The sequence below is a fragment of the Sabethes cyaneus genome, chromosome 3 (assembly GCF_943734655.1).
Source record: "Sabethes cyaneus chromosome 3, idSabCyanKW18_F2, whole genome shotgun sequence".
NCBI lineage: Eukaryota > Metazoa > Arthropoda > Insecta > Diptera > Culicidae > Sabethes > Sabethes cyaneus.
In genome coordinates, this window is record NC_071355.1 from 160,978,313 (window position 1) to 161,222,105 (window position 243,793).

General features: G+C 39.0%; 1 protein-coding gene across 2 annotated transcripts; it reads right to left on the minus strand.

Moving 5' to 3' along the window:
- Positions 1-20,249: 20,249 nt before the first annotated feature.
- On the minus strand, positions 20,250-242,509 carry LOC128743484 (uncharacterized). Of its 2 annotated transcripts, XM_053840076.1 has the most exons (8): positions 241,313-242,509; positions 194,674-194,691; positions 159,130-159,256; positions 140,668-140,777; positions 118,901-118,939; positions 35,292-35,741; positions 22,984-23,230; positions 20,250-22,920 (listed from the first exon to the last, which is right to left on the minus strand). In XM_053840076.1, the coding sequence occupies exons 6-8, from the start codon at positions 35,739-35,741 to the stop codon at positions 22,634-22,636; spliced, it is 984 nt and encodes a 327-aa protein (XP_053696051.1). In that variant the 5' UTR covers positions 118,901-118,939; positions 140,668-140,777; positions 159,130-159,256; positions 194,674-194,691; positions 241,313-242,509; the 3' UTR covers positions 20,250-22,633. The 2 variants fall into 2 exon arrangements, with proteins under 2 accessions (XP_053696051.1, XP_053696052.1); XM_053840077.1 differs by lacking the exons at positions 194,674-194,691; positions 241,313-242,509 and adding an exon at positions 180,907-181,133.
- Between the last annotated feature and the right edge of the window lie 1,284 nt (positions 242,510-243,793).

Below are 243,793 nucleotides of genomic sequence, written 5' to 3' on the forward strand. Positions count from 1 at the left end.
CACATAATTGCGATCAGCTCCTAACTCCGATCACTCTATTTAGGTTGAGCCAAGTTTAAGAAAATTGAGCCAAAACCTGCAGTAAATGAGCATGCTCAGTTATTGTGCTATGTGTTTATGTGGCAGTTGTTGAAAAATGACTGCGTTTGGGGCACCATGCACTTCAAAATAAATTAAATTCGACAGGCAATAGCAAAAAACGCCATCAAAATATATTTAGTCGAAGTGGTAAGCGTACACGGGTAGAAAACTTATCTCCAAAATGAGCAAAATGACTCATGATTTCAGGTTTCTAGCTTACATTTTATGAAAATACACTATGAATAATAGACCTGATATCACGAACTTCTTGCAGTACAACACAACGCAAGATCATGAACTATTATTATTCATGATTTTGAGCTACCCGGTACGGTAGTTTAGTCATGATTTGACAGCAATTCAAACATCATGATTTCATGATTTTATTCATGGTATCGGAGACGGATTTCTTTCTGTGCTCGATCAAATTTGTTAAGATCATACACTGAGAAAACTTTTCGTATAGTTTCTATGTGTTTCACACATAGATTTTTTCCACGTGCCCAGTAAATGAACTTTATGTGCCAAATTGTTACCATTTATGTGTTTTTAAAATTTACCTTTAAAATTTGCACATACCATTCATATGCATATAATTTTCATGTGTACTTCCGGGCGGATTGTGTTTATATGTGGCACATAATAATCATAAGGATTTTCACATGGAAATTTTCCATTAGTTATGTGTGGATTATTTTGAGTGTAGCAGTGTGGAAACAGGGTCGGCGCTAGCCAATTTGTCGCTCCACTCAAATTCTCAAAATGGCTCCCCAAAACGAACGAAAAACAGCCGGCGTTGCTGTGTGCAGACATTCTACTGCCTGCACACTCGCAAACGGACAGTCTCTAGCGTCTTTCTGCATAACCACTCACGAGGCATACAACTCATGAGCAGCCAGCTGCCCGTGAGGGCTAGCGTCACACTGGGACACAGATTTTGCATTACTTTTTGTTTTCTTCTTCATCTTACGCCCTCGATTCCACACTCGGGTGGAAGTGCGAGTCCTCGTGAGTGATCGGTATCTGTTGCTCAGGCTGCAATAACGTGCGAGAGCGACGACCGTGGCTGTTATCTAAATACACACTCGCAAAAGTCGTTGCAGTGCGTAAATAAACAAGAGCGGGGGTACAAAAGGAATGCTTATGCCGGTGTGTTCATTAGAACGAGTACGCATGTGTGAGAAAATTAGCTCACACAAGTACGGGCTTCGCAACACTGGTCACACTCAACCTCCATTTCTTTTGTATAATCGTTGGTTTCTTGAGATGCATTATTTGAATGATAAACCTTTAAAAAGAGAGATTCGTAAATCTCTCCCGAAAAATGTCTAAATAATTTAATATCATCAATGCCACTTTCCCACCACGTTTATCTGAGTGTTTTGATTGTTGTGTTTTTTTTTGCAAATAGATTTTCATCAGGAGGAGGTGAAGCGCAAACGGAAAATGAAGAATGGCGTAGGCGTATGAACCATGCACTGCAGGTACAGAGACTTTAGGTTACAGAGGCGACAAGGCACTTAAAACCCGCTAAATTTTGAATCAAAATGAAGAATACCATCACAAATAAAGGTAACTCCCCGTTATGATTCAAAATTTAGTGGCTTTTGAGTGCCTTGTCCACACTGTAACCTATAGTCTCTGTAACTCTGTGGCACTACTTAGAATGATTCTCAAAGTACAGTTGTCGAAAGTTGGGAGAGTACGAAGGGTTGGTCACGTCGCACAGTGCGTTGAACGTATGGGACTGCGGGACAAAAATCAAAACTGCTAGTTTTAGACATTTTATCAAGCTAGTGTAATGAAAAAAGTAGTTTGTGATAATCGAAGCAAGTATTTGCTTAAATGTCTCAAAATATTTACATAATGGCAAAAATGTCCCAAACGCCAACTTTTTACGCAAGCACTGTAAAAGTTTTTCATCATTATATGGGTTGCCGTGTATGGGCTATATAACTACCAAAGTTATTTGTGAAAGCGGCATTTGTACTAAAAATACTTTGGTAAATTCAGCAATGCCCTCTAGTGTTAGATTAAGCAGCACTCGAAGATCAACCTTGGTTGCAATTTCGCTAATCGAAAAGTTTTTCTTCAGTGCATGAAAGCTTGGAAAGCTATGTTTATGGAAGACGTTTAAACATTTCTAAGCAAAATATACTTTCGCACTAACAAATCTACATCTGTAAACAGAGCAGATGTGTTCAAGTAATACCTAAGCCTTTTTTACCATTCTCACCATTCTCAACCGTAACGGAAAACTAAATAATAATTTTCCGTAGCATAATTTGAGACCAAGTCTGCAGCTTGACGTTTTGTTTTTGTTGGGCAATTTTTGAAAACCTTTTAATTAGATCCACGAAACGAATTTCCAGCAGGAAAACCATTATAATTGATTATTCGTCATTATTATCAACCCGAGAAACGGGGAAAAACGGCAGCCGGTATTAAGTTTATTAATTTTCTTAAAGACATATTTACTCGCTATATGAAATAAATTCGCTTTGAGTTTAATTGTGAACAGTAATAGCTCAAGGCTTCATAAACAGTGGTTTCTTTTAACAGGGATAACATAATATAGTAAAATCAACGGAAATCTGATGGTTTATCAGTGTTTGACGTTGATCTACAAATATTGAAATATCTTGCAGAGTTGCAGGTAGTTGCAGCTAAAACCTGTTCGATCTTGTAGAGGATACTTTGAATAATTATTCTGTGTATATTGTAGCTTGGAAGTCGGTGGAACATTTTTTAAATCAGTAATCAAAGTTGGAGTTCTGTTTTTTTGAAGGACAATATCCAAGTCGTTACGGTGGGGCGATTTTTTAGGAGTGACGTCAAAATGAATTCCTTCTAAAACCAAAATTTATTCTACTAACCTTGATTGTTATTCTCCATTTTAAAGATTTTGATTACACAAACTATGAAACTTTTACGAGCGTGATGAATAACCTTCAAAAATGAAAGCAAAATTTGTAAGTAAAATCCACTTTACAACATGACAGTTTGAACGCTTGTAATAGTAGTTGTGGCGCTTTCCCAACTAAACTAATACTTGTTTATATAGCAGAAGGTATCTATAAACAATTCTAAATACTTAGTATACCCGATTAAAAAAAAGTGAAAAACGATTTTTGTCTATGGATCAACGCACTGTGCGTCGCAAGAATACCGGATGACCGTGCAATGAATCTATTCTCTTTGCGACCTTCATCGGCCTTATGGGCCTCATACACGTATGCATATGTGAGATGCGAGATGCCCAATCAATTGGCGGTAAATAGCCCAGGACACATTACAGCGGAGAGTAACTAAGTAACTAAGTAACTAAGTAAGACCAATTTTGGCCTTGAATGCCATCATAAGAGTGTAATAAAACCCAAATTGTTACTTTGAAAAGTTATAAATTCGCACAATCCTTGCTAACGTAGTTGCTATTTGGATTTTAGGATTATTCGCAACATGATAACATGGCAGGATTGTTGAAATTTTTTGACGTAGAACAACGTTTTACAGCAGGGTGTCACTCAAAAATTTGGAGTCAAGCCAGCGTCACGAAAGAATGAAAGATTTTGAACGCTAATATCTCTTCCAATTTAAAACGGATTTTGATCATTAAAGATGCAGCAATTGTATGGCTTTCTTGAAAAGATTGTTTTCCAATCGCTAAATGGTAAAAATTAACGAAAACTAAAGCTAAACTAAAGCTAAACGAAACGAAAAGTAAAGCTAAAATTTTTCCATTTATTTTCCGAGGGATAGTCTTGCTTCCCAGGCACGGACGACCATTACACACACCTAGCTGTGGCTGCTGCTGCTGTAAGCCAGAGAAGTAAAATAAACTTGGGTGTTTTTTTGCTTACTACAAAGCACAGTAAAGTCTAGGTGCCACTTCGCCACTCCGATTTGGAATGTTGACCTTCTGTTTTTATACGACAGACTTCGCAGCCAGCTGAAAGAGTACAGGACAATTGCAGAACTTGTGCTACAAATCCTTTGACTCTTACCGCCTCTTTCAGTAGAGATTCGACGTCTAGCTTATTCGACTAGTTCCGTATCTTGAGACCAACTGAAAGGCTCAGACTTTTATAAAACAAGATAATATTACTATTATGCTGCAAGTTTTATCTCACTTTAAGCAAAGTTACACTACACATTTATGATTTACTAGCTGACCCGACAAACTACGTATTACCACAAATTAAACTGTGTTGTACATAAATCGTGAATCTCGGATGATCTTTGTCACAATCTCAGTTTTGCAAGTTTCTAGGGAGTTCATGGGTGTTTTAATATAAAAATTTTCCTCACAGTAAAGTAGAAAACAACTCTCCCCATTGCTTAGCCTGATAAAATAAAGCGGCTAGCATTAAAATATTCGCCATCATTACTTCATTTGTATGGGAGCCCCCCTCTCAAAAAGGTAAGGGGTCTTAATTCATCACAGAAAAAATTCTTGCATTCAAAAACACTCACATGCCAAATATGGTTCCAATTGATAGATTATTTCTCGAATTATCAGGAAATTTGTATTTCATTTGTATAAGAGCTCCCCCCTCTTAAAGTGAGGAGGGGTCCTAATTCACCATAGAAAAAATTCTTGCCTCCAAAAACCTTCAAATGCCAAATTTGGTTCCATTTGTTTGATTAGTTCTCGAGTTATGAAGAAATTTGTATTTAATTTGTATGGAAGCCCCCCTCTTAAAGGGGGGAGGGGTCATAATTCCCCTCCTAAAGAGAGGAGGGGTCTCAATTCACCATAGAAAAAAAAATTGCCTGCAAAAACACCCACATGCTAAATTTGGGTCCATTTGCTTGATTAGTTCTGCAGTTATGAGGAAATTTGTATTTCATTTGTATGGGAGCCTCCCCCTCCTAAAAAGGTAAGGGGTCCTAATTCATCTTAGAAAAAATTCTTGCCTCCAAAAACACCCACATGCCAAATATGGTTCCATTTGCTTGATTAGTTCTCGAGTTATGAGGAAATTTGTATTTCATTTGTATGGAAGCCCCCCCTCTTAAAGGGGAGAGGAGTCATAATTCCCCTTCTAAAGAGGGGAGGGGTCTCATTTCACCATAGAAAAAGTTATTGTCTCCAAAAACACCCACATGCCAAATTTTGTTCCATTTGCTTGATTAGTTCTGATAGAGTCATGTAGAAATTTGTGTTTCATTTGTATAGGAGCCCCTCCCCTTCTTAGTGGGGGGAGGGGACTCTAACCATCATAAGAACCTTCCCTGGTCCTAAAAACCTCTACATGCAAATTTTCACGCCGATTGGTTGAGTAGTTATCGATTCTATAAGGAACATCCCGACAGACAGAACTCGCGCTGAATTATCTAATGTTACTATTAATAGTTTTAGGTGGTCTTGTTATTGATTAATGATTTATGAGTCTATAATTTCTCGAGTATGGGAGCCCCCCCCCCTCCTAAAAATGTAAGGGATCCTAATTCATCATAGAAAAAATTCATGCCTCCAAAAACACCCACATGCCAAATATGGTTCCATTTGATTAATTAGTTCTCGAGTTATGTAGAAATTTGTATTTCATTTGTGTGGAAGCCCCCCCTCTTAAAAGGGAGAGGGGTCATTATTTCTCTCCTATAGAGGGGAGGGATCTCAATTCACCACAGAAAAAAACTTGCCTACAAAAACACCCACATGCTAAATTTGGTTCCATTTGCTTGATTAGTTCTGGAGTTATGAGGAAATTTGTATTACATTTGTATGGGAGCCCCCCCTCCTAAAGTGGGGAGGGGTCTTAATTCACCATAGAAAAAATTCTTATCTCCAAAAACACCCACATGTAAAATTTTGATCCATTTGCTTGATTAGTTCTCGCGTTATGCAGAAATTTGTGCTTCATTTGCATGGAAGCCCCCCTCTTAGTGGGGGCAGGGGTCTCTAACCATCATAAGAACCTTCCCTGGCCCCAAAAACCCCTACATGCAAATTTTCATGCCGATCGGTCCAGTAGTTTTCGATTCTATAAGGAACATACGGACAGACAGACAGAAATCCTTTTTAATATATAAGATTTATAGAATTAGTTATTATCTACAATTTTGCTGAAAAAAGTGTTACTGTATCTTTGGTAGTTACGGCGCTACAATGCTAATAGGCCGTATAAATAAAACAGTTTACTTTGCTTTTCCCGTTTAAATCGTATGGGAGCATTTGCTCCAACTCTCTTATTCATACGGTCTTATAGTTCATTAGTAGCTAAGTGAACGCTCACTTGGCTACTAATGAGCTACAAGCATTGTAACACCGTAAATATAAAAGATACAGCCCAACTTTATTCAGAAAAGTTGTAGATAATAACTAGTTCTTTAATTGCCCCAGACATAACTTTTTCAAATTCTGTTTGACTGAGACGGTATTGTCAAATGAATGTGAATTGAATCAAAGTGATTGTGCCATCCCTGATTACACTGAATTATAAGAAAACAGCTAAATTTCCACTAGCCGCTGTTTTGCCTAAACCCTGCTGTCCGAGTTGAAATCTCGTTAAATGTAGCGGGAAAACCACTGATCTGGTATCACTGGGCCTAATTGTTGACTGGCTACTGGCTCGTTAAATTATTTGTTTGTACTTTATTATATTTTTGAACGAGTTTCAAATTGCTTTATCTGTGGATTTTTATTCACATTCGATAAAAATATTGTAGCTAGGCATATACTAAATACTTTAATTTTTTAACTATTTGGTCATTTAGTTTATTTACAAAAAATCGTGCAACCGCAATCTAAGTCTGTTCCTATCTTGCTTACATTTCAATCACTGGACCACAGGGCTTTCATGGCTATTCCCAATGTAGTAAATATTTTCAGTACCATTCATCCACTAGTAGAATAAACACGCGATAATTTCCAAACCGTAAAATCCTGCTACAGGTTCTAGTGTTTTATTAGAAATGTACTTTCCTATGTAGAAACCTATAACATAACCTTAATATTATCAACACGACTGACCGGACACCGCACAACGTCGGGCCAATAAAATCGCTGTCTTTCTTCTCCTACAACACTGGATTTACACTCTAATCTGATTACTCGTTAATCGGCGGATGGTGGGATGCTGATAAGTGAAAAATCAGACGCACTCGGTAACAGAAAAAATGGCCAGTGTGCAGCATGCGGGTATTGCCACGTTGTTGCTTCCATCGGATCGGATCCTTCTATACACAGTCCGGCAGTCCCGCAGCAAGTGTCAAAGTTTAAGTGAAACAAATTCTCGCGGCGTCATCGTCAATTGAGCGGTTTACGACGAAGCAAAATGGAGGCCTTACACGTGACTCGTGTGCTCCGTACGTCCGCAGATGTCCCAAATCGAGTCTCTAGCGTAGCCACTGCCAAGGAATCCGAAAACCAATCGAACATCTTCCGAGAGCAGCTTAATGAGAAGGAGCGGTCGGTGGTGATGATTTAACACTGTCTAAAAAAAGCCTAAAGTAAGCATTCCGGGGCGCGTAACTGATTCGAATTTAACTGCGGTAATTGACGGCACGAATTGGTTCGTTGACCGATATAGTTAAAGATGACGTCGCGAGTGGATCTCTCAATCACATCATTTGAATGCTCCCATTTGCCCGACGTTCCGGTTCGGTTCAGATTTTCGCCGCCGATAGAATAAACTCATCATGATTCAGACAGGGCGGTAAATTTAATTCTAACCTTGAGCTGGATTACGATTGCGGTTTCCTTTTTTTCTTTTCGAAATGTCTGCTTGTTGCATAATGGACTTCGTAGTTGCGCCTCCAGCCATCGGCTGCGAAAATGCTAGTCACAAATCATATATCTTCAGTACCTACAATGACAGCTCGTAATGTGATTTTTTTATTGCATGTCGAACAATTTATTTTTGAATTCCAATCTGGAGAAATTATACTTCGCAATTGAGTATAATTTACAAATTTATTAAAAGCTAAATAAAAAATTAAACAAAATGGTGAACTGGAAATTGTCTACTCAGCGAATAAACGCTGCGGTTTCTCCTTAAAACCGAGCTCGTTTGACCGTAAATGTACACGTTCGATCTACATATACATGATTTATCGTTTTCCAAATTGTGCATGTGAATAATTCAAGTCTATTACGTAATTGTATTGTCAAGTGATGGAAGGTTTTTGGCAAGAATTGTATAAAAAGCATAAACGTCGGATAATCAAGATGTCAAATCACAGTCTCTGATAATTTCAACAAAATTACGTAAGTGACAATACGTTTCCTATGGCACCACAAAGTGGGACATTCTGTACTTGAGTGGCTTAACGATTCTAGTTAATCACAATCGTTAATGACTTGCAGCGATGACTTCGATAGATTTATTCAAGCCACCAGCAGGGGGGTGGCATTGCAATAACCAACCAAATTTAAATTCTGTCCACACACTTTCAATGAAAACAAAAAGAAACCAAGTTTCACCATTGCATTGGTGGCTCGATATTTGCATACAAATCCATGTCAACAAACTGCAAGCGCTCGAATCCCATCGTTGATTAATTATCGAACCATGAAAGTGATGAAATGTATTGCATTTTCACTAAACAAGCCCAGCGGTACATTCTAGATGTAAGAAACCATACTTCACCGCCCTACTGAACCATTCATTGGCGCGAACTATGCTGTGACAGTTTCCCATCGGTGCGCCATAAAAGCAAGCTAAGATAGTGTCAATCCCCCTTTAGGAAAACAGGTCCCTACTGAAATGACCATCAACGGATTCGTGTTAGTGGTGTCACGCAGTTAGTTAGTGATCGATCCGCTGTAAGGAATACTACTGCCCAGCACATTGAACTATTCGCAGAAAATGGAAAAGTAGGTGTTTATGGTGCGATGTAAGCCAACATTAGTAGGGGCGACGACGTCAACATTGATGGTAAAAATAAAAAAAACAACTGGCACTTCGGACTTACGAGCAGATCCTTACGTAAAATCCCTAGATTCCGTGCTTGGACATGAGTGGTCAACAGTAGTGTAAATGGCCGCTGCTGGCTGCAGTCGATCAAGTTGAAGTTGAACGTGTTGCGAAGTCAAACTTTGAAAACTGGGGCGGTGGTGGCACCTTGATAATAATAGTAAATTAATACATTATTTGAAAAACTGAGTCTTCAATCACCCACTTTTTGATTGAAACTATTTTATTTTTCGTGAATCAAAACAATTAAAACTGTTGTGATTATCTTAGGACATATTTGCGACTCGACTGAAATAGTAAAACTATCACCGAACGAGAGGCGTATTTTAAAACTGTAACATTTGAACGCTCTATAAAGGTCTTCTCAAACAAACTATTTGCCAGTATTGCAGTTTTGAATTTTTAGTTAATATGTTTTTTATGAATTAAAAAATCGATCAATGAACTAACATTTTTTAATGTAAATTTAGACCAATATTCTCAATTGATTTAAAATTTGGTGTAAACAATTTGAATCTATGTAAAAATCCAAAACAAATTATTGCAAAGGAGGGAATCAGTTTTCAAATGTAAAATGTAAAACTTGCTCTAGAACTTTAACAAATCAGAATTCTCTTACTGTTTGAGGTAACTTTCGACTACAATGTTGCGCCATAGCATCATAACTTCGATACGTTTTAGCAGAGTACCCCATTCATAACATACCTTATTTACGGCTGTCTTAATTAGGTGAATTGAACTAACAAGCAGTTGGTGATGAACAAACAGACAAATAAACAACAAACGGGCGGTCGGACGTGCACATCCCGCCGAAGGTGCAACGTGCCGCGCAGACAAGGAATGCAGCGATAGCCCATTACGGATCAATCACCGGTTATATCGTTGACAGATTGATGAATCGTTTGACAAATATGGGTCGAAATCTATATGGTCAGTGTGTTTACGTGCGTGAAAATTTCGCTTTCATTCAGTCAATGAAAATCGAAAGTTTGTTTTGAATCCCTGCTCCTTGCCTGTCTAGTAAGCTTATAACTATAGATTTTTGGACAGTATTTCGAACATTGCCAAAATGACATAATTGTCACTAACTTGTTTTATTTTAGACAATTAGCAAATCGTTTTCAGTCATAAATATTTAATTAAGTTGAAAAAGCGTTTCAAATATATATAAATCTATTTTGGACAAGTAAGCAAATGTTTAGCTCTTTTATTATTATTGTCTTGTACATTAAATGCCAATGTACAGCTTCCGAAAGAGAGCAAGGATAGGCGCGGTTTGTTCCTATGAGCTCCGATATGGAAGAAAAATCAACAAAAATTATCGTCACGCACATTTTTTCATCTATGGTCGATATTACTAAATATGTTAATATTTATTATCTGTTACAACAGGAGTATCCCTCGAACTAGCAAATATTGTTTATGGGACACTAGCTGACCCGACAAACTTCGTATTGCCACAAATTAAACTGTGTTGTGCATAAATCATGAATCTCGGATGATCTTTGTCACAATCTCGAGTTTTGCAAGTTTCTAAGGAGTTCAACCTTAGATGATTTGGCAGTTACCTAATTATGAAACTATCCCAACTAATAAGCATCACCAATGCTATTCAAATGCAAGCCAATAAGCATTTAGGTCGCCTTAAATGCTATTTTGGCAAAATATACAGCTGCTTAACAGCTGTTAACCTTCTTATACAGCGGTAACCCGATTTTGTCACTCCCCGATTTGGTCACGTTTTTTACCCGATTTTGTCACGCTTTTGATTTATCAAAAGCTTAATTTGAAAATCATTTTCATCATCAATGTGTTAAAACACTGTGAAAAGAACTGTGTTCAACAAGTTGATTATCGTGGAGTTTTCACAAAAATTGTTTCTTATCTCCACAACTATAATAACTAGAAGGTTACATTCTTTGGCAAAGTTCTTTATAATAATCTTCTCAAAAATTTTGTCGAACATTGTTTTGCTCTATCTCTTACTGCTGGAAAAATAAATTTTCTATCTTACTTTTAGAGGGGTTAATCAAAGAATCGTTCATACCATAAGAAAGAGCTTTTTACGCTGTGAAATTCCTCTGAACATAGTTAACCAGTGTAATCAACCATTTCGGCGCAATTAAAAAACGTGTGTTTTCATACCTTTGGGACCTGTGCTGTGAGTTGGTGACAAATGTCCACAGAGAGGTAGAAGGAAGTGCGACATGTCCTGAAAGTGATCAGAATGAAATAAATGTAGTTCGTTCTAAGTTGTCTGCAAAAAAAATAAAAATTGAAAAAATACCCGATTTTGTCACTGTGCCGTTTTTGTCACCCCTAAATGCATCATGGGGGTGACAAAATCGGGTCATTACTGTAGTGCTGACAATGCTAATTTGCTCATTGCTCATTGCTTAGCCAGAAAGCAAATAACAATATTCGCCGTAATTGTACATTTCACCGAATACTATTTCGCGAAAAACCTTAAGTGGAATGTACCATTTCACGGAAAACTTTTTCGTGGAAAGTACATTTCGCTGGGGTGATCTTCTTCTTACCCAGATAACACAAGATCGTATTAGAAAGTGATTATCAATTTTCTATTGGAGTTCCAAAATGGTTAGAGTCACAAGTAGCACATTTTAGGTACATTTAGTTGAAGTAACCGGATTACGACTGAAATTAGTCATACTTCGGATACCACAACAACTTTGTAACAACCGTGCTAGTAGGGGTATGTCAAAGCTAAGTAACGGGCGGCAACTAAAATTTTGGAATTTTTTTTGACAAGCTGTCAAAAAAAGACAAAGATACATGAAGAAGATCTGATTTACCTAAATTAAACATACATTATCCATTGTTGAAAAAAATTAGTGTACATTTGAAAACGGTCCGTATTCGACTGTTCGGCGAAGCTTTCGTTTGACGTCGAAACAGGAGCTTTGTACGGCCGTCATGTCAACTTTGCGAATGCATCTCTTTATTTTACCAATCAACGGTTTGCAATTCGCGGCTCTCCAGTTATTTTTGTACACCAAGGAACTCAAAATCCCGAAGAAATCTTTGATTGGGCGCACTGAGATAGATTTTTCGAGTCGTGGTTTTTGGGTGCAAATGGGATCGAATGGGTATTCAGGAGCGATTGTGTTTTTTGGCGTAATGCGATGATGCTCTATGAATATGAATATATGGTACTACCACCTGCCTTAGTAGAACATCCGTTCATAGCAATGAGCCTATCATGTCAAAAAGAGTGGAACATATTCAATGATTGGTCATGCTTCCCAACTCTTGTATGAAGGGCCAAAAGGGAATTGGTCGATAAGCAACATCACTTACACGTACCAGGGATTTAGAGAATCTCCTTCCAAGGGCTAAGTCACCTGAGTCAATCGTTGAATAAACCGTCTTAATGCAGAATGACTCCAGCAGGTGGGGAGAAAAGCCCGCTCATTATCCACGATGTGTTGTTAATCGGGCCAAGATTAACCCTAGAGAGTTGACTGTTTCACTCTCCCTAGGCCCACCGCTTCAAACAAGTGCTCTGATGGTCCCTCCCTCCTCCCGATTCTAGTTTATTTATGAAATGTGGTATATATGGGTAAAAATAGAACAATCTCCCAGCAGTCCTTCGAATGGAACAGAGTTGCGTCCTTTTAGTTTCCATAAGTGCTTCTAATAATTAACTTAATTTTTCTTCTGGTATCCAATATCCATAAGCAGTATTAACACTCGTATTGGCCAAAGCTTTCAGTATATAGCAGGAAATGCTTCATAAGCTAAAACGAAAAAAAATAATTAAAATAACTTATATTATGCTTACCTATTATCAAGATCGTATGGCTCCGCCGTCTGCCCAAAACCTCGATTATGAGATCAGGCAGCCGGGAACCACACAGTATCGCACCTCCTAGCATGGCTACTCAATAGTGCATTACCGGGTATGGCCACGTGGAGGCGCTAGGTCGGGGCTTGGGATAGCTAGAGCTATATTGGACACTCCTCATTTGCCTTCCCCATTTCATACCCGCGTAAAGGATGATGCTCTATCCGACCGAAACACGTATTGTTCATCTGCATGATGTTTTTGTAGAAACGGGATCAAAATTTTCTTCAAACATTAGTATGGTGTATCTTAATTGATAGTCAAACCAGAGGGCTTGTTGTTGAAGAAACGAGAAAGAGAACGATGTCCTTCTGCGTCCATAATTTTGGCTGGTCTTCCACTACCTTGCTTGCGAATAGTTGTTGGGCATCTTAGACTATGGTAAACAGTCGAAGCCGCTACATATTTGCTTTGTAAATGTTGTACCGTATACTTTTTGCCGAGATTTTTGTAGCAGTTCGTAGAAATGCACAACGCGCTCCCGAAATGCTTCTTGTTTCGACGCCATTTTTAGCAAAACTGGGCAAGCATAAACAAAACAAAAAATATTAACAAAAAGAGGAGAGAGAGAGAGCTAACACATACATACTCTCTGAGCTCATTTGTTGTTGAGCATAAGGGCCGCAAAAAAATTCCAAACTTTTAGTTGCCACCCGTTAAATAAAAAAATGTTTTACAGTCGTGCATGTTCTCGTATACAATGTATGGCGATGAATTATAAAGCAGTGCAAAGGATTGTAATATTTAGTTATATCTTAATCGTATATAAAGGAGTATTCAGTTGCGTATTCTAAAAGCATATGTATAGAGTGCAAGTTAGAATTACAAATGACTGTAAAAATTGTTGTACGTATATTGCCTCCATTTTGGTAGTTATATGCTCTTATGTGGTGTGAAATATAACTTTTTCGTGCGTATAAGACTTCGTATCTCTGAGTTGCAATCGTGATATATAAACCAAATAGTTTGCTAGGTACTCGCTGTCGCTCGTTCGGACCCAACTGAAGAAAAGTAATAGAGGTCAGTAGACCTAGGAAAACAAATAAACGTAGACAGTGGTGATTTCTGCGGGGGAGTTGCCCTCTCCCCTCCCATAGGCCGGCGCTTCTGACGGCAGGTCGCCGGCAACACTCGCGGCCATCTCACCCTGAATGATCTAGTGTATCTACAGATAGTTTTTGTGCTCTTGTTACTGAGTAATGTTTTATGGAAGAGTCTCGAATTTCTCGAGTTCGATTAGTTTTTGAGTTACGCAAAAATTTCTGTTTCATTTATATGAGAGTCCTTATCCACCACAGGGGTAAGAGGTCTCTAACTATCATAAAATAAATTCAAGACTCCACAATCCCCCACATGCCAAATTTGGTTCCATTTGCTTGATTAGTTCTCAAGTTATGAGGAAATTTGTATTTCATTTGTAAGGGAGCCCCCCCCCTCTCCTAAAAGCGGAAGGGATCATAATTTACCATAGAAAAAATTTCTGCCCCCTAAAAGCCCCACATGCCAAATTTGTTTCTATTTGCTTGATTACTTCTCGAGATAAGAGGAAATTTGTGCTTCATTTGTATGGGAGCCCCGTCTCATAGGGGAGGAGGGGTCTCTAACTATCATAAGTACCTTCCCCGGCCCCAACATTGTTTCTTCAACAATAAGCCCTCTGGTTTGGCTATCAATTAAGATGCACAAGGCGAATGTTTGATGAAAATTTTGATCCCGTTTCTTCAAATACATCATGCAGATGGACAATACGTATTTTGGCCGGATAGAGCATCATAGCATTACGCAAAAAAAACACAATTGCTCCTGAATACCCATTCGATCCCATTTGAACCCAAAAACTATGACCCGACAACTCTGTCTCAGTGCACCCAATCGAAGATTTCTTCGGGTTTTTGAGTTTTTTGGTGTACAAAAATAACTGGAGAACCACGAATTGCCATCAGTTGATTAGTAGAATCAAGAGATGCATTCGCAAAATTGACATGACGGTCGTACAACGCTTCTGTTCTGACATCAAACGGAAACTTCGCAGAACAGCCGATTACGGACCGTTTACAAATGTACAATAATTTTTTTTCAACAATGGACACTGTATCTTTAATTTCGGTAAATCAGATCTTCTTCAAATATCTTTGTCTTTTTTTTATAGCTTGAGAAGAAAATTCCAAAATTTAAGTTGTCACCCGTTATGACACATTCCAGCGTTACGGGACATTATCCCTACTATGCAGATCGGTTCCTGTTTCATTCAATCCCTGGCATTCTAGTGGAAAATAAAGTACTCTTTTAACAACTATTTTACAAAGTATTTGCCAAAAATTTGGTGAAACCGGAGGCGATTCACAGAATAACAATGGGTGCTAATTGTGTCCCGTAACACTGGAATGTGTCTTATATACACTATTATTTTCCATGCAAAAATCTACGAAAGAAAACAAGAAAACGAGAGAATTTTTTGGTCGATTTTTGGAAATTCCGTTGTTTGAATTTCCATTTCTGTTTCGTGCTTGAAGCAATAACTAAACTCGTACACTCATTTTGCGAGTTTTTCAGGCTGTAGAGCCCACAGACAATCGATTTTATAAAAAAATGTGACTCATGTCCTACAAATTATTTTTTTGCCACCCGATTTATCAAGCGAATTTCCAAGGTGGGGGGGGGGGGGAAGGGTCACAAAAACTTTAAAAATAATTTGCAATGGCCTTATTGATTGAAAAAGAAAATTATCATAAACCACATAATTGCTTCATCTCTTGTAAATTGACCAATGAATGAAATTATTACTCGGAGCTACCAGACGGAATTATCTTATAGCGAATTGTTTATTCAATCCGGGTTGGAACTGAATGAATTTTATCTGTCAGATAGGAGCAAATGAACACCAAAAATTCATCCAGTTCCAACCAGGATTGAATAAACAAATTCGCTATTACTAAGAGAAGCAACGAGTTAGCAAAAATCACTCTGTACTCTACGTCATTTATACTGGATTATTCATCATACTCATCTCACGCCTCTGCATTTGCTTTTTCATTTTGGATTACTCAACTTTGTCTAAAATTTTGAGAGGAAACGTAAATATCCTGTCTAAGTGAATTTTCACACAAATGGCGCTTATGGGTTTTCACAAGCCAAATATGATGCAAAACTTAATTAAATAGAATAAATTTTTTGAACGAACATGAGAAGTATGCCATAATTCGATCTGATACTGGTGCTGCTGTTGGGACTTCTGGTGGTGTCTAGCTCAAACACTGATTGAAAAGATGAATTTTACTTGCATGCAAGTTACGAATCACTAAATTGCAAGTTGTAACCCTTTAATGCCAATCTTTTTGCATTTACTGCATTTACTTACTCATTCACACAGACTTGTTTATTTCTTAAATATGCTGGGCTTATTTAAAACTTGGTTAAAATTAAGGTACATCGGGGCTATTTGAAACGAGTCTTCATAGTTCGTATTCAAAGTTGTCTAGTAAAACTATAAAATAGTTCTTTCCAAATCTGCTGGCGCTATTTATTAGTTTAATCCAAACTATCGATAAAAAATAATAAATAATAATACCTAGTTATTTTAAATAAACCGATTATTAAAATTTAAGATGCGTATGTGCGGTGTTTCAACTTACCTCGTGTAGCGGGGTAAGTTGAAATACTGAACTGGCATACGTTAAACATTTAAATTTTGCTTCTATATTTGCGAAATATGTTCCACAAACGTGTAAATCTTTAGAATTGTTAAGTAACTAGGTCATGTTTTTGTAAGTGAAAGGTTGAGAGCCTGATACACCAAAATGAAAAAAAACAAAGAGAATTTTTTATTCGAGCAAAAAAAATATGGATTTTAGGCATTTTTACTTAAAGTTTAAACGTGAAAACCAAATCTATTCTTGCTTTTAATATATACGTTATTATTTTCTATGCAAAAATCTACGAAAAAAGACAAAAACAAAAGAAATTTTTTTGCACATTTTCGGAAATTCCACTGTTGAATTCCCATTTCTATTTCGTGCTAGAAGTGAAACCTCAACTTGTACACTCATTCAGGCTTAGCATACACTTTTCGCTTCGATTTTGCTCTTTTGATTAGTCAGCCAAGCAAAATTTGAAAACGTGGTATATGGGGCATTTGTAGAGCTAGTAATTATCTATAATATTGCTGAAGAAACGACGCTGTAGGGCTGCAATGCCGTTGGTAGCAAAACGAGCGCTCTTTTTGTTACCAAGAGGGTAGCAGCCTTATAACGCTATAAATACAAAAGGCATAGTAATGCTTACTTCTGCAATATTGTAGAAAATAACTAATTCTACAAACGCCCCATACATTACTTTTTGAAATTTTGCTTGACTGAGATGCTGTAATCAAAAGATCAAAATCGGAGCGAAATGTGTGTGTGTGTGTGTGTGTGTGTGTGTGTGTGTGTGTGTGTGTGTGTGTGTGTGTGTGTGTGTGTGTGTGTGTGTGTGTGTGTGTGTGTGTGTGTGTGTGTGTGTGTGTGTGTGTGTGTGTGTGTGTGTGTGTGTGTGTGTGTGTGTGTGTGTGTGTGTGTGTGTGTGTGTGTGCGTGTGTGTGTGTGTGTGTGTGTGTGTGTGTGTGTGTGTGTGTGTGTGTGTGTGTGTGCATGTACCGCTTTTCAATCTCACTCATTTTTCTCGGAGATGGCTGAACCGATTTTGATGATCTTAGTATCAAATGAGAGGTCTAGTTGCCTCATAGATCGCTATTAAATTTGATTAAAATTGATCGGACTTTTAGTTGAAAAGTTATATATAAAAATACGAAAATAAGAGACTTTATTTTCTTAGCAGTCCCTCAACCGATTTGAACAAAGAGAACTTTTAAAAGCTGGTGATTTAAAAGTTACATAAAGAAATGTGAAAAAATCCGAATTAATGCACCTAGCGATGTGACCTGGCCTTTCTACCGCATTTAAAACATATTTTTGTAACATATCTGCATTAATTAAATAATAAACATTATTTGAAAACTAGCGTTCACATCTTTGAAACGAAACCAATTTATTGAAAACTGGACGATTCATTCAAACGATATATTCAAACTTAAACATTTAAGCACCGTATGTTAAACCACTCAAAACGTGTAAAACCATGTATGTATGTGTGTACAATTTTACAATTTGCATGGGAATACAAGAGAAGTGAGAAACATTTCATTTGTCATTTTCATCACTAGCTGTAATTCACGATCGGACTAGAAAGCAGAAAAGCGAAGAAAAGCGGTTGATTTTGGCATATACATAGGTATATTGGTGTATAGAACTGAGAATGCTTATAAATGGATTTTCCCATAAAAAATTATACAAATTTCAAAGAAATTTTGCGCATATCGGATCGCACGTGCCATCAAAATAGACTAGTGCTTGAAGAACCATTATTTATGCATTCTTAAGGCGGAACCGAAAGTGGCTAACGTTATTGTGTTAGTGCAACAAACACTGTACTGTACATCTCATGTGTTTGTTAAAAACCTAAACGTTTATTTGAATATTGCATTAGTATTGGTAATATATGTCAAATAGCGGAGCTTGCAAACATAAACAGCTGATCCGCAGAACCGCACTGACTACAAACATCCCGAACAAGGGTTTGTTTTCTTTATCAAGGCATTCCGATTCAATCAAAATTAACAGCAGCAACTGAATAATGCGTAGGATCAGTAGGATGTTTAATTAATCCGCTTGCATCGGATTGCGTTTTTGAAAAAAAAAAAAGAAAAAGAAAAAAAAAATATACATTGGTCGCTTTTATGAACACGTAATGATCGATTGTTCAGTTAAATTTATTTTCCATTAGCAATTATGTTTTGCTGAGCGTTTATTGGTACACAGCAGATCGATAAATTGAATTACAAGTTTTAGGACATTATGACAGCGCTGGAAGCACTGATTACGTGGCGAAAGCGTGCTCTGCCAATACAGATGCATTTTTAAGGCGCAAAACAATAGATGCTTCGAATGGTAGCCATTTATCCAGCCATCTTTGAGCCACTTTCGGTTTCCCCTTAAGCTGTTTCTTTGATTTCATCTCGTTTTCAACTCTCGTAACTCAACATCGTAAAAACGATGCGATCAAACCAATGACTTCTTTTTCATGAAAGTATGCAAAAGAACCTCTAATCCTGATTTTCATGCAAAAATAATTATCAAAAATAGCGCCAACTAAGAAGTCCAATTTCGCTTTCTAATATTCCATATCTAATGCTCTACCCAGTTATTTTTTCAATACAGATATACATAATACAAAATTGAAATCAAACATGTAAATTAATCATAGAAAAATTTTGAGGTCAATCATATTGTTCTAGATGCTCATTTTTATCGAAAGTAAAAAAGGAAATATTCACGTTATATTTTGTTTCAAAAATTTTCTCAATTCCTTTTAAAAGATGATAATTCTGACGCATAGTCATAATATTGTGACATTAATATCAAAATATCAAGAAATCGGTTCTGAACACATTTTTTAATTTGAATTGTCAATTCAAAACGAAATTCGTATGTGGCCTTACACGTTAAACGGTTAATTTATAACTTTCTACATATATTCATTCAAGTCTGCAAAAATTACATATATTTCTAGGAATCACTTAACTATAATAAAACTAAATAAGGTGTTATTAAAGTGAATTAAATGAACCTTACAAGTATTTACGCACGCTAGGAGAGAAAATATTGCACGCAGTACGTTCTTATGAATTTTACTATTAAATAAGGATTTTGAAGAATAAGCAAAAGATATTAAAAAATATAGTTAACTTAATTATAAATGTTCCTGAGAAATAAAAAATAATTATTGTTACAGTAGAAAGACCAGGTCACACCGCTAGGTGAAATAATTCGGGTTTTCTTTTTGCCAATTCATTATCTTTTAATGACAAAATTTTTACGGTAGTATTTTGTTTTTATTTAGACGACGGATGCATACAAAGATTTTGAACTAGACGAAAATTTCATTTTCGATTTATAATAGACAAGAAATTTTATGTGCAATAGTAAATAATGAAATAGAATAGATTTATTAACTGTCACCTGCATTTGACAGTTTTTGTCTTTGGTTTTATATCAGAGATTTCACATACTTATTTATACACAATGGTGAGGCAAATTTATTCAACAGGGAGGAATAGAAACAAATAATATCAAATTAGCACAGTGTTTTATTTCAACGTTTGAACTTACATGCAAGTACAGAAATATATTTACAGAATCATAAAAGAAAAGCATTAGGAGTAGTTTTCTACTCTTTTCTTCTCGTGCCTATACATACCTGCTAACTTGACTAACAGTTAAAACTTTAAACAACTTCGAAGGAAGGTGTAATTCAGTGCCCGAACAACAGAGAGAATTAGTACCTACGTTTCGCATTCTTAGAACCTTTTTTGTTTCGATCTAGGCAAACAAACGCAGGTGCGTGGATTTCCTGGAAGCAGGAATTGGGCATTCATTATATTTAGGTATGTGGATGTAATGCATTTGCGGTGCTGACTTTCAGTATCTGTGATGAATGGTTACGTTCTGTGAAAAATAGTGGATTTCAATAAATATTTTCTTTTGCGTGCACGTTTTGGGTTACCTACGTCAGAAGTTTACTGGTTTTCTGATAAGCCCTCCCGATGATAACTAGTCTAACTGGAGATGAAAGTGGTTGAATAATAATCTATAAAAAAGTTATAACTACTTCCTTTCCTAATTCGTGCCCTCAGTTCAAAAAATAGGCAACTCGATTCTGGCTGTTTTCAGATAATGTGAAACAAAATGTTCTTTTATTACAAACATGTATAGAGTTTAGCTTATACATTTTCGATTTATCTGTTATTTTTTAAAGATATTGTGTTTTTCTATTGTAATATTGTATTGTTATCACAAAAGTGTCATTTTCGAGTTGGCTAGTCATTGTAATGAAGGGACGAATTAGAGATAAACATGAGGCCGGGTGGCAATCGTTTTTTTTATTTCAACATAATCAACCTTTAGATCTTTAGATCTGTGCGTGTTTAATGCTCGTTTCGTTTATTCATTCGTTCGTGTGATTAATTAATTTTCTACCAACATCTAACATTTGATTTGCATATGTTGAAGCTTTTTGTGTTGGGTTGTGGCTCGTGGACTGATCAATTTATCACAGACACAGTATGTACATTGTACAACTAATTAGCAATCTTGCTCTGCATTCAGCTCTATTCTGTTTTTACTTTTATCGAATAATTCTGCCACACATCGTTAACCTATTATGCATATCAGTTCATCTATCAATTTGACACTTTTACAAAAGCTAATGTTGGCTACTGCAGCAAAAAGTAATAAACATTGGTATTATTAATTTTGCAGAGCCTCGTCGAGACACTCAGCTTAAGTTTCGAAACCCAACGCGGAGCTGGAGGAGGAGGAGGAAGAGGCAATCATACATATTTCATATCGGTAAGTTAATTACTCGGCTTTTTGGCAGCGCTGCGTGGCATGGTAACTGATTCATTGCCATGGGTTTGTGTTGTACGGTGCGGCCCACGCATCCATGGATGGAAAGGGCGTCGAATAGGGCGTCGGGATACAGCGGTTGCTTTAAATAAATTGAATTACATTGAGGATTTTTACGCGGGAATTACGCATCTGAAGCACCTGCCCAGATTAAACCGCGCCGAGCAAAATCTCGGTGTATTGACGTGTTGTTGTTGTTGTTGTTGTTGTAGCTCGCGTTACCGAAGTCACCTTCGAACGTGTATGCGTGCAGGACGAGATTTTACATTTATGTTACGTTTTCAGTTTGCCCCCGACTGGAAAAGCTGCTTATCATAATCGATAGAAAATGAACCGGCTTTGAACAATCCCATAAGATGATTGCATATCGATCAACATCATTAAAAGTCGGCATGTTTTTCTAGGAAAATATGATCAAATTATTTATCGAACACTTTAGATTGATTGGAGAACCATCGAGGTATGTTATGGATTATGTCTGTTTTGCTATGCAGCGTCGTGTAGCACCGATAAGTGAATTTAAGGGACGCGAATTTGTCCAGAGCAGCAGATATCTCTCCTCGTTAACAGGTGAGACCAACATTCAATTGACTAAGTTGAGTCAAAGGCAAAAACACTGCACAATTTTTATTTTTTCTGATGTTTAGAGCTTGTGTGTTTACAAATAGGTCAAGATTTAGAATATGATTTAGAATATCGAGAAAAAACCATTAACAGATTTTTAACATCAATTTGAGCTCAACACCTAACTTTATAGATACTATAATTGCCCATCAACCGTTTTGATTTTTTAAAATGAAAAAACGAGTGAGCAATAAAAATTCCATCAGTAAAAGCTCTGTTTTGTCATTATCTGCCAAATAAATATTGTTGTAAAAATATTTATTTTACAATTAAAAACGCGTTCAGATCTCGCCGATATAATTTGTTAATTATCGATTCATTACAAACATTACTCATTTATCAGCAGCTGCCAAAATGGGTGCACAGTTAAAACAAATATTTATGCACTTTAAAACTTAACGACTGTCATGCAATGTTTTACCTAACGGCTCGCGGCGTTCAAATTAATCCACAAATATGATGATTGAACAAAATTCCCACTGGACTGGTTATACTCCCCCTCTTCTCCCCCTGCGCAGGATATTGCGATATTGCCATTGCCGATTCGATGTTAATTGTTCACAAATAATGATGCAACGAGAAATTGATTAAAAACCATTAGTCTGCCTTGCCTTTCCTCCCAGGCTGGCACGTGCACTGGACTATGGCATCCGGTGTTTGACTGGTGGTGCCACGAAGGCCTGTAAGCTGAAATACCGCTGCACATCGCCGGTGGTCACGCTGGTCACGTGATGGAACTGACAGGGCTGCGAGATTTGCGACTTTGGCGGTAGAATGATGGGTTTGGTGCTTTTCTTGGATTTGCGTTTACGACCGGGCGCCGAGAGGGCAATGTTTTCCGGATTGCTGATCAACTCCTCGACGCGTACCCACATTTCGCGGGCGGCCTGATTCGAGTCGAAGCTAAAGCCGATCACTTTGCGGTGGTCTAAAAAATAGGGAACGACATCAACGCAGTTGTTTTTAGAATTGGCGATGAGTTGATGCTTACCTGCTGATAGACACATGGTGTGAAAAGCGGCTGCAGCAACCTTGTAGTCCGACAAATTGTCGATGGTGTCCTTCCATAGAGCAAAGCAGGTGCCTCGTTCGGCCAGGACGAAGCTTACCCTAGGAGTGCATCGCGAACGTGTACATCCCTTATCATGCAGCAATACCGGAATGCCGGTGTAAACCAAGCGCCAGTCGTCTTTGCCAATGCTTTCATACAGGTTGGCGAGCGATGTGCTGACGTAAACCTGGAAATCACGAAAAGAATAGAATCATTTTAAAGCCGAGTTTTGTCTAAAGTTGAGTTGAAGAGATAAAAACTGACTAAAGTGTTATTAGAACGAAGGGTAAGGGAAACCCAACACAGCGGAATTGTGACAGACGAGTAGTTGATTATGGTTTGTATTTAACGGCTGCGGTCATGTTTACAGTTCATACAACAATAAACAATTTGCGGTGAGTCACATGTTTGTTTGATAGATATGAATGTAAATTTTTTAAAAGCTGGCTAACATCTATTTTATATTTTATGACCATTTTTGAGCTGAATCTGAGCTTTAGAATTTAGGTATAGGTAATTAAATAAATCGTAATACATATTTCATATATTTATCATGTTATGTTATTTTGCAAACGTAACGATAATTTAAGATATACGCTCAACGAGATAAAAATAGCACCATCACAATGATTTTATACATTTCTTTAACAATATCATTGGTTACAATTCTGATTTCGTATTGTGTATCATTTGTTTACGCTTTCTTAACTTTTCGAAACATTTTTTTGTGAAGTACAAATATTTAGTCCCAATATAACACAAAAAATAGTGCGAAATAAAAATAGCACCACCATGAAAAAAACCCGAATTAATCCACCTAGCGGCGTGACCTAGCCTTTCTACTGTCACAATAATCATCATTTAATTTCTCAGGAACATCTATGTATAATTAACTTGACTATATTTTTAAATATCCGTTCCGTATTCCTCTAAATCCTTATTTGCCAGTAAAATTCACAACGTATTGCGTAGAATAATTAAATTTTCTTTCCTTGTGTGCGTAAATACTTGTAACACCTTATTTAGTTTTATAATCGGTCGGCCTAAACTTTCGGGCTTCAGAGCCACATAGGAAACTTGTTTTGAATTGACAATATGAAATATGTGTTCAGAACAGATTTTTTGATAATTAATTAATACCATGTGTTCAAAAGTTAGCATCTTTGAAAAACAAGAGTTCAGAAAAATTATTATTATACTTCGCCTTTGAAGACAAAGAATATCGACAACAAAATGATTAATCTCAAAATTTTACTATTAGTTTGCTTGGCTTCAATTTTGCAGTATATCTGAATTAGAAAAAATAACTGAATAGAGCATTAGATATGAAAAAGAGAAATTGAACTTTTTCTTAGCTGGCGCTCCTTCAGATAATTATTTTTGCATGAAAATCTAAACTTATGCTTTTTTTTAATGTACTTTCATGAAAAGATAGTCATTAGCGTGATCGCATCGTTTTTACAATGTTGGAGGGTTAGGAAAACAAGAGGGTTGCAAAAGCTGCGCCTTAAACATGCTTGAGAATGGGAAATATGATCGATATGATTTTCAGTGCTTGTCATTTTTGATTTATTTGTTGAAACATGATACATGACATAAGACATCTGTCCTTTAAAATGTCATTAACGAAAACAAATCTTACAAAATTACTACCGTGCAACGTTTACTTCCTATTTTTCATATAACATTTCTAAGCTCTAGTATCTATTGATTGAAAAGAGCATCTATTGATGCGCAAAATTTGTTTGAAATTTGTATAAATTTATTTGGAAAAATCAACTCATTTTTAATCCTATACACCAGCATGAAGGTATGCTTAAATTAACTGCTGTTCTTCGCTGTTTGCTTTTCGTGTACAATTGTGAGTAACAGCAAGTGAACAAAATGACAATTGAAATCTGAAATCAAAGAAAAGAAAAAGCTTTTCGATTGAATCCCATTATTTAATATTTATTTGCAACAGATACGTAGTTCGCCTACGACGTGCAGGCTTCAACAGCGTCTTATTTCAAAGCGTATACGTATCTGTTGCGAATAAATATTAAATAGTGGGATTTAGTCGGTAAAAGTTTTTTCTTTTCTTTAATTTCAAATTTCGTATTCCACTAAGAGGCTTCAAAAATTTCAGACAATTGATTCAGAAAAGTGAGAAACATCTTTTCTTGAATTTCAATGCAAATTTAAAAATTGCAAATTGTCATCCCAAGTAACAATTTGAGTTTTATTACACTCTTATGATGACATTCAAGACCAAAATTGGTCATGAAAACCACCGTAAGAGTACAATCAAACTCACATTGCTGCTTGGGATCACATACACACACACACATACATACATACATACATATATACATACATATATACATACATACATGCATACATACATACATACATACATACATACATACATACATACATACATACATACATACGTACATACATACATACATATATACATACATACACACATACATACATACATACATACATACATACATACATACATACATACATACATACATACACACATACATCACACACATTGAATACAATCAACATTTGTTTTGAATTCACACGTTTTAACGGTTTAATATACGGTGCTTAAGTGTTAAAGTTTAAATAACTTTTGAATGAACTGTCCGATTTTAAATAACTCGGTTTCGTTTGATAGATCTCAGTAGTAATTTTCAAATAATAATAAAATGTGTGATGTTTTTCATTGAATTAATGCTTATATGTTACAAAAATATGTTTTAAATACTATTTTTTCACATTTCTTTATGTAACTTTCAAACTACAAGCCCAATCGTCATGAAATTTGGAAGTTAAGGGTTTGCAAGGCTCCTCTTTCAGATGCAATCAATTTTGTTCAAATCGGTTAAGGGACCTATGAGATAATGAAGTCCCATATTTTTCATATTTTTATACATAACTTTTGAACTAAAAGTCCGATCAGTATGAAATTCAATAGCGACCAATGGGACACCTAGACCTTTCATTTGACACTAAGAACATTAAAATCGGTCCAGCCATCTCCGAGAAAAGTGAGTGAGATTAAAAGCGTCACATACACACACACACACATACACACACACACACACACACACATACATACACACACACAGAAAATGCTCAGTTTTCGAAACTGAGTCGAATGGTATATGACATTCGGCCCGCAGGACCTTCTTTCCATTTCCGGTTTTCCAAGTGATTTCTATACCTTTATACTATATATTTATATAGTAGAAAGGCAAAAATCATGTTGGCTCTCATTTGACAGTTCTTTGTTTTGGTTCATAGTGTGTTTACTTGAGATAGATCGGGATTTTCCTATGTGATTTAGCCAGTATGGGTTGATCGAAATCACCTACGTTCGAAGAAAAGATTAAAATTAAAGGCTACCATAATGCAGGCCTTTCTAACAGAGAAATTGAACCAAAAATTTATCTAAATTCAACCGTATCGAGAAATACGGAAAAAATGTAAGCTCTTTCCAAAGGATAAACGGAGAATTCATAGAATTGTCGTGAACTAGAGAAGAACAGCAACACAAATTTGTGTAGAATTGGAACTTCGGGTCACTCACGTCGAGTACAACATGCAATTTTCTCATGCAATGAGAACTTGGGGAGGTTTTACCTTTCGAAGAAAGCTTCCTTTGGCATGGATTACAAGGAAAATGAATTTGAAGGACTACGTCGAAATGCTGGAGATAAGCTTGATTGATTGAGAATGATAAATAATATTTTCCTCAAATTACTGCCTTGCGGGACAATTGCGTGGCAGTGAAATTCATCTGATTCCGTTGATTCCAGTTTGGGTCACACAAGCGAGTAGTTAGAAAATACGTTTCAAACTAGTACGTAATGTTTGATGCCATGTTTACAAAAGTGAAAAAAATCGCCAATTTTACCAACTTCTAGAGGCATGTGCATTCGGAGATTTGAGAAACATCTCCACGCTGCCTTTAGATGCTAGCAACGTATACCGTCCAACGCTCTAGGAACTTCTTGATTATGAAGCTTTCTGATAACTCAAGCAATCAAACTAGCCATCTCGAAATACGTCATTTCTTGAAATTCCAGTTTGTTGAATAGTTGAAGGACTAGATGTGTAACCAAACCGAAAAACCCGAATTAATCCACCTAGCGTGACGTGACCTGACCTTTCTACTAGATCTTTTTTTTTATTTCTTAGTATGAATATGTAACTATAATTCAGTTAGCCATATTTTTTTAAACTTCAATTTACTGTGAGCAACTATTGTATTTTTCTTACAAGACTCCAGAATGAATATATGTAGTAAATCAATAATTCAAACACTGAGCTGGAATGCAAGAAATACTGCAAAAGTAGCGCCACAATCATTTCCGATTGCGGGTAACAGTAAGAGAAGAAAATTACGATTGAAATGATTCAGAGCACTTCTTGCTTAAAACGCTGGAAAAAGAGCCATTTTTATTTCGACTATTTTCAATTGAAATGAAATTTTGCTGATGTGTTGGATACAACGAAAGGATTCATTTTCCATGAAACTTAATTTTTTTTCGTTAAGCGTAACTTGTATCACATACACACAACTTAATTTTTTTCGTTAAGTGTAACTGTTCAAAAGGGCGTATTTAAAAATGAGGCCAATATTTAAAAACAAAACAGATCTCAACAACTACTTATTTGTTCCAAATGACGTCCATGAAAAAGTTGCCGGAAATTAAGTGCATGTTCAATATAAAATTACACTGACAGAAAAAAGATTTCATGAAAAATCATGATAAAGATAATAAAATGTGAATTATCTCAAAACATGTCCCCTCAGATTTTCCTCATATTTTTTTAAGATAGCCCTAATTATGCTCTAAAATCTGGTGAAGTGTTATCGATGGGCACTCGATTTTAAAAATTTAAATTAATCGAATTTAAAAAAAATCTTTAGAATTTGGCAAATTTTTCGAAAATACCCAAATTTTACATAAAATGAAAAAAGAAGAAAACTTATCCAATTTAATTCTACTATGTATATTTTATTCATGACAGATACGTATTTCGCCAACAACTTGCAGGCTTCCTAAATGTCTGTTTTCGATTGTTAAATGTTTAATTGTTAAATTGGATAAGTTTTCTTTTATTATTAATTTTAGGTTTCGTATTCTACTGAGACGCTCCAAAAACTTCACTTGCCCAAATTTTACTTTCTTTCAATAAACTCAAACAAAATTAAATTCTACGTATAATTTTGAACAAAATATGTCATAAACTTTTTTCTTAGGTCCAGCCGTTCTCAAGTTATTGTTAATTCAAGTTAATGTTGAAGCTTAAAAATTATGTCCTAGGGTAATTCTACGTGAGTTATCCGAGAACCATGTAATCGACCTTTACGGATTTAAAGCGAATTTTGTCAGACTATTCATTTTAGGTCAAAAGAGCAAAAACCCAAAATTGACACCGGTTGGTCCTCCCCACGGTTAATGGGAGCACCTCGTTTTTACAGAAAAGGGGTTTTTGGAAAACCCACTTATTTTCTTATGCTTGTATCTCCGGAAATATTTGGTTTAAGAAAAAATCCTCTTCACATTTCCAAAGAAAATTGACCAAGAAATCCTAAAAAATATTATTTTTTGAACGGCAGTGCTACCAAATACTTTTCAATTCGATTTGAAAACAAAATTTCTTTTCGATAGCTTTTCACCAGATTTTAGAGTATAATTAAGGCTATCTTTAGTCTATCAAGCCATAATGGCGGACCGCATAATCTGTGTTCGTAATGTTTGAACAGCATTTTTTCTTTCCGCACGTTCAGGGTAAAACTAAAAGAACGTGCGGAAAGAAAAAATGCGATGTATTAAGGAAATGTCAAAATGCTATTCAAATATTACGAATACCGTCTGCCATTATGGCTTGTATAAAGCTGGATACCATTTTCCGCTTTCATTTTGTATTTCGTCCACTGCACACTTCGCTCGAATAAGGAAAGTGTACAAATATCTTCGTTAGTAAAGTTACGGTCTCAAATTCGGAAAGGACTACCGGTCTAATTGGCGTTTTGTACTTCATCAGCGTTGATCCAAGATCGCAAGACGTTTCTTGCGAAGGACAGTGATGGCCTGGTTCCACCTTGAAAGTAGTGCTGAATCTCCTTATTCATATAAGATCTCTGATCCCAAATATATGTACTCATCAAGCTCTTCAACTTCGAGTTAAGTATTGTATATTTGTTTATAGAAGCACTCTAGTAACGTCGAAGTCGTTAGCGAAGTCTAGGAGCTGACTTACTTTGCTTACTTTAATGGCTTCGGTACGTTATCGATCCTTCCCCGAGCGAATTCTGGTGTGTCTGAGCCATTTTCCTTTTTACCACCAAATAGGGTCACAGAATTTTACACTTAAAATCGTCATCCGCAAAACCAAAAAACAAGTGTTTCGTGATGAAAGTCCCATTCCTTTCCACGTTTGCTCTTCTTATTGCACCTTCTAAAGTCATGTTGAATATCAGGATAGAGAGTGCATCCCCTTGCTTCAGCCTATCTAACGCCACGAAAGCGGCTGATGTCTCACCTGCTCTGATGCATGATTTTGACCCATCCAGCGTCGCATGAATTAGCGTAACTAGTTTCGATCATGTTCTAGTCACAGCTCATTTCGCTTGACTGAATCGTACACCGCCTTAAATTCTACAAACAGATGATAAACTTGCAAGTCGTACTCCCGAAACTTGTCAAGTAACTGACGCAGGGTAAACACCTGATCCGTCGTGGACCGACTCTCATGAAAACCAGCTTGGCACCCGCCGATGAAGCACTCCTGTAATGGTCTCAGTCTACAGAACAAGATACGAGGGAACACCTTCAAGACAGAGTGAGACAGAGTCTTGATAGTTTTTACACTCAAGTTGATGTACTTTTTTAAAAATAGGGCAAATGAGTCCATTCAAATAGTTCTCCGGCATTTGTTCTTCCTCTCAGGTCCTGCCAATGATTTAGTGGCTTGCTCCGTACAGCCGCTCGCTTCTTGCTTTTAGAAGTTCAGCTGGCTTCCCAGCAGGCTTAGCGTTTTTCAGCTCACTGATTGCTTTTCTTACCTCCTCTTGTGCTGGTGGTTCCATAGCTTGATCATGGCTCACAATTCTTATTCTGTTCCTGCTGATCTTTGTGTTTCCATTCAACAGCGTCTGGAAGTGCTTCTTTCACCTGGCTGCTACCGCCATTTCGTCAGTAAGCAGGTTGCCTGCACTATCAAAAATTCCTGCACCTCACCACTGTTTTGTAGGAGCACCGTGCGCTCTCTATAGCTTTCTTTGTTCTGACGTGTAGCTGTAGTGAGCATGCGACTCCTGTCTTGATTCTTCTCATCCGTCATGCTCTGGCATTCGGCATCAAGCTGTAATGCTGTCTTCCACGCGTCGAGCCAACTACTCCTCTCGCAGTTATTTCAATAGCACCATGGAGGTTCCTCCATAGCCCACTTATATCTTCTTCCCTTTTTTCTTGTTGTTCTGCGATTCTTTGATCAAGCTTTCTGGCGTATCCCGCTGCAACACCATCTGGCGTCAACCGCTGAAAGTTGAAACGTAGCGCCCTCTCATTGCGAGCATTCACCGCGTTCGACATCCTTGCGCGAATCTTACAGATGACGAGATAATGGTCAGAGTTGATATTTGGTCCCCGAAAGGCCGTACATCGATGATATCCAAAAATTGTCGAGCTTTAATCAGGACATGCTCGATCTGAGAGCTAGAATCTCCATTTGGATGCCTCCAGGTATGTTTTCGAATATCTAGACGTGGAAAGTAGATGCTACCGAAGGTCATTCCTCTGGCCCCCAGATTGGATTGGTCGATAGGTAAAGGCTATGGCTATGGGTTGTATCCCCGATAATGATTTTCACGTCATGTTTTGAGCACTCTACACAGTTTTTCTCAATCTGGTTGTAGAGGTCATCCTTAGCATTATCGGACTTATCATTTGTCGCTGCATATACGTTGATTAGGCAGTAGTTGAAGAATTTGCCCTTAATTCTTAACGCACATGTATGGTCATCTACGGGCTTCCACCGGATCACTCGTTGCTTTTGTAACACTACGAAATCGACTCTATGTTCTGCCTTGCTACCGCCACTGTAGTAGATGTGGTATTTGGAAGAAGTGCCTGCAATAGGGTGTGCTGCGCGAAACTTGGTCATCGAACTTCCTGAGTGGCAGCGATCTCCACTCCGAATCGATGTAGCTCTCGAGTAAGCAAGCCAGCTCGTGCAGGTTCATGGAGAGTTCGGACCTTTCAAGTTTTCAATCGTTATTCATGAATCGTTTCCTTGTTCTTTGCCGTGTCCTATACCGATTTCACAGTCAGCAGCTTGTTCCGAGACAGACGCTGTTTGAACCGCTCCTCACACGGAGAAGAGGCGCTCAAGTTCGTACCTCCTAGACTAGCTGCTCCAGCATGAACAAGTAGGACTTTCAGGTGTGGCCATCGATAGTAGGGGCTTGAGAGAACTGCCTACTTTTGGTAAAAATGTCTCTCGTTTCGTTAGTGGTAGCCATAATGAAATGTAGGCAGAAGAACAATAAATCAGGCTACAAGAATGCTTTGCCGAGGGGTGCTCCAATTATGATAGAGAAGTGTTCTGCGAAATCTCCAAGACCTGGGACGAGAAAGAACTACAGGAAGAGTGGATAAAGGGAGTGGGCTGTCCATCTATTATAAGGGCAGCAAAATGAAATGTTCAACTACTGTGGTATTACCATAAAACAGAAGTGGAACTTCAAACAACACGACGCACAATGGACAAAAACGAGCTCGTAATCCCAAGAATTAGAAGCAGCTAGTTTAAATTCTTACAAGATACCTATTCCTATGTAAAAAATGCAGGAAATCGATTGGTGATGGTTTCAACCAGCAAAGACTTCCGGAAGTGATCCCTTTTACCCTATTTTCCCCAAAAATCATGATTAAAGCTAATTAAACCGTATACAAATTTATATGCTGCAAGTGAAATGAACTCAAACAGCTTCCAAACGTTGTTAAAACGTCAGAAGAAACTAATCTCATTTATTCCATATTGTGCGAAACGCAAGAATAGTCCATTTTGCCCAATTCACCCCTAAATACATAGTAAAACCTAATTAAAACTATTAAAAGTAATTCAATTCATTTTCTATTGCGTAAAAAATTCGCAATTTTTTAACGATGATCACTTTAAAGAAATTTATCAATAAAAGACAGCGCATCTTTTTAAACTATTAGGGTGACCTTATATTCATCTGTCAGGGTGATACAAATTTTTGTTTAAATAAAAAACGGAACGTCCAAAAAAATTTTTTTCTTCAGAAAAATTGTAGAACGCACTAAAATGAGCAACTTTGTTGAATATAGTAACTATATATCTTTTACTAGTTGCGATATATAATGATTTGTTTAAAAAGTACACTTAAAAATCAATTCTACACAATAACTTTGCATCCAATTTATTTACTGCTTTCAACTGTTCTCCAAAGTTATTCAGTATGATAAAATACACATTTGTTCTGAAGACTGTTTTTGCCTTTGAATTAGTTTTAATCGCTTTAATTAGGTTATCTATGTATATAGGGGTGATTGGGTAAAATGGACTATTCTTGCATTTCGCACAGTATCGAATGGATGGGATTTGGTTCTTCTGGTGTTTTGACAGCATTTGAAAGCTATTTGAGTTCATTTTATGGGCGGAAGAAGAAGTTTCTTTATTATTTAATTAGGTTTTATCATGATTTTTGGGAATAATAGGGCCAAATGGGCCACTTCCCGAAGTCTGCGCAGGATGAAACCATCACCAATCGATTTCTTGTATTTTTTTACAGAGGAATGGGTATCTTTTAAAACTCCAAACCAGCGGCTTCTATTTCTTGGGATTACGAGCTCGTTTTAGGCCATTGTGCGACGGTCTAAAAGTGTTAACAGAGTCTTTTTCGATTTTGTCTATTCGCATAAAAGGGAATAACGACAATACATATGAGCAGAATACTCCATCTCTTTCGTTGGTATATGTTATGCGTTCGTGTATTCTCGTGGAAAATATTTTCTCTCTACCGTCAATTGACGGTTAACTTCCACTTCTGTTCTGTGATAATACTGTGATAATCAACACCGTCCACAAAATACTCTCCTTAATTTAACACCGATGCCGATTATCGGCAATCAGCCCAGCATCATGTGGGCTTCCTTAGACTCCAGGCTACTACATCACAGAGTATGACATAGTTATTCGACAGCAGTTATGACAGATAATGCACGAGAACATCTAAACTTAGACATTTGATTAAGGCTACCATAAATATCGGGAATATCTCGTAGATTCTCTCGAGTCTTTTTGAGACACCATTTTTGTGAGAAAAACCGATAAACTTTCGTGCTTGCTAACATCGTTTTTAAGTGCTTAATAGAGACAAACTTCTAGTCTTTGCTGATAACTTGACATTATGTTACGAATTTTTGTGATCTTACCAGACACTAAAAGGTTCCCTACAAGAATCCACCATGGGTTATTGGAGACGGCGATGAGCTTGTGGTGATCAACGAGATCGTGTATTTGGGATATAAGGAGTGACGCATTTCTAAGGTTTGCTGAGGTTTGCTTTGGTTTGCTTAGGTTTTTGAAGTTAGTACCTGTTTATAGGTATAATTATGAAGAAAGTACTATTCTAAGAAGGTGATGACATTTACTGCCATGGCCAATAAATTCTCTTCAATAAAAATTGACATTTACTGATAGAATAAGTCGTGAACAGTAATCGTCGCATTTAATGATATTGCTTTAAAGAACTATCACAACTAGAATACATTTTAAAGTATTTTGTCGCTTGTGTTACAATTATGCGGAATTGCATTACTTCATCAATATTCAATTGCGGGTCTTTACTCTCAAAGCAAACTATATATACTCTTCACACGATTTATCGCTTAAGAGCAGGTTAAACAATGCGTCATCATTTTCTAGCAGTGCAGTCTACTCAGAGTTGCACTTATAAATTCCAGAATGAGTACTTCCGACAATTGCTGGTAACTTCCGTAACATTTTTTTCAAGTCAGCAAGCACCTATCACATATTTACGTTACAAATAAGTTTATATTAATGCCATCGGGATTAATTATTATCAGAATTCATTTAACTGTGAGTGAGCAACACAGTTTTAAACTTTTACATTGTTACATTGATTTACATATCACAGCATCATCTCAACATAGATAAAATATTCCCATCACGTGTGCATGCTCGATTCTGGAAGCACCCGTATAAACCAATTTCTATTCCTCCTGTTATCGCAAAAAAGAAACGTCCGTTCAAATTACTTGCGCTTAGAAATTGCACTTTTATCACAACAGATTACGGTTCAGTTCGATACACTAGATCCCTGTACCGAGCGACCGCCGGCGGCGCCGGTGCCTGTGTCGGCTCGCTCGCTCGCGATGACATTCGGTTCATCCTTTTTCAATATGAATCAGCTCTCCATTGCGCTGCCATGCCATCATGACAATAGTGTGCATACAAATTGCACAAAAATTGAACCAGACGGTACGCATTACCTAGTGCAGTTTCACCTCATGCATACAAAATGAGCAAAACTTTTGCTATTTGTTTGTGAAAAAACGCGACCGCCAAGGCGACCGGCTTCATTTTTCTTCGTCTTTGAATGTAAATGGCATTTTCTGTCGGTGAATACTTGTACAATCGTGATTTCAGTTGCATTAGATTTTCTGTTCAACTACCGATCTGCCCGATGAATGGTGCAGATTGTTTTTATTATCGTAATCTGGATGACATCCCCGGCCGGCAGGCCGGCCGGGAGGAGCCCGGTGACTTTTGAATGTGATGTGCTCGTCTTATTAATTATAAGCAACATCTACGTTGTTTGTTCGCTTGGAATGACGCCATCCAAGACACGTGTTTGTCGGATTGACTCGTAAAGCGTGACCTGTTCTAAGCCGGAAATTGTCGTTTGATGTATTTTGTTGACAATTTTGTCGGCGGTAAACGAACTGATTATAATATTGCTCATCCAAGTCTGTCGCGTTATTATTTTCGTAATATATTTTTCCAGCGTATCGATTTTATCATTTGTTTTGATCATTGCCACCCACCCACAGTGGATAACAAAACATGCCATCCTAATGAGTCAGCGAAACCCGTACATGACAAACGATGGCTGCTACGCGGTTCTAAGTAATCGCGATGTTAGCCATAATAATACAGAGCGCTACAAAGCGGCCTTCACGACTCACCTCGGTGCCCAGTCCACTGAAGAAGCTCTCCACTTGGGCCCGTTCGAAATCGGTTATCATGCCATTGTCCAGACTGATCAGATCGTGCTTGCCGTCGTAGTCCAGCTCGGTGTCATCTTCGTTGATGTAGTTGCCGTTTATTGCGGCTAGTTGTTGCTGTTGTTGTTGTTGTTGTTGCTGCTGCTGCTGCTGCTGCTGTTGCTGTTGTTGACTGTGACGATGATGAAGATGGTGATGATGGTGGTGATGGTGATGGTGGCTACTGCCACTTGAACTGCTTCCGCTGCTATTCTGACTGGGAATGGATTGGGACTCAGGGTCTAATGACCACTCCTGAATCACCTCACAGATTTCCGATGCCGAACCGTCAGAACTGTCCGATTTGCTCGATGTAGAAGGGGCACTGTTGTCACTGACCGACTCCAGCCGGTGCCTCTGAAGGTGTGCCATCTGGAAAAGAGATAAAAGTGCGAGTATTAGATTCAGTCTCGTCGTGTAATCAGGATAATGCTTCGAAAAGGAATCGTAAAACAACGAACATGTTTGGGTGGTGGCAGCAGTTTTCTCATCGTGGTTGGGCGCGAACTTTGTTTGCCAGACAATGCAATGACAGGACAGGATGGTTGCGTATAGCTCACTACTGATGGGACGACCCTTTCGATTTGATAAACATTACTGTACTGGACCGGTAGGAACGTATACCTCTAGCAAATATGTTGCTGATAAGACTGATATCGAGTGAATGTTTGGTGTCTTGTTCTATTTTGAGTGCGTGTAATGCCTGGAAGTGATTTTAGCGGCAATAGCCTACTATCTAGGTTGAGTAATGTGCGAAATGTTCCCCTCCGGTAGTAGCATTTTCCAGCAAAAGAGTTGTGAACAAAATGAGTAAACCTACGTACAGTTTATACAGATAAGATAAGAATGCGAGTTCACGAATGTCGTTTTACATTTCCATTTACGCGGCCATTATGCACTACGATCGAACAGAAGACGATTTATTTTCTATGTGCTGGGACACAGAATGCAATTGTTAACAGTGCTGTTGATCTGTTACGCAAATGCATGGTATCTACCTATTAGATGGAACAAATTTTAATGATTTCAATGGGATATTATTGGCTTTCGGCCGCAACACTACGTCTTACCACAGGGTGTCATTTCACAATTTAGTTTAGTTGTTCAATAATTTTCAAGAAAGACAGAATCGAAAATGACGAATTTTATTTATGTCATTTACTATGGAATACCACTTTTAAAGGTTATAAAAGTCAGCATAAAAGTAGCAGGCTTCAACTACGTTAAAATACCATCGTTCAATAGTACATTGAAGCGGTAGGCTTCAATTGATTCGTCTTTAATTACCTTGCTTCGTCTTCTTTGTCGACTAACATGGTAACTTTAACTGACATTGGTTTCATAAATACTCGCAATATGGTTTCATTGAACGTTTAATGCCCTTAACCTACATTGAACACTTAATGTCCAATGCAATTGAAATCGACATATCGAAATCTGCTGACTTCTATTGGGAATAGTTTTGCTACTTTATAGTAGAAAATGAAGCCATTCAACACTAGTGTTTGGCTAATCAAAAACTGCATCATTATTTTTATTTTGCACGAATAGTGTCTATAAAGATTTCATTGCAGAATAATCAGTACCTGTGGCTTTAAAGTCTGTTCCATTTAGAATTTGACCGCACAAAATTTCTAATTTCTCCATTAGGAAGTAAAGTACCAAATTTGTAAAAATATATTTTTGTAGATTTTTTATTAAGCTTTGGAAAAACGGTGTTTTCTTTCCATAACTATAGATGCCTTGTCCAAAGTCCATTTTTGCGTATGTTTCATAGTCCAGCAAAATACATCCATTGTACATGATTAGAACTTGATCGAACAGTTTCCTTACACGGTTTTTGGTAACTAGGTTCTGTATCGGCATCCTATTGGGATGTTTGCTGGCATGGTATGACTAAAACCCTTCTCGCATACAGATTCGCCGAACTGTACTGTACTGCCCCGCAGTGTACCTTTTCACCAAATCACGCCCGGAGATCCCAGGATTATTTCGGACTGTCCTGGCGATCTTCATTCGTAGTTTTCGGTCATGGGTTCCACTTCTAAGTTAGGTTTGCTTTGCGGGATCCAACGTCAATATTTCCCGATAACGTTTGAGCACGGCAATTACAGTTCATATTGAAAATTTGAGAGCATTAACTAACTAACTTTAATACTTTTCAACGCGTAATCAATCCTGATGAAATTTGTACCACCGAGTAAACAATTCTTCCATATTAAAACGCTGTCATTAGTTTCTTGGTAGGGTATGTTGCTGCTTCGTCGTAATTGTCTACTCCCTATCCAATACAAATCATTGAAAATATCAGCATTTTCATGACACACAATGCAAGCAAAACTAGTTCTTCCCTAATGTTATTTATAATACGCGATCAATCAAAGTAAGCTGACTGCTGAGATCTATTTAAATGCTTTTTATCATTAAAGAAGTCCTACCAGCCAAATTTCCTACGTTTTTTCGTGCGACGAAGAAGAAAATGTCGACTAATCGTTTTAATTTCCGTCATTCATAAATGAAAATAACGCACGCAAGGCATTGTCGTTATCCAAAAGCCAGGAAAACTTGCCTGACCTGCAGAAATTTTGCAGAATAACATTTGTCATGCCGTCCTACACAAATACATGCGCGTTAGTTTCGTAAACATTGTTGTGATTTTTAGTACGGGCGATGAAAAACTTTGATGGACGGATTTTAAAACTGTACGACGAATTTAAGAAATAAGGTCAGTTTTCAATATTCAATAATATGCTTTTTCAATTTCAATAATATGCTTTAATAACCGCTTTTCAGTGCTTTCAAAGTTTACGGATCGGAAGGTAAGTGTGTTTTAGTCAAATCAGAACAAGAACTTTTGGAGTATTCATTAAATCCATCCAACAAATGATGAAAATTAGAATGGCGTTACTTACTACGACGGGAATTAGAAATAAACCTTACGACAGCTAGAGGCGGGGCCGAATACTAACTGGAATAGACTCTGGTGATGCGCATTGCCAAGAAGAACGAGTCATACGCAATACTTGTAGGCTCTAATGAACTCTAATAAAAACCCAATGAGAAGATGTAGTAATGCAAAATTGATTTTTTTGCGGATAATTTTCAAACAGCAGTAAAGTTTAGCAGCTGCGAATGTTCAAAATTTAATTCGTCGTCCGCCTTTTTTTCTTTTTTCTCATGCTGTGTACAATTTGCAAAGTTTAAATGCGTCAAAAGTCTTCTGGTAATGTCTACCAAACAAAAAATAAAAGGATTCATTTTTAGTAATGCCTAGTGTCCGAGAAAAAGGTACTAAAGTGGCATCTTCTTGCACGGAGGTTTATCCGCGCGTCAATGCAATACCCAGCTAGCATTTTCATATGTATAAAAAAGGTAAAAATCAGCATTACGTACAGATATACATGCTAAATAAATCGTATTTCATGCGCAAAATTGGCATATCCGTACTATTTTGGAGGCGATATACGTGATTGCGAATAATTTTGAGCGTTACGACTATATAAGTATTTATATACGATAATATCCGATTAAGCGCGAGTCGCTCCGTACTACTCTACGATTTTGTGCTGAAAATCGTATGTATGTCAGTCATTATCATTATATACGACAGAAAATCAACTTGATCCTACTTTATCCAGCTTTAGTTACGATTTCGAGTTTGTTAGGAGATATTTACGATAGTTTTCGTACATTGATATACGAGTTGGTGCTAGCTGGGTATTTAGGTGTATGATTGGTTTTATTCCACTTTCTCTGGTCGGATCGTTATAAAATTAACGCATGCATTAAGCAATTGACAAGCGATTTTTCATACGATTACGCTGTCCCCTGGTGGTAAATCCACCCAGGTATCGCCAGTCGTAGCATCTCTGTTGTGTAATTAAAAAAATGACAGTATTGTCAGTTGATTTCCAGCAGCCATGGTGAAAACCGCCAAGCAAATACGCTGGACTCTTTGTTCGCACTGTCAACTCTACCTCGGAGCGAAGAAGTTAGACATCGCGAGGCGCTTCGTGTAGGCGGGATGTAGCCGATTCGGGTTTACAACAGAAAGGCGAGCACGGAAAGCTAGTTCTGGTCGCTCGACGGTGCTGCGCGACCCGAAAGTGCAGCTAAAGCTGGACAAGAAGACCGAGAGTAAGGTCCGCAACGTCCGCGCGTTGGTATGTCGGAGTAACCGACTGAATGGTGATGAAGTACCTGCCAAAAATCGACATTTTATGTGCATCTGCGGAGACCAGTCGTGTTTGAGCAGCAGGCAATCGCCAAGAAATAGCGGCTAAAAGTGCAGGTGAAACATCTTTCCGATGAAGCGCAACTATCAGAGGAAAGTCATATACTTTACGACCCCCCACCAAGGGGATAAGCGATTACGGCAGATATATCTTCCATACCAAATTCCCGAAGAAGATCTTTCTTTGGCTGACCCTTAGCAAAAAGGGAATGTCAAAGACACTGTTCTTTTCTTCGGGACCTCATCGCAAGGTGAAAGAGAAATTACAGTACAAAGTGGCAGCTAGAAGTTTCCGCTTTCATCAAGAAGTATCGCGCAAAGGAGGATGTGGTCATTTGCCAGGAGATCACTGGAGAAAACGGACCGGGGCTGAAGGTAAACGATGTACTGAAAGCTGCCATCCCTTCCGAAAGAAAAGTTTTGGGCGAGCCTCAAACGAAGGATCTACTCCAATAATTTTGTGGGCAATTAATTTTTTTCTTGTTTATCAATTCATAATCTTTCAATGATGAAAATTTGACGATAGCGTGTTTCGTTGTTTCTGAATTATAGCCGAATCAAATTCGATTTTTCTGAACATTTACCAACTGTAAAAATACATATCTCAGGAATCAAGCATCAAGTCGTTAGTTTTTCGCCCGTATTTTAGGAATAAAAGATAACTCTTTTTATCTTTTTTCCTTCCCGTTCTTCGTCTTCGTCTGTTCCGTTTTTTCTCTTTTTGGTATCCAGTTTTTTCGTATTTTCTGTCACGTTTATTCTATTTTTTGCTATCTTTTTCCTTTTCTTCTGCGGCTTTCTTTTTTTCTCTCGCTATTATTCTTTTCCATTTTGGTCCCTCTTGTTTTATGTACTGTATTTTCTTTCTTGTCTGCTTCATTTTCTCTCTCGTTTGTCCTTTTTTCCTGCTGTTTCTTCAATTTCTTTTCGCCTCTTTTCCTGTCTTGTTTCTCTTCCTTACTACTGATTTTCTTATTTTTTCATATTTTTCCATTTTTTCGCGTTTTCAGGCCCGTTTTTCCTTTTCGTTTTCGTTTCTGTCTCGTTTTTTACCATTTTCTGTCCCGAAGCGACTTTTTGTTGTCTCGGTTTTTGTCTTTTTTCGCTTTTAACTCTTCTTTAACTTTTAACTTCGATTCTATTTTTCGTTATGGTCTTTTCCGTTCTTTGTCTTATGATGGTTTTCTTTCGTTTTTGACACGTTCTGTTTTTCCTTTGCGGTTTATCCAACGGATTGCAATTTTTTCTTTTTCCATCCCATTTTTCTGTGTTTGTTTCTTATTTTCTTGCTCCCTTATTTTTTTCTTTACTATTCCGTTTTTCTCCTTTTCCGTCCAATTAATTCTTATTTTCTTCCTCGTTTTCTTTATGGTGTTTTCCGGTTTTTCTTTTCTATCATTTTATTTCCCTTCTGTTGTTCATCTTTACTGTGCAGTCTTCTTGTTTTTTGTCTCGTTTTCGTTCTTTTTCTTTCCCATATTCTTTTTTCCACTTTTTTTTCTCTTTTTGACACTCTCATTGTACCGCCCAGTTAGCTTCGAGGTACGATGCTGGTCTAACAAGCCAGTTGTCGTATGTTCGAATCTCGGCTAGGCGGTGCTGGTAGATAGAGCCAGTAGGATTTTTGCACTAGCCCCGTAACTGTCCTGTATTCTAACAGCTGGCCGCGAAGTCTGTCGATAAAGAAGGGTAAAGTCTTAGAAAGACGTTTAAGCCCAAGGCTTTGCTTTGACACTCTCATTCTGTCACGTTTTCTATCGTTTTTATTTTTTTCATGCCAGTTTTATATTCTCTTTCTCTTTTTCGTGTGTTTTCTCTTTTTCTATCTCGTTTGTCCAGTTAGTGTTTTCCTTCGTGCTCTTTTACGTCTTTTGTCTTTCTGCCCCAAGTAACAATTCTAAGTTTTATTACGTTCCTCTAGTGGTTTTCATGACCAATTTCATAAAACCGCTAATAAAACTAGCTCCACCAGAACTTCCTGATGACTGCTATAAAACTGCTTTCCGACAAAAGGTTCCAGTCTTCATAAGGTTTTCAAACCCACTTTAATAATCGGGTTATAAGTTTAAGTAGTCTTATCACACTCTGCAGAACGCACCAATAAAACTGCTTATGCTTTTCGTTGCTTGACAGCTACCGCCATAATTTAATAAAGCTTTTCGCTTAAAACATACAGCTTGCTCTGGTAAAAAGCTGAATTAGTCCGCCAGCTTTGTTAATTTGAAAATACATCCGTGAGCAGAAAAGTTAAAGTTTTACTGTCAGATCAACTTGATCGATTTGGTTTACAGCCACCATAATAAAATATCTCATAATTTAATTATTAAATTTTCAGCAGTCTTCGTTGGTTTGCAGCATTTGCGCATTAAATTTTATCGCGCATATTGATATGATAGGTGGATAAAATCAACGCACCCATGAAATTTTGCAATTTTCGAAACGTGGTTATTTTAACACTAGATATACCAGACCAGTCATTTTGACTGGTCGTGCAATTTCAAATTGAAATTTTTACAACATCTAACATTTGATTTTAGAAACGATGTTATGACTTTTGTAGCTATAAGTAGAGAATACATTTTATGAACTTAATGTTAGTTTATATATATTAGTATCAAATATAATTTTTGTTTTTGCCATTTATACCAGCACCAGTCAAAATGACTGGTGCAAGATTCTATGAAGAAATGTAGCATTTCGGGAGAACGGTGAGTCCGAAGCATGAAATTATTCAGTGCTGTTGCTGTTCCTATTGTTTCTTGGCCATTTTTGTAGATTATTGTCGAGAGTCGGTCCTTTTCGGCGGTTCTATTCCTCAGCTGACCGATTTCTCGCCGGATCTCTTTGAGATCGGAAGTCGAAACGCCCTTAGGCCCTCATACGTTGATTTTTGCTTCATTTCCTTTTGCTATATCAGCAATTAAGATCCCTATCAAAGAACTGCTTCCACTCACCAACCACTATGCGCTCGTTTGTGGCCAGGTTTCCCTGCTCGTTCCTATACATATCAGGCCTCGGTGTGTATCCTTTACGAGATCGGTTCACCTTCTCATAGAACTTGCACATCTCACTAGCCTGAAATAGTGGTTCTAGCTCTCCTTCTGGCGTTTTGCGGCCTCACTGATGGCCGAACGTATCCTGCTCCATTTATCTTCGAGGGTCGAAGCACCTGGCTACAGAGGAAGGCGCATAGTATGCGCGTAGTTCTCATCACATTCCGGGTTGTCTAATTATCGATTGTTTAACCGAGGGTGGCTTATTCGTGAGGTATATACCGTCGATAATTTTGAGAGCACGTGTACTGCTACTAAGTAATAATCTGAGTCGATATCCGTACCCCGTAGGGAGCGTACGTTGGTGATGTTCGAGAAAACCCGACCTTCGATGAGAATATGGTCGATTAGGTTCAATGTTAGTTGGTCAGGTGATCTCCTGGTGGTTTTGTAGATCTATATGGAGAAAGAATGTGTTCCTGATCCCCAGGCCTCGGGAAGCTGCAAAGTTGATGCATCGCTGGCCGTTATCGCTATACATTGGTTCCCTGTCGATTTGATCGTTCATGTCCCCATTGACGATGATATCCCGTGGCGAGCACTCGAGCAGCTATCGTATGTTGCCTCCAGCTGGACATAAAACGCTTTTTTCTCGTCGTCGGGTCTACCTTCGTGTGGCCAGTGCACGTTTATGATGGTGTAGTTGAAGAAGCGGCCTGTTATCCTCAACACACCTATCCTCTCCCGATCCTGCATTCTGCCCATCAGTACGACGCCCGTTCCCAGCTCGTTGGTTGCTCCACCGTTCTGGCAAAATTGGGCCTTGCCGCCACGGATCCCCCAAACCTTCCCGCCTTTGCGACAGATCTCCTGTAGTGCCACAATGTCGAACTTTTGCGGTTCTAACTGAACGAGCAACATTCTGTCGCCATCCACGAAATTTGGTTTTACAGTTCCAGATAGGAAGCATCCATTCCAAATCCTTGTTTCACAGCCTGTCCATGCTAAATGTTTCGAGTTGAATTTCCTTGATTTTTCGTAATATTTTAGACATAAAAAGCTTGCCTTACTAGGGCTATACCGCCGAGTCTCATGATGAGGCTGCCATCGTATAGTGCCGAGACAAGACAGTGCCTCCTTGCCTGTCAGTATACGACCTTAGTTACCACCAGGGTTGGTTACCACATCTCCGCTAAGATTGCTTGTATTCCGGTTGGTAGGGTAATCAACCTATTTTGGACCCCATCTGTAGCTGTACATAATTTGGACACTTACAGCAAAATCAAATGAAAGTGTCCAAATTATGTACAGCTGCAGATGAGGTCCAAAACAGGTTGGTTACCCTACCACGAGGAGGTGGAGATAGAAGTTACTGGATAAGAGGCTAAGGACCACTACAGGGTCTGTGTTGCTCATTATTCAGTCGTTCACCAACCGTTTCTTATGCACCAGTCATTTTGACTGGTTTTGGTATAAATAGGTATATTTAAAATGCTGGTATATCTAGTGTCAACAAAATAAACATATTCAGCATTCACAACTTATAAATGATTTCTAGCAAAATCATTTTGCTTCCTGTGACAGGAAAATCGATGGATAATAATCATCTTTTTTATCTTTTAGATCTTTTAATCTAAAGAAACTATTGCAAAGATTCCACAAACTTAAAACCAAGATTTTCTACTCAAAACTCTAGTGGGAGCGTTTTGGTTCACTGATTTTGGATCACTGTGCATTTGGTGCTTTTCATTCCGTAAGGTACTGACCGGAATCCTGGTCATTTTCGCAGATTTCCGTACTGAACAAACTTATTTGACTTTCTTCAACGTGTCTACAAAGTTTTCTGTAGATAGCATATTCTGCTATCCTTTTTTTCCCCGATATGATCCTGCAACATCCGCGCGGAATTATAAACAACACTAATTTATCTGCTCTTAATTCCGCTCACAACAAATCTTTAAACAAAATAAACAGAAAAATGAGTTATTCATAACTATTTCCATAAAACAGTTAAATGAACATCTATTTACCTGCGCAGCACGAATTCATCATAAAAAATACTTTTTGGAGCGGAAAAAACCTTATAATTTAGACCTCCGCTTAGTACAATTGTTAAGGAAACATTCGGAACTCACGTTTTGGTCAGCGTGCAATGAAATAGCCTTTGGTTTGACCAGACTAACAAAGCAAAAGTTGTCAGTTTTTATCAATAACATTAAAGGAACATGGTATTCCATGATAGTATACTTATTAATGATGTTTTAGTGAAATTTACTGTTGAAAAATTGATTCTTAGGATGAGTGCGCGGAATAATGTGCTGCGCGGAATTACCCGCAGGCAGAGTAGACTCAGTTTTCACGTTTAAACTTTAAGTAAAAATGCTAAAAACGCAGTTTTTTTTGCTCGATTAAAAAAATCTCTTTGTTTTTTTCACCCCTCTCTTCAGTTGGCCAACACCAGAAGGACACAAACTTTTAAAATATTTATAATGGCCTAATTAATAAATTTTCAACAGTCTTCGTTGGTTTGCAGCATTTGCGCGTTAAATTTTATCGTGCATATTGATATGATAGGTGGATAAAATCAACGCGCCCTTGAAATTTTGCAATTTTCGAGAACTGGTTGTTTTAACAAAATAAACATATTCAGTTAGTCAATCTCAATTTCTAGCAAAATCATTTTAGTTGCTTCCTGTGATAGGAAGCTCGATGGATAATAATCGTCTTTCTGCAAAATACTTTGCTTTGAGGAATTTTTGTATGCTAGCTAAAGCAAGATACTAGAATATGGCAACATGGTCTCGCATAAAAAAATAATTTTGGCGTTGAACTTTAATATTCTTTACAATAGCAGGAATAAATCTGATTGCTTAGGTTTAATAGTTTTATTAGTTGTATAGAACTAATAGATCTGTTACGGTTTGACAAGCAACATAGTAGTTTTGTGAAGCGGTTCCTAGACAGAATGCTTACCAGGAAATGTAACTTAACTCTTTAACACTTTTTTATGGGGGAATATAAGTAGTAAAGCGGATCTAGTACATGCTGGTTCACAATATCAGTCATTGAGCAGAGATTCTCTGCTTCATTCAATTGTAAGCGTGCAAATTTTACATTTGAATGACTTTTATTAGCCTTAAACTTCTTATCCCTGTTGATCAACCAAGCGCTGTTTTGTTTTTATTACTTTTTCAAGGATACTAAACTTATTTTAATGCTCGTAAAGTGCATTGCCAAAATATTAAGCTTCTTTTTAGGAGTAAAAATGGTGTTCGTGATGGAGAAGAAATCTTCTTTGATTGCTAAGTTTTTCGACAGCAGATCTGATGACAAATTCGTTGTTGGCTCTGGTGACATTAATTACCAGCAGTAAATTGATTTCTATCAGTTAAAACTCAAGAATCCTATTTAGCTTTCACTTTTTATTATAATTTTATTACCTTCTTTTCAATGGTGACTGGTGGATTCAAAGTATTATGAACGTGACATTTTTATGTCCTGAAGCTTTCCTCCAAACCAAAGTGTATTGACATTTTAAAAAGTATGATCGTAGGCATTGACGTTTACAAACACCAATAAAATAGTTACGAAAAAACCTGTCAAATACATAAACATTTAGCCTATTATCACACCTTCCCTTTTAATACACTTTGCGTCCAAACTTATTTTATTGAGACAGTTATGTAGAAAACCATAATGTGTTCGAAAAGCTCGAGCTAAAAAGTTAACATTAAGATAACAGGATGAATTATTTTCTATGCACTAATTCTCTATGCAAATGATAGACGTTAGCGAATCACATTAAACGCATTTTGAAAAACAAGTTACTCAGCTGTTTCATGACGCCACAAGCTTGTGGCAGAAGATCGCACATAGCTGTCATTTGTGTCACGCCCAACCGTTCGATAAATTATGGTTCCGTCTGAATAGCCTTTCTGTAGTCGGTGGGAAATTGGAAAAAATAAATTCAGAAGTTGAGAACAAATGAGTGCGATTTATGTTATCGCTCGTCCTCGATTCCGCTCTTCCTCAGCATCGTTCAACTGTTTCAACAACCCGAACAAAAATCATCACCAGACAAAGTGCTTCTGGGCACATTCTGGGTGTTAACCCTCGAGTGCTGCAATCAACTGTACGGGCTCAATTATCTATTTTGTATAACCAGGTGGATTTTTCAGGCAACAGAGAAAATCGATTATAATTTGACTTTAAAAATAATGCTTCAGTCATATAAAAAAATTAGAGTAATAAAGGGTTCAACTGTACGATTATGATTTCATAGCAGCAAACTGAAACTAAAGAGTGGCGGATTTTCATAGTTAAAAGATAGAGACAAACGAAAAAACTCGCTTGTTCAGGCTGCAGCCTTCGTACTACCCACCGCTGTACCGGCCCAGGCCATTGCTTTCGGTGCAAATATTCAATTCATTCAGTCGACCGCCTCCCCCTTGGGAGTGCGGCAGTAATTGAGGAGAAGTGTTTAAATGAAAATTTATATCGCCCCCGGGCGCCAGGTGCATTCGGACAATTGATACACGGTCCACATTCGGTGCGGGGAAATCGCTCGAAAATGGTAAAATTCTGCGTTGTGACCTAGCTGCGGAGGCAGATCGCCGTGAAGGCAACGCGGTTCACTGGTTGATATGTCGGAATAATTATGGAGACAAAAATAAATATAAAAACGATGCTTTCGTACTTATGTGAAAGAGTTGAGTTGCAAATTTACCAGCGGTTGAATGTCATGCAGATGATTTATCCAGTAATGGTCGTGAACTTATCTGACCTATTATAGTTCAATTGTATTTACAAGAATGAAATTGAAATTGATTCTGTTACCTCTAGCACACAAAATCATTATCCAGGAGAAAATTAAACCGTTTTCCATTGTGATTACACGGCTGCTGTGCGGTAATTGACAATTACTATGCATTTAACAAGTACAAATTAAAATGTAATAATTAAAAAATAATGAATTTAGTGAATAGCACCAACTAGACGTGATTGCGAAATGGTTTAAAATGCTTCCCTACGCCCTGCGATAACTGAACGTGAAAATTCCCAGAAGTTGAACGACGCGTTCGGCGCTGAAGGTCGATATGTGATATAGCGATCTGTCTCGGGTAGCGTGTCAAACAGCAACAAGAACCACACGAAGCCTCTGCCGCTGTTTCTAGCCGATGACAAATAGGCTCTTTGGGGATACACAATCGGGAATGATAGCCGGGCTGTGATAGCTGATCCGAACCACCTGCCACCGGCACGTGTATCACCTATCACGATGACAGCCCGGGATAAATCGTCAGGTGCTTGTACAAGTAGGACGGTTGATAGATTTTCTGTGAATTACAATGGAATTCCGATGGGATAGCACACACATATATTATGGGTAACAAATTCAATGTTAGTAAGAGAGGCTTTTTTCATCTCTTGGGAACGACACGATGATATGTTTTTCAAACGATTGATTTTGCTTATATTTTTCTTTGATGGTGTGACATTTGATAGCAATGTGCCGATGATATTGGAAAAATAAATATTTATACGAACAGAGAATTTCTGTTAAATGCCATTACACATTAATGAAGGTAACAAGGCTAATTGAGATGGGGAATTTCAGTTCTCTGTTTGTTTCGCGCACCACTTGAATGATGCGGAATGGAAAATTTAATAGAAAGACAGCAAAATTCAAAACCCTCTATCGGATGATGATTGCGAACTCTTTTCTGCTCCAAATTCAAGCATAGTATCTGACCGATATGTGGTTTCATCGAGATGGCGCTACATACCACAAAGCACGTGGTGGACAATAGACTAATTTGGAGGCGCGTTTAATGAGTGATAAATTTCTCGGTTCGGACCTGTAAATTTTCCGTTGGATAGTGTAATTTGAAACACCTAGGCCAAATTTTTAAAGGGTCATTGAAGTTTGTATAACTTTCCTCTTTACCTAAGCTAGGGGATTCGCGGATCGAACCAAGCTATAATGAGATCCAATTCTAATCGGATTCGAACCCAACCTCTCCTCCTAGGCCCTGTAGAACGCAGATATCGGTGAACCTTTGAACCACAGCGGACTAAATGAGTCTGGTAGAGACCGACCATTCTTATTGTGCAGAGTTTGGTTTGGTTCAGTGCATTAGACAACAATAACTGTGTCGGCCACGTACTCTTAATCAGATGGGAATGGGAAAAATGTTAGTGTTGAGACGGTGCATGCCCCTTTAATTGACTTCCAACTTGAATGCGTCGTTGAATCTCCTTACACATATTATCGTCGGCCGTGACCAGAGATCCCAGATATCTGAACTCATCTATCACTTCCTGTTGAAAAATATACAGGACAGTCCATCTCCATCATCTTGCTTCAACCCTCTGCGCAGTTCGTAAAACTCAAGAGTACCGCCAAAACACACACGTAGCATATCGTTCCACGGTACCGTGAATTCGGGTGAAATTGATCACTTTTTCGAGTATTTTTTAAATATCTTTGAATAGAAACATATTTAGGAAGATGATTCAATTTTAAAATAAGTACTGTAGTGCTGGCTACACGACAGTATCATCTATATCTTATATAAATAGTTTTATTTTAGATAAAACTTAATGTAATCGTGAAATTGAAAATTTACAAATAACGGGTGAAATTGATCACGTAGAAATCAAGACGATATTGCTATTAAACCATACGCTCTGACAGCAATAACTTAACGTGCAGTATAAAATCTGGCGTAATCGAGATATTGCCTGTATGTAGGCAACAATGTCGCGTACAGCAACTAGCACAAAAATCAAACAGTCAGCTCTACATTAGCATGGTTGATGCATCTGCTAAATAAATATGAACGATAGAAAAGATATTAAGCCAATTTTAGCATCGTAATCGTTTGTTTTTGTTTAAACATTGCTGTATATATGTGTAAATGTACGATTTTCGTATACAATCTTCACCAATCTAGTGAAACAAATAATTTAATTCTCCTCATATACGGGAGCTTGACTGTCTCTTTGAATGTGTAGTTGCATTTCGCTATGTAAGCACAAACCGATCTCTTGCACTCTCATGCAACTGCCATATGGAGCGTTTGTAAAATTTGTGCGAAGTATTGTCTGTCTTTTGCACCCTTTTATAAATCTCCATTCTGCTTTACAGAAAGAATAAACTTTCGCAGGTGGCAGCTCCATTTCGCACCCATAGCGATCTAGAAATCTATGTTGCCTCAGTTCATGATGTTATCAATCGTTTTATTTCGTAAAAGGTCAAATCAAACAATATCTGTCGCATAATTTTATTCATGGAAATTATCAAAGCACAGCCAGATAATTAGAGAATCGAATTAGTTTTATCAAAATTTCCTTCTGCAACGAAATTTGTGTTAACAGCAAGGAGTTTTATCGGGCATGTTGAAAATTGCGATTCGATCAAAATAGTAAATTTTAAAAAATCAAGCCATTTACAAGATCAATCTCGCTGAAAGCCAAGTGACTTTGACCTGTAACTCAATCTTTATATGGATGGGTGCATATTCAGCTTTATGAATCAGTATAAACGTAGAATAAAGAGTTTTTTATTCGTTAGTCCAAGCTGATCAATTTCACCCGACTGATCAATTTCGCCCGAATCGACGGTATCTGGGAAACCGTTCTCGTGCATTATGGGCCATAGCTGTTCGCGCTTGACTATATCTTTATTTATTTATTTATTTATTTAGTCGTCAAATCATAGTAGACCTTTTACATTAGTTATTACATTATATTAGTTCTATCACTACAACACAGTCTACAAAGAAAACTGAACAGTGCAACTTTTAAATTACATAATATTGCTTACATTTTTTGCATCTAACGCGTAGAGTTAAAGTATTGTTTTAATTTTAATTTAGACATAGTAAAGTCAATATTTTCGCAATGTTGGTTATAGGCGATCATCATCTGATTTAAAGGCCCGAATTTGGCATAGTTTGTGCGACAGTGACTTATGCTAAATATATTTCGGTTCCGCAATTGACGGTTCGGTACATAAAAGCTAAGTTTGGATAAAATTTCCATAGAATCTATACGGTGTGAAACAATATCGTTTACAAATGACACTTTGGCGAACTCACGTCGCTGTTTTAGTGTCTGTATATTTATAAGCAAGCAGCGGGCTTCATAAGAGGGAAGAGGAAAGCTTGTCCAATTTAGTTTACGCAAAGCAAACAGCACGAATTGTTTTTGTACTGATTCTATTCGTTCCTGGTGTATTAATGAAAATGGTGACCAGACTATGCTACAGTATTCTAATATTGACCTCACATATGCAAGATATAGTGTTTTTATTGTGTATGGGTCACGGAAGTCGTAGCTAAATCTTTTTATAAATCCTAGCATACTGTTAGCTCTGTTGATAATTGTGTTATAATGTTCAATAAATGTTAGTTTTGAGTCTAATATAACTCCTAAATCTCTGATTTTTTCACACTTTTCAACCAAATTATTTCCTAGAGAAATTGTAATGTTTGGCATGTTTCTTTTTCTACTGAAGGCTATTGATCTACATTTATGAGTGTTAAGTTGAAGAAGACTTTTGTTACACCAAATATAGAAAACCTGTATTTCGAGCTGGAATACTCTGACGTCCTCCTCGTTTGTTATTTCTAAAAAGAGCTTCATATCATCGGCATATACTAATACCCTAACATTTTTCAGCAAAAAAGAGATATCGTTCACAAATAAAATAAACAAAAGAGGGCCTAAATGTGAACCTTGGGGAACTCCAGAGGTTACTTCTAGAGGGTTTGACTTTTTCCCTTCAAATTTGACTATTTGCTGACGATTAGTCAGATAGGATTCGATCCATTTAAGCAGATCTGATTGGACTCCTATTTTTTGTAATTTAAATAATAGCATGGGTATATCAACGCGATCAAATGCTTTGCTGAAATCAGTATATAATGCTTCTACATAGCTCCCTTTGTCCATTGCATTCAGCGAATAACTAACGAATTCAATTAGATTTGTATTAGTTGAGCGGCCCTTAAAAAACCCATGTTGCATATTAGATATTCTATTTTTGACTTGATTGAACAACGATTCATTAATGATTGCTTCAAAAAGTTTGGGAATACAAGAAATTATAGCAATACCTCGATAGTTACTTATATCAGATTTTTTACCGCTTTTAAAAATTGGAATGAGGTATGAGGCTTTCCATGTCTTAGGGAAATTGCCGGATTCTAGTGACATGTTAAAAAGCCAATACAATGGAGCTGTAAGTTCTAATGCTAACTTTTTCAAAAACACGGGAGGAATACCGTCGGGTCCGCAACCCTTGGAGGCATCCAACTTAGTTAAACCTTCTAAAATAACATGTGCTTCGATTTTTTTGATAGTGATATCAGTAGTAAATTCTGGGAGGAAATCGAAATATCTGTAATCCCGATCTGTTTCCGAAAAAGCAGTATAAGTTCCTTGAAAAAAAGTTGAAAATAGATTGCAAATTTCATCTGGGTTATCAGCAACCGTTTCGTTGAGATACATTTCTGTCGGATAATTGTTCGATTTCAATTTAGTTTTTACAAAATTAAAGAAATTTTTTGGATGACGTTTTAATTCACTTTCGGTTTTGGAATTATATTGCTCGTATGCTGTATCAATGGCTACATTTAGTTGGTTACAAATATCTAAGTAAAGGGCCAGATTTGCGTTACTGCCATTATTCTTGTACCTTTTATGGGCTTTTTGTTTGCGATTTTTCAAGTTTTTTATTTGTTGGTTAAACCAAATAGGATATTTTGAATAGCCATGTCGCCTTACTTTCTTTAGGGGGACATGCTCATTTATAATTTCATTTAATAATTTGTAAAAGATTTCTACAGAGGTTTCGATACCTTCATCACAATTGAAAAGGGTTTGCCAATCTAATGTGCTAAGACAACATTTAATGATATCATAATTTGCCAAATGAAACTGGTGGACATCTTCATATTCCCAATCAAGGGGTCTCTTATTTTCATGTACGAATATAGAAAATTCAATGGCTGTATGGAATGCTTCGTTTTTCCATAGTGGAGTCAATGAAGCGGTTACACAAAAGTCTTCATGCATGTTTGTTAACAATAAATCTAAAAAGCAATTTTGCTGATTCTTCACATGATTGATTTGATTAAGTCCTAAACTAGAAGTTTTGTCAAAAATAAACTGTAGCGTTTCATTTTCGCCTACAATTGGAAGTAAGATGTCCTCATTTTCAGTGTCTGGAATAAAATCGGCATTGCGTTGATTAAAATCACCGTATATATGAATTTTCACTTCCGGGGGAAATTTGGAAAAAATTTGTTCAGCAACCTTGAAAAAATTTTCATAAGCAGATTTAGTTGCGTTATTTGGAGGGAAGTATACTGAGCAAAAAACGTGTGTTTCGCCCGCTACCAGTACTTTTACCCATATATACTCAAATTCTTTGAATTTCGTGGTAATAATAATGTCGGAATCAAGTTTAGTTGAGACAGCAATTAAAACACCACCACCGGACTTCTTTTCAGAAACCTGAAAGTTTCGGTCATCTCTGTAAACATTATAAGCATTTCCAAAAACTTCTTCACTTCTAACACTTTCATCCCAACTAGTTTCATTTGCCAAAATTATTGGAAAGGAACAACTTAAAATTTTATTACAAATATGTCTAATCTTAGACGAACCTCTCATGCGGTTGAGGTTTTGACAGTACACTAAAATTTCTGTTTCTGATTTTGATTGTACTACTGAGTTCACGCCAGATGGTGTTAAATCTTCCTCTAGGGAGTGCGTCGGATGTTCGTAAAACACGAATGTCGGCAGGAGCATGCCTCACATGCTGTAGGTAGAGAATTCCTTGGGTCCATAAGATTATAAGAGCGCGACGGTAATTCATTAGGTGGATACGGGTTTAAAATTTCACCTCTCTGGAATTGTGTTGACGGATGATAGTTAGCTGGCGGCCTGGAAAACTGGTCTTTCGCTGCCGCAAGAAGCTCTCTATCAGGTGGCAGCCACATGTTTCGGTTTTGAGTGCCAGTGAAATTAGAGTTACGTTGGTTAATGTAATGGTTTCTAGTATTACTGGGTTCGTGGTTCCTTCTGTTATTACGATTACCAGTCCTGTAGTTGTTGTTGTTGTTGTTGTTGTTGCTGCTGTTGTTGTTGTTGTTGATGTTATTGTTGTTGTTGTTGTTGTTGTTGTTGTTGTTGTTGTTGTTGTTATAATTGTAATGCCTGTTGTTATTACCGATGATTCTATTATTCCGGTTGTTACTGTTCCTGCTATTCCAATTGTAGTTGTTTCTATTACTCCTGTTGTTATTGTATCTGTAGTTATTGTTGCTTCTGTTGTTGTAGTTGTTATTGTTGCTGTTATTGTTGTTATGGTTAAAAGCGTATGCTGCACTGAAATCTGAAAAAATGATGTGCGGGTGCGTTGTCTGGAGGATTTGTCGGAGTGAGAAAATTTCATTCGTAGTAGTACGGCCCGCATAAAACCCGCCTGATACTGCCCTATGAATTCTCTTGCTGTTGGGGATAGACACCGTACCAAAATTAGGGAGAGCACCTTGTCGACGGCGTTGCTTCAACCTGTTGACCACCTCCTGCTCGATTGTGACCACATTTGCCTCCTGGTCCCTACACATATCAGACTTCGGTGTGTATTCTATATTCTATTCTCATAGAAATTGAGCTTCAATACTTTCTCGGAGTAATGATTAGATTGCTTTTCCAAGCTCTTTTTCCCTATCCATCGCTCCAGTCATTTCGTGCACTCGAGATTTCTTCGCTTAGCATCGCGGTTGCGACCTCATTGACAGCTAAACGTATCATGTTCCATCCATTCGGGGTTGAGGCAGCTAGCTTCACAGAGAAAAGTAAAGCTTTATTCAGGAGGCGTGGCGGGTTTGTCGCGAGGTATAAATATAAACCATCGATAGTTTTGAGCGTACACGTACTGCTACTAGGTAAAGATCAAAGTCGATATCCTCGCCTCGCAGGGAGCGTATGTCGTAATATGGTCGATTTGCTTCAATGTTCGTTGATCAAATGATCTTCAGGTGGCTTTGTGGATATCATTGCGGGAAAAGAAGCTACTTCTGATCACCAGGCATCGAGAAGCTGAAAAGTTAATGCTTCGTTGGCCGTTATCGTTCGTGGCGGTGTGCAAGTTATGGTGCCTGATCGCTGATCTTTACATCGCTTTCCTGTTGATCTGGGTGTTCATATCCTCGATGACGATCATGATGTGCCGTAGCGTACAGCGTACGTTGCCTCCAGCTGCGCATAGAATGCTTCCTTTTCGTCGTGGTGTAGATGAAGAAACTGACTTTTATCTTCACCATACCACCATCTAATCGTTGACCGCTTTCTATTTCATCACGCGGTCGTGCATGCTGCTCATCACTACAAAGCCCGTTCCCAATTCATCAATTGCTCCACCGCTCTGGTTAATTTGGGCCTTACCTCCACGGATCCTGTTAACCTTCCTGTTAACTTTCGACAAATCTATTGCAGTGTTATGATGCCGAACATTCGGGGTTCAATGTGTTCCAGCAGCACTCGGTCGCCACGCCACGAGTTCTAAGTACCAAGAGTGTTTCGTCGCCCATGTCCATGCCGAATATTCCGAGACAAATTTCCTTGATTTTTCGTAGTAAGGTAAGTATAGGTAGGCTGCCTTACTAGGGTCACGCTACCGAGTCTCATGATAATGCCACTATCATTGGTGAAGCTCCGAGACAACACATTTCTTAATCCAGCCACCCACTCCGGACGCTGTCGAACGCTGTCATGTGCCGCTCTTAACCCTAATGTAGAACCGCTCATTTGGCTAAGGAGTCGTCAAGCCATCAAGAGCCGAACCTGACATGGGAACAGACGCCGCCTTCCCTGTCGGTATACGACCTTAGTCTTTCCCGGGACTGGTTACTCGATCTGCGCTGAGGTTGCTCTTATTCCGGTTGCTGGATATAAGGCTAAGAACCACTATGGGATCTATTTTATACCTGCAGGTATGCAAGGCACCGATGCTATGCATAATTCAGCCTTTCACCAACCGCCCAATATTTTTCAATTGTGCGGAATTGTTGGCAGTTGGGTGGATTGCTGGCCTTTTCGAAGAAATCCATCCCGTTATCTTGATACCACTGTAGTACTATTCCGCTGTTGTAGTAGCTTGCCAAATCAGGCTGAAAATATACAGATCCATAGTGAGCGGAAGAATACGATGTTTCAGGCACTCTTACATGTATATTTTGGAATCCATAGTCTTGTTTGTCACAAAAACCTGGGTTTTTGTCTTCTTCTTCTTTAGCCACCGAGAGCCGGGGTGGCTTTTGCCGTATCAAGAATTCCTGTGCATTGCACTCGGTTCTGGGATACTCGTCGCCAATTCGTTGCGCGTCTCGACACATGCAAGTCGGCTTCAACTTGGTCGAGTCATCTAGCACGTTGGGCCCCACTATTTCTGATGTCGGTGGGGAACTTGAAGATAATGGATTTCACTGCACAGTCGACCGGCAACACCTTTCGTTCAAATACGGATAGTGCACGTATGTCTTCCGTAAGCAAAGTTACTGTCACCAGCCTGTAGAGGACTACCGGTTTGATTAGCGTTTTGTACAAAGTCAGGCTTGTGCGGCAGCGTATGTTCCTAGATCGAAGCGCCTTGCTGAAGAAAAAGTAGGCTCGATTTCCAGTTTGAATGTGCCGTTGGAATCCTTACTCGTATTATTGTCGGCGGTGACCACAGATCCCAAGTATATGAACTCATCAACCATTTCCAGTTTATCGCTTGCAACAGTAACTGTTTGTGGGAGGCAAACGTTGTTTTCTCTGGAGCCTCTTCCTACCATACATTTGGTTTTCGACGCATTGATTTTTAACCCTATCCTCCTAGCCTTCGTTTTCAATCTGGCGTAGATTGCCTCCGCCGTCCCAAGGTTTTCTAGTAATGATGTCGAGGTCGTCTGCGAGGGCTAGGAGTTGGCTACCCTTGCTGAAGATAGTTCTTCTCGTTTCGATGCCCGCTCGCCGGGTTACACCTTCAATAGTGATATTGGATAACATACAGGACAGTCCATCCCCACTGCGCGATTCGAAAGAACTCGAGAGTGTCCCCGAAACGCGCACGTGGCACATCACTCGCTTCAGAGTAGTTTTGACCAGCCGCATCAGTTTGTCCGGAAAACCGTACTCGTGCATTATCTGCCATAGCTGTTCTCTTCTCGTTTAACTGTATCGTATGCTGCCCTGAAATCCACGAAAATATGATGTGTGGGCACGTTGAACTCCCGACATTCCTGGAGGATTTGTCAGAGAGTAAAAATTTCAAAAAAAAACAACAAAATCTGGGAGAGCACTTTGTAGGCGGCGTTGACCAACGTGATGCCGCGGTAATTACAGCAATCTAGCCGGTTGCCCTTTTTGTAGATGGGACAGACTACACCTTCCATCCACTCTTCCGGTAGTTTCTCTTCCTCCAAAATCTTAGAAATTAAAGCTTAAATTTGAACTTGCTAGGGACTTCACCTCGACCAGTGACTTTATTGAACTTTTGTTCGGGAAGCTGCCCTTAATTCATTTTCACGTACGTTTCGTCGTCCATGAGGATGCATATACTTCGTACTGCCTAAGAACCTCATTGTACAACTTCAGGGAACGTTTTTTGACTACTGGATTCTGCTTCAGTGTCCTGTTTGATTGCTTACTGGCCCGAAAAGACCGAGATCCTTTTGACGATGCTTTTACTGGTATTGACTTTCTTGGCGATATCATAATCCAACAGCCCTGGGTGTTCCTTAATCGTTAACAACACCTTTAAATGCAGCTTCTGATCCTTAGTTCCACTACAACGCTTGGTATATGATCCTGCCGATCGATAATATGCTGCTCTCGGAATTCATCCGGTTTTTTAGCCAATATGGTTCAACGAATCCGCGATTTTTGAACCTGACCATGTCGAATTTTCGAAGTGCACTAAAAGAGGAAAAAATCAAAACAAACTGCTGTCAAAACATTCCCGAGGTGTTGAAGCTAAAGTTCCCGGTAGGGGTGGTGATAGTTGGCTTTGCGGACGATATCACCTTGGAAGTCTATGGTGAATCTATCAGAGAGGTTGAGTTGACGGCTGCCCACTCTATAAGCATTGTCGAAGACTGGATGCGCTCTAGGAAACTGGAGCTAGCGCATCACAAAACGGAGGTTATCATGGTGAACAACCGCAAGTCGGTACAGTAAGCAAATATCAGCGTCGGGGACTGCACTATTTCGTCAACGCGGTCCTTAAAACTTCTGGGAGTCATGGTCGACGACAAGCTCAAGTTCGGGAGCCACGTCGACTATGCCTGCAAGAAGGCTTCCACAGCTATTTCGGCATTGTCTCGTATGATGTCTAATAGCTCTGCGGTATATGGCAGCAAGCGAAGGCTATTAGCCAACGTGGTCCAGTCTATACTTAGGTATGGCGGACCGGTGTGGTCATCGGCGTTAGGTACCAAAAGCTATCTGGCCAAGCTGGAAAGCACCTATCGTCTCATGTGCTTGAGAGTGGCGAGTGCGTATCGCACAGTTTCACATGACGCAATCTGCGTCTTAGCAGGTATGATGCCTATTGGCATTATCATCAGCGAAGACGTAGAGTGCTTCAACCAACGTGGAACTAGAGACATACGGAAAACCACAAGATCGGCCTCGATGACCACATGGCAGCGGGCATGGTCTAATTCCACAAAAGATCGGTGGACACATCGACTTATCCCGGAACTATCCGGGTGGGTGTTGACCAGGCGCCACGGCGAAGTCAACTTCCACCTGACACAGATTCTGTCAGGGCATGGTTGCTTCAGACAATATCTGCACAAGTTTGGGCATGCGGAGTCCCCCGCGTGTCCCGAATGCGTGGATGTTGAGGAAACGGCAGAACATGCTTTCTTCATATGCCCTCGTTTCGCGGGCGCGAGAAGCAACATGATGGCAGTGAGCGGACAGGACACTACCCCGGATAACTTAGTCCAAAGGATGTGTTCCAGCTCGGACGTCTGGGGAGCGGTCAATGCGGCTGCTACCTAGATTGTACTCGAGCTACAAACCACTAGAGAGCCGATCAACGGCGAATAAACAGCCTAACTACCATAGTCCAGTAGTTATCTAAGCGAGTGCATTAAGCTCAATAGCCCCTCCCTGAAGTAATACCGATAAGGTGGTGCCAGGGGGGATTGAGGCTGGAGACTCGAGTAGGGTTTTAGTGGGTCGGGATCCTCACGCCCCATTAGGGGGGTCGGGATACCTAAACCCCACTCCCTGAGTTATCTTCTCAGGTGTCTGATAGTACCGTATCTTCTCAGGTGCTCAGCAGATTTCCCAACTCGTAAAAAAAAGATTCGATCAATAAAAGCGCTGTAGTAAGTTAAATAGTGCTTCCAGGTATTAAATGATTCGAGCTTTATAATCCATGCAAAGCAATATAACGGGTGGCAACTAAAATTTTGATATTTTTTTGAGCCCCTATAGAGATTGTCGACATTTATCTCACGCACACTTCGCCGCGTATACGTACTCGCAATTTGTTTTCAACTGGATTTTTTTCAAAAGCGAAATCGTTTCCTGATGAAAACAAACCACCAACACAGTCGCACATTAGCAATCTTTACGCACAATAACAAACGATCTCAGAGAGAAATGAGAGTGTGTATGTGTTAGCCTTCTCTCTCCTCTTTCTGTCAGTATTTTTTGTTTTGTTTATACTTGCTAAGTTTTGCTCAAAATGGTGTCAAAACAAGAAGCATTCCGCGAGCGCGTTGGACACTTCTACGATTTGCACAAAGATCTCGGAAAAAAGTGTACGGTACAACTTTTTAAAAACGAAAATGTTGTGGTTTCGACTATTTACCCCATCCTAAGATCCCCAGCAACTATTCGCAAGCAAGGTAGTTGAAAACCTAAACCAGCCAAAATTATGAACGCAGAAGGACTTCGTTCTTTTTCCCGTGCCTTCACCAACAAGTATTACGTGAGCCAACGGGATGTTGCAAAAAAATTCTAATGCTCCCACCAGTAAATCTGCAGAACATTGAAAAGAATCGAAATAAAGTGCCGAAAGAAGATAAGAACCCCGGAATAAAATAAAATAGAAGTTTAAACATAAGTTTGAACTGAAAGTGCTGCTGTACATTACCATTTCCGAGAGGTATTTCTAAGCCATGGTTCAAGCCATCTGATTTGGCTATCAATCAAGATGTGTGCCATAACGAATATTTGAAGAAAATGTTGATCACGTTTCTACAAAAACATCATGCAGATGGACGTATTTTGGTCACGATCCCATTTGTACCCAAAAAGCACAACTCGACAAGTCTGCTTCAGTGTCGCCCAATCGAACATTTCTTCGGGATTTTGAACTCCTCGGTGCACAAAAATAACAGGAGAACCACGAATTGCAAACATTTGATTTGTAGGAGTAAAGGCCCAAACAGAATGCTGCGTCAACGCATCCGTCAGCGTCAATTTGACAGTAAACCCATAGGAAAACTGTCAGAATAACGCTGACGGACGCGTTAACGCAGCATTCTGTTTGGGCCTTAAGAGATGCATTCGCAAAGTAGACATGACGGCCGTATAACGCTCCTTTTCCGACATTCAACGGAAGCGACGACATTCAACGGAAGCCAACAGCCGATTACGGACCATTTCCAATTGTTCACTTTTTTTTGGCAACGGACAACAATGAATCTTTAATTTCAGTAAATCAGATCTTCTTCAAATATTTTTATTTTATCTGACAGCTTGAGAAATAAATTCAAAAATTTTAGTTGAAACCCATTTAATGAGGTATTGGATGGGGTTCTTTGGGTGTGACCTGATGCAGCTCAGGCTCACTTAGTCCTTCACACAGTGAAAACTAAACTTTAATTTTTGCTTGCTAAGAAAGACACAAACGTATAATATAAAAACAATTTATGAATTGAAAAAACTTGAATTGAAAATGCATAATTTTCAGAGAGAGAAAAATAAAAAAAAACTAATATAATTTTAGTAAATATGGGTACCTTTACTAGCAAGTAATCTGAAAGCAATCTGGATCCATTAAAGGTGTATCAATATCATCCAAAGGGGATTGACCTTCGTCCGTTCTATTATCCTACAACTGAAAGCCAGATAACCTTCATCAGCTATCAACGAAAAAAGAAACCAGCAGCAAACTGCGTAGGACTCGACTGCTCCGAGCACGGGATAGGGTTTCCCGCAGTGAACCGAAAGTGGATAATGGAATGAAATTTGCACCATTGCCTCGGCATTCTGCTGTTTCTGCAATATAATGTAATTAAAATAGGAAGCTCTTCGATGTCGGTGCCGTATCGCTGTCACAAGTGCAATCAATACATTCGCCCTGGTTTGGTTCAGATTTGCTGGGGATTCTTCAATCGATTACGTTTGCTGGCATCCGTAGAATCTATACACTTGTTCAACAACAAGCTCAGGGATAATCTAGAGCTAGAGAGCATTTGCTGGAAGCGTATTTAGTCGGAATGGACGCGAAACAAGCAACCAGGGGTTGTTTGAACCACTAACAGAGATCTAAATACTTATCACATTTTGGAAAGAGGTCACCAAAGAAAAGCAATCAGTGCTGGTCAAATGGCCGTTCCAAATTTTAGTGAATTAAATTGGTAAACGATAGCAGAATGGTGTAAAAGGATTCCAACTGAACCGAAGCTCAAATTAATTAGTCAGAAATATATTGCGGTGAAAAACTGTGGATCCATTGTTTCATTTCATTCGCAAAGGTTAAACAGAGGTAAATAACTGTGAACCTTGAGATACACCGTACAACAGAGCATCGTTACATCTGCCCCGGACCGAAATCCAAACGGAACAGGGAAGCCGCAAAATCGTGCAGTTCCGCCGGAAATGTGCTATAATTGAATTGTTTGTCGATGGGTCGCGCTTGAAACGGTGCTTCGAATTAATGGAGGTATTACGAACGTTGCCGGCGCGGTGGTAATACTGATGTCGGGTCGTCCTGCTTGCTTGATCGTAATCTGTTGTGCAAGGATGTGTGACGACGAGCCATTGTGTACGGACAAATAAATTCAATGTGCCGTTGTTGTTGTTGCAAAGTGTTTGGAGTTTGGACCGACCGACCGACCTACCGGCAGCAGTGGAGCAGCGAGCATTGATGAATTGGGGCGATCTAGGATCAGCTCAGTTTGAGCGTGAAGAGCAAACTAATGCCCCGGCTGATAATTAGATTGTGCATTTAGGATTAGATGAAGATAATCCATTGCCAATACAGATGTCGCGTGAACGGAACATAGGGATCTAGTTCTTTTAAAGTGGTAGATTTTTTTTTCAGATTACAATCGTCACTTAATACTATTGTTTTGAGCAAGTTTTCAGCCTTATTGTCGAGAAGATTTCGAAAGGATATAAATATGTTTTTATACAAATGTGAGATCTAGAGTAAAATATATTTTTCATTTGGACGAATTAGTTCAGTCAGTCCACACTCATGGATCACACACAAATGTGGGTCATTTTAGCTTTAGCTGCCAATTTCCGTTCAAAAATATCACCTAATAGTTGATCAAATTGTTGATGCTACTTATGAGTAACAATTTCATGAATCAGTTAGTATAATATTCACGCATTAATCGGCAGAAAAAAACTAAAATGACTCATAATTATGTGTGACCCATGATTGTGGACTGACTGTAATTATCTTATATTCGAGATTATTACCAGCAATAAGAGTATATTGTTTTTTTTTTGTACTTTAGAAATTAAAGTAAACTTTTCGATTTAACTTGATTTCACTGTCAAGCTTACTATTAAACATTCCAGGAATAAGCAATAAAAATATAATAACGGAGCCCGAGTATCTACATATAGTAGATAAAATTATTTCAAAGCTCCAACTTTTAACTTCCTTTTTATCATTTTACTCGCTTATTGTTTTGATACCTCTCTGCGCCATGAAAGACAAATCTGTTTTTCATTACTCCTTTCGATTAAACTTTCAAAATAATCATCGTGAGAAATAATCAAATAAACAATAAAAAATAATTTTGTTTCCTTATTAGTAACTTGTGCCTTTCATTAAAAAACTTTCCGCGCATATTATTTTGTCGTACATAGTTTCACGTGACACAATCGGTAGAGTAAGATATCACACACCTGTGTATTACAGCAAACAATAATGATAATATCCTACAAAAACTTTCACTTACACCTGTTCGTAAAATAATCCGCCTTTCTAAGTATTTATTCTACTTACGATGCCGGCTAGCACTGTGTGTGCAAATGTGCTTACAAAGCTAAAAACCAACTACTAGTGTCTGCTAATTTTAGTGCACCGGGCAATCCTTCTGGCGGGTGAAATGCATGCTCCTACCTAGCGAACTTTTACGCGATAAATTTACTGCAAAAAGTCTGCAGCGCTCATTGTCATTAAAAGTTCCTTGTTAAACGTTTCCTGATTTATAAGGGCAGCAGCAACTGCACCAGCCAGTGAGTCGCGAAAACTGCCAGCAACTGGAGTACCCTTCTCCAGACGAAATTTAATGATATAAACAGATGTACGCGCACGGTCCCGCTACACGCTACCCGGGTAGGTCGGTGGGGGGAAGGCGGGAAAATTAAGAAAAACAGCATTCATAAATTAGGAGAGTTTCTGTGCAGGTACCAACACCTTGAAACGAGAGCGCACGCCTTTCACTTCAGAGCTTTCGAAGTTGGCTTTAATAACCAAAAGTGTATGAAGTTGTTAAATTTTCATGTTCTGTTCTTTGATGCAAAAAAAAAAAAACGGTAGGAAGTTGAGCGTTAATTGTTATGGATTAGTATACTATTGTACCTTTAGACATCATTGTTGTAAATAGAGTTTTGAACACGTTCCAACACAGATGCGTGTCTTTTATGCCACCAGGAAACTCTAATGAATAGCCAGATTTATTAGCCAAATTATCACGTAAATGTTGCAGATGCAGAAGTCACGTCACGTTGGAGCAAGAACGGTTTTTTCACCTCCCATGGTGTGTTTTCCTTCGCCTCGAACTCTGTAGAAGCAATCAACATGGTTGACTTTTTTTTTTGGTCTCCGACAGTAATTTATGCACGTTCAGAAACGGTTATTGCCAAAGCTTTTTATGTCCATGTTTGCACGTCACATTCGGTCAATCGTCCGTCGTCGGTAGGTGTGGTTCTCAACACACGTGAAAGTGCTAGCCCAGCCCAGACTGTTTGTAATGGAAAGCAGTAAATTTAAATATTGCAACTAAAAATAAAGGGTGTCCACGGTAAAATTGCAACACACGCAAATTGCTCTAACTCTTGAACCGTTGCGTAAAATCCACTGAAAATTTGCATGAAGAAAGTTCAAAGTCCATTGTTTATACTGCGTGAGCCTTTTTATCAGGTGCGCAAAGATAAATGTCGTCGAAAGAAAAGCTCGTTTGCGAAAAAGTTCTGCACAAGTATATCGAAAACCAGAATCTGTCACATCGTGCCATCGGTAAAAAGCTGGGAATCCCAAATTCTACCTACTGCAAAGGATAAGTTTGATGTTCCAGAGAATCTCCGAAAACAAAGAATGTCGAACTTTGCCAAAAAAATCTTGATTTGGCATGCAATTTATTCATGTGGAAAGCGGAGTACACTTTTCGCGACCCCAGGTACCTTAAACATAGACAGCTGTGTTTGAAAGAGTGTCTCCAAAAGCGATTTCTTCCTCTTCTGAAAACTTACAACTGTCCTATGGTCTTCTTGTAGGATTTGACTTCATGTCATTGTTCAAAGGCCGTGCTGGAGTGGTATAAGGCAAATGTCGATTTCATGCCGAAAGATCATAACACCTCAAATACACCGGTGCTGCGGCAATTCGAGAAATACTAGGCTATTATGAAGCAGAATCTTCTGAAACATCTTAAAGTAGTCAAAACAGTTGAAGAAATGAAAAAACTATGGGTAAATATGCAAACCATGTCGATTTAGAGGTTGTGCAAGATCTCATGAATAGGGTTAAGGCCAAAGTACCGGCATTCGGATACGGAGACAAAATTTAATAAAATCAAAACGCTAAAACTAAGTTTAATTGTTTCATTTGATCCTGTAAGTTTGATAACAATCGGATAAAAACTCGAATTTGCGAATTAATTTTGTGTGTTGCAATTTTACCGTGGACAGTCCTCTCAATCACAAATGCAATATCACTTTGCATAAGATTCTGATTTTAATATTAAAAAGTATGCTGAATAAAAATGTCGCCACTTTTTTGTGGGCTATTGCTGAGAGTGCACGGTACTTCTTAGGAAATTATTGTGATGTTGTCGCCAGTTTATTAGTCGGTTTTAATATGAAATTATATCCAAGAATTCCCGTAAGATTTCTTCCTGAATGGATGACTGTTTTCTGTGGCGATACTACTACATATTCTATTCCGAAGAGATGAAAATTCTTGAACAACTCTGTCCAACTAAATAACCGTACACTGCGGCTATTTTCTATAATCGCCCTTACACATACCGTTCTAATTCAAACTTAGAACAGTCTCAAACTTCGAACACTTCAGAATGAAATGCTCTTAGCACAGACTAACAGACGTAACACTGAAGCCTCATTCCATCGTCAATAAAAACGATCATTTCAAATTTTCTTTTATGCCAAGACTCAAACAACTGTCGCTGCGCGAGAACGCCGTTCGCCTGCGCTGGCGCTGTTGTCAGATAATATACAAGTAGATTTATAGCATTGCTAAATTTATAGCAGCGTAGCGCGAAGACTGCACCAGGTGATGCTAGTGTTATTTCCAAGTTTTAGGGATGTCATTGAAATGATGTTTTGTTAGAAAATTTGTTCGAAGTGTTACGTCTGTTAGTCTGTGCTCTTAGTATCGCTAATATGATAAAATATTATGCTTATTGTATACCACCGTGTTCGTTAGAATGTCCCCTGTCCGGTGGCAAACAACAAGCATAATATTTTATTATATTAATGATACTAAAAGCATTTTATGCTGAAGTGTTCGAAGTTTGAGACTGTTTTAAGTTTGAATCAGAACGGTATCACACATATGAGCCGTTCCGAATTATAGTGGTCTATTGACCATTTTTGTCAAAAATGAGATTTTTGCATAAATCGCATCTTAGTCGATAGATGTACTATATAAACACTAAAAATTACAAAATAGTAGGTTTCCAACCTGCTTTTTTTCATGATGAATTTTAGGTCCGGAACAGAATGACCATTCTGTTCCGCATTATAGTGGTCTATGTGCATGGGACTTACTTGTGACAGAGATTGAGATAAAACTCCCATAATCCCATAATTAGATGAAAGTAGTTAATAAGCGTAAGTCGACTATTGTTTTTTTTTTGTGCCGATTGAACTCCCCCTTCCTCTATGGGAGACACCCCCCCCCCACCACCAAACAACAAAAGCCTTGTTTTCGTCAAATCCGCTAATTTTCGTTTGCTTTTATCTCCGGAAATATTAAGTCTAGAAAGATACTATTTTCACATTTTCAAAGAATATTGCCCAAGGAATTCGAAAAAAGTAGTATTTTTTAGCACCATTGCTGCCAAATATTTTTTTATTCGATTTGAAAACTAAAGTTCTATTTTTCTCTCAATGAATACCTTTTAATCTCAAAAGTTCCGACTCCATCGTATTCCAGAGATTTTTTTTACATTAGAATTACTTATCGTCACGAAGTATTCCTTGCCGATCCAGAGACAACGTTTTGAAGCAAGCGGCCTCCAATTTCTTATGTAAAACCAAGAGCAAAATATTTTTTTCAAGAAGCAGTGAGTCTCTTTGCCCTGTTGTGAAAACATGTATATGTTACTAGATATTACATTTTCCTGAGCAATGTTGCCAGCTTTTTAGTTTAAATTTTGGAATTTGGCAACACTGTCAATTTTTTTTGGATTTTATAAAAAATCTGGCAAATACGATGGAGTTGGAATTTTTGAGATGAAATTGTATTCATTGGGAGAAAAATAGTTTTTAAATCGAATCGAAAAATATTTGGCAGCCTTGATACTAAAAAAATACTATTTTTTCAAATTCATTGGGCAGTTTTCTTTGAAAATGTGAGAATAGTGCCTTTCTAGACTTAATGTTTTCGGGGATATAAGCAAAAGTGGAATTGACGTAAACAGCCCAAGTAACAATTTGGGTTTTATAACACTCTTATGATGGTTTATATGACCAATTTTGGTCTTAAAAACCGCAATAAGAGTGCAGTAAAACGAACATACTTGGGACGGCTTTTGCTTATAAAAACTGGGCATCAAACTTGGAATTCTGACTGAATTTGGTAAAAATCCAAGAAGGTCCATTACAAGTTTTACTTTTTCTTGGTCACTTGACGTGGAATGACCCATTTTCAATTTATTCAATATTATTTTATATTTTAACATTATTTTCAATATAGTACAAGGAAAATTTGAATTGCAATTCAAACAAAAGTGTATGAGATAATTTTTCGTTCGAACGAACATGAAATTACTCAGAGTAATGAAATGTACTGTTCCGCTTCAAGTTTACCCTCTACAGGGATACCTCGATATAAGACAATTTGTAATTTCAAAAAGTTGTCTTATATCGAAATTGTCTTATATCGAAACATGATTTTTTCACAAAATTTTGGCATTAGCTGTCTCCAATTTTGCTCTGTGTGGTGTGTTTATGTTTTTTGAACTATTTAATATTGTTTGAGCTATTAGTTGTTTACAATTTTTGGGATTATTTTGAAATAATGAACAAATTTATGGCGCCGCTTTTGGAATGGAAAATGTGCTCTGGTGTCGTTACCAACTATGTCAAAGTGATTTGTCTTATATCGAATTGTCTTATAACGAGGTTGTCTTATATCGAGGTATCCGTGTATAGTCTATGAAAATAGTCTAGTTAAAGTATTTAGATATAAAATCGTTTGGAAACTTTAATAAGATGTATTCTTACACAAATCTAAGTGTAACAGTGTAGTTATCTTTCTTCTTCACTTTATCGTCTATTTCATCTCTATCTCAATATTTTCCTGATTTTCATTCCGTTATCGAAACTTGACCTTCAGTTTTTACACGACAAACTTCGCAGCCAGCTGTTAGAGTACAGGACAATTGCAGGGCAAGTTGCTGCGACTATTGATTATTGACTCTAACAGCGCCTCCTAACCGAGGTTCGAATATACGACGACTAGCTTATTAGATTAGCATCATACCTCGAGGCCAACTGAGACGCTACCTCACCTACCTTGTCGTACACTCAAGTCTTTTTTTACACAGTTTGTTTTTTTCGATTATTCGAAAATGGTGCAGCTAAGGAACTATTTACAATCTACGTGAGGAATGTCGAGTTACTCCCAAATGTATTGAGAAATATATGAATGGTCTCTAAGTTACCGCGTTCTTAATACTCAAAAAACTAAACCGTGTAAAAAAAGTACTTGAGTGTACAAGATTATCCGCATTTCAGACTCGATTAACCGGGTGAAGAATTTTTTTTAAATGATCATCATTATCATCAGTGAAAAAATTATAACAAAAGGTTTGTTATGACTCAAATTATAAAATTACTTTTTCCTTCAAGATGGTATAGAGGGTTTTTTCTATGCTAGTCCAGCAGAAAATAACTCTCACTCGGTTTGTTGACATTTTGCAGATTGACCCTTTTGAAAATTTGGTACCGAATTTTCTTTAATTATACAATTTTCATGAATCGTGCAAAATGTTTAGAAAGTAACTGGGAATGTGTTCACGTGACTGAGACCAATAGATTAAGTGAGTTGGTGGGATTTTTTCGGCCTTTTTAGAAGTACCATTAATAGATGGTAGACGATTTTTTTACAGGCAGTTAACGCAGCTAGAAAAAAAATTGAGTGTTGAAGTTAACTAATTCTCATAGCCTTGTAGTAGTGAGACAATTCTGTACTATTTTGATATTATCTTAAAGCTGGTAGTCATTGGAATAACCTTCCCGAGGACCGCAACTTTCTAGATAGTCAGCAGCGCAAGATACAGCCTGTATATGAATATTACATATACACTAGCGCCACGTAGTGAGACAATTCTGCGCAATTTTTCATACCACCTGGAAGCTGGCAGTCATTTGAATAACCTTCCCGAAGACTGCAACTTTCTAGATAGTCAGTAGCGCAAGATACAGCCTGTATATGAATATTGCATATACACTAGCGCCACGTAGTGAGACAATTCTGCGCTATTTTCCATACCACCCTAAAGCTGGTAGTCATTTGAATAATCTTCCCGAAGACCGCAACTTGCTAGACGGTCAGCAGCGCAAGATACAGCCATTTACAAATCTCATGGAGATAGACCACTATGGTGCGGAACGTTTTGGGGATTACGGTGAAAATATATATGAAATCATAGTGGTCTATGTACATTGGTGTGAATAAATCGTATATTTTGACAAAAGTTGGGATTTTTATGTATTCTCATGTTGAATAACTTTATACACTACACATTAGAACACTTGGTTTGGAGAAAATAATTGTATAGAATTTATTATAGTGTTTTTTAGACAATTGCGTCTCCTGTAAAATTAACTAAATGGTCAATAGACCACTATAATTCGGAGCGGCTCATATCGATGTTTACGGTAAAGTGTCGATAAATATTGTCCATCACATATCGTTCATCACAAGCGAAACTTTTGCTTTCGTCTGTCCAGTAAAATTTATTGCACTTTCGTTAGTATTAAGGGCCAAACAGAATGTTGCGTCAAGGCGTCCGACAGTGTTATTACTGTCAAATTGACGCTGACGGATGCGTTGACGCAGCATTCTGTTTGGCCCTTTAAAGCCACATGCATTTACCATGGATTGCTGTAATCGTGTCTTCGTTGCATTTGACAAAAACATGTGTTTTCAACAAATTAGGACTCCATTTACTACAGTTTCGGGGAGTGTTTTGCCATGTTTTTCTTCTGTAAAGTTCGTTTTTAAACATGCACTCGATTAAAAACAGCTTAAAAATGTCAAAAGGAGGTGTTTTGAGTAACAAAACGAGTGTCAAAATGAAACTCAAAAAATCAAAGTTGTCAGTAAGGATTAAACGATCAATTGTCAAATACCAGCATCTCAGTTTAGACCATCAAAACTGCACGGAAACAGCTCGTAAGATTCCACATACCTACTAGCCCGAATATTATTTGAGCTGAAATGAGCATTAGTCTTGATGAAGTTATAAAAAAATCCAGACTGTCTGAGAATCCAGACTGGGGCTGAGAGACGCCAATAGACAGAACACAGATGAGAGAGCTTCTGCTGCCAGCTCAACAGTATTGTTGCGGAAATTCCGACATTAAACGACGGTCTTTGAAAGCCCTATGGGACACTATGGTCTAGGAGAGATCAGCGTTACAGCGTTACAGTGATAATTATAAAATTATAATTGGTTTCTGTGTGAGAAGGTTTTGGAGCTTTCCTCAAACTCGAACAAGTCTCCAACAGAAGCAAAAGCACGCAACATCGAGGATATGGGTTGTACCCATTGTAACTACCCGAATACTGTGCGATGAAATCTTGTTTGAAACAACGTGGGATTCTCAAGGGACCTCGATGGAATTTGGAAATCCAGTAACGACAGCAATCGTGGACAGTCAACAGACGTGATTGTTTAGTGAAAGTGTCAAGGTTGATCAGTTTGCAGTGATCGCGGTAAGACGGGATTTTCAGAGTGGTAAGTTGCACAGAGCAACGCGGATGAATCGTTTTGGAACTTTCTTAATTCTTTGATTCCATGTCAGTTGATGATGCAGCCACACAAGAGCTGCGTTCTGCAAAATAGGTCAAACAAATGAGCAATACAAACCATGGAACACCTTGGTACACTGATAATCAGTTTATTGCGTTGACACGAGTCAACGAAAATATTTAGTAATCTTTGTAAATGACAGCACTCTTCGAAACATCTCCTCACAGAATATAGTTTTAGGTCGTCAGCGTAAACAAGTTTAAAGGCAATATCGAGCAAAGATGCAACATCGTTGAAATAAATAGCGAACAGGAGAGGTCTCATGTTGTCTCCTTGGGGTACTCCACTTAAGTTACCAAACGGTGATGAAATACAGGCATCCATTTTTAAACATAGTGTACTATCGTTAAGATCAGAAGTCCTAGAACGACGCGCGGAACATGAGTTTCAGATTTGAGTGAATTTGTGCTATTCGAAAGAGCAATTGAATATCACGTTAAGTGGTAGGCAAGCGATACGGCGCATCGACGATAAACGACAGCAGAAATACCGTCAGGATTAGGGGAAAAAGAATACTTCATTTTCTGGATTCTGGTGGCAATAACTGCTTGTTCAACGTTTTGGTCAGAAGCAATGCACGATGCAAAAACAAAGACAAAGAATTCAGCAAATTGTTCGAGGCTCGTATCGCTGACATCCAGTTTTCTCTTCCCGCACATGCCCAATGACCAAAGGAGAAAACTAGATGACGGTGCGACATCTGGAGAACTCCCAAGTTAAAAGGAACTTTGTCGAACAACTCTAGTCCCGAACCACGGAACTGTCACCTGGTGTAACCACCGAAGAGCAATGACTGGCAGCAAAACTTTATTATGATTAGCGATGAACATCTTGGCAAAGTGTGCGATGGAAGCTTGAAATCTTGACCGGTTACTGGTGAATATATGACATCGTCCGGACAGGTCTGGTTCTACTTTGGCATGAGAAGGGAAATGTTACTCGGTAGAAATGAGTTAGAATCCAGGCGCACATGCTACTCTAATGAGCTGGGAACCGATAAACGAAAGAAACCTTACTGCAATTCAGTACTATGTGTCAACAGATGCTTCCGTCTTGCAGTAGATAGAGAATTTCTACATCCAGTTGATTTCTACATCCAGTTTGACTGAAAAAACCCGAAGGGGAACATTCAAAGCCACTTGGGGGATTCCAACGCGAAGACTGGCTTAAACAACGCGGACTTTAAACGTGTCATGGGACACCATGGCGTACAAAATATTTATATATATATGAAGAGCAAATAATATTGTCAATGGTGGATCGCTCTATTTCCATCGTCTATTTCCATAGACCAGCTCACAAAACCACGTTGGTCTCTCGGGACTGCTGAAAGCAAAAGCAAATAGTGAGCCTTCTTGATGAAGCGCAGCAGCGATATTGCACGTCCGTCGTAGGTATCCAGCGACGAGAAGCGAAAGTCGGATGTCGTTACGACGTCTGCCGATTGGAGGATTTTGAGGTACCTTGTCGATCAACTTGAATCCGGAGCTTGTGGGTTACCACCTGGTGGAGCTGTCGAAGAGCAATAGGCCGGATCAAGTACGCATCACAACCAGTGACGAAAACCTCGGCAAAGTACATGCCGGGCGGAGACCGGGGTGGACTTCGGATGAAACTTGGCGGAAGATTGACGAGCGGAGAAAAGCGAAAATCGGTATTGATCGAGCGCGAACCAGAGCGGTTAAGACAGCTGCCCTTCAACGATACACAGAACTGGATAAGGTTGTTAAACAAGCTTGTAGGCGGCACAACAGAGCCAGGCCTAACTCCCTAGCCGAAGGAGGAAAACCGCCGCCGCCAATGATGTTATCCGTTTGTTCGACGATGTTTTTCGCCGCCTTTGTAGTCCAATAGTTCATCGCAATAATAGCGTCAATGCTGGAACGTCCTTTCTGGATGAAACTCTAGCAGTAATCAGAAGTATAAAATCCAATAGGAATGCCAAGGATAGACTTTAATTCAGCCGAGACGCTCAAAGCTGACCTATGTTTGTCAGCCTAGATGATGCTCCTGCTGGATTCAGCACTATATGGGAAACCACAATTTTTCCGGAGGACTGGATGTGAGGCATATTGGTGAAAGTCCCTAAAACGGGAGATTGAATGCGGTAAATGGCGTGGAATCACGTTGCTCTGTAGTATTCGGAAAGTACTCTGCAAGCTAGTCCTTAACCGAATCCAGAAGAAAATTGACGCTTCTTTTCGTGCTGGCTAGTCGGACACGTGTAGACCATACCGTATATTGGGACAGATCAACGAATTCCGGTTCTCTCTTATGCTGGTGTTCGTTGACTTTGAAAACGTGTTTGATCGATTCAATCTCGAAAACATCTGCGACGCACTTAGATGTAGAGGAGTTCCACATAAGCCAGTCCTTCTCATCGAGGCTCAGTAAGAGGCGTTCTCGTCACAATGTTGCACGATAACGTCTAGTACGACCCCATAAGGGGTTTGCTGTTCACAGGGCTGTATAATATACCGATTTTGAAGCTATTGACTGTAGACCAAATCGAGAATTGTCTTGCAATCCTCTAACGATGGCGCAGCTAAATGACCTTCAGCTTGCCGACGACATTGTCCTGCTCGCACAATGCCGAATCGGTATGCAGAGCAAGTTAAATGACCTCTTCGAGAGCACTTAGACAGCAGGTCGTAATGTAGCAAAGGCTAATCTGCAACTGACAATCTATCAACTTCACAATAGCGGGACAAAAGGCTGAGCAGGTGGAAGCCTCTTAATATCTTGGTAGCCACACCCACAAGTATTATAAGTATATTAATACCAAGACTACTATAGCCACACGGATCAGGAAGCCCAGGGGTGCCTTTGCAGGTCTGCGAATCATCTGGCACTCAACCAGATCTCTCTCAGCCAGAAACCCGAATTTTCTACTCAATCTGTGTACAAATGCGAAAAATGATGCGAAAATCGAGAACGCAGAGAAGCATAGAAGCACAGTAGACTAGAGTAATCAAGGACAACGATGAAGAGATAGACCCAGAGCTTTATGGCGAAGCAGCTTAGCCTACGACATCCGGGCTGTTGACGAAAGCCTATCCTAGCGGTAAGTAGAAGTCATGACGGATAATCGTCTCAACGGAGACAACGCAAAAATTGCAGATATTCATTAATTACTTGCTGTGATATATCATTCGCACCTGGTGGCCTCACAACTGAATATCCAACGAGGAGCTGCATCGTTGATGTTATAAGCTACCTTTAATAATAGAATCTCGAGAAGCTAGGTGGAAGTGAATCGGACACTCTATTAGGATATGAATGAGCAAGATTAGCAGAGAAGCATTTGACTAGTATCCGCCACCCAGAGGTTCCAGGCGACGTAGTTGTAGGGCTCTGATTTACGAATGACCTAAGCTGTTAAAGTGACCCAAAAAAAAAAGTGAAAGTGAAAAGTCTCCCAAGTAACCAAAAGTTCCGATAAAAGGTTTTTTTTGGCTTAACCAGCCAACGAAATGATCATGAATGGAACTCTATTCAGTTTAGTTTTTAAGTAATTAACCGTACTTTTAAGTTCGTATTTGATAATTAAACTTCGAAGGCAATACGAAACTTCTAACAGAACTAGAAAGTTCGCAAAAAGTTCACTTAAGTCGCTATGTAGAACACTGTTTAATTCAAAAAGAAACTCTAATAATCTTAAAAATGAAAAGATTGGGGGAATTTTCCCACTTCTTCCTGTTTTGTTGATTCATGACATTTCCCATTTAAACTAAGGCAGGGTTTACTTCTAATTCCCATCGTAGTAAGTAAAACCATTCTAATTTTCATCATTTGTTGGATCGATTTAATATATACTTCAAAAGTTCTTGTGCTGATTTGACTAAAACACACCTTCCGATCCGTGAACTTTGAAATCACTGAAAAGCGATTATTAAAGCATATTATTGAAATTACGCAACTGACTTTATTTCTTAAATTCGTCGTACCGTTTTAAAATCCGCCCATCAAAATTTTTCATCGTCCGAACTAAAAATCACAACAATGTTTACGAAGCTAACGCGCATGTATTTGTGTAGGACGGCATGTCAAATGTTATTCTGCAAAATTTCTGCAGGTCAGGTAAGTTTTCCTGGCTGTAGAATAACGACAACGCCTTGCGTGAGTTATTTTCATTTTATGAATGACGGAAATTGAAACGATTAGTCGATATTTTCTTCTTCGTCGTACGAAAAAACGTTGGAAATTTGGCTGCTATGAATTCTTTAATGAAAAAAAAAACTTAAATAGAACTCATCTCACTTTGATTGATCGCCTATGATAGTCAACAAACTAAAATATTAGGAAATAACTAATTTTGCATTGTGTGTCATAAAAATCGCTGATATTTTTAATAATTTGCGTTGGATAGGACGGGAACAGGCAATTACGACGGAGCAGCAACATATCAAGGAAGCGGAGGTAGAAAATAGAAAAGTATAAAAATAGAACTCAAAGTGCTATTTTATAAATTTTTGGCAAAGTTTCTTTAGAAGTTGCTTAGCTCTCAATGCAGCAAGCGCAACGCAGCTGAACTTTAACAGTTAATTACAGGTAAAGCTGCTTAGTAAGCTATGGGTCCATAGACATAAAGCTTATTAACCTTCCTTAGACACTATTATCCGAGCTCTTAGTCACTTTCAAGTTGCATGTTGAACTTTCAAGCTGCTTGTTTAACTTTCAAGTTGCTACAGATATTAACGGTAGTTTATTGAGAATGAAGTTCGATTTACAAATGTAGTGTCTGGTTGTTCAGCATGAAAGTTCTGCTGAACTAAATTTGAACCAAATATGAAGGTCGTTTTGTAAGTGAAATTCGAACTTTTGGTTGCTTGGGCTTTTATTGAACAGTGAATTTTGTTGAAAATGCAAGAGTTTTTGCATGATCATTAAAGATGTTAGATGGCCTGTCGACGTATTGAAACTAGCGTTGCAGCATGTTTAATTAAATAGAATCAAATGTCACTTAAGAGTTACCGAATCAGAATGGACTGGAAAGAACTGCATCTAAACAGCATAGAAAACTTTGCACAGACAATACCTTTATGAATAACTTTTTTTACATTAATTGAATTGTAAATTGTAATTGAATGAGTAAGGAAATTTGTTTAAAAGCAGCGCGATGAAAACCTTTTATTTGCCCACAAATGGTGATAATTTGAAACAAGGTAGCTGCCAAGGCTGCCGTTCATTCACTATTGCCAAGCATGAGAAACCGCCAGCATCGTTGCTTCTGCACAAACAAAAAGAAATTCTACATAAATTTTCATTTTCATACCTTATGACCTTGACGAACCGAGTAGTGCATTTGCCCTGTTTCTCGATGTAAAGTTTCAAACATTTAATCTGTATTAAGATATGAATAGCGCTCTTTGGCCCCATGAAAAGCTATCATTAATCTTAATGAGGACAAAGGAAGTTTCCACAGACACCGTGCTCCCAAGTGGAGAACACGTGCACCCGGGTTGCTCCACTACGAGAAGGCACCCAACCGCGGAAATAATTCACAGCTCAGAAGCTTGCTGTTTTATTGTCCTGTCTGCACTCTGCCGCGCTCTCTCGGTCCCGGCTCGGCCATGCATCGCGTAGCACTGTCCTTAATTGCGGTTTCGAGTGTGTCACGCTTCGGCCCGGCCGTACCGAGACTGGAATTTTTATTTTTCATTCTTCATCATTATCGAGAGAGTTTTCAGCGTTCGCTGTAGTTTCGCGAAAGCTTTCTGATCGCATCGATTGTTATAAAAACGCAAAAAAATTAAATTCTGTGTTTTATTGCTAGAATTGCGTTAGTGTTGTTTAGTAGAGTTTAGAATAATTGAGTAGAGAAAATGCAAATATTTAAAATTTAATTTTCTTATGGACAAGATTAATCATTTCATAAAAAAATTGCTACAAATTCTAGTTTGACGCTCATAATGCTTATGGGACAATTAAAATAAAAGCCATATGCACTTATTAGGCTTTTTTTTCTATAAACGCTGTAGCACGTTTGAGAACTCTGCTGTAATATCTTTTTCTTTTATCTACGGTACTTCAACTGAACAACTAAAAGTGGTTGCTCTTTATTATCTTTGATTCTCGTTATTGATGTCTTTCTCCAAGCAAAGCGGAAAATTCATACTGGGCAACTCTTGACAGTTTACCACGGGATCAAGCGAAAATTTCTTGTAGTATACAACCTTTAATTTGCTTATGTGCTCTATTCATTATTGTAAATTTGTTTAGATCGTAGATCTTCAATTAATTGTATTACTTTTGAATCTATATTTCCATTTTTTTTATATTCGTTGGTAGCCGAGGACCGAAAAAATGGTTAAACCTAACATCTTGTTCGGTATTGCAAATGCAATTTTAGAAGGTGTGCGGCATGCGGTACGATAAGTGCCGATGCCTTTATACAGCAAAGTAAGCACAAAATGCATCTGGCGCTATAATTCGTACACGTTGCCGTAGAGCTCACTGCTGCTGAAATCGCAGTACTTGTCACGTTTCTCTAGTCCTTCATCACTCGCACTTGACAACCCAAGTGCTGGCCACGGTGATGCTGATGCTGATGCCGGGAAAAGTACCACTTACGTCCTAGCCCACGTTTATGGGATTGGTGTAGGTACAACCTCAATGGAGGTTTGATTTTGATAGATTGTTTTGGGATTAATATACAAGAATTTGTTCTATGCACAATCACGTGCAAAAATCTGCAAGCTTTCATAATTTTAATTTTTAATTAGAAGATCGCAATTCATTCCACCCAGTTTCGGATGAATAGGGTAATGAACAGAACGAAAAGGGGCCTGAATGATGTTGGACTACTCCCAATAAAGTTAAACTTCTGCAATTTTGTATCATAAATAGGTAATAAAATAAATTAATTTATACAAAGTATCCAGAGGCAGTTTGAGAAAATGTGCTACTTCAATGGCATCGCTGGTAAACACTTGTTTCCGAAGGAGAAAAGGCAAAAATATCGTGAACCAACATCAAAATCAAAACAAATGCCGCAGGATCCTATTTCCAACTGGCCGATGGTAAATTCTCATTTTAAACGGTCGTTCTTTGTGCCGCAAAAACACGTGCTTACTGAAGTCATGAGGACTGAAAATGTCCTTCGGCGCGGCCTCAACATTTTTCTGCATGGAAGTAGCTATCTCGCCAGCATCACTGGCAACACAACCGACGAAGTTTTCCACTGTGTTCCATCGGAATGTTCCATAATGGAGAATGGTTGCAATAAACATAAAATCTAAATTACCAGAAAATTAAACAAGTAACATGTTTTCACGCCCCGTCCGCGCCCTGTCGTTGCGGTAATAGCGGACCTCTATTGTTGTCGCTTTATAACCCTCAATCCACTCGGGTTTTTGGCCTGATACGTGCTTTTCATGTGTGGAAAAGTGAACCGGTGAGGTGCAAATAGAACGCCTGGCTGCCTGACAGATATCGAATCGGGAAATGGGGCCGGCTTTTTCTATGTTTGTCACAAAAAATAAAAAGAGTAAAATGAATAGAAATGCCACCAAATTGGTTGCTAAATTATAATAATCGTCATATTGGTGTTATTTATCTTAGTTAGTTTTTTCGGCGCTTCTTTGGCGTTTTTGGTCACCGTGGGAAATTTTGTGGAAAACATTTTTCAGATAGTCTATTTTCTGGATTATTGCTTAAATTTACTTACACTTTTAATAGTTTTTTTACGATGCGAGTTATGAACTTTTAAAGTAAGAGTTGTCTAAGAAAACCGATAAATTTCATTTGCAGTTTTCTGTCAAAATTGAAAACCTGAAATTGAATTGAAATCTTTTATATTCAGTCGTATATGTGTATACGTGGTCATGACGTCAACTAGTATAATTGAATTATAATCTGCCGTTATCGGTTATCTAGATAGGTTCCCTATGGCAAATTGCAGCACCATTTAGGAAAGGGAGGAAGTATTTAATGCTCAGAATGATTATGTGCATGAACTGGAATATTTTGATATAAAACAAAAATTAATCGGATTGTTCAATGGCAGGTAGGGCTCACGCCCACGCTCTTTCAGTTGGGACCCGAATGTTTTACTCATTAAACTACTGCCACCCGGTATATTAGGCTGTCTAATACCTAATTTTGATTTATTTGCTTAATACTATTATTCCCATGCGACGGTATTATTTTTGTATGACTGCTATTTGTTTCTACCGTCGAGAAGGTAGACTGTTATCTATATAAATAATGTAGATGTCGCTCTAAATAAATAGCGTAAAACGAAATTAGTTTATTAGACTACATAATATAACGGGCGGCAGTAGTTTAGTGAGTAAAACATACGGGTACTAACCAAAAGAGCGTGAGTGTGAGCTCCACCTACCATTACATAACCGGATATGTCTGTTCGACTTTATCGACGTCGTCCATTAGGTTCTACGAAAAAAATTGTCCGCAGATGATGAGCGAAGACCAACAGTAGCTCGAAACGTCCGGACTAACTAATATTAAAAATTTTCATACTTCTTTTGCCGAAAAACGTCGATAAAATCGAACCAACCTTTGCGGTGGTAGCGATTATCTGAAATCAACATAACACAGTTTCGTTCTATATCAAATAATTGATTTTATATTGGGTAAGAAATGGGGAAGGCATTTGGAAAAAGCGCACAACATAGCTCTAGCCATCCCAAGCTCCTACCTAGCGCCTCCACGTGACGATACCTGGTAATACTTCAATATGTATAATTGAGTGGTCAAGCTAGGAGGTTGCGGGTCGCGTGGTTTTCAGTTCCTTACAACTTACAACAACCTTACAACTGTAGTTTCAGACAACCATTAAACTACACGATTTATTTTCAAGTGTTATATTATTTAAACTAATTTGTTTGGCAAACTAATTTATTTTCAGAGAGCGAAATAAGGCGCTATATCCTTGGCCAAATGCAGCCTGGCTTGTGGGCTAAATGTCATTAGTTCATCCCCGAGGGTCCGGAGTATCCCTTTAACCTTTATTAGCAAAGATACTCTCAACAACTGTAAACAAATCATTATCAATATGAGAATCGTGTGGTACGGGAGGTTCACGCTTGGTTCCTTCCCATTGATTTGAAGGAGTTTAACGGAATTAAGTGGTATTATTATTTCTGATTCCACTTGATTCCTTGAAATTCTTTCTACGGAAAGAAAAAATATTGATTCAAGTAATCGTCATTTTCCAGGATGCTTTCAAGAATTGGCTGCGTTAGTATGAGATTAGATTAGATTAGATTAGATTAGATATATCAAATAATCGATTTTATACTAAAATTTCTACTCCTGTCTTTAAAGTTTTCAAAAACTTTGAAAATAACTTGCAATTAATACTACGGTTTCTGACCAGCGTTGCCAGATTTTGCTGAAATTCTGTAGTTTAACCATCTGTATTTCTAGCACCGAAGCAAGGGTTATAATTTCGTTTCAATATTCCCAATTTTACCCAATTGTAATTTAAAAGTCCACCGATATTTATGCTTTATCAGGAGATCAATACTTTTTTTTTAAACAAATGAGTTCATGACATATTTCAGATTAGACTTGAATTATTTAAGGACGCTTACTCTTAATTTTCGTCTTTGTTTTTTGTCTTTTTTCTTTCGTTATTTAGTGTTTTCGTCTCTTTTGGTGTAGTTTTCATGCCGTTATTTGTTGTCTTTTATTGTTTTCGTGGCGTTTATCGTTCTTTATTTACACTTGCCTTTCTAGTATTTAATCGTCTTTTGTGGCGTTTCTAATTGCTCTTAATGGCGTCTTTTTATTACCATTTCTAATCTTTCTTAACATTTCTGGTTGCTGTTTGGCCGTCTTTTTATCGCCTCTTAGTCGTTTTTTTGCATCTATTTATAGTTCATTCGTCGTCTTTTATTGGCGATCGTGGTGTCTGTTTTGCTGTCTTTTTATCGCCTCTTTATTGTCTTTCTTCTTTGTAATCTCTTCATCGTCTTTTTTGACATTTTTGTCGTTTCTTTGGCGTTTTTATGCATCGTTTCATAGTTCACGCGTTGTTTGTTTCTTTTCTCATAGTTTTTTAGCCTACATGTTATTAACTTTTCGTCATCTTTCCATTGTCTTTGTTCTGGTTTTCTGTCTTTTTGCCGTCTTTTCGTTACTATATTGTTGTCTTTCCGCCGTCTTTTGACATCTCTGTGTTGCCTTTCGTTTGTATTTGTTGTCTCTCGTCGTATTTTAGTCATCTTTCATGATCTTTTTATTCTTTTTATCATCTGTTCATCGTATTTTATCGTTTTCGTTATCATTGTGGCGTATTCTCGCTGTTATTGTATCGCTTTTTCTTCTTTTTACCTTTGTTATACTATAACAAAGGTTCAAAGATTGATCCAAAAACACGAAGTTGATCCGAGCCGAGTCACATACACCAATCGATAAGGTTCGACGAATTGAGCAATGTCTGTGTGTGTGTGTGTGTGCGTGTGTGTGTGCGTGTGTGTGTGCGTGTGTGTGTGCGTGTGTGTGTGCGTGTGTGTGCGTGTGCGTGTGTGTGTGTGTGTGTGTGTGTGTGTGTGTGTGTGTGTGTGTGTGTGTGTGTGTGTGTGTGTGTGTGTGTGTGTGTGTGTGTGTGTGTGTGTGTGTGTGTGTGTGTGTGTGTGTGTGTGTATTTGACGCTTGACTTTAGTCGTCTGTTTCTCGGAGATGACTGACCGATTCGTTTGCTATTACGCTTATTTGCTTATTTGAAAGGTGTTATCACCTTGCAGATCACTATTGAATGGTTTTGCAGTCCGATATTTTGTTTAAAAGTTATAAGCAAAAATGTAAAAATTACGTGACGTGTTTTTCTCCGGAACCACTCAACCGATTTTAACCATTTTAGTATCAAATGAAGGCTCTTGCTACTGCAAATTTTTTGGGAGAGTTTTATCGCAAACAATCAAGCGGTTCAAAAGTTATGCTTAAAAATGTGCTTTTTCAAGGTGTCAATTAGTCGAACGTTTCTCAGAGATGGCCAAACCGATTTATGCGCTATTAGTCTCATTTGGTAGGTAATATAGCCTCATAGATCACTATTGATTTGTTTTTGATTGGATGTTTAATTTGAAAGTTATGAGCTGTCGTGTACAGCATAATAAAATTTACAATTATTTATAACGATTTTAACCAGATAATTGATCAGATTTCAATTATCTTAGTATCAAACGAGAGGCCTTAACGCTATGAACATATCTGCCAAATCTTATTAGAATTGGCCTTACCAGTCAAAAGTTATTTGAAAAACATTGATGAAATTACTTAAGCAAACTTTACTGATATGAACCAAATAGAAAAAAACGCGATCATGTGCTCTAGCGTAAAAATGCTTAATTTTCCAGGTGGTGTGTTTTTGGAAAAGTTTATTTAAAAAATCTGGCGCAACTTCTTACACTGTTAGGGTGACCGTAAATCTATCTATTAGAGTGATACAAATTTTTGTTTTTTTAAATGCGTCCAAAAAAGTACAGTGTCTCCACAAAAGTTGTAGAACACAGTAAAATAAGCAACTTTGCTGTACATAGTAACTATCTATCTCTTACTGGTTGCGAAGTGTAAGGATTTTTTTTTTAAATGCTGCGAAATTTAAAAAAGTTGAGATGTTGAAAAGCGGTTACGTCACAATTTATTTAGATAAGTAATTTTTACACGTCAAAAAAAATTCACTCAAATCGATCCTCTAAGATACAGCGATACACGCACAGTCGCTGAAAACATATGATTTCGAGGAGAGCGCGTTTAAACTAGTGTACAGCACTTCACTTCCCTTCAAGTGATCCAACAGTTTTACTGTAAATTCTCAACGAGACCACGTACTGAAAAATACTATGAGCTCAACATTTCTAAAAATAAAAGCCTTCTGAAAATGCAAAACAAACAAGTTTTTCGATTTTCCAGTGAGGGTCCCCCTTCAGTTTCTGAATTCAGCTAAAGTACAACATATGACATCTTTAAGTACTCAAAATTGCAAAAGTAGCTCATTTGTTGACATATAAAGTGTCCAGGGTTACATTGGCCACAGCTGGACACATTCTAGGACCGTTCCGAATACATCCAGGAAAACGGACAGTTGCTCACTTAAACCAAACCCCAGAATGTCACAACGCTATTAACTCAAAATAACAAATTATACAAATAAAAGGAAGACATTTTTTGATTGCTTTGGAATATTATACAAATTTATCAGTATATTACATAGACATGCATATGTATTGATGATAACTATCATAGTGTTATCAAAAAGTTGAGTTCCACAGGCGTGTCGAATTCTAACTCAAATGACAAATGAGATGGTATAACAAAGGTTCCTTTCACCAATAGGTGGATTAAATCGGGTTTTTTCAAGTTATTTCCGTCGTATGTGTGTTAGTTTTTCTATTTTTCATCGTATTTTCGCGAGTCACTTTTTCATCATCTTTTCTTTGTATGTTCGTCGTCTCTATGCCGATAGTTCGCCGTCCCTTTATTGTCTTTTCTTCGGTTTTTTGTTCATCGACAGTTTGCTGTGTTTTTTTTGAAAGTTTAAATTTTTAAAGGTTTTAAAGGTTCTATTCATTCCATTCTATTCTTCCACACACACACACGCACTTCTTCCAATAGAATAAGAACAAAATTAGACATTAGACTACCTATAAAATGGTGCGGCAGTAGTTTCGAGCAATAAAACTGTCGGCCGGCAACCGAAAGAGCGTGAGTTGGAGTCCCACCTGCCAATGAACAACCCGATATATGTTTGGCCTTACGCCTTAGGTTACGTCTTGATCGCGTACAGAGTCAGATACAAGTACAGAAAAAAAACACCCGGTGGTGGTAAATCACTAAACTTGCCGGTGCGATGTCCTGCAACATACTGTCTGTTTCTATCGCACTGACCGAGTAGATAACAAAAATAACAAAATTGTTAAAAGTGAAGAAGATCATGTCATCAACACATACAACAGTCGTCGCATGTTCGATTCTAGGCTGAGTGGTGCTACTATAGAGTCAGTAGGATTGTTGCACTAGCCCGTAATTGTCCTGTACTCTAATAACCGACTGCGAATTCTATTGATGAAGAAGAGTCAAATCCTTAAGGACATTTATACCTATGGCTTTGCTCTTTTTGCGTTTTAGTAAATTTTTGTTTTAATTTTTTTGCCTCTATTAGGATCCTTCAAGGTAGCCACCTTGGACCGCTAATATTTAATTATTATTTAGTTGGTTGGAGGATCAAAAAGTGTCAGAATCTCCTGCAATCACAAATCAATATTTTTTCGGCATGGTTTTGACTGCGTCTAATTATTTGGAAGTATTTTTTTATTCATATCTTTATTGGAAACGATCTACTCAATCTGTCAAGTTCCGCAAGTGTTCCTGCACAGTGTTCCTTAGCATGCTTCAAATACATTCGAATCTTCTCATGTTAAATGGAGTCGAATGTCGGTTGTATCAATCTGAAGAAGCAGAATGTCACTTTATGCCTCTTTATACAAGTCTCTTTTACCAATTCAGAATAGTGAATTGTTGCAATATTTTTCCTAAAATGAAGTAGGTCTGAAAAATCCGCACTTAACGAACCACCAGCAACTAGCGAATCTAACAGTCACTGACACCTTGCGTCGTTGCTCTGAATACTTAACTAGCTGCTGTTTCTGTGCGTGCAGACTGAATAAGAATAAGAACGACCGCCAGGCGATAACTTCGTGAAGTACCGTCATTTACACCTCGCGCGGCATTCTGCAAGTGGATGAAGTTGCATCTAGATGGAAACATGACGTTTCGCTAGTTATACCTAGTAAAAGTAAAAACACTTTGACGAAGCGGATGACAGTCATTTTCCACGTGAAACGGCACGGCTGGTTGTGTACACCAGATTGGCTTCATCAAATCGGGCTGGGCCAGAGAAGAGCTCCAACGATGTTGGAACGAAGCGGAATTAAATTATCCTTCAAGTTGTAATTTATTCGCAAACAAGTGACGGACTGCCAGACGATGTGATGATGGCGGTAAACGTTAGAGGACGAGACTGCAGCAGCGCCAGGCGGCGTAGTGCTGTGCAATTGGAATGGGTATGCAGATCATACTTTTCGTATTTGCATCAGTTATGCAAGTTTGATGACTGTTGGAAGTTTAATTGTAACAAGTGGCGAGCGATTGCGACGTGGTGCGCGGCGATGCACTTGTCTGTAAATCGGAATGAGTTAATGAAGTCTCCTCCGACCGGTCTGTTCATCTTTAACATAGATGGTGACGAGACCAGCGCCAGCTGCATATCTTCAGCAGTATGTTAAAGCAGTATTCTCGGTCAGCGAATAGTTCTCTTTAATTAAGGTTGGCAGTTTTGCATTATACGATATACGCAGTTGAACATAAAATACTATTATTACCTTATGTTTGCTAGAAGAGAATTGTACTATGTTGTATTCCTTGGTATTACCTGTAATTAGAAATTGTTAAAAAATGTTATTAAAAACAATTGGAAAGTTTGTAAATTTATTATACAACAAATATTCATTAAAATAATTCGACGAGAGACTAAATGAGTTTAGAAATTTTAATTGTATTATTTTGGATCATATTTTAAAACTAGTTTCAAGGTGCACTTTGTTTGATTGATTTATTTTACAGTTTTATTGATCTGAAGATTTAATTTTATCGATTCATCGATTTAATCACAATTACTGTGATATCGGTAATATTTTACAAGTTATTCATTCAGTGCAATGATTATTTTGAATACTTTTTATAATGATAAAAACATTAAATTTCTTGCTTATTGTTCGCACCATGTCATTTGTGGGATTGGCAATGGTTATTTAGAATCCACTGAGACTTGTGTAAAAGAGTTAGGTACTAAATAAAGTAATCTTGCATGCCTTGTATTTCTCAAATCAGTGTGACATACGTTTAAACGAAGGCAAATTTCTCCCGCTTCCAATCCCGTACACGAGCTGTCGTAAAATACGTTATTTGACCTGCTCGATCTTTAAAGGTAACAGGAGTATGCAGTGTTGGAGGTGCTTCATCGTTCTGAGGAAAAGCCGAAGTTCTACCAAGAACTGAACGCGTCCCGCAAAGGCTTCTGGACAGCGAGCGGAGATGCTTAGGGATAAGAATGGCAGTATCTTGGCAAACAATCACGACTGACTGACTGACAAGTGGAAGCAGCACTTCGATGAACCCCTAATTATCCCCCATGCAGAGAACCATATCTAATCTACAATTGACTGGAAAACTTTATTTAGCCCTTACAGGGGGTGTTACTTACTTATGCTGGTGCGATGTCCCTTATAGCATTTCACCTGCATAACAATCTTCCACCTGCATGCTCGGCCTATGGTTGTTCGTCTTCAGTTTTTCTAGTGTCCCACACTTTATAGGTCTTGCTCCACTTGGTCTAACCACCTAGCACGCAGTGTAGCGCTGATGCCAACCGGTTTCGAGGCGAACGCCATCTTTGCGGAGTTGTTGTCTGGCATTCTTACAACAATCCTATCCAATACAATTATTTCCTAAACGGCCACAATATTGAACGCGTAACAGTCGTCAAGGATCTTGGTGTTCTCTTGGATATCGAACTTACAGTCTAGGACCACTACAGCAGCATCATTTCCAAAGCATATAGGAACCTGGGATTCATAATACGAATAGCAAAAGAATTTCGTGATCCATACTGCGTGAGAGCTTTGTATTATGTGGTTGTATGCTCATCACTGGAGACGACAGCTGTTGTTTGGAGCTTTTATACTGGCCTTTGGACTTCACGGATGGAACCTATACAAAAAAGGTTCATCGCGCTTCGGGATCTGCCCTGGACGAATCCGGTCGAACTTCTTTCATACGAACACAGGTGTAAGCTGCTGGACATGGACACATTGGAAAAGAGAAGGGGGTGCCATATTTGTTGAAAAGTTATTATGTGGATCAATTCATGTCCCTTGAATTGTAGCAAAGATCAATTTGAACGCGCCCTCGAGAGTTCTTCGCTAAACTGACTTGCTCAGAATTCTGCGTTAGCTGTCTTCGCTTCTGTGTATATCGTTTCAAGTTTTGACAGGTCCCCTACTGCAGCATGAATGCCCGTGCTGCAGCCTTCACGTCTAACATCTTCTGATATTCCTCGCCGAACCAGTCATCACGTTGACTTCTGTTAGCGAACCCAATGGTACCTTCCGCTGCACTGTTGATGGCTGTTTACCGTTATCTCAGTAGTCCTCGAGAGGAGCTTCGTTTAGTGGTCCCACACCAAACAAAGTTGCCTCAAGGCTTTGCGCATACTTAGTCGCGAATTCATTAACTAGAGTTGAATTGTACCGACTGTTGGTAACAATGGAAAGTGTTTGGCGTACTCTAACCATCAAAGGTAGTGGTCAGAATTGATGTTTGCGCCACGATAGGTTCTAACGTCGGTGATATCCGAGAAGTGCCTTCCATCAATTGAAACGTGATCGATTTGTGATTGAGTCTGGTGTGGTGATCTGCAGCTGTACCGATATGGGAGGCTATGCCTGAAGTAGGTATTTCTTATGGCCGTATTTTTGGAGGCGGCGAAGTCCATAAGTCGATGGTCGGTTTTGTTCGTGAGCGTGTGTGCGCTAAACTTTCCAATAACCGGCTTGAATTCCTCCTGCTGGCCAACCTGAGCATTGAGGTCTCCGATGACGATTTTGACTTCATGTCTTGGGCAGTCCTTATCGTCGTCGTCACTTTCTAGGTGCGGGCTATGCATGTTGATAATACTAACGTTGAAGAAATGTCCTCTAAACCTTATCTTGCACATACGGCTGTTGGTTGGACACCACCTAAATGCGCTTCTGCGTGTCGTCCATTGCGATAAAAACTGTGCCCAACTCGTGTAAATTGCCGCAGCTGTGATTAATAGTGCAGCGGAGGTCGAACTTCCGGGCCCTTAATAAGTCGGAAGGAATGCGAGTACTTCCCAGAAAATTGAGAGACTTACAGTTCTATGTTCCAAAGTAGCCTTGGTCTATGCCGATTGTCCCGGTCCGTATTCACATTAGTTACTTCCTGTGCTATTATTCTTTCGCCATGTTCAAGTGAAAGGTACTGCGGAGTACAAACTGAAAGTGGAGAGTGGCGTTGGTGTATGAATCACGAGCGACAGGCACTACTTCGTACATCTGGCGAAAGACGGATGCCGTACGGCTGTGCGAGGAAAACAGTTCTCTTCAATAATCTCCAGAAATAGGATGGTTCAACGGGCTAGAAAGCTCGGCCAGGTCAAAAGTGGTTTGTGACTTCCGTGACGACTGGGAGATTGGCGACGAGTGGCCCAAGATCCAGTTGAATGGCGACGACTGCTTGAAACGGCACGAGGCACACTGGTTCTAGGTTGCTGTTGACGACGACGACGACTTTATTCTTTACGGATGGATTGTAAGGCCTGCACCAACCCCTTGTGTCGCCGAAGGACCATCGTGACAAGGACCATCTTGACCATCAAAACTAGGGTCATATGCGGACAGAGAAGGGGGCAGTCATGCGAAGGCTGAAGTGCAAACTTTCCGCCTGCAGGACGGTTCTCTTGACTCCCAGGAACCAAAGCAGAGGGTCCACAGCCCCTAAAGGAGATGGTTGTAATAGCTGCTATCCATGGCTATTATGTAAAAACTTGAATGGATAAACCCCTAATCCAAGGTGTGACGCGACCAGTGCCGAGGGATGAATGGTGGAGGGGGTTCTATAAATTCTCTCGCCGCAACGGAGCCTGTGCAGTACCAGGGTGCCACAACAATTTGCCCTTGCTGCATCAAGCCGGTTACTGATACAGTGGACGATTTCTTACCATGCAAGCTCTCTCTGCCAAAAAACAAAGAAACGAATGAGGTGGAGAGGAGAGTAGGGGAGGAGCAGGAGTTGAACGATGCGCTAGCAGAGGTTCAGTTCTGATCCTCGTCTATCCTCAACACGCCGCACAGAGGAGTAACTAGGGCAAAAAGCTGGCCAAAATTATTTTCTTATGGATTAAGTAATATTTCGCTCAAATATGAAATGAAACGTAAAAATAGTTTATGCTTTTCTTCTAGTCACTATTTTGCAGCCTTTTCCAAAACCTACAAATGAATGAGCAAATCAATGAGTATCTTGTTTGTCTCTGATTCATATAAAAAATGATATTGGTTAATATTAAATTGTTGATAGTGGAGTAGACTGATTCTTCGACACTAAAACAACGGAGATGTCTTCTCGGTGATATATAGCCTCTGTTATGGAATTTATCAAATAACAATCACGCCACACATACTATAACATACTTTACCGTCATCCAGATAACATTTTTCCTTCTATTTTTGTCAGCGAATTTTGTTCCTCCATAGAATATATGACCAGATTCTGCAAGATTTGATAACTATTTTACCATTGAAAAAGCACAAAATTGTAAAAAATAGTTTTTTGACAAAACTATTTAAAACAAGTCATATTTTCAAAATTTTAAATTTTCTGCCTGCAAACCAGTTAGAATTACTTATGATGAACCTATGTTTTGATAAATATCCTTTGTTAATCCTTTGGTTTACTTCTGATGGAATCCGTTTCCTGATGCTTGATGATTTTGAAAAACAAAGTTTCAAATGTTGTCAATGTTTATACACCTGCTAAAACTTACAGGTATGTTTCTACGTGTTTTGACTAAGAGTACTTTGTGCAGCATCTATTTAAGCATGCAAAAAATATATATTATATTAGAAGACAGAAATTTTTTTTTCTTATTTTGGCCAGCTTTTTGTCCTAGTTACTCCTCTGTGCGTCGATCAAAACGTGGTCGATCTGTGATTCTGTCTGGTTTGGTGACCTCCAAGTATACTTGTGTAGGATTCTGTACAGGAAAAAAGTACTACGTACGGCCATGTTCTTAGAAACGGCAAAGTCGATAAGTTTTAGGATCATTTCATTGGTCAGCTGGTGTGCGCTGAACCTCCTTTTGGCCGACCTGAGCATTGAAATCCCCGATGACGATCTTAATATCATGTTTTGGGTAGCGGTCGAATTCACTCTCCAATTGCGCGTCGAATTCATCCTTGTCGCCATCGGTACTTCTGAGGTGAGGGCTGTGCACGTTGATGATGCTTATATACAAGAACCGGCCCTTAATACGCAGCCTGCACATTCGAGGATTGATTGGACACCACCCAATCACCAGTTTCTGCATCACTATGAATGCTGTACCCAGCTCGTGTGTGTGTTGCCGCAGCTCTGGTAGATGGTATGTCCATCTCTGAACGTACGTACCGTTGTATTTTTCCAGCACACCTCCTGCAGCGCTACGACGTCGAACTTGCGGCTCTTCAATGCGGAGTGCTTCGGCAGTTCCACGTCCCGAGTTTCCAATCCATAGTCCTTTTTCGTCGCATGGATCTATTCCAATTGTTCCAGTCTGAATTGCCTTGTTCTTCGTTCTGTGCTTTAGTATTTTTCGTAATGGCCGCTTCCCAAGCAACAATGTAAGTTTTATTGTACTCTTATGGTGGTCTTCAAGACCAATTTTGGTCTTAAATGCCATCATAAGAGTGTAATAAAATTAAAATGGTTACTTGGGTTGCAAAGCCTGCTACAACAACCCCCTGTTTCGCCGGATGGCCAACGAAGCTCAAACGAGCTCTCCTTCCCTGTCGGCATACGACTTTGGCATACGACCTTTGGCTTTTATCAGAGTGAAAAGCGAAAAGCTTTATAAAATTATGGCTTAATCGGTTTTATTGCTGCTTTCAACAGTGCATGATACGACTACTTGAGCTTATAACCTGATTCTTATAAAGGTTATGAAAACATTCTGAGCAGTGGGCCACTTGGTCAGAAGCCAGTTTTTTAGCGGTCATCAGAAAGTTCTGGTGGAGCTCATAGTTTTATTAACGGTTTCATGAAATTGGTCATAAAAACCACTATAGGAACGTAGTAAAACTTAGAATTGTTACCTGGGGCGCATTAACCCACGTGTTCATTAGGCTGTCATAAGATAGAAAGCTAAATAAATAAATAATTGACGTACAGAGATAATTCTCGTTCTAATGTGAAAAGGAAAACTACAACACTACAATACTACACAATTGCACTACAACTCCCCATTGTCCCCTAATGAAGAAAATCGTTCACATGCACACGCAGCAGCAGCAAAAAAAAAAGTAAAGCCACCGCGGTCTACAGTCAGTCGGAGTCTTTTTGTTACCAAGCGAATTTTGAATTTGCGTTCTGCTGCAGACTTATGATTTATGACAGCACAGAATCAGCAGCGGTTTGCTTGCACATTGCATGTGCATTTTGCGGTGAATGCTGCATAGTGTTTGTGTAAGTCTTTTTGTCCGTCATGGTTCACAGACTAAACTTGCTGTTACTGTGAAACATTCTAACACGATTGGTGGTGCATCAAGACGTCAACTGATGCTCGTTTAGCGGAATTTTTGAAGCATGATAAATAAATGCAAACTTTGACTTCAGTCGCGAGCAGCCGGATGCAAATATTACTGCTGGAGCCGGTGCTGGATTTCGCGGTTCAGGTTTGTCTCAATCTTTATGCTCGATAGCTTGCAATCAAAAGCCGGTCGGTGACAGAGCCGGTCGAGATCGAGCCTCTCGATTCGTGAAGGCACTAAGCGAGACACGCAAGCAGCGCGCGGTGACTGGGAGTAAAAAGAAAGCGCTCTGACGTAATGACATGTGGAGATTATGCTGGATGCTTGCGGGTTTGTTTGTGTTTCGTCGGAATATAAATCGATTATTTAAATAATTTCACTCTGGCCATGCACTGCTGGTCGCATGCAATGCCGGCTTACCGAATGCCGGCGGCCACCGCTGGGCTAGCTCGGAGCGGAAAAAAACTATCATTCGCTAAATTCCGTTGTTTTAGGTGTTACGCAACGGATGGTTCCCTGTGAAGATTCAATTATGTAAGTGGAAGTGGGTCATTGGGGTAAATTCTTGTTAATTTCGTTCGCCTTTGAAGATAGTTAATACGCATATTCTCTATTGACACTTTTAATTAACTCACGAAAGATTCTCTCGCAAAAAGTCACGTATTTATTATGATAGCATCTTTTAGAAGCCGTTCCGGACTAGTACCAGTTGCTCTTAGTTCTTCACATCTTCTATTCAGATGACGCACGTGGCCTTCGCAGCCTGCGAGGCACAAAATACCTGCACAAAACGTTATTTGTAAACAACACACACACACACACGGTTGGAAAAGTTTTTAAAATGTAGAGCTAATTTTCAACTTGGCTTCCTACACGTGACATTACGAAGTTCAAGTTGCCGGAAAATATGTTTCCCTATTAAGCCAAATAACGCCGTTTTGCTGTATCCATTTTCTATTACCGCAGACCTCCCTGTGGACCTGCTGCTTAGCGCCACATGTTATAACCTCTTAGGTTAACCTATCTGGTTTGCTAATTAATGTCACTTTGGAAGCATCTCTATGTCGGAAAAGTTGGCAAAGTACCTATGAAAAATATTTTGTCTGCAGATTGGAATGGTTTTGCTTTGTCGGCGGAATGCGAAGCGAGTAATATTAAATTTCTCATTTTACGGTACTGTCTGTATCTGCCAAGAATTGCTTTTTACTATATTTTTATTATCTGGCGGAATAACGCAGTTTTACGAGTGTTAATAAAATTTTTGCTGAAATCGTTTAAATGCAACATAATTATGCTTTCTCAAGAAAAAAGAGTTCCGATAATAGAAGTTTTGCGAACAAAACCGGAATGAGTTATATTTGAACTGCTCATAAAATCAGTTTGCCTACCAATCATAGTATGGAGCCGAAATGGTTATTACCTAATGGTATTAGGTTTCAAATGATGTAATGAATATGTGCGCAGGATTGTTACGATCCGTTACACTCATTACATGGCAACAAAATTTGTAAAAGAAACACATATTAAGTTTATTACTTCTAAATTACCTGCTGATTTCTATCGTACTATAACGTAAATACGATAGAAATCAGTCTAACTTTTAGTAATGAATGAACGCTCGCTTGGCAATGAAAACAATTACAGCTTTATAACATACATGTACATACAATAAATAAAGCAGTAGTCTAAATATAGTCAATGGAAACATACAAAATATGGCTCATAATATCTAAGGTTTTCGAGTCTATCGTGAACAATAAATTATTTGCTGCCTGTCGAAACTTTATCCGCTGACGTGCTGTGGAAACAAACCTAGTGGATTTTGTGTCGTTTTGCATAAAAAATAGCTGTTCCAAAACACAGGTTGAAACAAAATATACACTGATCTGAACGCCAGCTTTGACAATGTACTGAGAGGATTTGCAATTGACTGGAATCATACCTTGTTAATAGACAACTCTGCGCAAGGGATTGGAAATTGCCGATCTGCTACATTTACGAATCAGTCAGGTGTACCGCAGGGTAGCAACCTGGGTCCCTTATTATTCTTAATATTTGTGAACGATACAGTACTGATCCTTGACCAAAACGACAACTCGTTGCTGCCAAATTTAAAAATATACCTCGCAATTCGGCAAAACGAAAACTGTGTGGAACTGCAAACTTTATTAAAACGATTTACCGATTGGTGTAAGAGAAAACAATTGTTATTGAGAGTGGAAAAATGTTGTGTGATCAGTTACCATCGTACGAAAAATGTAATCCGATTTGATTACTATATTACCGAAACTATACTTAGCAGAGTCGAGCAGGGAAAGATTTGCGAGTAATAGTAGATGAAAAACTCTGTTTCGGGCTTCACATCTCAGAGATTATCGAGAAAGCCACCCGTCAACTTGGGTATATTTTCAAAATAGCTCGCGAATTTGTTTTAAAGCTCTATATTGTTCATTAGTCCGTTCTCTAGTCTCGAACGGACTTGGCACTGCTATTTGGTGCCCGTATCAGGTAATATGGATCAATAGACTAGAAAGCATTCAACGCAAAATAGTTCGTTATGCCCTGAGGAATCTTCCTTGGAATGATCCGCGCGACTTGCCTTCCTACGAGGATCACTGCCGTCTGTTGGGCATAAAAACATTAGATCAGCGTCGAAGAGCATCGTAAGCTGTATTCATCGTAAAACTGACTACTGCAGAGTACGATGCTCTGGATCTGCTATCGCAAATCGGTTTCTACGCACCTTCTAGAGTTCTGCGACCAAGTATTAGGCTTCAAGTGGAATGCTAGACCACCCAATATGCATTGGCGTAGCTAAGAAATTTCCCTGGAGGGGGCCTAGCCACCTTCTAAAAAATTCATTATAATCCTGTTACGCCGGCTGTCACCGATAGCACAGGGTTTTGTAGGACCAGATGTTTACCATCCGAGAGCTCTTACAGAAATGTCGGGAGTACAACGTGCCCATGCATCACATCTTTATTGATTTCAAAGCAGCATAAGATACAGTCGATCGAGACCAGCTATGGTAGATAATGCACGGACACGGTTTTCCGGATAAACTGACAGGATTGATCGGAGCTACATTAGATCGAGTGATGTGTTTCGTGCGTATCTCGGAGACTTTCGAGTCCCTTTGAGTCGCGGTGAAGGTTTAGACAAGGGGACGGCTTATCTTGCATGTTATTCAACATCGCGCTTGAGGGAGTTATCCGACGAAAATGGAGCCTAAGAGGATTGGGCTAAAAATAAATGTGGAAACAAAGGAAACAAACGCGTGCCTCCCACGACGGTAACTGTTGACGGAAGATCCAGCGGCATATTTAAGCGCGAAACCGGATCTACTATGACCTTCGCAGAACGGTACGATAAAGAAGCATACGCCGCCGTGTGAAGAATAGTGGTTCTTTATGAACTTGAAGTCATGTCACTGCTCACGGAGGACATACGCGCCCTTGCCGTGTTCGAGCGGAAGGTGCTACGGATGATATTTGGCGGAGTACAAACTGAAAGCGGAAAGTGGTGGACAGGTGAATCACGAGCTACAGACGCTTTTTGGAGAGATTCCTATCGCGCATTTGGCGAAATGTTCGGAAATGGCCGGACACATCGTACGGATGCCGGACGACGGTGCGTCGAAAATAGTTCTTTTTAAGAACTGCACTGGTACCAAGAACAGGGGGCTCAACGTGCAAGATGCCTTGACCAGGTCGAAAGTGATTTGCGACTTATGAGACGACTGGGAAATTAGCGACGAGAGGCGTAATTTGAATGGAGACGAATGCTTCCAATGGGGAAAATTTCTGGGGGGGGCCTGGTCCCCCAGGCACCCCATCTAGCTACGCCAATGCCAATATGCTGCCTTTTCACACGAATCAAAGGTCCGTCAGTTTAAAAACAGGCTGATTTGTTCACTTACAATGAGACTTCATCCGGATATCGTTGCAGATTAAGTGGATTGTGGACTCACCAATTCCGTGGACAACGTGTACCCGCCGCCGACAACGTGTACGACCTGGTCTAGCCATCGTACTCTCAGTTCTACGTCGTTTTGTTACCACGGATAACAGCACTAGTAAGCAGCAGAATCTTGTACCTCTATGTTTAATAGCTGGTAAAAGAGACCATCACCTCGACGAAATCCCAATGGGATCCGAATGAACTCGACAATCTACGCGAAATTCGCACGCATAATTGTATAAGCGTACCATCCATTATTGTAGCCTTAATCAGTCTGACCATATTTTTGGAAAAAGCAGATCTCGTACGTCATTTTCCATAGCTCTTTATGGTCGATAGAAGCATATGCAACTTTGAAGCCATTGATCAAATGGTGCGTGGGAATTCTGTATCCACGGATCTACCGCAGCGCAAAGCGTAGATCCGTTATTGACTGTCCTCCAACGAAACCATCCTGATAAATTCACACAAACCTGTTCGCAATGGGAGCACTTTGTGAGTGGCCCTGAGCACGATAGTTCTAATAGTCCAGTTTATCCCCTTTCTTGTAAATCGGGTGGATACTTCCTCGTGGTACCAACCGGGATACGAATCTTAGTGGAGCTCAGGTAGCCAACAAACTAAGATCATATGCTGACAGGGAAGAGGAATCATCGTTCTTTTTTATAGTGCGGGACATTAAACAGTACTGTCACGATCTTCTCCTCTGTAGGGTACTCTTACCACTGCGTCCATTATTTTGAACTATTGTGCTATGCCCCGTTTTATTATTTTACTGTACGCTTCAAGGTTACCTATCACTTATTGAGGAAGTGACAGGCTGGACAGCTGGAGCGAGACATGTGCCAATCAGGGATGACTAGGTTTATGAACCTAGTACCCTGATCGGTGATGCCAACCAGATCTTCGCTTTTTGAGATACTGCAGTCTGCGTACTATTTGTGCTCCACGATTGCAGAGCAAGTATTTCGAGGTTAAATATCATCGTTGTACGAAACTGAGATTCCGAAGATGATATTTACTCGGACAATGTCCTGTCACAAGACCACTAATCTGAGAACTCTGTTATCGAGACTCAACAAATTTTGGGTAACCTTGGGTGGATACTCGACGTTATATATTTTTTTAGATTGTTTGAGCGATTGTACAGCCATCCTACTGGCCATAACTGTTCGCCTCTCCTTTTGTTTCAGCCCACCTAGCACACAGTCAGAGATCAGGCAGAGTGAATCTCGACCCGTGAGTAGAGAGTTGGAGCCACATCTTCGTTTATCGACTAACAACGAGTCGGCGCACAGAGGAGTAACTAGGACAAAAAGCTGGCCAAAATAAGAAAAAAAAATTTTTCTGTCTTCTAATATAATATATATTTTTTGTATGCTTAAATAGATGCTGCACAAAGTACTCTTAGTCAAAGCACGTAGAAACATACCTGTAAGTTTTAGCAGGTGTATAAACATTGACAACATTTGAAACTTTGTTTTTCAAAATCATCAAGCATCAGGAAACGGATTCCATCAGAAGTAAACCAAAGGATTAACAAAGGATATTTATCAAAACATAGGTTCATCATAAGTAATTCTAACTGGTTTGCAGGCAGAAAATTTAAAATTTTGAAAATATGACTTGTTTTAAATAGTTTTGTCAAACAACTATTTTTTACAATTTTGTGCTTTTTCAATGGTAAAATAGTTATCAAATCTTGCAGAATCTGGTCATATATTCTATGGAGGAATGAATCTTTGTGGTATTCTGAACAAATCGGTACGTAAAGCTCCTCCGGAAACGTCCGGACTGGCATTTGCGACCCTTTTGAAAATTATATGTTTTACATTGTTTTCAAGGAAATATCGACAATTCGCATCTAGTTGGGTACTATCTTTTGTGCAAGATAATTCACCTTGAATACAATGGGTACGCTAGCTATACTACATGTCTAGGGAGTATGAGGTCTGTTCTCTAGATGTGTCACTATTTGAATCAACATTCCCATTCAACAAAATTCGCTGACAAAAATAGAAGGAAAAATGTTAGCTGGATGACGCAATGGTTCTACAATTGATTAAGGGACGGTAGGGGAAAGAAATGGAAACTTTTGGTGAAGGAGTTGAAGAGCAGAAAAGAAAGGGGGGGGGGGATATTGGTAGCTATGCTTGACAAGTAGTCATTTTGACTCCTACCTTTTGTCCAATGCTGGAAGGTGCATGAGTCGATGAGTGGTTCAACTCATGCACCTTCCAGCATTGGACAAAAGGTAGGAATCAAAATGACTACTTGTCAAGCATAGCTACCAATATCCCCCCCCTTTCCTTTCCGCTCTTCAACTCCTTCACCAAAAATTTCCATTTCTTTCCCTTACCGTCCCTTCATCAATTGTAGAACCATCGTTTCAAAAAATACTAATATTTTAGTTTGTTGGCTATCATACGTGATCAATCAAAGTGAGCTGAGATCTATTTATATACTTTTTTTCATTAAAGAATTCCTAGCAGGCAAATTTCCTACGTTATTTCGTGCGACGAAGCAGAAAATGTCGACTAATCGTTTCAATTTCCGTCATTCATTAAATGAAAATAACTCACGCAACGCTATTCGCTATTCTGCAACCGGGAAAACTTGCAAGACCAGCAGAAATTTTTGCAGAATGACTTTTGTCATGCCGTCCTAATACATGTGCGCTAATTTCGTGAACATTATTGTGACGAAATTACGATGAACGATGAAAAATTTTGATGAAAGGGTTTTAAAACGGTACGACCAATTTAAGAAATAAAGTCAGTTGCGTAATTTTAATAAATTGCTTTGATAATCGCTTTTTAGTGAATTTATAGTGCACGGATCGGAAGGTAAGCGTGTTTCAGTCAAATCCATACAAGAACTTTCGGAGTATTCATTAAATCCATCCAAGAAATGATGAAAATTAGATTGGCTTCATTTACTACGACGGGAATTAGAAATAAACCCTATCTACAAAATATTTGCGTAATTGTACAATAAATAGTTTTCTGTGTATTTGCGAAATTAATGTTTTACGAATTAACAGTAGAATTAAATGGAAAAATCTTTGCTTCACTCTTATGTGAGACTCTAGTAAAACGCTCATAAATAACGCTTTTTATTATCTAGAGTCAAATAGAAATCTTCGTTTTAAATTTCTTTCTACTTTGTTAGGATTTTTTTAAAGAAAATCTAATCAAGTACCGAACCGAACCGAATCTAGTGGAAATTGAAGCGAACTGCGAAAACATGTGTTAGGTTGAAACATTAATTTCAGAATACTCGAATGAAGTGTTACCAGTGCTGAAAAATTGAAATTTAATGACATTAATTTGGAGCAGTATATATTTTGTTTTACAGCCGTAATTATTAGTATTATTATTAGTTTGCATTCCATCGTAAGATAACTCCACCTGTTTGTGTCATGAATTGCACACATGTCACTCATTAATCGCTGAGTGCACATTTTTTATCTGCCTGTCTATTGATGAACGGGGACTTCATTTTATTACATTTTTATTGCTAAAACTATCCCACTCCTCTCGCGTAGTGTTCATTTTCTGTTCAGTTAAATGCCTTTCGGCTCAGCTAACTCTCATCGTTCGAAAAAAAATATAAAACCGACTGCGATTAACTGTGCAAACTGCTAAAATGGAATTATTTTACGCAGCCATGAATCTAAACAAACGTTAATAAACAATGCGAGGGCGACCACGTGTGGTTTGTTCACATCCTGGTCTGTCATCATAAAATGCATATAAAAGCTTTGTTGATCTGTTATCTATAACTATCGAACAACAATTCTCAGGATATTAAATATTTGAATTTATGAATGAAATGAAAGAAAATGATATTAAAACGATTTATTTTTTCTGTCGCAAATCGGGTGCTTTAAATGTTTAAACATTTTCCATTTTGTTACAGAAATTTTGTTTTCCTAAAACATTTCGACAAACAATTTCGATCGAATGGCCGATTTTACGATTTTCGTTCATCTCGTTTGTCATGTATTTGATAAACTTGATTTCAAACCATTTCTAAAGAAAATTTCCCTGATGGTAAGTCATATAACAGTAATCGGTTTCGACGATGCAGTTCCGCTGTTAAAATGCGTGAGTTTGCAGTTTATTTACAGACTAAACTAAACTGTTGATCTTTCTCGTGACGAAACTGTAGTAGATATGTGGCATTTCTTTTTCACCACAAAGCCGCGGTAGTTTGTAAACAATTCGCCTTTATTCGAACGCGATCAATTGAGAAATGTATTTTCCGCGAACCGAATGCATTGTGCACATTTCTTTTAACAGACATTCCGTTGCACTGTGTAGCGAAACAGATAAATGGGTGGACAATGTTTGAATATGAAACTTAGATGAATGGATGCAATTTTAAACTTAAACTACCAACAAATTGTCCAGGCGGAAGACACTTTACTAATTCAAAGATACTTGGAAGTCACTGCTTTGAACAGGATTACAAAATCTGTTTAACTAGAAATTGTCTTCATTTGAAAGGTATTTACACCGAAACTTTCAAATTTATCTAATTTACTTGTCCGGAAGCAGATTTAACTGCGATTTTATCCGCGAGTGGAATCACTCTATTCCATTGTGTGATGTTCGTTCGATTATTATTAGTATACGATTGCTTACGGTGTACGGTTTCAGCTCTAAACAAACAGTGATCGAATGTCAATATTGCTATGCTTCAGCAACTATCATAGTTTACATTTTCCAAGTGAAACAGAAACGCTGGAAATGATGCGTTTCAAGGTTTCGCTAACAGCTTCGACAGCTCTATCGCTTCAAATACACTGATTCTGCTTGGTTGGTTACTCACACCAGTTTTCGACTGTAGTTAATTGGATGCCAAATTCATTCGTCGATTCCCGTGAACCTACATCTTTTTATGCTGTTTCATCATCGTTTGACTGACATTTCCGACTAACTGGCTGCTAACCCCACAGGCGCGCGTCCGCGACCCCGCATCGCGACAGGACATACTCTTTTTAAACGATTTCTTCCTGTTGGCAGGTTATTAGCTGCGAGGAAATTTAAATTGCCCTCTAACAATCTGTATTGGAGGAAATTCGCATTTCCCGGCCTTACACGAAATGTCTATCAAATAGGATGTAGGCATTTTTATTATACCTGCATGCGGAACGTGTTTTCTGTTGGCTATTAGCTATGGATCCTCAAAAGGGTTCTCTGCTGGGCTGAGGGAAAAAACGGATCTATTTTTGGTTTGGATAAGTACAATTTGAATAAACGTAAAGCCAACAGTAACGTGAAAGTGGTAAAGAAATAAATCATTTCGCTTTCTGAGGTCGACTTTAAACAGTAGAGAAAAATGAGCGTACAACAATCGAAACAATGTGAACGTCTTCACAAAAAAAAATTGAATATGTATGTACAACTCGTTAACCTTTGCAAAACACTGATATTGGCAATGAATTTTCTTTAGGATGTTTGATCGATATTAGCAAGCCAATGCACCGAAAACGTGTCTACACGTCTGGCACAAAACATACCAAGATGACTTGTTGGTGCTGGATCCATTTTTAGGTATGAATAGCCGATCAAGAGTAGCCAAGCAAAAAAAAAAAAAGAAAAACAAACTTGTAAACATGATTTTTATTTGCAATAAGGACCGTTCGTTTCTCATGGGTTTCGCTTCAATCTGCTGCTGCTGTGCAAGCAAGACCGACTTGTTTTGATAGCTGTTAATTTTTCGCGTGTTAACATTTACCGTAAAAATGTATAAAATTTCTCCATAAACAGATCCATTTCGCGGTAAGCTCCATTGGCACGGGCTGGCAATCGCAAAACGACTGTAACCAAATACTGAACTGAAAAATAATGTTCGTGTGATATAAAATTAGAGAGTTGACAAAATTAATCTTTCTGAAACTGCAAAAGCCGAATATGCAAACCAAAAATTAATCTGATCTCTGTTTTTTAATTACAATTACACTGATATATTCCGAGCTGCGTGGATACTTCGAGCGAGAGGACCCTCCGTCTGCTCTAAGATCTGAATGACACCTTCTATACACAAGCGTCGCGTGTACTTTGTTGCAGCATGACAACCAGCAACCTTCGCCGGGAAACTAAGGCGTGCCCGTACCTAAGCAGAAGGTTGGGCATCCCCCTTTCAAAAGCGAGTTTTGGATAGAAATCGAACTTTTTTTACGTAATTAACTTACTTATCGCAAAAATTCTGGCCGATTAGGTTAAAAGCTCCCGCGTTTCGAGTTCTATGTCCATCTTCGGTGAAATTCAAATTAAATTTGGCTAAAAATAGGTTTTAAAATAGGACATTGAAATTGGCTTTGACTTCAAATTGTACTTGGAACTAGATTTGAATTTGACCTTAAAATCGAACATTAAATTTTACCTGTATTGGGAGGTGAAATTGGAACTAAATCAAACTTGAAATCGGACTTAAAATGGGTCATCAAGTTGAACTTGAGATTAAAGGAGAAATTGGAATTAAATTGGACTTGAAATTGACTTTAAAATAGAACATTGAAATTGGATCACAATTGAACTTCAAATTGCAATAATTTTTGGTTCAAAAATTTGGACTTACAATTCTGAGGTGAGATTGGAATCAAATTAGACTTGAAATATGACTTAAAATTGGACATTGAATGTCGAGAATATTCTTTAGGCATATTATCTTAAACTTTTGACAGCCATTTTTTAATTATTCGTCATTAAAGATTTAGGGAAAGGCTCACTAAGTGCGTTATTATTATATGTAGCATCGTGAAATTCAAAATCTCTAATTTAAAAGCATTGACAATAAATCGAAAACAGCAGCATTACTAGTTACAGTACGACCATTAACTGCAGTAAACTGATTAAGAAAAAGAATTATATCTTAAATATATAAAAATGGATTTCTGTCTGTCAGTCTGTCCATATGTTCCTTACAGAATCGAAAACTACTGAACCGATCGGCGTGAAAATTCGTATGCAGGGGTTTTTGGGGCCGAGAAAGGTTCTTATGATGGTTACAGAACCCTAAGAGGGGGGCTCCCGTACAAATGAAACACACATTCCTGCATAACTCGAGAACTGATCAAGCAAATGGAACCAAATTTGGCTTGTGAAGGTTTTTGGAGGCGAAAATTCACTTTAGTAGGGGGGGGGGGGGAGCCCACAAATGAAATACAAATTTCCTCAGAACTAGAGAACTAATCAAGCAAATTGAACCAAATTTGGCATGTGGGGGGTTTTGGTGGCAAGAATTTTTCTATGGTGAATTAGGACTTCTCCCCTCTTTAAGAGGGGGCTCCCATACAAATGAAATACAAATTTCTGCAAAACTCGAGAACTAATCAAGCAAATGGAACTAAATTTGGCATGCAGGGATTTCTGGAGGCAGAAATTTTTCTATAGCGAATTATGATCCCTCTGCAATTTAAGAAGGGGAGGGAGGGGGAGCTCTCATGCAAATGAAATACCTATTTCCTCATATCTCGAGAACTAATCAAGCAACTGGAACCAAATTCGGCATGTGGGGATTCTAGAAGGCAAGATTTTTTGCTTTAATGAATTATGACCCCTCCCCCCTTTAAGAAGGGGGGGGGGCTCCCATACAAATGAAATTCAAATTTCCTTCTCGAGAAATGATCATGTAAATGGAATCAAATTTGGTATGTGAAGGTTTTTGGAGGCAAGAATTTTTTGACGTAAGATTATGTCTTTGATTTCTACAGGGGTTAGACAAAATGATCGGGACAGGCAAAATTTTGATGAAATTCAAACGGCCATAACTTTTAGAAAATTGAACATTTTTAGATGAAACCAATTGTATTCGACGGGGAAATTTTTCAAGTTTCCTTATTTTTTTAAAATTCGCAATAGTCAGCGCAACACCGGAGATATTCCGGGTTGTCTGGGGGTATGCCAAAAACTGGTTTTTTCAATCGCCTGTATCTTTTTCTGTCATGGAAATTTATTAATTTTCATATTTTATCCCAAAACTAGATTTCATTTCCAGTCGATTGGTCGAAAATGAACGGAAATCCGACGAGGAACAACCGAGATATGGCAATTTAGTGAAATCAGTTCTGGAAATGTTGCCAGTAATGTCTTACCTCTATGACCATTTTAAAACATGACCAAAACCATTCCAATATGGAAGTCAAACATAAAAAATGTTATATAAAAATATAAAAACAATATCAAACTGTGTTATAATGGTATATTTTGTTATTGATAAGATATGGAGATACATTGATAACACATTTTGTTATTGAGTAGATATTTAAAACAGTGGTTCTAAGATAAGATTAATAACTGATTTTGTTATCATATCTTATTTTGGCCCTAAAATGACATTCGATATATTTCATAATTTTTTTATTGATTAAAGAGTTTTTAGATTATAAATATTTTATAAAATGATTTTTTAATAACTCATATGCTACTGTATTTGTTATTCAATACCTTAACAATACAAAGATATGTTATTCAAAACTCTGAATCAGTCATGTTGTTGCTTCGATATTCAAATAACACAAGTTGTTATTCTTTTGGCCTTGAAGGAGTAAAATTTTGATATTATTTTTTGTTATTTTACCAACTATATCAGCCAAACCAAGACCAAATTTTCATATGAGTTATTCGATTTCCAATAACACATTTTGATACTATTTTGCTCTTCGCTCCTGCTCGGGTGAAATTCCCATTTCAAGGTGCGCGGAATTTTTCACAATTTTAATTTTTCTGGAGATGGCACTAGACAAAATTACATCGTATAGATCAGTGATGGCCAAAGCGCGGCCCGCGGGCTAATACCTCGTGCATATTGTAGATATGATTGCTCTGCGGTTTAAATCTTGTGGTGATTGCTAAAAATCGGTTTTTGCTGCTGCCTATTTTACATTTTGGTATGCGAAAGAATGGTCAGAGGTCATTGCGGCCCGCGGACTCACGGGGCGACCTGATTTAGCCCGCACCACGCTTATGCCTGGGCACCACTGGTATAGATGCAAACTTGCTTTGTTTATACTGTCTATTAAGATAATAATCTATTTTACAAGTGCTGTAAGCCGCGCCATATTGGAAGTAACAAGACGAATTCATCGTTTCTTCTCCAAGTTCAAAATATAAACAAAGCTCAAAGTTGCTATTTGTTAGCTTATATGATGCACTAATTGTGTACAGGAACCAAACGATAAAAAATAATTTCATGTCAATGAACTGATGCAACTTTGCAAATCCATTTTTCCTACTCCGATAATGAAATTACATACTTTCCAATCTTATAAAAACAAGCAAAACAATGAATATAATGGATTAAACTTAACTAAAGAATATATAAACGGCCCTTCTTTAAAACGGCATTGAATACAAATGGTTGTGTTAACAAACAAATGCGTTAGAGATGTCAAAAGCGCGACGCGCAGAAGTCCCTGGATGACGGTACCTATAAAAATGGATTTCTGTCTGTCTGGCTGTCTGTCGGGATGTTCCTTATAGAATTGAAAACTACTGAACAAATCGGGGTGAAAATTTGCATGTAGAGGTTTTTGGGGCCAGGGAAGGTTCTTATGATGGTTAGAGACCCCTCCCCCCACTAAGGGGGGGGGGGGCTCCCATACCAATGAAATACAAATTTCCTCATAACTCCAGAACTAATCAAGCAAATGGAACCGAATTTACCACGTGGGTGTTTTTGTAGACAAATTTTTTTTCTATGGTTAATTTAGACCCCTCCCCTCTTTAGGAGGGGTATTATGACCCCTCTTCCCTTTAAGAGGAGGGGGGGCTTCCACACAAATGAAACACAAATTTCATCATAACTCGAGAACTAATCAAACAAATGGAACCAAATTTGGCATGAGAAGATTTTTGGAGGCAAGAATTTTTTCTATGGTGAATTAGGACCCCTCCCCACTTTAGGAGAGGGGGGGCTCCTATACAAATGAAAGACAAATGTCCTCATAATTCGAGAACTGATCAATCAATTGGAACCAAATTTGGCATGTGGATGTTTTTGGAGGCAAGAATGTTTTATATGATGAATTAGGACCCCTTACCTCTTTAGGAGGGGGGCTCCCATACAAATGAAATACAAATTTCCTCATAACTCCAGAACTAATCAAGCAAATGGAAACAAATTTAGCATGTGGGTGTTTTTGTAGGCCCCTCCCTTCTTTAGGAGGGCACCATGGCCCCCTTCAATAGGGGGGGGGGGGGCTCCTGTACAAATGAAATACAAATATCATCATAATTAGAGAACTAATCAAGCAAATGGAACCAAATTTGGCAGGTGGGGAGTTTCGGAGGCAGGAATTTTTTTTATGATCGTTTGAGACCCCTCACCCCTCTGGGACTCTCAAACAAACAAAACAGAAATTTTTGCGTAACTCAAAAACTAATCGAACTCGAGAAATTTTAGACTCTTTCATAAAACATTAGTCAATAACAAGACAACCAGAAACTATCAATAGTTACGTTAGATGATTCAGGGTGAGACGGACAGAGGCCGCGAGTGTTACAGGCGACCTGCCGTCGGAAGCGCCGGCCACTGCGGGGGGCATCCCCCCGTAGATATCACCTCTATCTAGGTTTATTTATTTTCCTAGATCAACTGACTTCTATTACTTTCCTTCAGTTGGGTCACCCCTGCGAAATGGCACTTTCTACGAAAAGATTTTCCGTGAAATGGTACATCCCGCGTAAGGTTTTTCGCGAAATGGTATTCTGCGAAACTCTATATTCCGCGTTATGGTCAATCGAGAATTGGTGTTCCGCAAAATGGTATTCGGCGAAATGGTTTGTAATGATGGCGAATATTTAAATGCTGTCCGCTTTATTTTATCAGGCTAAGCAATGGGGGGAGTTGTTTTCTATTTTACTGTGAGGAAAATTTGTGTATTAAAACGCCCATAAACTCCTCAGAAACTTGCAAAACGCGAGATTGTGATAAAGGTCATGCGAGATTCAGGATTTATGTACAACACCGTTTAATTTGTGGTAATACGAAATTTGTCGGGTCAGCTAGTTCCAAATATATGTTGATCACAGAATGATCTGTGCATTTAGGAACACTGACATACGCAGCTGTATTGTAGGTAGATTATTTGTTTCAGTTGGCGAATTTCTAGTCTTTCTAGTGGTAATATAAGCAACCAAAAAAAAAAGAAAACCACAATAAATGTGCTTTATTAACAGTTTGATTATAGTTTTATAGTCTCCACACTCAGTATGGAAACTTAATTCTCAGAGAGAGAGAGAGAGAGAGAGAGAGAGAGAGAGAGGGAGAGAGAGAGAGAGAGAGAGAGAGAGAGAGATTGGTTTTATTACCCATGTAGTATCTAATTGGGGCACTATCTTACAACAATCCGGCTCAACTTCTTCAATGAGTATCGCATGAGCAATTCGTAAACTGTGACAGTAATCGGGGCCAACTACAACTAGACAATTTTCTAGACTGTCGCTATGGCATTTGACATACAAAAAAATTTTTTTGCTTTCCCTTGCAGATATTCTCCTTGAATCGTTATTCACCATAAAACTTTTGTAAATACTGAAGATTGTACAAAAAGCAAAGCAAAGCCTTGGGCGTAAAGGTCTTTCTAAGACTTAGCTCTTCTTTATCGACAGGCTTCGCATACAGCTATTAGAGTACAGAATAATTACGGGGCCAGTGCAACTATCTTATTGACTCTATCTAGCAACACCACCTAGTCGAGATTTGAACATACGACGACTAGCTTGTAAGACCAGCATCTAACTAGGACCTTGAAGCTAATTGGGCGGTTAATTGTGCAATGAGAAGCAAATATTAACCCTCAGCGACTAAATCTGCGGAGAAGTACGCATTAGTCTATTGAAGAAAACGAATGTTTAAGCGAATTGTAATTATATTCGAATATAATGCGATTATAATGCATCTGACTTAGATAATCAGAAACATAACAACCCAGAAACGGAAATGCGTCTCGCTGAAAATTTCCACTCAATTAGTTTAACTTTCACGATCTGCTTTAAATCCCTTCATCGGCCAGCAAATCAAACTCCAAAGTAAATTACATTTTGACACTTTCGATGCCGCCCCAATTTAATTAACGTTGAGTTGCCCAACCATCACAGCTCAGACCCACAACATTTCCATTCAGCATATCGAAACGATCCATCGGATCAATGGACTAATGCACTTCATTAGCATTGGCAAAGTCAAGTATAAATACACACACAGACAAAAGGGAAAACCATAGGGCTCGACGGGCGGGTGGTGAGTGCTCCAGCGTGCAAAAGGCTCCAACTGTTGAATGAACAACGATCGCAAATACCTACTTCAGCTTACCACCTACATAGTGCTGGCATCCGGGGCCGGTCTCGGCAGTCAAAGGCACTGAGCTGTGTAATCGTTTAATTTTCGATTCAACTTTAATTACTGTAATCGATTTCCACGATGTGTGAATAAACGATGCTCGGTACTCTGTTATGAAGATGGATTTCACTGCGGTTGTTGAGAATCGGTCAATCGCCAGCCAGCGCGCCGGTGGCCATAAGTAGTGCTTCTGCATTGTTAAGGTGTGCTATAATGCAATTGTGTGATGCCTACCTATTCAGAGGCTGCGAGTCATTCAAGTGGAATTTCCCGCGGCATGGTTTGAAGCAGCAGTCAGCGCCGGAATGACCAACAGGTGATACAGGCAAGGTATGAGGAAGGCTTCAAAATCAAATTAAAATGTTGATGTCTCCAGTGTTGTTTCAGGAAATTACTGATCAGTGCGAAAATCTTTACTGTTTTTTTTCCCCGTAACATTTCGAAAGCTCATTTCCAGGTTTACATCTATTTCAACATTCACTAATTTGAAATTCTCTGCAAATGGAATTATAATGTCACCAGCATTAAGCAAATAAAGATGAGCACACTTCGAAAGTATGCTAAGCTTTATGGATACTACCGATGACGATGTCACCCGTTCGTAACGGCGCCGTAGGCCTTCTCTGTGACGATCAGACTGGCGGTGCGATTAGCTGTGAATAGTAACACCGATTCACTTGACTAATGGCAATTTTCACACCCCTATAGGTTGTAACAATAATTTCACTTTTTATATTATCTCTGCCAGTCAGCCACGCCACGTTTCTTCAACGCAACAAGCTGATAGGTACTGCGGTGAACTGTGAGCAAACAAATCGAATTACGAATGTTGAATTTGGAAACTGAATTTGCCGTTCTCAGCAGTAAATAAATAAATGAGATCAGAATTTTAAATTTATCGATTCCACCTCAATTGAAGAAATTGTTGATATTTTTTTCTGAATATTTATCATGGTAAACAGGAAGGTGTCATTGATTTCCCAAGATATTCGATGCAGGCTAAGTCAAACTTAAATAGAAAAAGTATCACTACTTGTAATTACCTTTTAATTTTTTTCGCCTCTCATCTGAAAATCATAACACTTTCTCCCACTATGGGATGTGTAATAACTAGTTAGCAGGAATGCTCTGATAGGCGGAGGCCTTTGTTCTTCTTCGCACCGATTTGAAAAAGCTCCCAAGCCAAGCCATAAAGCACATGAACTCGGCGAGGGACGCCAACGCGACGTCGGTCGTCGCCGTCGCCGTTTATTTATCTTTCGTTAGCTATCTGTGTTAATGAGTGGAGCATTATGAGCATCAGCGACTCCCCCAGGCGGGAGTCAGCCAGCCAAGCAGTCAGTCACTGATGACTGGTTGTTTGACGCGTTCGCTGCTGTCGCCGCGCGGTGAGGCGTTAATGTTGTGGTTTTATGCCAACGCAGGCAGGCGAGGGGATAATTCAGTTTTTATTTCTAATTAAAATTTGCTTTTCTTGTTTTATTTTTGTACGTTTGTTGGTTTTTGGTGCGAGATGGCAGGCAAGAAAAATACACGTGTTCATTGCAAACTAATTATTCGTCGTTTGGTCGAGCCGTCACGCAGAAACTACCTCTACTTAGGTGCATGCATTTTCCTAAGCTAACTGACAAGTAAGGGTTATCCTTTAGTTGTGTTCGAACGAGTGGCAGCGGGTAAGGACAGCATATACCAAACAATGGGACGAATTAGCAGTGAGCATGGTCGCAAAGTTCTTTGTAGTGCGCGGAAATTCATTGGCGACAGTAATTGCGATGACTCAACCTCGCCGTGTAACAGTCATTACAGCAAAGTCGTTCAAGAATGGTATGCAGAGAAAGGGGTCCAGTTTGTTCCGAAAGACCTTAACCCAATTGCCCCCAGTTCCGCCCTATTGAGACATACTGGACAAGCATGAACAGGAGACTCAAGGCAAAGGGAAAAGTTGTCAAAGACACCAATCAGATGAAGACCTGGTGGAATATGATAGCCAAAATGATGGACGAAGAAAGTGTGCGCCGCCTAATGAGCCATATTATAGGAAAAGTTCGAAAATTTCTTCGAAACCGTGACGAATAATTTTATCCGTATTTTTTCTTAAAAGTATGAAGAAAATGCTACATTTGCACTCGTATGAACTTCCTCTGCATTTGTTTAATTCGAAAATTTCAATAAAGTCTATGCGGAGTCCAAATTAGGCCTACATCTTTGAGAAGGGGACGTACTAAGGCACAGTACAGGGGAATTGTAGAAATTTTAGACGATGATAATCTTCGGTTGCTGCTTCGATCGTTAATCAGATTTAAAAATCGTCAACATATATCGGTTTGCGGCCTCTTTTAAGGACAGAAGTAATGTCGTTAAAGAACAAAATGAACAAAAGATATCGCAGGTTACTGCCTTGTGGTACATCAGATTTATTTGTGAACGGGGACGACGCCTTTGAGCCAAGGCTCATTTGTACCTGTCGCACAAATACAAGCAATATTTTAGCTATACAATCATAGTAAGTGTGCAAAATAAAGGATAAAGTTGTCAAAAAAAGCGGAGGCCGAAGAAGATCAAAGTTGAAGTGATAGCCAAACCATTGCCGGATATAGTAGATTTCCTCAAGTAAATCTACCAATCCTGTTTGCTCCTTAATCTCAATCATAGTAACGGATTTTCTGTTCATCACTAAGTGTTTTATTCACAACACTATGTGACAACAGTTTTTGTTTTTTAAGTAGGAAACACATCTTAGGTTTATTCGTTTATCTAGCTTTGCTGATCGTCCGTCCAGTTTCCAGCCAGCATTTTTATATGTATATAAAAGTTAAAAATCAGCATCATGTACCAATATACATGCTAATAAATTGTATTTGATGCACGAAACTGGCATATCCGTACTATTTTGGAGGCGATTTACGTGATGATGAATAATTATACGCATTTCATTGATATAAATATTGATATACGATAATATCCGATTAAGCGCGATTCGCTCCATATTGATATACAACTCCAAGCTGAAAATCGTATGTGTGTGCATGTTATCATTATATACGATTAAAAATCACTTCGGGCAATTCTTAATTTTGTTTAGCTTTAGTTACGATTCCGAATTTGTTAAGGGTTGTTTACGATAATTTTCGTACATTGATGTTAGCTCCAGGGTACGATGCTGACCTAACAAGCCAGTCATCGTATGATTGAATCTTGGCTGGGAGAGAGTGTTAAAGTTAATAGGATCGTAGCACTAGCCTCGCAATGATCTCGTACTATAACAGCTGGTTGCAAGGTCTGTCGTATGTATAACAACAGAAGATCAAGTCTCGATAACAGAATGTGCTTTTTGAAATTCGGCCTAGTGACGTTCACCTGAATAATCTATAATACCTTTCTAAGAAGTGGCTCATTTAGGGACAAAATTTCCTAGGAAACGGTAGGTTTTGGAAAGTGACTTTCTGGGTTACGGTGCTTTTGGGATAATGACTTTCTGGAATGGTGCATTCTGAGAAATAGTTTTCTGGGGAATTGGTCGTTGGGTATAGCATTCTAGGGAATGGTATTAGGGGATCCCCCAATATATGATATTAAGGTCGTTATGAGGAGCATAAATACACAGATTGGTCGGAAGGAGTCCTTTAGACCCATATATCGAACGTCGGAGTATTGGAAAGCAAACCAAGAGGCTCCCAAATGGTGTGGTCTGTGGTTTGATCTCAGATCAACGTATCTCCTGATTGACTGTGGATACTTTTCAAATGTCACAGACGTTCGTACCTTACATGTACCAAACGGTGACTCGCATCACCATGTCATGGCATATAAGATTGGTCTTAGATTGTCCAACGTGTTTAAATCGAAACCAACGAGTAAGAAACTCCACATCTAGCTGCTAATGTATGCTTTTATAAAATGGACTGAATTTAGTGACTTTCAATGCGATTTAGCTGGCATGTGGTGGTCAATCCACTTATGCATCACCAATCGTATCAACCCTGTTGTGTACAGAAAAAAGTTGAGTGCGTTATCAGTTGATAAGCAACCATAACGAAAACAGTCAAGCAACTGGGCGATGCTTTGTTAGCACTGCCAACTGTACCCCGGAGAGATTTACAACAATCTCTCTCTTACGGAGAATGACGACAACGTTGAACCTAACGTTGGACCTAAACAAACAATGGGAGCACATCTATGTTACGGTAAATACCACAAGTTTTTGGCACTTCTACTTTTAGGTCTAGGCTAGGGAGTGGTTTACCTCAGTACGAGTAAAAAGTAATTAACCAGACCGCGTAAGCTTGTGGATAATTTTAAAGGAGATAAAAAAGTAGTTAAAGAACGTCAAAGCACCTGGAAAGGACGAGCTTTTAAAAGTAGGGAACGAACGGTACTGTGTTCAAACTGTATTATAAATGCGACGGATATGGTCCGAGGAGGAACGACTGGCGGACAGGTTTTAAGATATTATAGGCCGCATCTACAAGAAGGGTCATCGTTTCTAATGCAGAAATTATCGAAGTATAAATAGGCCTCTTGAACCCGGTAAACTAAATTCTTTCCCGTATCTTGTTCCACGTTCCATTTGGGCTTCAAATGGTGAGTTGACAACCTGGAAAGAGCGTCAAACACAGCTCTGGTCCTCACAAGCTCCCGCCTCACGCCTCCACGAGTCATATGATACCAAATGCGACGTAGCCTGGGCAATGTTGTCAATCTGACAATAGCGAAGTGAGGAGGCGCGACGTGAATACTGGCGCGGTAACCATAGCATGGCGGTAGAGGAAATGCTTCGTCAAACACGAGCGTCTGTTCACCAAGGAGGTGCGGCTCAAACAGCGTCTGTTCTCCATGTTAGGGGCGGCTGATTATTATACTCGTCCTTATGCCAGCAGGGACTCTAAACAGTGCTGTGCACGATGGTCCTCCGGCGAGACAGGGGGTTAGGGGCAGGCCCAACAAGCCGCCCTGGAAAACTAAAAGTTACCAACAACGAAGAAGAAAATAGGGATCGGAACAATCGGCGTCGACCCACGCGACGAAATAAGGACTACGATTGGAAACTCGGGACATGGAATTGCAAATCGCTCAGCTTCCAGCTTCCTACATGAACGCGCAGGTAGGACGGGAAGCTATATATAGACCGGTAATCGGGCCAAACAGCCTGCATGCCGCAACGAACGACAACGGCCAACGATGCGTAAATTTTGCAGCTTCCCGCGGAATGGTAGTCCGAAGTACCTTCTTCCCCCGCAAAGATATCCACAAGGCCACCTGGCGATCACCAGACCAACGAATAGAAAACCAAATTGACCATATTCTAATCGACGGTAAATTCTTCTCTGATGTTATAAACGTTCGCATCTACCGCAGTGCGAATATAGATTCGGATCATTTCCTAGTTGCAGTTTGCATGCGCTCAAAACTCTCGACGGTGCATAACACGCGTCGAAGTCGTACGCCGCGACCCAACATCGAGCAGCTACGAGTCACCGGAGTTGCCCAGGAATACGCGCGGCAGCTGGAAGCAGCGCTACCAACGGAAGAGCAACTTGGCGCAGCAACTCTTGAAAATGGTTGCAAAGGCATTAAGACCGCCATCGGTAGCACTGCACTAGCCGCACTAGGTACAATGAATCCGAACCGAAGAAACGATTGGTTCGACGGCGAATGCGAGCAATTAGTGCAGGAGAAGAATGCAGCACGTGCGAGGATGCTGCAACACCGTACGAGGGCGAATGTGGATCGATATAAACAAGCACGGAACAGGCAAAACTCGGTCTTCCGGAGGAAAAAGCGCCAACAGGAAGATCGGGATCGCGAGGCGATGGAAGAACTGTACCGTGCTAACGATAAACGGAGGTTCTACGAGAAGTTAAACCACTCGCGCAAAGGCCATGTGCCGCAGGCCGATATGTGTCGAGACTCAGACGGTAATCTTCTCACGAACGAACGTGAGGTGATCGAGAGGTGGAAGCAGTATTATGACGAGCACCTTAACAGCGATGTAGCTGAACATGGAGGTGACGATATGGCAATAGATCTTGGAGCACGTGCAGAAGACGACAGAATACCAGCCCCTGACCTCCAGGAGGTAGCAGAGGAGATCGGTCGGCTGAAGAACAATAAAGCGGCTGGGGCTGATCAGCTACCCGGCGAGCTGCTGAAATACGGTGGTGACGCACTGGCTAGAGCGCTGCACTGGGTCATTGTCAAGATTTGGGAGGATGAGCTACTACCGGAGGAGTGGACGGAAGGCATCGTGTGTCCGATCTACAAAAAGGGCGACAAGTTGGATTGTTGCAATTACCGCGCAATCACACTGTTGAACGCCGCCTACAAGGTACTCTCCCAACTTTTATGTCGTCGACTATCACCATTTGCAAAGGGGTTCGTGGGGCAATTTCAAGCGGGATTCATGGGTGCCCGTGCCACCACGGACCAGATTTTCGCGCTTCGGTAAGTGTTGCAGAAATGTCGCGAATACAACGTGCCCACGCATCATTTATTCATCGACTTCAAATCGGCGTACGACACGATCGATCGAGATCAGCTATGGCAGATTATGCACTACTACGGATTTCCGGATAAACTAACGCGATTGGTCAAGGCGACGGTGGATCGAGTAATGTGTGTTGTTCGAGTATCAGGGGCAGTCTCGAGTCCCTTTGGATCTCGAAGAGGGTTACGGCAAGGTGATGGGCTTTCATGTCTGCTGTTTAACATCGCTTTGGAGGATGTGATAAGAAGAGCGGGTATAGACACGAGTGGCACGAAATTCACGAAGTCCGTCCAGCTTCTTGGTTTCGCTGACGACGTTGACATCATTACACGTACCTTTGAGAGGATGGCGGAAACGTACATCGGACTGAAAGCTGAAGCCAAACGGATAGGACTTGTCATTAATGTATCGAAAACAAAATACATGAAAGGAAGAGGTTCTAAAGAAGTGAATGCTGACCTCCCTCCCCGGATTCATTTAGACGGTGATGAAATCGAGGTGGTAGAAGAGTTCGTGTATCTGGGCTCACTGGTTACCGCAGACAACGACACCAGCAGAGAAATACAAAGACGCATTATGGCAGGAAATCGTGCCTACATTGGACTCCGTAAGACGCTGCGATCGAACAAAATTCGCCACCGCACGAAGTTAACAATCTACAAGACGCTGATTAGACCGGTAGTCCTTTACGGCCATGAGACATGGACTATGCTCGTGGAGGACCAACGCGCCCTTAGTGTTTTCGAACGGAAGGTGTTGCGCACCATCTACGGCGGAGTGCAGATGGAAGACGGAACGTGGAGGAGGCGAATGAACCATGAATTGCATCAGCTGCTTAAGGAACCACCCATCGCTGCCACCGCAAAAATCGGTCGCCTGCGATGGGCTGGGCATGTCGTGAGGATGTCGGACGACAGGCCGGTTAAAAAAGTTCTCAATAACGATCCGACTGGAACGAGACGGCAGGGCGCGCAGCGAGCAAGATGGATCGATCAAGTGGAAGGCGACCTGCGGACCCTACGTAGACTACGTGGCTGGAGAATTGCGGCCATGGACCGAGTAGAATGGAGACGACTTCTTCGTACAGCAGAGGAAACCACGGCCTGGAGCTGATTAAGTAAGTAAGTAGTACGGGAAAAGTAGGATGGAAAATATTCACATAACTTTTCCCGTAGCTTCGACGTGAAAATTTTTTTGAGTGTATATATTGTCATCTATACCTATAAAAATGGATTTCTGTCTGTCTGTCGGTATGTTCCTCATAGAATCGAAAACTACTAGGCCGATCGGCGTGAACATTTGCATGTAGGGGTTTTTGGGGCCAAGGAAGGTTCTTATGGTACGTAGAGACCCTCCCCCCTAAGAGAGTGTCTCTAACTATCATAAAAACTCGTAAGAACTCTAACTATCAAATGAATCACAAATTTCTGCATAACTAGAGAACTAATCAATCAATTGAAACCAAATTTGGCATGTGGGTTTGGTCATTTGGCAGGCAAGAATTTTTTCTATGGTAAATTACGACCCCTCTCCCCTTTAAGAGAGGGTGCTTCCATACAAATAAAATACAAATTTCCTCGAATCTCGAGAACTAATCAAGCAAATGGAACCAAATTTGGCATGTGAGGGTTTTAGGAGACAAGAATCTTTTCTTATGAATTAGGACTCCTCCTGTTTGGGAGGGGGGCTTCCATACAAATGAAACACAAATTTATGCATAACTCGAGAACTTATTAAGCAAATGGAACCAAATTTGGCTTGTGGGGGATTTTGGAGGCATGAATTTGTTTTATGATGGTTTGAGACCCCACCCCTTTGAGACTCTCATACAAATGAAACAGAAATTTTTGCGCAACTTAAAAACTAATCGAATTCGAGAAATTTTAGACTCTTCCATAAAACATTAGTCAATAACAAGACCACCAGATAGGTAGTTACCTATAATAACACTAGATGGAAAGCCACTGGAGCAAAACATTAAAGAGAACCCTTTTGGTAAACTGAAAGCACAAGTTTCTTTTTGAAAATCAATCAACAAATCTCCAAGATGTGGCGTAGGATTTTATATCATTATAATGTTGGGGGCTTCTGGCTCTCCAATTAAGATTTAGTTTTGATTAATTCATTTTCGAGACAAGTCAATCCATTATTCATCAAGATCAAAATCACATCCCGGATTGAAACACACATACACACCTTGTAGTTATTAACGATGACATCGCATTTCGAAAGATTTTGCGCATTCTTATGCGTTGTACGTTTCAAGGAGAAGCATGTTCTTCAGCAAAACTGCAAAAAGATATATGCGAATCAAATCTTAGCCTGTAACTGAGTGAGCGAAGAAACCATCGCCACCCTTTATTGAATGAAGTCATCAATTGCGGGTAATATTCATTACTTTACTAATTATCGCGTTAAGATAAATAAGCTTCTGTAAGTACTTATGAATATGTGTTTTCATAAAACGTAAACTGTCACATATTTTTTCTAACACATTTTCTTTATTAGACATCAATTAGGTAGGTGAGGTATAAAACAAGTATTTCGCAACCGGTTGGAATGAGGGCACTGTTTCTCTTTTTTAATGGAAAAACTAAATTACAGTAGCATGTTCATTCATAATCGTTGTAGGCTTGAGAAATAATAAATGTAATTGACTTTGACTCCACAGGAGTATTGTTATGATTAATTTTAAACATGTTCAAGTAAATTAAAATATTTAAGGAACAATTACGAAAACATTGGCTCAGTAACCTAATAATTACATCTATATACTGTCCCGTAAGTTGGCCTACTGTACACTTTTATAGCAAATAAAGTTAATTTGTCACTCGTCTTCTTGCGTTTGCTTCTGAACTTTAAAACAGGCAGCCACTTAGTGAAACTAAACGTATTAACCAACCTTTCTCAGTCATTAATTACCGTCTAATATTGGCCATCTGTCCGTAAACAAGGGGAAGCAAAGTGGCCCATTCAACATTGTAGCACTTTTCAACAGTCATCCATAATGAAGCTGCCAACCTATCTAACAGAGTTACAGTGTATATGTCTAAAAACTTCGCAGTACATCATTGGGGTCCGAAACAGGGGAGTTCAGCCCCAGTCATGTGGTGTCTCCATCCACCACACCGGGTGAAACCGTACGCGAGACAACATAATAAAACAAAACGCAGAATAAAAAAAATCGGAAAAATTAGCTCGTGGGAACTGCTATGATCGCACGTAGTTGAACATGAAAAACAGTTAAATCATGTGGTGGTACGTTCTCGTTTCATTTGGTTCTGCACTTTTTGCTGTTCGAGGTTTTCACCCTCTTGCTTCTCCAGCCTAGTTCTTGTGGAAAAGCGAGAAAACACATATAATATTTATTTCATCGCACTCAGTACAGTGTTGGATTAGGTTTTTTTCCGCACATAATTGAAACTAATTGTGAATGAATTGCACACCAAACCCAACAACAGAGCCGTATCGTTTCGAAATAAAAGGTTTTTATGCTTAGTTTTGTTTATTTATGCGGTTGTTAAATAAGAAATAGTAGTATTTAAAACATTTGGTCAGTTTGGTTTAATCCTGTACATGCAAAATCGCAAGCATCGCAGGAGCAGTAAAATAAGCTCAGAAATAAATTTTCGGAAGGGAATTTGCGTTACAGATCAACTGACACGTGCTGTGCTTGTCGTTCAAGCGGATTTATTTGTGCGAAACACACCATCGCCACCGGTCGAGCCTCTTTCCCACGGTCGAGTGCAATTTTAATGCTTCATTGTGCATTATGTTTTTCAGACTACCAGCAGCACCGGGAATGGGTGCGAGCTGAAACTTGCTGCCAGTGTAAAAAGCGTATTACCATTCTCTTGTATACTGCCCAAGTAATGAAAATGTGTTGCGTACGGTTTGACTGTGGGCATGGTGCATCAACTCGTTTTACCAGAAAATGTTGGAAAATTTTTGTATCGAAAGTTTCAGTTCTCTGTAACGACATATGGCGACATATTGGCGTTAAAATCCTAATGAAGAATTTTATTCTTTATGTACAATTGAATTAATTTGTTTTAAACATCTCTTGGGTTTAAACAGCGCACATGTACAATTAAATTTATTTTAAATTTAACTCTATAAACTAAATTTACTAAATATGTATTACAAAAAAATTGTTTCAGATTGAAATATTTCTTTACTTTAATTATATTTTACTTGAATTTCCGACAGAAGAGCAGGGGCGTAAATCAGTTTTGAAACCATATAGTGAAGATAGTGTTCCAAAAACAGTATGATAATGACTTTTTAATATATCATTCGCAATAATTTTTTCCTTATTGGGTCCAATGCAATGGATATTGGATGGATATTCTATTTAAAAGGAAAATATTTAAGTTGAAATGCATAGTGCTCTAAAAGCGTAAGAAAAACTAATTCCGGAAGTAACACTGCACGATTGGATCATTTCAACAAACCATAAAAGCTTAAGTACCATTAAAATTTACAGAGCTGATTGGAATGGTAATTATAAAGTCATTAAAGTGTGACAGACAACATTCCCTGCAAAGAAAGTAAAAAAAGGGAACGGTCCTCGTTATTTAATTTACCGCTTGGAAACCGCTAATCGCAAGCAGTGTGCCAGCCAACTTAATTAAATCAATTATTCAAATTCTAATTTGTCGAATTTACCCGGATGCACTGCAGGGCACTGCACAACTGCTGGACGCCAGGTGACATAGATAACATGCTCTCCGGATGCAGTTTGGTTTAACAGTTATCATAGGGAGATTGCAGGTACCTGTAGAGGGGGGGAAGGAGGTGTAGTCACAAAATAATTGTCACTTTTCTCTACTAGCGATAAAACCATGAGAGCACTTTACCCAACGGCATATGCTAGTGTAGCTTTTAATGATGGAGATGAAATTGAAACGAATCCAAGCCATTTCTCCACACTCAGGCATTCGCTGTAATTTTTTTTTGTTTTGCTGGGGTTGAACTAAAGCTGTACCACACACCACACCGGTGGGGTTTTATTATTCTCCCAGGTCAAAACGTCTCGACAACCGATAGAAAGAAGAAAGAAACAATTACGCTGTTGGAGACCAAGAAAAAATTGGTACTCAAGCAAACAGATTCAGATTCAACACCGGTGCAGGGAGCTGTTCAAAACTGTCTGTATAATTGGTAGGTTAAGACAATTACTGTCTGTAAACTGGAGCGCGTTATCTGATAATTTCTACCACTTTACTCTGTGAGTTTACCTCGGTGTAACGAGGTTACACACTGCTTATGCATCTGGCTTAGTGATTGGGTGTAGGGTCTTAAGCGGAATTATTCCTAGTTTAAACTTGTTACTAAAATAATGCTCATCTTTTCATTTTTTTACTAATAAAGATTTGTACATTAATCTCGATTACTTACCTTATACTATAAAAAGCATGAAATGCCCAAAACTTCAATCTGAAATTGAAAGAAAGGGAAAAATTATTCATTAGAGATGATATTCAAAGCAGTCATTTTATGGACAGAGAGTTCAGCAGAAAGTAATTTTTCTCGATGCTGTTTTAATGCTGGGTTTTTTCTTAGTACCTACTTATGATCTTGTGATTAAACTTTCTCGTGGTGTTATTTTAGTATTTTCCAGCGATAGCGATTCTCGATAGATTTCTCGTGAAAACAGTTTTTTTAACATGTACAATGGATTGCACTTCCAGTGAGTGAGAACTCTTTTAAGGAAATGCATAATTATCACATATAACAAAAAAATTACAACTACTTAATTGCATAACTACCGGATAAGATACACGATACAGTACAGCTGTGGTGATTCGTGCAGCAGATTAGATGGTTCGTGGTATGGAGAGACGTGCGAAGTCCTAGGTTGATGTTACAAAGGACATATGGCGACAACAAGATCGGGATGCCATTGTCGGCGAGATACAGTCCGGCTGATGATTCGTTCTGAGGGTCGCGACTGGATCAGATCGAACAAGGGTTTTGTTGTGTTCATCCCGGTTGAACTCCGACAGCTGACTGAAGGTACAAGCTGAGAGACCTCTACCACGACTCTGACTACAAGACCGGGACGACATTGATGGCAGGATACATTAAGGCTGTGACGATTAATTCTGAGGGTCATGACTGGGTCAAAGTCAGCAGAAGCTCTCATAGTGCCTTGTTTCGTAAATCCCAGTCCACAATCATGCAGCTGATGAGATGGTTAGTGGTATGGAGAGATATGCGAAGCACTAGGTTAACTGTTACGATGGACGATGGTCGAATTCCGACAGCTGACCCTTGCATCTAGTTAAATTACATTAGATTTTTGTATTGACATAACATACTTAATAAAGACGGAGAAATGAAAAATTTCGATACTGAAACAGTCGAGCAAACACTTATCGAAAGTTTGACATTCGTCGTTGGTTGGGAATAATCTGGGACTTCAAGTTCGAAACTCACGGGAACAAACCTTGCCTATTTCTGCGCTGTACCAGAACCTGGATCAGTGGTTGGAGAATTCGCGAAAAAGTGATCATTTGAATCAATGAACATCCCTCATGAACATACACTTTTCGCCTGCCTCGCCGATAATGTACGCATCAGCTTTGAATTTTATCACGAACAGACCCTCAATGTGAACATCAGAATTCGTTCTAAAATTGAATATTGAACATTGAGTGTGTAGAATGCCCGGGGACGCCGGAAAGTATTCAAAATAATATTACCACGAAAAGGGAATAGTTTAAAGTAGTGTTAGTGTTTACAAGCAGCAGAAAACAGTAATTCGCACTTCTGCGTTGTTCACGATATTCATATATTCAGCGATGTTATGAAGCGTGAGTGTATGTTGCTCATTGTTATAGGCGAATTGAACCACTCGCATAGCTGTTTTATCATGATAAAAACCGTTTGCCGATGCTCGGCGTATCTATTCATTTTGCGAGTTTTCCAACCTCTGACATGAATAGAAAATGGAATAAAAGAGGAGGAGGGAACGAGAGGTATAGAGATGGAGAGATACCCAAGTAGTAATTTTGGTTTTATTCTGATTGTAAAGCGGATTCCAGAACCCAATTTTAAAACCCACTATGACGACATTCCTGTTATAACAACCATCATGACATAGACCTACGAAGCATTTGTTATGTTCTACAAAGCTTCACATGAAACTTGCTGCGCCAAAAAGCTAAAACAGTGAGACATTCTGCTTTACTGATTTGGAAACTTATAATTGCACAAAAAATAGAGATCAAGCTTTGCTGTCAGACAATCCTGCTAGAGTGACTATATACAGAGTGGCGACATGTCATCCCAAAAGTATGCAATGCTTATTTTCTCTCTCTTTCCTGCATACGCGTTGGATTGGTTGTCTGCTCGATTGGAATGACACTGACAGATAATTATCATTCCAATTTTTACATAGTCACCACTCTATATATAGTCACTCTAAATCCTGCAATCAATTTCATTTTATTGCGACCTTCTTAAAATATATGAAACTAGCTGACCCGACAAACTTTGTATTGCCACGAATTACTGTGTTGTACATAAATCGAGAATCTGTCCCAATCTCGAGTTTAGCAAGTTTCTGAGGAGCTTAACCTTAGATAATTCATTTTGGCAGTTACGTCACTATGAAAGCATGGGTAGTTTAATTTAAAAATTTTCAATTTTTCCTCAGAGTAAAGTAGAAAACAATCCCCCCTTTACATAGCCACATTAAATAAAGCGGATAGCACTTAAATATTCGCCGTGATTGTATAACATTTCACCGAATACCATTTATACCACCGAATACCACCGATAATTCTTACGCGGAATGTACCATTTCACGGAAAACCATTTCGTGGAAAGTACCATTTCGATCCACGGGATGATCCTCTCCTTACTCGTCGCTCGTTCGGACCCAACTGAAGGAAAGTAATAGAGGTCAGTAGACCTAGGAAAACAAATAAACCTAGAGAGAAGTGATTTCTGCGGGGGGCTGCAGATAGTTTTTGGTGGTCTGTACTGTTTTATGGAAGAGCCTAAAACTTCTCGAGTCCGATTAGTTTTTGAGTTACGCAAAAATTTCTATTTTGTTTGTAGGAGAGTCCTTATTCCCCTACCACAGGGGTGAGGGGTTTCAAACCATCATAAAAAAATCCTACCTACAAAATCCCACACATGCCAAATTTGGTTCTATTTGCTTGATTAGTTCTCTAGTTATGAGAAAGTTTGTATTTCATTTGTATGGGAGCCACCCTTCTTATAGGGAGGGGGTCATAATTCTCCTCCTAAAGAGGGGTGGGGTCTCAATTCACCATAGAAAAAAATTTGTCACCAAAACACCCACATTCAAATTTGGTTCCATTTGCTTGATTAGTACTAGAGTTATGAGGAAATTTGTATTTCCTTTGTATGAGAACACCCCCTCCTAAAAAGGGAAGGGGTCCTAATTCATCATATAAAAATTCTTGCCTTCGAAAACCGGGAGGGGGTCATAATTCCCCTCCTAAAGAGGGGTGCGGTCTCCATTCACCGTTGAAAAAAAAAATTGCCTCCAAAAACACCGCCAAGCCAAATTTGGTTCCATTTGCTTGATTAGTTCTGGATTAGTTCTGGAGTTCTGGAGTGTCCTCTTAGTGGGGGGAGGGGTCTATAACCATCATAAGAACCTTATTCGGCCCTAAAAACCCTTACATGTAAATTTTCACGCTGATCGGTTCAGTAGTTTTCGATTCTATAAGGAACACACGGATAGACAGACAGACAGACAGAAATCCATTTTTATAGGTATAGATAACAAACAGAAATTTTGTACACAACTTTTCCAATTAAAAAGCTTATGCGTTTCAAATTTTATCGTGCATATCTAAATAAAAAGCACGTAAAATTGATGCGCCATCAAAACAGTGCTAATTTAGATCTCGGTCAAATATTACGTAACGCAGCAGAGGGGGGGGGGGATTCCTTAAATTTTTGTTGCAGATCGTTATGTAAATTTTACGGGGAGGGGGCCTTGAGCGACAATGTTACGCTTAACATTATATATAAAAATGTCGAAAAAATAAACTATTCATATAATATATATAAATTTACACAAAAACTAATTACCTGACATTTGTGAGCTAAATTTAAATAAGTTACTGTAACGTAATCATCGGCAGAGCGATCGGGTATGAATACAGCTGTATAGGTTACGCGATACGGGTGTGGGTGGGGGTGTAAGAAACAATTGTTACAAATTGTTACGAGAGGGTGAGGGGTTCGTGAACATGGCGTTTTTGGCGTTACGTAATATTTGAACGGCTCCTTATGAAAACTCATTGTCTGAAGAAAATAAATAAGTCCGATCAGTTAAGCTCAATTTCCCATAATATTGCTCTAGCTTTATTCTATAATATGCGAACACAACGAAAATATCTTCGTCTGTGCTACTCGCACTTTATTGTGAGGAAATAGCCAGTTTTTCTTTCCTGTGATTTGACACTCCATTTGCCATATTTTCGAAAAGAACTCCAAATGACCACTTTTGAGTTCCGGTAGAACCAAGAATGTCAAGATCAGCTCAAAATACATTCAAATGTCCACTTAAGAGCTCGTGTTGCAAAATTCTGTCATTTGATAGCCCATTTCTCATATTTTCGAAGAGAATTCCAAATGGCCACTTTTGAGTTCCGGCAGAACCGAAAACGGATGTGCCGAAGTGTGGCTCTACAGGATAGTGTCATTACTAGTAGTTACGCAGCATATATATGCGCATTAAATTTTATCGTGCATATTGGTATAGTAGGCTAAAATCAATACGTCATCGAAATTTTGCAAGTTTTGAAAACTAGTTACCCCAATAAAATAAATAGAGAGTACCGGAGGGTATTCTCCGCATGCTTTTTTAATTCAACCTACAATCCTTTTCTTTGCTGCGCTTTCCCAAATAAAAAGCTTTGCCGAAATATCACAATACTGAAAAGAATGTAGCATTCATAGGCTATAATGTTTTGTAACTATTTTCATATAAATGTAAGTAGTTTGCAGATTTTTATTCAATAAACATCAAAACCACTCTTTCTCCACCAGCACGAAATAAGACCGAAAAAATAGATGCAATCGCTTTCGTATATCCGCTTAAAATTACTGCATGGCATCACATACTAATAACAGTAAATATTTAAAAAAATATGACAATCGAATTATTTGCTAGCTCCGCTAGTTCTCTGTTTTTCATAAAACATTCCAATTGGCAGTGGTGAGACACAGAGTCGTGGGTGACACTAAGACATAGCTATTGCCATCTAAATTTTTTTGAATTTTTTTGTGTTCAATTGCAAATCAATCCATAGGAATTAACTGTAAATGAATTCTGAAGTGTAAGTTAAAAATCAGATGTCCAGGATTTGTCCTTTATAAGAGCATAAATGTATGTGTGAAAATAATCGGAATTTTCAATCATACCCATAATAATGCATGGTTTTATAGACACAATAGACAACACGACACAATGAACATGTTCTTTATTACCCAAAAATATGGTTTCAATCGATTTCAAATTGGTGTCTCAGTATGCCATACTCGTTGTCTCACTCTTCTCACCTATTGGTTAACAGTGAGACAAAAATACACCTCCACGTTTGTGGTTGTAACTAATTTAGCTTATAACCAAAACGACTGAAACTTTTTTTCAGGTAACTAGAAGGATACTTACTTACTTACTTACTTAAGTGGCTTGCCGTCCTAAGACAAAGCCTGTTGAACAAAGTTTCTCCATGTAACTCGGTTGAGGGCTACCGCTTTCTAATTCCTCGGACACCGAGTACTCTCCGCCAGATCTCGCTCCATCTGGTCTAACCATCTTGCTCGCTGCGCTCCTGGTCGTCTTGTTCCTACCGGATTTGAAGCGAACACCATCTTTGCAGGGTAGTTGTTCGGCATTCTTGCAACATACCCTGTCGTATTCGTCCAGCTTTAGCCACCTACTGGGTTCGCCATAGAGCTGTGCGAGCTCATGGTTCATCCTCCGCCTCCATACTCCGCTCTCCTGTACGCCGTTGAAGATCGTTCTTATAGCACTCGTCGTTTGAAAACTCTGAGCACTCGCAGGTCCTCCTCGAGCATTGTCCATGTTTCATGCCCGTAGAGAACAACCGGTCTAATAAGCGTCTTGTACAGGGTGCACTTTGCACGGGGACTTAGTCTGCTCGACCGCAATTGCTTGTGGGGCCCACAGTAAGCACGGCTTCCGCTGATAATACGCCTCTGAATCTCACGGATGGTATCATTGTCCGCCGTTACCAGTGAGCTAAGGTAGACAAATTCATCGACTACCTCAAACTTATCGCCGTCGATCAATATACTACTGCCCAAGCGGTGTCGTTCGGCCTCAATTCCGCTGGCCAGCATGTACTTTGTTTTAGACGTATTTAACTTTACCCCAATCTTTTCTGCTTCGCGCTTTAGTCTGGTGTACTGTTCAGCCACCGCCACAGATGTTCTGCCGATAATATCCATGTCATCGGCAAAGCAGACGAATTGACTAGATTTGTTGAATATCGTGCCCCGCGTGTTGATATCCGCTCGGTTCATAACACCTTGTAGCGCTTTGTTGAACAGCAGGCATGAAAGACCATCACCTTGATGAAGCCTTCTGTGTGATTCGAATGAACCTGACAATCCACCCGAAATCCGTACACAGCACTGCGTAACATCGTTCGTAGATTTAATCAGTTTGATGAGCCTCCTGGGGAAACTGTTCTCGTCCATGATTTTCCATAGCTCTTTCCGGTTGATGGTATCATATGCGGCTTTGAAGTCAACGAACAAATGATGCGTGGGAACTCTGTATTCACGGCCCTTTTGGAGGATTTGCCGCAGTGTAATCCGTTGAAGACCGACCTTCGACGAAGCCGGCTTGATAAGTTCCCACAAATCTGTTCGCTATTGGTGATAGTCGGCGGAAAATGGTTTGGGACAGCACTTTATAGTTGGCATTGAGAACGGTGATCGCTCGATAGTTCTCACAGTCCAACTTGTCGCCCTTTTTATAGATCGGGCAGATAACTCCATCTTTCCACTCCTCCGGTAGCTGTTCCGTATCCCAAATTCTAACAATTAGCCGGTGAATACAAACGGCCAGTTTTTCTAGTCTCATTTTAATAAGCTGCGCTTCGATGCCATCTTTTCCAGCTGACTTGTTGTTCTTTAGCTGCATGATGGCCTCCCTAACTTCGCCTATCGTTGGGACTGGCACCTCTTCCTCGTTTGTTGCACCGTCGAAATCGCTTTCCCCGCCGCTATGATTCTCCGCCTGGGTGCCATTCAGGTGTTCGTCGAAGTGCTGCTTCCACCTATCGGTCACCTCACGATCGTCCGTCAGAATACTGCCAGTCTTATCCCGACACATTTCGGCTCGCGGCACAAAGCCTTTGCGGGATCCGTTCAGTTTCTGGTAGAACTTTCGCGTTTCTTGAGAACGATGCAGCCGCTCCAACTCCGCATATTCCTGCTCTTCCTTTTCCTCCCGAAAGATTTACAAGTACAAACGTACAACAATCCTACTGGCTTCTAATCTAGCAGCACTGTCTAGCCGAGATACGAACATACGACGACTAGCTTGTTAGATCAGCATCGTACCTCGAAACTCGCCCAGTTACGGTTCTGACAATTAGAAATCTAATTTTATCTTTGTATAAAATGCGAATATGTATGTATTTTGTAAATGCATCTCCACCCTTTTAACGACACGTCCATTGTAATGTCAGCCGATATAGTGAGAATGCGGGTAAATTTCGAATTTTCCTTCAACCTTTAATCCACAGGACGGTAAAACTTTTCCCAATCTGTTCGAAACGAGAAAAGTTGTTCCTCGCTTTCAGCACATCGTTATCAAATGTTCAATCGCTCGTTACTCTCTTTTACAAAGCACGGGGTAGACTTAAGCTCGTTGTTGAACCCCGAGATCACCCCCGCTTATCGCGTGCCAAAGATCTTGCCGTTCGATGATCCTTCAAGTGAGGCACATCGGCTATCACTGATTCCCATCGGCGGCAGCGGCAGTAGCGTGAGTTGTGAAATGAATACCGATTTGCACGATTTTTTGCCACCGGTGTTGTTACATCTAGATAGTGCCAGGAGCAATATGGTGCTCGAGACGGGTAAAGGAGTTTAAAATGCCGTTCAGTGGCTTGCTGTAAAACATGAGCTGTAAAAATTTAAATTGGTTGCAAACTAACTAAATGATAGTGATTAATTGGAAAGAAAATCGTCAATTTATTAAGCTTATTATTGTGATAAAATCAAGGAAATAGTCAACCGGTTGGTTTCCCTTCAATTAGTTATGCAGCAAGGCGATTAGTCATCGGCAGGTCACCAGCAGAGATAAAAGTTGTAAAAGCATAGGCCTACTATATAGTTATTTAGTTCCTCTGAGCTAACAAGGTGTACTTCTCAATGCAAACAGACAAGCAAAAACACTTTCCTTTTCGTAGGCGCTGTTGCTAGCGCTACAACATGAATGGAGCAATGGAAACAATTACTAGATTATAGATAAAACATGCAGGTAGGTATACTAACGTAAAAGCAAAACGAAATGGATAAAGCGTGATTACGATCCGGTTGCGCTCGCTGATCGGTGATAGACCGGTCGGAGTTCGAAACTTCGCACTTCACTAGGTATGGTTCATCTGCCTGGTTTCGGCGTGAAGTGAAAGGTTAGTGGCATCGATCGAAGGGTGAATGTGATTTATGTTGCAATCGAGTGTTACGTAACAGTCAATGTAACAAAAGGGTAGAGAGAAAATGACGAACATCTTTATACTGTCGCGTTGCATGACTAATTCCCATACTGAGAAATAGTTTGAAAAAAGTTTATGAATATATTTTATTGGTTAGTGCAAAAGTGCAAGTACATCAAAAGCAGAACGAAAGAAATATAATTACCTTTAATACAAAAATAGTGCAAGCGAGAAACAATTGTGAACCAAGAGGGAGTTTTAAATATAAAATATGATCGTATCGTAAAATAGTCAAACACCAATTTAAATGCAAACTATTCGCTTTATGTTGCCGGACAGCATATCGCAGTTTATCTACCAGATGTAACTCATTTTTATCTTCACCATTACTCACTAGACTATAAACGCAAAACACGAATGTGGCCACCTTTAGGGTTTGGTTTACCATCTTCCAATCTGGGTACCTTCGAACGCTGACTTTTGACCGCAGCATGGCGCGCAGCAATATGTTATGTGCGCTCAGCTTACAGAACCACAGTGTGGCACTCTGGGGGACCATTTGCCAAGCGGGGCACCATTATTGTACTGGGAACTGGAAGCCCAGCGGCCGCAATCTCCGAATGGCTATCCATAATGAATAAAATATGCTAAAAGTTACGGTTCGCCAAACATCCGACCGCACATGAACACGCTTTGCAGTCAGCGGCGGCGGGCAGCTGGCATTTCGGAACGGCAACCGAGAAAGAAGTTTGGGAAAGGCGTTTTTTCTTCTTCTCGAGGAGATGCTAAGAAGCAAAATATTTTGTACACCCGCGACATACCATACCAATCGTTCGCAAGTTCACGTTCACGATCAAGGTTTTTGGACTTGGTCGAAGCTAGGCAGCAAACATTTTAGCTTACGGCACACCGAGCTGAAAAACTCGCTAGCTGTTTTCCATTTTTGTGATAAATTAAATGTTTCCCCGATGCTCAGTGCTGGGTCAGAAAATTTGCCATGCTGTAAGCTTTCAAACATTATTGTAATGACTTTGTTTGCACTGGCTTTTTGCAGTCTTTTTCCCCGGGGGGAATCTTTTTAGCAAATTTACATTGGAACACTCAACCGTGGAGGTGGTAATTTATGATATTGTTTCGTGATTATGGAAAAAAGGTAGCTTTGGACAATGGTGATGTTGAATTAAACAGCGAGTTTGTGCGATTACATGGTTGTTTTATTTTGGTTTTTGTTTTTGCGTTTAGAAATTAAATTGCGAAGCTTGGCAGTGTGGAATGCACTCATGATAAGATTCTTTTTTTAAGATTGTTTTATTTAAATTACCAGATTGCAAAAAACCATTTGACCTAATCGTTATTTAATGCAGTATTGAATATAATTGTGATTGATTAATTATTAACCATTTTTAAATTGACTAAGTTCATAATAAATTATGAAATTTTTAATAGTTCTTTTCCGCTCGAACCGTCGCGCCCGGCCCTTCATGCACAAGAAGTGATTGCATCTAAAATGCACGGAACGACTAACATTGCAACACCTTTCAATATTGTAACGGATCCTGGCGAAGCATGCAGCTGTCTTCCGCCGTAGCCGTAACATCTGTCAGTCACAGTTTTTCCCCCTGTCCCTTGCTAACATTGCCGAATCGGGGAGATTCATGTTCATATTTAAGACGAGCGAGCTGGTCCAACATGGAACACAAAACAGGCAGAGACTCGAAAAAAAAAAATCCGCGAATAAACGCAGCCTGACAGGTTTTATATTACAGGCTTTTGTTCCGCAGCGTCCGGTTTCGAAATTGCTGGAATGCTGGTCCATTGAGTTTGTGTCGAGTGACACACTCACTGACACTGGTGCGCCTTTTCCGTGATGGAATGAGCAAAAATTTTGTGCAAAAATTGCCAGACATGATAACAATGCATTGGCAGGTTTTTTTCCGCAACATAACAGCAAGATGCCAGAAAAAGTTCATAAATTGCTGATGTCAGATTGTAGAACCATAATGAACGAGGGAAGTGTCTGTTATTGCAGTTTTATTATATATTTTTTTCAATATCGATGCCATACCTGATAGTTACTGGTTGTGTGAGAAGACTATAAAATGAATGATTTATGTTTCTTTTAATGCACAAAGCGAAAGTCAAAAAATTATTTAACACGCGTAAAAAATGTTCCTTGATTTGCATTTAGCATTTTTTCATGTTCTGTATTTTACTTTGTTTCGTTTTGTATTTTTTTGTTTTCTAGATATTCTCATTTCATTTTTAATTGAATTCAAAAATTAAAAATCATGCATCGAAATCATAATTCAGATACATCAAAAAATAGAATTTAAAAACCATAAATAAAAAGAGGCGCTGGCACAGCGTTCACTGTTTTGCTCAAATATGGGTATCAATTATTGAATCTCTACCATTTGTAATTACTATAAAGCTTCTGTTATTATTTCTGCGATGTCCACAATAATTATTTAATTGTAGTGTACAGATGCATACCAGGAAGGTAGTTATCAGTGCTTGCTATTATTAAAATGAACCCAATTAGCGATGGTATCCAAACGGAATAATTCTACCGTTAACACGCCGTTCTTTTATTCTGAACTGCCAGCAGGACGATAATAAATTTGGTTCTTAATTCCCCAAGCGCAATTCAACAGCATGTAGCTTCTTCTCTGTGCTGTCTGTTGAGTCTTTTGTTGTGTAGCAAAGGGTTCAGTAGATTTCAATAAAATCCCAATTATTTCAGATGGCAGGAACTAGTGCCAGATGACCGTTGATGACAGAAGACTTGTTAGTCATCACGTGCTTTGACTTTTCAAATAATGATACTGATAATAAATTGAATTTGGATTAAAAATCTAAAAAATGATATTCATTTTTAACCAGTTCACGAAGATTTAATATTCGCAAGAAGTAGTCAAATAATTAATTTGAATGGGTATCACGTCAATGATCTTTCAATGAGCATTTAATATTCTTCGCATATATAAGCTTATTAGTAAAGTAGTAAACAAAGGAAAAGCTGGTCAAAATGCAACAGAGACGTATGGATTTTTTCTTGACCTTGACGAAATTCGAAAATCTCTTCAATAAAAGATGAAAAACAAAAACAGTTGATAGTATGCAAACAGAGTAGGACAAGGCGTGAAGTGGAAAGAGTGGAAAATTATGTAAGGGAGGTCATTAAAGCAACGCACTATGGGCAAAAACGAGAGGAAAAACGGACGCAATTAAGATACGGCCTGCAGGCTTATAAAATATAGGTTATCTTATGTAAAATTTTCCGGAGAATCGCGGGGTGCCCACCCCTTTCATGTTTGTTATCGGGAAGTGCCCCATTTTGCACATTTTCCCCTATTTTTAACATTTTTCACCCTTATTGGATTATTCTAAGCAAGGTTTTGAGAAAACGAACCTCAAAAATCTACTAATTTTGTGTAAAAAAGTCCGCAGAATCGAACAGGGCTTATCTCATTTATTTTAGAGCACATTAATTTTTCTGGTTAAATTCCCCTTTGGTGGTCGGTTTGATAACGGGAGCTCAACCAAAAAAAATAATGTGCTCTAAACTAAATGAGGTAAGCCCTATTCGATTCTGTGGACTTTTTTACACAAAATTATTAGGTTTTTACATATGTTTTCTCAAAGCCTTGCTTGGAACAGTCCAATAAGGGTGAAAAATATTAAAAATAGGGGAAAATGAGCAAAATTGGGCACTTCCCGATGATAAACATGAAAGGGCCCTATATTTTATAAGCCTGCAGGCCGTATCTTAATTGCGTCCGTTTTATCTCTCGTTTTTGCCCATAGTGCAACGCTAAAGAAGTTGTGTAACGTTCCCCTTTACCCGAGCTTGGGGATCTGCTGATCGAACCAAGCCATAATTGGAGCCAATTATAACTGAATTCAAATTCAATTTCTCCTGCCATTCCCTATGGATCGCAGGTATTGGTTAATTTTTGAACCACAACGCACAGTGGTCTAAAAAGCGAAATACGTGATCGTGTGATATTGCGCCAAAACGTGAACTTTCGTATAAAGTGTCTTTAGAAACATTTCTTGGTATAACAAGCCCCTTCTTGTGTGAGAAATCTAAGGGTGATTAATTCCCTTAAAAGTGAGATACGAAATTTATTTTCTCGTACATTCGAGATACAGGTTTGGTACTTTTAGCAAAGTTGTAGTAAATATCAATGCAAATAACTTTGTCAAAGACACTATACTTGTATCTCTTAATGGAAATTATCTATGAAGCGTTATTCGAGGACAAACCCTTTAAAACAGTTTTTAAACCCTGACTTATTCTGGTCAACTTTTACGTGTTCATAGTGTTCTAGAAAGTTGTTTATCTTGCTAAAATCAACGTTTTTGTAGAACGTAGTTTTTGTAGATTATTATACGTGATTTTCTGAAGTTTCGGAGATTTTGATCTTTTTTGATGGAAAATAGTATTTCTTTGAGCTTAAATATTTCCCAAGGTGGCAAATGGTAGCAGATCAAATAACTCGTATTTAGAAGTACAACAAAAACATGTGTTGCTTATTTAATTTTTAGTTTGAGTAAAGTTATTTGTTAACTGCTTGTCAATTCGTGTTTTCTAATTAAATAGTTATTTAGTCATTCCGAGAAAATTTGGCCTTCTGTGACTGTTGCTGGAATTTGGCCTTTTGGATTTCGGTCATTCGTGATTCGAAATGTTCCGAAATGTTTCGGCCATTCAGTACCAGCCCATTATGAGTGTAATCTTTTGAAAAGACTCCAATCCAAGGTATTGAACAAAATAGAATTAAGTTAGTTATTTGGAAGCTTCTCTCTAATTAATTGCGTCAAATAATTTTGAGTCTACATTCATTTTCGACTCGAAACAAGGCGAAAAAATTGCTGGTAACTCAATTTGTTAGAAAGAGATTGTCAACATAAACAAAATGACGTTTATTGCATCCGAAGTACATTTTAATTGTTCTATAAACATGACTGAGATGGATTTTTAAAACAACTATAACTTTTGAGGATACAAACAGATACAGACAATTGACACTTGCTTTTAAAGGTTTTTTATTGTACTTTTAACTAGGAGCTGTTTGATCTGCCACCATTTGCCACATTGGGAAATATTTAAGCTCAAAGTAGTACTATTTTTCATCAAAAATGCTCAAAATCTCCGAAACTGCAGAAAACCGCGAATAATAATGTTCTACAAAAACGTTGGTTTTTAGCAAGATAAACAACTTTCTAGAACACTATGAACACGTAAAAGTTGACCAGAATAAGTCAGGGTTTAAAAACTATTTTGAAGGGTTTGTCCTCGAATAACGCTTCATAGACAATTTCAATGAAGAAATACAAGTATGGTGTCTTTGACAAAGTTGTTTGTATTGATATTTACTACAACTATGCCGAGAGTACCAAACCTGTATCTCGAATATACGAGAAAATAAATTTCGTACCTCACTTTTAAGGGAATTAATCACCCTTAGATTTCTCTCACAAGAAGGGGTTTGCTATACCAAGAAATGTTCCTAAAGGTACTATATGAGACAAACTTGCAACTGTGCAACGGACTGGTTCCGTACATGTCCAAATTCAGTCACAAACAATGTCTGCCAGCCATGGTGAGGTCATCAGTGGTTTGAAGTAGGCCATCATGGTTAACAGCAAGCAGATGGAACAGCTTTCTAAGAAAGTGCAAGAGACTGTCTCTACTACTTCCTAGAATTGCCGTTGGCGATCTTCCGATGAAATGTCGTCGTGATGAACGCTCCAAGGTTGTCAAGCCGCTTCTGAGAGGTATGAAGCCATCGACTTCTGAAGCCATAATAACTGTAGCTCTTCCGAAGGAATAAATCGGGCTGTACCTGTCCAGAATTCACCCGAGCGTCAAAACGGTAACTTTAACTGATCTGGTAAAGGAATGTTTGCAGTCGGTGCGATGGACCGTTCAAGGTAATTTCCTTGATCAAAAAGGATCTAGACATGTCTGTATCGATTTTCATGTTGTTTAAAATCGGAATGAACATACAACTGCGGGGCTCTGCGCTGAATATGGGGACCTGGCCACAAGTTCTTCTCTTTAGGGAGTTTGAGGGCGCCGTCTCAAGAAACTTTTAAGTCGATCGGAAGGTTCATCGAGGTTTCTGTTCGCCCTGCCACCGTCGAGCTCTTTGTATGCAGTTGATTTGTATGCAGTTGTATGGAACGAAACCTCCAAAACGTAAATCCTGGCAAGCATCAGCGTGATTATTTTCTCATTACCGCTGATACACACTCTGTTTCTAGTGGTCGAAGCGACTCCACGCACGTCGATCTCTTCATCAATACCACCAATAGCATACCACTCTAGGCAGCTTATCGCATCTCTACCGACATCTTAGTGGACCCCCAATTTCGGTCATAAAAACCATCATAAGAGTGCGAAAAAACTCAAATTGTTGCTTGGGAAATGATTTTGAAATTATGTCATATTAAGAATGACATTTGAACGATTTTTAATTTGCACGTCGTGCAAACCAGCGAAATGAACGAGGGTCCATGGTACCGGGATGCAATGATTTCGGTATTATGGTAGCTCCCGACCTTCCCATCGCAGTCGAGTCACTCCTGCCAGCGAACAACAATCGTCCTAGTCCGTCATGCATGTGGGTGTACGGAACGGGGCTCCCACAATTCTAGACCAGATAGTCCTACAATAGTAATATTTCCAATAAAGCAGTTTCCAGTTCTCAGTTCTGTGCCTAAACCCGCGGTAGAACGCCAATTCGCTTCTGATTTACTACTAGAACGTGTGCGGACTTCGGACCAAAATCGATGTTTTTTTTATTGCTGTAACAGAAACGAACTTCGTTAAAATCGTCTTAACGGAAACCTGGCTTGACGAGAGGATTCACTCGCAACAGCTTTTCGAGGGCGCATTTTCCGGTTTTAGAAGTGATCGCAACCAGCAGAACAGCAGAAAATCTCGCGACGGTGATCGTTAATCGCGATCTCCAATTTACAAAAAGCTTGAGCAACTACAAGTAAACGTCCTAGTGGCCGGTCATTCTCTGAGCATCGGTAAATCTATTTACTCCTCAGCCGTAAGGACGGCACCAGGAGTAACTATCACCTAACATATCGAATCCGCTCAAGTACTTTTTTTACACGGTTTGTTTTCTCGATTATTAAGAATAGGGCAACTTAGGAACTATTCATTTATTTCTCAATACATTTGCCACTGTAGAAACAAACCTATCGCTATTAGCTATAATATGGCGGGACATGTAGTCCATGTCCTGGATAGCGCAATAACTTTCCGTATAACGACTATAACGACATTATCGCCAGAGCCAATGAGCAACTTGGATTTCATTTTAAATTCGCTCAGGAGTTGCGTGACATGTACTGTTTTCGATCATTGTACTATTCGGTTGTAAGATCTGTTTTAGAGTTCGCATCTGTGATCCGGTGTCCTTACCAACAAATTTGGATTGCCATAATTAAAGCAGTATAGAAGAAATTTTTACGGTATGCTATGCGCAGTACGGTATGCCATTGCGTGATTTCAGAAACCTATTGCCGTATGAGGAACGTTGCCGCACGCTATGTCCGGAGGCACTAATTATTTAACTTATATGCACCTCAGATTTTTTTTCGCAGGATGTTAGTATTGGTTAAAACAATTAATTTAAAGAAGGTCTTAAAATATTCTATGTTGGGTTTTTAAAAAAATCAATTTTCGAGGTTATTTAGGGGTCATCCCCACTCAAGTGATCATATCAGTTGTAATCGATCACCTCCGATTTCAACCAAATTTGGTATAATTGCTCATTCCGACCCCACATTTAATTTCCCAAAGTTTTGTACAGATTGATTAATCCCTCTTGCGATGACATGCAGTGAAAAAAGAGTTTATTCGAAAATCTGAGAAAAATGAAGAACCCTCACTGCAAGGGGGATTTATCAATCCGTACAAAGCTTTGGGAAATTGAATATAGCGTCGGAATGAGCAATTATACCAAAAACCCCTAAATAACGTTGAAAATTGATTTTTTCTTAAACTCAAGATTTAGAATATTTTAAGGCCATTTTTAAATTAATTGTTTTGATCAATACATCATACAATACAATACAATCATAGCGTGTGCCGCTTCCTTAATTTGGCGACTCTGGAAAGAAGACGTGCCAACGTTCAAGCCCACGGTTTTCTGGCTAGTATGATTTTAGTAGATATTAACTAACCCTCGAGTTTTTGTGTCAACTCACAGGTATGCTCCCGAATGACACCACAGAATTAGAAATTTTTTTGTACCTAGAAGGACGAAATGCAAACTATGGACTAGGGTAACCAACCTATTTTTGATCCCATCAGCTGCTGTATACAATTTGGAGATTTCAATTTGATTTAGCTGTAAGTGCTGTAAGTTTTACTGCACAACATACTTTTGTACAATTAGTAAATTAATGCAATGTATTCATAGTTTTAAGTGTACTGTAGCTATGAATCATTTGGTGTCAACTGTTGGTACAAATAGATAGGAGGTTTTGTGCCTAGTCTGCCCATGGATGCATAGTCGACGTAACGACCTGCACCATGATTGTTGAGAAAATGCATTTTTATCGTGAAAAACGTTTAAAGCCATATAATCTTCGCTATAAACTTTTTCAATCGAATAATCTGTCAATTTAGTAGAGTTTATTAATCAAAACAGGACTGATAGGGTTTTATGATTCATTCCTCATTTATTGTGTTTAAAAAATGCGAAGGCCAGTTCATGGGAATAAACAGAATGTTTTTTGAACGATTATTCACATAACTTGGCGTAAATCTACAAAATCAAATAGGTTTTTGTAAAAATAAACCATTAGCATTACGTGAAACCAATAGCAGAGTAGCTCAATTTTCCTAAATTTCTCGAATATTTTCGAACAAACATATGTTGTTTAAGTATTGGGCATGTGAACAACGTAGTTAAGAGTTCGTAGGATTGAAAAAGTACATTTTGGTCATTTTGGTTTTTACGTCAACTATGCATCCATGGGCAGTAGTGGAGAGGGAATGTCAAAGCTGTTCCCTTCTCAAATAACAATTGTTAATTGAAATTCATACGCTGATCCCTGGTTTCAGAATTAGGGGATCAATTTTTTTATATTCGTAGTCCTACGTCAAGCCTGCACCCGTGCTACTAGATACGGACCTCAGGGATAGTTTGATTACTTTGACTAAATTTTGATTTAACGGGTGGCAACTAAAATTTTGAAATTTTTTTTTCAAGCTGTCAAAAAAAGACAAAGATACATGAAAAAGTTCTGATTTATCGAAATTAAAGATACATTATCTATTGTTGAAAAAAATTAGTGTACATTTGAAAACGGTCCATTATCGGCTGCTCGGCGAAGCTTTCGTTTGACTTCGAAACAGGAACGATTGTGTTTTTGGCGTAATGCGATGATATTCTATCCGGCCAAAACACGTATTGTCCATCTACATGATGTTTTTGAAGAAACGGGATCAAAATTTTCTTCAAGCAATCGTCTGGTGCATCTTAATTGATTGCCAAACGAGAGGGCTCGTTGTTGAAGAAACGAGAAAGAGAACGATGTCCTTCTGCGTCCATAACTTTGGCTGGTCTTCCACTACCTTGCTTGCGAATAGTTATTGGGCATCTTAGGATATGGTAAACAGTCGAAGCCGCAACATATTTGCTTTTTAAATGTTGTACCGTATACTTATTGCCGAGATTTCTTTTGCAGTTCGTAGAAGCGTACAACGCGCTCCCGAAGTGCTTCTTGTTTCGACGCCATTTTTGGCAAACCTGGGCAAGCATAATCAAAACAAAAAATATTAACAAAAAGAAGAGAGAGAGAGCTAACACATACATACTCTCATTTCTCTCTGAGCTCGTTTGTTGTTGAGTGTAAGGGCCGCGAAAAAATTTCAAAATTTTAGTTACCACCCGTTATTTGGCAGTACCGTCTCAGCCGAGCAAAATTTGACAATGTTGGAACATGGAACATTTGTAGAACTACTTAATACCTACAATTTTGCTGAACAAAGTTTTGCTGTATCTTTTGTAGTTACGGTGCTACAATGCTAGTACCTCATTAGTAACTAAGTGAACTTACAAGTGAGTTACTAGCATTGTACCATCATAACTACAAAAGATGCAGCAAAACTTGTTCAGTAAAATTGCAGATAATAACTAGTTCTACAAATGTCCCATATAAAACTTTGGCGGAATGGCGGGACCATCATCATTAACACGTATAACCTAGAGGAAGTCGCACGGGTAGAAATCTAATCTCCAAAATGGGCAAAATGACTCATGATTTCAGGTTTCTAGCTTATGTTTTATGAAAATACACCATGAATAATAATCATGATATCACGAACTTCTTGCAAAACAACACAACGCAAGATCATGAACTATTAATCATGATTTTGAGCTGCCTCATACCGTAGTTCAGTCATGATTTGGCAGTAATTCAAACTTCATGATTTCATGATTTTATTCATGGTATCGTAATCAGATTTCTTTCCGTGCGTACGTCAACAAAGTGATTTGTTTCCTTAACTACCAAAGCATTAAATGCATTGTAAATTTTTAACTGTCGTAATTTAATTATTCCGCTTCTAATGGTGCTGCCCGATTAGTATAACTTACCACAACATAATAGAGTAAACCTACATCTGATGCTTATTTTGGCAAAACTTGAATGGTTTTTAATTTTTATATCTTTTTGTTTTTTATAAACGTCAGTGTCAGGTAAGGGGAACACGACCAACGACGAATTTGTAAAGGTCTTTTCAAAACGTCTACCAACAAATCGAACAAAATTTGTTCAAATATGTTGATAAGTTTTCGAGAAAAAGGTATATGGAGTACACTCAAGTACTTTTTTTACACGGTTTGTTTTTTCGATTATCAAGATCGGGACAACTTAGGGACCATTCATTTATTTCTCAATATATTTGAGAGCGGCCCGACATTCGTTACGTAGCTTGTAAATGGTCTATAAGTTGCACCGTTCTTGCGTAATCGAAAAAACAAACCGTGTAAAAAAGACTTGAGTGTATTGAAACATATTTTTACAGGAACGGTTTAGTGCGTCGAGCTTGTTCCGCAATGTGAACTGGAATACTCAGACGTACGTACCTTAAGGAAATTTAATTGAACTGAAAGTGTCACATGAATTATTCCCAATAAACATCTTTGTTGAATAACAGCTTATCAAGTGCTTGTTACCTGGTAATTACCAATATAACGGTTGAATAAGCTACTATTCAACGAAAAAATATTTGTTGGGATGTGAAACATTTTAACTACAATATTAAATATTGCATTATTGAAAACTACAAAACACGAAAGAATTTTTTTTCCAGATAACTAGGTGAGAATCACATAAGAGTTTGTTGTATCATTCTGTTCAGGATTTGATTACTATAACATGCTTTTATTTTTGTACCTACTCGCTCACCTTCGTGGTTTTTTGTTCTCGTTCGGAATAGCTGTCTGCATTAGTGAGCTAATTAATCACCACTTTTACTTCCAAATTAATGGTTGCTTAAAGCGTAAAATGTTGCTAATTAATTTTGGGTACTGAAGGTTACCGTGAAACCTTTTTTCCTTCATTCGGCGTCAGCAGAATCTTTCGAAAAGCTCTGCGGCTGAAAATGATCTGGCATAAATTAAAACTTATTGTATTCAAATCTAACCGATAGCATCTGAGCCTGTGGAAAGACGAAACCAGCTCACATAATATACTAGCTACTTCGCACAGTTGAATGCAGGTGAATTACAATACCTACCTATAATAAGTACTAACTATCGGTGCCCTGCAATTTCCGGAAAAATGTGCGCAATTGTTCCTTGAAACAGATGCCATTCTAAAGCACCGATGTCCAATGACCCGTAATATACATCATTCTTCCTTCTTTATCCTGCAGCAATCACGATTTTCCACATGCAGGCGAAAAAGAATGAGTTAACACAAAGATGCAACCTGTTACTAACAGGCTGTTAGTTTGCTCATCAGCATTCGAAAGGGTAAAATTCGAACCGTTGTGCTGCTGTTCAGGAGAAAAAATGACCAGTTTTGGGATGGAATTTTTGCACATATATTATGCCTACATATGCATCAGGATTGGTTGTAATGATGTATGCCTACAGTGGAAGGCAATGCAGGAATATTTTTGCCAAAAATATCCCCCTCTTCTGCTGGTCACTGGCAATGGCATTTTTGAGGGCGAGCAGCATATGCAGTTATTTACCACTGCTTCAGAGCAAAGAGTTGCAACCATCCAGAGTCGCATTGGACGGAATTGGATTCCAACTTTCCCGTACAGGGACACAAATCCGTATTCGTACGTCAACATGCAGATTTAGTTTTTCTATATATGAAAGTTTAACTGATGATATTTTAACTTAAAAGCAATTATATTTCAAATCAACTTGTCACAATAAATGGTGCTGAATATCAACTATTTTAAAGGAAATTGACGACTGTAAACCAATGGTGAATAACCCAAGTAGCACACTTTATAGGTCCATTTAGTTGAAGCCACCAGGTTTACGACTGAAATTAGTCATAATTCGGTTGCCACAATTACTTTGTAACAACCGTATTTATTTATTTGTTCCGTTCAATTGTAAGCTGCGCGTACAATGACAAATATTTTACGTTTTGAGCAAGATCCTCAAGCCAGTTACCTAGAGTTGACTAATTGTGGCCTAATGAAAGTCTTAGTGGTGGAATGGATAAAACTGATATACAGCACGGGCATTCAGGAAATTTTACATTTGTCTTCTTGTATTTTTGTCTAAAAGTATAGCAATGATTCTGAGCATATATTACAATACAGTAAATTAAATATTTGCGTGATAAACATTTGCAAAAGGTCAAGCTTTGTCGAATTGAACATGCATTCGTACGTGAGCCCCTCGTACGTGATCCTAGGCACAGACCTTCACACTTTTAACTTTTTTTTATATGATTTCCAAATTCTAAAAACAGAGAGCCTACATATCAGTGATTTTATCGTAAGTAGCGCAAAAGGTGTGAGAATAGGGTCCACGATCTCAAATACTAATCAAAGCGACAAAATAGGTTTTGTTAAAAAAATCGAATGCAATTGTTGTTATTCGCATAAATACGCCATGCGTAGACATTCGATCAGCTTTTGAAAGGAAGTAAATTAGTGTATTGCAGGTACTACTATTCTACGAACCGTAATTAAAAGGTTCTAATTGGGAGTGAAATTACAACGCTTCAACGGAGTGGCCTATCACACCTGGAGTGGAGACCTGAATTCTGCTCTGATGATAATCGGTATCTTTTCGTACACGTCGGTACGACGCATGGAACGAACGAACGAATGAACGATGAGATAATTGACTTTCCGTTCGAAAAAAGGACACATCGAATGGCCAGTTATTTCACAGTTCGATAACCTTTCCGGCTGTACCGAGATGTAGTTGCTACAAAGGAGGTCTTTAAATTACTTGCCGTTCGAGAAGCTTCGCTCCTGCGTGGTCCTTTGCCTGTACACCGCGTCGACGGGAATCACGAAACAAGTGAATTCAAGCAATTCACTGAAGTGACGTCTTCGAATGTATCTGTAAGGTAAATAGGAAGAAAAAAAGGAGGATGAAAAAGTGGTTTGTCAAAATAAATTGCCATGTCGCAGCATTCGGAATGATAATTATTTTTCGTTCAGAAATTCATCACTCGTCTCTCTAGACCGCGTCTTCGTTGATGAGGAAGCGATTGGGCACGTAATGTATGCAAATCATATTTTACCATATGCTGAGCTGGACCACTCGAGAAGTTGTATCGGGATAAGAGACACGGTCTGCCTTTGCTTGAAATTTAAAGTCTATTTTAGCTCGATGAAGACGTGTCTCCCTTCAATTTTGTGTCACAAATTAAATTTGTTGTGCAAAGTATTTTAACATTAAGACGAGTGATTTTTATTCAATCGATGAAGCATTTCACATTATCATTGATTCTGTCAAGAATATTTTGCAACAGATTTTAAAGTTGGCTACCTGGGAACATTAAAAAAAACTTTCGTGCAAAGATCTATATAACTTTGTTATGATGTTTCCGTTCGGAAACACCAGCTGTTGTTGATATTGATTTGTGCTCTTCCAGATTTCTTTTGCGGAAACCTTTGCATTATATATTGCAAGTACCTACGTTCACTAGTAAAAACAAAAACCCAACAAATTGGATTTACTCCTTTATGTTACCATCTTTGCTTCCTATTAGAATCAGAACACAACGGAGATGCATCCAATCCCAACAAGGAACCTTCACCGTTCGTTGCCTGCCTGCACTGCTGGCTGGCTGGTATTGTAGGAGACGATGCAAACATATATGTGCCGTGCCATGCCTCAACAACCTGATGATCCTGGTTCTATATCGTACCCAGCGGAAGCAACAAGATGTTGTTCCAATAAAATTTACACCAAGGGAGGCTATCAAATCCGGTTACTCGTTCCTTGCGGGGATTTTATGGTTCGAGTCTGTCTCAATCTCAACTTTAGATGGATACCTTTCAGCAGATTAGTTGTGCACTATCGAAGGATACCGGAGAGATGAAAAACTGCAACGAATTTGCCAAACATCAGACAGGTATTATCGGGTTGTCGAGTGGAATTAGGGAGTCAAGGATAGGAAGAGCGGCAAATAAATAAAATTTAAATTGGGAATACTTTGCCATCAGCACATGATTTGTTAGCATGTTTTCGAGAAAATTCTTCAATCTTGGTGCAAAATTGAACTTTCTAATTGAGATTTTCACAGCAGCGTCAAAAAATAAATATATTCTCAGCGTGTGCAGGATTAATTGAAACCCCTTTATGACTTCACCTACCGCAGTACGCCTCCCTAAAAGATCGTTTATTTGAATTATTAAAAATCTAGGAAAATCGTACATTAAGCTTGAGTTATTTGAGTGCGTTGTGTAAAATAACTTAGTAACGCTTCCCAGGTAACATTTTGGGTTTTATTACACTTTTATGATGGCATTTAAGACCAAAATTAGTCATGAAGACCGCCATAAGAGTACAATAAAACTTGCATTGTTGCTTGGTTTATTTCTGTTAGTTTCGTTATAGTTTTAGCTCCTTATTTCTATTCTGTAGCTGTGTACGAGCAAAATGATGCCTCTACTATAGTATGCCTCGCGAATCCGGCACGATGGCTGTAATACTTTGCTAATCTGAAAAATTCCATACTTCTCTTTGCATATCGATTTCATCATTTTATCGAAGAGTGAATCTTCGGTTGTCAAAATGGCGTCAAAGCAAGAAGAGCAACGCATAAAAATTTTGCTTGCGCATTGCTAAATTTAAAAGTGGTCGCAACATATTTAGCGTTGGGAGTACATTTGCCGACATGTCGAAAGCCTAGGTCGTGGGAAAATCAGCAACTGGAAGCCGCCGTGATTCTCGTGCTTCTAAGCAGAAACCTAACGTCTCCATCCGAGATGTCGCAAACAAGCTGAGAAATGTTTCAACCGTCAACGAGCCGCATTATAGACTTATAAGAAGGTAACGACTCCAAATCGCGACGATAATCAAATCAAAACGGCAAAAACACGATCCCGGAAGCTGTACATGATGATGCTGACGCAGTTCGATTGCGAGATGTTGGACTGCGAAATTTATGTAGAGAGTTTTATACGATGACTGGAATAAAAGATGGCAGATATCGTTTGGTTGGCTGAACCTGTAAAAAAGCGACATTTTCTTTGCAATCATGAAATTTACGAAAAGGACTAGTCGACTTCGATATCTTTGAAATTACTCCCATAATGGTTGCTGTAGCAGTACGTCCTAAAGCGATCTTATTTCGCTGGACCCGATAGAATTCCTGATGCTGGTGATCGCCGAAATGTAAGGAACTAAAGGTCTGCTGCATCCGGCGTCATTTACAAAAGACGTCTGTCAAACAGGGGGGTGGGGGGGCTTAAAAAATGGACGCTTTTGGACAAGGGAAAGAGAGGGTTTACTTAATTTGGGACATCCAATCTCAGAAATCAACACAATTAAAATATTTGGCAAATTCAACTATCATTTAGCTGCAGCTTGATATGAAGATGTCAATGAGGTAGTAAGGGCTGATAGAGAAATGTGTAATGTATGATAAAACGCTTAATTTTTAAAAAAATAATTTTAAAAAATATCACCGCATCCATCCACCGAAAACTTCAGCCTCTGGGTGCCTCACAACGACTTTTGTCGTGGATTGGTTCATATTTATGCAACAGAATCTTAACAGGGTCAAATTGGAATCTTCCGTTTCATATGTCTTTACCAATAAATCTGGTGTTCCCCAAGGAAGTAACGTGGGATCTTTGCTCTTCATTCAATTTTGAACGACCTGGCTATAGCGTGCTTGAACCCGGATGCGCACTTATCTACGCTGATGATCTCAAATTGTTTCTTGCTGTGCATATCATCTATGATTGTCGCCGACTGAAGGATTACTAGACGTTTTCGTGAACTGGTGCAAATTAAACTTTTTAATTGTGAGCACAGAAAAATGTGAGGGAATCACATTTCACCTTCTCCAAAGCCCAATTATCGTCGACTACAATACAGGCTTCTGTCGTGCTCTGCAAAATATCTCAATTCTCGACGTTTTCCTGGCAAAGCACAGAAGACGAAACGTTTTGTTCTCTCTCAGTCGGATGTTACCTTCACCGACGCGACGAGTTTTGTTTTGGTTTTGCAACGCTTTGCTGATTTTCTCTGCCGGTGAGTGAGCATCAGTTTGGTTTCATCTTTCTTTTTCTGCCGAAGCACTACAGAATGCATGCTCTCATGGTCACGGAGCACATCGTTCCAGTTCATATAATTGCCTATCGCATATTCTCTTTGGGACACGGAGCAAATAGCCTTGTGTCTCCAGTGTGCGAAGAAAATATTAGCTCTGCTTGTCATTGTGCTCCACAAACACAAAGAGATTTTTTTAATTTTAATTTTTAATTTATTCTTGCTTTTGTTATATACGTTATGTTCTATGTAAAAATCTTCTAAAATAAAATCAAAATCGTAAAAAAAAATTTTTGCCGGTTTTCGAAAGTTACATTATTTGTACTTCCGTTTTTGTTTCGTGCTAGAAGCGTTAACACTCCGTACACTCTTTTTTCGAGTTCTTTAGGCTGTAAAACCCACAGATAATTGATTTTATACAAAAAAATTTACTCAAGTTTAACAAATTTTTTTTGCCCCCCAATTTTTAGAGCCAATTTTTAAAGGCGGGCGGACAAAACCTTTGAAAATAATTTGCAATGGCCTAACTATTTTCATAAAAATGTGGGTAATTTGCTAAATTTTATTCAATAAACATCAAAACCATTGTTTTTCCACTAGCACGTAATTAGGTTGAAAAAAACAGATGCAATCGCTTACGCGTATCCGCTCTTGATGATGGTTTGGAAAACACACAATTATGATACAAAAATTCCCCTCTGTTATGAAAATATAAATCAACTAGTTGAGCCCGAATCTTACGAGCCGGAAAATATAAATGTCTGTTCAGAATTCCGAAAACTGTGGATACATTCCCTTGGCCAGTGTTTGCGAAGATGTTTAATCTTTGTATTAGTTCTTTGATTTCTTCTATTGCATAATATAGCTCTAAGATGTTGTACATAAAAGAGTCAATCAATCAACAAGCAATCGAGTTAAGCAGGCGAGTCGAGTAGTCGAATCAAGCAGTTGGGTCGAGCAGTCGAGTCGAACAGTCAAGTCGAGCAGTCAAATCGAGCAGTCTAGTCGAGCAGTTAAATCAAGCTGTTCAGTCAAGCAGTCCGGTCGAGCAGTTGAGTCGAGCAGCCGAGTCGAGCAGTTGAATCGAGTGGTCGAGTTGAGCAGTTGAGTCGAGTAATCCAGTCGAGCAGTTGAATCGAGCAATTAAGTCGAGCTGTCGAATCAAACAGAAGTCAAGCTGTTGAGTCGAGCAGTTAAATCAAGCTTTTCAGTCAACCAGTCCAGTTGAGTCGAGTTGGGCAGTTTAACCGAGCAGTCGAGTTGAGCAGTTAAGTCGAGTAGTCTATTCGAGCAGTTTAAACGAGTAGTCTAGTCGCGCAATTGAATCGAATAGTCTAGCCGAGCAGTTGAGTCGAGTAGTCGGATCAAACGATTCAGTCGAGCAGTCAAGGCGAACAGTTGAGTCGAGCAGTTCAGCTGAGTAGTCAAGTCGAGCAGTTGAATCGAGCAGTTAAGTCGAGCTGTAGAATCAAACAGTTAAGTCAAGCAGTTGAGTCGAGCAGTCGGGTTGCGTGGCTAATTCGAGCAGTTAAGTCTAGCTGTTGAATTAAGCTGTCAGTTGAGTCGAGCAATCAAATCGAGTAGTCTAGTGTAGCAGTTGAATCGAGTAGTTGAATCGAGCAATCGGGTTGAGTAGTTGAGTCGAGCAGCTGATTCGAATAGTCCAATCGAGTAGTTGAGTCTAGCAGTTCATTCGAGCAGTCGAGTCGAGCAGTTGAGTCGAGTAATCCAGTCGAGCAGTGGAATCAAGCAGTTGAATCGAGCGTCGAATCGAACAGTTGAGTCGAGCAGTCCAATCGAGCAGTTCAATCGTGCAGTTAAGTCGAGCAGTCGGGTCGAGTAATAAGTCAAGCAACTGTGTCAAGCAGTCGATTCGAGTAATTTAGTCGAGCAGTTAAATCGAGCTGTTCAGTCAAGCAGTCAAGTCGATCTGTCCAATCAAACAGTTGAGTCGAGCAGTCGAATCGAACATTTCAGTCGAGCAGTTCAGTTAAGCAGTTCAGTCGAGCAATCAAATCGAGCAGTCTAATCGACCAGTCCAGTCCAGCAGTCTAGTCAACCAGTTGAGCAACCGAGCAGTCCAGCAGTCGACCAGTGAGGTGACTGGGAATACAACCCATTGCTACGAAAGCATGATGTCCTGTCAGGGACCTGTTTTTAGTTACCGATAAGCGTCTTATGACATCCTGTCAGAGACCTGGTTATCGGTACAGACATAAGCCTCTTATATAAATAGACTAGCTGACCCGACAAACTTCGTATTGCCACAAATTAACCTTTGTTGTACATAAATCATGAATCTCGGATGATCTTTGTCACAATCTCGAGTTTTGCAAGCCCCCCAGTGGGCGGCACTTCCGACGGCGGGTCACCGGCAACACTCGCGACCGTCTCGTCCTGAATGATCTAGTGTTACTATAGATAGTTTTTGTGGTCTTGTATTGACTAATGTTTTATGGAAGAGTCTCGAATTTCTCGAGTTCGATTAGTTTTTGAGTTTCGCAAAAATTTCTGTTTTATTTGTATGAGAGTCCATATCCCCCTACCACAGGGGTGAGAGGTCTCTAACTATCGTAAAATAAATTCAAGACTCCAAAATCTCCCACATGCCAAATTTGGTTCCATTTGCTTGATTAGTTCTCAAGTTATAAGGAAATTTGAATTTCATTTGTATGGGAGCTCCCCTCTTAAAAGGGGAAGGGGTCGTAATTCACCATAGAAAAAATTTCTGCCATGTAAAACTCCCACATGCCAAATTTGGTTCCATTTGATTGATTGGTTCTCGAGATAAGAGGAAATTTGCATTTCATTTGTATGGCAGCCCACCCTCTTAAAGGGGAGATGGGCCATAACTCGCTTTTTAAAGAAGAGAGGGGTCTCAATTCACCATAGAAAAAAATCTTGCGTCCAAAACCACTTACATGTCAAATTTGGTTCCATTTGCTTGATTAGTTCTCGAGTTATGAGGAAATTTGTTTTTCATTTGTATAGGAGCCCCCCCTCCTAAAGTGGGGAGGGGTCCCAATTCATCATAGAAAAAAATTTTGTCTCCAAAAACACCCACGTGTCAAATTTGGTTCCAGTTGCTTGATTAGTTCTCGAGTTATGAGGAAATTTGTATTTCGTTTGTATAGGAGCCCTCCTCTTATAGTGGGGAGGGGTTCTAATTCACCATAGAAAATATTCATGCCCTAGAAAACTTTCACATGCCAAATATGGTTCCATTTGCTTGATTAATTCTCGAGTTATGAGGAAATTTGCATTTTATTTGTATAGGAGCCCCCCTTCCTAAAGTGGGGAGGGGTTCCAATTCATCACAGAAAAAAATTTTGTCTCCAAAAACACCCACGTGCCAAATTTTGTTTCATTTGCTTGATTAGTTCTCGAGTTATGAGGTAATTTGTATTTCGTTTGTATAGGAGCCCCCCCTTTTAAAGTGGGGAGGGGTCCTTATTCACCATAGAAAATATTCTTGCCCTCGAAAACTTTCACATGCCAAATTTTGTTCCATTTGCTTGATTAGTTCTTCAGTTATGAGGAAATTTGTATTTCATTTGTATAGGAGCCTCCCTCCTAAAGTGAGGAGGGGTCCCAGTTCATCATAGAAAAAGTTTTTGTCTCCAAAAATACCCACGTGCCAAATTTGGTTCCATTTGCTTGATTAGTTCTTGAGTTATGAGGTAATTTGTATTTCGTTTGTATAGGAGCCCCCCCTTTTAAAGTGGGGAGGGGTCCTTATTCACCATAGAAAATATTCTTGCCCTCGAAAACTTTCACATGCCAAATATGGTTCCATTTGCTTGAGTAATTCTCGAGTTATGAGGAAAATTGCATTTCATTTGTATAGGAGCCCCCCTTCCTAAAGTGGGGAGGGGTCCCAATTCATCATAGAAAAAATTTTTGTCTCCAAAAACACCCACGTGCCAAATTTGGTTCCATTTGCTTGATTACTTCTCGAGTTATGAGGAAAATTGTGTTTCTTTGGTACAGGAGCCCCCCCTCTTAAAGTGGGGAGGGGTCCTAATTTACTATAGAAAATATTCTTGCCCTCGAAAACCTTCACATGCCAAATTTGGTTCCATTTGCTTGATTAGTTCTCGAGTTATGAGGAAATTTGTATGGAAGCCCCCGCTTTTAAAGAGGAGAGGAGTTATAATTCCCCTTATAAAGATGGGAGGGGTCTCAATTTACCATAGAATAACTTCTTGTCACCGAAGACACCCACATGCCAAATTTTGTGCTATTTGCTTGATTAGTTGTCGAGTTATGCAGAAATTTGTGTTTCATTTGTATGGGAGCCCCCCCTCTTAGTGGGGGGAGGGGTTTCTAACCATCACTAAAACCTTTCCTGGCCCCAAAAAACCTCTACATGCATATTTTCACGCCGATTGGTTCAGTAGTTTTCGATTCTATAAGGAACCTACAGACAGACAGACAGACAGACAGACAGACAGACAGACAGACAGACAGACAGACAGACAGAAATCCTTCTTTATAGGTATAGATTATATAGATTTTTATTCACTAGCAATTTGCAGCGTTTTGTTTTTAATTTCAGCAAATGGTGCACTATTTATACTACTATTAATATGCGAGGCAGTTGCGTCTGAAACTATTTGAGTGACAACCACTTGCTTCTGCTGCTAGTGTATATGAACGATTCAATGATACTCTAGCGCCAGCAGCAAGCTGTTGTCACTGCAAAACTAGTTATCTTCAATTAGCCGGTATGTAGGCAATACCGATACGTTATCCATCCGTCTTTCTTTTGAACTATTTTCGAAAACCAGTAATCCCTGTGTAGGCTTTTTCGGCCTACCGAATATTTAAGCAACACAGACAGCACTATAGAAAATGGGCACAATTTAGCCGCAGCAACTTCATCATTTTTCGCGACTATAACTCAAATTCAGTAGTGTTTTATTAAGACCAAAATGCACGACGATATTCAGTAAATATTATTCTATCAAATGGTATAAAAATCTCGAATAAATATAGTTTCAACGTAATTTCTGAATATTGTTCAGGCTACCGCTTAATGGGCTGAAAATACCCTCCAGTACCCTACTTTTTTATAAGCTTGTATTTTAATTAATTACATTTTCATGTTTTTTTCTTTTTTACCCCTATTTAATAACACTATCAGACTACGCTCCTTGCTTCATAGGATAGATCTTTAAAGCAGTTTCTGGAATAACTGTTTCGGATGATGGCCCTATACTATTACACCTGAGGCTACTAAATGATTAAAATATGATGTCTCCCTCGCGAATATTGCCTGCAATCAGTTTCCAATCTAAATCCTGAAACTCAATTTAGTGCTAATCCACTTGAGATTTTGTTGGTCTCAGTTTCAAATGTAGACACTGCTAAAGCACAAATTGCAACCAGTCACAGTCACTTGATGGTTGATGCTAAAACATCCTCTTCGGAGAATAGTCTAGCTTCGTGTCAGAATGAGGGTACGGTAGAAAAAGTCGGTATAGGTAAGTATTAACTCATGCCACGTAGGCAGCAACGGGCCATTCGTGGCCTATCAATTTGTCACGCTTATAATACGATAACATGAAAGAAAGGCAAGATTACCTATGTTACCTCTGCGTAAGACACCGGAGGTGGTGAACTCAGTGAAGGTTGTGCAAAAGGCATTCGAAAATGTTGAAAAATCTTTTCCGCCTGCTCGAACTTGCACCGCTAGACTGTACGAGCGTAGCTAAGCATGTTACAGAGAATTATGAACGAGCTGTTTTTCGTTAGGTATCTCTCCAGGAAGAGCAATAAAAAGTAGAAGATATCGTCTTAGCAAAATCACTGTTGAAAAATGACTTTCGTAGCGCTAGGGCTAGCTGTCAGCGGTTGTGGATTGTCAGCTGACCCCCACCCAAGGCGGGTAGGAGGCACAAATCTGCGTGTATTAGCTTTGTTTTTGCAATGGCACCAGTATAAGTTTCAGCTTTCAGCAATAGGCAAACAATAGGAAAGGTGATTAGGAGTCAGTTCCATGAACATTTCATTTAAAGTATTGAATAGATTCTTGACTGGGACTCAGTTCTTCCCTATACTGTTATAAATTGATAACATTACACCCAGATGTCGTATTTCTATAATGCAATTATAAATCTTTTGCTCAATTTTACAAAAGATCAGTATTGTGACAGGGATGGCACGATTACTTTAGCTCAATTCACATTCATTTGACAGTACCGTCTCAGCCAAGCAAAATTTGACAAAATTTTATATGGAACATTTGTAGAATTAGCTATTATCAACAAATTTGCTGAATAAAGTTATGCTGTATCTTTTGTAGTTACGGTGCTACAATGCTGGTAGCTCATTAGTAGCTAAGTGAACGTTCACTTTGCTACTAATGAGCTATTAGCGTTGTATCATCGTAAATACAAAAGATATAGCCCAACTTTATTCAGAAAAGTTATAGATAATAACTAGTTCTTCAATCGTCCCATATATAACTTTTTCAAATTCTGCTTGACTGAGACGGTACTGTCAAATGAATGTGAATTGCGTCAAAGGGATTGTGCCATCCCTGATTGTGAAGAGGATGAAATGAAATGAACTTCGAACATAGCTTTTTCAACGACGAAATTTCGTTCCGGCTCCTTTTAATTAAATGCTCAACGTGCATGTACTAATCCCTTTGTGATCTGTGGAACAACCATAATGAAAGTTGACCCAATGATAACTAACCGGGTATTCTCCATTTAATATTATTTTTAGAATTTCCGTGAAAATCTTATTCAGCAACGTTACTGTGAAACATCAAATTTAACTAGTTTGTTTTGGGACAGATTTGATAGCCATCTCTGTGCGTACACATATATGGTTCCTCTAATGTAGCAAACATAATGTTCGAGCTAAATGGTCGAACAGTAGCGGTGAAATAATGCGGAAGGATATAATCAGTCTTGCTCGGAGGCAGAAACTAATCTTGTACTTGTTTTACGACAAAATAAAGATGCAAATAACCATTTGGACGTGGCCATGCATACCAAGTAGGTTGGTGGGAGGGTGTTAATATCGGGAAAGCAGCAAAAGCAAATTAAAAGCATGTTTTCGCCTGCCCGAAGGGGAAACGAACTCACATTTTATGGGCGACCGTTAAATAATGTGCCATGTAATATGATTTTGAGTCCCCTTTCGGAAATAGCTCGCAAATCCGACTGTAGTTTTTTTAAGTTTTCAAAAATTTTGATTTGTCATTTTTTAAGAGTTCTTTTGTGGAAGTGATAATTTAATTATACTTTAGGAGGTTTCGAGTGTGATACTACCTGATATTTGAATTTATTTAAAAAATGGCTCTCATGAATGGAAAGGCCGTATCCCACCGTTACGCAAACGTTGCATTCCGCTACCGGTCTTGTCAGAAAGACAGAATTGTTTCTATAACACCTGGAGAAGGCTGGGAGACTACGGTAGGCTGTCCACGTTGCAAGGATGCCGAACGACTGTGCTGTGAAATCTGTTAATTTCAAGAAACCCATCGGCACCAGGAATAGAGGGGACGGCTTGACCAGGTTGAAGTCGACTTGCATGTTTTGAGACGCTCAACGAATTGGCGACGAGTAGCCCAGGGCTAAGTACAGCAGAGACGAATTCTTGATAATGCAAGAACAACCCGGGCTCTATGCTACTAGAATGAAGAAGTACGATTCTGGAGGATCAACTCCACTGTTGAGTCATTGAAGTTCGCCAGAAAAATCAGCGGTGCTAATTCGTTAAACCAAAGTGGAGTTCGAAGGAGAAATTTGAAACCTACCCGATCAGGAGGCCCGAGCAGGAGCAAAGAGCAAAATAATATAAAAACAATATCAAACTGTGTTATAATGGTATATTTTGTTATTGAATAGATATGGATATTCATTGATAACACATTTTGTTATCGAGTAGATATTTAAAACAGTGCTTGTAAGATGAGTTTAATAACTGACTTTGTTATCATATCTTATTTTGGCCTTAAAATGATATTCGATATATTTCATTCAATTTTTTTTATTGAATAAAGAGATTTTAGATTATATAAATATTTTATAACATGATTTTTTTATATCTTACTAGCTGACCCGACAAACTTCGTATTGCCACAAATTAACCTGTGTTGTACATAAATCATGAATCTCGGATGATCTTTGTCACTTCTCGAGTTTTGCAAGCCCCCCAGTGGACGGCGCTTCCGACGGCGGGTCACCGGCAACACTCGCGACCGGCTCGTCCTGAATGATCTAGTGTTACTATAGATAGTTTTTGTGGTCTTGTTATTGATTAATGTTTTATGGAAGAGTCTCGAATTTCGCGAGTTGGATTAGTTTTTGAGTTTCGCAAAAATTTCTGTTTTATTTGTATGAGAGTCCATATCCCCCTACCACAGGGGTGAGAGGTCTCTAACTATCATAAAATAAATTCAAGACTCAAAAATCTCCTACATGCTAAATTTGATTCCATTTGCTTGATTAGCACTCAAATTATAAGGAAATTTGTATTTCATTTGTATGGGAGCCCACCCTCTTAAAAGGGAAAGGGGTCGTAATACACCACAGAAAAAAAATTCTGCCATCTAAAACTCTCACATGCCAAATTTGGTTCCATTTGCTTGATTAGTTCTAAAGTTATGAGCAAATTTGTATTTCGTTTGAATGGGAGCCCCCCCCTCCTAAAAAGGTAAGAAGTCCTAATTCATCATGGGAAAAATGGTTGCCTCCAAAAACACCCACATGCCAAATATGGTTCCATTTGCTTGATTAGTTCTCGAATTATGAGGAAATTTGTATTTCATTTGTGTAGAAGCCCCCCCTCTTGAAGTGTGGAAGGATCCTAATTCACCGTAGAAAATATTTTTGCCTCCAAAAACCTCCACATGCCGAATTTGGTTCTATTTGCTTGATTAGTTCTCGAGTTATGGGGAAATTTGTATTTCATTTGTATTGGAGCCCCCTCTCCTAATGTGGGAAGAGGTCCTAATTCATCACTGAAAAAATTCTTGCCTCCAAAAACACCTACACGCCAAATTTGGTTCCATTTGCTGGATTAGTTCTCGAGTTATGAGGAAATTTGTATTTCGTTTGTATAGGACCCCCCCTCCTAAAGTGGGGAGGGGTCCCAATTCATCATTGAAAAAAAAATTGTCTCCAAAAACACACACATGCCAAATTTGGTTCAATTCGCTTGATTAGTTCTCGAGTTATGAGGAAATTTGTATTTCATTTGTACAGGAGCCCCTCCTCTTAAAGTGGGGAGGGGTCCTAATTCACCATAGAAAATTTTCTTGCTCTCGAAAACCTTCACATGCCAAATTTGGTTGCATTTGCTTGATTAGTTCTCGAGTTATGAGGAAATTTGTATGGAAGTCTCCCCTCTTAAAGGGGAGAGGAGTTATAATTCCTCTTATAAAGAGGGGAGGGGTCTCAATTCACCATAGAATAAATTCTTGTCACCAAAAAAAAACACCCACATGCCAAATGTTGTTATATTTGCTTGATTAGTTCTCGAGTTAGGAGGAAATTTGTATTTCATTTGTACAGGAGCCCCCCCTCTTAGAGTGGGGAGGGGTCCTAATTCACCGTAGAAAGTTTTCTTGCCCTCGAAAACCTTCACATGCCAAAGTTGGTTCCATTTGCTTGATTAGTTCTCGAGTTATGAGGAAATTTGTATGGAAGCCCCCCCTCTTAAAGGGGAGAGGAGTTACAATTCCCCTTATAAAGAGGGAGGGGTCTCAATTTACCATAGAATAAATTCTTGTCACCGAAAACACCCACATGCCAAATTTGGTTCTATTTGATTGATTAGTTCTCGAGTTATGAGGAAATTTGTATTTCATTTGTATAGGAGCCCCCCCTCCTAAAGTGGGGAGAGGTTCTTATTCATTATAGAAAACATTCTTGCCTCCAAAAACACCTACATGCCAAATTTGGTTCCATTTGCTGGATTAGCTCTCGAGTTATAAGGAAATTTGTATTTCGTTTGTATAGGAGCCCCCCCCCCCCTCTTAAAGTGGGGAGGGGTCCCAATTCATCATAGAAAAAAATTTTGTCTTCAAAAACACACACATGCCAAATTTGGTTCCATTTACTTGATTAGTTCTCAAGTCATGAGGAAATTTGTATTTCATTTGTACAGGAGCCCCCCCCCTCTTAAAGTGGGGAGGGGTCCTAATTCACCATAGAAAATTTTCTTGCCCTCGAAAACCTTCACATGCCAAATTTGGTTCCATTTGCTTGATTAGTTCTCGAGTTATGAGGAAATTTGTATTTCGTTTGTATAGGAGCCCCCCCCCCTCTTAAAGGGGAGAGGAGTTATAATTCCCCTTATAAAGAGGGGAGGGGTCTCAAATTACCCTAGAATAAATTCTTGTCACCGAAAACACCCACATGCCAAATTTGGTTCTATTTGCGTGATTAGTTCTCAAGTTATGCAGAAATTTGTGTTTCATTTGTATGGAAGCCCCCCCTCTTAGTGGGGGTAGGGGTCTCTAACCATCACTAAAACCTTTCCTGGCCCCAAAAACCTCTACATGCAAATTTTCATGCCGATTGGTTCAGTAGTTTTTGATTCTATAAGGAACACAGGACAGACAGACAGACAGACAGACAGACAGACAGAAATCCTTCTTTATAGGTATAGATATACTACTGCATTTGTTATTCAATACCTTAATAATACTAAAATATGTTATTCTAAACTCTGAATACAGTCATGTTATTGCTTTGTTATTCACATAACACAAGTAGTTATTCTTTTGGCCTTAAATGAGTAAAATTTTGATATTATTTTTTGTTATTTTACCAACTATGTCAGCCAAAACAAGACCAAATTTTGATATGAGGTATTCGATTTCCAACAACACATTTTGATATTATTATGCTCCTCGCTCCTGCTCGGGCGGCCATAACCAGATTATGTCTGTTTTATAACACATTCTGATATTCATATTTACAAATCGAAAATAAACTAATTACAGGGTGTTCAATAAGTTCGAATACAACTTTTCATCGTTGTTTAAGTGCATTCTGTGTATTGGTATTGATGTCAGCTTTAGCCTTATATATAGGCTAACCGACGCGCAAGGTGTCGACTTGATGTCATTTGTTATTTGTTTACCGCGCGCGATGAAGGAGTACCGCAACGTCGTAGTAAATTTGTTTGCAAGAAGTGCACCATGCGAGAAGTAACACCATCCGACGGTACCGGGAGACGGGCTTGACCAAGGACCGTGCTAGATCTGGGCGGCCGCGTTCGGCGAGGACACCAGCAGCCTTCAAGGTGGTGAGGGAGCAGGTTCGTCGAAAAATGTACCGCTCGATCCGGAAGACCGCTGTTGACCTGGATGTGTCGATCGGGATTGCCCACACCATCAGGGCGAAGGACCTGGGATGCAAGCCGTACAAGCAACGCAAGGTTCACGGAGTAACGGAGGCTACAATGAAGAAGAGGCTGGACAGAGCAAAGCAGATACATTCGCGGCACGCTGGTCAGGAGTTCGTGTTTTCTGATGAGAAACTCTTCATCTTGCAACAGCCGCACAATGTCCGAAATGATCGGCTGTGGGCGCTTATGTTGGCCAGCATCTCCCCGTCCCACATAAACATCCTGCTGTTTCAGAGCGCCGCGTCGTTGATGGTTTGGGGAGCTGTATCCCAGGAAAGCTTCCATCCGTGTTTGTCGAGAAAAACGTGAAAATCAACGCCGCGTACTATAAGACTGGACTATTCTGGAGAAGGTTGTGGCCCCGGCACTTCGTGACCTCTACGAGAAAGATCATTAAGTCTTTCAACAGGACGGCGCACCGGCCCACACGGCGAATATCGTCCAAGCGTGGTGTCGAGGGAATTTGACTGATTTTCTTGATAAGACTTTGTGGCCTCCCAGCTCGTCATAAAGCACAAATAAACACTACTTCAATAAAAATTGACTCAGAGAAGAATGTCTAGTATTTGCATTTTTCAAACACATTTTCAAAGTATATTCGAACTTATTGAACACCCTGTAGAAATTAAAAAGAGAAAAATTTATGTTTATAACACATTCAGATAGGAGTAACATATTGACTTATGAATGAGCGATTAACCGCCTACTTAGCTTCGAGGTACGATGCTGGTCTAACAAGCCAGTCGTCGCATGTCCGAATCTCGGCTAGACGGTGCTTGCTTGATAGAGTCAGTAGGATCGTTACACTGGCCCCGTAATTTTCCTGTACTCTAAACAGCCGGCTGCGAAGTCTGTCGATAAAGAAGGGTAATGTCTAATGACGGTTTAAGCCCACGGCTTTTATGAATGAGCGATATAGATTCCGCCACTAAAAATGCTATTGATCACTTTTATAACAAAATAGTAACAGCAAGAAACAGCAAAAGCCATCATCATTTTGAAACTATATTAAATACGTCACTTCACAGTTAGTGACAAATACTTGTTGATATAGGGTATGTTGCTACATCGTCGTAATTGCCTATTCCCGTCCTATCCAACACAAATTATTGAAAATATCAGCATTTTTATGACACACAATGCAAAACTAGTTATTCCCTAATATTTTAGTTAGTTGTCTATCATACGCAATCAATCAAAGTGAGCTGAGATCTATTTAAATGCTTTTTATCATTAAAGAAGTCCTACCAGCCAAATTTCCTACGTTTTTTCGTGCGACGAAGAAGACAATGTCGACTAATCGTTTTAATTTCCGTCATTCATAAGTGAAAATAACTCACGCAAGTCATTGTCGTTTCTCCACAGCCAGAAAAACTTGCCTGACCTGCAGAAATTTTGTAGAATAACATTTGTCATGCCGTCCTACACAAATACATGCGCGTTAGCTTCGTAAACATTGTTGTGATTTTTAGTTCGGACGATGAAAAATTTTGTTGGACGGATTTTAAAACGGTACGATGAATTTTAGCAATAAAGTCAGTTGCTTAATTTCAATAATATGCTTTAATAGTCGCTTTTCAGTGATTTCAAAGTTCACGGATCGGAAGGTAAGTGTGTTTTACTCAAATCAGTACAAGAACGTTTGGAGTATTCACTAAATCCATCCAGCAAATGATGAAAATTAGAATGGCTTTCCTTATTACGACGGGAATTAGAAAAAGACCCTATCTTTATTTGCTTGCTTACTTTTGGAATATCTGGAAATGTTGACAATTAACCTTTTACACAATGTGTTACAATTTAGATAAAATCATTACAGGGTTTGTTATAAATCAGGTATAGGTATTAATATATTTTGTTATTTGAACCACTTTCGGAGGATAATTTATAAAAACAGTTGTTATAATTTATCTAATCAATAACAACCGTTGTTAGACAAGTTGATAACAAAACAACATCATTTGTTATGATTGGGTAGACCAACCATATGCTATTCTAAGTAATGGCGAAATTTTTATCTTTATATTAACACTTTCATTTTTTCACATTATGGATGCTAAGACCATTTTGGATGTTATCAGAGGGCTCTGCAAAGTAGATAAGGAATTTCTCGCCAGCCTTGATGTACGTGTACCTGTCTCTCTACGACTGATGAGTTTGCTTTTAATGTTGAGTTTAAAATTGTTAACACTGCTATTGTTTGACGGTAATGATACAGTGTTTGCTCACTTTCAAGCTTATTCGATTTTAATCTTTTCATAGTCATAAAAGACGTATTTTCAACTCGTTTTATTTTGGATTCTCAGTTATTTTTTTATAAACTGGTAATAAGTATCAGTAAAACTAGCTCTTCTCTGGGTGCGAGACAACAAATACAGGGCAATATTTTCCTTATAAAACTAGCGGTGTTTTTAATGTGTGCTTGAGATGATTTTATAGCTAGTTGACCTCAATTTCAATCACGGTAATTGGTACCTACAGACCAGTAATAATGAATTTCAGAATGTTACCTTGTGGTGCACATTCCAGGTCAAATTGTGAGGCATTATTTGCGGAGCATAAAAAATCCTAGAGCATCACTGAAAACAAAAGTCTCGCTGGTGTTGAACAGAAAGCCAATCAAACCATGTCATTACTCTGAAAACATCTAATTTTTATGATCGAGGCGTCTGAGTTTTTAATGCGTCGTTTGTTCCGGTGAATCTGTGATACAATATTCAACCGTGACACATACTATTAAACACTCTCAGCATCTATAAAGTTTGATGGCAAATAGTTGGCTTTACAACGTTGGGGATCGACAAATCTCGCTGCATAACAGTTAAATTGAAGCTGAGAGGGAGATAGGGTATCATTGGTTCAGCCTCATATGGTGCCTCATGGCTGAACACCAAAACCAATATTTTCTGTTTATTGACAATAAATGCATAAATCAATCAGGAATGCATTTATGATTTATTCGTTTGTATCAATTGGATTTGGGATTTCTCATATTTATTTGAAAAATGTTATACTGCATTGCTACCGGTGCCAGATATATCTTGAAAGTGTGATAGCGAGTGAAAGTATAAAAATCTTATTACAAATTTACTATGTCTATTATCCATATGCCATGTTTTATGTCGTTACTATTAAATTCAGACAGGCACATTTTCGACTCCCAATTTGGTTTGTCAACTTTTACCATTAAGACTAGTTGCTTGAGGTGAAGCTCAGATATTTCTAAAAACGAATTAATTTTAAGATTCAGGTTAATATTAATGTGGCGGTTCAAATTAAACAAATGAGTGTAAGATTTGTACGTGTTGTTAGTAGAAGTTAGTCCTAGAGAAAATAAAACAGAATAAATATATAGTTGACCTAATTTTTTCTAAAGAAAATCAAACTTCGAACATATTACGAAAATGCAACAGTCATTCAAGATTGACAATTTGCAATGATTAGAGCGTGCTGTCAACTGATTAAATTGAGTAAGTAGAAGCCACCTTTGGCTTTGTATGTTGTGCATAACACTGATAGAGTTCTGAAGAATACGGCCTTCTTGCTACGTTCCTCCTTTATGAGATAACTGTGTCAATGCTCATGTAGGAATTCCGCAAGTCATTTATTTAACCCGACGTATTGAGTACTGGCCTATTTCTGATCTGGTTTAGCCTGAAGATACTTCTCTCATAAGGAAGTAGTACATTCAGAGTGCCAATTACACACTCTCATGTGAAATAATGATATCTACCGCCTCAGGAGCGATTTTAAATACGGCAATAAACAGAAGAACGTGAAAGCCTCGAACCAGGACGGTTCAAATTACCTTTTGTTGAATCACCGGAGCCGAAGAAGAACTTGCACTGATTATGTAAACACATAACTTCACATACTTCAAAGCAACACCTTGTACGAATATTTGCTATTGTCACACTCTACACAACAAACTGGATCTGAAAATAAAGAAAAATAAAACAATGATGAGTAGATATATGGTAAGGATTGTAAATTCATAGTTAAGTTAGGTAACTTTTCAAAACACAATTGGATTTTAAATCTTAAAAGTGTGCAGCAAAGCGGAACTGCGGCTCGCTAGTTTATGCAATCATTCATTGACAGTGGTGATCCTTTTACTACGTCCAATTGCTCTCAATAAGTAAGCAAGCAAATTTCACTATCACCGTAAAAGGCTCACTGCGTAGCAGTGATTACTTTATTCGCCTCAAACCCCTCATTCCCATAGATCACGCCAATTGGCAATCCGAGAAAACCTTATTTGCTTTCTCATATTTCTCGCTTTTTCATGGACATTGTATTTTTTAAAGCTCGTTAAAGTCCATTGAATGAACTGCGAACTTCGTTTACAGAATAATCATAATAGTCATGGTAAATTAGAAAGTTTTTGTGATTGCAAACTGTTTAAGACGCTTTTGCGGATTTCATTGCAGATTTGATGGCAAAACAGTTGTTGGCTGACAATCATTAGCAGAAATAGATTGATTTCTATCGATTCAATTGTATGATGTTACTTAGCTTTAATCTTTTATTACTTAGTTATAATGTATGATGTTGTTTAATATAATGTTTTAGTGTCCGCAGATGATGAGTGAAAGCCAGTCAGAGCAATTCGTGCTCAAAACGCTGAAAAAAGACCATTTCTAACTCGATTATTTTTGATTGGAATGAAATTTTCTTGATATGTTGGATACCACGCAAGAATTCATTTTTCACTAAACTTGATTTTAGCAAGCAAATAAATAAGTAAATTGATTTTTTTTCGTCAACTGTAACTTTTGTAAAGGGCGTACTAAGCAATGAGATTACTTTTTGTTAACAAATCATATCTTGAAAACTACTTATTTGAACAAAATGACGTCAAAGGAAAAGTTGTTAGAAATTAAGTATATTTTCAGGAAAAAATTACACTGAAAGAAAAAACTTCAAACCCATGTTATAAATCAGTAAATGTCAATTATCTCAAAATATTCTACAGCTTTTTTGTAAAACTTAAAGAAAATCAAATTCTACGCATCATATTGAACAATTTATGTGGGGTCAGTTCTGGTGTAGTGGTTAGCATTCACGCCTCTCACGCCGAGGACCCGGGTTCAAATCCCAAACCCGCAGAAGTCACGAATGACCAAAGCTGTTAAAGTGACTATAATCTAACAAAAAAAAAACAATTTATGTCATATAAACTTTTTTCGTAGGCCCAGTCGTTCTTAAGCTATTGCAAATTTAAAATCTAAAAAGAAAAAAACCGTAATAAAAACCATAAAATGTCAATTATCTGAAAACCTTCCTCTCCGATTTGTTTAATTTTTTTAAGAGATAGCTTAAATTATGCCCTAAAATCTGGTGAAGAGCTATCGATGGACACTCTTTTAGATTTTTTTTTTTAATTTTAAAGTTAGACAAATTTTTCAAAAATATCCAAATTTTATTGGTTTTGTAAAATTCAAACAAAATCAAATTTAACAAATAAATTTTTCGGGCCAACGTAAGAGCCACAATTACTAGGAGGATGTAGAACATTTTGTAAGAGTTATAAGTGTTGTATCTTATCCGTGATTGTGTCTAGTGAAATCAAATTCAATCAAAAAAGTCCTAATAAACTAGTAACAACAACAATAACAACAAATTCAATCAATTTCAAAGATTAAAAAAAATCCGTTGTTTTGTTTGCGAGCTAAAACAAAATACTGGAATATAGCAACACGGCCTCGCATAAAAAATGATTTTACAACCGCGATAAGTTCAATTTTGATTGGTGCGCCATTTTGTATTGCTACGCCACACTTATGGTAAGTTTATAGGAGACGCGGTGCAGCAAACTAGTTTCCCAGTGATGGTTTCATCGGGTTCCAACAGCCCATAATGGATAATACAAATTTGATGCCACCAAATACTTATCAAATCGATTCCTCACTTTTGTATAGTTTCTAACGTATGCAATCGCTTGGAAAAAGCTTGGCAAGTAACTGCTAATACTGATGCAAATTTTGCACGAATTCTCATGGTGCAATGCCCCCAATCCAGCGTTTTCAATGGCATTTGGTTTTACTTCACGCAGACGACCATCAATATTGAAATCACCGTCGCTTTAAAGGACGGAACCATTCACGTTGTTTCCGTAAACTATTTGTAGCTCTCGACGCGCTTAAACTACCATTCTCTTCAAATGAAACAAGGAAGTCATCATTTCAGGTATTTGACGATTGTCTAAATATATAAAACCGCACGCGAGTGTATGTATGTACGTATGTGGGTATGTTCCACCATAACTCTGAAACGCCTGGATCGTTCTCCATCGCATTTGGCATGCATATTCATTGACATAAGTGAAATTAGGACAGGAGGGTTGGCAAAGCGAGGTGTGGAGGTCCAAAATAGTAAAGGAAGTTGCTTTTCTCTTAAATTTGGACCGGTAGCAATTGTGCAAGCTTCTCTTTTATTGTGGGGGATTTTCGGAGAGAAAACAGATGTATAAGTGGCTGTCGGACAAAAAGGATGGAAAAAGGATACAAACGGAGGTAGCGAGTGCTAATAGGGGAGGTACGGTACGTCAAAGTAACGACGAAAAAGTTTTGTTTTTTGAAAACAAATGTTTAAGGGGCTCGAAGACAAAACCAAGGTGACCACTGACTTGAAATCTATACCTATAAATAAGGATTTCTGTCTGTCTGTCTGTCTGTCTGTCTGTCTGTCTGTCTGTCTGTCTGTCTGTCTGTCTGTCTGTCTGTCTGTCTGTCTGTCTGTCTGTCTGTCTGTCTGTCTGTCTGTCTGTCTGTCTGTCTGTCTGTCTGTCTGTCTGTCTGTCTGTCTGTCCGTATGTTCCTTATAGAATCGAAAACTACTGAACCAATCGGCATGAAAATATGCATGTAGAGGTTTTTTGGGGCCAGGAAAGGTTTTAGTGATGGTTAGAAACCCCTCCCCCCATTAAGAGGGGGGGCTCCGATACAAATGAAACACAAATTTCTCCATAACTCGACAACTAATCAAGCAAATAGAACAAAATTTGGCATGTGGGTGTTTTCGGTGACAAGAATTTATTCTATGGTAAATTGAGACCCCTCCCCTCTTTATAAGAGGAATTATGACTCCTCTCCTCTTTAAAAGGGGGGGCTTCCATACAAATTTCCTCATAACTCGAGAACTAATCACGCAAATGGAACCAAATTTGGCATGTGAAGGTTTTCGAGGGCAAGAATATTTTCTATAGTAAATTAGGACCCCTCCCCACTTTAAGAGGGGGGGCTCCTGTACCAAAGAAACACAATTTTCCTCATAACTCGAGAAGTAATTAAGCAAATGGAACCAAATTTGGCATGTGGGTGTTTTTGGAGACAAAAATTTTTTCTATGATGAATTGGGACCCCTACCCGTTTTAGGAGGGGGGGATCCTATACACATGAAATACAAATTTCCTCATAACTGAAGAACTAACCAGCAAATGGAACAAAATTTAGCATGTGAAAAATTTCGAGGGCAAGAATATTTTCTATGGTGAATTAGGACCCCTCCCAACTTTAAGAGGGGGGGCTCCTATACAAACGAAATACAAATTACCTCATAACTCGAGAACTAATCAAGCAAATGGAACAAAATTTGGCATGTGGGTGTTTTTGGAGGCATTATTTTTTTCTATGATGTATTGAAACACCTCCCCACTTTAGGAAGGGGGGCTCCTATACAAAGGAAATGCAAATTTCCTCACAACTCGAGAATTAATCAAGCAAATGGAGCCAAATTTGGCATGTGCAAGTTTTCTAGGGCATGAATATATTCTATAGTGAATTAGAACCCCTCCCCACTTTAAGAGGGGGGGGCTCCTGTACAAACGAAATACAAATTTCCTCATAACTCGAGAACTAATCAAGCAAATGGAACCAAATTTGGCATGTGAAAGTTTTCGAGCGCAAGAATATTTTCTATGGTGAATTGGGACCACTCCCAAGTTTAAGAGGGGGGCTCCTATACAAACGAAATACAAATTTCCTCATAACTCGAGAACTAATCAAGCAAATGGAACCAAATTTGGCACGTGGGTGTTTTTGGAGACAAAATTTTTTTCTATGATGGATCGGGACCGCTACCCACTTTAGGAGGGGGGGCTTCTATACAAATGAAATTCAAATTTCCTCATAACTCGAGAACTAATCAAGCAAATAGAACCAAATTTGGCATGTGGAGGTTTTTGGAGGCAAAAATATTTTCTATGGTGAATTAGGACCCCACCCAACTTTAAGAGGGGGTGCTTCTACACAAATGAAATACAAATTTCCTCATAATTCGAGAACTAATCAAGCAAATGGAACCATATTTGGCATGTGGGTGTTTTTGTAGGCAAGAATATTTTCTATGGTATATTTTCTATGGATTTCCCCACTTTAAGAGGGGGGGGGCTCCTATACAAATGAAAAACAAATTTCCTCATAACTCGAGAACTAATCAAGCAAATGGAACCAAATTTGACATGTAAGTGGTTTTGGACGCAAGATTTTTTTGTATGGTGAATTGAGACCCCTCTCTTCTTTAGAAAGCGAGTTATGGCCCATCTCCCCTTTAAGAGGGTGGGCTTCTATACAAATGAAATGCAAATTTCCTCTTATCTCGAGAACTAATCAATCGAATGGAACCAAATTTGGCATGTGGGAGTTTTAGATGGCAGAAATTTTTTCTATGGTGAATTACGACCCCTTCCCCTTTTAAGAGGGGAGCTCCCATACAAATGAAATTCAAATTTCCTTATAACTTGAGAACTAATCAAGCAAATGGAACCAAATTTGGCATGTGAGAGATTTTGGAGTCTTGAATTTATTTTACGATAGTTAGAGACCTCTCACCCCTGTGGTAGGGGGATGTGGACTCTCATACAAATAAAACAGAAATTTTTGCGAAACTCAAAAACTAATCGAACTCGAGAAATTCGAGACTCTTCCATAAAACATTAGTCAATACAAGACCACAAAAACTATCTATAGTAACACTAGATCATTCAGGACGAGACGGTCGCGAGTGTTGCCGGTGACCCCCCGTCGGAAGCGCCGCCCACTGGGGGGCTTGCAAAACTCGAGATTGTGACAAAGATCATCCGAGATTCATGATTTATGTACAACACAGGTTAATTTGTGGCAATACGAGCTAGTCTAGATATAAAAAAAGAGAATGTGTAGGTACAGCCATAACTCTGGAAGGGATGAACGGTTCTTCATCAACTTTGGCATACATATTCGTTCATGCAGAACAGTACAGAATCAGAATCAGTACAGGTGGATTGACAAAGAGAAGGTGGTGCCCCAAACAGAAGGGGGTTCAAAAAAGAATAAAAAACCTGATTTAATCCACCTAGTGGTGAAAGGAACCTTTGTTATACGATCTTACTTGCTATTTGAGATAGAAAGCGACACGTTTGGCTTACATGAAATTTTTGGAAATTGAATAAGTTTACAAAATTTGAACCAAATAGAAGCAAATCAGGTTATTTTTTACAATTAAAGTTCTACAGTTCCTAAACATGCAAACATAGAGGTATACTAAATTCAGCAAAGTTGTATATTTTTATTACTTTATAACTTTATAACTTTGTAATACATGAAAAAGTCATACAACAATTACAAGAAGCGTTAGAATAGAAAAACTGGCTTTACACATTCATATATATTAAATAAGATTTTTCTACCTTCACTGAAGAGATAGAAGGTTACTGTGTTCAGCAAAACTTCTTGTAACAATATGCTCTAAAAGTTTGCAGCACACATCAATGTGTTGTATTGAAACTGAAGGAAAATAATTTTTTTATTTCACTTTTAGGGGGATTATTCAAAATTCAAATTCTACCAGACGATAGAGCTTTCAATTTTAAGAAACTCTTCCAAAGGTTCGATAAACTTAAAACCAAGTTTTCCCAGTCAAAACTCTAGTGCGCACGTTTTCTTTGGTTTTGGGCTATTGTGCGCGCAAGTAACCGTGTTATAAAAGTTGGCGCGAGTGTTCGAGGGTTAATATCTTTTGACCGGTAAAACCAATTCTTATGTAATTTTGCATTGTTTGCTTCTTGTGCTCGGCGGTTTTCGGCGAAAATAAATTCAAATTCAAGTGCCAGTCTGTCCGTACGTTTCGAGCTACTTACTGGCTTTCACTCAGAAGCAAACAATTTGAATTGCGGCGATCAACTCAATGGAACAGTAATTTTGCATATATATTCGTAGTGTGAAAACCTCTCGTTTGATATTAAAATAATTGAAATTAGGCAAATTATCTTGGTTAAAATCATTATAAATTATTGTTAATTTTGGTGTGGTGTATTCGATTGCTCATAACTTTCAAATTAAACGTCCAATCAGAAAACCATTCAATAGTGATCTATCCGGCTATATTACCTGCCAAACGAAACTAATAGCTTGTAAATCGGTTTGGCCATCTCTGAGAAACAGGCGTTCATTTGTACCTAGTCAAAACAAGTTTTTCAAGGCTAACTTTTAAACTGCTTGTCCGTTTTCAATAAAACTTAGCAAAATGTTTAGTAATAGTAAGAGCTTTCGTTTGGTACTAATATCGTTAAAATTGGTTGCGTGGTTCCGGAGAAAACCGTGTCACGTAGTTTTCACATTTTTGCTTATAACTTTCAAACGAAAAATCAGACCACGAAACCATTTAATAGTGATATACTAGGCAATAATACCTTTCAAACAAAAGTAATAGCGGTCGAATCGGTTCAGCCATCACCGAGTAACAGGCGATAGAATATTCGGAGCGAACACACATACACACATACACACATACACACATACATACACACACACACACACACACAGACATTGCTCAGTTCGTCGAACCCTATCGATTGGTACATGTGACTCGGCCCTCCGGGCCTTGGATCAATTTCGTGTTTTTCGACCAATTTCTAAACCTTTGTTATATAGTATAACAAAGGTAAAACGTTGTTTGTCCTGCATTATGCGAATTTCCTTGGTCGATAACGGATGTTCAACTGGGTAGGAGGAAAGGCAGAGGGGGGTTTGAATAGAACGGGGTGGGGTGATCATCGACAAGGATGAAGGTACAAACAAGGAAAAAACAGTTTTGTTTTTCTTTGTAAGAGGGATTTTTGCAAAGAAAATAGATGTACAAGTGTCTAAGAGAAAAAGAGCCATAAGTAAGACCGGGCATTCCACTAGTTTGACATAAAATCAGACATTTTTATGAAACAAGGTATTGGTGGCAAAACAAAATCACTAATTTGCCAAAGTGGTTTGTTTACCAGATATATGGTAGACATATTTCATTTAGTGTTTACACTAGTAGTTTCCAGAACAACGCACACTGGTCCAAACAGCGAAATACGTGATCGTGTGAGATTATGCCGAAACAGGAGATTTTTCGCTTATAGTGTTTTGGGAATATTTCTTGGTAAAAAAGCTCCTTCTTGTGACAGGAACCTTTGGTTGATTAATTTCCTTAAAAGTGAGATACGAAATTTATTTTCTCGTATATTCAAGATACAGGTTCGGTATTTTCGGCAAAGTTGTAGTAAATATTAATAAAAATAACTTTGTCAAACATACCATTTATGTATATCTCTTTATGGAAATTATCTACGAAGCATTTTTGGTGGATAAAATTTTTAAAACGGGTTTTTAACCTTAACTTATCTGGTCAACTTTTACGTACTTATAATGCTCTAAAAAGTAGTTAACCTTGCAAAAACCAATGTTTTTGTAGAATGTCATTATACGTTATTTTATGAATTTTCCGAGATGTTGAGCTTTTTTTGGTGAAAAATAGTACTTCTTTGAACTCAAATATTTCTCAAGGTAGCAAATGGTGGCAAATCAAACAATTCCTGCTTAAAAGAACAAAAAAAAACCTGTAAAAGCAAATACCGTTTTGAAGGGTTAAAGCTCCAAAAACGCTTTGTAGATAATGTCCATGAAGAGATACAAGTATGGTGTCTTTGACAAAGTTACTTGTATTGATATTTGCTACAACTTTGCAGAAAATATCAAACCTGCATCTCCTGCAATTAATCACCCAAACGTTTCTATCACAAGAAGGGGCTTTTTATACCAAGAAATATTCCCAAAGACACCGTGCTCCCAGACTTTTTTTTATAACTACTTACATTTGATTCTTACAAAATAATTTCATAATACTAAAGCTTGCAATTAGATTTCTTGTTTTTGATATGCTTGTGTAATGATTATTATTTCACGATAGACATTAAGAGTGGATCCTCGTAAACATCACTTCTTGTGCGATTGTTTGACTCTAAAAGACAAACATTACTCATGAGTTACTTTGTGTTTACAATTACTTTGTGACCCATGACCCATATATCCACAGACGTTGTAACAACGGGGTAAGAGGGAAGCTTAAAACAACCAAAACAATCCTTCCTCGGAAATTAATCTATCCGCTAGATCTCAAAAGCTAGCGCGTCGCAGCGGAAGCCTTCATTCGTTCTCTCGTTTTCGGAATATGTCACCTACTTTTCCAGTCGTCGTCTGGCTCGAAATCCGTAGGTGCTTTACAAACATCACGAGGCGAATTGTAGTCTTTCTAGTGGTCGATTTGGCCGTTGGCGCTAGCATGGAAAATAATGCTATCTGTGTAACGGTTCCTTACGGATATCCGGCAGGGATTTATATAAACCGGGAGAGCACGATCTATGGCTTTGCACTACTAGGGTACTGCCTAGTTGGGAAAGACCCACCTACTACGAGGCACGATAAAATTTTCCTTTCCATGTCATTGTTGCCTGACACGGGCAGAGAATCTGCGACAGCAGGACGGATAGTGAAAAAGACACTTGCACCGCTCGCTGTGGTGCATTGAAAAATTCGTTTTTGTTTGCCGGAGATTCATCCTCCCGGTCGACGACAATAGGACAATGTGTACTGTACTATGGAGAAAAAACAACTGCTGTATTGTTTATTTGAGGGCACACAATGAAACCCTGTTTACTCAAAAGCTCTGTGTTAATAGCTTCGAGGGTTTCGTAGGGTGTTTATTGGAACGTGACACCTTCTATTTGTCAATGAATAGGTGTGTTGTTGTATCTTGATCTGAAGATGGTAAACATTGTTTCACGTTGTCTTTAATATTGACTTTCAGATGTAGAATTTTGATTTGAATTCTAATTTGTGTTGATTTTCTAGTTTAGTTTTTGACTTTTGATTTTATAACCCTCGATCGCTATATCCTTTTTTGATAAAAATTTTGACATTCGACTCTCGGTTTTTGACTTTTGACTGTTGAATTCGGACCTTCTACTTTTGACTTGCAAATTTTAACATTTGACTGTCTATGTTGAATCTCTATGTTGAGTCGTATGTTCGAATCTCGTTTGGGCGGTGCCGCTACTGAGTTAATAGGATGTTTGCACCAGCCCCGTAATTTTCCTGTACTCTAATAACCGGCTGCGAAGTCTGTCGATAAAGAATGGTCAAGTTCTGAAGGACCTTTATACCCATGGCTTTGCCTTCGCTGTCTACTTTCGGCTATATAGAAAAAAAAAACAAAAGAATAAGAAGATAAAAAGTAAAAACAACAAAAAGAAAAGGAAAAGTTAAGAAAGAGAAAAGAAAAAGAAAAGAAACAGCAATAAAAAGAATAGAAAAAGAAAAAGAAAAGAAAAGAAAAATAACAGGAAAAGAAAAGAAAAAGAAAAGAAAAGAAAAAGAGAAGAAAAGAAAAAGAAAAGAAAAACAGAAGAAAAAGTGAAGAAAAAGAGAAGAAAAATAAACGAAAAAAAAGAAAAGGAAAAGAAAAAAAACGAAAAGGAAAAGAAGAGAAAACGAAAAGAAAAAGAAAAGAAAAGAAAAGAAAAGAAAAAGAAAAGAAAAAGAAAAGAAAAAGAAAAGAAAAAGAAAAGAAAAAGAAAAGAAAAAGAAAAGAAAAAGAAAAGAAAAAGAAATAAAAAAGAAAAGAAAAGAAAAAGAAAAGAAAAAGAAAAGAAAAAGAAAAGAAAAAGAAAAGAAAAAGAAAAGAAAAAGAAAAGAAAAAGAAAAGAAAAAGAAAAAAAAAAAGAAAAGAAAAAGAAAAGAAAAAGAAAAGAAAAAGAAAAGAAAAAGAAAAGAAAAAGAAAAGAAAAAGAAAAGAAGAAGAAAAGAAAAAGAAAAAACTAGAAAAAGAAAGAGAAAAGGAAAAGCAAAGAAAAAGCGGTGAAAAAGAAAGAGAAAACCAAAAACAAAAAAGAATAGAAAAAGAAAACAATAGGAACAGAAAAAAAAGGAAAATGAAAAGAAAAAGAAAAGAAGAAGAAAAGAAAAACAACAGAAAAAGTAAAGAAAAAGGGAAGAAAAAATGAAAAAGAAAAGGAAAAGAAAAAAAGATAAAGAAAAGAAGAAAAAAGGAAAAGAAAAAGAGAAGGAAAAGAAAAAAAAAAATCGAAAAAGAAAAAATAGAAAGAGAAAAGAAGAGAAAAAGAAAAGAAAGAGAAAAGAAAAAGAGCAGAAAAAGTAAAGAAAAAGAATAAAAAAACGAAAAAGAAACGGAAAAGAAAAAGGAAAGGAAAAGCTAAGAAAGAGATAAGAAAAAGCAAATAATAAAAAAGCAATGAAAAAGATTAGAAAAAGAAAGAGATAATAAAAACAAAGGAAAAGAATAGAAAAAGAAAAGAAAAAGAAAGGAATGAGAACAGAAAAAGAAAGGTAAAAGAAAAGAAAAAGAGAAGAAAAAAACAAAAAAGAAAAGGAAAGAAAAAAAAAGAAAAGTAGAGAAAAAGAAAAGAAAGAGAAAAGAAAAAGAAAAGTAAAAGGAAAAAAGAAAAAAGCAAAGAAGAGAAAAAAAGAAAAAGAACATATAAGAAAAGAAAAGAAAAAGAGAAGAAAAAAGAAGAAAAAAACGAAAAAGAAAAGGAAAAGAAAAAAGAAACGAAAAAGAAAAAATATAAAGAGAAAAGAAAAAGAAATGAAAAAGAAAAAAAGAGAAAAATAAAAGAAGAAGAAATAGAAAAGAAAAAAGAGGAAAAAGAAAAAGAAAAGAGGAGAAAAAGAAAGGAAAGAGAAAAAGAAAAAGAAAAGAAAAGAAAAGAAAAAGCAAAGAATTTCCCAAAGGAAAGAAAAAGCAAAGAAAAGAAAAAGGAAGGAAAAAAATATAAAAACAAAAACAAAAAGAACAAGAAAAGACAAAGAAACAAAAAAGAAAAGATGAAGAAAAAGAATAAGAACAGAAAATGTAAGGAAAAAGAAAAGGAAAATGAAACGAAAGACGAAAGGATATAAATAGAACGTGACAGAAAATTAAAAAAAGCAGGACATAATGAGAAGAAGAATGGAACAGACGACAAACGCGTTAGAAAAGCAAAAAAAGACGAAAATCGAGACCGAAAACCCGAAAGAGTAAGTCGACACGGGACAGGAAATAAAAAATGAACTAGCAAAAAAGAGGAGAAATACGTCTGAAATCGAGCAGAACGGAATGGAAGCAAAACACAAAACAAAACGGAAAAGACCAATCAGGATTAAGAAAAAGGGTTAAAGCGGGACAGGTAAAAGGAACAGAGGAAGGGGAAATAACCAACTAAAAGAGAAAAAACGAGATAGGAAAAGAGGAAAAATAAGTCCGAACACAAGGAGAAAAGAAGACAAAACAAAAAAAAAACGAAAAAGAACAGGCGAATGGTGAAAAGCGGGACAGAAAAAGTACAAAAAAGCAACATAGGAAGAGAAAACAATGGACTAAAGACAAAAAAAAAACGGGAAAGAAAAAGAGAGAAAACGAGACAAAAATAGGGATACGGAATCCAAAACGGAAAAAAATAGCGAAAGAGAAAAATAGCAAACCGATGGAGAAACCAAATTCTACGATTTCTCCATTTTTCTAAGTCAAAATAATTTTTTAAAAAGTGAAAAAATGGAGGAACAGGAAAAGTGAAAAATGGCACGGAAAAATGGAACTATTATTTTCGTGAGAAAATGTTTTGTGGGTGGTGGCCTAATATTGCTCTCTCGCAGTACTATTTAGGCACTCACATTTCTAGTGTAAGGAAAACATCGTTTCTCGTATTGCTCGGAGTTTTACTTAGTTGAATTTTTACTTAGTTATTACGTGAATCACGACTAATTGGAACAGTTATAGTACAACACAATCCCCGAATAAATAAAAACCATTTCACTGCGGATCGTTTCGAGTTGCATAATGAAGTCACAGAAACGAAATGCAAGCATGCTTAACAATGACGGGTGACGTCGGCGTACCAAACTGGTCGAAAATGACATGTAACGGTACAGTGTGCTGCTGCCTGTCGTTCGTCTCATGCATCTTCCTCTGGCAAAGTAGTCATAAGATATGCGTCTGCAGATGCTTTTTCCTTCCGACACTTTCGTGTCATTCTTCCTGAAGTGAAAAGATGTTGCACTGTGTTGCTGGTTGTAACAGGCAAAAATCTTCCAGCCGAGCGAGCGAGGGACTCGCGCTGATTGTGATTCGCAGCTTGATTGACATAGCCCGATTTTGGTTGAATGGCACGGATGGAATTTACGGATCATTAAAGCGGGGAAATTTTCAGGCACTCAGTTCTCTAGTTGAGCTGAAATTTATGATAATTGATGGCAGACAAACCAGTGGAGTGTAAAATAAATGTCACAATATGCTGCTCGGCTGCGATTTTGCGGTCGGCCGCATGAGGTCAATCTTAATTGCTGGTACGTTGATTGAGTTGCAAACCAACCACTTGAGAGAAGTTGGCTTGAAGAAGTTGAAGTTGGCTGTGGGTTTATCTCAAATCGCTACTATAGTAAGTAGATTCTCGAATAACAATACCGGTAAATCAATCCATAAATCCTCAATCCGCAACATTCTGGATTGCTAGTATAAAGTAAAACTTCTCGAAAGCATCTTGGGAGAAGTACCACTCGTGGAACTATGAAAACGTATGTCCGGTTGATGGTTACTGAATGCTTTTTTCCCACGGTCGTAGCTACAATTCTTCTATCTATAACTGTGTTTCGACAGAAAGGCAAACTTGAGAATTCGCTGACTACGGTCGCCACCACCACCGGATGCTTCAGCCGGTCCCTGCAGCCAGCCGGTCCCTGCAGCCAGCCGGACGCACCCAATCACAAAGTTCCTTTCAAACGGATGACTATATTTTCCCCTTTTTACGCTCGATATGGCATAAATGATCTACGAAATCGATGTCGGCCATTAAGCTTGCAAGGATCGAGTGATTTCGTTCGGAAAAGTCTATTCTTATGTTACCCACTCACTCTACTATGTTCGGCGGCCCAACTAGGCATACTAGTGTTTTCGTCTTTCGTCGAGCACAAACCGAACCCGAAAGCCATTCTTCATTCTGCACTTGACAAGCGCTTGTTGAGCTGTAACAGCTTCGAAACTGAAAAGGTAGCTTTTAACCGAAAACATTCTGCCATTATCAAGTGCTTCAGAGCATAAGTGTTGGGGCTAACGTATCTCTCTCTCTTTTTAGATGGATGAATCATTTATATTTTCCATTTTAGAGATGTTACCTACCAATTATATTGTTGGCAAAACTCAACTATAGGCAGAGTTTTGCCAACAATATAATTGGTAGATGAATTAAGATAAGTTTATTTTAGTATTTTCTAGAGAAATGTACTTTGGCTAATGCAAACTTGGAATATGCTCAATTGTCTCACTTGCTGATCAGTTTTACGTACTAGTAGTGGAATCAGAAACCAGCATTTTGAAAAACTCATCGCATGCATGCATGCATGCATGCATGGTAGCTGTCAGATTGTTATCACGTTAAATTTATTAGATTAACTATGACGGGCGACGTCAGCGAACCGAAATCGTCGAAAATGATATACGTAACAGTGTGCTTGCCTTGCCTGCGCTTGGCATCTGATCTGATCGGCATCTACAACTTTTTATAGAGTAAGAGTAGTCATAAGATATGCGCCTGCAAAAGCTTCCTCCTCCTTCCGAATCTTCTGCGGCTTTCGCTGCAGCATTCTTCCTGGTGCAAAACGATGCTGCAGCAGCATATTGCTGGCTGGGTTTGGCAAAAAAAACGCAAGCTGAGCAAGGGATTCGCACTGATTGTGACTTGGTGGAACTTGATTGACATGGTTTGATTTCGGTTGAACGGCACGGATGGAATTTATGGCTTTCACATTCAAATCTGGTTCACTGAAATGGTAAATTGTGGCGAAGGTTTATCAACCGTCTTGACATTGTCAACTGCAAATTTCCACTTGCACAGTAAGTCGGCAGGAAAAATGTGAAGAACTTAACTACATCCAGGCATGCGCTATGCGGAGGTGGTGGTTTTCAATAAAATCTTTGGCAGAAGCCACCAGATAAAAGACGATACGTGTTTCTGAACCATTTTATTGTGATTTCCGTTAGTAAAATATATTATAATTATGTTCTATATTACAGCACGGAATGTGAAGAACTACTGTGGCATAACTAAATTATTGGCTGCCAAATTATTTGCAATAGTTGTTAGCATTGCTATTATGAGTACCACTAGGAACTACATTGCTTCTAATGCTAGCCGATATTTTGGGCTTGAGAGCTTCACAACGCCCACGGTTATACCATATGGCTGGTATACTACAGGGTAGCATTCTTGGTCCACTTCTTTCATTATACTTTTCCATGACGCAGCTCATGCCATAGTCAATGGCTGTCGACTTGTTTACGCCGATGCCTTCAAAATCTACTTGACGATTCGTAGTTTGGAGGATTGTTATCGTCTGCAGTCTTTATTAGATAAATTTACTACATGGTATAAACTATATTCCTTAAATACTTACCTTACTAAATGTGAAGTAATTACTTTTCACCGAATTCAAACGCCTATTCTCTTCGAGTATGCTATTAATAGACAAACGTTAAACAAACTTCGCTGTGGCGCCTATTGACCCACTCGGATACTTCCGGAATAAGTCGGTGTGTCCACCGGCCCTTTGTGGAATCAGACCATGCCCGCTGCCATATGATCATCGAGGCCGATCTTGTAGTACTCCGTATGCCACTAGTTCCACGTTGGTTGAAGCACTCTTCGTCCTCACTGATGATGATGCCAATAGGAATCATACCCGCTAAGACGCAGATTGCGTCATGTGAAACTGTGCAATACGTACTCGCCACTTTCAAGCACATGAGACGATAGGTACTTTAAAGCTTACCTAGGTAGCTTTTAGTCCCTAACGCCGATAACCACACCGGCCCGCCATACCTAAGGATGGACTGGACCATATTGGCTAATAGCCTTCGCTTGCTGCGATATACGGCAGAGCTATTAGACATCAAACGACACAATGCCGAAATAGCTGTGGAAGCCCTCTTGGAAGCATAGTCGACGTGGCTCTCGAACTTGACCTTATCGTCGACCATGACTCCCAGGTGTTTTAAGGACCGCGTTGACGAAATAGTGCAGTCCCCGACACTGATCTTTGCTTGCTGCACCGACTTGCGGTTGTTCACCACGATAACCTGCGTTTTGTGACGCGCTATTTCCAGTTTCCTGGAGCGCATCCAATCTTTAACAATCCTTATAGAGTGGGCAGCCGTCAACTCGACCTCTCCGATAGATTTACCGTAGACTTCCAAGGTGATGTCGTCCGCATTTTAACTTCAACACCTCGTCATACATGACGTTCCATAACACCGGGCCCAATATGGAACTTTGCGGAACCCCTGCGGTGATTGAAAAGCACTTCTGGACCTCCTCCGTGTTGTGGCATAGCACACGATTCTGGAAATAATTTTCCAGAATCCTGTATAGCGACACCGGCACTTGGACGTTCCGAAGCGAGTTGGCTATGGAGTCCCAGCTAGCGCTATCAAACGCATTTCTCACGTCGAGCGTGACAAGTGCGCAATAGCGGATACCCGTCCTCTTACGCTGGATTGCCACCTCGGCTGTCCTAGTAACAGACAAGACGGCATCCACCGTAGATTTGCCTTTACGGAAGCCGAATTGGTTCCTTGACAGACCATTTGTACCTTCCGTGTACTGTACGAGTCTGTTAAGGATAACCCTCTCCAGTACCTTGCCCGCAGTATCGAGCAGACAGATCGGCCAATATGACGAGGGGATACCCGGAGGTTTTCCCGGCTTCGGCAATAGGAGCAAGTTCTGTCGCTTCCATCTTTTCGGGAAGTGGCCATCTTCCAGGCATCTACTCATTACTGCCCCGAATAATTCGGGAGCCTCCAAAATAGCCACTTTAATGACCAAATTCGGGATTCCGTGTGGTCCTGGTGCCTGCTCATCTTTAGGAATTTAGCGATCTCAATGAGTTCCTCGTTCGTAACCGTCGCTTCTTCTCCGACCTCTGAACCGCCGTCGCCTACGTTATTTTTGATGTTCGGCATGGATGCCGACCATCCTACGCTATGGTCTGAGATACTGGAACGTCGGCCGTGGGACGACTCTGTGGCCCGAGGCTAGGGCCTTGGCCCGTGGCGAGGAAAGAGGCCCTCGATGATCCGCTCCAGCATCTCTGGCGATCGCTCTGCGGGCGCCATTACGCCATTGGTCTTTGCCATTATGATTCTTTAGGCATCACCCCACGGGTTCGCATTTGCACTAGCGCATAAACTTTCGAAGCAGGCTCGTTTAGCAAGCTTTTATCCCATTCTTAAGCGCTTTGCGTGTAGTAACAGGTGCTACTCGACATTCAGCCCTGCCTTCGTCAGAACGAGCTCTTTGCATAGTTCTCCTCGCGTGAAAGTACGCTCCGCGGAGTTCCGCAATTTGATCTGTCCGCCAGTAAGCCGGTGACCTACTATACCTAGGTCGGCATTTCCTAGGCATGGTAGCGTCACACGACAGTACCTCAACCAAATGATCTGCGTTCGGATCAGGCATACCGCGATCACCGCACTCACTTCGGATCGCTTCCACAAATACTTCTGGATCGAAGTATGATGTCTTCCATCTATGGGTGGTTGGAGTGAAATCCGTATGCGTATAAACGTGTGGCGGATCTTGATGGCTTGACGATTTTTCAACCAAGTACGCGATTGTACTCCAAGTTAGGAGCGGCTGACGACAGCGTCTGAACCGCAGCGAGCGGTTGAATTGCGAAATGTGGAAGATATGTCTCGGCACTACAGCTAAGATGGCAGGTGGCTTAGTAAGGTAACCTAAACTCATTTTTACTACGAGTAATCAAGTAAATTTAACTCAGAACATCCGGCACTGACAAAGGTGTCGAAATAAAGACATTGTAGAAAGTTTTCCGTAGTCCGATTTTTGCGTGACTCGAACTAAAAATAGTTTTATTTGTGTTTATATCAACAAAATAATTAACTTTACTTACAATAAGTTTCTTCTTTTACGACGAATATAACCTCACTTCGATATCGACTTTAGCCAACAATATACCGCTAATTATTGAATTGTAGATATAGAAAATATTGCTTCTTTAATTATTAGAATAAAAGGTTACCGTTTTAATTGATAATCCTTCAAATTGGTAGTCTTTTAAACCAAGAAGACGATTTCTCAAAAATCCGCGTTGCGCTAATGCTATGGAATGGAAATATAAACTGGCTCTTCTTATGCAGTATACAAAGTGGTAAACTACCTATCTCCTGGATAAAGCGTCAGCAGTGACAGGTGTAATTGTGCTTTATTAGTCACAAGAAACTATTTCAATAACTAAAAATATTATTTTCACGAATTTAATAATGTCTGCGATCCACTAGCCTTACAATATCATTTTCATCTCTTCTTCTGGGCTATATCAACCTTAACACTCACTCACAGGCGTTATCAGTTGAGAACATGATCAAGTCACCTGTGGTGTAACATCTCTCAATCGTGGATAACAGGGGGCTAGCATGGTACGTGCGCATGACATGACAGACATGGAATAGATGTTGAAGATTAAAGGTCGTTTCATCATAAACGTGCCACTGTTCACACGAAGGTGGACCCGACGATGAGAAGGAAGCGTTTAATGCGCAATAGGAGGCAACGTATGTCATTGGGAGCCGAAGCCGACCGACGTCCTTTGGGCAGCAGTGTAACAATCACTTATAACAGCAGACAATAACACCAGTCGTGAGATTCGGAGGCGTGTTTTCAGCGAAAGTCTTCCTTACTATGAGCTTCACAAGCAACTGCGGATGAAAAGACTAAGCCCCCATACAAAGTGTACCCTGTACAAGACGCTCATTAGACCGGCAGTTCTCTACAAGAATGAAACATAGACAATGCTCAGAGTTTTTATAGTACAGAAGAATGGACCATGGAGGCGGAAGATGAACCATGAACTCGCACAACTCTATGGTGAACATAGTATTCTAAAGGTGGCTAAAGCTTGGCGGATACGATGGGCAGGGCATGTTGCTAGCATTCTAGTATTATAGCATGGTCAACTATTCTTGTAAAAATTGTATTTTCTTGAAATCCTTTAGGAACAAGATGACCAGGGGCGCAGCGAGCAAGATGGTTACACCAGATGGAGCGAGATCTGACAGAGAATACACGGTGTCCAAGGAATTGCAGACCGGTAACCCACACATAGCCTGATTGAAGAAATTTTGTTCATCAGGCTATGTCTTAGGACGGCATCACAGAACAGAAGTGGAAGTAAAAATCCAAACACGTACATGCTACCTTCTACAGATACTAGCGAACCTGGCGGTAGCGAGTCACTTTTTTCCACGAAAACACACAAACGCATACGAATGCACACGAAAGCATGTGAAAGCTGCTATGCGATTGGCAGCGAGCGTTCTGCTTATATTGCTGATTCGCCTCTATAGGAAAACCTTCCCAAAGAAAAATTAAAACAAAAAAACTCGGTCACAAGTTTTGATCGCCGAATGGTTCTGACTTCCACTTCTGTTCTGTGACGGCATGCCAATTAAATAAAGTATAAGTGCGCTCCAAACTATCGACGACGTATACTGCGGGACAAAGCCGCCCTCCTTGGGCAAGCATTCGACAATTAGATAACCCGCGAGCTGCCGAAAATTACGCGCGGCTACTGGATGAAGCTCTGCCTTGCTTTGTGTTTCTAGGTACTTCAACCCTCGAAGACGGATGGAGCGGAATAAGTTCGACCGTCAATGAGGCCGCAAACACGGTGCTAGGTGATCAAATCTCGAGTGCACGAAATGACTGGTTTGACGGGGAATGCCGACAAACGATGAAGAAAAAAAAGAGTGCGGAATCACTATCTAAGCATTCCCTTGAAATAGAATTTGACCAAGTATCGACGAAGGTGGTATGAGTTGACCACTATCCCGAAGAGGAAATAGAGTCAGAAGGTGAACAGAGATCGTGAAAAGCTGGAATAATTATTCCGAACTAATGTAACGCGTAAGTTCCATAAGAACCAATCTCGTCAAGGATACACACCGAAGCCTCATATGTGTAGGAACTAGAGATTAGGAAGGAAACCTGGTCATGAACGAGCGCGAAGTGGTCGAAAGGTGAAAGCAGTTCTAAATGGGAATACAACAGTAGGATTTGGAACGGAAATTAAGCGAGGAGTGTCTACAATCAGTAACAGCGGGCCGCCTTCCGATCTTTAAGAAGTCCGACGAGAAATCGGTCAGTTGCAGCTAGGGCTGTCTAACCGGTGGTACCGGTAGTACCGAAACCGGTAATACCGGCCAATTTTTGGATACCGAAATACCGGTTTTGGCAAGGCAAAAAACCGGTATTTCCGGTATTTTCTAATATCTTAGTTTTTTCAAACTCCTTATTCGAAGAAGAACTAAGTTTGATGGAAGATTGTAAAACTCATAGAAAAACAACTTGGTGTTAATGCTGACGACATTCTGCGACTACTAACAATGAAGAAGGTGAAATTGTACGTCAAATAATTATAGCTCTTGAACCCGCTTAAGGCACAGTAGAGCATCTTTGCCGTAAAAAAGTTTCATAGTAGCCAGACGTTGCGTTTCAATTTATTTTTGAACAACTTGATATTTAAAGGCCACCAAATTATTCGAAGTTCGCAAATAACGAATTTAGGCAACAAGATCAGGGCCCAGTAACGTCACTTATAAGTGATTTTTCAAATCACTACTCAACAATGAAGTAATGAAGCTTTAGTTTCGACTGAAGCAACGCCGCTCCGTTTTAAAACTGGCTTCAATCAGCCTCAATAAAACGGTTTTCACTTCATAATGTCGACCGATTTTAAAGTTTCGTTTGTCAAATCAAATGTCTATCAAATATTCAGTAGAAGGCTAGCAACTTTGAATGCAATTGAATTGAATTTAAGTAACATTTCCGACAATTTAGTGCATATTATAATTAATCTACTCAACATCGACAAATCGTGCCTGACTGTCAATCGTAGTCATTTGAAATAGTCACTAACTTCAGCTGAAGCTTGCTTAAAACGTTCTGTTCATCAAATGAAACAAATCGCTTCATGTATAAAGCGAAGGTAAGAGAAAGTCAGCTTCATTTATTTGTTTCGAGGATGCCGAGCCTCAGTCAGAATACATGAATATTTCCGCTTTTCAGGCATTCTTGCCATTAAAGGATCTGCCAGGAAAGAATTTGGAATATTTTTCAAGTATTTCGAGTGATACATTGATCAAACAAGCAGATAAAATTTCCAAGCTCTGCGAATAGTGGGATTGATAATAGAGAAGAGAAGATATCTGTGAACGATGATGAAGAGGATGACGCTATGCAAGGGTTCTGCTCTGAGCATGCAGGAAAATTCGTGAAGAGACAATAGGAGTCCGGGGCATTTAATATGCTAGAAGCTACATTACCGGGACATTTAAAAATAGTTAAAAGCGGGTTTCACTACTATAAATTTAAATAAATGAAAGAAAAATTCCTGATGCGCTTAGAGCCTTTTGTCAGACTTCGATGAAAGCAGACATTTTCGTTGGAAGCGCTGGGCGCTGGCTGGCAATAAAATCTAGTAAGGGAAATAAATCACTAAGCGTATTATATCTGCTTAAATTCTACTTTGCTAAGGAACAATATTGAAACTAAAGATTGAAAATAGAGACATTTACTGAAAAACATCGACATTTCTATTGATTCCGAATAATCTGCCAATACCGGTTTTTTACCGGTACTACCGGTATTTTCTACGCCAATACCGAAATACCGGTTTTCACCAAAAGCACTCAATACCGACAGCCCTAGTTGCAGCATAATAGTGCCGTCGGGAAACCGACTTCATTTTCAGTGTTTTCCTCAGTAGATGCTTATTTAATATTTTTTTGAAACGGTGGTTCTACAATTGATGAAGGGACGGTAGGGGAAAGAAATGAAAATTTTTTGGTGAAGGAAAGGGAAGAGCGGAAAGGTGAGGAGAGGAGGGGGGGGGGGATATTGGTAGCTACGCTTAACAAGTAGTCGTTTTGACTCCTACCTTTTGTTCAATGCTGGAAGGTGCATGAGTCGAACCAAGCTATAATCAGAGTTTCTAACCGGATTCGAATCAATAACACCCGCCAGGGCATGTGGTTCGCTGGTACTTGTACCTTTGAACCATAGAGGCGCTGGACAAAAGGAGACTGCAAAACTCACTTATCAAGATAGCGACGCGTCTGGTTGGGTTTTAGACACAAATTGTGCCTCTTCCTCCGTCTATTGTAGATAACCACCGACCGAGTAGTTTTAATCTAACTTGTTTTTACAGCGAATGGGTTCACTAACTTGTTAAAGTGTTCGTAAAATGTCCAACACTTGTGTTATTTCAGAAGACTGCACTTCAGAAGACTTGAACCGGCACGCACGGGTATTCTGGCCAGAGATCTGCAGAAGGTAAGGTAACGCTCGAGCTTGCAGCCATTTAGGAAGCGCCATGGCCAAAAAGGGGAGAACGGCTATTCCGGGCAGCAGATCCTATTGCGGACACGATCCTTTTGCGGATAAGCTGTCGTCCTACGTCAAAAAAGAATTTTTAATATTATGATGGAGACACATGGTGGGAAATGAATACTCCTGACAAGAATTTCTATTTATTTTCTCGGGTTGTGTTTTGTTTACAAAGATCAGAAGTTATAAAGTTTGCTCCTAAACAAAATAAAGAAATTATTGTTTAGTTTCCAAAACGTGGGCTTAGTTGCATAATTTTTTCATCCTTGGTCGGTCGGAACGTTATAAAATTAGTACCTATTTAAATAAGCAGAAAGGTCCATAGTATCCAGATCAGAAATAAAAAAAATGTATTAATCGTTTTCAAAATTCTACCAGTTTCCATCTTTGAGAGGACGTAAGTTAAGCTATAGATTTTCGAAGTTACGCATGTATTGTTGCTTACGTCCCTTGCGTTTTACCACTTGATTGGATATAATGACCCTCAACGCCGGAGGAAACAAACAAAGGACAGAAATGCGTAGGAGACAAATCTGAAATCAATTCAATCAGTGCGCTATCGAACCATCGGCAACATTTCACCGAGTAAATTTTGGCATATTTCATTTTCTAACGACGACCCAACAAGCGTTCGGTTGGAAAAATAGCAGGCCCAACGACTGGCAGTCGAATCTACATTGGCCTAGCCATCTCGGAAGAGGTACAACGTAGTGCCGGCTCAGTAGATGGTAGCGACAGAGCGCGGGGCAAGGGTATCAATTTGATTGAGCATATCATGGTATGTCATTTCCTCTTCCCATTGCCATTGCCAGCAAGCCAACCAGCCAACAGCAGTGGTATTGACAACCGCCGCGTCCTGGCAATCGCCGACTGTCTGGCTGCCTGCCTGCCGAATAAACGACATTTCAAAGCGGCCCTCGACTGTAACAGCAAAGTTTTCCGGCAAACTGATGGTTTCCGTATTTACTATATTGAATTGCATTGATTGGTTTGGTGGCCGTTGGGGAAAAGCGAAGGGGACTGGCGGTTTCAATTTTCATCTCGCATTTTCGGTACAAATCAACTTTTAGGGGTTTGCAGAAGTGAAAAATCCTCATGTAACTCCTCCGGATATGTTTGCGCAGCCATTGAATGGGATTATCAACGGAAAGCAATTTTGCTATAAAATGTGGGAAAGGCAAATGGTTCGAGTCTCGATTCCCAGGCGATCCTCAGCGAAGGTGCTGCAAGGCAAGGGTAAAAACTAATTTTTTCATGTACCGGAATTAGACTTTTCAATTTCCTTTATGAATGCTGACAGCTCATCTCTTGCTTGCCGCACGTGAGTATGGTTTTTTCCGCCGGAATATTTGCTAATACAGCGTCTTTTCGGGCATTTGTTGGTAAAAAACATTTTTTTTGCATAAATTAACATAGAAACGTTGTTGGAACTGTCCAAAATAGAAACATTTCTTTCGATCAAAAACGGTTCACGGTTTCGACATCTGTCAATTAAAATTTTGCATTGCGGCTTTTTTGCTGCAGATAATAACAATAAAATAAATTGTGTTTCATTTTTTCCGCATTATTGCACCCGTTATTTTGCTGGCTGATATTCACAATGAAGATGTCAAAATGAGATGTCAGATCACTTTCAACACCAACCGCGAGGGCGCACATAATGCTAGGAGCATTTTTTCTACAATTTTATTTTGGTTCATATTTTCTGTCGTTTGCATCAGACCGTTTGTCATGTTGGTTGATGGAAGTGATGGTTTTGTACTTATCTAACACTGTTATTTTTCTGGCGGCAAATAAATTCGACACTCTGTAGTTTGAAGTACCTTCAAACTCGAAACTGACAATCAGATTACAGACCAGACCGTTCGGAATCTGTCGATTTGATTCGTTTTATAAAAGCCGGGGTCTCGGGGAGCAATTGTATCAGCTGTCGTTAGCAATGACTGTTTTGATTTGAGACTTTCCAAATAGGTAATGGTTATATAACTAGAGCAATTGAAAAGATGGCGATTGGATTGATTGAATTAATTGTCTCGTCGTATCGTAGAGGTATAGGACAGGACTTTGAGCTGTGAGTGCCCGCAAGAAATAATGCCGGTTCGACCGTGAGGAAGTTTCGCCTGCGGGCATTTCTTTGGATGTGGTCAAGCAGAAACTAGCAATCAACTGACCAGTCTAAGCATGGCTGTTGAATTGCTTTTTATTGGACAAGCACCGATAAATAATAAAAGAAATTAGCGGTTGTTGTGTTTGTCTTGCACATGGGAAGTTTTAGTAATCATTGCTATTGTTCAATACTCCACTTGTCTGTGGAATATTATGAGTGTGTGGAAGGTTAGATGTGTTTAGTATTAAGAATTACTAATGCAGATGATCTGAGACCTGGTCAGGTCTCAGATTTTACATGATTATCGATTTTTTTCATTCAATTCTTCTACTATGAAATTTACAAAATAGTTACTTCATTAGAATGTTTTGTACAAAAATTATTCAATGTAAAATACTGCCTAATAGAAAAGAGATGGACAAATATTCCGCAGATATCGTGGCTGGCGTTCTGAAATCCCATTCTCGAACACCAGCTGAATGTGCTTCGTTCTTGACAGCGCACATCCCTCGGGTGCGGGGTTTGCCACGAAGTCTATGGCCTCTTCCTAGTTCTCTGCTGAAAATAGCAGCTTGCCACATTGTACTTCCTTCACTATATCAACATATTTGTATACTTGATACAGCTCGTTTGTGCCACACTCCATTTTCCTTTTAGTCACGAAGTATAGATTTTTCCCACAAAATCTCCAAGTACTCGTCAAAAAGCCTCCTTTTGCGACCACGATTTGTGTCCATAAAGGACCACCGGGAAGATTAGTATTCTGTAAAGCACCAGTTTTGCGAATTTACAAACAACGTGACTTCAGCTGGCTAGTTAATCCGTAGAAAGCCCGATTCGTAGCTGCAATTCGTCGTTTTATTTTGCGGCCTACAGCGTTGTCACATCTTCCACTGCTCCACTGCGCAAAATCAAGAAGCATGTGAGATTTCGTGATGACATGTTCCATTCCACGTTTGCTCTTCGAATTGCACTTTCTAAGGCAATGTTGAATAGGAGGCTAGAGGGCGCATCCCCTGGCTTCAGTCCATCTAACGTCACGAAAGCGGTTGAGGTCCCAATCGCTAATGCATAATTTTGACCCATGCAGCGTTGCAAGAATCAACGTAACTAGTTTCGTCGGAAAACCGTGTTCTAGCCATATCTGCTACATCTTACTGTATTTGACTGAATCGTACGCCGTACTGAAGACCACAAACAGCTGATGAGCATGCAAGTTCTACTCTCGAAGCTTGTCTAGTAACACACGCAGGGTAATCATCTGATCTGTCGTGGAGCGACCCTCACGTAAACCAGCTTGGTACTTGCCAACGAAGGGCTCCACTGACGACCTCAGTCTACAGAATACGATACGGGAGAGCACATTATAGCTAGAATTGTTTGCGTAAGTTTCTACACTTGACTCGATGCCATTTTTTAAAAATGAGGCCATCTAACCACTCATCCGGTATTTGTTCTTTCTCCCAGATCCTGACAATGATCCGGAGGTTTGCTGCATACAGTCGCTCGCTGCCCGCTTTTAGAAGTTCCGTATTTACTTCTCCATTCAACAGGGTCTTACAGTGCTCCGTGCACCTGGCTGCTACCACCGTTTTGTCAGTAAGCAGGTTGGCAGCACTATCATTGCATATCACAGGAATGGCAAAATTCCTGCACCTCGCCGTTTTGTAGAAACTCCGTGTGTCGTTGCTGGTGAATCTCTCCTCTGCGCCGGCAAGCACGTGTTCTCCGTAGTCTCGTTTTTAGACGGTGGATTCTTTTTTCTAGTCTCTGTATACCTTTCTCTGTTCTGACGTGCAATGCGCTTCTGGCCTAGTTCTTTTAATCTGTCACTCTCTGGCATTCGGCAACGAACCAGCTGTCTTTCATGCGCTGTGGTAAGAGGATATCACCTCTTTCGCAGTTGTTTCAATGGCATCATGGAGGTTCCGCCACATTCCACTTATATCTTCTTCCCTTGCTTTCTGCTGTTCAGCAATTCGTTGATCAAGTTTTTTGGTGTATTCTGCTGTTACGCCATCTGCCGTCAACTGCTGCATGCTGAAACGCAGCGTCCTCTCAGTGCGAGTCTTCGTCGCGTCCGAAAACCTTTTGCGTATCTTGCATACGGTAGTGGTTAGAGTCGATATTGGTCCCCGAAAAGACCGTACATCGACGATATCCCTAAAGTGTCGTCCATGCATCAAGGCATGATCGATCCGAGAGCTAGAATTCCATTTGGATGCCTCCATGTGTGTATCCGAATATTCAGACGTGGAAAGCAGTTGTTGCAGATGGCCATTACTCTGGCCGTGGCAAAAAATATGAGCCTAAGAACATTATCATTGGTTGACAGATGAAGGCTATGTCTTCCAATGACAGGACGGAAGAATTCCAAACTCCTGACCTGCGTATTTGCATCTCCAACGATGATTTTCACGGCCTTTGGGTACACACTCCATAGGTTCTCTCAAGCTTATCGTAGAACTACGCATTAGCATCATCGGATTTATTATTTGTAGGTGCGTGACGTTGATTAGGTTGTAGTTGAAGAATTTGCCCTTAATTTTCATAAGAGATATACGGCTATCTACGGACCTCAACCGTGTAACTTGTTGCTTTTGCATTCGCAATACTACAAACCGACTCCATGGTCAGCCTTACTACCGCCATTGTATTAGATGTTGTACTTGAAAGGAGTGCCTGCAATAGGGTCTACTGCACGGAAATCCCTTTTTCCGGAATTTGGCCACCGTATTTCCTGAATAGCAGCAACCTCCACTCCGAGTCGAGGTAGCTCTCGAACAAGCAAGCCAACTCGTGCCGGTTTATGGAGAGTTCTGAAAAGTTTCCAATTTTTAACCAATACGGTGGAAGCTAGGGTCGTATGCTGACAGGGCAGGAGGGCTCTTTCGAGCTTCGTTGGTCATCCGGCGAAACAGACCCACGCGATGAATTTAGTTATGGATTTGAAACCCGGGACGTGTAACTGCCGATCTTTCAACTTTTAAGGGAGCAATCGAGTGCTCTCCGACGTTTTGAAGAGCAGCAAGCTCGACGTCGCAGCGCTACAGGGGGTATGCTGGAAGAGCTCAACAGTAACAACACACCCAAGCTGGGTATAGCTTTCATAGTGACGGGCAAGTTGCGCAAACGTGTGATTTGATGGTGGCTAATCAATTCTAGAACGTGCAGGTTGAGAATTACGGGCCGGTTCTTCAACAGAATCATCAGCAATGTGCACAGCCCTTACCTTGGAAGTACCGATAACGACAAGGAGGAATTCTACGCACAGCTGCAGTGTGAATACGACCGCTTTCCAAAATATGATATCAAGTTCATCATCAGGGATTTTAAGCTCAGGTTGGCCAGGAGGAACACAAACCGGTGATTGGAGGGTTCAGTGCACACCCGCAACGAAATGGATCTAAGACTTATCGACTTGGTGCCTCTAAAAACATGGCCGTACGTAGGTGGAGGTCACCAAATTTTACGAAAGATCCTATCGAAGCGCTATCGTTGACTTAGACCACTACCTAGGTTAAGATGCGCCCAAAGCTTTCCGAGGTGAACAACATTTGGTACCGGCACCTTTGTTAAATCATGCGCGATTGAAGCATCCAGAGGTCGCCGCAATCAACGCGCACTCACTCGAACTTGCGCTGCCGGAAGAGGACGAACTGAAACGAAACCTTCTCGTGAACTGATAGAACACCATTAAAACAACAATTAGCAGTAATTATAGGGGACAGCTCCATCGGGTATGTGGAACTGAATCAATGGAACGATAGGTTTGACAATGAATGTGGGAGGGTGATGGATGGAATGCGGCCAAGATATACAGTACCACACGTCAGAACGAAGAAAGCCTTCAAAAGAGCCGTAAATGCAAAGGTCCCACGTAGGGTCTTTTTCTAATTCCCGTCGTAATAAGTAAAGCCATTCCATCATTTGTTGGATGGATTTAATGAATACTCCAAATGTTCTTGTTCTGATTTGACTAAAACATACTTACCTTCCGATCCGTGAACTTTGAAATCACTGAAAAGCGACCATTAAAGCATATTATCACAGAGAACAGACATCCAAGCTAGAACAAATTTTTCGTAATTTTCTGTGTAAAAATTCAAACGAAAAACCGTTAAAATTACAACAGTTATCAAACGCCGCCTGGCCTACGAATCGCCAAACTAAATTGACTGTCAAACACCGTCATGTATTTCCGTCAATTAACGATGAGAGATAACACTTGAAATAACTACCGATATTACGGGGCTATTTATCGATGATTTGACGGATACTATTTCGAACAAAACTAGTCAAACATCAACAGTAATATTAATGATAATTAGCATAACAACACGATAACATTGAAAGAAGACCGAATTTTGCCACGTGTGTGTCACAAATCGCAAATCATTTCTAACGATGAAGTTTGACGGTACTATCGATACCACACTAGTTTCGATAGTATCAACAAACCTTTGTACCATTCCCATCGTTCGGTTTGTTTACTGATGAGCTTTTGATGTTTTTTTGGTTTTTGCATAAGTAAAAAAGGGAAAGAAATATATTGGATCTCAGTTTTGACAGATGGTAGCGGGTGGCGCCGCCATCAAACGAATCGCCAAACTAACAAATGCGAGGGATAACTTCGGGTAACTTTAACGTGAAAGAGGGGTTATTTTGAAATGGCCGTTACAAAAATTTACACAGGTTGGGTATGCCAGCCTGGATTTCTGTTCTCTGTGATATTATTGAAATTACGCAACTGACTTTATTGCTGAAATTCGTCGTACCGTTTTAAAATCCGTCCATCAAAATTTTTCATCGTCCGAACTAAAAATTCACAACAATGTTTACGAAGCTAACGCGTATGTATTTGTGTAGGACGGTATGACAAAGTTATTCTGCAAAATTTCTGCAGATCAGGCAAGTTTTCCTGGCTGCAGAATAACGACAATGCCTCGCGTGAGTTATTTTCAAATTAAAACAATTAGTCGACATTGTCTTCTTCGTCGCACGAAAAAACGTAGGAAATTTGGCTGGTAGGGCTTTTTTAATGATAAAAAGCATTTAAATAGATCTCAGCTCACTTTGATTGATCGCGTATGATAGACAACAAAGTAAATTATTAGGGAATAACTAGTTTTGCGTTGTGTGTCATAAAAATGCTGATATTTTTAATGATTTGTGTTGGATAGGACGGGAATAGGCAATTACGACGATGTAGCAACCAGAGCTGCAAAAGTTCAAAATCATACTGTTAAAATGCGCCAAAATGAGTTAGCAACGAAATCAGCAACCTATGATTCGTGCTACCTGATAAATGAATTAAGGACGCTATGGTGAACGCCGCCGTCCAGTATGTGAACTTTGTTTTTCCTTTAGCGATTGTGGCAGTCAACTCACACATGCTATCACTGAGTCTGAACTTTAAAGAAAATCATTTTCATTTCAACTAATTTTTTTTTGATAACTGAAAGTAGCTCACTAGACTGCGTAGGGAAATTAAAACGCGCGCAAATTCAAAATCAACCTTTGGATATGTAGGTATCAAATATCTCCGAGTGCTATGATTTGATGTTGGTATTACCATAGATGGAATATAATGAACTGATATTTTCCTTTTTTCAAACTCATTGTTTTCTGTCAACTTTTTTCAGCCCTGGTAGCAACATACCCTACCATTTGTTTGTTGACTTCAAAGCCGCACATGATACCATGGACCAAAGAATGCTATGGAAAATCATGGACAAGAATAGCTTCCTCAGGAAGCTTATCAAACTGAGTCAATCAACGATGGATGGTACACAGCGCTGTGTTCGAATCTCGGGTGGACGCCAACTAAGGAAGTGGTGGAGAAAATTATTGCGAGAAGGTTTCCTGGTGGCTTAAGAAACATTCATTGCTGACATACAATCTGGTGTTTGTAAGCTAAACATTATAAAATTGAAAAGCAGTAAGATCTTTTTCACCTCTCTATCGCTTACTGGTGTTATTTCCTGTCAAACTAGTCTTTCTTAAGTCAAGCGTATGGCAACTGGGATTGGTAAAAATTATCATCATAACACATATTAAAAGAATAAATATTGTATCTGTTGTTGATTTGAGTTACATTGTCTTTACTTGTTTTTGTCGGTAGCACCAAAGTGTATTAAAAGGGAAGGTGTGATAATAGGCCCAATATTTATGTATTTGACAGCTTTTTTCGTAACTATTCCGTATACGTATACGCATTGCTCGTAACTATTTTGTTAGTGTTAGTAAACGTCAATGCCTACGATCATACCTTCAAATATGTCAATACACTTTGGGTAGCACAAGTAGAATCAATATATATAGAATGCCAGTGTCGCTGTTTTTCTATAGGACACATTGTGGTAAACATGATGCTAACAATCTGTATCAAGTCTGTGAATCGGGAACTTCGTTGTCAAAGTTGCTCATTGTTATTAATCTGTACTTTATCTGTGGGCTGGTTGGTGTTGTCATCAGTGCGTTCTCCGTTGTTTTTATGCCAGTGAAATGGTTTTAAACGTTCTTTTTCTATTCATCCGGATGAATAGAATCCCACAACTGCGCCCTTTTGCACCGATTTTTTCAGAAATTTGAAGCAATTGAAGTTTCCAATCACATGTACTAGCAAAATGGAAAGAAAAAATCGAAGCTAAAGAAACTATTCTTGCTGTATTTTTGGATCTAAAACGCGCGTTTGAAACAATCTCTAGGCCTTTATTGTTACAAACCTTGAAGCGATTTGGTATTGCAGGGATGGCATATAAATGGTTTGAAAGCTATTTATGTGACAGAACTCAGAAAACTCGCTTTGATAATTTGAATTCTGATTCCCTTGCCAACACACTTGGTGTACCGCAAGGAAGTGTATTGGGGCCCCTTTGTTTATAATTTATATCAATGACATGAAACGAGTTTTATGGTTCTGCGACATAAATTTGTTTGCGGACGACACTGTTCTATTCATTGCGGCTAAGGACCCTAATGAAATTGTCTCACATTTAAACCAAGATTTACATTATCTTTCGAATTGGTTAAAATTTAAACAGCTTAAACTCAACATTAGCAAGACAAAATATATGATTATTTCAGCCAACTTCAAGCCAGACGTAAACGTTGAAATTGATCGTGAGACTATTGATCGCGTAAATGAACTAAAGTATCTTGGAGTAATCATTGATGACAAGTTAACTTTTAAGTCTCACATTGATAATGTCATCAAAAAAATGGTGAAAAAGTACGGTGTCTTGTGCCGTTTAAAAAATGAATTGACGATAAGTAGTAAAATTCTTTTATATAAGTCAATCATTTCACCACATATAGATTTTTGTTCATCCATCCTGTTCCTTGCAAACGATACACAAATATTGAAGTTGCAGCGCTTGCAAAATAAAGTTATGCGATTAATTGTAAGATGTAATAGATACACTTCCTCATATATTATGCTGGACGCATTGCAATGGCTTTCTGTGAAGCAAAGAGTTTATTTTTTGACAATGGTGTTTCTATATAAAATTCTTAATCACTTAAATTCTTAGTCACTTCACTGACAAACGCACTTGAAAAGCGTCAGCAAGTCGATGCCGTTTATGTCGATTTTGCTAAAGCGTTCGACAGGGTGCCACATTTTCTGTTGGTATCGAAGCTAGAAAGGATGGGATTTCCTGAGTGGCTAACACGGTGGATACTGTCGTATCTTACCGATCGCAGTGCGTTTGTACGTATAGATGGAACTAGTTCGCAGCCATTTGAGATTCAATCCGGTCTGCCCCAAGGAAGTCACCTTGGCCCATTGCTGTTTATCCTTTTTGTAAATGATTTGTGTAGCATCATAAAATCTTCCAAGTATATGTACGCAGATGACCTGAAGTTCTTTCGTGTAGTAGCATCAAGAGTTGACTGCTGTGCTTTACAATCCGACATCGATTCCCTGCTAAGTTGGTGTATGCTTAATGGAATGGACGTGAACGTGCAGAAATGCAACATTATTTCATTCTGTAGGAGTAGGAATGTCATATCATTTGACTACAAGATGGAAATGGACAGCATCAACCGTGTCGAAACTGTGAAAGACTTGGGCATCCTCTTGGACAGTAAATTATGTTTTGCTCAACACATTGCCGTTACTACTGCTAAGGCTTATGCTATGCTAGGCTTCATCAAAAGGAATACGCAGCAGTTCAACGATATCTACTGTCTGAAATCGCTTTACTGTTCAATCGTGCGCAGTATTCTTGAATACGGGGTGCTTGTGTGGGCACCTTATTATGCTGTTCAAATCAACCGGATAGAACGAATCCAGCGTCAATTCGTTCGGTACGCTCTGCGCAGGTTACCCTGGGATGATCCTGTTCGTCTACCTCCGTACGAAAACAGATGCGTGCTTATACGTCTACCCACTCTGACAAATAGGAGAAGTATGTTGCAACGATTATTTATCTACGATCTTCTGGAAAATAACGTGGATAGCCCGGAGCGACTAGGTCAAATTCGGTTCAACGTACCTCCTAGGCTTACCCGTCGAGCGGATTTCTTCCGGCTTCCTTTACACCGTACTGTTTTCGCCCGAAAGAACCCGATTGATGTGTGTCCCCGCGAATTTAATAGTGTATCTGACTGTTATGAGTTTAATGTAACTAGAACAACTTTTAAAAATAGAATAAGTTTACATTAAGAACTGTCTGTACGATATAATCGAAGACCAGAAAATAAATTAAATTAAAATTAAAATTAATGGGATGTTACCTCGATATTTGTGTGATCGAATTGAAAGAGGAAGAGATTTACATTCGTACAACACTAGAAACGCGGAAGATGCAAGAACACCACATTTTTTGTTTAGAAGATCACAGAACTCTCTGTTGTACAAAGGAATAAATTTTTTCAATTCGATGCCGAGACAAATAAAACGTGCAGCAACAATGGCGGAATTCAAGAGGCTTTGCATTTCACACATAAAATCTACTTTATAGACACAATTTAAAGATTTTTTGTATTACTTAAAGAAGATTGTATATTTATTTATTTTTTGTATATTTAGCGATATATTAAGTTATCATGTTCACTGATGATGATGGATTTGAAATTGTTATTATTAATAAAAAAAGTATAGAGAAGGCTACACATGTTTGAGCCACGCGCGCGGGAACAGACATACACAATCTGGAAATTGAATGATCAGGTTAAAGTCCTGAACAAAGGGTTTAGAGCGGAAGCTGGACGGGCTTGGGTTTGCTTGTGAACTTTGGAACTCGTATACCAGAGTTGTATATCTGCAGGATCTCCCTCGTAGTTCTAGATCGTTATCTAGAACCAATTCTGACTAGCTTCAGCTCCTAAATATTAGGTTCAATTCCTAATCAAGTCCAGATAATTTTCGGGTTGGAAACGTTTTGGACGAGCCTTGGACATTGTTTGAAATTGTGATATTCACTTGAAAGTTTGATATGTTTGTATTAGAAGCCAGTTCGTTATTTGCTTTTACACCTGGCTACATTGTTATTACATAAATATCTTAATAGATAAATCGTCTCGCTCAAACCGTTGTAGGGGCATGAGGTGGGACCATCATCATCATCATCATCATCAATTATTTGGTTGAGCAGCTGAAGGCCTGCGCAAATAACATCCTTCAATCAATTACTGATTTGGCAGATTTGTACTTATTTGATGTGCGTTATTTCCTAGAATGCCAAAGTAGCGGATATTAACGTAAGTAGTGCCTATGAAGTACTTTAATACGGATCTTATGTTAAATTATACAAAGCTTTCCATAGAGCCCAAATTTCGACATCAAAATTCGACGCTTTCACGATAGGTACCACCTGAACAAACCTGATCAAACAATTCTAACTTCAGGTGAATGGGCAGACCACTTGAGTCATCTAAACAATTTGCCGCGTGTTGCAAACCAATAGGATAACAAAGGTACACACCCCTTTTACGGCGCGGTGGTTCGTAATTATTGGCAGGAAAATGACCTCATCAACTTTACAGACATACGTCTTAAAAACCGGCCGGGGCCATATTTGTTCGTGGCTAACAAAGCGGCTGCAAAGTTGGCACTTTAAAATTCTCGGTCGATCGCGGACACCTACCGGGATGGTGGCGGCGGAGCTTGGTGCCAGCGGTAACGGCTTGGAGGCTCACTACATTACTAGACTAGCGATGCGGTACGCTTCGTGTTTGCAGTTTAACACCCCAAAACAGTTTTCCACTTACTCGGGCAATAACAATGAGCCGTGCGTGCCACGGCGAGGCAGGGGGTCAAATTGATTTTAAGCGATGTAGCAATTTCGACGCGTCAAATTGTGTTCATTTTTTTTCACTGCCAAAGGCGCAAAAGTATATGGTGAGTCGTACTCAACACTGATGAGGGTGGCATCGTAAAATATAAAAGTTAATTAATCTAGGTAAATTTACCAGAAAATCAAGTAAATTTTAGAAATTAATTCATTTTCTCATCTTTTTGTGATTTTCCAATCCAAGTAGTGCTATATCGCAGTTTTGGAAACTATTCCTAACCACCCTATGCCATCTCTAGCCGTGATGACGGCACACGGCGGTGGATGACTGTTGTTTTTGTTTACAATTTGGTCTGACTAACGATGCCAAACAAAAAACAACAACAACAACACAGCTCAATAGCCGGTTTGCGTTTTTCTTCTTTCGTGCCTTGGCAATAGTGGGGCAACGTTACAGTGCTGGGGATAGGGGGCATTGCTGTATATGACAGTATTCACCTTCACGAGATGCAGACAGGTCGGTCGAAGTTAAATGGCGAACCAGGCACACTTTTTTTTGGTTCGACTGAATGCTGTATGATTGGAAAGGTGCAATGTAATGATTATTAAATGAGAGCGGATTACCGGTTGATTGAATGTCAGGCAAATTTGCGGGCTTATCACGGGCTTTTGTTGTGTTGACAATATAATATAATTAAGATTTTTGTTTCCGTTAAACGATGTGATGTATTGAATGGGATTAAATTGTACAATTATTTTTGCTTCCTATTACTTGTGGTTTTTTTTCAGAAAATGGCAATTATTAACGCGTCATAAAGTTAGTAACTAGCCCTTGTGGTTACCAGCGAAAAAATAATAAAAAGGGACATAAAATTAATACTGATATTATTTTTCCAATAAAGCAATTTATATTTTTGGCGGTATTTCACTGCATGAATAAATCCCGATTTATATGAGCCTAAAATTTACCGATCATAAAGTCGTACGAATGTAATTATGTTGTTCATATGGAATCCGTTCACTCAAACTGAGGATCTTTTTCTCGGTCACTTGGAGGCGATTGAGCCGTATGTAAATGTAGAAAAAACATTTTGAATGATACACCCAAAAAATGTCAATATTAAATCATTGTCAAAATAATTATAGTCGGTACATTACAGCGGAATTCCGTAATTAAGAAACTGTGTCAAACACATAAAAAACGAAAATGGTTAGTTAAAAAAATTAGTACGCCAACTAGTCTTCATGGATACTTACCAACTAGTGCATTATAAGCTGGAAAAGAAATAAAATACAAGAAATTAATATTGCAAAACAAAAAGCATATTAAGGCACTCGTGCATATTATTACGTTAGATAAGCCCAGTCGCTAGATTTCTTTGACTTGCCGCTACACAGTCCTCGCTTATTGAAATAGTCCATTGCTTATTTTGCTACGGTAGCATTAGTTTGAAAACTGATAAGCTTTCGAATCACGCTTAGTTTGTTATTGTTTTATGATTAGTCACACGTGTGCATTGAGATGGAAACGCGCATTAGCATTTATATTCATCTCGAGTGTTTACTCGTCGTAATTAAGACGGCTTTGTTTTGAAAAATTGTAAATAATAATGATAAGAGATGAAGGATAGCTACGAAATTGTGGATGCTGCGAATCACAGTTAATACTCAGAATTACTACACAATAACATAATATCCCTCCCAGTTGGCTTCGAGGTATGACGCTGGCCTAATAAGCCAGTCGTCGTATGTTTGAATCTCGGTTGGGAGAGGCTATTAGAGTTAATTGGATCGTAGCAACTGGCCCTACAATTGTTCTGTACTCTAACAGCTGGCTGCGAAATCTGTCGTATAAAAACAGAAGGTCAAGTTTCGATAATGAAATGTAGCACCTAGGCTTTGCTTTTTTTACATAATATCCCACAAGTCCACAATAATACTTCTACAGTCATAATTATTTATTTCAGTCGATTAGAACTTTGATTTCGAACCAGCAGCTTTAAGGACAACACTCCACTCCGTTTGTACTACGCCAAAAATAGTCCGCAACACCTTTCGTTCAAATACGGCAGGTGCACGTATGTTTTTGTAGGCAAAGGGATCATTCAATAATGACGTCCACAGTTTATGGGGGGAGGGTGGTGTCAATTTTGTGATAGACTGCGACAGAGGGAGAGAGGGGGTTTAGGCAAATGTTACATCCATCGAAAAATTTTTTTAGAAAAAGACTATACATAAACTTTAGTTTTTCAGTCATTCATTACTCATCAATTTATATTGAATTAAGATGTTCGTAATAAGGTTTAACATCGTCGAAACAAATAAATGAAACTGATTCTCTCTTGCCTTCGCTGCACACACGAAGCGACTTGTTTCATTTGTTGAACACCTTACAAGCAGACTTCAATTGAAGCTGATGATTGTTTCAGCAGACGGCGATTAGAAGTCAGGCACGATTTGTCAATGTTAACTAGATTGATTATACCATGCATTGATAGGAAATATTTTAATCATTTTCAGGTCATTTGTATTCAAAGTTTACAGCGTTCTGCTAAATATTTCATCGAAAAGTACAAATTATATTTTAAAATCTATCGTCAAGAAATAATGAAATCTGCTTCACCGACGCAGATTAACGCCTGTTTTGAAGCGAGCCGGTGCTACTTTAATTGAAACCAAAGCTGCATTACTTCATTAGTGGCAATTGAAGGTCACGTTGTCAGGGCCGTGATTCGTAGTTCATAAATCAAGCAGCATAGAAATAATTTTTATTAATAAAATTAAAAGCAAGTCGGCAATTCGATAAAAAATCCGCAAACTCGCCGGGCAGAGTAAAATAACAAAACACGTGGAATCTTTTTCAAATTTTGATGAAAAAATAACTCTCGGACGCTCAGTTTATCCCGCAAAATCAGCTAATTTAATTTTAATTTTCCGGTAAAATACGCAACTGTTATTTTCTTTTCATTTATGAATCGTACACTAAACTCTTAAAAGGTTAAACAAAATTTATTAAACACCTTTTACTTCTACCATGCTTTACTTTTTATTTTCATATTTTTCGAGTTTGTGTGACGTTCAAAGGGGGGGGGGGAGTTTCAGATTTGTGACACAATCGGACAGAGGCGGGAGGGGGGGCTCTAAAAAAGCAGAAATTTGATGGACGTCATATTTGAATCGACCCAAAGTTACAGTCTCAAGTCCGTAGAAGACTATCGGTCTGATTAGCGATTTGTGCATCGTCAGCTTTGTGCGTAGAAGCGTCTTGCGGAGGGAAAGCTAGGGCCGATTTCCAGCTCGAATGCGTCGTTGGATTTCCTTACTCGTATTGTTGTTGGCGGTGACCAGCAATCCCAAAAAACTAATCAACCACTTCCAGTGCATCGCCGTCAATAGTCGCTGTCCGTGGGAGGCAAACATTGCTTTCTCTGAAGCCTCTTCCTACCATATATTTGGCTTTCGTCGCATTGATAACATTGGTAACTTTATCTTCCTAGCCTCCGTTTTTAGTTTGGAGTAGATTGCCTCCGACGTTCTAAGGTTTCTAGTAATGATGTCGAGGTCATCTGCAAAGGCTAGGTGTTGGCTACTCTTGCTGAAGATCGTTCCTCTCGTTTCGATGCCTGCTCGCCGGATCACACCTTCAATAGCGATATTGAATAATATACAGTCCACCTATATTCCCAGCAAGCAATTTGGTTTGTATATCTAGGTTGCAACTGAGAGGTACGAAATCATATCCGCACGAAAAAGTTATATTTCACGCCACATAAGAACTTATAGATGCCAAAGTGGAGGCAATATACGTGCAAATATTTTGACGATCATTTGTAATTCTATCTTGCAATCTATGCAATAGTTTTTGAAACATGCAACTTAATACTCCTCAATATGCAATCAAGATATAACTAAATGTTACAATCAACTATACTGCTATATAATTCACAGCCATAAGTTGACGACACGCACGACTACAAAACAATTTATTGTACACTTCGCTTTGACATACTCTAATCATTATGCAATTCCAATGTAAAAGTAACATGCATACGACTTAACGAGGACTTTATATTACGATCTTGTGTTATCTGGGTTTGTACTTATCGCAATATAGCCTTCTCCGTTTGGAATTAAAATTTGAATAAATGAATCGATGTTTGGTCTAAAGAAAGGTCTAAAGTCTAAAGAAGTAATGTTAATTGATATATGATACATGGCGACCGTGACAGGAAAATCAAAAGCCGAGAATTAAAAATCGAAAGCGAATTTTAAAATTCAGAAGATAAACGTTAAAAGACAAACATTAGGTCTCAAAACCCTAAAGGCGAAAGTTAAAAGTTAAAAACCAAAAATGAAAAGTTAAAAGTCAAAAGCAAAATTTACTCAAAAGTAAATACTCAAAAAACGATAGTCCAAAGTCGAGGGTTAAATATCTAAATTCCAAATTCAAAAACTAAATTAACTAAAAAAAATTAAAACATAATGTAAAAGTAGGGGTCAATCCCGGCGTAGTGGTTAGCATTCACGCCTCTCACGCCGAGGACCCGGGTTCAAATCCCAACCCCGCAGAAGTCACGAATGACCCAAAGCTGGTCAAAGTGACTATAATCTAAAAAAAAATGTAAAAGCCGACACAAATTGGACCTCAAGTCGGACTTGATTGGAATAGAACATGAAATGAGGCATGAAGTAGTACTACTTAAATAAAATGTTGGGGAAGAATAAATGCTTAATGCGAAGAATGAAGATTCAGGAAAACTGAATTTTTTTAAATATTAGGCCAAAAATATAAACTTAGCGAAGGGGAGAGTCAAACTCGCAGCTCTTAATCTCTAGTCGAGTGTGCTGTTGAACCAATTACACAACTAAGCTGTCTAGAAAAAAATTGAAATTTCTTATCGGCTTTAACTTTAACTTTAATCTAAACTTGAATTTGGGCTTGAAATCGCAGTTGAAATTGAACATTTGTAAACCGAACTTCATTCTCAATAAAGTACCGTTAATATCTGTAGCAACTTGAAACTTCAACATGCAGCTTAAAAGTTCAACGTGCAACTTGAAAGTAACTAAAAGTTCGGATAATGGTGTCTAAGGAAGGTTAACCAGTTTTATGTCTATGGATCTATAGCTTGCTAAGCAGCTTTACCTGCAATTAACCAAACTTCAAAGTTGCCCTGAGTTCGCTGTATAGAGCGCCAAGCAGCTTCTAACGAAACTTTGTCAAAAATTTATAAATAGCACTTTGAGTTCTATTTTTATACTTTTCTATTTTTTACCCCCGCTTCCTTCCAACTTCTGTAAAGTTGGTTCATGCGATTAAGATAGACCATATAAAAAAACTCTTACACCTACCGCTGCTGGATTTGAACCCGAGCGTTCCGCGTTGCAAGTCTATCCTGATGCATTACGCCATCTCTGACGCCGCTAGTGACATGAATTTTGCCGATGAGTTGTTCTTGAGTGTAGGTTCGTTTCGGGGCTGTGTAAATGAGAAACTAGCACATCGAGTTAATTCGATGCTAATCGCATATTCCAGCAACGGAGCAGTGGTATACATCTAAGTCACCGAAAGGAAGTACTCGAGTTCGAATCCCCGAGGTTTTTGGTGGTTGGTGGTGTGTGGTAAGTTACAATAAATTAATATTTATACAAAAACAGTGGATTACTCTTCTGAAAATCAAAGAGAGTTTCATTCTCATTGTTTTGCATTGGACAGATTTTCCTCGCTGTACAGATGGCCAGATTTTGCCAACAAAAACACAATTATATATGGCATCCTTGTTCGCGTCTCGTCGTCACTCATGCCATGTCATGTCATCTCTTTTCTCTTGTACTTTTTCCCTTGTCTTTTGTCTTTGTCTGTTGTCCCTCGTCTCTCGACTCTCCTCTTTCTTCTTTCGGCTCTCGCGTCTTGTCTCGTATCTCTCGTCTAGACTTGTTAAAAGCATCGCACGGAGCGACACAGTTCCCAGTAGGTACCGCCATGGGTGATTTTGACAATTAAACGCAGTATCGGTGCTTGTGTACTGGTCTGGTATTTGCGAAAAACGCGAACGCGGTGCTTTGGTTTGGCTCAGCACTAATGTGACTGAGCTGTTAGACAACTCCGGCTTGGTACTCTAGCTCGGTATGATCCGGTGTCGTTCGTGCAAAATTTGGTGATCGGTGCAAATGCGAACGAATAAGTTGGTTGGCTTCCGTGCTCTAGCACGGTGTCGCACGGTGCGCTCCGAACACAAAGCACCGCACCATTCAAAACAAGTTGGCACCAAGGTTATGTTCATTTCAGTAGTAGCATTCGTTTTTCAGTTTTTACACGACTCTTAGTGTGGTGCTTGCCTTCACAAGTTCTTTTCTCGTCTCTCGTCTTTCGGCTCTTGTCTCTCATTTCTTGCTCCATGCCTCTCGTCCCTGTCGGGTCATTGTGTAGAGCCATTTTCACAGGATTATTGTTCGACATCCTTGCGTGTTGCATGTAAAGGAGATTCAAGAGAACTTTGAAGATATTGCACCAATCAGCGAATCCAACTGATATTGTAAAAATTGGTTGTCCGAGATATTTTTAATTATGGAGAAGTAAACAGCAGATTACTACTTTGTATCCAGTCGACCACCGCTCTGATGATGGGTAGCATCATACCCGAAACCGGTTAGCGGATAAGGTATTTATGTTTTTTTGTAAGAACCATAAGTGTTGTGTCTAGTAATCGCGTTATTTAGTGTTCTTACGTTGCACATAAAATCAATATATATATTGATATGGAGAAGAGTTTGAAATCATCGGCATATGATAATTTCATGCATTTAAGGGTAAGAATGTATGGTAAATGCATGAACCTAGATGTTCTTGTGGCTCGCCAGATGTGACAGAAAAGAGCAAAGAAATAGTATTTCTAATTTTTTTTAATTCTATATTTGAGAGGTTTTCAGCCTGCGGCTGGTTTGCCTCTAATTTCCAATTTTAATGGACATAGTCCTACAGGTAAGGTGTGATTAATACCAGTTAAGAATATTGCCACTTAATCCAAGCCTCTGAAGTTTCGAAACAGCGATTTGATGATTAATTTTGTCGAAGGCTTCTGATTAATCCGTATAGATTACGTCGACCTGAAGATGGTTTTGCATTTACCACTTCATGTACTTTGCCTTCGACGTATTCATGTCAAGTTCATCTATACTGGCTGGCTATAACTTTCAGTCTGATATACGCGTGCGTCATCGTCTTAAAGTGGCGTTCCACGATGTCAGTGTCGTCTGCGAAACCGTTAAGTTGGATTGACTTCCGGAAAATCGAACCACTCGTGTTTACCTACCGCTCCTTTGATCACATCTTCTATCGCAATATTAAAGGGCAGAAACAAAAAGCCACCTTCCCGTAGGCCGGTTCAAGATTCGAAGGGATTCGAGAGTGTCCCCGATACAAAACCTGTTCGAATTTTAATAGACTAACGGCCAAAAAAAATCTAGAATGTATTGGCAACCTTTCTACAACTACCTCATTACGAACACATCTATTTAGAAATTTTCTTTTGAATCCATGTCCCGCGTCCGGTCCTATGGTTGGATACCAGTTATCCATAAAATGGGCGTAGGTATGCCCTAAAGCTACCTGTTTCTCATCCAGTGAAAAGAAATATGATTTTTTCATTATAACATGTCATTTCAAAGTAATCATTTTTCAAAATTATTTAAGCTCAATTAGCCGGGCCCAAATAGAGTAAATCAGATTTTTTCAATCTTAAAAACATTATTAGCCTCGAGGTTCAGGGCCTGAGGGCCTCAGCATGAATTCATTCAATTTGTCATGTTATGCCAAAACTATAGCACCGCAAAATGTTAGACGCTTATTAGATGGGTATGTTGCACTGGAACGAACTAGTCAAACTAAATAGACCAATTTTACGGCAAAGGTGATAAATGGTGAAATCGACTCTTTGAAAATTCTTTCGTAACTGGATTTTCATGCCTCGCAGCAAACTTACAGTAAGAGTAAGTGGTTTGCTGAAGTCTGTTTTTCATTGTCGATAAGTTTCATTTGCTGGTTTTTTGCTCTGTATATGCTCTTTTGACTACGGTGCCTCAGCGAAACAGAACTCGAAAAAGTGGTGTATGGGGTAATTGTACAGTCAATTAATATCTACAGTATTGTTGGAAAAAGTATAATAGCTTCATCTTTAGTATTTATGGCGCTTTAAAGTTGCAATGTCGTTAATACCAACGTTGGTTATTCGACCAACCAACGGGGTAACAGCGCCTTAGTGCCAAACCCATAAATACAAAAAATAAAACTATACATACTTTCTACAAAAATATTGCAGACGATAATTAACTCTAAGGGTAAGCGGGGCAAGACCGCCCGCCTAAGCAAAACCACCTGTATAAAAAAAAGTTGTAGCTCAATTTCTAATTTATCTGCTTTAAATGAACAATTTATCTATTACCTACATATAAAAAATAAAAACATAAATATCTGTAATGATTTTCTATTTTTTATTGCGATTTGGAAACACGTCCAAAAAATAGAGTATTTTTTCCATGCGGGGTGAAACACGCCCACTAACGGGGTAAAACCGCCATAGCATATAACTTTAACAATATTCAACCGATTTGAATGAAACTGGTGGCATTGGATTCATGAATTTATCTAATTTAAACAAATTGAATCAGTTTGCTATCAAACAATACATAGTTCCCCGAGATTCGCAAGTTCGAAAGAGTGTCCGGCAACCACTCGTATTGGAAGAATATCAGTAGTATAGGTACCGACAGTCTTGAAATTGATACCGTGTAGTTTCCTTAGACAACAAGATGGATCGGTTTAGGCATCCTGGAGTCAATCTTTAAGGACTAGAGAGGATCTAAGATAAATCTAACTAACAATATGGATATTAAAGTTCCTGCAATTGATCCGGTAGGTCATTTTTTGACATTTCAAATTGTTCTGATTGATAAAGCAGATACATATTACTTTTCCATTGCTAAGATAATTTGCTATATTTTCATAAAAAATATGTTTGTTCTATGTTATTTGTCCCAAGAGGGAGGAATTATTAAAAAAAAGCTATATCCGAGAAAACAAGAAAATGTCCATAGCGCCCGCAGGGAAAATTGGCGATTTAGATTTTTCCAAACAGTCCACCAGCTAAACTAAGCACATTTATATTGTTTTATGTAAATCTGAGATCCTTTGGTCCAAACTATGCAATTATTTTAAAAATCTCCTTATCGCACTAGCATTATTCACGACGGTCTTGCGCCGTTCGTTGTGGGCGGTTTTACCCCCAAATGACCGATTTACACATTTCACTATTTATTTCAACAAAACTGCATGAACAGTTACCTAATTTAGGTACTGTCGGATGAAGACAGGATCAGAGAAGCGATGTGGGTTGGATTTACTGAAAGTTTTAACGTTTTGAATAAAATAAACCCTAAGTTCTGCGGGAACAAAGTTATAAAAAACGAAACGATTATAACGAAAAATCTATTTTTATTTATTTCTCCGATAGTTTATAAGATATTGCTGTACAAGGTATTGTAAAATATTGCGTACGCATTCAGTAATATGACTGTCATCAACATTTAACACCAATTTGAGCAAGGCCCTGTAAAACCATGGTGGGCGGTTTTACCCCGGCGGGCGTTGTTACCCCGTTTACCCTTACAGTTGTCTTATACACTACTTTTTCGAATTCTATTTTGCTAAGGATACAGCCATTAAAGCCATAAAAACCATATACTAAGTAAAAACAACGAAGGAAACTTGATTGAAGATGGTTGTATTCAACGATGCATGCTTTCAGACATTTTCTAGAAGGTTTTCAACTAACTATTACATAACTTCACACAAAATGTTTAATTGGATTTCAGCTCAAGGGACATTGTAGGTTTTACTGCACACCTATAATACCTTTTATGAGCTAAACTGGTCATAAAAATCGTCATTAGAATACAATAAAACTTTAATTGTCACTTGTATGGTGTGTCGTTTTTCAATGGGCTCACTCGTGAAATTTGCATCAGGTGGTGATAAAACGTCTATTTACTAGCGAGCAATTTTCTATTTTGAATATGCAAAAGTGTAAATCTAAATCCAGTTCTATTATGAAGAAATATTGCATTTAAAAGCTTAACCTGTTTTTTTCCACTTGATTACTGTTTCTGCTCGGTTGAAATTTTTGTTTGTTTAGATTATAGTCACTTTAACCATTTTTGGGTCATTCGTGACTTCTGCAGGGTTGAGATTTGAACGCGGGTCCTCGGCGTGAGAGGCATGAATGCTAATCACTACGCCTGGACTGACCCCTAAACGGTTGAAATTCATTTTTCCTCCTTATGATTAGTTTGCATAGTCCCGAAACGTTCCACACGAACAGATGCCTGTTTGCTCTTTAGCACATATAATCTCCTGCAACTGCAGATGCAGGCTGACAGCCCACACGTGCAGAATGGTTTCAGATTTAGTAGTTGCTATTGTTCATGTCATTTTCAACCGGAGTTTCAGGACAGCAACAATGCTTTGCCCCATAAGCTTGCTCAATTTTGCAAGTTGAAAATAGATTATAACATGTTCGTATATTTTTGTAAACTTAATGTTTTAAATAAAAATGCCGTGCTCCCTAGTGTGCCTAGCATGTTACCGCATGCATAGCAGTCGAGAATATTCAAATCAGGCGAAGATGCAGACCACTCACTATTTCGAAGAATCAAAATTCGGAAAATTCGGCACACCAAACTGCTAGCTTTTGCCTGGTGAGACGGTGCAGAATCTTGTTAGAAGCAGTATGGTGCATTCTTGTACTGTTTTTTGACGATGGGAGGCAAATGGTTCTTCATAAACTATATAGATACGATATTTGGCATTGATTTTAACATCAGGTTCAGTAAACAGCAATAGAACTTTCAAATTTTTGGAGAAACATCCATATACTATCGTTCTGGGAACATTCTGAAACCTTTGAATAGCCAGTTTGTCCTGAGGAATATCAGAAAGAGGTGCGGTATATATCCGATCATTTTGTTGGTAGTGATCATCCTGTAGCAGCAACATTTGTTTGACCAAAAACAGAATTTCACAATCACCGTGCCGCTTGAGTAACTGGCACATTTATCAACATTTGCAACCTTCTGCTTTTTAGTCAAACCGTGATACACCAGTTGTTTTTTGTATGGAATCCATTGAAGATCATCTTTCAAAATATTCTGCATGGTTGACTGCGAAATTCTCAGTTCCTCGGCCATCTTACGTCCAGACTGATCCGGTTTCTATCGAATTCGCTCTCTTACTCGTTTGATGGCATCATGATTATGAAAGATGAATCTTTCGTTTATTCCGAGAGGCTTCAACTTCTTTAAAATATACACGGTCGAGTTTTTTTTTTGAAAAACAGACTTATCACAAGTTCCCTTTTTGCGTCCATGAAAACCACAACTCTTAAACTCTTAAAGGGGGCCCTACTCTGGAAAGTCGGAAAAATCAAATTTTATTTTTTTTTTTGCATTTTCGAAACGCTTAACCTTTCAGAACTGTCAAGCCAAAAGGATTTTTTAATAACTGATCACGTTGAAAACTTATGGCAAATATTGTGGAGTCACCTCAAAGGAAGTCCATTGCTGTACGAAACTTTGAACGCGTTTTCCCCGAAACCATGTTTCTTTAGCTGGCGGTTCGTGTATCTCAGCAGAATCTAGTGGACCGATTTGGTTGAATTTTTTTTTCAGCATGTAAAAATGAATTATCTAAATTGTTACGTAGCAGTTCTTTGATATCTCAATTTTTTATAAGCGATTTTTGATGAAAATACTCCTTTTTTTTGGAAAAATTGCCGCCATTTTGTTAATTTTTCGAATTTCCGAAAACTGCTACGTAACAATTTTGGTAATAACCTAAAGCTTCAAAATCATCCTTGAAATCCGTTCTACGATACTCCGTTGGTTCCCGGCACGTACCTCCAGCAAGGAACTAATTTTGAGGGCATTTATGCGCCCACCTGCCACATAATGCCCATAATAATCACTATTACACTAAATAAAATAAATAAATAAAATAAAATATTCTGGTATCCAAAATATACAAAATATATCTTCAAATACACCTCAACCAATAACCAAAATACCCTTACCCCACTTAACTATAATTCTAGCATTTGAAAAAAATTACGAAAATCTATTATTTTTCGGTCTTCCAGAGTAAGAAAAAAATGGAAAAGAATAAAACGGAAAAAAATGAAAACGAAAAAAAGAGGAAACCGAAAAAGGAAGATGGAAGAGAAAAGGGGAAAAATGAAAAAGAAGAAAGAAAACGCTAAAGAAAACAAGGAATATGAGAACCAACAGGATCAGAAAAGGAGAAAAATGAATCAAAATATGAATAAAAAAAAACTGGGAAGAAAGGAAAAAAATATGAGTGCAGAATAATCAAAACAAAACAAAAAACGGCACAGACGAAAACAGTAACATAGAAAAGGATTTAGCGGAACAAAAAAAAATGAGACTAAAAAAGAGGAAAAACGAAACAAATAAGACGAAAAACAGAACAGAAAAGAAAAAAACAAGCCGAAAGTCAGGACTTAATACGCTACAAAATGGGACACGAGAAACTGCAGGCAGAAAAAAACGAGAAACAAAAGAAAAGAAATCAAAGACGGACTAGAAAAAGAAAAACACTTCGCAGAAATGGAGGAAAGATGAGAAGGAAAAGGAGGGGAAATGACACAAATAGGGAAAATGACACAAGATAGAGACAACGAAACACTGGAAAAAAAGCAACCTAAAGGGAAAAGTAGAAGCGAGAAAGAAAAAAGAAAACGGAGAACATTGGAAAAAGAGGTCAAATGGTATGTATATTCGAAGATAAAAATGGTGCAAAATGAATTGGGATGGAAAAATGGGACAAAAAAGGAAAAAACGGACCAACGAATTAGGTAAATCTCGAGAGAAAAAGATGAAAAAACTAGAGATAAGAAAGTATAACCGGAGAGCACTTGAACGCAGTGGTCCAAAATCAAGAATAAACGTACAAAAAAGAAGGAAAAATATGGCATATAGGCATATAGGGGAAAATAGGCTAAAACAGGAAAAACGAAGCAGAAGAAGACGAAAAACGAGAAAGAGAAGGGTTAGAAAAAGACGAGAACTGGAATCGAAAAAAATGGAAGACAGGAAACTTAAGGAAGAAAGGAAAAAATAGTGAGGAAAAATAAGAAGGAAACAGAACTGGAAATAAGAAAAAATAGCAATGAACCTGCAGACAAACATACCAACGAAACAAAAGATACGGGACAGAAAAAATAAAAACGAGAGAAAAAAAGGAAAAATAGAAAGGAAGGGAAGGAAAGTGAATGCAAAAACCAAGAAAACGATTCGAAAGAGAAGATAAAATGATTCCTAGGGAAAAACGGAACTGGGAAAGAGAAAAAAAGAACAAAAATGTGCGAGCGAGTAAGACTAAATATGTCAATCCTAATTTCAAGTACAGCTTTGTATCTTATTTTGGGTGTGTGTCTAAATTCAAGCCTAATTTAATTTCAATTTTAAGTCAAATTTAAACTCACATCCCACATCCGAATCCAATTTCTAGAACAACATGAGTTCAGATTTCAAGCCTAAGTTCAAATTCAATTTACAGTCAAATCTTAATTGCAATTTAAAGCAAAATTGCTTCCAATTTTAAGTCCAATTTCATTCCATATCCAATTTCAAGTCTAATTCGATTTCAATTTCAAATAAAATTCAAGTCCAATATCAAATAAAAGCTTCAAATTCTCTTTTAAGTCTAGTTCAAGTGAAACACCCAGCACAAATTACTTCAAATTTAAGGCCAATTTCAAATTCAATTTTAAGTCTAATTTCCAGTTCAACTTGCAGTAAAAATTCAAACCCAAATTAGGCCGAATTCTTATTTGGTCGGTGTTAAGTTAGACAGAACGATGTGACAAAATTCTGATTTCGAGAAAAACGCGTTCAAAGTTTGCTGCTCTCTATGGTTTATAGCTATCAATCGTTGAAAATCATCTAATATCTCTGGCTGTTTGCTATATTTATGAAATCTGATTAGAGTGAAATGTAGCTCAGGTAGGGTATGTTGCTGCTGATGTAATTGCCTATTCCCGTCCTATCCAACACAAATTATGAAAAAAATCAGCGTTTTTTATGACACACAATGCAAAATTAGTTAGGTATTCTCTAATATTTTAGTTTGTTGCCTCTCATACGCGATCAATTAAAGTGAGCTGAGATCTATTCAAATGCTTTTTTTCATTAAAGAATTCCTAGCAGCCATATTTCCAACGTTTTTTGTGCGAAGAAGAAGAAAATGTCGACCAATCGTTTCAATTTCCGTCGTTCATAAAATGAAAATAACTCACGCATTGTTGTTATTCTGCAGCCGGCAAAACTTGCATAACCTACAGAAATTTTACAGAATAACATTTGTCTTGCTGTCCTACACAAATACATGCGCGCTAGCTACATAAACATTATTGTGATTTTTAGTTCGGACGATGAAAAATTTTGATGGACGGATTTTAAAACTGTACGACGAATTTAAGATATAAAGTCTGTTGCGTAATTTCAATCAAATGCTTTATTAATCTTTTTTACGGTATTACGCAGTTGACTGCACCACGTCTCTTATAAACTTACCATAATTGTAGCGTAGCAATACTATATGGCACCCCAATCAAAATTAATTTTACTACGGTTGCTTGTCAAACCGCAATAAATCTTTTAGTTTTACAGAGCTATTAGAACGATGTTGCAAGATTTCGATGGCGCATTGGTTTTATCCGCTTATCACATTAATATGCACGTTAAAATTCAATGCACATATACTGCAAACCAACAGAGGCTGCAGAATATTTATTATTTTATTTAGGCCATTACAAATATTTAAAAAAGTTTTTGTCCCTCCGGTGTTGGATCATTGAAAGAGGGGGGGGGGGGGGGGGGCGAAAAAAAAACAAAGAGAATTTTTTAATCGAGTAAAAAAAAATATGGATTTCAGGCATTTTTACCTAAAGTTTAAACGTAAAAACCAAATCTATTCTTGCTTTTAATAAATACGTTGTTATTTTTCATGCAAAAATCTACGTACAAAAAGACAAAAACGAAAGAAAATTTTTTGGCCGAGTTTCGGAAATTCCACGGTTTGAACTTCCATTTCTATTTCGTGCTAGAAGCGTTAACTCAACTCGTACACTCATTTCTCGAGTTTTTCAAGCTGTAGAGCACACAGATTTAATTCATATCCTACAAATTATTTTTTTGCCCCCCGATTTTTCAGGCCAATTTCCTAGGGGGGGGGGGGGGTGACAAAAACTTTGAACATGATTTGCAATGGCCTTATTAACTTTTTTTAATGGGGCTTTCAACCAGTGGTTGGTTCGCCCCAATCGAATGTTTTTACCTTTGTTATACTATAACAAAGGTTTAAAAATTGGTCGAAAAACACGAAATTGATCCGAGGCCCGGAGGGCCAAGTCACATATACCAATCGATAGGGTGCGACGATTTGAGCAATGTCTGTGTGTGTGTGTGTGTGTATGTATGTAATGATTTTTTCTATCGCCTGTTTCTCAGAGATGGCTAAACCGAATGGTTCGCTATTACTTTTGTTTGAAAGGTGTTATTGTCTAGTAGATCACTATTGAGTTGTTTCGTGATACGACGTTTCGTTTAAAAGTTATAAGCAAAAATGTGAAAAATACGTGACACGGGTTTCTTCGGAACTACATGACCGATTTCAACGATCTTAGTATCAAATGAAAGCCCTTATTAAAGCTAAATTGTTCAGGAATTTTTAATTGAAAACAAACAAGTAGTTTAAAAGTTATGCTTAAAAAACCTGTTTTGACAAGGTAATAATTATCGCCTGTTTCTTAGAGATGGCCAAACCGATTTATGCGCTATTAGTCTCATTTGAAAGATAATATATCCTAACAGATCACTATTGAATGGTTTTTTGATTGGACGTTTAATTTGAAAGTTATGAGCAACCGTGTACACCACACTAAAATTAACAACAATTCATATAGACTAATCTCAAGTTTTTAGTCTTGACCTTGGAATGAGGTCATACATATATTAATATTTTTTTGAAACGACAAACAGGACAAAAGGTAGGAGTCAAAATGACTACTTGTCAAGCATGGCTACCAATACCCCCCCCCCCCCTTTCCTTTCCGCTCTTCCCCCTCCTCCTTCACCAAAAAATTTTCCATTTCTTTCCCCTACCGTCCCTTCATCAATTGTAGATCCATCGTTTCAAAAAAATATTAATAATTCATAATGATTTCAACCAAGATAATTTACCTAATTTGAATTATTTTAATATCAAACGAGAGGTTTTGACACTACGAATATATATGCAAAATTGCATAAGAATTGGTTTTACCGGTCAAAAGATATTAACCCTCGAACACTCGCGCCAACTTATGTAACACGGTTACTCGCGCGCACAATAGCCCCAAACCAAAGAAAACGTGTGCACTAGAGTTTTGACTGGGAAAACTTGGTGTTACGTTTATCGAACCTTTGCAAGAGTTTCTTAGAATTGAAAACTCTATCGTCTGGTGGAATTTAAATTTTGATTAATCCCCCTAAAAGTGAAATAAAAAAAATATTTTTCTTCAGTGTCAATATAACACATTGATGTGTTCTGCAAAGTTATAGAGCATATTATTACAAGAAATTTTGCTAAAGACAGTAACCCTCTATCTCTGCAGCGAAGATAGAAATATCTTATTTATTGTATATGAATTTGTAAAATCAGTTTTTCTATTTTTGCTCTTTTTGTAATTGTGGTATGACTTTTTCATGTACTACAAAATTGTACAAATAGTAAAAATACACAACTTTGCTGAAAATACTATACCTCTATGTTTGCTTGTTTAGGATCTGTGGAACTTTGATTATAAAAAATACCCTAATTTTGACTCCGCATTACTCGACTACCAGCAGACGGATACATTTTAAACATTTTACATTTGCTGATAGTTTTGCTGCATAAATTTTCCCAACAATTTAAATTATTAATGCATTGAATAATTATGATACTTTGCTCACAATAAGTTTGTTGAAGAATATACGTTAGTTAAACAACGATTTGTAACTTTATAACAATATGGCGTTGAAAAACCTACACGTGTTGTATAAAATACAACAGCGTGAGTTAATAAAAATTGATGAAAATTATTCAAGAAAACTCTATTGATGTGATTCAAATAGAATGGCATTACAGGAAACTATGCATAGTTCAAAAACCTATAAACCAGACCTTTACTAGACCATATACATTGTCTAAAGGATAAGATTTCCACGTACAACTTACTTTTATTTGCACTTACTCAGATTAATAACAACTTACTTATCCTTACTCGGCAATTCACTAGGTGGATTAAATCGGGTTTTTTTGTTAGATTCTATTCACTTTAACCAGCTTGGGTCATTCCTGACTTCTGCGGGGTTGGGATTTGAACCCGGTTCCTTGGCGTGAGAGGCGTGAATGCTACCACTCCACCGGGACTGACCCCTCGAATATTTAATAATTATTTCATGGGACATTTTTATGATCGCTATGAACCAAATGGATCATGATGATCTGACGAACGTAATTTAAATTTACAAAGCTGATGGAAACAAGCTGTATGCTTTATAGCTTTGCAACGAAAAGCTTCTATAAATTATGCCGGAAAACATAATCGGTTTTATTGCAGCAATCTGCAGAGTGTGAAAGGACTCCTTAAGCTTATAACCTGATTCTTGAAGAGGGCCTCTTGGTGAGAAGACAGTTTTATAGCGGTCTGCTGGAAGCTCTGGTGGAGCCCATAGTTTTATTGGCGGTTTTATGAAATTGATCATGAAAACCACTAGAGGAACGTAGTAAAATCTAAAACTTTTACTTGGGAGTAGATTCACCATTCTACGATTTTCTAGATCAAAACATTCTGCTCCACCTTTTGTTTTTGTCACTCTTGGACATAGTTTTTTATGCTACAACTTCAACAGCATACTAAACGTATAGTCTGAATGCTGGTATTAGAATTATAGTAAAATTCTTGGGTAAAAAAGCGTTGTGTTTAATACCGAACAAGCCATTAGTCCATGTTATTGGCTTGCAGAACATGCACAACAGTCAGTGGGTTGTGCCGCAGGAGGCCCGGACGGAGTAAGGCCGACAGTAACACCGACAGAGTGAGGCAAAAGTAGAAATCCCAGACACAGCGTAATATTTAATGGAGAAAATACCATTAGAAAGGAGAAAGGAGAAACGGCGGAATGGCTGGTTGGTACGGGCAGAAGAAGCAAAGGATGTGTTTGCTCCTCGTGATCGTTATGTTTTCCTTTAATTGTGATAAATAGTGTAACAGGCTGCTGACGCCGCCCGGCTCGATTGCCATTTGTTGCTAATGTTAGATGCTTAGCGTTTTTCATCATTATGGCCCTGCTTACCGAATGTTTACCGAGTCTCGAGAAGGTCAGATTTATGGTTATATCCAGAATTTACGTGAAGTGGGGAAACCGGGGAGCGGTAATCCTCCCGTGTCGGATGCTGGAAAGAGCAAAGTCAGTAAAAGAGTGGAGAGTGACAGATGGGTTGCTATTAAAATGAGATTTTTACATTTTGCTTTCAGAACCGGTTATATGATGTACAGACCATGTTCAGAGCGTGGAGATGCATCGAAATACTTTGTTTTGTACACTCTATGTTTGCAAAATTGCTTGTGAGCTTTCGCCTTAGCTAAGTCGCTGTCAATTAATTGGCAGAGTCTAGAATGATTAATCTCTAGAACGTCACGACCTGCGAGTGAAATATATTAGCAGGGTGTTGGAAAATAACTACAGATTTTTGTAATGTCTTTTATTATTATAAGTTCACTTCCTTGATGAAATCATGCGCTATGGGTTGCAGAAAAAGGCAAAGCCCAGCTATGGGTTATAAGGCCATTGCAAATCATTTTTAAAGTTTTTGTCATCCCCCTTGGGCAACAAAAATCGGGGGGCAGAAAAATAATTTGTAGGATATGAGTCCAATTTTTTTTATAAAATCAGTTGTCTATGGCCTTTAAAGTCTGAAAAACTCGAAAAATGAGTGTACGAGTTGAGTAAACGCTTGTAGCACGAAACAAAAATGGAAATTCAAACAATAGAATTTCCGAAAATCGTCCAAAAAAATTTTTCTTTGTTTTTGTCTTTTTTTCGTAGATTTATGCATAGAAAATAATAACGTATATATTATAAGCAAGAATAGATTCGGTTTTCACGTTTAAACTTTAAATAAAAATGCTTAAACCCAAGTTTTTTTGCTCGATTAAAAAATTCACTTTGTTTTTTTTTTCGCCCCCCCCCCCTTCAGAGGCCGAGCACCGGAAGGACAAAAACTTTATAAAATATTTGTAATGGCCTTATTGATATAAATATGTAGCAGGTCTCTTTTGCTCTCTTCCAAATTTATATTTTGCTCTAATCCAAATTCAAATCCGCTTAGTAGGGTTCAACAAAAACAGAAAAAGTGATTTAAACCTTGTACACTGATATCAAGTACTACTGGAATCATGGAATCGGATAAAAATAACAGAAATTAAATATAAATAAATCAATAAATGAAATCATCTGACAATGATCTTGACTTTACTTACTTATCCAATCAACTAAAAGACAATAAAACCTCATATCAAATATTTGCTGTACCACCGTTTCACTCTCCATCTAAAACGCTTTGCTAACTACACGGTTTCCATGCTTCCAAACCATCTCCCGTAGATGAACATGCAAACTAGTGTAGTAAAGTAAAATTTTCTTCCAGCTACATTTCACAATAGTGGTTGTTTGGTTTCGACTATCTACCTAGTCTGTTAGACAAATATTCCCAAAAAACATATCCATCAGAATCTATTATTCGGTCGTATGCAAATGTTTTTCCCTGGCTTCTCCCTTGAGCCTTTGTTTGGAGAACCCAAATGCGCGTGTATGCTTGCCATGGATATGAAGAGACCTTACACTTCCCAAGCCGTACCACACTATTCACGGTCGCTTCTGTTCCGAAACTGTGTCCAACAGCAGAAAATCATCCGAAGCCAATCCCGATGAGTATGCTAAACATAAAGCTTCGCTAGAAATAACACTTTTATTATTGTTGCTACTGCTATTCATCATCATGCTCTCGCATTCGGCTTCGATGGTTGGTCGGCTGACTCGTTGGTATGCAGTCTCGTTTGCACGCCTCGTCCGTCGCCCGCCATCACGGCCACCACGGCTTGAGCTGCCACTTTCCCCCCTCAAGGGAGAGCGCAAAAGTCGTTATCTTACATAAGCATCGGAAAACCTGTTTTCTGCGTGCTGGGCTTCCCGCGGCATGGATACTCTTGCAGGCACCAGAATAGCCTCCAGCTCTAACTCTACTTGGGCTGCAGGTGATTGACTGCGAGTGACAAACCTACAACCACACACTCATTCGCGATGGTAACCGTAGAGGAGGTCAATGAGACCTTTCCGGCAGTCAAGGCATGAAGAGTTCAGCGATTCGGTTTTGGAACCTACATATATGTAGGATGGGTGAGTAATGCAACTTCACCACTCATCATCACCGCCGTCATCATAAGCGACCCGCATAGAGTTCTTGATAAGTCGAAAATCGAACATCCCCCGAGCGGTGTTCAATCTGACATGACACCAGCAACTGTGCCAGGCGGTCGTTATGCCTGTCGGCACGCATAGACTTGTAGGCGAGCGAGGCGTTTACGACCCATGATTTGGTTATGAAATTTGTTTTCGCCATCCGTGGCAATGAATAAGTGCACGAATGGTTCACGTACCGTGCCGTACATTTTCAGACAAAGAGTCTGACAATCGAAAATCGGATCGTAAAAGTACGCACAGTTGGATCTCCATGACTGTGTTCAATTTCCCAGCACAACCGGCTGATGTAGTTCGTATAGAAGAAGGTGATTGATTACAGCTGGCATAATAGCTTGTAGATTTAGCATTTGCACATGCCGAAAAGGCGTACGATTTCGAGTCGTACCTACGCTCATTTTAGGGTTATTACGAGGTACAATGAAATCTTACAAACTTTGTTTACATAGATTTGCTTATTTTCACTGATAAATAGGTGCTAGGGGAAAATTGGGTCAAGTTTTATGGTTCAGCTACGATTTGGTTAATTTAGTCTAGTCTTAAATAGAGATTCATGCACCTGTTGAACCACAAAAAAAAAAGAATGCGGTTGTACCCATGGCAGATTTCATAACGGGAGGTTTTGAATTGTCGTACAAAGTGAGTTTTAAGATTTTTCAACAGAAGCACGGGAAAAATATATCAAAGTTATTATAATATGTACTTGGGGAAGAGTAAATGCTATAGGTGTGAAAAATGAAAATTTAGATGAACTGAATTCATATGTCGGGAAAATGTCCCCGGGAACCCATTAAATATGTAATATTTCAATACTAATGAACTAGCTATCATAGAAGTTAATTTATCAACGAGAAAAGTTGGAAGAAAATTCCATTTAATTCTACTACAACTTAAACCGATCTTCACAGATACGCTTATTTCGGTAGTCCTTAACATTTTATCCAGCCACTCCTATCTCTACCTCCTTGCAATACCAGCTGGAATATGAGCAATCTTAGTGGAAATCGAATAACGAGCCCCGGTGGTAACTAAGGTCGTATACTGTCAGGAAGATGGCAGCCCCATAACGAGACTCGGTAGCGTGGCGCTAGTACGGCAATCTATCTGAATCCAACATACTACAAGCAATCAAGGAAATTCTGCTCGGAGCATTCGGCATGGACGTGCGTACTGGATGAAGCTCTACGTCAGACCTTTCTTGGCATCTGTTGATGCTCACACAGGAACGGGGATAATGGATTACCCATCGGTGCATCGGTGTGAACTATTCATGGCAAACATTTAAAGCAAGCTGGAACAAATCCAGGTACTCCCAAAAAGATGATGGCGATACGTCGACGACGTTTTCAGCATAATCAAAAAAGGAGAACTGGAAACCATTCTAGCGGCTATGAATGGCACACACAGGAACATACACTTCACATACGATATAGAAAAAGATGGAAAACTTCCTTTCTTAGACGTCATAGTAATCAGACAAATCGCAGACTGTCGCAGTGGCCTTTTAACCCAATGCCCTTCTGGCATACAAAAAAAATCAGACAAATAGAAAGTAACAGAAACAGAAATTGAAATTTACAGGAAGCCCACGAATACTAAACGAGTTATACCTAGCTCATCTAACCACCCCAACAAACCCAAAATGGCGGCTTTCCATCACATGATACACAGGATAGAAATATTACCGTTAAGTGAGCTAGGGAAATAAAAAGAATTAACCCTACATTTTGGAAAACTGAACGGATACTGTCGCGACGAGACCCCTCGTAGCTATACCCACTTACCTTGGCATAAACTTATTGTAATGTCTTGACCAGTCTATTGGTCAGGCGAAAACCGAATGTCAGCAGCGATAACAATGATAAGCAGTTTTGGCGGGACTGTTCGGCCATGATAGGCAGCTATAGGCAGCAAAATTAGTTGTATGCTCATTAAAATTGATTTCTCTACGGTTATAAATTTAAATTTACTTTGATTAAGTATAAGCATTAATTATTGCAAAAATTAGACGGTTTTGTAGAAAACTGCATTGAATATTCGTGTATGTGAGTTAGGCCCAGTTAGTAAGGTAAAATTGGGTTTCATTGATCGGCGTCGCACAATATTAATAGTTTACAATTAATCAGACAGTTTAGCTTGGACCATAACATCCGCTAACTTGCACTACGTGCCAACGTCACTTGGACGATAGGCTAATTACATATCTAAAAATTAGCAGTAAGTAGAGAAAATCACTTGAAAATCCCAATGTAATCTCAAACTAATTATAGCAATCTAACCTCCTTGGAAAAAGTGAAACGATCCGTATCCAGCTTCAATTCACCAAAATTGTAAGACTAATGTTTAATTTGTTAAAAGTTTGCTAAGATTTAATTCACAATAAATTACCATTCGCAGTTTGAAGCTTACTCACAAAAGAAGTGGTTTGCTGTTCAGAATTTGGTAGTCCCTACGTTACAGATACAAAGAAAGGACCATTAAATTGGATAAGTTTTCTTTTTATTTAATTTCCAAGTCGGAGACTGATCTACGGCGATACACAGAAAGAAAATCATCCCCCGTACATGCGGCGAGGGTCGGAAGGAGGACATAGTAGCGAAATCAGGGAAGTAGCAGTAGCTGCAGTTCTTGGAATAGCCGAGAAGTCGACCGGAAGCTTTTTGTTCTAAGCAAAGCACGTGTAGGTGAGACGCAATAAGTAATTTTTAAGGAAGTGTAGACAGTAGTTTAATAACCTAAAGTGATATCCGAAGTCTTGATCGGCAATTCCTTGTGTGAACCGACCCTGAGAACGCTACTCACGACCGTCCTAGCCATTCGAAAAGAGGCAGATGGAGCACATCCTCAGGATCGCCGAAGGTGTTTGACCAAGGATCGAGGGTTGTGTTCTAGTTGGTCCTCTACCGACTAGTAATAGTTCTCTTTCAGAACCCCACCGGCACCAGCAATCAAAGAACTCAACGTGGTAGAAAGCTTAGTGGTGTAATTGGTTAAACAACACGCTCAACTAGAGATTGGGAGCTGTGAGTTCGACTCTCACCTTCGCTAAGTCTATATTTTTGACCTAATATCAACAATTTTCAGTTTGCCTGAATCTACAGTTCTCGCATTAAGCATTTATTCTTCCTCAACAGAAAATTATAAGTAGGTGGCAGGGGAAATGGGATAATGTCGAGTTAGGCAGATAGACCTATAGGCTGACTCAAAATATCTTATCTTGGATCCACATAAGACATGGCGAGATAAACTTTTACCTTACCCAATTTTTGCTGACCCTTGGGAGCAGAACAGGTGGTGTAGTTTAATCCTTCACGTTTCAACGACGGACGATGGCGGAGTGCGTTCTCGCTCCCGAACTAATACCTAATGAAGGTTCCGGGGGCCTTGATGAATCCTATAAAACACCGTGAAGGTGTTGTCTTTAGAAGATTTTCTCAAACCTGCGTTATAAGCCAGGCATATCTTTGGAGTTTCACCTGTGGCCCACCTGTTCACCACATCACCTGTGGCCTGCGATACATCATTAGAGCTTGGTGGTCTTGTCAGTGGCGACTCGTGGGCGTTTAGCCTACCTGTTCAACCAGCGAAAAATACACATTAATACGCAGCTTTTTTTATTATCGCAATTCTATATTTTAATCATAAAACAAACATTAGGGGTTTTCACCGTAGCGCTTGCCATGTTGCGTAAACGGTGTATTTCGTGTATATACTGCCGCAATTCGCATTGCAGTTCCAGTTTCTATGGAGATGGAACTGTTATGCGAGTAGCGGCAGTATAAATACGCAATACTCCGTATTCGCAACATTGCAAGCGCTACGTGAATATCCCTATTTATTCAAATAGCAACGGAATACGACGGTTTACTTTGCCAGCAAACTCGTCTCTGAATTTTAATTACGAACCGAAAACTTTTCGTTCAATTTACCTATTGAACCAAATTCAAGAATTACTACCTTACTGTGATGCACGCACAAGCCCACATCACACGCACCACAAGCAACAAGCAATATGCGTAAGTTGTTCAATTCTAAAGATGAACGAGTTAATGAGAAAATTTTTCGAATAATGCATGCCAAATTGCCAACCGCGCTCAAATCCCCTTCGTACCAAGACGTTGTTCCTGATGCTAATCTATAAAGCAACGTTCAAACGTCGTGTTGAACATTGCTCATTAGCTTCCTAACTAAATAAAATATGGAATCAAAGCGCAGGCCATAGGGATTTGTGGTAGTAATTTGTTCAATGCTGAAGATGAACGAGACAATAAAGCGCCCGCGCTTTCGAGTAAAAGCTGTGTCACATTCTTTTTTAACCTCCTTCGTACCAACACATTGTTCCTGGTACTAATTCAGTATCAAGAATCAATACCAGGAATAATGCGTTGGTATGCTTGTGCATTGAGATCTCTAATAAAGCAACGTTCAACTGTCGTGTTGAACGGTTTGCTCATCAGCTTCGTAACTAAACTAAACGAGTCGCCACTGGGTCTTGTACTTGAATCTCAAATTCGGAACTCTTTTGTCGATATCATCGGCGCTTAATAGAAAAAGGTATTCGAGAGCGTAGGTGGAAATGAATTGGACGTACTCTGAGGAGAGGTGCGAATGACATCCACGGAGACAGCGTAGAAGTACACCCAGCCCAAGTAACAATTATGAAGCCACTTGGTTTTACTTGAATTTTAGAATGGTTTAATTGCGGTATCATTCATTACTTCCGGTTTTATTATGGTATTACGTAATACCAAGAGGATGCGAGTCACATTACACTTATAGCTAGCTATAAAACCATAATAAAACTGTTAACCCTCTAACGGGTAAGGCCGTCTGTAGACGGCCTTCGCTTTTGGAGCTCCAGAGCCGCATACGAAATTTGTTTTGAATTGACAACATGCAAAATGTGTTCAGAACAGATTTCTTGACATTTTAATATTAATATCACAACATTCTGACTATGCATTCAAAAGTTATCATTTTTCAAAAACAAAAATTCCGAAAAATTTCGAAAATAATTAATGCGCGAATATTTTCTTTTTTACTTTTGATGAAATAGCACATCTACAACACAATGATTGACCTTAAGATTTTTCTATGAGTAAATTTCATGCTTTATATCAATTTTGCAATGTATTTGAACTGAAATAAAACGCAGCTCCTAGAAAACCACGATTTTCAAACTTTATGTAACTTTTTCTCAGAAACTACACAACGTATTGGAACAAACGTTGTTTTGTTGGTAGTAGCTTGGCAAAGACTTTTATAACTTTTCAGTTTCGTAAATAAAACCGTTCTTTGTAAACATATCATAACATGTGGCGTACAATATGGCAATACAATATGGCGCTCCAATCTTAATTGACCTTATTACGGTTGCTTGTGAAACCGCAATAAATCTGTTGATTACACACTGACCAATCAGATTTATTGCTGTTATTATGAAAAATATTAGATTTCAATACCGAAATAATTTTTTATGCGAGGCCATATTGCTATATTCTAGTATTTGTTTTGGTTCGCAAACAAAAATTCATCAATGCAAAGTGTTTTGCACAAAGAAAGTTATCAATCATTAATTTCTGTAAATTAACCGCCCAGTTAGCTTCGAGGTGCGATGCTGGTCTAACAAGCCAGTCGTCGTATGTTCGAATCTCGGCTAGGCGGTGCTTACTAGATACAGTCAGTAGGATCGTTACCCTAGCCCCGTAATTTTCCTATACTCTAAACAACCGGCTGCGAAGTCTGTCGATAAAGAAGGGTAATGTCGTTTAGGTTTAAGCCCACGGCTTTGCTTTGCTTTCTGTCACAGGTAGCAAATGATTTTGTTAGAAATCAGATTGACTAACTCAATATATTTATTTTGCTTAAATAACCAGTTTACGAAAATTGCACAGTTTTGATGGCGCGTTGATTTTATCCACCTATCATATCAATATCCACGATTAAAATTTAATGCGCATATGCTGCAAACCAATTAAGACTACTCAAAATTTATTAATTATTATATGGGATATTTTATTATGGTCGCTATAAACCAAATCGATCAGGATGATCTAACAGTAAAACTTTAACTTTTCTGCTCACGGATGTATTTTTAAGTTAACAAAGCCGGCGGACTGATTCAGCTTTTTACCAGAGCGAACTGTATGCTTTATAGCTTTGTAGCGAAAAGCTTCACCAAATTATAGCGGTAGCTGTCAAGAACTGAAAAACATAATAGGTTTTATTGCAGCTTTCAGCAGGGCGTGATAAGACTACTTGAGCTTATAGCCGGATTCTTATAGAGATTATAAAAACCTTCTGAAGAGTGGGCCACTTGGTCGGAAGGCAGTGGCCATCAGAAAGTTCCGGTGGAACTCATAGTTTCATTAACGGTTTTATGAAATTGGTCATGAAAACCACTGGAGGAACGTAATAAAACATAAATTTGTTACTTGGGACTGGCTCATGGTGGTGTAGCCTGTTGACGCGGTTTTTTTCCAGGCGACAGGTGAAATCCATGGGCCATGGCAGGTGATTTTGTCTGTTTATTTTGCCAAACCGACTGACACGTTAGTTAGTAAGTACTTAAAGAAACATACATTGCAAAATAAAAATATAAAACGCATAATTTTTTTAGAAAATTTTTGTATTCAGCTTTTAAGCAAAATTAGATGTTTCCAAAAACTTTTAACTTTTTCTTTCAAAAATTATGCTTTAAGCACTGTTCTGTGTGTGTGTTTCCGCCTACAGCGTAAAGCATAAAGCAATAAACTAAGCACAGGGAAATTATATATTTTAAAATATAAGAACAGAGTACATTACAAAATGCAATAAATTGACAAATTATTGTGTTTAGCACTGTTGCCTGAAACTGTAAAAAAGCACCACAGAAAATAATCTTTAAACTAAATCAGCAAGTAGTTTGTAAGATTGCACAGATATATTCATTCATGTGGAGGAAATAATTTGTCAAACTTAACCTAACGGGTCGTCAGATTAACTAGCAGCCCAAACGACACTGGCAGCAAACTGCACTAGACTGTACCGACCGAGAAATGTTGAAATTAGACCGGCAGAGTAGGTACTGTACCTAACTGTAAATGGATAATAATCGTTGTGGTCACGCAGCGATTTGCGTAGCGCCTCGCGAGCAGGCAGGCTTCCGCAGCCCTTCACCGGGTCGAGCTCGCAGTGCTTGCTAGGTAGCAGATCACGCACGCGTTTCCTCTACGTGAAGCACAAATCAACATGACAAATGGCCTCGGAGAGATCAGGAGACAATTCAGCGGGTCTATTCGGAGTGGAAGACCCATACGAGGAGCGGTGGCGAACTGATTCTCACGGTTTGTTTCTTTGAAAATGTGCAGTAAGGTCACTACAGTCTTATGTTTGCGAAACGTTATACACGTTTCAAACTTCAGTTTTGCATTCTAGCGTATTCACTTGCAATGATTACATTACAACACTTGTGTAGAAACCGCTATAGGGCAAAAATAGCAGCAGCCACTCCGCAGCGTTGCAGCAAACAATATGTTCGCAATGAAGTGTCTCGCTGGACTAACAAAGATTGTTTCCGCTTGTAATGACCGGATGAAAGATTAGGAAGTAATCTTTTAGCGATATTGTTTGAAGGCAAGGCAAAGCCTTTTGGTGTGAGTGAACAGTATGTGATATGAATCATAAACAAAAGTGGCATTATTATTACAGCTGTACGTGATGTATTTGAATCTAATTTTGTTTCTGTCATATGTGATAATGACAAACATGATAGTCATGTTTACACGGAATATTTATTTACGTTGGCGTATCCTTCTCCCGTTTGTCAAATTGAAAATGAATCATCAGAATTTCCAAAGAAGCAACAAGAAATTTGTAAAATTTACGTGTGTGACTTGGTACATAAGCATCTGAAGTCTCGACGATTTACTAGGAAGATTGTAAGAATAAATAAATTAATACAGTGATTCCATAGTTGTGGATCACCACAATTCTGGATTAACATTGATTTAAAACTCCAGTTTTAACAGGATCAATTCCTAAATTCCATCATAATTGATTTACTAGTGGCTATAGGCGTTACACTAAAAAAATAATGAATGTCATTGATTTGTTCTGTTAAAACAAAGACTGTTGATCCGTCATTGTGGGTAATCCACAACTGTGGAGTGACTGCACAAGTAAAAATTGTTAGTTATATTACCGCAGCTCACATAGCAGAAGCTGTTTCTTAGTCATTGAATTCAAATACACAAGTCATAATCATTTACACCTATTTCAAATACCTTAGAGGAACAATAAATCTTAGAGAATTTATTTATAGATCTTACGCCATCTTTAATACTTTTATATCTAAACTAGTTGTTAAACTAGAGTGTAATTCAAAATCAAGATTATTCCAAGATTTATAAAAACAGATCGTGAATAGTTTTAAACCAAAAATAACATTAAGTAGAAATATTTTTTTTGAAACGATGGTTCTACAATTGATGAAGGGACGGTAGGGGAAAGAAATGAATTTTTTTTTTTTGGTGAAGGAGGGGAAGAGCGGAAAGGAAGGGGGGGTATTGGTAGCTATGCTTGACAAGTAGTCATTTTGACTCTTACCTTTTGTCCAATGCTGGTAGGTGCATGAGTCGAACCAAGCTGTAATCTGAGATTACAACCGGATTCGAACCCACAACACCCGCCAGGGCATGTGGTTCGCTGGTACTTGTACCTTTGAACCATAGAGGCGCTGGACTCATGCACCTACCAGCATTGGACAAAAGGTAGGAGTCAAAATGACTACTTGTCAAGCATAGCTACCAATACCCCCCCCCCCCTTCCTTTCCGCTCTTCCCCTCCTTCACCAAAAAAAAAATTCATTTCTTTCCCCTACCGTCCCTTCAGCAATTGTAGAACCATCGTTTCAAAAAATATTAATATATATGTATGACCGCATTTCAAGGTCAAGACTAAAAACTTGAGATTAGTCTATTAAGCAAAAAAATCTAAAAGGTTTTTATAGTGTGCAGATCCAGGCTGTCTGTGCACCATACGCGTAAAAAATTACCTTTGCTAAACTGTATAAATCCATTGGCTATGAGCTGGCAATAAAACACATCGCATATTCACTCAATTTGAATCACGTTCGTTTGTAGGTACTAAACTTCAAGAAACGAGAATAAGAGATTTTTCTTTTGTTTTCTACACAGAACAAATCTACAGCCTTCAAAAACGTTTTTGTCAACTTGAAAATAAGTCATAAATCGTCAGAGTTTTCAATACTAGCAAAAGAAACCTGCACTGTGGCAGCAACAGCAATGGTGAATTTTATTAACGAGCAACATTCATGTACATACCTACAACCTTGTGGTAAAACATCGCTTTGGTTCCGATAGTGGAAATATGTAAACTTTCGCAATCGATCGCACGCTCTGTTGCCTGCGGATGAAGTTAACAAGTTTAAAGTCTTCCGTCTCATTAAAAAGGAGAAAAAAACCTATTTAGGTACCTATGTACCTATCATTGTTTTTGCAGCTAGAACAGCCGATGTGTTAAATGAAATTCATCACAACTGGAGCATGCAAATACCCGCCGGGCAAAGACAAGAGAATAATAAAACTGCGCTTGAGAATTGAATCTATTATCATTTCAAAGGTATGAAAACAAGCAAACCTCTGTCCGGTTTGATTACGATTTTAGATGCTGTTTTTTAAAGAAATTGATCACCGACAATACCATGTGTACATATTGAGATTTGTTTGTTTAGATTTGGACTGGTAACTAGCAGCGTCATTTAGAGTAATTTGAAAGGGTTAACATGTAGGAATTATATTTTTTCTGCCGGCACAGATGAAGCACAGATGAAAAAATTACCTATCTAATGGTAATGGAAATGTGTATTTGAAAGCACACCTGAACACATTCGAATGGTGAAACGTGCTCCCAAATCGACCGTGTCTTGATTGATGGTCGAAACTTTTCTGAAGTCATGGATATCAGAACCTTCACAGGGCTCAATATCAACTCTGATCGTTATCTAGTGGTGTGTAAGATTCGCTGTAGGCTGTCGAGCGTAATAAGTTCCAGAAGACAGGGAACTATGTGGCTGCACATCCAGCGACTATCGGCTCAGGGTGTGGCCACAGAAAATGCCCAGAAGCTTGATGAGAGAATTGAACAACAAATGAGTGAAGACACTTTGGATGCGAGGTGGCGACGGGTCTATGATGTGTTAAAAATCACAGTCACTGCGGTACTGGGTACCGGGACAAGCCGACCAAGAAATGGCTGGTTTGATGAAGAGTGCCAAAGAGCGACAGATGAAAAGAACGTGGCTAGGAGTCACATGCTCACTGCGGCTACACGTCAAAACCAAGGAACACGACAAGGACGGAAACCTGTTGTCTGACGAGGCTATGATGGCTGCCAGGTGGGAAGAGCACATTGAAGAACTTCTAAATGGTACAGGTAATGGAGAAAGCGTTAGACACAGAATACGAATTGAGGAAAATGGTCAAGCTGTGGAACCACCCACGCTAGTTGAAGTTATAAAGGTGATAAAAGAGCTGAAAAACGGAAAGTCTGCTGGGAAGGACGGAATTCCGGCCGAACTTCTGAAAGTGGAGAATGAGTAGCTGCACAAAGAAATCTGGCTTGATGGTCTCATTTCCCCGATATATAAGAAGGAACACTGACTCGATTATAGAAACTATCGGGGCATAACACTTCTAAATTCCGCCTATAATGTATTCTCCCGTATTCTGTTCAACAGATTGAGACAGTTATCAGAATCCTTTGTCGGCGAATACCTTGCGGACTCACCATCTGTTTGCGGATTTAAGGCAGCGTACTATTCAGTGAAATCGCACGATCACCGTTCTCAATGCCGCTTATAAAGTGCTGTCCCAAATCATTCTCCGCCGTCTATCACCAATTGCGAATAGATTTGTGGGAACTTATCAAGCCGGCTTCGTCGAAGGTCGGTCTACAACAGATCAAATATTTACACTGCGGCAAATCCTCCAAAAGGGCCGTGAATACAGAGTTCCTACGCATCATTTATTCGTTGACTTCAAAGCCGCATATGATACGATCGACCGGAAAGAGCTATGGAAAATCATGGACGAGAACAGCTTCCCCAGGAAGCTCATCAAACTGATTAAATCTACGATGGATGGTACACAGTGCTGTGTTCGGATTTCGGGTGGATTGTCAAGTTCATTCGAATCACACAGAGGGCTTCGTCAAGGTGATGGTCTTTCATGCCTGCTGTTCAACATAGCGCTACAAGGTGTTATGAACCGAGCGGATATTAACACACGGGGCACGATATTCAACAAATCTAGTCAATTCGTCTGCTTTGCCGATGACATGGATATTATCGGCAGAACATCTGTGGCGGTGGCTGAACAGTACACCAGACTAAAGCGCGAAGCAGAACAGATTGGGTTAAAGGTAAATACGTCTATAACAAAGTACATGCTGGCCAGCGGAACCGATGCCGAACGACACCGCTTGAGCAGTAGTATACTGATCGACGGCGATGAGTTTGAGGTAGTCGATGAATTTGTCTACCTTGGCTCACTGGTAACGGCGGACAATGATACCAGCCGTGAGATTCGAAGGTGTATTGTCAGCGGAAGTCGTGCTTACTATGGGCTCCACAAGCAATTGCGGTCGAGCAGACTAAGTCCCCGTGCAAAGTGCACCCTGTACAAGACGCTTATTAGACCGGTTGTTCTCTACGGGCATGAAACATGGACAATGCTCGAGAAGGACCTGCGAGTGCTCGGAGTTTTCGAATGACGAGTGCTCAGAACGATCTTCGGCGGCATACAGGAGAACGGAGTATGGAGGCGGAGGATGAACCATGAACTCGCACAGCTCTATGGCGAACCCAGTATCCAGAAGGTAGCTAAAGCTGGACGGATACGATGGGCAGGGCATGTCGCAAGAATGCCGGACAACTACCCTGCAAAGATGGTGTTCGCCTCAAATCCGGTAGGAACAAGACGACCAGGAGCGCAGCGAGCAAGATGGTTAGACCAGGTGGAGCGAGATCTGGCGAAAAGTACTCGGTGTCCGAGGAATTGGAGAGCGGTAGCCCTCAACCGAGTTACATGGAGAAACTTTGTTCAACAGGCTTTGTCTTAGGACGGCAAGCCACCTAACCGAAACCGAACTATTCAGTGAAAAGAAATGAATTATGACAGATGATGCTTGAACACGGTTTTCCGACCAAGCTAATAAAACTATGTCGTACAACGCAAAATCAAACGTCAGAATAGCTGGTGAAATATCAAATGCATTCGTGACGTTAGACGGATTGAAACAAGGCGATGCACTCTCTAACCTACTGTTTAACATAGCACTTGAAGGGACGATACGGAGAACAGGCGTGCAAAGGAATGGAACCACCATCACTAAATCGCACATGCTCCTGGGCTTTGCGGATGTCATCGACATTGTTGGTGTTGATCGTAGAGCTTTTGTAGAGGCATTTGTGCCTTTCAGTAAAGAATCAGCGAGAATCGGACTGATCATAGACACTGCCAAAACGAAGTACATGGTTGCTGGCAGAGAGCGTGCAAGTCTGAATGATGTTGGATCTGAGGTGGAAATAGATGGGGAACGGTACGAGGTTGTCGACGAATTCACATATCTGGGAACTCTGGTAACATGCGACTATGACGTCACTCGATATGTGAAGAGATGTATCGCTGCTGCAAATAGGGTTTTCTACGCACTCCGTAGCCAGCTAAAGTCACGAAGTTTACGGACGTGTACAAAATTAGTTATGTATCAAACATTAATATTGTCGGCAGGGTTGCCACATGCACAGATTATTCTGTGTTTAACAGATATTTGAAAGAAATCGCCTGTACAGAATCTGTATGCATAGAATACAGATTTTCGCCAAATTACACAGATTAAACAGATTTTTGAGCTTTTACATGAGAGTGAAAGAGATGGAAATAGTAAGCAAAATGACTCTCCATCTCTTTCACTCTCATTTTTTTTGCATTGGACAGATTTTTGCACAGATATTTTTCCTCGCCGTACAGATTGTCAGATTTTTCCAACAAAAAACACAGAACTATATGTGGCATCCCTAATTGTCGGTGGCCCTCTACGGTCATGAGTCATGAATGTTGAGAGCAGATCGGCGTATACTTGGTGTATTTGAACGAAAAATTTTGCGGTCAATACTCGGCGGCAATATAGAAAATGGCGAATGACGTAGATGCATGAACCACGAGTAGTACGAGGTATATCAATATGATGACATTGTGAAGTTGATCAGGAGCCGGCGGTTACAGGGAACAGGACATGTACCCCGAATAGCAGAAGAAAGGTCAGCAGAAATAGTGTTCAGCAGAGAACCTGGCCGAGGGCGTCGGCTTCGAGGTAGACCACGCACTCGTTGGAGGTGTGCGATCGAGGAAGATGCACGTGCAGTATGAGTGCAGAGTTACTGGAGACTGGCAGCCCAAAACCGAGAATCCAGGAAATCACTAATACATTTGGCTAGGATCCGCTAATATGCATTGTCGGCCGTTAAAGTAAAGTAAGTAAGCTAATGGGCGGTACTTACCGGCGACTTTATTGGTCTTCAGCAACCCAATTTCTTGCTTGACTTTCTAGAGATTGGGAGTTTAGACATTACTATCTTCTATGAACATTCCCAGGTTAACTTCCGTTCCGCCTCCTTCTGCAACACTTGGCGGCTAATTCACGCTCGTTTGTGATCTGATTCCCTCCCTCATTTTTGCATATGTCAGGTTTCGTATAGCTCTTACGATTTTGGTTCACATTTTCGTAAAACTAGAGTGTCTCATTAACTGGGAGTTGTCATCCTAATTTGTCACGATCTCTGTCCTCCTCTGTTCTGGGGCTTTTTATTCCTCAGGATCGCGTTTAACTGGTTTATTGGTCGCCGGTATTTGACGACCCACTCTATAGTGGCAATGCACAGATGATTTTTCTAAGATTATTTGCATTCCCCATCAAACCCGTCATTTCGTATATTCCGAAGCTCTTCACCTAGTACCGCGAAGCGGCCTCGTCGAAAGAAGGCAGTGTTTCATCTAGTATTTGCGAGAAGTTTTGAGCAGATTGCGAGTTATCTAGCTGCCTGATGTTTAGTCGAGGAGGACGGCTTTGACGAGTCTGGTACACGGTTGACAGTTTTGGACGCACAAACACTGCTACTAGGTGATGGCCAGAGTCAATATCCGCACCCGCAGGGAACGTCGTAATGATAGAGAAAAACCGATTATTCGTCAGAACGTGGCCAGTCTGGTTCATTGTACATTGGCCTGGCGATCTCCAAGTGGCTTTGGATTATCAGGCCTCGGGAAGCTGCGAAGTTTAAACATCGTTGGCCGTTATCGTTCGTGTCGGTGTGCAGGCTACGGGTCCTATTACCGGTCTATATATTTCCGTACTAGCACAGTTGTTATTAACTAGTTGTGGTAACCGATTAATGACTGATTTCAGTCATAAATAGGTTGCAGTAACCAGAAGTGACAAAAGTGTGCTGCTTGGGTTCTTCCCCACCAACCTGAGCGTTCGTAACCCCAGTGACGATCTTGACGATCCCATGGCGAGCAGCTTTCGTACATTGCTTCCAGGCTCATACCTTTTCAACGTCGGGTGTACCTTCGTGCGGGCACTACACGGTGATGATACTGTAACTGCAGAAATGGTCATTTATCCTCAATAGACACATCCTGTCATCAGAGCCGTAGCGTGAAGTTGTGGCACCCTTGGCGAACCCCCAATTTGACGCTCCCTCGTTTGCTAAATTAATGTTCCTTCCAGGTTTATTAGTTTTTCGTATTCGCCTCTTATTCAATACTCCGCTGCACTTAACGTATGTATTGGAAAAGTGGATTCATTTCGGATGTCGATGAAGAAACAATACAAAAAATAATTGAATACAATAAATCCTACATTTATTTTATAAAAGTGCTTCGACGTCCTACCAGGTGACTTTACAGCGGTTCACAGGAACCTGCGCTATGGCCGATCAACAGTTAGACATCTGCATATTAATCAACACTTTTGTGGCCTTAGCGATCAGCTCCTTCTCCACTTTGGTGGGGAATGCACCCTTTGAGTTTCGCCCAAAAATTATCTTTTTTTGGGGGACGTTGGGAGAGTTGGTCATCGACGGTACAACGTTAACTTTAGTCGGTTCATCTACACTAGTGATCTCTTGACATGGTGGGCCAAGGCCAGGTCCGGCTTAAAGACCACATCCTTTACGCAATACTTTTTGAAGAAGGTGGCTTCCAGTAGGTACTTCGCACTGTACCTCCCAAGTTTAGTTGAATTTAGTTGAAGCAACCGGATTACGACTGAAATTAGTCATATTTCGGTTACCACAACAACTTTATAACAACCGTGCTAGTAGGGCTTCGTATCTCCTCGTACATTGTAAACCCCAAACGAAAGAATAGCGACTTGAATATTTTCTTCTCGCTGATCGTTAACCACAGAAGGATTTTCTTCAGAAATTTGGAGATATACTTGAAAGATATACTTGACATCATCGCTTACCTTCTTGGTGGGGGACGTAAAGTACTCCGACCTACCGGTTCAAGGCGCGGAATGATGAGTTTCAACGCTATCCCCTTTCTCGCGGGAGAGGATGTTATGAATGCCAGATTGGCTGATACGGCAACGGATACGAAGTGCTTTACCATGTCCAACTTCTTGGCTACGAGGCGGAGCTGGCAGTACGAACAAAACATCGACCGCAGTTGTTTGACTGTTTACGCCTTGGACGTTGTATGCAAATCAACTGATAACGTGGCATAAAAAATTGTTAAAATCAGTCCACTTTTTATATACAATCGATATTTGTATAACGCGGGTAATTGGGACCGCGTTATATGAAGCGCGTTATACAAGTACACGTGGCATATGGAAATTGAGTTAATTGGGGCTATACCCGAATTTTACGAAGTTTTAATTCAACACGACCATGGTTCCTTTGGGAAAGATGTCAAGTATATATTTTTCCATCTTACAGGTGCTTGGTGAGACAGAAAAAATCCCCTCATGGTCTTCCAGAGCTTCCGGAACATCCGTTAAATTTTCATTTCTGTGAAGTGTTCTCATAGCTTTAAAATTCTTTTTAAAGTCCCTATGGCTTATTATTTGGCGTAATATAAGTAAAGTAGACAATCCGTGCTATTGAGAAGCCATGCGGATCCGGACCAAATCCGAAACATCCGTAAAAGTGGTTATCAAGCGAAAATTGTTCTTTGAGTTCGGAATTATGTTCATTCATCCTTGAATTGAACAATGTGAAATAGGAATATAAATTCAGCGGTTTGTGACTCAACCTGGCCACTATAAAATGCATCGAAAGATCCGACATTAAATGATTAAAATTCATGATCAAGGGCATCGGACTGCTTATCACGTTGACGAAGGCAACAAAGTTTTCGTAGCCCGTTCGCTCTTACAAGAAGCTCCATTCTGAATTGTCCAGGAAAAGGTGAAAACAAAAGCAATAATACTTTTCTCTCACTTTTTCTCAGGCAAAACCCATACAAATATTAGATCCCTTCAACGCGGATTACGGAATGGTCATGGCTAACTACGATGGATAGATTTCTGTTTAAATTTTTCCAAAAGAGCGCAATACCTGGTAAAGAGCTTATACAAAAGTTGAAATATTTGCTATTAGATTTGTAAGTATAGTAAATGTTACCAGTAGTTCAGTTTACTATACCACATCTATCAAATTACACTAGCGGAATTGGTAATTTCAACAAACTTGCGAAATAACATCGTTTATTTGTCAGTGAACATTTGCAGTATTTGCATCATTTCTGTTTCTGAATCCGAAATGTTTTATTTCAAAACTTTTTCAAATTGTACCGCAGACTTCAATATGAATTTTCACTTATTGTACACTTTGACGGCAAATCCTAATTTTCCAGTGATCGTTTTAGCGGCCATGTCGAGTCGTGAGCGGCCTATTTAGTTGAGGATTGCTGATATTCCATTTCATTTTGAACTGTTACAAATTAAAAACATTTGTATTTCCAGTGACCAATTTTAGGTAAGGTTTGAATTTTCTCCCGGTGAACCATCCAATGGCCAAATTGAGTCACAAATAGTCGAAATATACTTGTAGTAGACTAGACTATAGTCAAATTACACTCAAAATATTCACGATATATTCTGAATTTTCCGGAGGACCACCTTACGGCTTCCTAAGGCCACTTATTTATTACTTTTTTTTACCAATTACCCGACCTTAGTTACTTCAAAAATATTTTACCAATTTTAACCAACTTTACCAATACGAAAATTTCAACGGATATTCCGGAACCTCCAGCAGGCCAACCCGTAACTTTGTGGTTTCCGTATATCACTTAGAGTCAACTGTTATATGCTCTACAACTTCTTAAAAGACACCATGGTCGTATCTGTTCAAAATCGCTCAAAATTCGAGTTTAGCCCCAATTAACTCAATATCCATATGCTACGTGTATTTGTTATACGCGGAAAACCGCGTTATAGAAATATCGTGGTACCCGCGCTATAGAAATCCGCGTTATACAAATCTCTACTGTATATGTTATTGCTAATGCTCTACTGAAGTACAGGCCCTTCTTGGCGCCCCCAAGAGCTAGTACCCTTGGCGGGGGCCAGTCTGCCCAACCGCACGCTACGGCGCTGTCATAGCTCTGATAAAACTGGGCCTTTCCTCCGCGGATCTTTCAAACCTTGCTTCCTTTGTGACAAATTTCCTGTAGAGCTACGATGCCTAGTTGGCAGGGTTCAAGCTGTTCGGTCGCCCCTTAAGAAATTCAGTAATCTGCAGTTCCAAGTATTGACTTTCCAATCGTTTTCTATGCTTCATCGCTTGGGTTGTTGCCGAATAGTCTGATCCGTTTTTGCTTGAATGTTCGCATTAGTTTGGTAGAGGTAGGTAGCCTTACTAGGGTCACGCTGACGAATCTCATAATAGTGCAATATTCTTAGCTTAAGTGCCGAGACACGACGTTTTTTAATTCAGCCACCCGCTTGGATCAGACGCTGTCATGAGCCGCTTCTGACCTAAGATACAATCGCTTTCGTGGTTGAGGAATCGTCAAGCCATCAAGAGCCGCACCTGACATAGGAATAGACGCTCAAGGCTGACGAGGTTTTTCCTCATTACTACACTCAGCATTCACACGAGTGCCTCCTTCCCTGTCGGAATATCTCCGCTAAGGATGCTCCTGTATATATTGCGCAACTGCGTGAGGCACTGCTGGTATGCAGTATCCAACTCTTAACCAACGAAATAACGATTAACGATGATTTGTTTTGTCATAAAATATAATACACATTTTTTTCATTCTTAGAAAGAGTTTCGATTTAAAGAATGGTTTTAAAATACAATTCCGGCATTCGAAAGCGCCCCATTCCTAAATGATCTGCGCTCTAGTAATTAGTTCGGTGTCGACATAGCAATTTATTTGCAAATAAGGTCATTAGGCCCTACCATAAAGCTTATAAGTCAAATTTTTAATATGACATGGGTGATAATTCCTTCCACATTTGTTGATTTAGCGACCTCGCTGAGCGGCAAGATGCCTTTGACATTGTAGTCCAAGTGAACCGAATTATTAATAACCATTTGATGTTTGACCGCTGCCCGGGCGACATCCATCGGTGCGATAGTATCAATTCCAGCAATTAGTTTCAATGAATATTATTACATCGCTAGGGGTGTCCATTATAGTATTATTTCAGCATGCTTGTTACACCAATGCAATGCAATATTCTCTTACCGGAGTTAATTTACTTAGCTAGGTAATGTAACTAAACCCATTTATCTTGATATTATCGTGAAACAACAAACTCAACAAGTCAATCAGTTTGTATATAATTGTAGGAACTTTAAAGCCAGTCTTGCACTTTGTGCACTCTTTGTTGGTTGGTCGTATGACTCAATAGGAAGTTGCCGCTAATGATTCAATAACGTTATTTTTAGCCTCGTATGGAATATAAATGAATTCTCATGGCAGCAAAAATAATTGATAATCAATTTCATTCAGTAAAAGGCAAACAGCATCAAGCCGCTGTCGCTCTCGGTCACAATCAGCTGTAACTAGCAGCATGGCTAATAGTAAAGTCATGATTCGGTGCGCGATGGTGGGATGGAAACCTACCGCAGAGGTGGGGCGGGTGCAACATAGCGTCTAGCTTGTAGTACAAGCTAGCTTACGGTGCATAACGTGCGCGTGAAAACTCTTGAATAACTGAAGTTCAATCGGCAAGTTCGATACATCTGCGGTTAGCATAAATAACACGGCATCCCAACGCGCGAGAAGCCAACCGAAGAGGGGTCCCACAACGCCGTCGCTTCAGGGCCAAGTCACGCTGCGGTTAGATGCGGTCATGCGAATACCACAATTATTGAATAAACTCCAGCGCGAGATTTGAGCAGTGGGGCCTGTAAGCAGGGGAAACATGTATGTCCCGCTGTGGAGACTGATGATGCATATTAGCATAAAATGATATATGCTGCACAATGCGAGACATAAACGCACAGATGGACAGAGAAACCGACGAGATGGCTGGCTGGCTGGTCGGCTGACTGCCTGGCTGGACGTCGTCGACGACGTCGTGTTCCGCGCGTTCTTAATTAAAACTCATCAGCATAAACGCACTCTTGGGACCCTTGACTCAGATCAGCGTTATGATCTGTGCAGCAGCAATGGCCCAGACCGGACAGGCACTCTAAGCGGGATCGAGTGCCATCCGGCGAAGGGCAAATTGAAGCCGACTCGTAATTCGTTCGAGACACGAAGACAGGAGGAGACTTTATTAGGAGATTTTAATTGAAGAATCATTTTCCTTCTCCAACTTATACCGAAGTATTACCATTCGTTTTTCATATGTTAGTTTCTTTATAGGTAAATTTTTTTATGTTTCTAACAGGCACAGAATCTACCGCACAAATACTCTGCAGAGGCAAAATTCGACCCAGAGAGCTTGTTGAAAAATTTGTGGAACGTAAGGTCAGGGTTATAAGTCAGATATTTATATAAGAACAGCTTCCGTAAGTCGTAAAATTGATTCCAACTAGAAAACCTGTTCCGATTTATTTATTTGTTAAAAAATGATACTGAATTTAAATGTGCGCATAGCTAATGAAATTGGTTTCTTATAGATGAGGTACCTAAATGTTTTATTTCTATTTCTTTGTTAGGCCCTAGGATAAAAATGTTGTACTTAAAGAAGCTTTAGCTACCCTACGGTTTATCATCATCTTCACTCCGTTCGTGGCTCGTTTGTTGCTGATATTCTCACAATTCCCTACATCATAGCCATCAATAGCCTTGAGAAGCTCGTTTTACGCGTTCGCATCTAACTCAATACAGGTGTTTATTGCTAATGGAAATGGTTAGGTTTCTATTCGACTGTATGTTGTTTGTTCGCAATGTTCGCCCTTAGCTTAGCCAAACAGGACCACTGGATCCGAGTACGGAGAGTATTAGAGACGGCTTTGAATCATAAATATGTTCAATTATCACCGTTGGGCACCTCCCGTAATTCGCTAACATGATGTGCGGCCAACGAATGGGCTAGTGCTATGATGGTTCGGTTGCATCGTGGTTGGCTTTTCTTCGAAGAGTTAGCTACACCTTCGGAAAGTAAACGCATGCAAGCAACGTGCAACAAAGTAAGCAATTTCAAACGGTGCTTATCTGTATTTATCATTGCAGCTATAATTGTAGTGAAATAATAGCAAACTATTTCTCAACACAGTCTTAATAATGGGAAGGGCTGGTACAATCTGCCTAACTTAATTTTGATTTATTTAACTGCACCGCCTTAGCCAAGTAGAATTTAAAATAGCTATGTGTAAAGAATTTATAGAACTTTTCTGTTTACCCGTTCGTAAACAAATGAACGGTCACTCGGCTAGCAACGGAATAGCAGCATTGCAGCACCGTAAATAGAAAATACACGGCAAAGCTAAATTCAACAATTATATAGATAATAACCAGCTCGACGAATTTCTCATATACAAAAGTTTTTGAAATTCGGCTTAGCTGAGACGCACAGCCAAATGAATTAAAATTGACTCAAAGTGGTTGTACCATGGACTTATACAGGTCAAATTATTTTGTACTTAATATGACGGAGAAATGTGTTTTTTGTGAAGAACGATCATTTTAAAAACTGACGAACAACTTAAAAAAAACTGATATCAGGCTCCCTGTTGATAAACTGGCAGGTGATGTAATTGTATAGTGCTCTCGACGCGAGATTAATAGTTGTGGGTTTGAGTACCATTTGTACAGTCACTTATTTTTGAAAGTTTGCATATAATTTTTCCCAGTTCTTCCGATGTTCGTTCTTTACAAAAACACGTTTACTCCTTTTTTTTATGGTTCGGGTTGCAAAGAAAAAGTCAGTTTTCAAACCCTCAACGTACAGATAGCCTACCAAATCAGATATTCTTTAGTGCATTTTGATTGCTTCATATGCTTGAAAATGTCACTTTTTCCTTTCCGGTTGACGTATAAAGTTCCTACTCCAAAAGCTGGTTAAAGTCTGCCTTGACGTAGATTTTCTAGTCCGTCACCATGTAATCGGAGTTCGTTAGCATAATTGTGTACAGCTTCCGCGATTATGTTTTAGCCAACTTGTTCGGTTTATCGTTGGGTCACAGGCTTCTTATAAGCCGATAGTCCGGTTCATATTTTAGCTCGTTGGACGGATGTAGAAAACACTCCCAGCTTAATTGCGACATCTTGGACGGAGAAGTTGGGGTCTTGCTTGAAACCCGATGAAAATATCAAAGGATTTCTAGAAAATTGATGCAAGTGATTTACTTAATTCAAAAAGATTGTAGTAGATAATCGGCCTTCATACGTTTGGCATCTCCAATATAAAGGCATAGTTGATTCTGCCACTGGATTATCTATGGATTGCCCAGTTTTTGTATCAGTTCCTGTTAGCAAGTGCGAGTCGTCGCCACGAAGTTCAGCTTTGGAGATCTAAGAGCTAATAACGCATTGAAAATTTGAAGTTGTAGGAGTCAAGCTATAGGTCATTTTGAGTACTACTGATTTTACTGGATTAGTAAGAGAATATCCCCATACAAGGTTAATCACTCAAAGAACGACGGGCTTGCGATTCAGCATGAAAACAGACGAGTTTTGGTAAGATCGTTTCAGTTGTTCAAATGCGTGATTGTTGGTTGCTAAACTTACAACTAAGCCTGAGCCATAGGCCCTTATTAACAAATGTTATCTGCATTTTATTTATACAAATATTCTTGGAGGTTGGTATGTTTGATCTATTTTAAGAGAGCGAAATAAGCCGCTATATCCTTGGCCTATTGCAGCCTGGCTTTTGGTGTAAATACCATAAGTTCATCCCCGAGGGTCCGGGGTATTATTTAACCATTACTAGCTAAATACTCCTAACGAAAAAAGCTCAATCACTAATAATTAACCAGAAGCGGTTGGTACGAGACGTCCCCGTTTCTTCTTCCCCTGTTGATTCAGAAATGTATTTATGTGTCTTTGCGGCAATGCTTCACAGTTGGCCTGGCCGATTTGACATTTGTGATATATTTAGGATATTTTACAAATCAGAAACTGATATAATTTGATCTAGTTTATATCAAGGTGAGTTACAAAAATCAGTATTCTGTCCTACTGTATAACCAAATTGCAACAAAGCGTGTTAACATAAACACCTTAACATAAAAGAATTAGCGCATGGTAGTTGACAAAGGGGGGCTGACAAGGGTAGATGATACAAATAAGTAAAAGGGTTTGCGTTTCGTTTGCATTTCAACCGATTGTGTGTGACTTAGTGACTGTGAGACATACAGTGGGTGGGTATTATAGAGGGGGGGGGGGCTAGCAGGATGAAGAGGGCGAGTAACGAGATTATGGCTGTATGTTTCGCCATAGCTCCATACGGTTCATCATCAAACTTCATCACACATGTTTTTCGACATAAAAGAAACATCGCAGAGGGGTGACAAGAAAGGGATGCGGTGTCTTACAAGGGGGGAGGACGGTTTAAATGGAAAAAGGGGCGTGTTTCCCTTGCATTTGGAACAATAGGAGTTGTACAAGTGGCTGGACGAGAAGATGGGATCTCTGAAAGAGGGGGAAAAGGGTGGCGAAAAAAGGTTTTATCTCGCTTTATAGGAATTACCGAAAAGAAGACAGATTTGCAAGTGGCTGGAGGGGGAGACGGGCGTGCTGAAACTGTTGTACACATATTCAAATGAAGAAAAAGAGGTGTATTTCTTGTATTATGATAATTTTCGTGGCAATAACAGATGTACAAGACTGAGTGAAAAATGGGCTCCGAGTAAAATCGAGCAATCAGGTAGTAATTTTATTAATATTTTTTGAAACGGTGGTTCTACAATTGATGGAGGGACGAAAATAATGTTTTTTTTGGAATGGAGGGGAAAGAAGGCAGGAAGATGAAGGAGGGGGGGGGGGGTTATTGGTAGTTACGCTTAATAAGTAGTCATTGTGACTCCTACCTTTTGTCCAATGCTGGAAGGTGCATGGGTCGAACCAAGCTATATAACCGGATTTGAACCCACAACACCCGCTAGGGCATGTGGCTCGCTGGTACCCATGTACCTTTGAACCGCAGAGGCACTGCACAAAAGGAGACTGCGCAACCCCCTGGCGGGTGTTGTGGGTTCAAATCCGGTAATAATCTTAGATTATAGCTTGGTTCGAGCTAAAAACATGAGTTTGGTCTAGTCTATATATATAATCTATTTATATGTATCAATTTATATAAGAGGCTTATGTCTGTACCGAAAACCAGGTCTCTGAGAGGACGTCGAAAGAGGTTTATCGGTAACTAAAAACAGGTCCCTGACAGGACGTCATGCTTTCGTAGCAATGGGTTGTATACTCAGGCACCTTACTAGTCGACTGCTAGACTGCTCGATTGATCAACTGTTTGACTAGACTGCTCGACTGGACTGGTCGATTAGACTACTTGATTTGATTGCTCGACTGAACCGCTCAATTGAACTGCTCGACGGAACTGTTCGATTCGACGCTCGGCTCAACTGCTTGATTCCACTGCTCGACTGGACTACTCGACTCAACTGCTCGACGGGACTGCTCGAATGAACTGCTACTCAACTACTCGATTGGACTATTCGGATCGGCTGTTCGACTCAACCGCTCGATTGCTCGATTCGACAGCTCGACTAGACTGCTCAACTTAGCCATTCATCCCAACTGCTCGACTCAACTGCTTGACTTAACTGTTTGTTTCTATAGCTCTACTTAGCTGCTCGATTCAACTGCTCGACTGGACTACTCCACTGAACTGCTCGACTCAACTGTTCGACTTAACTGCTCGACTGAACCGCTTGACCCGACTGCTCGACTAGATTACTCGATTCAAATGCGCGACTAGACTACTCGATTCAACTATTCGACTTAACTGCTCTATTCGACTACTCAGTTCAACTGCCCATCTCGATTGCTCGACTCAACTACTCGGCTGGACTGCTTGACTGAGCAGCTTGATTTAACTGCTCGACTAGACTGCTTGATTTGACTGCTCGACTCGACTGCTTGACTTCTGTTTGATTCGACATCTCGACATAACTGCTCGACTGGACTACTCGACTCAACTGCTAGACTGGACTACTCGACTCGACTGCTCGACTCGACTGCTCGACTCAGCTGCTCAACTGGACTACTAGACTCAACTGGTCGGCTGAACTACTCGAATCAACTGCTCGAACAAACTGCTCGACTCAACTGCACGAATGAACTGCTCGATTCAACTGTTCGACTAACCGCTTGACCCGACTGCTTGACTAAACCATTCGATTCGACTGCTCGACTCAAATGCTCGACTAGACTACTCTATTCAACCGCTCGACTGGACTACTCGATTAAACTACTCGACTGGACTGCTCGATTTAACTACTCGACTTGAATTCTCGATTTGACTGCTCGACTCAACCACTCGATTCAACTGTTCGACTCGACTGCCCTACTCCACTGCTCGTCCGAACTGCTTGACTGAACAGCTTGATTTTACTGCTCGACTAGACTGCTCGACCTGATTGTTCGACTCGATTGCTCGACCCAACTGCTTGACTCGATTGCTTGATTCAACTGCTCGACTCGCCTGCTCAACTTGATTGCTTGTCGTGATATCATATGGTCGGTTGTTAAATCAGGCTGGACCAAGTCGCAAAATTTTAAAAAATAAGTTAATGATAGCAAACGATCAAGAATTTTATAAGCAACATTTTACTCTAATCAGACTACATAAATGTTGGAAACAGCGTGAAGTTTTTATTCAGTTAAATAAATCCAATACGACCATAAAAACTATGTGTTTCAGTTTCCAGCTATGACTCATTTACGTAGAACACCACCATCAACAGAGCTATATTATGCAATATAAGAACTCAAAGAACTAATATAAAGATTAAACATCTTCGCAAACACTGGCCAATGGAATGTATCCGCATGCTTTGGAATTCTGAACAGACATTTATATTTTCCAGATCGTAAGATTCGGGCTCAACTAGTAATTTTATAAAAATCGAAGCAAACCCTATTTTGATTTAACGGCAAAATTTTCTAGGTGGGCAGCGTGTGTCTTTTAACTTTGATAATAATAGGTTTTATTTTTGCGAAACTGTGATATCGCGATTTTGTGACGCATGCCTTCACTATCAATACGAACATAATGAGTTATCATGTTCGCTCTAATAAGTAATAGTTTCTTACATGGTCTAAACAGGGAACAGAGAGCATTGAGAAATGTAGGTATGTATGAAATATAAGTATGGGGATGCAAATCACAACATCAAAGCACATGCGGCATTATGGCATCTAAACAAAAGTTCGAACTTTCAATACACATCTTTCTCTTTTTAAAAACATAATTTATTTTTCATTTCTTTCAAGCGATAGCAAATAGATCAGATTAGCAGCGCTCATCTATGTTTAAATATTGTTCTGCGTTATTCCACACAGAGTATCTCAACCAGGTCGGTTCTCCAAATTGAAATTGTAGATTGTTTTTATTTCTGGGCTTCACATTCTCTTTTGAAAAATTAATTAAGTGCGATTCACAATGGCCAGACGTGCCAGCGTGAAATAACCTACTTGGTCACGGTGAATAAATATGTAAATTTTCAGTTATGTTGGAAAAGGTTATTGCGCTGGTTTTAGCGGATTCGCGTTGAACACTTCTGACAATGCACACGAGAAAAATCTTTTGACGACCAAATTTTTTAAACTTTTCTGGTATTTAGAGGTATTTGTGTCACCCGAGGATAAAACGTCGGTACTTTTAACAGCAGAAGCAGATAAAACTTTGTCGTGGTTATTATCATCTATCTACATTGTATGGAAACGTACCTAACATATAGCACATGGCACGTCCTATTATCCAACTGGACGGATAAATGAGTAAACTTGCTGTAATGCTGGAATTGTGTTGAATATAGTGGCTAGAACTTTCAGTAATCTGTAAACTTTCAGTAAACGGTCGACCAGTTGTCACCTAGTCAAAACTATACTATACTATATAGTTAAGTATAACGTTTGAACCCGTTACTAATTTTTAAGGAAACCTTGAAAACATTTACGATAACGAAAGCTTTGATTTGATATTAAAATCATTAGTATTGGTTGGGCGTGGACCAAGAATCAAGTAATCTACTAGAACTAGGTAATAACGTCTTGTGAATCGGTTTAGCCGTCACTGAGAAACAGATGACTAAAGCTAAGCGTCACACACAGATCGAATTAATTTCGTATTCTTCGGCCAATTATTAAAGTTTTGCTATATTACAGTCAAATTTCGTTAATTGGGCTAAGCTTATCACCGATTTTCACAAAAACTTTCATTAATTGGGCTGTGCTGTGATAGGCAACAGTTCAATTGATGTTCATGTCATCTATTGACTTTATTAGATCAGCCCGATTAAGGAAAGTTTTTCTCAAAATTGGCGATAACCTTAGCCCAATTAAAGAAATTTGACTGTATTATCATCGTAATTAATCAACAAACTCTATCAATTGCTAAAAACCAAAAATTGAATGCATTGTTAATCAATATCGTAACATTACAATGTTTTCTAAACAGCTCCTAAAGCAGTGAATAATTAAATTTCAGTTGGTATTTTTGGTATTCTGTTTCTAAATTTATTAATTCAATCAAACATAATATTATTCTAATTATTTCATCGTATGTCGTTTATTTTTAGATATTAACTTGAAATTAGTGTACTTACTTATGCACGTGGCGCTGAAATAATCCTCTTGAAAGATATCTTTTTCTACATGGAATACATGAATTGAAATTTACAATCTCAAACGAATTCTCTTTCAGATTGCAATTCGATTTTATTTAACTCAATAGACTTCTTCACGATGTGCGTATGTAAACTTCACGTATTATTCTTAATTTTATTATTCTGAACTTTGTCGAAACGCACAATAACACAGTTTTTCGCTAACTTCCACGCTGTCAACAAACGGGCTCAGCACTTTTTCGAGTTCAACAACAATCGAAACACTGCGTTACACAAAGAAAGCCAAGTTTCCACTTCGGTAGGCAAACAAATAAACCAGAAGCACATAAATTGCGGAAATCCGGGCTATCCAAAGGATTTTTGGATTAGTCCATCAAAAAGTAGCACAACGTACGTTATCCGATGTGTGTTGCAATTGATGGGGACCTCGCCTTGCGGGAGGGATGTTGTCTGCAATGTACATTTATCTTCAAACTAATTTATATTACTTTACTGTCTTCGGTCGACAGAATTTATTCATTTTATTTTCATCCTTTCGCACTTATGCTTGCATTCACCACACTCGCTGGCACCACAAAATAAATGAGAAAAATAAGTAAGAAAAGGATCCAACTTCATGCATCGAACAGAACGAAGAAGTTTGTTTTTTTTTTCGTTCCAGAACCGGTTCGAACCTATCTGCCTCGTTCACTTGACACAGCTCACTTCAACATAAATCTTTCACCTTCGGCTTCGTACCCCGGCATATCACCCCTGAGAGGAATAAATCTGAATACTGCACATTAATTCCATTCTTTTCGATTTTTCTGCACAAAAAACTTTCTCTATTGGTTGTTGCTACTACATTCCGTTCTTAATGGCACTCTCCAGTAGCCAACGACAAACAGCGCACAATTGAATCTTCTTTCTGTGATTCGATGTTGGTCCCGCGCAAGGACTTTTCGCTTGGTCAAACACAATCAAACTCACTTTACACTGGCAAAGCTGGCAAGAAACTGAGCTTCCAAGCGCACCGCCGCTTCGAGACGACGGAAGAGTCACCGAAGCGATCTATTGTGGTTCGAACTGTTCCGGTCTTTCACTGAGTTAAAGCAACCAGTAGAGATGGTGGCAACTAACAAAACACAACGCCCGTCCGCTCGTTTGAAAGTTACAGAATAAACCCGCAATCGGCAGAGTCTCCGGCGAGAGTGACGGTGTCGTACGGAACAGCAAAGCAGCAAGGTGCCGCGTCTGCTGGCTGGTGCGATGCTCGATTCGTGTGGTCGGTGTCGCCATCACAATCGCGTCACAGTGTGTAAAGAGCAAGAGCTTTTAGTGAGCGAACTGAAGTTGAGCGAAACTTTGGCGGCAGCGGCACTAACGCGCGCTGCTCTTTTGTAAGGTTAGTGGCAATGCTGGCAGTTGGTATTTTAATATGCAACCATACAGTGCATACTTTTAGTTGTATCATTTGTAAACTTTTAACGATTGTCAGTTTGGTAATCGCTGAAGCTAACCAGCATGAATGCAAAAGATTGTAAAGAGAAGATGGTTACAACCATATCGCTATTACAATCTTTATAATCACCATAAGATCAAAGGATACAGTACATTCCAAAAGCAGAATTTTTCAATGGCGTTTACTATTTATGGTATTATGTTTCAATCATTACCATTACTAACCATTGATCATATCGTACGTTTCAAAAATATGTATGGATAATCAACCGTTTTCGCATAGCTTAAGACACTTTTTTTGTGAACTCAGCACTGCGACCAATATTGTTGATCTATTCAGATATCGTCTGGATGTTTACTGTAACCTGCAGTTCATTTCGGTTTGCAATAATCGCTATTGAATGAGCGATAAGCTTGTTCATTTTTGATGCATGCCTTCGATGTATTGGGTTTACCCTACCTTTAATGCAAGCTCTACTTTACCAGCAATGCTTACCAATTACCAATTATGCAACCAGTACTGTCTTCAATTACAGCCATACCTGGCGATGCTGACCAGTATATGTATGACCAGTATAACTATAAGAGTGGCTCTATTGCACTGGCAAGAGTTTTCATCCAATTTTTTCATTCCAACGAATGCTCTAGAATTGTCTGTACTCCCGTGTCAATGCATTGTATTTTGGTGGATTTTAGAGCGGCATACGATACAGTCGAGCGCGAACAGCTATGTCAGATAATGCATAAAAACGGTTTTCCGGACAAACTGACGCGGCTGAATAAAGCTACCCTTTTTATATGTTTATGCACGTTTGAGTAAATCTTTTAAATACAACACTTCTACGCTGTTTTGTAGGATTCGCAAAGGACCAACTTCGCCTTCGCCGTCACCGCACGTGCTCCCCGCACATTCTCTGCACGATATTATTGTCTTGCGGTGATCCAATGACCGCAAGCATCTCACGCCGAGTGGCCTCGAAACGCGGACATTGAAACATCACGTGCTCCGGAGTTTCAGTA

Excerpts from the sequence above, each read along its gene's own strand:
- LOC128743484 (XM_053840076.1), bottom strand. The coding sequence starts at position 35,741 with ATGGCACACCTTCAGAGGCACCGGCTGGAGTCGGTCAGTGACAACAGT. Across the intron at positions 23,231-35,291 it reads TCAGTGGACTGGGCACCGAG|GTTTACGTCAGCACATCGCT; the intron begins GTGAGTCGTGAA and ends CGTGATTTCCAG. Across the intron at positions 22,921-22,983 it reads CACCATGTGTCTATCAGCAG|ACCACCGCAAAGTGATCGGC; the intron begins GTAAGCATCAAC and ends CCTATTTTTTAG.